The following is a 280,097-nucleotide window of genomic DNA, read 5'->3' as shown; positions in this document are numbered from 1 at the left end:
CGTGCGAGTTAATCTGGGATGAATTAGTTTCACAACTTCAGTTTTTCACTATTTGAAATGTAAAAGGTCAAGTGGCGAAGGTAAAGTTATAGTTTTTAATAAGTGGCAATTGTAGGTCTAGGTTGAAACTGGAAATTTTTAATTAATGCCAAACACAAATCGTGCTTTAATAAATATATTTCGTAACACGCAGTGAGCCATTAATTTTGAATATAATAAATAATATTTTAATCTATATACTTTATAATGAGTTATAAATAATGTAATAAGAGTTCGTCATGGTTAATATATTGATGAGTGATCGGACTGCATTTTTTTACTAGCCAATACTACCATAAAGCTACGATATGTAACTTACACATTTAAAAAATATGAATCTATGTACTAAAAGATATCATCAAAAATAATGTTACTAGTAAAAGAAAATAAACTAGATGCAAATTCCACATTTAAAACTTGTTACTACAGATTAAATATTGTGTGAAGGAAAATTATTTTTAACTAAGTGGTTATGACGGATAAAGTAAAAACGTTCGTGTTAAATATATACATATAAACTTTACTTACATTTTTTGTGGTTTGATTTTCATTCTTATATTTTATGTATTTGTTGAGTTTGTCATGTACAACATATTTTTCTCTATACTATTCTTTAACGTAATTTATTATTATTCGATTTGTAATAAGTCCAAAGTTAAGTAGCTATTAAATATTAACAAAAATATACAAAAGCTCTTTTTAGCTTAAGGCTATATATGTTGTTCTCTGCCATTCGAAGCTTGATTAGTGACAAAAACTTTGCACTGAACTATTAAAATAATTTATACCTTGCCACTAGACATCAGTTTCCAAGTTTTAAAATGTGAAGGTAATATTATCTGTAGAAACAACTTAAAATTAAATAAGCTTAATTAGGCGCAACATATTAAGATGTCTATTATTGTCCCTTGTAGTGACAATATATTCCTTTTGACCCCTTCAGTGATCGAGTGAGGTCTGATGTTAGGGTCGAGGGTGAAGGTTCTGCGTGCGCTGCTAATTGGTTTCCACTGACTTGTCGTTATTAATAATGCGTTTATAACGAGAGCGTTATAGCGCAAGAGGAATAGAGGCGATTTTATTTAGTTTCGTAATACATATACTACCTAAAACTGTTATAGCAAAATCGTTAGTGGTCTACTGACAAGGTAATAATGAAACGAAATATATATGATTCAGTATAGTTAGCTGTGGAGCTAGGGTAGAGACATAGCATTTCTTGACAGGGCGATGGAATATCAACCACTGATAGCGACGCCATAAGATGGGGAAGGATGTTGTTTCAGCAGGAAATATCATGTGCAAATGAGAGAAAAGGAACTTGATAAATCGACCCTGAATGAGCACGTATACTGATTTCTTAAAAACAGGGTGTGGCTTTGGCGCCGGCAAATTTTCTCTGGATCATAAACATAGCGATTTTTATAACAAGGTCTCATACGGTTAATAGACTTTTTGGCTAAAGTCTAAATTAGTATCAATGCAATCCAAAACCATGACTTGTGTACAAAAGTAGCATTAAACATTGAAATTAATAACATGATGATCCAGTATATGTTTTATTATAATGACGATTATAATCTCAAATTGCGTTTCATATATCTCAGTATTTAGGTTCACGATGATGATAAAACTCTGCATTTAATGAAATAGATTTAATAAGTTCAGTCATAATAGAATAGGTAACATACCTTTGTATTTTAAAATCACTTTGAAAATTTAATGCTAAACCGCTGTTCAACGTATGTTGTGGTCATACCTGCGCGGGCGTCGCACTACCTTGGCTTAGTTTTCTCCGTCGAGTGGTGTAAAACAAAAACCTGATTTGTCATAGTGTCATGTGGTACTTTGTTAATAAATAAATACACAAAACTACGCCCCGTTGCCAAAACTATTATATTATTACCTAAAAAGGCATATTTCCGTCGTCTGATGTCTCCGGCTCACCAGAAAAAGCGACTTGTTACGAAATTATGCTCATCAAGTGAGGCAAGATTTAAGTAGAAATAATTTCATAACAAGTTTTCCATAAATCATATTCGTTACATACAAAATGGCATTACTTTGAAGATTATGAAATCTATTTAGAATTTTATAATAAGCGTTATTTATTTGAAACAAATATAATAAATAGTAAACTTAATCTTATTTAATGTTACCTTTAAAACTTTATTTTAACTCATAATAATATATAATAATTTGTTTTATAACTAGCTACAGTATACTATAAATCAATTTTAACAAACGTTATATGACCCGTTTATCAAATTTTTTGTTACATCTAAAAACCCTCACGTTAATGAGAAATAACAATTTTATAGAGATTCAAAATGAAATTATAGCTTAGGTCAGTGCCATTTGAAAAATATTATGTATATATTACCTACTTAGAAAGGAAATGAAAAACGTTATAGTCGTAACTAATTACTACCATAATTGCACCTAAAAGCTATTAAAAATAATTCCATTTCATGCATTTTATTTAATATCTGTAGTCCATGGGCCTAATTTAAATATTAGTTTTCATAATATACCTAATAGGTAATGCACGCGATTCCAAATATATTTAATTGAAACTGACTGATATCCGGAACTGAATACCGGAATTCTGATTCCAAATTCAAATGTTCAGTACTTAAGGCCTATTGGACACTTTTTTTTCGTTTTAGAGAGCTTTGACAGTTTGTTCACCTGTTGTTTTCCTTCGCCCTACGTGTGTTCGCACATGATCATTGTATTCGATCCAATCATGCAAATAAAAACAAACGCTTGGGAGGAAGCCTAAAATTTGCGTTGTGATTTTTACTTTTACACTGAACAACAATGCAAAATACTCTTTAATTAACATTATTAAAAGCCTTATGTCACGATATGGCAGCCAATAAATTACAAATTAATTGGTTAGTAGTAGGAACGTTTTTAATTAATTATAATTTTATTTGCATTGTTATTTAATAATAATTGTGGTGTTTGGAATGTACCATACAAAAGTAACTTTACAAGTATGCTATACAAGATAATAACTACAAAATATTTAAATCTATTTTACGTATATTAGAATAACAAGTGTTTCATAATTGATGGGCTCGTGAGGTCGTGAATTCAAATTCTGGCTTTGCACCAATGAATTTATTTAATATTTTTGTGTAATTTCGACACGAATTTTCTGAACGTTATGTCGTTCAATAGCTCGTTTGGCCGACTGAGGGACTATTATGTCAGCCCACGTAAGATCTGTGTCATACATTTCCATAATATAGCATTTATATATTTAGTTTATTAAGAACCGGTACTAAATACATTGAAGGTGCGACAAACCTTACTTATAAAATTTGGTGTGTTGTATGTAAGCTACTAAATTTAGGGATTAGTGTAATGTAAGGTCTATCTCTTTTGCATATAGATAATAATCAATACAACAGTATTGGAAGGCAAATGCCATATTATCGAATCTAATAAAAACATTTCTCGATCATTGAATTCGTAGTGAAATATACCGGTGACCCAAATAATTTAGAACATTTTTTATATTCCAATGGTCTATTTCACAATGTATGGATAAAGTACCAAATAGCTAGGCAACACATAAATTATTCGGAAGATAAAAGTTCCAAATAAGAAACTTCACTTTTCATGACGAATCGCGCTATCTGCCAGTCGTGAAACGCAAAAATACTGTTTATCCTACCAATAAGTTATAAATAACATATTTGGAACTTATCCGGACATTGTGAAACATCCATACATCTCTGGTAATGCAAACAATAATGTTTCTCGATTAAGTGTCGCAACCAAATAGTGGCGTGTCCTAACTCTAACCATAACCGCTCGGAGCTAACGTCGTAAAAGTCATTTTATTAATTGGTGTTACATTAATTGATGCAACGCGAGATCATCGCACTTTGACATTTGACATCTCCCTTTCATTTGGTATGCAAAGTAAAAAAAAACTTTATGATATATATATAATGGAAAAAGTTGAAATTTTTTATATGCACTCGTTTGGCGAAGACAACTTGAAGCATGTCAGATCAAAATAGGTGTGACAGTCTGATATATATCAGTATAGAAAAAGTAATAGAAAACATAAGATTAAAACGTAGTGATATTTAAAATAAAAAGGGAGGGTAACTATTAAGAAATTAATTTATATTAAGTCCTCTTAAGTGATATATATAGATAATTATGTTAAATTTCAAGAGTTACAAAAAAAATGTTTTCCTCAATACCTTAATTGGAAAGTTATAGATAGAATAGTGGTCTCGGAATTCCAACCGGATTTTAACAGTTCCTTGCTTAATCAGCCCTTGCCCCGAGAAAACCAATGACGCGTTATTCCACTTTGAAATGTCGCCTCTGAAATAAGTAATTTTAATTGTAAAAATTACATTATCTTAAATCAACTGAAGGTTGTTTCTATGAATATAGTTATATATTAACTTAACGCGTCTACATAGAAGAGAAGCCTAGAAACAATATATCATATTTTCAGTGTTTATTACAAGTTGGGTAAATAAAACTAATGTTTTAGTCATGACTTTTTTTATTATTTATAAATATTACCAATTGTATTACCAATTTATGATGTACAGTAGTTGTATACAATAAGTTATAGATCCATCTTTGACCATTAATTTTATAATAAACACCACTCTGTGTGTGATTTTTACACTTTATAAATCCAAGAGTATGTTAACAATTCAGCATATATTTTTTATTTACATTGCAAGAAAAACAGTACAATAAAAATGATTTAATAATAGGAATGGGTGATCTTATCGTATTCCAGCGATCTCTTCCGCCAATGTAATATTTTTTTTAAATTAAAAATGTTAAGTCTAAGAAGTTCAAATTAACATCAGTTATATAATAAGTTGGACATACAGAATGTAACAAAATATCTAAACAATAGAAACAGTATACAACTATAATGCTAAATCTATAATAATGTAATGTAAACATTTATAATAATAACCTTAAAAATTTAATAATTAAAATATATTATTAAAAGGAGTCCCTTTATGCAAGGTTCCGAAGATACTGGCAGCGTTCCCCCTTTGAATAGCTAGACTAATTCTTTGTCCGAGGTAGCTGCTAGCTCCCGTGATGTCGACTAACCTTTTTGAAATTTCCCTAAAAAACCTTATATTAAATATAATAGCCTTATATCAATTAAATCATATGATAATAGAAATAGACAATTGAATCGAAAAATGTATATTTTCTACTAGTCAGTTTAGTGGTCTAAAAATCTCTTTGATAATAAGAAATTTAAATTTACTAGGTGTTACTAATGGTGGTGTTAGGTAAAATTTTTATGTCTCTAACATTTGTCCGGCGTCATATGTAATTAGATCAAAAGATCTCGTCTCACGAAATAATCGCATGCAAGAACCACGCAACTTTTCGGATTATGCAAATATTAATTGCGATTAAGAACATTCATCATTTAATATATTATGTGCAACACATGAAAAAATTGTATCTTCACTAGTATTACAACATATTTTTTTATAATTCACAACTAGCATTTCCCAATCCACACGAGTATAAATTATGTATAGAAATTGAAAGAAATAAACACTGCATGTGTTATTTTAATTTAGGTTGCAGCCTATCATTGAAGATTAAAAAACTGTCTAATATTTAACCGAGGCTTTTACAGAAGTAGAAGAATATATTAAAACTGGCACTACGACCTTTTTAGGTCTTGGTAGATTTCTAAATCTGTTTCATGATCATTGGTCAATCTAATAGACAAGTTGGTGATTGGCTTCCTGTAGCTTATAGGCACCGTGAACTTTTTAGGTCAATGGCAAGCCGATTCCTTCACCGTTCTAGTGAATATTAAATGGACACAAAGAAGGGAATTCTATTGGTAACAGCCGGAAATCAAACCTACTATCTCAGGGACGAGGTCACAATTCAGAGACGATATATTAGTAAACGAAAGTAGATACTGAGGCACTGAAACCATACGACTATCTTTCACGCTGTTTGCAGTCATCACATGCAGGCATCATAGAAAATATAATCTGAAGAGCGTTATTATTATAAAACTAGAGAGATTGCCAAATTAAGTTGATCGTATCACTATCATATAGTGTAATAGATTAGAATCCAGAAGAGTTAGTGGAATATGCGTGTATCTATACGTGTCAATGCCGAGTCAGCAGTAACACTCAAGGCTCATATAACACGATCGTTTTAGAATTTATTGCTTTACCTTGCTATAGTATATATATATATTTAAAAAATAGTACGTATATAAGATCCATGTGTTATGTTTATCTGTCAAATTGACAAACAGCCAAGTATTTCACCACATGGTAAATGTCTACCGAGAAATATAGATTATAATCTTAATAAGCTCCTAAAGTCTTATTATAACGCCGATGTAAAGGCATGCCCTTAAATAAACGATTTTATTTCTTCACATAGTCGCAATGACAAGTTTTTAAAGAAAACTTCGCATTTATTCATTTGTTTGCGCATTCAATAATACAAAATTTTCAGGAACATAGGGAACTTTAATAGGAAAATGGTGAACTACATATCAATTGTAAGACAAAACATGCAAAAATGAGATGAAGAAATAGCATGACAGAACAGGTTTCTTTGATTTTTGTATTGTTAAAGATTTCATTAGTAGTTGAAATGATAAGTAACACTGCAAAGTGACATACACAAGTGGTGGAAACGAAGAATTTTCTTTGATTATTCATTCGCTTTGTAGTTTTTATTTTTATTTTTGCAGATTTCTATAGAAACGATTCGATTTTTAAATTTAGATTATTCTCGAAACAATGTATGCATAAAAAATTTGGTTTGCACTCAAAAACAAATACACCAGGACATGCATGAATATGAGCCCTAATTATTTTATCTAATAATAGCGGTTGCGATTATAGAATATATATTACACATAAAACTAAATATTAACCAGATCTTCGAAGGATGTTTACTCCAAGGAAGCAGGATACGGCGCAATGCGAAGATAAGCAATGTTTTCTATTTGTTTGAAATTATTTCAACGTGTTGGTTTTTAGTTTGAACTTCCTGTTCAGAGCTATTGCAATACCTCACAATTTATCTAATACAGGCTTTGAATAATGAATAATTTAATAATAGATAATCGAAAAATAATCCGTTCGTTGAGTGAACTGGCAAAAGTTCTATTGTTTGTTAGTGCCTATAGTAGTTAGTTAACTTCCTGTATTTTTAATTGTGTTATTTCATATTTTTGTTTTTCGTCTTTAAATTTTATTCACTTGTTGTTCACTCTTGTAAATTTAGGGTCACCTGTTAAGGCAGGAGTGTTTTTATAAATAAATAAATAAAAATATAATAATTGCAACAATATTGAGATAAAATTTCGGTCAATACAGTAATTTAATTATACCGTAAAAGTCACCTTGTAAGTTAGCATTTTTAACTATTTCCCGTATTATACGCGATCTTAGCAAAGTTTACTAAAATCTTAGTAAACCTACCAATTTCCTGTCTTTTATGTTTTTCGGGACTCACAGAAAGACGCTGTATCAGGATTATTTATTTTTAAATGTGTAGTGGAACAGCCTGCCCGTGGTTTAATATTGTAAAACCTTAATTGTACTGTTTTTATTAGATATGTAAGTATATAAATATTATTTCTTAAGAACTATTACTATATTCTATAGTGGACGAGACGGCGAGGGGATTATGTAACTTGCGATGGAGAGTAGAGTAACTTCCTTTAATGCAGATTTATTGAAAGGTCGGAGTTATACAACTTAGCTCGGATTTGTCTAGTGAGAGGTGTACCATTATAACAATAAGTAAGTGTCTTATGCGTGGCTTATTTTTAATTTTATTTTTTTCTTGGTCTGGTTGCCATCGTACCATACCAGAGAATAAGAAAGAAAAGAGCGTACCAATCTCAAAAGGTCGGCAACGCTCTCGCGAGCCCTCTGGCTACTGCTCTTACAATATTGTCTAGACAAACGATACCCTGCAAATATTGGTAATTTAACATTCCTTTTGATATTGTATATACGGCAGTTTTTGCCGCGAATCACCACTTTGTGGAACCAGCTGCCGACTGAAGTATTTCCGAACTAATTCGACTTAGGGTCCTTCAAGAAAAGAGCGTACCAATTCTTAAAAGGCCGGCAACGCACTCGCGAGCCCTCTGGCGTTGAGAGTGTCCATGGGCGGCGGTATCACTTAACATCAGGTGAGCCTCCTGCCCGTTTGCCCCCGGTTCTATAAAAAAAAATCGTGTCCAGGTTTTATACCACCACTTATATTTTTACTAAAAAGATATATAAATTAAAATCATACTCATCCATATGACGCATCTCACGAGATATTCATTCGGGTGGGGTGCAATTGCTTGCGAGATCCGTTCTTTCATTTTTGTTAGCTCCATTCAGATATTTAGTATTTTTTTCTTAATAATATATTTTTACATAAAATGACTTCAAACATTGATTCCTTTTCTCGCAATCACTAGCAGCTATAAGATTTTGTAGAATTAAACAAAAAAGTTTTTAAATTAATCGAAATCATAAATAAACGAAAAAATCACAAATTAAACCAGTGCAGAACCTTTAAAACCTTTATCCAACTACATATATATGTCATACTTTACCCACACTAATTTAAAAACAAGTTTAAGTTAAGTTAGCCAGATTGAAATCATACACATTATTCAAATTTAAAAGGTACATTTTGAAGGTAACAATTTTTTTTCTTTTGTAACAGAAAAATAGGCTTTCTGTGCCCAACACACACGGTCGATTCTAATTCATGCCGGTTTCACCATGATGTTTTCCTTAGACGTACGAATGGGTGTATAATTCACGCAAAGATTATATTCAATTGTGCACCCTCGGGTTATGAACCTACGATATCAGGCTACGAACTAGGTTAACCCTGCTCGGTGATAGTAATACAAAAATTTCAAAATTTCATCGAAAGTAGCTCCGCAATGGAAAGATAGTCAACGCTAAAATTAATCTCGTAATATATAAATGCATCACAGTGAATGGTCGTAAACACCCAGCTACCAGGAAATACGTCATGGAAAAATATTCGTATTGGGGTTTTTGTAACGCATTGCTTGTGAAATATACTATAAATACCTGGTAAGCCCTGCCTTCGTGGTTCAATCGGTCAAGGGTTTAACTGCATTTAACTCGTGTTTCAGTTCAATTTAAAATACTTGTCACGGGTTATATACATACTCATACGATTGTCTCCAGGGACGTTTTTTCATCTCTTATATTTTTACTATAGCGATACATAAATTAAGCTCATAAGCATTCGTGTTGCGCCCCTCGCGAGATACGTCCCAGCTATATCGATAATATTACTATTTACTATTATATATATTACATATTATAACTACTATATATATTACAATATTCATTCAAGCAGGGCGGCATTGCTTGCGAGACCCGCTCTTTGATTTTTCAAATATACATCAATACATCCTTCTCATATTTAACCATTTTTTTGCAAAACCAACGACCTGCAACAAGGTAACCTTTAATATTATTACTGTTCAGGAAAATAAGAAACATAAATTTACATGATATTTAATAGCAAATTAACAAGTGATTTAATGCCATATGAAAATAGTTCTTAGGTTTACCAGCGCGTTGTTTAATTTAGCTACTTCAACAAGAAACTATTAAATCCTTTACGATTTGGCGTGTGTGCCTATTGTGTACCTCTTTGCGGTTACATAGAAACAGCATTAACGCATTTTGCTAATTAGATAAAAACAATTTTAGAATATTTTTTTTGTACGCATGATTTGAAATTATATGTAATAAAAATGTAACCATAATAATATTATACGAAGCCCACAAAATTAAAGATATAAAGAAAAAACGAATCATGTTTATATAATTTCATTAAGTTTAGTCTAGTTATTCTATTTATCTAACTAATAATAATATAAGTGGACTTCCTTATATTTTTGAAAACTGAAATCACCGCATACAATTAATATCGAACTGTTAAGTGCATTCATATATAAGACTTCAACGCGCACCTACAGTTTCTCACATTTGTGAATAAAAAAATATTAATTTATAAGGCACAAGAATTTGTATGGTTTTCGTAATTTCATATGTAGAAACTAACAGTGCTAAATGTGTTTGAAATTGTACAGAATATAAATGTATAATTGCAAAATATACAGTTTTTAGCGTTACGATAAATATCATTTGCTAATAAAAAATATTCACGAATTAATTAAGTGCGAATAACCTTGTGCTGCTAAAACTGTCCGGGATAAAATTTAACCTTTGACTTGGTAATTACACTCGCATTCAATTTAAATAACTTGTCAAAGTTCCTCTGTCTAATGAAACGTTTGCCAATAAGTGTGACCTAAGAGGTATTCGACATCTTTGTGGTTTCATCATAAAGCCGACATAGATTTTAAAACCACAGATATTTTATTTTTGAAAAGTCTCCGAAACATTATTTTGTTTTATTATTACTTAAGACGTCTCATGTTGATCATGTGTAATGGCTGCAGCTCCTTAAAAACATTTTGTAAAACGAAAAAACTTGGCGATTAAAACAGTGGCGGAGAGTTAATTGCCAGTTCGTCCCGACCGTTCTACGATATTTATTTGAGAACTGGCATTGAATATAAATTTCTTTATTTAATTTTCATAAGTGAACATTGTTACCTAAATGAATAAATGATTTTGAATTGAATTGCATTCATTGTAACGTATAGGTTAGCCATAACAGTTTATAGTGCAGAAAATTGTAAAAACTTTGGAAACATTAATCAATTATGTAATTTACTGTTTTATACCGCCAAAACCTTCCATTCACATACGTCATTCCAAACAGGCGTAAGTTCACTCATTTAAGACTACTTAATATTACAACAGAATAGATTTAGTATAGTATAAAATGTTTTTCATGAACAGTGGCATACCTATAGAATAAAATTAAACTAAATACTCCACATTATAAGCCAAATTTATGGACGCACCTCGTGAGAATTATGAGAAATACTACGTCATGACAGGATAAATTACAAATTATCGAAGAAATATTTGAAATCTGTGACTAAAGCCAATATTATTTTTCTATGTACATACTAAACAATACTTAAAATTGATTAGTAAATAAGAATGTAAGGACATAACATGTTTTAAAGTTTTTGCGGGTCATGTCTGGTAGTCTGATTGACATATCCGCCCATTTAGATTTTATAGATAGGATTGCACCCCAAATTATGTAATTTATTATATATATATTATATTTGTGCGAAGCTCGTAGAGCACTTCTGGTTTCGTAATGTCGAGAGTATAATATAATAATTAATAGAAAATTGAAACAAATTTCATTTTAAAATTTTCTTCCTTTGGTACCTTTAACGCTGGCAGTATTTCCTTAATGTATTGCGATACTTATTCGTTGAGTGAGGAAAACACCAGCTCTGGCATCACCAGTACTTTCGACCAGGCGCCAACTTAAATCTTTAATTAGCGCCTGTATACTAAAACCCTATGGCCCAAGTGTCTCTACTCTAAAGATAACAAAATCGAAATTGGAGGAAAGACCCATATTTTTTGTTTTGATTTTCTTAAATTGATGTATGCCGTTCAACACACATATATATTTGTATTATTGTTAACCTACACAGTAATACTAATAATAAACCTAAAACAGTTACACATATTGTTAGACCTCCCGAAATTCATTTTTGTAATTCTTCAAAAAGCTTAATAAATATGGCCAAAATAACCCGAAAATTTCTGCAACTAACCCATTAAAAAACTGTGAGCTTAGGCTAGCTAACCCAAGTGAATGTTAGGACCGTGTGAAACTTTGCACCAGAATTGATTTGAGAGCTGAAGTAAAAAGTTACCAAACATAATAATAATACAAAAATGATAAATAGAAAATTAAAACATATTTTAAAAGTGTGGTAACCATGACAATGTATCTTTGACGCTGGCAGCATTACCTCACTGTATAGCGAAATTTATTCGTTGAGCGAGCCTCAATTAGTATATGCGTAATTTTAAAGTCATAATCTCTTAGATGGCTTGCATCATGCTAAAATAAAATCATTACTAAATAATTATTAATGTGGTGTCATCAATAATAACCACGTATTAGTATTAGTGTATTAATTCGCGTAATGCATCGTTATGCTAATTGGATACATGTTACTCAAACAGAAAGTTTAAACTCGGTTTTTCATTCGACTACACTTGGATTTTTTGTTAGAAGGTAATAATAGCTATAAAAATCTCTTACAAAACTGAATTCTTATAATAAGTTGTATTAATGGAAGGTTTTGTTATATAAATTCTACAGTATAACCCCTTGGTCATTAGTAAATCTGTCAAATTGTATTTTAAAGTACTCATCTGTCATAGCGTACAAAGAATTTCTAGAAAGAGAGGAAAAGGTACCATAAAAACCCTGTGACAAAAAACATCACCACACCCCTTGGCCTTACATGTATTCTTAATCATTTTTCTCAATTATTAAATTTCAATAATTAAATTAATTATTGATCAGCCTTATATGAAAGTAAAGTGGTGATATTTCAATACTAAAATCCGTGAAATTGTATGAAGCACAGAGAGAGTGTATAATGTTTAATATATTAACAAAACACTAAAAATAGTAATGAAAGAACAATAGAGCAAAAACTAAACAATGATAGGTCAACGACCGACACCCGATGCTGTTGATTTTCTACGCATATTTATGTGCGATCTCTATGAATTAGTAGGTTAAGCAAAGGTGTACATAAAGTTGAGATCCTGGCTCATTTGCTGGTAAAAGAATATCAGGGCGGCACAGGAGTTTGCTGTTGCTAAAAGGTTCGTATACATACATATACATACATATTAGTTAAATATGTATTTGTTTAATTTGACAATAGGCTATGCCTAACACTCACAAAAGCATCTATGTTTCGGGTTGGTAGACTTGGAGATCACTTACAATGATGGTAGCTTTGCACATATTTTATTCTTTAATAATTCAAGAATTTAGCTCATTATAAATTCAGAGTATGTGTATTTCTGAGAGGAAACACGTGCTAAAGGATGTTTGTGTAACATCAGTCTGACCTTACGTTAATACTATATTAAAATTTCTTAACGTTTGAAATGCTTCACATAAACTGCTTTAAGGTTACATAATACAACACTATACATATAATTTGTCAAACGATATGATGATATTTGAATAGTTTATTTATGAATAGTAACTAATAGTAATAGAATTTTGGAATTCTATCGTATAAGTAGTAACTGTTAAGATAGAAAAATGTAGTGGAATAAATAAATAAATAAAAAAATAAATAAAATAACATAACAGTAAACCGTATAATAACATAAAAGATATGATAAAATACTTATAGAGAAATTAAATTAGTGTTATTAATATTTACCATTTTTATGTCAAATCTAGAAATGTGTATCCATATCTCAAGAAATACTGATCAGGTGAGCCTCCTGCCCGTTTGCCCCTGTTCTATAAAAAAAAAAAACAAGACTGATGCGAAAACTTCTCGAAAAATCTCGTTATGACTAGTTACCGAGAAACAAACATTTACGAAATTCAGCCACACGTTCTTGACTTTTATATCTATTTTTTTTATTAACAAATAATTTAAGCCAGCTATTACAAAGGGCATTCGTATTTAAACTATATAACACGGAGAGACAAAAAATGCAATTTAATCGTATTGTCGACCACAATATGCTTCTAATATTGTTATAATATATTGAAACCATATTATGCAGTCAAAAGTATATCAAGGCGAGCAGCGTCCCCGTCTCCGATTACGAGTACTAATACTAATTCTAGACGTGTAATTATTCAATATTATATATTTAAAATTGAGGTCTTAGTAATTGACTACATTATACGGTTATATCATTAACCTTTATAATAAAGGCATATAAGATGGAATTGCTGAGGCGTGTAAATAAAAATATCACTTTTGATGATTGGTGAATATATATAGTTTTAAAATAATGCAAAATATAGAAATAATAAAATTCTGAATTTAAATTTCATATTACGAGTTCAATTCATTAATTTTATATAGCATAAAGAAATCATTTAGTATTACGTTCTAGCCTGGCTGAAGATCGATAATCATCAATTTAAAATTAACATAATTTACTCAAAACGATTCACATAACTACTTACAGGTTCTTTTAAGAGAAATACACTATATTCCTGTGTACATTACTGTATGTAGACATATATAATTATAATTGTCAACTTATTTCAATAATAATATTTCAATGAATATAAACAAATATTTATAATACACAGTATGATTTGTATAGTGGCTGGAGCAAATAGAAAGAAAGAGAAGAAGATAAATATATATTTGGTTAAAGTTGCTAATACAAAATCTAACAAAATTACAACCTTAGCTTGCTGCTGTCATTAGTATGGCCCACAGTACAATACACACTTAACGTAAATAATTAAAGATAAATTGCATTTTAGTAGGAGATTGAAGATAGATAGTAATATTACAACTTAAAAAAACAAACTAGAAAAAGGTCAAATTACAAACATTTGATATATTCTACGTACCTGTTAAAATTATCACATGGCACAGTACAGACAGGAATGGTGGGATTCGGAAGAGGCATTTGCCAAAAAGGGGCAGACAGATGGGCGGGAAAGGGAGAACTTGTAATAATGAGAAAATAGAAATATAAATGTCGATCAAATCCGCTGTTCATTCTGTTTATTATATGAAAATTAAGTTCTATACAATTTGGTTACGATTTAAAAAAAAAACTTGTATTACAAGTACGCCATGTTATTATTCCAATTAACAATGTCACTTGAATTTGTTTACCAGAAAAAGTCCGCGTAAACCGACAACATATTAATATTATAAATAATTCACCAGTTAGGTACTTAAATAGCATAAAAATTATAAATTAGATAGCTTTTACATAAGACCCGTACCATATTTTTTATATTAAATATTTTTTTTAAGAACTAGGTTATAGAACTTATATCACAGTTGATAGGATTAAAAACTTTGTAAAGTGACTTTAAGTTGATAGCAATGCATATATTCTTAAGCCTTTGCTTATTATATCAGGCGTGAGGTTTCGTCTTTGAAGTCAGTCCTTAATCCCAAGTGCCCCAAAAATAGAGGCGGTGGTGTGTTGGAATGACCTTGCGTAGTCCGGAGTCTTCACCTTGCGGCCACCACCGCCTTACCGCCGCCCCACTGCTGAGCGTGGCTACGGCCGCTGTCTCGGTGAATGGCAGTCCCGTATCCGCCGCCATGCTCGCCTGTCGTCTCCGCACCTGCTTATTCGCCGCGATGCTCGTCGCGTTGCTCGCCGAACATGCCGCAGCAGCCCCACGTTCGCGACGACAGCTCGCGGATGACAACACGCTACAGCCAATTGATGTAAGTCCATCTTCAGATCCATTTATGTTTATGAAAAGCCTAATTTTAATAAGCTTCAATAATTTATATTCATTTTGTGACCTCGTCGCCTCGTAGCCATGCAGTATTTATGTAAATCATATATGTACTGGTATTTCTAGTGATAGTATAATTTCGTAATAACGACATAACGCCGTGTCGCAATACGAAAAGTCAATGTTATATAGTAATAGAATGCCACAAACGGTGTAGATGTGCATATCCCATTAGAACGAGTGACCGATACATATATATTCATGAAAATGAGGCATTTGTATTCTTCGATCACTTTAGTACCAAAAGATGAATACTAATGAATGATACTTATGCAGAATTATAAGTAGATCAGAAGATGTCTGAAGTCATATAAAACTAGAAAGGGTAGGGGAAAGATCGGAAATTCTGTAAACAAACTTCCCTAACCCCAATACGAATATTTCTGTTTCATTAATCATTTTAAGACTTGACCACTGTTTCAACAAACGCAAAACAATTCATATTTTAGCGGTAATTGAACCTAAGACTCAGAAAACTTAGATCAATAATTGTTTGCCAGTTTGTATCTGGTTACTCATAAATCCATTGGTGTTCAGCCTGGTTCGAATACACGATCTTAGGGTTGTAAGTTGGTTTGTGCTAATTGATCTTTACACTGTATTACCTAAAGATCATATGGAATGATTCATTTGACTTGATTTCGTAAACATCGCTTTAGGTTAATCGATAAATGTCAACGAATGACAAAGCTTAAATCTGCAACAGCTACTTCACTGACCTATTGATTGACCACATGGTTCCTTTGCCCTCGGAACCATTAAGCATTCTTTTCCAAAATATTGAATTGGCTGAGGTACCCTATATTACTTCATCGTCTCCATTATTCACAATTTCAACCAAAACAGTATTGGGTTTGCCGTATGTGCCTCATACTTCTTTAAGGAGTTATATCGTATTAATAAAACAATCCTAACTCTGAATTTAGTCCTGATTGTTCCATCACTTTGCTGATGCTATAGACAGGTGTAATAAATATGTATTCTTTCAATTTTAAAATTATAAGAAATACAAGAACTTTACTCCGCAATCTTTTATACGGAAATAAACAATATTATTCTCAATTTATCTATTCCGGCTGTAACTAGAATAATTATTACATAAGCAATTAGTAAATGCTTCTTATTGGACAATAATCACTACATATTAATTTTTTTTTAAATTGACCAACTACACGTTTATTTGATATCCACAAGCTATTTATAGCTAATATATCGTTAACCTTTATTAAATTTTGAAACCTAACTTTTAATACTAAAGAATCAATAATCATTACAATAACAGAAAATATTAACGAATAACTAATGCTAGGAAAAATATAGAAACAACCAACCAATTTTGTATGGTCTTAGCCAAAACACTTCAATTGCGGGAATGCATATTAGAAGCTGTATTGCGTGTATAAATTATAAATAATTAAAGATGAGAAGAGAGAAATGAGAGCCAAACTATTACAGAAGTTGTTTATGGAATGTTAAGATTGTCATAACCAGTATGAATATTTAAATAACAAAAAAAACTATAGAACGGTGTACGTACGTGTTAAAAATATTAAATTTAAACATTGAACTGACTAGGAAGTGAAATGTAATGATTTCACCAACAAGTTCCTACTCACTACGTTCAAGTTCATAATTGATTTTTAACATACGTAATTAAATACATTAATTCCTTCTTTCTGACTTCAACTCTTAATGTTTTTTTTAAATGTATATTAAAATTGGTTACGATAGGAACTAAGACACGCTCTAAGGGTTTAGGTTTAATGTTTCCCATGTTTCTAAAACCCATTAAGTACTAAGTTTTCTGTAAAGACTTATATCAAAAATATCGTAAAGTTTATATTTTATTTTCATAATTTATCTGCTTAGATGGTTTTTATTGATCCTCCTCCTATAATTGGTAAACATAATAGGTCAAGCGAATAAATTGTCTTTAGCCAATGACTAGCTAGCTACTACTTCTTAATATTAGGGATATTGAGAATTAGTAGCGGCTATATTTAAATTCGATTAAAATAAGAATTTTGCATACTTTATATAGCTACAGTGATCGTATATAAAAAGCTTTAACGATGCAAATTTAAGTACGTATTTTGGAGTTAATTCTGGGAGAACTATATTCGCAAGCTCCAGTTTCTATATCGAAGATCTATGCCTGCGCTGTGACTTCTGACCTGTGCACATGAACGCGATTGGTGCATTACACAACTCTATAGACTGAGCATAGAGTTTCCCGCGTTCTTACGTAACCCACAGATCAATGCAATTGAGCATCTATGCCACAGTTAACAAGACACTCGATTGTATTAATTAATTACTTATAGACTTTAACATACATGTGAAAAATCTAATTTAATTAGGGCTTGTTGATTGTGTCGTGTGAATGTGCTATTTTAGCTACATGATAACATGATTGTTTAAAAATTTAATTGGCATTAATATTTGAACGTACAATAGTAGGAGGCACACATACCAATTCTTAAAATGCCGGCAACTCACTCGCGAGCCCTCTCGCACTTAACATCAGGTGAGCTTCCTGCCCGTGTGCCCCCTGTTCTATTAAAAAAAACATACACCACAAATTTTAACTTACGTAAAAATAATGACAATAATAATTCGGTAATTGGCGATACAGACAGCCAGACGAAATGTATACAGGGTTGCATATGAAGGCCACTAATTACCCACCCGTCTTCGTGATTACTATAACAACTGTGACCTTTAGCTGTCTCTCAATTAGTTTGCCTACAGACCTCGTACCGTCTAATGATGGACGCGAATTATCTAAAGTCTATTCCTGTATATTTATATGTCATCAACAAATTTAAATTGATAGTATAATAGATTAATTATTACAAAACTACAAACTACTTATATCATATTATGTGCTGTAACAAATTTAAACTATTTCAACTTGTTATAATTATCTTTTTCCTTATATTATAAAGGCTGTGTTATACGAGCCAACCTCAGCAATGACTCCAATTAAATTATTTTGTGTTAGATAGTCAATTTTTAAAGGAAAGTAGGAATACGCTCCATTAACAATATGTGTTTAGTAATCCCTCGTGAATGTAATAGAATTTCACAATTATATGCTAGTATTTACTTCATACATAAAGCAAAACAATATCTAGGATACCAGTTATTGTTCTCATTACCTACTTCTGGAACCAGTAATCTTACTACTTACTTATGTAATCCAACGTTCGACGTCTATATTTGCTTAGTTGAATATCATATTATATTAGTCTAGGAAAATATCATTCGTAAAGAGGCTCTTTCATCTAAGAGAAAGATCTACATTACTTCTTATTATATTAAGTAAAATATTAGGGTCAAAGATGACCCGTACAAACAATGAAGAATCGAGTAACTCTTTGTAACTATTAAGCGATATCTTTTACACTTGGGGCTACTAAATTCAAAATAGTTTAAGAATTTTTCAATTAATTAAAATGATTTTATATTTGAGTTAAATGCCGCCAATGGTTGCAACAGAAACTGCAGTAATACATGTTAACAATCACAGTTAAAACTTTGAAGCCCAGATCTTATAGTTAAATTTTACGCACGGTTTACCTAATCGAGTGTGTGTAATTTCGGTCGCAGCAACACGCATTAACATTTACGTTGACATTGACACGACAGCTGCGCTTGCTCAACACAACGCGCCCTCGCGCGTAGTCAGCCGCCGGCCAACGCCAGAATATACAAGGGTTTTATTTTCCATGAATTTGTTAACAGCTTCACTGTAATGCTAGCCCGTATGACCCACTTTAGATGTACGACGTTTAGATTAGTTCACACACATTATATATTAGGTAGCTAAATATTTACTTTTCACATTTTTTTGTGCACTTATAATTTAACACAGTATGTATTTTTTAATTTCTCGCTATAAAATTGGACATCGATAAGACAGTGGTGGTGGTTAGTGTTAGTGGTGTGGTATAGTGTAGTGTAGTGTAGTGTGTATATGTGTGTGCAGGAGGAGAATGAGGAGCTGGAGCGGGAGAAGCGGAAGCTGGAGGGTGTCACACAGGCAAAATATACTGTCAAGAATGCACTGCTCGGCTTTGTGTTTGGTGTAAGTATACTCTTATGACCATCCTGCACTATGGTTTACCTACGAGTTCCAATGTCGCTAACCACCCCCTCTCTTGTAGAAACTGAACTCATTCATCGACGCAAAAACGCGACTGGTCGATACACTGGACAAGAAGAATATCGAGCTCAACAAACAATACGGGATCGAGCCGCCACAGAACGGACTAGCGTCACTAACGGGCGTGGTGTCGCAGGTCGTAGGGCCTAAGCTACAGTACCTGGCACCTAAGCTGCAGGCGGCATCAGGTCTTTTGGGAGGACTATCATCGGGCTCTAGTGGCTCCGGAAGCTCCGGCGGTGGCTCAGGTCTGGGCTCCATCCTTTCACTGGTCACGTCACTGTCCGGCTCCTCATCAGGTGGCGCCGCGGCTGGCACTGTTGAAACAATTGACTCCGACGAGGACGATTCTTGATCTTTCTTCCCCCATTTCCCCAACCCTAACCTTATCTCAGTACCAGGAGACTTTACTCATTTGAAAAACACTGAGGCTCTCTGCAAGTTCCTGAGCTATTGAAAAATTAATAAGTATTACAGCAACTCTGAACTTAAAAAGTTTTGAGAGTTTCCTAAATTAGACTGAGTATCTCCTTCCGTCATCCGCCCAGTTTCCACGCCCTGTACAGTGTACAACAGATCTGTATTTATATTGTAAATAGTATTAGGTGAGTTTGGTGATATTATAATTAAATATGTTTATTTTTGTATAACTGTTTGTTTTTGTGCACCGCATGTTTATAACTAGATTAACACACACCAACATTAATAAAGTACTTGTGAAATGTATAATAACTGAAGTCACCGGCGGCTGGCGTTTCCCGATGTCTGAGAACTAGAAGGTGAAATATAAAATCTCCAAGGTATTTTCCATAAAAATATTAATTTTAGATTTGAAATACATTTTACATTTGGGACATCATTCGAGATCGATTTGATTCGCATCACGTATTTGGGTTTATAATTTTTATTTTGAACTATTAACTATTAGTAAGGATGTCCCATTTTTGTAGCTTTCATCTCTATAGTTACGGGCTGAACATATGTATAAGATTAATTTATTGTTTGCTACAATAATATAAATAGCCTTGTAGGCTTTATGAGTATTGATTTTAATGCTCTGGATATTAAAATATAATCTGTGGGCTATAGAATGAGATCTGTAGTAACTAAAGGTCGATATTATTATATTATATTTTTTTAAATATTTTATTCTTCTAACTAGATCAGCATTACATATTTTGTTGACTAGCCGTAATTATACATATAATAACTTAAAGCTTTTGCCGCGCACCACTTTTGTGGAACCAGCTGCCCACTGAAGTATTTCCGAACCAATTCGACTTGGGATCCTTCAAGAAAAGAGCGTACCAATTCTTAAAAGGCCGGCAACGCTCTCGCGAGACCTCTGGTATCGAGAGTGTCCTTGAGCGGCGGTATCACTTAACATCAGGTGAGCCTCCTGCCCCTATGCACCCTGTTCTATAAAAAAAAAAATGTTTACGTCTATAATCCATGTATATTAGATAAACCAGCATGAAATTATCAATGTTAATATATTATTTAGCCGCCGATAATTTTCAGAAGCGCTCTCTTTAGATCTTTCTACACATTTGTGAAGAAGTCTAAAGTGTATACGAGTTACAACATCGTTCGTCAAGGCAGAATGTAAAATTGCATTCGCATCACCTCGACATCCATCTTAATAGGCTTTTTGACAGTATGAAAAGTAAAGTGTTATTTAAAGTAATCCACATATGACATGGCTTTCAAAAGCGTATATAAATTGTAAATAATTAATCAAATATATAACTAACATATAGTTTCTATAGTTACTAATAATTAATTTAATATTAAAAATATTGTCAAAGGGCCTAGCGTTTTTAAGGCACTTCAAGAAAAGAGTGTACCAATTCTCTTACTTAACATGAGACCTTAATCTTATAAAAATATTTTAAAAAAAAAGAAGTGCGTGCGTACAATAGATGTCAGAAGTGAAACGTCTTTGTCAATTAATTATTACTAAGGTAAAATCCCCAATAGATGATCATGTACCAGTACATGATCACCATGTATTTGTATATCTATATTCACACTGTTTACACAGTGTATACGTACTAATGATAATATAAATAAATAAAAAATCAGCTGAATAAGAAGTTATGCAACAGAGTTGCCATCTTAAGTTCTAATATGTTACTACTATCATAAACCAATAGCGTGTATTTTTTCCCGATCTCCCTTTCTCACTCTCTCTCTCTATCAGCCTCAATCGCTCTCTCTCTCTCTTTTCGAATAAAACGCTGCACATCTTCGTGACATTTCATCCGTAAAATTTTTACCCTCATGCGCCTGAATAAGTTTCACTTCAAAAATCAACAAATGTTGCAACTTACAACCTACTGACCCTCACTATAGACACATAAGGAGCATAAACCATATAAAGCTTATTAAATGTCTATTACAATAATTCTGAGTCACCATACAAGTTACATACCAAATAAAACTTCAAATATTCGTTCACCTCCGATTGACACAGGTCACCTAGTTTTTCGTGAAAGTCAACATGAATAAAACGTATATATGTTTTGTAACAAGCTACACATATGTATTTCAAATTTTATTAATCTTAATAGTTAATTTTTTGACACTGTATACTCATAATGATTTTCATCAAAAGAGAAGGATTAAAAAGGAAACAAAGAAAAGAAAAACTTTATTGGTAATAATAAAACATATCTAATAAAGGGCAAATTATCAATGAGTGTGTTTTATAACTGAATAATAGATCGATTGTGAAATCTATTGAAGAGATGAGTAGCGCGTTTTGATAAAACTTAAAAAGTATACTGGATAAAAGTAAAAGTATACATTTAAGAAAAATGTATATAAAAGTCTAAATAATATTCTTGCTTGCTTGCTTTCAATAATTTGACGTAGATTAGATTTAGGACTGTAAAAAAGGCTTTATAATTTCTTTTTTATAACCAACATTATAAACTCTAAAATGTTTAACATTATATTGGCCCATAGAGAACATGAATTCACAATAATACGTAATCAATAGTTTTATTACAAAAACATGAAGATACAGTACGTTTATGATTAAATAATTGATTTAAACTCAAACAATAGGCAACAAAAACGTGAGGCTGTGTAAAAATATAAGTTAAAATAAGAAGCTTTTCGTGAATACGTTGTTATTTTTTGTATATAAAATAGATTAGTATTACTTTTGATACCTTAGGTATTTTAAGCTGTACAGCTAATAGAACATTAATTACTATGTGATAACCACTAACGCTGTAATATACAATTCCTCCCCATTGATCCTGTCATTTATCTTTACTATTAAGTCGATTGTTATGAATCCTTTTTATGATTGGGGCAACAGCAATTGTTTAGTATTATTACTTCTCGTTAGTTTTTTTCTTCCATTATAATAGAGGAATAATAAATAGCGGGACATACCGCATTTATTAACGTTAATCCGCCCACATCTTTCTGGTATGTCGTCTATCGCCATTCCTGATAAATAGACTATCCAACAGAATAATATTTCAATTCAGTCGTTTCTAAGATAGTGCTTTTTCAAAGTTGACAAACCCTTTAGGTTTATAATCTTAAGATACAATTTAGTATACAGTACTTATGAACAACAACTATTAATTTTTTTTATTACTCTTACTAAATACCTGTTTAAAAACCTGGACCATTTTTCTTACACGTAAATATAGAATTAACAATATGTTCCAGCACGATTTCAATCACGAATAATATCTTCAACACGTAATAAAAGTTGCAGCATATAAACTCTTGAGTCATCTCGTCATATCAGTTGCGTTAGTGCTTATATTTTATGCACAATATGTGAGAACAAAAGTTGGGTATGATGGATAATTTAATAAATTGGGTTAAAAGTATTGAACATATAAATTTCAAAGTTACAACAAGGTTGGAAGGTAAGTCTTCTCGATATCATAAAAAAATTAGCGTTTTGTTTTAATAAGGTAATATTATAGGTTGGCGGTACGTCGCACCTCCCGCCCCCGTCGAACACAGGAAAACTCACTTCGGAGAGAAGAGAGCCCGCATCGAAGACACCAGAGCCCATTTTGAAGACAGGACAGCCCAATTCGCGCACGGAAGAGCTCAGTTTGACTCAAGGACACCCCGCGTTGAGGCAGCGGACGTTCGTCACGAGGCCGGCTGGTGGCACGGCGGAAGTCAGACAACAGAGGCAGGCCACGAAGAGTTCCGGGGATATCCCAGTGTTCGACCGGAACAAGGTCAGCCTGGATCTCCCGGGGAGCCTGTTTGGGCCTTCCGTCTCACTCCTCATCAACACCACTAAGACCATTGGGAGTGTAATACAGGTCAGTATAATATGAAGACATGTGGTATTTGGGATTAAACAAATTTTATCCCTGACTAAACTGTTATATTGTTATGTTCAAAATTAGTTAAAACCTTTGAATTTCATATAGACTCTAACATTTAACTAAATGAAATATACCTAAACGTACACATACTCTTGCATTCGAGAATATATGGAGAGGGAAGGAAGAAGCTGAATATGTGGAAGGTGTAACCAGTTCAAAATACTTTACCAGGGTCCTTGCTTTTAAAGAACTTTAGACGTTTTCCTAATTTCGCCAAAATTTGACGATGTTGCCGTTCGTGCAAGCAAACAATTCCTCAAGTGCACAGATTAATAACCTTTTACCAAACGGCAACAGAACCATGGTATAATTGTATTAACACAGATGTTTGTTTTACAGAACTCAGCGGTTCGCTATCAGACTTTTCTACGCCTATTTCGACCGCTGTTTCGCGGGCCATTCGAAATCAAAGGCCTAGATCCCCCCGCACCTACAACTACCACTACAACCCTTCCCCCGCAGCGAGACAACGAGGTGCGTCGGTGACCTCTTTCAAAATAAATAAAAACTCTTTTTTAGATCTTAAGAATCACCGATTACCTAGTAATAAGTCAAATCAATAGCTAATTGTTCATAATAATAATATGAAATTTAGTGGATTAAAATAATGAGGATGAGGACATAGAGTGGATGTTATGTGGACTACTTTATTATGGGTGTTTGTAATGTTAATAAATAAATATTTTAATTATATGTGTTTTTTTTATAAACTATGCTTATTAATGCGATTACAATCCACTAACGAGTATCCCTTATATCTACCTACTTATATAGAACGAATTGAAATGGCTAACTGAATGTCATTTTCAAAAGTGAAAGTATAATACCATAATCTTTATTCGAAAGTATTCCTGAATACATCTTTCATATGACTGATAAAATGAAACACATCAATTCAATCTTAATACGCCGTCTACAATAAGTATAGCAAATGCCACGTGCATACTTTGCATGTTTAAGAGATGTTTGAATAAAATATTATAATCAAAAACGGTAGTTCTATAATATTACTATGATGATTTTTTATTTGATTAATAATTTCCATTCTTACGTTCGATACAAAGGAAAGATTCACATCGAACCTATAATCAAATTTAGCTTTATAATTTATTTACTAGTTTAGGCGCCTTAGTTGTTTTCATAAACAGATAATGTCAGTAATAATTTATCTATGGTAGTACGATAAAAATATAGCTTTTCTTTCACATAAGTTTTAGTTCTTAAATCTATTAATGTGGTAGTACTAGATGGTGTTTAGATAAAAAAAAAATTAATTTATGGCCTGGTAACGACATGATAACATTTATAAAATACTCCCTCAGACTATCACTAAATTACCTATTATAGTCTGTGGTCAAATGTCAAATCACAAATGCTAATTGTTAAATGACCTTGCGAAACGTAAGTTTGTAAACAATACGTCCTAGAAAAAAATAATAAATTATTTTATTTTAGTCACTTCCTACTCTTGGCTTTCATTTATTTCGTGTGTAAAACCTAAATGAACAAATATACAACATGAACATTGACTTCGAAACGATGGCTGTATTGGAAGAAGAGTCACAAAATGTAAGTCACCCATTTTAGATTTTGTTGATTTTAGTTTCTATTTTGGTTAAATTGCGATAAACATGCTGATAAGTGCTTAGTTGTTTGAGATTTTCGTAAAATGTGTTATGTGTTTTACGTAAAGTTTACAAATATTTCATTCTATAGAGAAATGTTGTGCAGAACATTTTAGATTATAGTGTTATAATTCGACAATTTTGTTGACACCAACAACTTATCATGTGAAGTAACATTCTATTGCACAATAGTTTCGTCATTTTGTATTTGTAAAACTTATCTTTTCTATTCAATAGTAAATAACATGGTCAACATATCTTTTTTTCATATTTGTACTACACTTTTACTACACACTACTTCCAATTACTTAATAATTTACAAAATTAATCAAACTGTGTAATTTATAATGAAATATTTAGAATAAAGCTGATTCCATCAATAATGATTTTGGCATTATACCTAGAATCCTTATCTTGTTGCTTTAACTTATCTTTGACATTAAGATATTAAAATAAATGAAACCAGCATATAAGCTTGCTATAAGAAAGAGAAACAAAAAATTAATAGTATTTTGGCAATAAATTATAGACTTGTGAAATCTCAGGTAGAGTTTTGCAATAGCACCTCTAATACTAAATAATAATTGATTTGACATTTGGGATGTCCTTTTTTTTTAAAAAAAAACATATATATAGTAAATAAGGATGTTCTGTTTTATAATTCATTTGACTTGGATAAATTACTTATGAAGGAAAAATATTTTGGGTAGAAGCAACACTGTTATATGATATAGTTTACAAGGTACCTAGGTATTACTGGATAATTAAAACTTTTTGCTTATCACATATAGCATATAATATATTTTTACAAAACCATGGTTTTGTAAAAATATACTTTACCTAGTATTTTTTATATTTATTTAATATCCATTAATCAGTAAAGCCATTCTATATATTATAAAACTTATTTATTTCAATTACATACTAGACAGTGTTCGAAACAAATATGTATTGAAAGAAAGATTATACCTTTCTCGACTATACCTTAACTATTAAATCCTTACAATTTTAGCAGAGCAATTCCTTACTCTAATCTACTTATTCAGAAAATTTACTACACAATACAAGGCAGTTGATTTTGTATCACTAATGATTTCTTAAATATGTTGTTGCTACTGAAATTACTTTTGTGGAAATTATAAATTTGTTATGAATTTATTTTCAAACATATAAAATTGTTTAACATAAATGCATATTTTCATTAATAAAAACTAGCATGTTTGTTTTTGTTTTAGCATTGAGAATACTTATCTGTTTCATTCATGTATCTGCTTAGCCATGTCAATGAACAAGTTATTACTTTTCATTAAAAAACATTATGATTAAAGTAAGTTTTTTTATGGCATAACATAAGCAATTTTATTTTTTTATTAAGTATTAAATAAAGTCAAAAATGGTGTAGTAATTCCTGAGATTACCAACATTATAATAACACTTAACCTTTTAAAATATGGATCAATCTAGAATCTATAGTTACCCATCCAGATTAAAAAAAAACTATATTTAAATAAAGATAGCACTAATCAAAAAAATGCATTTAAGATAAAATAAGTAACAAATGTGCCATAAAATAATGATTTAATAATAATTAGTAAAATTATATTGTGTAGGCCAAATTTGACTACTTAGTAAGTTGTATGGTGAGCTAAAATGATGTTACTGTTAAATTATTAAGATATTTTGAATATTTAATGTCTTCACTTTGAAACATATTTATAGGTATAAAAGTTTTGTATGAATAAATTATGGGATGTCTTTCATAGATTTTTATTGTCATGATATGGGTACAAAGACTTGAAGTGATACAAAAGATCTATTATTATTATTTGTAGATAATGAACGAATATACGCAAGTTTCCTTATTATATATATATTTCTTAAGTAAGGTATATCTGTACAAAATAAAAAAAATAGGACATGGAAAAACTTATCAAGCAAAATAATGAAATATTTTACTTGATTGATTTTTCTTGTAATTATTTGTCAATTATGTTAAATAAAATCACTACACGACACAAGAAATACATCTATAACTGTAACGTAAAAACTGCCTCGTCTCTATGCAGTTACTGAGTGCAGCCAAACGATAAGGTCAGTGTAATGCAAAGTGGGGAGAGTACAATACTCTGCAACTACGTTTTACTTTTGTACTTGAACCTTTTTCCATTGTACTACGCCGTCGTGTCTTGAAAAGTTTGTTTCCAAAAAGAAAACGAATGCGCGCTCGTTCCCACTGCGCAACGAGTTCAGAGTTGTTCATTCAGTCATCAGTGATCAGTGTGTGTTCAGACTATCTCCCAGGCGGTCACGCGGTGTCAGATCGTAAGTACAATTATAAATTCATAACGTTTCTTGTGAGAAATATAATATAGAATTGGAAAAATAAGAAGCGGGTTATTGAAACTTTATTGTTTGTGGTGTAAATAGTGTCGAGATTATTTAGGGTGAGACATCAGTTACTACGCCGTAATTGATAGGTCGACATGTACGACGCAGTTTGGTTGCGAGTTGCGACCGACCGGTGTTTTGTTGCTAAGTGAGTTACTGCGTATTTAATGCAGCGGCAATTGAATGAAAATGCATTTTATTATAAATATATTGTAATTGTTATTGTGAATTGTATTGTTTATCTATTGGGATTATCTTTATCGGTTATATGGCGTGAAGTTTTATATTTGTTTACTGCGTACTGTAATATTTTGAATGTTTAGACTTTAGGCGGTTTTAAATTGTAATTATTAATTGTATAAACTGACTTATTAGATATTAAAATTTATCAGATTGAATGGGGAATGCGTAGAATGAATTTTGCTACTAAAAGAAGCGGTTGGGTTTATATTTATAAACTACAAAATCTTAATTAAAGTAATAACATAAGTATCTTATAGGTAATTTATTTTGACACCTCATTTTTTATAAACATTTAATGTACTATATATACCTACTCTATATCTTGATACAAGTTGCGCGCGCCGATCTTGATGGTTGGGTAATGCATTGATATGCAATCAGGGTGGGTATTATGTTTTCAAGATCTTTTGTATAAGTCATAGACATAACATTTATTACTTACAAAACACACACACACAGAAACACACAAAATAACAATAATCCGAGAAAAAATATATAAAAAAGAATGAGAGATATTTTTTAAAGAACAAGGTATGTTTTAAGTATGTAATGCGTGTGTGCTGTGGTTGTAAATGGCCCTGGCTGAGCATTATGCTGATAAGCAGAGTGTTCCACAGCGCTGGTAATTCTGCCAGAGACCACAGCAGCTAAAAGTATAGTACGTAGTAAGAGTATATATATAACTCGTCTTATGATTAACCTAGTCATTCATACTCGCTGCAACGCAGGTTGAAACACTACTACCTACGCACTTTCATTCGCTTTTACACACTATAACAACAAGTTTTAGAGTAGTCGAAACATTTTGTAGTGTACATTACAAATTCTCAGGTAAATAACAGAAAATGCCATCTGAAATTCTTATCTTCAATATAACGTAATTTGTAAACGGTTGACATTTTGGATGCATTATCATTATCGTGCAGACGGCCTATATCTGTAACAGTTTTTTACGATTGTGTAAAATGATATATGCAATCAAAAATATCTGGCTCAAAATCGTTGATTGTTTTTTAAATGTGCGAATTTGCTGTTATCTTTTGTTTTTGTGACTGGTTATTGATTGTCTAAATAAAGCAATGGAAATTTATATAATTCCTTGTACATGAAAATGTATTAGCTATGTGTCCGTCTAGTACTAATGCTTTGTCAAGTTTCAGATGTATACGAGTAACTCCTAGATTTGTAAATAAGGTGACCAAAAATGTTTGATCAATAAGAGTACCTACACTTTGCAACTATTTTATAGATGGAAAAAGATTTAAAACTTTATAATTTTTTTTAATCATATTTTTATTCGGAGTGGTTTTTTTTGCTAAATGACGATGTTTTAATAACGTGGCCACATCCCAACAACTTTCATTTTACATATTAAATTTGACTGTTAATACGGCAGATAACAGTTTGTACAGAATAATTATTACCTAGTTAAAATACTTTTTTAAACAGCAGTATTAGTGCCTGGACAATATAAGGAAAATTATATTACTTAAAACTTTTAGAAATACAAATGAGTATAAAATTATACAAATGCGTACTTTTAAAGGATTTTAAAAGAGTACGGCTAGCGAAAAAAGAGTAAAATGAGTATAGTTGGTCACCTTACTATAAATGTGTTATACCTATATAGTAATACGTATTGCGTCGCTCTTGTAAGTTCATTGTTCGGGGCCTTCTCATTTCTCGATATCAAGGATTGCGATGTAAAGGATATATTACGACTTGCACATGTGCAATAAATTCTGTTTATCAGGCACATTAAACGTTTTAGAGTGCTTTGCTTGGATAATTTTGATATTCTATTTCGTTATTGTCGCTTGGCTAAATTTTGTAATTTTATTAACTTAGTTTAAAATAATAATATTACTTTTTATATAAAATGACGCCACCCATTCGCCATCCTGCCTTATTATGTGCATCATTTATTTTCAATTCAGAAAGTTTTTCTGTATATGATATCAATTCTTAGTTGTACATCATACACACATTATTTAGAGTAATTAGATGTTCAATTGATAAAGCTAATTAGGATATATAAAGGTTATATCTATGTATTTCCTTAGCTAGTTAAGTTATGTTTTGTAATTAGGAAGACAACCACAAAAGCTATGTGCTTTGTTTACTTCAGTTAATAACATTTTTCCTTTTGAGTCACACTGGTTAAAGCTCATAAATACTGTTTATATAGTTTTAGATAATCTAATAATACATTTATGTAACTTTTAATACGTACGTATAAATGAAATATATAGCAACAAACGAATACTTAAATACAGATTAATTTTATTGTGTACTGGAACAACATATTATTTAAAAAAGCTCCAGTTCTGGTTGCTAACTTCATTCTAAATAAATAAAACGAAACTCTTTGTGTAAATAAAAATAAATACAAAACGAAGTAAATGTTAAGTTAGGGTTGTCCAATATATAATCTAATATAATAATTTTAATATTGGAATGAAAATTTCTTCTGAAGGATTATAATTAAGTGTTTTCTTCTAGAAAGGATACACTATAACCTAGATATGGTTTTGAATGAAATGGCTTGAATATTAATTTAATATTTTCAGGAGTTGAGTGGTGCTTACGGCTCAACGGGTGCGTCGGGGCCAGAAGGGGGTGAGAGACGCGAGGGGGGTAAGCGCGGCCGAAGACCCGGGAGAAAGGCACAGGACAAGCAGGACATGAAGGCCAAACTTGGTAAGACGCACTTCTCAATAACATAATAAATACAAATCCAGTGGCGCTTAAAACCTTTATGTAGCTTCAAATTGCCTTTGTTTCATCATTTTATTATTATAGGTTAGTCTGACACGTCATTAATTTTTGATGACGTCATGATGTCTTTCGTCGTTTCAAGCAAGGGCAAATTGCGCACATAGAATGAAAGATCCATTTGTCCTCAGTCGCAGCTTGAAGCCACGAACTTCTTCTAGAGACTCGTGCACTTAACAACTAGGTCAATACAACATTGATAATGTCATCTCTCAGATCAATTGAATTTTCAAACAAAAAACCCTTTAAAAATTAAACTTCAATTCCAAAGTTCCAGTATTTTTAACATTCTACTAGAGCTTATAGAACACATTTCTGTCTGATTTTAAACCTAGAATCAAAAACAGGTAAATCAATAAGCAATCTTACTTAAATGCATCGATGCCATCTCGAAATTTAGTTGACTTCAAAACGGGTTCACGTTGAAAGTCTGTAGAATGACTAATACAAAGATATATTTCAGTTTTAAATATATAAATACCAGTCGTTCAGTCCGTCCCATCTCTTCTTCATCTTAAATGTTATTCTGACAATTTCAGAACGTAGTCGTCAGTCGGCCCGTGAGTGTCGCGCTCGCAAGAAGCTGAGATACCAATATCTGGAGGAACTGGTTGCCGATAGGGAGAGATCCGTTCTAGCGCTCCGAAAGGAACTTGAAAAGGTATTCATGTGACAGGAATTTCAGCGCCAAAACTTAAAGAAAAAATATTTAAATGAGTAATGGAAATTATTTTTAATGTTCCTTATTTAAATTTTCAGAATCATTTTTAGTTAAGATCACACTTAAAATTAATGTACCAGATGCATAAGACACACAAATTTTTTTTTTATATATTCCAGTTCTACACATGGAATCACGAGTTAGATCAAGGCCGAATGCCAGAAGGCATAGAAGCGGTCCTTCAAGAGATTGGGGTACTTAAGCAAGAAGAAAAACCTAGTTTTTAAGTAAAAAAAAAATACAGTGGAATTTCGATAACTCGAATTTCGTTCGAAACGCAAAAAAATCACATAGACATATATGATTTAGCTGCTGATATTATTAGACTGGAATTTGACTAACAATTCAATTTCGGTTTTGTATTGTATATTTTTTTATGAATGAATTCATTAATTGGACGTGTATAAAACAAAACCATTATATTAGAAGCCCCGAACATTTTGGATTTAATTGCTATTATTTCTGGGAATTTCAATTTAGACGTCATTATATTTTACTATGACTTACGGAATCTCCTTTTTGACATTCTGTAAATATATAGTATCAATACTTCGCAGGAAAATAACATTTCGTTCGAGTTACAGTCTAAATAGGTCAAGATATCTCGTATTCGGGTTCAGCGACAGGGAATGGTAATTTTCCGACTTAACGAGGTTCGAGTTATCGAGATTTCAGTGTATGTTTATTTTTAGATTTTTCTAACGATTTTTAGCTTTAAATGTTTATAGATTTTTATAATGACAAAATTGTTTTATAATTTAACTCTGAACTTGTATATTAAATGTGAATAAAAGGGAGTTTCACCGAATGTAATTTTAAAGTAGAAAATTGAGTACAACTCGATGTTAAATTAATAAATTCGTTAAGATTAATATGTATTTTCTAAGAGAAAGTGTACCTTTGTGTATTTTTAGATTTAGGTAAAAAAGTGAAGCGACGAATGGAATATCGAAATGAATAAAAAAACTTTATTTACAAAAAAAAAAATTGCCATCTTCAGAATTATTTTGTAAAATATTTTCATTCGTCGTTCGCTTCGTATATTTTTGTAAATGTAAATAATATATCACATACTCGTCAACTGAGTGATATAGGAAGGTTAAAAACTAACTTAATGCTTTTGGAGTATAAAAAACTTATAAAGATTACAATATTCTTTTATCTATGAACGATTACAATATTCTATTATCTATGAACGATTACAATATTCTATTATCTATGAACGATTTTAGTTCCGGCTTTTTAGTTAGCAGTTTAATCACGAAACCTTGTTAATTAAGGCTTATTAAGGATAAATAGGTGTTTAGACTCCTATTACAAAGAGCCAACGTGCACTATTGCGTGACGGTTTTTTTGGATTTAATTTTGGATTTTTTTTTAAATCTGGTATGAATTTGACTATTTTTTAGACAACAAAAGCATTATTCGGTTATCTATGATAAAGTCTAGATTAACGTAATATCGTAATTGAACTTAGTTCATTAGTGTTTGTTATAAATATTTTAACAGGCTCCTGCGTTGGCGCATCAGTCATCGGGGTTTGGGGCCAAATGATCTATGCATGAAATGAAATCGTTTATTTGCTAAGAAAAGGGGGAAATATCCGATTAGTAAAAAAAAAATTTACAAAAAAAGAAAAATGGTAATGGTTTTCATGCTGCTGTCAATGCCGCAATGACAACTCCAATTTGGAATCTCTTTATGAAACCGTTAAAACACCAGAATCACCTCGAAATAATGGTATATTTATTTGGAAACAAAACATACATCTATACAATAAAAAAAAGTAAAAAAAAAACAAAACACATTGGATGTATCCATAAAAGGTTTCACTAATGAAAATATGACACAGAGCAAAAAAACAAAACAAAACATGACACACAAAATTTATAAATCCGGACAACGTCAAATATAGATAAAAGTTAGGTTCAATGTACATGGTAATTTAGCTTTAGTTTGTGTGAATTTACATTTATTTTACTAACTCGGTATGTTAGCTTGAAACGACATTTTTTTTTATTATTAACTTTGTCTTGTAATCAGTATGGGATTAAAATTCGTCTATCTTCAATAAGAAACACGGATTTTCATCCTATATTCCTTTAAGTACTTCCTACGTTCAATTATTAGTTTTAAGTTTTATTATTGACTTAAATTTTAGTTTTATTTTATTATTTTAAAATAGTATTTGATTTTCATAAACGACAACGCTTTTTGATATATTTAGAGAGAAAATTAAATCGTCTTTTGTTACGCCAGTACTAATAGTATTTGCTTTTTGAAATCGGTTTTGGGATAAAATATAAAATGACCCTGTTATAATATAAACATTACATAGGATGACGAAGAAGAAATTACCGCATTTAATGCGTATATTATATATTTACTACAAAAAGTACATATAAAACTGACATGAGACTGTCGTTAAATGTTTTATGATTCTAAATAAGAATTTATTATTATTTTTATTATTTTTTTAAACATTTGATAGTTTATTCGTTATTTGGTACCGTTATTTTTTTTTGTAAATTTTCTTTTTTTCATTAACTTTTGTATTTTATATTAAGCTTTGCGTAACCAAGTGTTTTTTGGCATGTATTTCTACTGAAAATTCTCTATATTATTATAAATTATTGTAATTTTTTGGTAAACGTCCTAATTTTTTTTTGTCGACAACCCGCCTTGTCGTGTACAAATTATATGTATATATAAATTTATTATTTTAAGTTTATAGCTGCTAGTAAAACATTTAGATTTATTTTTAATTCATTTATTAATATATTTAATGGATATAATACGTTTAGAAAGGACGAAACGAATGAATGACTCGCAAAATAAATATTTCATAATCAATTATAAATGCTACATAATATCATTAGCGTTTATCCACTATAATATTTTACTTTTATTTAGACATTTTAATAAATTTAATATCAAGATTATGCATACCATACTTTATTTTTAACTTTAGGCGGACAAAGAATGAAAGAGTAAGTAAAATCTACTAAGAAAATCTAGGTTTTACTGCTTACTAGAATTTTCTTCGATTTAACGTTCCGTTGAATGTTTATTAATCGTTTAGACCACATCAATAAATTCTACTAAAACTATAAAAGGTGACCAGGGCCGGTACCATGAGATTTTCAATATAGCTCTTAGTATTAGTTTCAGAGATAAGACTGAGTATGACGCTAAGTATGACTCACATACGTCAAACGTATTGTATTAGTCGTAGCTCTGATTTCTAGGAACGCGTGAAACGAAAAGTTATAGTACCGGCACTGGGCCAAAAGAATGAATGTTTTAAAACGTCTTATTTTTACATTACTACTACAACCTAGACAATCCACCTCAAATAGTTAGTAATAAATATCTATAGGTTTGATTATCTAAGTATTTTTCGTGCACATAAGCAAAATGTTTAACTTCTTAGTTTTTAAAGTCGGTTCAAACTTTTATTACTGTGCTTTAGTTATTGTTTCATTACTATAAATAAATTCGAAACATTGTTTAACTTATTGACTCAAAAGGTCGGCAACGCACTGGCGAGCCCTCTGTCATGGACACTCCATGGGCGGCGGTATCACTTAACATCAGGTGGGCCTCCTGCTCGTTTGCCCCCTGTTATATAAAAAAAATGTTTATAGTATGTTTTAGAATAGGATCGTTAGAAGTAACGCTAATTATTTCTATATGTTAACCATATATTTTGAAATATATTTTATACTTAGTTCTAGTTAATTGTATGCGTATCTACATTTTGTTAACACTGTTCTTAAACGAATTTATTTGCTTTTTGCTTCAATTTCTTTATTTTTTTTCACAACACTTATGCCTAGGTAAGTTAATTAATATTTTGTGTCTTGGAGTGAAAATAAATCATAGTTCAGACTTATTTTTTATTGATAAACGATAGAATTTTATATTTGAGGTTTTATTTGATTTTTATCAAACTAAGCTTTGTTGTACAAATTCTAAGTTTGCTTGAATATAGATTATATTAACATGCTTAAACAGCCACGGACTTAGTTTCATAAAGGAATCATAAATCCTTCAGCACAGAAAGTACTGCAAAATTTACGTTCGCTTTTGAATACTATTCCTAAAATAAAAAATGTATGAAAGCTGTGGTACTAAATCGAATAGCGAGCGAGCTATTTTATTATAGTTTATGTATATGTTTCTCTGTAGGGTACCTGACGAAACTTAAAGTGTGCTGAGGGTACTTGGAAAACTCACTTGCCGGCAACTGCAATTAATAATTCACAAAATTTTGCGTATTTAGCATAATATAATATAAAATGTGTGTATTTTTAACTTAGATATACGAAATAGCATATGAGAGAGCTGATTTCTCAACTATGTACTGGTGAACTAATTATGTAAATGTAATACTGATTAATTTTCAAATAAACAAGTACAAATCGATTGCTGAGAAATTAGTTTTTTAAGTACTTTATTGATATTAGACTTGCATTTTGACAGACGGGAGTCATAGTTTAATCTAAGTCTCGTTTTTAAATCTGACCCGTATTAAGGTGTGTGCGTTATATAAAAGCATTATATACCTATAGTACATATAGATAGCAGTTCACATCCATGTAAAAAATATAATATTGGTTTTAAAATGTTCCCTGTATTTTTATCAACAGTTTAAAGGTTGTAATAAATTAATTAATTTCAATTTGTGTTTTTCTCACCAGTTTGATTTGACCTTTATTAAATATAATTGTGTTTAAGGAACTTTATATAGAGTAAGAATTCGATTTTTCCTCATGTGCAAATGAGGCTTTTAATGCTAAAAAATATATGTTTTAAACAATTTCTTTTGTCATTAAAGTTCAGATTTTATAAATATTTTTAGTACTCCTAACCATTTAACGTACAACGCTGCCCAGTAATCAGACAGCCAAGTGATCTAACTGATCCAGTCATGTTCTATGGTGGCATAATAGCAATAGCTCCTTTCTTACTACTTTCATAAAGAGGAAGAATTTGTATGTAAGAATGCTTGTAACGAAATGGTTCAAAAAGTACTGGACCGATTATACAAATTCGTTCACCATTTAAATTCTACAAAATCACCGATTAATTTATATTACAAGAAACAATAAGGATCCCTACTAAAACCACAATAATACAAATAACCCAAGGTGTAAAAAAAACCTACAAAATATCTTACAACGAACACTTCGAAAAATATTTATGAAAAAAAAATGTTGCACAATGTTTAAGAACTATCCATATCTACAAAAATGTTTATAAAATAAATCACCACCAATGCGAAGTTAAGACGGGCCAGTTTTTTTATAAATATATATTAAAAAAGTGGCCCGTGTGAATAATACAGTGGGTAACACTGAAAATGTTTAGAACTGGCCAACTAGTCGAGAAACATTGCCAAAGAAAACATTTTTTTGAATTTCAATTTTATTACTCTGGTAATCTCATATTGTATGCATTTTTTTTGTGAATTGGCGGCAAATCTAAAACTCTTGTTACACGTGAAAATTTTCGGTCAATGATTTATTATGACTTTCGTTGGGCTCAACAACATAGCTACGATAGGCTGCAATTAGCATTTCTTAATGCCACTATTTACGTATCAATGGACGTGGACGTATCAATTTCAATGATGATCCGCGTAAGGGACGTCCTTTAACAGCGATTACTGAAGATAACATCAGTGCTGTGCGATGCATGATAGAGGAAGATATGAGAGTGACCTATCAGCAGATACGGGGAAGCCTAGGCATGACTCATCGTCAGGCGTCAGTAATTAACCATATTTATTTGTTACAATTTGAGGCAACTAAATACATGACCTACCAATAATTAAGACTTAATATCTAATTAGTGGCTTAGCTGGCTGGCTTCTAAGATGAATAGTTCATCAATTCTGCTATCCAATAATGATTAAATTAAATTAAATAAGCGCTTATTAATTCCTACTTTAAAAAGTACTCTTAAAGAAGACTTAGATTTTGTCTGCGTGAATTAGAAATTAAGAGAAAATATATATTTATCATTTGCCGCGTCAAACGTGATTTTTTAAACAAATATTAAAGGCAGACAGCGTTTAATACTTAATCAAACTAATATCAGAGATAACAATTCATTATAATCCAAGTTCTGAGTTTCATAAGTTTTAATAAGATTTTTGTTTGCTTGATTAGTCTGTCAGGGAAGTTATATTACTGTTTCGGGTGAATATAGATATCCCTGGAATTTTCACTTTGGTGTTTCAGACTTCAGTCCGCGCGGGAAAAGCGTTCAAAGAAGACGTGTATCTCATGCTTTTGCGTCCAATAAAATGAATCATACGTAAAGTAGAATCATAAACAAATAATATTTATCAATATTAATTGTACAAAATCCAATCATGGACGTCCACTTTCTTCGTCAAAATGAGACATTTGAAGACTTTTATAACCGCTGCAATAATTTGTCGAACTTCGACTGCAGCGAAGAAGAAATGCTATGGTGGATTATGGGGTCGCAGCGGCTGCCTCTAAAAGAAATAATACCTATCAGCATAGTGCTTGTAGTTATATTTTTAACTGGTGTGATCGGTAATGTTTGTGTGTGCGTGGTAATTATACGCAACCCCGGGTTACACACTGCCACAAATTACTATCTGTTCAGTTTGGCTGTGAGCGATCTTCTTTTACTATCTTTTGGTAAGTTCTAAATTAAGACTAATGTTTATACATTTAGAAGATTCGCTCTATCGTATCACATCAATATCGTATTACGTGGTAAGTTGTATATAAACTAACTAATAAAGTTTTTGAGTACGAGTAGTATTAAGAAATGCAACTATTACAAACAAGACTGATTCGAGTGTAAAGCCTAAAACAATAATACAATTTTACGCTTAAATGTCTTTTTGAAAAAGGGGACTTAATGAAAAAATGTAATATATAGATAGATATACAGGTCATAGATCAGTCAATGTTAAGGAGGTAAATTTTTGCTCAGTATGCTATTCTGACCTATGGCCACAGAATTAAAAAAATATAAATAATAAATAAAAACATCTCTAGAAAAAAAAAAGTAAAAAAAATAGAAATTTCCAGTACATGTTTAAAACGGTTAAAAAACGTACTAATATATACTACTCTTTCTATTAAATGCCTCATTGCCTCTAAGTTAAACTAAAGGGACAAAGGCATAAAAGAAGATTGGAGAGCCAATAAGGCTCCTAATAAATAGTTACAAAAGTTTTAAATTTTTAGGAAGGTATAATTTGCTGTTTGAGCAGTGTTAGCCTAGTGGCTCCAGCGTACGACTCTCATACCTGAGGTCGTAGGTTCGATCCCCGGCTGTGCAACAATGGACTTTCTTTCTATGTGCGCATTTAACATTTGCTCGAACGGTGAAGGAAAACATCGTGAGAAAACCGACATGTCTTAGACCCAAAAAGTCGACGACGTGTGTCAGGCACTGGAGGCGGATCACCTGCTTGCTTTATATTAGATTAAAAAATTGACCATGAAACAGATTCAGAAACCTGAGGCCAAGACCTAAAGAGGTTATAGCGCCACTGATTATTTTTTTATAATTTGCTGGTTACATTGTTTTACAGATATGCAGATTATTAGCTGACTTTTCCTATTATTGTCAAGCTTCATAAATTCCGTGCTGAAACCGTACTTCACTCAAAAATTAAAAATAAAACAAAGCTATATTTAATTTGCCTGGCCACATACTAAAAATTGTCTTAAAGAAAAATATAAGTACCTTGATTTCGTATATAATATAGTTCGCTGTTACTTTAATTACAATTTTCAGTATAGCGATGGAACGAGGTATTGTAGCCTTTTCATGTCTCATTACTTTCACTTTTACGAACCAACAGATTTCCAATGGTATGTCGAAATTGGCACTTAAACACAATCCTTGTTGACGACTGTTGTATTTTATATTTTATTAACTTTGTTATAAGAACAACGATAAATAAATATAAATTAACTGAACATTATTTTACTAGTTTGCAAAACTGTATTTAAGTATGACAGTTTTTTTTGCTTTTTGATAGATAATTATTGTTTGTTTAAATCTGATTCCCTTCGAATCTTGACGAAGCTTCTAGATATCATATAGTACTTAGTAAGTGTAAGGAAAAGCACACAAAGTACCGTATGATAGTAGGTTGTTCCTGAAAATAAATAGGGATGTTGTCGTCGGTCAGACTGTAAACACTGATTTCGCGGGACTCAATATGCAGAGAGACTATATCTATAATAGATTAAACAGGCTGCTTAATATGTACATCTCATCATCTCACCGTCTATAATCTAAAATACGATGATAGAACTGGCTTATGAACACACCTTACGCATTGTTTGAGATGATTCAAGAGACCTAATTTGTAGTTCAACTTTTCATTCATTCACACACTTACTCATTTACTAACATGCACCCACACACTCACTTATGCACTCATGCACACACGTAACAACAGTGGAGAGAAGAAAAATATTTAAAAAAAGATGTAATAAAATTAAAAATACTGTATAATTGATTGTTTTGGCCGTGGCGACGGCGTAGGTGTGAGCCGGTGCGTTTTTTGATGGAAAAGCACTTTTTCCTTTGCCAAATACCGATTTTTCATTAATTGGGCGTCGATATAAATATGTACTAGGCGTGATTAAATGGTTTTGTAAGTACCTCTAAGCCTGTTAAAATCACTTTCAGTGTACATATGTTTTTTTAAAGAAATTAATAATAAAGTTTGTAATGGAAGAGCTGGGAGCCCCGAATATTTTTTAAATTGTTGTCAAATGAAACAACACATTTTTATTTTATTTGTTAAATTTAAATGAATCAGCTACGGACCTCGAAAAATTTTCCTGAACTAATAATTTAACGAGCATTCAACAATGTTTTAATACCATTACAGGTAAATTACTGAAAATGATTTTAACAGGCTCAGAGGTACTTTACAAACCCAATTAATCACGCCGAGTATCAGCTTATAAAGGGAAAATTAAAACGGTCCATTTATGAGGTCTAAAATATCAAAATACATAAAAGGAGGACGTGAAGGACCCAGGGATATATCATATTAAACATAAAAATGCTTGTTATTAATCTTTTTTATAATTGTTTAGGTTTATATTGCGTCTGCTTAATTTTGTGTAATTCACAGACAATATAAAAATACTTTTTATCGTATCAAAAAAGGTTTGAGCTCTCAAATAATAGACAAACTGTATCTAACCTCCTTAATAGGCATAGCTCATATATCTGCATATTTTATCTACAATAAATATAAAGTAATTATATTATTTAGAACACAAAGCTAACTTCTAAAGTATAGTATAGTCTCGTCGAATTAATATCATGTAATACAATAACAATATTACTGCTGTCTAGATAGTTACTTTAATTACTATGCCTTAGGTGAAATAGTGGCTAATTACAAAACACAATAAAAATATTGTATCTGTGATACATTGTAACGTATTAATAAGATTTAGGGTTTCGTAACGCTAAGTATCACTTACATTATTTCTAAAACTAATTGGTCTCTCTCGGAATCTTATTGGTAAATATTAAGAAATATAAAACCACTGTATCGGTAAAACCAAGTGTTCTCTCTCCACTTGCCAATTGCTCAAACAGTCAGACGAACTGACAAAAATTTTAGCTAAAAAATATTTTTTTATAGTTGATTATTCTGTTTTGGTAACAAAAGTCAGGTCAAAAAGGCTCTTTTTATTCACTATAGTAAATAACTCATGACTATGTTTTTCAGATTTTTTTTTCAACTGTTGTCTCTAATGAGCCGCACTAAAAACCTTATCGCTGAAAATGTCGGGTGTAAAATTTGATCTCATTTTTATTGAACAGGGGGCAAACGGGCAGGAGGCTCATCTGATGTTAAGTGATACCACCGCCCATGGACACTCAATGCCAGAGGGCTTGCGAGTGCATTGCCGGCCTTTTAAGAATTGGTACGCTCTTTATTTTTCTTAATAAAGTTAAAACTACGATTCATAATTCCATCCTTTTTTTCTCAAGACTAAACTATTGAATTACAATATGGATGGATAAAGCAATATTTTCTATTTTGAATGATAACAACTTTTCAAACAAGTTTATAGCTGTCGAGAACGTAAAGTAATTTAGTTTTATTAGGTAAGAGTTTTAAAGTGTCTGTTGACGCACTCAAAGAATCTTTTCGCCAAGTCTACTCGAACTATTCTTGATAAACTTGAGTTTCAATTGTCGACTGTTATATTTCTAGTTTAGTGTTTCAGTGTTTAAAGGCGAAACTTAGAATCGCATAACATTCTTTATACTTAGATATGTATTGAATACTAGTAAAGAAACAAAAAAATATAAGTAATTGTTTAGTAAACATTTTTTTACGAAATTAAATTTAATTCATAGACATAAAAAGTTAGCATTAAAATTCAAAATATGCTAGACTGCAACAAATTTTGTGTGCAGTTTAAAAAATATCATGTACTTGAAATTAAATAATAAATTAAAATTAAGTTATGTCAAGAGACATCATGCAACATTACGATTTAGCCTAAGTTAAGACTGATAACTTAATTTAAGTCTAACATGATCTTTCCGTTTCCAAATTTGAAAAAGTCATTTGCCGGGTAGAAATTTGAGTCGAATGAGGCTGCTATCGCCACCGTGTAGGCCAGGCCTTCTTTGCAGACCTCCAGGAGACGCATTTTAGAGACCAGTGTATCGAACTCAAAAGATATTATTTTAAGTGATAAATCGCCAGTTGTCAAAAAAAATGTAGGCTAAGTACTTATGGAACAAAGTTCGTACATTCCCGAAGAGAGTTAAACATACTTATTATACTTGTAGATGTATATATAGCATAATAACGTGTCCCAGACGACAGATCCCCGTTATGTAACGGCGACATACAAAGCTTATAGTCCCTACCCAATTCCCATCTCTCTAAAAAAAGCACTTTCGACTATGTATACCCGAATTGACATCTATCAGGATTTAATGTCAAATAGACATTAAATTCGTCAAAGCGAATAAAAATAACCAAAAAAACACCTAGTCATTTTATAAGATATCGGACATTATATAAAAGACTTTAAGTTACTTATAAAATGTTAGAGAATTTATTTATAATAATGTATTAAGGATCTTTTAACATGTATAAAATGAATAATTGGATAATTGGAATTCAATACATAAATTGCAATTTTGTGTGTTTTTGAATTATGTTAGGTGTGTCCCGTGGGGTACTTGTGTATATGTGCGGTACTTTCAACCACATTAATTACATTACATACGAACTTCGAATTGATATTTTTTAAATATATAACAGGGGGTCGTTTGCCCCCTATTTTTAGTGGATGCGTACACCTAGTTTTAGTTGGTGCTTTGCCGGCCTTTAAGGGAAGAGTACGCTCGAATTTATACACATTATAATAACCTCAAAATAACTTTGATGAATATTTAATCGTTGAAAATCGCAGGATTAAAGCCGAAGAGATAATTAATTACTGTAACAACTCGAAAGAAAAATAAACTGCGTTCTAATTGGAAAGTTCTGTTGAACATTCTGTTTCGTAAACCATATTGAGTAAAGATGACTCATTTAATTTTTAGCCTGCGTTGTGGTTACAAAATTATTCACTTAAATTTGATCGATTGTTTGCATTGAGTAGGGTTCACAAGGCTGGTAATATTTGAAAATTAGTATTTTAAGTCACCGTTTACATTGTTCATTATCTATAATAAACTTAGGGAATGATTTAAAAACAGTATAGGATCCTAAAGAAAACTTCGATAAGGCGAGGTACGGAATGAATAACAATAAAATATCGCGTATGCTGCGGAAACTATTTCAATTTATCAATGATTACAGTTTTTGGAGAAGACAATACTAGGTGAGTCTTGTTGCCTAGGAACGTTTAGGAAAATCGTTAAACGTTTCGCTCAGTCACTTGTCTGATAGAACTTTAGCGACTTGATTGAATATCGATCTTTGATTAACTGTCTAGAGATTAAATTAATTCTCTGATTTAACTTCTTTACTGCGACATATCTATTACATATTTTATAAACAAATATCAAGCTAATCTAAGGTGTAATAAGAAAGGCGTAAGGAGTAATTTAAATGATAGATTGAATCTCTGGATAATTTATATTTTATTATTATTTTATTCAAACATGTAATCTAATTTTATTCTTTATGATTCTAAGATATATACAGAGAGGCACAAATTAAAGTCAGTATCATTTTTATAACCATATCAACTAAAAGCACCTTCATTCACCCAAATTAATCAAATTTTGTGACTTGAAAATGGCTAAAATGTTTTTTAACGTACAAAGTAAAGCCACTTACTTCCCAAGATTCTCATTTGACACTATCGACAAGTTGTCAACCTTGTATCACTTGGTTTGCTCTCTTACGATAAATTCTTATATTCAACTATATGTTCGTGTTTTGGAACGACACGATATTTTTCACAATGTTAAATTGATTGCGATGTCATCGATACGATTGGTTGCAGCTTATAATTATGGTCAAAATTCAAGGCAAGAGATTTACTGGTGTAAGAAAGAATTGGCTGCGGAAAGTTCGGGTGGACCGGAATCACATACGCCGACTAACCGATTCAACTGGCATATGATGGGTGTGCTAGTCGAATAGTCAGTTCAGTCTGAAGAAAAAGAATACACAAAGTCCCGATTATATTAAGAGGTTCCTTATAAAACACCTCAGTAATAAATACTGCCATGTCCAACGATTGTTTAGATATGACAAAATAATTCTTACTATAAATCGCTCCTTGTGAAAAAGTAATCATCGCAAAGGGTTTTCGTAAGTGCAAATACGGAGAATCAAAATATGCAAATCACTGTTTGATCATGAATAATGTGGGTCAGGTTCCGGGATGAGTTAAATTACTTACAATATACGGACCAAATTTAGTAAAGTTCGATACAATTCGATTATATTAAACACCAGGATATAAAAAGGATCAATTTCATTTGTTCTATGATTAAAATCTATCTACTTCCTAATATATTGATTCACATATTATATTTGCAGGGCAAAACGGTATGGACATATATGAAACAATATGATTATAGAATGTATAACTATGGGATAATAGATATTTTAGTGAATTTTTGCAAACACTTCTAACTTAAACCTCATCTAGTTTTCTTATACTAGCGTTGAATGGGGTAACAACTTGGCCGCTCTAGTCCTAATAACTAGGCAAGTAGAAATAGGGACCCACTAAATCAGTTTTATTTTTAAAAGCAACTATTTCTGCGATTTCTGTCTTAATTAACTCAAACATATTATTTTGCATTAGTAGGTATATCTTTCAATATCAAAACCTTTAGTAAATCCAAAGCATACAGACTTAAAGTATATTAAATATGTTATACTTTTGTTTTTTAATTGTATTATAATAAGGCAAATTAGATTTATTTAATCAAGATTGTACTGATTCAATTACTGGAAGGTGAATTTCATTGTTATTATTTCGGCGTTATTATGATAGAAGTGGGACAGAAATATTTACAGTTTGCTGCCAAAACATGTTCTAACTAGAATATTAGATTTTAATGGAATATCTAATTATAGGTATTCGGAGCAAATTATATCAACAACTTAGCAAAAAGGTTTCATAGTCATAGTCATAGTCATAATATCTTTATTCATTTAGGTAAACATGTACACTTATGAACTTCAAGAAAAACTAATTAAATTAATCGTAAATTTACATTTACCACCAGTTCGCAAGTCAAGGGCGTAGAGCGGGTAAGAAGAACTGGCAAGAAACTTTCCGCCACTCTTTTGTGCCGCCACTGTATTGTGTAAGAAGAAACCAATAATGTCGTCCGTTTTGACTCGTTATTTCTGTAATGTGCCTAAGAATGGTCGAGTCGATTTTTATATTAAATTTTTTACTCCAAGCAAATTTATGTGTTTCAATACGTAATTGTTTTAATAAAGGAAGGATTGAAGTTATTGAAAAGTTGGGCAATATAATTTAGTAAACTTAATTTATTTTCTTATTTTAGAATTTTAGCTGACTTTATTTACCACATCATAGGTATAAATAATGATTTAAATTTATTTTAAAATCAATTTAAACCAAATAAAACTTTTTGTCATTAAAAGTATTAAGGTATTTAAAATTGGCCAATATTATATATGGACCCTTCGGGCTTCGGCGTCACAAATCCGACCGTTATTCCAAAAAGAGTTATAATAATAACAACGTCAACGTCAAGGGCGTAGAACGGGCAAGAAGAACTGGCAAGAAACTTTCCACCACTCTTTTTAATCGCTACGTTTTGTGTCATACAAATTGTTTAAACTGGCGCAAATCAATTCCAAAGATTAGGATCATTTAAGTATTTGTCACATTTATAAAAAGCTTTATTTATTAATTTACTTTTAACGAGGGCTTTGAATTTATTTAGTGATAATTCTTTGATTTCGCTTGGGTTTGTTGTAAAAACGAATACAATTTCCATATAAAGAGTGGTTTATCTTCAGGAGCTCCCCAGCCCTTACTTAAGGTTCTGCATAGAAATGACAATATCAATTAGCAACATTCATTGTTGCAGATAGCACTGGCAGTAATATTATCACTGGCTATGCAGGTATTTCTCGGGAAGATGATGATCAGTACGGGAACACACTGCTACGTAAAATCGACATAATCTCGTCCAATTTTACCCCAAGAACTTGCGCGTTTACCGAATTTTTCAAAAAAATAATCTTTGTCACTATTCCTCTCTTTGAAGAGACTCTACTTAAAGCCACTGCTAGGATCGGGCTGACATATAGAACGACATGCAATTTCGCGGTCATTCGGAAGCAAAGGCTAAATTAACCTCGACTGTTGTGCTGAAAAATGTGAAATGGTTCCGGGACACGCTTGCAACCGTATAAAACGCAAAGTTGATGACATGAGTACTCTTCTCTTATCTGGGCGGATGCTTCCCAGTACTACTCCTTCCAATTGACCGTATTCAAGAAGAGTGTTCGAATCCTCGTTTTCAAATCACTTTCCAATTCCTTGGTGTTGCGTAGATATGTGGGTATCTCTGTATCTTCTTCCGCATAAAACGGTAGCAAGTGTTCAGAAGAGTTGTTCGGTTTGCCTACAGCTGAGGTTAATCATCGGACACCGATGCAAGAATATGAAATTTCACTCGTATCACCTCGTTCTACAACTGAGTATATTTAATAAAGTTTTTGCTGCCCACAACCACTTTGTAACAGCTACGCATTACGTGCTAACCGCTATATAGAAAATTTAAATTTTCATTTTAATCTAACCAGAATTATATTAAAATGAAAATTTGTTTAAATGTATATAAAATATAGTATAATGTAAAATGTATCTGAATAAAGGAAAAATTATTATTATATAGCCATAAAAGTATCTCTAAGATAATTTAAATTATGATCCGTCATTAAAAGAGTTACCCAATTAGTTCAAGTTCGGCAACGAACTCATGCTCCCACTGGCGTAGAGAATATCCATTGGCTGTATCTGTTCCGGTGAGACTCTTGCCCACTTGACTCTTATTCAACAAAAAATAATTATTCATGAAAACGTTGCACGTTCTAGAATAATACAAATACATCTTAACATTGGAAATTATCCCTGAATAGTAAACGTGCGTTTAAAAAAAGAAACCTATAGGAGCTCATAAAAATGTCGCAAATAAAATCAAATAGCACCAAATAATGAGTGATTTACTTTATAATGGATAGCCTATAAGTATAGCTTTTGTGGAGCCAACAGACCATTAATTATTGTCTGAAAAATCTTATTGTATTCATAGGTCACATTTCACTTGAAAACTTAATTTCGAGTATTTCTATTGAAAACAAATATGCTGTATGAAATTAAATCGCTTCTATGAATTTGATTTGTTTCTCGAGTCACATTGTCACCGTTCGTTGACAGTTAGTTGTCTATTTAAATAAGCATAATATATAAAAGAGAACATAGTAGATATAATTATTCTCAACCCGTACTGAAGGTGAATAATATTATTAGTTCTTAGTCGTTAATAATTAAGTAAACCCAGACAGTTGAATGTTTATTTATTTAGAGAATTTATGGCCAACAATAATTGTAATATATGTAATAATTTACATATAACCTTAGTACTAACGATTTTTTTTAATTAAAAAAAAAATATATTCACCTCTGGTACAGAACTGAGGAAGTCATTAAGAGCAAGATCATAAAAGGATTTGGTATCTGCTGGTGGAGAGCAGTTCGTGAGCTTCACTTAGATAGCATCTCAATTCAATTTCAAAAATTCTTTATTCAATGTTCAATAAAAATTAAAAGTGCTACATGTCTAGTGTACATTAATTCATGGAATGTAACAAACTTATAACTAACACGTTTTATTAAAAGCCGTATTGCTTTTTTAAAAAAACTTATGAGAGGGAACAGATAAAAACTAAAGTTATAATATTTCGAGATTTAGCATTAATAATGAGGTAAACTGGAAACTATGCAATCTTTAGTTGAGATTTGCGATTTTTGACATATCTGATTATACATACATATTAGATAGCATCTATTTATCTAATTGCCTTCGGGATCTGAAATACTTTAAAGACACATTCAGCCTAAGTGTTTCCGGAATTCGGACCATGAAGTCTACTCCTAAAGTTTAGTGGAAAGTAGATTCATACATACATACATTCATATCCTCAGGTGTATTATGCTAAGATCGCTTTAAACTGACGCCGACAGCTGAGCGCTGATAATTTTTAATAGCTTCGCGCTAACAGTATCACGCACTTGTGAGAAATTATATCACTTATTATTGCACTTATACTTGCATGTCTCGTCTCACTTCCCTCAGACAAGCCGGCAGAGTTTTTAACCTATTTCACTAAGATCTCAAATCGTAGAGTTTCCATTCGTTTTATTATAAATTCCAGTCAAATATAATCCGTCTTATCAAATGCCACAAGGCAAACCTAATTTGTCGAAGGACTGCTCGTCCTTTGACAACGTGCTCTTGAAAATGCAATATCGGCGAATTTGTTTATGCTAATATCGAACTATGCATTTTTATATGATACTATACTATAATATTTGTAAATCACCATTCACTACTATACAATATTTAGTTATAATCGCAAAACTTTTGAATAATCATTTCACCGCTAATAAATAAATAAAAGTTTTGACTTTTAGAGAACAGCATTAAAAAATACAATTTTAAATATGAGTAATTTACGTTTAAATCATATTTTAATAGATGGATTCATTAATTAAATGATATTTTTTAAGGTTTTCTTTATAATACAATCATAACAAGCAAATATACAGTATTTACAATTCCCAACATTATTATTAGTAGTTTATTTGATTTGCCATTATTCCTAGATCTAAAAATATAACATTTTCAATGTTCATATTATATCAATTCGATAATAATACTAATTGCATATTATATTTAAATTTATAATCCAAGTATAACAGATAAAAACTAATTTAGGTTTCCTTTAATAAAGCTACGAGCGCAAATGCCGTATATCTCTTCTTGAATTAACCAACGACTACTGTCCAGTCTGGCTTCGAGAACGTTCCGATATTCCCTTTCTCTCGCGTATCATTCCATCCTTGTCCTACACCTAGAAAATTCGATATTAACTATTATTTCATCAAAGAGGTCCTGAAAACGCCTGAAAACGGGTTTCCTGAAAATTTTACCACTTAACTACACATGTTTTGTAACATTATGCAAAATACAATTTTGTAATATGTGGTAGAGTCTCTCCTGACACGGCCTTAAATCACATTTTAGCTTACAAAAACTTTTAAACTTTTTCTAACACGAAAACTACATTAATTCAGTTTTATGTGATAAATATAATTAAATGAAATCCATTTTAGTGTTTACTGTTTAACTAGGGATGTACAGTAAAATAAATACACAGTTCTTTATTTGTAAACTATGAAAACAAACATAATTCAGAACCAAAACAATGTCTGTAAATGCTCTTTGTTCCAGGTCTACCAAACGATCTTACAGTCTACTGGCATCAGTATCCGTATAGCCTGGGAATTGTGTTCTGCAAGTTACGAGCATTGATTTCAGAAGCGTAAGTGAACCTTTGTTTATCATATTAAGCTAGGCTTCTTTAACTTAGGGACAGGGTAATTGGATCCCGGGCAAAGATTGGTATGGGTAATATGGGTAAGGTTGGTATGAATAGATTTAACTAGTGTTTAAGGGACTAAAACGCTAAACAAAGGATTTTATAGGCGATTCCATTGTATCACATAGTATAAGGATTGCTAGTTTTCCCCTAAATTAAAGTAATTGATATACGACTAACTAGGTGTGGTCATTGTTGATTTTGCTTATGATGATAACTGTTGACATTTTTGTAACACTTTTGGCGCGAAATAATCAAAATTCGTCCATAATCCAAAGGGTTTTTTTTTCAATTACGGTGATTTTTATATTATACTTAATCACATCTTTGCCTTGCCATCTAAGGTAGGATCGGGTCAACTAAGGTAAACAAAAGAAGAAGTTAAGGATAAAAGATGATTGCCTTATTCTTTCGGAAAGGTCATTACGCGACAATACTTTGAAAAACGCATTAACATTACGCCGTTTTTTATTCTAAACATTTTCAGTATTACCTAGGTATCATTTCACACATAGACAGTAAATTTTCCAACCAGAACACAAGTAAGGAATTTTTTGTAATAGAAACTGTTGTTAGAGTAATAAAAAGCATTTTCATATCTTTTTAAATTTAATATCTTTCCTGTGTTTGTTACTTTTTAGGAAATCATAACTTCACCGGCAGTTCAGTAATACTCAGAAACAAAACTTAGCATTTTGTCTAGTCTCATGTACGTTAAAAATGTTTTGAATTCTGACATACAGTAGTTAGCGTCACATTTCCAAATGTAATTTTGTAAGACGCCATTATTTTTAGAAGTCACAGTCAAAGACAAATTATTTGATACGAGCCAATGTACTTTGATGATGCCCTTAGATCTTTGTACACCTGACAAGATTTTGTCTTTTGTTGTGCGATCTTTAAATTTGATTACCAAAGGCTTAGAGAGAAGAGCTCTTAAAGAACAGAACTCGATCTGCAAATTCTATTTCTTTAGAAGTTAATTTCACTCCGGCTTAGCTATTTCTTTAATGAGTTTTTGAGGATTTTCGTAAATATCTCAGATAAACCGATTACTTAGGTTTTTGAAAGTGAAGCTCACTGCTATTATATTTTAAATATTGACCTCTGTTAAGTGAAAATCTCTTTCAGCAAAATCTGCTTATGAGTTTTCATACTAATTCTGCCTGCTATAACACAGTTATCTTTATCTATGACGTTACGGCTTGTAGGTGTTTTAATTGAGTCGAAATGAATTTGGATTCCTGAAACGATCGTCCAATGTTTGAAGATAAACTTAGGTGAAGTTATCTAGCTAGATATTAATCTCAACAGATCCAGGGTCGGGCGTGATCTAAGCGGTGGTTGGGTCTTGAGTTGCCTATTGTGTATTATATTACCCACATTTTGTGCATATAATACACATTCACTCGTACGAGTGTAAAGGTACAATACACAACTTATGCATAGTTTGGTTGCTGATGTGGTTGTAACAGTTGTTTTTTTATACTTTGGGAACTCAAATACACTTTGTAAGGAATATTAAATCATGTATCTTTTACATCTGTTCTTTTTCTATTTCTTTTACTGTTTACATATCTTTTAATTAATTTGCTTTGTTTCATGAGTTTTGTATTAGTAACCTTATGTCTTATGTAATCTTTTTCTTACATTGTTTGCTTGGAAGATATAGCTCGAAAGCGATGAGGTCGCCAGTTACAGTATAATTAATATAATTAAATAATACGTATATAAGTAGGATTTCTATACACTAACAATATAATATTAATAAGAAAAAGTAATGCAACTATTATGTTTATCTCTATTAGCAAATTTAATGATTTGAATGAATTATTCGTTTCTTAGATATACCAATAAACAAATTCCTTTTTATATAAAACGATACCTGTTTATATAAAATAATACAAAATGAATCTATCATTTTCACATAAAATTAGGAGCTTATCGATTATTAGATTATCCGCTAATTAATCAAGACTTAAAAGGACGCCAACATCAAAATTACATAAGCCAATCAGTGCCGTGGCTAACACATAATTCTGTATGACCTGTATGCATTAAAACCCCCAGTAAATTTATTAACGATAATATAACGTAACGAACAATGTAATCAATGCAGACTAATTTGACGTCAGACCATTTCAGTACAAAAATACTACTAGATTAGTTTTGAAATATCGGACGAAAAGTAGAGAAAGAGTGAGCCATAGTCTATAATATAAGTAACTGATATAAAACAATACTTGGAGTGGAAATACTTAAGGAATTTCTCAGAATAGGCATAACAATGCCAGGTGGGTAGGTGAATCCACAAGCCTACCCTCACTTTCTTGCTATACGATGGCTACCTATGAATTTCAAGGAGCGGTTTGCGCACCCACAATAGCTTCGGCCTACATTAGACAGTCCTACTAGTAAATTAAGATGCGTGACGGAGAGGTCCAACGAAACTTTGCCAATCACCATCAGTTACCTGAGAAAAGCATGAAGATTTGTGTAATGTGAATTCTTACAAGTCCATCTATGACCGATACTTCATTGATATTTTAAATTTCATTTATCTATTACACTTTAGTCTTCATACACAAAAATATAACACCAAAGTAACTAGTGTGAATACATCCTAACGAATCGCAGCATGCGTGTGAAATTTATCTCACAGAGCGAATAAAATTGCGACGTTTGAATGTGTAATATTCTGCGCAAACAATGTCTATTTAAACTTAACTTTAATCTTACCCTTCGCAAAGTCATTTTCATTTATTCATAACTGACAAACGTAAATCTCTTATTAAGATATTCTCTAATTAAAATCTCTGAATGTTGAGTTAATAAAATATAAGTAAAAAGTACTTTATACATCCTTCGGATAACATAGAAGGCTATAGATTAAGAACAATGCTGATATAAGAACTTTTTCGTCTTGGTTATCTTGAAGGAAATTCTTTGATCTTGTTGTAAATTGTGACAGTTAACACATTTATATAAATGTGTTAATTGTCTAAATTTATAATATATCCGAAACACTTATTGCTTTATTTAATAAATATTAGTTTTATAACTGAAGGCAAAAAGTACTTTTAACACACTATATAGGTAGCTAAATTAAGTTAAAAAGAGACGTATATACAATCAATATAATATATTAGTAAAATAAATTTTGTTACAGTTTTGGTAAAAATAATTAATCACTGGTGTATAAATTTATTAATAATTATAATATTAATATACATAATATATTATAGATAACTTATGTTTATTTAAGATTCAAGCTTCAGGTGAACATATACGGATATCTTATAAAAAAACTTTGATATTAGCACGGTTTAGGTTATATGAAACTAATTTTATTGTTAGAACCTGCGTATACTAGTAGTATTACAAGGGTAAGTAGTGACGTTTTCTTAGTAAGCCTACATCGCGAAAGAATAAAATAGTCTTCAATTCATTTTAAAAAACACCACAGAGATTAAGCTACTGATTAAATCTATAGAAAACATATAAAACCTTAAGTAAAAGTCAATGAGCTCAAACGAGTCTGAGTAGACTGTTTAATAAATTAAACATGAAATCACATACAAAAGAATTTTGATTTACGCCTGAATATGGCAGAAGAGTTCCATCGTCCATTTCATTGATCATTCTTCTAACAGGCAAAAATGTAAATGTAGTAGTAATTTATTTATTTATTTATTTATTAAGTTTACAACATCATACATATTATTAAATCTACTGATAATTTTATAAAATCTTACATAAAATAAAATTACAAAGAATGTTGGAACTTAAAATAGAGAAAAATAAAAATCATCACCCAAACAGCGAATTACGTACGTAGCTAGTTAGCGTACTACCTAGGTTTGAGAAAGGCACCCAACAATGCTTTTTCTAAAACCGATCAGCCCACTACCGAATATATCCAGCTCCGGATAAGCTGTGTTCAATCCGTTATAGTTGCGAAGAATTCGAAAGATAACGGATTGAATAATAAATAATATTGATAGTAATGTAGCTCCATGGCCGTTTTTCGAAGTGAAACTTCTTTAGGGGAATTTTTTTTACGGATTAAACGTCACGAAGATGTGCAGCGTTTTTGTTGAATAAAAGGGGGAGAGCGATTGATACCGATTGAAAGAGAGTGAGAATGGGAGATCGAGGAAAATTACACACAGTACCTATACCCATAACCAATAGGTAATGCAGTCGTTTAGTATTTACATATTAGAACTTTAAATGGCAATTCGGTCGCATAACGTCTTGTGCATTAAACACAGTTTTTTGTATTTATTTATATTATGTTAAATCAAAATCAAATCAAGTAACCAGTGTGAATATAGACATAAAAATACATGGAGTGATCATATAATGCTACATAATCATCTATTGGAGCTTTTACCTTAATAATAATTCAAAAAGAAGTTTCACTTCTGTACTTTGTACGCACGCACTTTTTTTTTTCAGAGCAACATACGTCTCTGTACTGACTATATCTGCGTTCACCCTGGAGCGGTATTTGGCAATATGTCATCCCCTACATTTGTATGCTATGGCTGGGTTGACGAGAGCATCGCGGATTATTCTGGCCCTTTGGGTCGTGGCCTTTGTCTGTGCTTCACCCTTCGCTGTGTATTCAGACATCAGTTACAGGGATTATCCACCTAGTAAGTAGAGTATGTAATATTAAAACGTAATATAATATTAGAAATTTTTTGAAGTTAATAAATAGATTAACTTCAAGAATTTATAATCAACTAGATAATTGCTAACTTTATAGTAAGTTTTGGCCACGTTGTTTAGCCGCTATTGCTACTTAGTAAAACCGATACCGAGGCTTGTTGGCAGCACAATTATATCCCGTTATAATAAAATAATCATCCATTACAGCCAATTTTTCAGGCCTTCAGTGCCTGACACATATGGCAAGGTTCAGTCTCTATGAAATAAAAGTAGTATGCAGTATCCTCAAGATACCCTCACTATATCATCATATGCTTAATGCTCTATAGGAAATATATCGGTGTTAGCTGTTCTACGCACGACGTCAGGCCAACACTGCTTTATCATTTTCATACAGTATCTAAACGTCTGATTATTATAGATACGAATCAATAAAAACCATAATATCTCAACTGTATTATTAGATTTTGCGTCTTAAATTATTTTAAGTTTTCAGGATAAATCAATGAGTTTTCTCATTGGCCTATAACAACTATCAATTTCGTATATCTCAAATAATGATTGGCCAATTTTTAATCATGTTTTATTTATAATTTAAAACCAGTTAAGTTTATAAACCAAACAAAAAGATTATCTTCTACTTAATCTTTTAATTTGCTAAATGGTACCACACATCATTCGCAACGAGCATTTTATTAAAAATATTACTTTTATATAGGAAAATTTCTTTAAGGTAAATTCATGAACCAAGTCACGTATCTGATCTCTTATCCGGCTTCATTACAAACGATTTGCCAAATATGCTGTGTAATATCGATCAGACTTAAATAGCGAGGTGTCTATTAAATTATCTGTATTCTGGAATATGGACCCCGTTTGGATAAAGGCCTCTGATCTAGTTTTATTATTTCATTATTAAATATTATTATTATTACTATGTACTTATTCACAGGTACCTGGTAGTGTCATGTATATGAGATTATTTAGATCTTAACTTCTGAGGCACGTTTGAAACATTTACGACTGATACATATTTGCTTATAATTTACTTCAAAATGCCTTTGAGGAATACCAAGAGAGATACATACAAACATTCTGCATACATACATATGCATACGACAAAAATGTAAAGCGTGAGCTATTTAAGTATAATTCTTATATAGGAATACTAGCGGATCCGACAGACGTTGTCCTGTCTACACGTCTTTAATTTCAAAATTTCAATTTTTAATAAGCCATTTTGATGAAAATTATTATTCAAATGTTATGACAATATCTAACGGTCCAGCACATGGTCACACACGATATAACACAATGATAACAAAACTTTTTTTAAATTTCGGACAGACTAAAATTAAAATTCGAATATTATTTAAAATTTGACACTGCGATGGTAGCGCCGTCTGTCGGATCCAATGTAAAACATTCCAAAATCAACAACAACTAATAAATTGAAAATTAATTAAAAAAACATTGTCCAGCGGACAAAATTGTGAATCTAAACCATTCCCAGATCCCCCTGAACACACACAAAAAAATTCGTCTAAATCGGTCCAGTCGTTTAGGAGGAGTTCAGTCACATACACACGCACACAAGAAATATATATATTAAGATTGACAACAAAATTCTAAAATTAAGTGAGAATAAAATTATGTAAAACTTAGTCATATTCTTTATTTACTCATTAATTATGTTTCATTATAAAATAACAGAATAATATTTAAGATTATTAATAAGGTAAATTCTCTTATCGGTTATAAAGCAGAAGGCTTTTGGTTTACACTCGTTCATTTACGAAAATTCAAAAAGCATTTTTGTAAATACAAATTAAATTGCTTGTTTGAACCAAAGTAATCCTTATATTTTATTTAACAGATTCCGGCAACGCTTCATTGGATTCAGCCTTCTGTGCTCTAATGGCGTCTTCCCCACTGTTGGAATTGAGCAGTATATTTTTCTTTTTCCTGCCGGCCATCTTTATTCTCTGCTTATACGTGACTATGGGTTGTCATTTCAGGTACTTATAGAACATATTTCCGTATCAGGGAGTAATATTCAGACTTGTGACTACCGTAGATGAAGTACAAAAGGTTTTTGGCTTGTTGCTACGAGAATAATAATTTAACCCTCTGACATTGAGTGTCCATGGCGGTATCACTTAACATCAGGTGAGCATCCTGCGCGTTTGCCTCCTGATCTTTAAAAAAAAGATAAACATATTAAATGAGATATAGATTAAAAAAAAAGGAAATAGAACAAAATAAAAGCACATCTGTTCAGATAAGAGTTAGGAGTTTACTGAGGGGAACGTAAGGTTGTTGATGCTTGGGAAGAAATGATGACTAGGATATGTCAGCAATATGCATTGAGGGGTTGAAACTGTACATTAATTTAGCGCTACGCCGGGACTCAAGAATATACTCAGGAATATTTTATAAGTATTTATTGATCATGCAACTCAAGGTACGAGTATATAATACTTATATCTAGCAAAATAAAAATTAACGTGAATTTAAATTCACAACTCTGAGTGTGATTGATGTATATTTATGAATATAGATATGAATTTGAAATAAATTTGCATTTTTGTGTATATTCTCGTAAAGTTGTATTAAATAAGTGACTCTTGAAACATTATTTTTTGTTCAAGTAGAATGTTTAACATTGTCTATAATTTATGATTAAGATTCAGGATTTCGAAAAATTATTTCTATTTTGTTAATATTTGCAGAATGTTTGTATTTAGCTTAGTTAGTTTTATATTTTTCGTTATACAAATTAAATTATTGTTAAAAACAAATGAAGAAAAAAAAATAGAATATTATGATACAAATTTGTTCGCAAAATTTGGAATGTTGACATAAAATATTTTCCGGTCAGTAACCAAAATATTACTTCTAGATCAACACGCATCAATAAGAAAACGAAAGGAATTCTTCAAGGCCAAATTCACGGAGAGACTCGACAAGCGAAGTCAAGAAAAGCTATTATCAGAATGTTAGGTAAGTTTAACGCAATTCCCTCTTCAAGCTATTATTCTTACCATCTAAGATAATATTATATGCATGGCTACATAAAGAATAATTTATCACTTTAAATGGGTCGAGGTCGCTGCGTAAGTCTGAGACTTTTTAATTGGACGTATAACGTCCTATTGAAAAAGCTTGCTATCAGCTACACTTCTTACTAAAACAACAAGAAACAATATTAAATTTAAATTAAAAAAGTTGTTACATAAATCACACAATTATTAATTGTGTGCTTTGCTCGTCAAGAACACATGGAGCGTCAATATTTCAATACCTAATGGTTTAATGATAAAAATATTATACTGTATATGTCACTGTTCTTAGTATGTACATAAGTTAGTCATTTAAATATGTTGAACGTTCTGGTGGACTGAAAAACTGTGTCCAATTTGTGTTTCCATCACACCAGCTTCTTTATAAAAGATTATGTATACAATAAAGAAATAAATTCGATTTTTGTCTGTAAATTCCTTTACATATTTATTTACAGCATAACAGCAATTGTAAATAATAAAAACTGTTAATATTTAAATACGGTAAAAAAAATATACAGTTATCATAAAACTTTTTCCTATAGATTAAATATTCTGTATGTATTAAGTTTAAATGCTCCTGAATGCTACAGTAAAATATCGCTTTCTGGCTATGAACCGAGAAAACTATTAAGTTGCGTGTGCAACTGGGGACTGGGAGCTGGCTGACTTAATTATCTAAAATCCAAATTTAATTAAAGCTAAATTCCTACGAAGTTTTATAGTTCAATTTCATACCTCTTTTGCCAGCTCTCACTGAGTTAATTATTTTCAGTCGTCTTTTATATTTTTTAATACAAAAACTAAAGTGTTAAAAATAGTCGCAAGCAATGCCTTCGATAAACGATTTTCTCTACAGGATTATGTGAGCACTAGATAAAGGATATATCTAGCGGCATGTACTGGCTTCGCTATACATATGATTTTTTAATATTTAAATAAACATCATTTTTATAAATTAACCACACCGTCTTATGCAATTTTGTGTCTAAAATTGAATGAAAATATTACGTAGTTATACATATAAACCGTTTATTAGTAATCATACACCTACATAGTAAAAATAAAATTTAATAAAAAGACATTTAAAATGTTTGGCACTGTACCTTTTATGCTGGCAGCATTTCCTCCTGTATTGCGATACTAATTCCTTGAGCGACCAAAGCACGTATAATATATTGTATTGTATATATGTATGGGATATCTTATATTGATTAAAGATTTGTCTAGTAAAGCCTATTCAATTCCTGTAATACAACTATTGTAAATAAACATTTAATTTTTTAAATACTTTTTCTATATGTATGTTATTGACATAATAAAATAAATCAAGACATCACCTTGTAGTTCAACAAGAATATTTAAGTTTGGACATGTTAAAAGCAATTTCAGAAAGGGTTTCTTTTAATCTCCAGGCTTGACGAAGCCTTTTCGTTTCTGTCTGTAATTTTCTATACCTTTAAAGAACTCTTTACCACGCATGTAAAATATCTAAGATGCTTGTTAACTTTATACAAATAAAGTATATTGCTAAATATTTTGCTTTTTTTAATTTTACAGTAAAGCGCGTGTTGACTTTATTACCGCAAATAGTTTACTTAAATATACGTTTTTGTTAATTATTTGTGACTGCAGTTTTTCAAGCTTTAAACAGTGGGACTGTGAATGCTAATGCTAATACTTTCTTTGGGTAAGTTAAGTGTCTGCAAGTATTTACAGTGTATATGTGAAGATTAGATAACATTTATACACGCTCATATGCAAAAGTCTATATGATTCATAGGTTCTATCAAGGTAATTATTGGGTTGGGATATATAGCTTATAAGTAATCTGTATAATATCACAAAATGGTTTCCACACATTCATGTTATTTATAATATATTAAGCTTCAATAACTCAATGTCAAATGGTTTATGTCTAAATATTCTTGTGGAAATAACCGCCTTTGATCCGTCGTTGTGAAGGAATTCTGAACCATACATATGTTATAAAGCTTGATTTCGACCTATATAATGGTATATTCATTAAAGAACATAAGTAGAAAAATCCTCAATATTTTTACAACAAGCTGGGTTTTTGTTTAGTAAAATAACACACTATACAATATCTATATATGATATTGCTTGTTCCTTTGACGAAATAGTGAGCTAGGAGTATAAACCTTTTTAATATGAGTTTTTATTTTCGTGTGCCATATAAAAATACCAACGCTTACTCAAGAGTTGTAACTTTTTGGCGCATCAAGCTTTATATCATCAGATACTGACTATAATGCTTGCTGTTTATCGCTGAGCTGGAATTATGAATGGATATTATGAAATTTTTGTTCACATTATACGACTTTTTTTAATCGCAATAAATAATTAATTTTACAAAATAATTTCAAATAATTTTAAAACACAATCAATGATCCAAGTTTAAAATGTCTTATAAGTTATTCGTAGTAATTATTACATATTGATATTAGCCTTGAAACTTTAGCACCATAGCTAAAAGTTTCGTTTATGAAATATGGTAATAAAAGAGGCATAAAGACTAACTTTAACGATAACTTATATCAAGGATTTGTTTAATTATTCATATGAATCTCTCTCGCTCTACATTAATTGTAATATATACATAATACGATTAATGTATAGTGCGAATTTTCTTTGACGTGACAACGTCTTATAATTCGATAGAGCCGACTGCAGGCACTAAAAAACATGACTCATGCAGCGTTACCACGCGGGGCGTCGTTACCTCTGATGCTTTCCATTTAAAGCTTGAAGTGCAAGGGTTTTTGTGCGTACAAATGTAACTTGATCAATTCAATTGTGATTTCCATTTACCTCCTTCTGTATATCCATACAAAATATCTATCAAACAAATAAAATTAAAATTTTCTTTTGAAAAATGCAACCATTCTATCAGGATTTTCTTATGACATTTTAACGTTCAACTATCGTCAGTAAACCGACTTAACAGACAACCGACTTTTTAATGTAACAAGGGGCAGGAGAAACGCCTTATATTAAGTGATACATATATTTCATTCATCATTATATATCTAGTAACTTTGAATTGACTTACGGTGCAAGCTCCGTCTGTGCATAAATCACTTTTCTAATTAACATAGCGTATTAGAATATGTCAGACCAGTTTTGTCTAGTATTTAGAAGTTGAATCTTTCCAGACAACTCAGATAAAATAAAACTACAACCAGCTAAGTTGATATGTGGAATTGAGAAATTAAATAACAATTAAAATTCTTACCCGCTCTACGCCCTTGACTTGCGAACTGCTTGTAAATGTAAATTTAATTAGTTTTTTTTGACGTTCATAAGTGTACATGTTTACCTATATATGAATATTTGGAGTTTGAATTAAAAACAAAATATTATATTAGTGCTCCTGTTACTTTCATGTGAGCAAACGAAAAATTTATTTATAATATTATATTTTCTTTTACCTATGTTAGATAATTGTCATACAATTAATGAGTTATAGTGAATGCGTTATAATTCATAATATACTAGCCGTCGGTTATATTTTTGAATGGGAAAATTATGCCCACGGAAAAACATAATTTATACAAGATTAAAATGTATAAAGTTGTAATGAATAACATTTTTATTTAGCATCGTGTTCAATATTTACTTCCATGACATATTAAAGAAAATTCAGAGATGTTTTTCCTATCCCAAACATGAAATAAAAATCACCTGCTCACCGACCAATGTAACGTATTGAATAAATATGAAACGATTTTTATATATTTTCTGTCTTATGACTTATAGGATAAATTAACTGAAAATATTGTTCTAAATCGTTTTTTACATAATAATTTTAATGTGTTTTGCTTTGAATCTGTAGTTCAATGTAATAAGTATAGTTTAGCTATGATCTACATGAAACGTTAAACAGCTATTTTTATTCAGAAGCTGACCGCCACTTCCTTATATTAAGAAATTTCATAGTCTATTTTTTTCAGTGGCAGTGGTTATAGCATTCTTCGTTTGCTGGTGTCCATTTCACATACAACGCCTCTTCTATATATACGGTAATAACTTAGCTCAGTTCCACGTAATCAATGAACACCTCTTCAACGTCGCAGGCGCATTGTATTACGTATCCGCCACTGTCAATCCGATACTCTATAATGTTATGAGCGCAAGGTGAGTGTGCTTTTTCTAATAATGTATGAAACTTTTATGGGCCTATTCTTTATATATTTTTGTTTTCAAGTCTGCACAAATATAACAAGTATATTATCTAACTAAATAAGGGAAACACTAGCAATATAATAAGAATATTATGTTTTATCGTAGAACAGACTATTATTATTATGGGATCATAAATATCATAAGGATAAATAAATAAACAAAGTTATTAGATAGAGGTTTACCATTTAGCGCAAAGACCCACTTTTTGCTCAATGGCAAATCTCGATTTGTATGAAATCTATGTTTGTGTCGTTATAGAATAAATTTTGGCGTTCGTAATTCAACTGAAAAGGCATAAGTCACTTGATTAATTATTATATATTTTTACTTATTTAATTAACTGCTGTACACGTACTTCTAAATTTATTCAATTTGAAATCTGGTTGTCGTCACAATTAACTTTGTAAAGAAAGGGCTTGACATTTATTGCTTTGGGTGGCTTCAAGGATAAGAAAAGAAAATTCACTAGAATTTTATTAACTGACGATATTCGAGATAAACTCTATACGCACATGACTATTTGTCTCAGCAACTTTATCATGTAACCTAATTTATGATTTGTATTGTAATTTATTAATTATGATATTAAAACTAGGTTACTATAACTTTAATTAAAATTATAAAAAATAATCATAAAACACTAACATAAATTCAGTTCCTGTGGTAGAGTACCCTTATAGCTGGCAACATTCACTGTTATACCGTTTTAAAACAGCAAACCAATTTAAATCTTTGTTTAGATGTGGGCCCATAATTCATATGGGTTCATAATTTGTTACAGATACCGTCTGGCATTCAAAGAGACACTTTTTTGCCGCAAGGTATCCCGAAGAGGTTCGGGTTTCAATCAATCTAGAAGAGAGACAACAATGTCTAGTCTTACAAAGGTAAAAGCAAGCTTTTGTCGAGACACTCGTCATGGTAAGATTGATTTCGAGAAGAACGACCATGGACCATTCTGTATTGAGACAAAAGTCGACGAAGAAGTGATATTTTGTTATCCCAATGATAATAAACCGATGCCAAATGGCGATCTTGACCCTATAGATCATAATTAAATCTTATTTTTTCACGAAGGAATCATAAAGATTTCTCTGTTGTGTAAAGGCAAAAAAATTGTACATAATCTCATAGAATACCTTTGAGATGTTTACTTTTTGCAAAATTAAATTACAATTATATTGAAATGTAAATACCACATTAAAATATATATTTTGAACGTAGTTCATATCAATTTGATGTAATAAGTAAGTAATAACTGGGTTTTATCATTAATACTTAAATGTGAATGTTTTAATAATATTATTGATGTTTAATAGTAATAAAATATCTAATGTGTAGAGATTGTTGGGTATACGGTTATGTCATGGATTTCATGGTCAGATCAATTCGATTGAATTTTATACATAAAAACCGAATAAGTATATTTGCCCTCTTTTAATTAAAGTACTCTATCGTCTTATTCTGTGAAATAGTGTTTAAGCTGTGTTGATACATATGAGTACTATATTTAAAACGGTGCTGTTATATTGATTTTTGAATGAAGCCCACCCCCTAGGCTGTAAGTTGTGTTAGTCTAGTTAGGAAGTAAATTTTAAAAACGAATATAAAACTATGTAAGGGATAGCACAGTCGATGAATGCCGGATATGATTCAGCCAGGTCGTCCCATTTCCTAATAGATTTTCTAACTTCGCCTTTCCACCATCCTCCATTTGCTATAGATAATACAAGGTTGTCTATGGGCTATTCGAACTGTCGCGAGATCCTAGCTCATTTTTATATTAATTATATACGCTATTTAAAGATAATTTTATACGTTTTAATAACTAATAAAGTGTTATATATTAAGGTTTTTTACGAATCTAATAGATGTTCGTATACGTAAGATGTAAGTTCTTAGTATAATTGACTTAATCGCTCGTTATATTCAAACAAAATATGTAAATTGTATTTTAGTCTGTCATCAAAATTTAATATTAAATTCACATTTATATTGAAGAGAAACATTTTATATTAAACTTTAATAATAATAAATTATTTGTCGTAATTTGAGTTTTATTTTTGATAACTGAAAAGGCGAAATTCTTTTATATATAAACTTTTGTGATAAAAACTGTTCCAACTCATATAGCGCTGTTAGACTTTTACAAAATGCATTTACTCTCGTAGAAGCGTTTTAAAATCAACAATTTTATCTTTTACGATGTTATTCGCAAGGGCTGCTTCAACTAAGTGCATTAAGCATTGCAGTCGTGATTACTATTATAAAATTCGTTAGTTAGTAATTATGTGGTATATTTTATGGAAATATTATTTAGTTATAATATATAGTTAGAAAAAGAATTCGTGGACGGAAATGTAGAGAAAAAAAGTTGTTTTTATATAATCTTAGGATTTGTTGCTCTTTTGCGAGTAACATCAATAGTTTTTTTTATTATAAATGTTTTTCTAAGAAAATGTATCAATAGTTATCTGGCTATATTTGTGTAGCGTGTATTATGTTTCTAATCATATAAATACATGCTACAATAGTAGCTCATTATGTTTTTACAATTCAAATAATAAAAAAAACTTGAACATTTTCTTAACCAACATAGTCATAATAAAAATAATTAAAAACAAATTTAAATGTTTGGTCCCAGTGGCAGTGTTCCTCTAATGCTGGTAGCATATCTTTGATGTATTAGGATACTTATGCGTTGACCGAGGAAAGCACCAGTTCTGTAGTCACCTGTTCCACGCGCCAACATAAATCTTAACCACGGCCCAAGAGTCCCTACTCCAAAGGACACAAAATCAAAGTTGGAGGAAAGACTATAGGAGAAAATATATTTGAAGCCGTTTATTATTTCCCAACTGCCCTGTGGCCGCGCCGCCCTAGCTTTTTTGTTTGTCCAATAGAGGGGAGACGGGGCAAATGACGAGTACGGGGTAACCTTCAAAACATTCATTTTGTAAACGAATTCTCATTTCTTTCGTTCATGTGACGAAATATTTAAAGCTATAAATAATCTTAAAAATACTAAAGCAGCGGGTTATGACTCAATAACTACTAAAGTGCTAAAATTTTCCTCAGAACAACTAGTAAGTTCCTACCCACCTCATAAATTTATGTTTTACACATGGTATTTTTCCTAGCTGTTTTAAACTATCAATAGTGAAATCTATGTTTATAAAGGGTAATCCCTCGAAAGGCCTCCGATTTCTGAATCTGTTTCATGATCTTTTTTTATTAAATCATTAAATATAATAGGCAAGTAGGTGATCAGCCTCCAGTGCCTGACACGCGTCGTCGATTTTTGGGTCTAATACATGTCGGTATCCTCACAATGTTTTCCTTCGCCGTTCGAGCAAATGTTAAATGCGCACATAGAAAGAAACTCCAAGAAACAGCCGGGGATCGAACCTACGACCTTAGGTATGACAGTCGCATGCTGAAGCCACTAGGCCAACACTGCTGTATTATATATTGCTTAAACATATTAAAATAAGTTTATTAAATTAGGGCCATCTTAGCACTTTCAATTTGTAAAGTCCATGTTATTTATTGATGCGAATTCAATTACCATAATTGAATTGCAGAAAAAAAATGGCGTCAGAATTGTCAAAGTGAGTTATATTGGATATCCCTATTATTTTTCCTACTAACGAATCGTAACATTTGCGGCGTTAGCAATGAAATATATTTTTATTGTCACACTTTTTGTGATAATAAAATCGGACTAGCGAATATATCCACAAAACATTTTTAGGAATGTCCGAATTGCTATTGGGTTGGAAAACTTCAATGAAACATATTTTTCCACAATACGAAAATGTGAATAATATAGTCTAGGTTCTATTATCCATATTCAAAGCGCGATTACAGACGCTTTGATATCGACTATTATATCAGCTAATCTGTACCATACATGTATTCATCAAAGATATTCATATTTATTATTTAAGCACTGTAAGTCTTAAATAATAAATATGAATATTTGTGTTATTTAAGTCTTAGTAGTTTCAGAGTACGACTATCAACTCTGAGGTCGTATGTATGTAACCCGGCTTTGCGTCAATGGATTTCGTAATCGCGCATGGTAAAGGAATGCATTGTAAGGAAACCACTGCCTTACACCCAAAAATTCGACGGCTTATGATATTGTAGATACATTCATGGCGCAATCATTCTTACATTGCATTTATTATCTAGGTTGTTTTCTATTAATATTTAGTTTAATTTAGTCAAATTGACTTTAATCCTCATTTTACATAGGTGGGTAAAGTGAGTTACAAAAAAATATACTGGTGTTCTTATATGTAAATAATGTTACACAAAGTGGCTATCTGTTACATTCTTCGCTTCATCATGGACAAAGATTCATAATTTTAAATTGTTACAATACAAGTTTTTTTTATTGTTATATACAGCAAGTGATGATATTATATTAACAAATGTTTGTCGACCAATATGGCCTGTAGTCAACAACTCCAAAGCGAGTGTGTGAGAGTGTGCGAGTGTTAGAGGCCGAGGCAACCAAGAGGCGCTGCAATCTCAGTTTAGATCGCTGTTAAGAAATTAATTATATAGGATTGTGATAAACGGGAGACATGGTTTGTGCTAAGCCTCATTCCTGAATCTCCACCAAAGTCGAACGGATACAGCTGGAAGTATATAGAAGATTCATTAGACTCAGACTAGACAAGACTCATTGCTCGCTGGTGAGAAATCCAAGCCGAATATTGTGCTTTTATGAATCGGGACATATCTACATTATAATGTCTACTACATGGAATGTCTTCGAAAAAATCCTGTGTAAGTACACTCGTTAGAAGTGATGCTTCTTGGATGTAACATTAAAGTAATTTTTTCAAAAAAAAAATCTACCTTTGTAGATAGCGACACTAACAATAAATAAAGTAACGCGCCAAAAGAAGTAAAGCTTTAAAAAAATATTACCAACCCCAACTATTTTTTTAAAATAAAGTTCTGAAAATGCTATTTTATTAAATTTAACATTTCTATGTTTCCTCTTGGGCTCTGGGAAGTCCCCTGTAATAGAACGCGAAAAAATACACCGACCAAAAACAAGCGACGGGGATTTCCCCTTACCGCGAGATAAATCCCAACCGTGAAAACAATGGGCGATATTTTAAATTTAAATTTATTTAAAAATATCGCCTATTGTTTTCTATGAGAACTGGGGGCCCTTTGTTTACACGGGGCCCGGGGCTGCAGCCCTAAAAGCCATTAAGTCGATCCGCCCCTGTGTTCCCTTAATACATATCAAGAAGCCGTCTACAGCTGTACATTAATAGTTAACAGTTACATAATATTTACATAAGAAGAAATTGCTTATAAGATAATTAATTAAGGTTTTAAAGTAGGTAATATTAATCCTTTAGTAAGACTGATTATTGTTTTCTGGCGTTTATAAGTCTTCTTCACCTATATGAATTAAGTTATTTTGACTTTTAATTATTAAGATGATAACTCTAAGTCGTTAATCATATTACTCGTAATCTATCAATCCTATGTGCACCCGTTATAAATAACATTGGAAAAAGTCTGACCACAACTGAACTGAACAATAAGACACGGTGGCTCTTAAGTTAAATAATACTGAAATAAATAGGTAATAAATGTTGCGGTTTTTATATTTATTTTACCTCAAAACCTTAAAAGCAATAAAACACTGAGTGAGGACTAAACAAATAAAAGCCTCATGACAAACAAAACTGTTATCGGAATTCGTCGTAAATAAAATTGATACAATGACTCATATTTATTATTTAAGTGTATAGTTTTCTATGAATATTTACTAAGTGATTAAATACTTTCCAATAGAAAAGAACATTACGTATTAGCTTAATTAAGAGCTGTTTTTTTTATTAACAGGGATTAAACGAGGAGGCTCATGTGATATTTAGTGATGCCGCCTTTTTTAAATTAACAGTAATATGTATAAGGTGAGTTGTATCGTTTTCCAGGCGCCATTTAAAAGAAATGCAACGCACTCGCGAGCCCTAGCATCGGGTGTCCATGGGCAACGGTATCACTTAAGATCAGGTGAGTCTCCTGCCGGTTTGCCCCCTGTTCTATAAAAAACGGTTCTTGAAGTTAAGACAAATTTCAATAATGATTTTGTAACATAATAGCTGGGCCCGACCCTCTTACCCTCGTAACTATAGACATGCAATTATTTTCTCATCCATTTTCGCAACTATCATCGGACCGAAGAAGAAAGCCGTTAAACCTGTACGTATTTTATATATGAAACTTATAGATTACACACCATCACATTGGCAGCACAAGGCTGGCCTATAAAGGTATGGGGCGCATTGATAAAAGGGAAAATTTGGAAATATCAGTCCATCCATCCTATCATTTCCCAGCTGACTACGCCACAGAAAGAAAGAAACTACCTTAAAAGCCAAGCGTCAATCATTTTATTACTAGATATTGAAGCTAAACAAAAGCATTTTATTATTCAAAGCTGTTACGGTGTATATGAGTTTGGAAAATAAATCGATTATCTAATTTGCTATCATGTCATTAGAGATGTTTATATAAAAATATCGAATAAAAACTTTAATTTTTATTCTCTGATTATTATATTTTTATTACTATTAATATTTCTTGGAAACTAAGCGACACACGTGTATGTGATTTTAAGATAAGAGTGTAACTCGTATTTTTAGTTTGGGCACGAAACTAAATGGTGCTTGTCTTAATCATGGTGGGATATAATAAATTAAAAACAAGACAGGACATTTAGTTGGCCTATTCTGTACTGAACGTTTTGAGGGTGCAACCCAAGTGTAAATTCGAAAAACTGGGTTTATTTGTACTATGGGATATGAGCGGCTATACGAAGTCTATACGGTCAATTGCACTGATCATTTGTTAACAAGGACGTTGCGCCTACTAAATGCGACATCTTCTATCGACATCTTTTAATGTTCTCGGAGTGATATTCTGAATATATTTTATTTTTCTTTTTTCGGATTGGCTCTCTACTAAAAGGATAAATAAAATGATGTCTGTCTATAAAAGAAAGTATTTTTGTATTATATAGACGTACAGTGTTGAAATAGGCTGACAAACACTCCGCGACATACGTGCAAAGTTTGGCGACTGACACAAGCCTCTGAACTTGACTACAAGTTACAACTTCGGAATTTGAACTACCAAACAATAGGCATTCCTACGTTATTAAATTCATATACCCTGGAAATGTTGACAAGGTTAAATCTAACAAGGAATTTCGTATACATATTAGTACCATGACGGAACTCAAAAGATGTGCTATCCCAAGTTGCTTAAATCTACTGAAGGAATTTATAAAGTCCGCAATCAACATAGCATTTTCCGAATATTTTATTATATGCTTCTTTGTAATTTTATATTTAATATAATTAAGAATTATATACAATTACAAATTATTATTATTAATAATATTTAATATACTCTAGCATCGAGTGTCCATGGGCGGCGGTATCACTTAACATCAGGTGAGCCTCCTGCCCGTTTACCTCTATAAATTGCAGAATTGGCAGAATTGTGCGTCTAGTGGTGCGTTTTGCGTTGTGAATTTAACCATAGGATATATGATAGTACGGTAGAATAGATAGTAGGGTATATGAAAACATCAGTTAGTTACTAAGAAAGTTTATACATCTTATTTTTTATTTTTAAATACTTACCTTCTTATAACACTATTTAATCATATTGTAAATTGTTAAAATATTGTATCATAATGTATTAACTTGTTTTTTTTTCATCTTTATTTTGTTTTTTTTATTTAAAGGGGGGAACTATGTAGATGCCTACATATATGGCGCAATCATTCTTACATTGCATTTATTATCTAGGTTAAGTCAATGCCCTGTAAGCATTTACATTATATTTAAAATGAATAAAATAGGGAGTCGTTTTCCAAGGCTTGTCTGAGATGGTTGTTAAATTATATTATTTCTCCTTCACATATTGTTATGTGTAATAAATAAATATATAAAATAAATAAATAATAATACCGTTCTATAAAATAAAAATAAAATATTCCTGGATCTGAGGATTCATTTATTTAAGTTATTTTTGGGTAGGGCCAACAACAACCAAAATTTAAATTCTTAATTATGAAAAAAATCCAAATTTGACAATACAATAATACAATATAAATAAAAATTCATATGAGTTGAAGATAAGAAATTTTATGATTTTCAAGTTCTCTAGCACACGATTTTAGAAATGAAAGTAGCAATACCATTAATAACAGAAAAGGTCTATATAAGATTTCCTCATATCGCTGAACAAAAGTGATAATTATTATCAGCACAAAGAAAAAAATCTTTGTCTATGGAAGTAATATCAAGTGTCAGTGAAAGTGACACTTAATATGTCACATAGGTAATGAAATACAGATGCGAACAGGAAGACGAAATTTCCCAAATTGAAGACTAAAGCTACTTGTTTACACAGATAATTTGATATCTTTTAAATTAATTTTCTCTTTCGTTCTCAAATATTTCAATGAAAATCTTCACGTTGATTAAAAAGCCTTCTATAGTAACTTTCCGATTGACAAAGTATTAAATGTCTGTATTTTACCTTTTTATGAAATTTGAAATTTTCTCGTAAATTATTTTTAATTGAAATATTTTTTATTAAATTTACATAAGTATATATTTATAAGTGTTAAGGTATAACGTCATCGCAATAAACGCAGTGACTTTTCCTATTCTCAGAATGCCCTACTGGACAGAAATGTTGTGATCAAGAGGCTAATCGCCGAAACTGAAGCCTATTTTGATTTAAATACAAATGGTAAAAATTATATGACTATAATCATTGTATTGTACTTGATACCCAAATCAAATTCTGTAAAAAAGTATTATTTCTATGTTAGCCTACGAACATTGGGTCATTCAGTCTTAAGAACCGATACAAATCTTGCGTTACAGTTTTTTGTAAGGCTAGCATCTCACCTCCTAATACATGTAAGTTATTATAAGTCATTTTGTTGTCCATGTTGTCCCAGCTCCTCTGTTAATTTAGAGAAAATGTAAAATTTTGACCTGGACATGCAATTAAGAAAGCGTTTCTAGCTTCTTCCAAGCCATCAAAACAAAGATTGAAGGGGATGCCCTTAAAATTTTATTTATGAGATTTGCTAAACTATGGACAGAAAATAGGAAGGCTGGTAAAGCGACACTAAAAGTTTTGCGAAAAATGATCTTATTCTATTTTATTACGACAGATATGGAATTAATTAAAATGTACAAGTAACGTGTTCTTGAAAACTTTTCAAAGTTTCAGAGACTTAATTAGTTACTTTGTGAAACTTTTTCGGTCTAAAAAGAATAAGGAACGTCTTATTTGATTTCTCTTGACATCAACCAGGTGGGGTGATCAATCATAATTAATGTCAAATCAATAAAGAAACTAAACCAAAACTTTTTAAAATTCTTAATAGCTTTTATGTAAGTAACTTCACGATATAAATCTGACTTTCCTAATAGGAAACACTACATAACTATGAATATTAATAGTTTGTTCTGTTTTTTGATCGAAACATAAACAATAATTGACATCATATGATGTACTTAAAACTTCTGAATTCAGTTTAAGTTTAGTTTCGAGTGCTTTTCAGCAGTTGCGAGTAAACGAAAGGTAGTATGTATAAATTATATATGCAGTAAATTCTCGTATTATATCTGATTATAGTTAACAGTAAAAAATAAATCAACAAAATAAGCTTTGTTAGCAATTCGACTGCGTTACGTTCTACGCAAGAAGTTCACTTAAAACTTTTCTTTTAAAGTCATCAATATTGTGGCATAAAATTAATAATGTTAGTGCAGCGTTACTTGCTACACCAATGAAAGCCATTACTCTGTTAAACGAAGCGACGGAATATTGAGTTTTATTAAATTTTCTCCAACTAGGCTAAACTATACGCTTTCATTGAATACACTCGAAGGATATGTTAAATATCCTTCGAGTATTGTTTATTTATCTATTTACTAGCTGACCCGGCAGACTTCGTACTGCCTCATCGATAAATAAAAGACCTAATCTTTTGTATAAAATGATTTTAAAACAAACAAAATAATTATTAATGAAAAAGCATTTATTGAATAAAGCATGAAGTTTTATTATTATTTTCGATACATCATGTTGCTTACTTAGAAATCAGAGTTTTCCTGCAATACGACTATTTTCTTGATCTGTCTGTCTCTGGTCATCAGTGCGGTTAGCACGTGAGGTAGCTCTTCGCACATTTGATTGACTACGACGACCTAAGTTAGGTCGTCTTCTCCTCGGCATCGTAAATTGTAATTAATCAAAGTGAGAAAATTTCCCGCTCATTTAGCAGTAAAGTGTCACTATCACAAAAAAGAACACATTACTTGGAATGTCACTATCACAAAGGATCACCAAAGTAAAGAAAGTTCTCGCGCACGTAGCCACAAAGATAGATATAACGATAATATAATTTTTTCCGTGCTCTGAAATGCGACAGGATGGAATGACATATCAGTTGGTTGTTCAGAATTTAACTTAAGATTTATAATTTAATTTGTCTTTATTATTATTGATTTATCTTTCGATTTCTATATAGTCTTATTAAAAAAATAATCGGACAGAGTAACAACTTAAGTTAGCTAAAATAAAAAAATAATCGGACAGAGTAACAACTGAAGTTAGCTAAAATTGTGTTTATTTATGTACTATGTATTTTGAGACTATGCAATTTTGTCGCGTTCGCGATTCACTTTCACTTTTGTTGAGTTTCAGAACGCGATATTAGGTCCTCCAACGCGCACGCGAATTTGAACTTTATGCAGCCGTAATAAATTACAAATTGACTCTCCATTTTATTTAGAAAACGTTTGTATGGGAAATAGAAAAATTCTGTTTTGAGGATTTTCCCGGCAATTATTCGAATTTTTCTCACCTTTTAAACCTTCCCTAGACCTCCACGAATAATTCAAGACCAAGATAAGATAAATCCGTTCAGCCGTTCTCGAGTTTTAGCGAGACTAACGAACAGCAATTGATTTTTATATATATAGATTGAGTTTACGATATCATACATAATTCTAAGTTGACAAACAACATATATAAGATAAGCACACAATAAAATTACTATAATTATTGGTACTTAAAGTAGGAAAAAAAACATATTTATGAAACATAATCTGTTTAAAACACAAAATAATGCGAACATATGCTCATAACTCAGTGAACGTGATATATATTTTGCTACGGTGTAATAAGACTGTATTCGCTACAGTGTAATAAAATTACGAGAAATCATAAAGGACTATATAATGCTATTACGATTATCTTAATAAAAATGTTTACATACAGGCAAGAACTAAAATTCTCAGCTACGATTATATCAAGATTCGCCAGTGATTTAAAGATATCATTTCCTGCTTTTATTTACACATCAAAATTTTAGTAAAAAGATTCTTACTTACAAGAATCTCGGGTAGTATAAACACGATTTCGTATGACATTGTTCATACGAGTATCGTACAAATCAGTTTGAACCGTTTTGAGTGCCAAATTTTCAATGTTTGATTTTTTTTTATATTGTACGGTTCCTGAATGTTTAGACGAGGAAAGTTTTTGATATTCTTTCGATAAACTTACGAAACTGGGCTTATATTAAATTTTTCTATAAAAAAATCATAGCGTGTAAATGATGCACAGAAATTTTGAAGTAACAGGATTGACCGTGGTCTCAGATCACAATGCTAAACGTCTATTAAATAAAATTTGTTTTAAGATTATTTTGAGTGATTATTAAATTCTTTTTAACCCTGTTTGTTATATTTATTATTGTAACGTAATGCATAATGTGAATAATGGAGAGATTGGGTCTACGGGTTCCAAGTCATAGGCGGAAGTCTGTTGTTATATCTACTGAGATCTAACTAACCGAATCGCTGTTCACGAGAGCGTTACATGTAATAAATAAGGGTTTTATGGAGGTAGACCTATTTGTTTCTAGGTTCTGGCTGAGTTCACAAGAGTTGCTTGTATGATTATAAGTTATGAGATCTAGGTATACATATATTTTTTATTAATAGTAATTGATATTCTGTAGTTCTATCGAATTAGTACTAACTGTAAAAATATAATTTATTTAATTATATATACATTCTAAAACAATGTGTACACCTAAAAATACAAGAAAATATGACATCACAAATTTAACACACGCATACACATCAATTACATTAGAACTTAAGCAATATATCAAAGGAACAAAAGAAACGGCTACAAAATAAACAAAAATAAAACAAAAAACAAATATAAATAACTAATAATATAAATAATAACTAAAACTAAAAAGATAAAAATAACAGTAATAAACAAACAAAATTTCAAACTAAAACCACATTAAGATTTAAGAGCCTGCAAAACAAAGTTACGGAATGTTGGTAGACTGTTGTAAAAGGCATCAATATTTCTATCAATGTTTGTAATAAAGTTGTAAGAGCGAGATAGCCTATTCACTGGACCATTAAAACTAGCAGATAAGAGAGCCGTAGGTATGTATAGTAGACTTTTAGTTCCAGTTACTCTAGGATAATAAAAATTCTTGTTCGATTTTAAAACTAGATTAATCCCAATGCCTTTAGGGGTAACATGTACAAGAATTCCCTTAACGAGTACCTCGTTACTTACATACTTAGAGGCATAAGGGCTCCAACAGACAATCTATAAATAATCGATAAGTATCATGAATGTTATAGTAACAGTTAAAGAAATCGTTATATTATGTTGAAGGATATCTTTTATTATCGTGGTGTTATTAGTGCGGGAGGGTTATGTAAGACTCAATATTGTGCATAAACAGCACTGTGAAGCGAAGCATACTACACAGGGGTAATGCGCGGCAAAAACTGCCTTGAAAAACGCTGAGTAATGGGACCTCGAGGTGATACGGGTGGAATTTCGTATTCTGAAAAAATGTTGTGAAATGTAGAATATCACATTACGTTAAATAAAACAACTCACCTTCAAAATGTAATAGCTAAAATATATTATTAAAAGAAGTCCCTTTAGACAAGGTTCCGAAGATACTGGCAGCGTTCCCCCTTTGAATAGCTAGACTAATTCTTTGTCCGAGGTAACTGCCAGCTCTTCGGCCTCCAGTGATGTCGACTAACCTTTTTGATATTTCCCTAAAAAGCGTTATAGCGCTAGGACCCCACAGACCTAGGGTCTCGACACCGAATGGGACAATAATTCAATTCAGTCGACTTTTATGATTTAATGGTAAAAGTAGGCAACCTTCAAAAACCTACCCATCTTTACCTTTATACAAAATAATGTTTTATAAATGAGACATTTTATAAATTGTGCCTTACGTTTGCGAAGAATTTTTTACTGGTTATCCTCGTTCTACGACCCTCATTTGGTAGCTGGTAGTAAATGTAAATTTTAATATTATTTTTTTCTAATATTAACGCGTATAAGTGATGATGTGATATAATATGATTCAAATTTATGGATTTTACAGAATATGTATACATACGAGAAAACTGTGAAATTGATACATATCAAAACTATAATATATAGTTTACAGCATTCTGTAAACTATTGGCTTTTAATTTAACTTTTTAATATTTTTTTAGTGTTTTTTTAAGTTCTTAATTTGTAGATATGATTCTGTGTGCAAAAGCCTTATTTCCCGTCCTGGCTGAGTTGAGAGTTACAAAACCTGAAGCTGATGATATAACTTTCATTTTAAACTTTTATTTAACTTTGTGCCACACTGTATAATATATAATAAGTTTATGGCAACAAATAATTATTATATACAATAACGCAACATGAGGATCTAAAATAATTTAACTTATACGTAAAATTAATTGATTAATTATATTTAAACAGTATTGTGAAGTGAAAACAAATTGGGATAGAAAGATTTTTTGGTTGGTAATTTCGACACAATTCAAATTCGGTTGCTCAATTAAATAATCCCTCAGATTTTTGCCATAAAACCTTTTTGGTGTCAGGACATAAAACGAATTCTATGATTCTATGAAGTATTGCAATACAGCGAGGAATTTCGTTTTGCCAGAATTAAAATGGTACACTGCTACTAAGACCAAACTTTTTAAAAGTATGTTAATTTGTTTATTAATTTTATTTATTAACCCTTCGTAGCAAAAACATAATACAATTGACATATAGAAATGAAGCTTATCGGTTTCGAGCGATCTCTTCCAGACAACCGCTGTGAATAAAAAAATAGACAAGGTGCAAGAAGTGAAAAACAGATATAGTGATTTAGACAACACTAAAACAGGAATAAAATACTAAACTAAAAATTTACAATATGTGTGTATAAACAGTGTATATGAATCACGATAATTTTAGTTCAGTCTAATGTCAGTTAGTATGAAAGTTAGGAATACGATATGGACAGATAATGTTTGTAGGGATTTATATTAAATGTTATTATTACTGTGAAGGTTACTTGTGGGTTGTAAATAAATATATTATTTGTATAGTTATGATTTTACCCGTATGATAATAAACTGGAATAACAGCGACCTTAAGCAATATATAAGTTTAGTCAAAGCGAGGACATCCTTATTTCCTGAGGCATCATTTAGTTTCTCGGACCCTTCTCAATTCTTATGAACCCTGTCTAGGACATCTGTTTAGGAGATCTAACCTACCTAAATTATAAGGTACCTACCTAATAATTTTTATATATATAGATATACAAACAATATTCTATAAAGAAATTTAACATAGTGTCTTAAGCACAGCAGGTTGATCACCAACTTTTATTTATTTATATATTTATTGAAGGTTACATACATCATATCTACGGTATATGTTACAAGCTAGCTTATCTTAAACTTATGCCAATTTAGGTAAGTAAATGTTAAAAAATATACTTTAGACTATATATATAATACACGGTGGACGAAAACAGCAATTACAGAGAGGCCCAACAGGTAAACGGTACAGAGGCAGACCTTACGCTCGATGGGATGATGATATCAAAAAAATCGCGCGTCCCCAATATGGATGCAAATAGTTCGGGGACCAGGGTACAGAAAGATGGCAAGCCTTGGAGGAGGCTTTTACCGGAGAGACTACGTACTGCCTGTTAAATATATTTACTTACACATAATCAGATATAATTGGATCAGTAATGAATTTAAGGCTAAAAATAAAATATATATATACTATAGCCTATTTTATAAATAATAATTTGTAAAATTAAAAATTTATTGAAGTAAAATGTGCCATTGTACAGATTTCATTAAGCAAGACGACTATTTATTAATACCAATTTTTGATATTTATAAATGAAATTACAGCAAATTTTAATTGAGACTGAATATTTCGTGTTTACGAAATATTTATTTAAACAGAAATCAGATTTTCCATAGCAATATAAATACGTATTTCGAGATTCAGAAATTCGATTGAAAGACTCCTCTGAACATTTCCAAGAACCAGTATTTAATTTATATAGATTTGGTTCTTGACTTTCCTGTTGTAATAAAAACCGTTTAAAAACTTTCGAGGTTATAGGAGCCGGTAAACAAAAGAACTTGAGCCGCCGAAATGCTTCAGATATTTTAATTTACCCAATACAACTGAAAAATTAGCAAATTGTTATTTAAAGCAGACTCTGTGGAAATACCGTCGCCGTTTGAGGGAGATAAAAAACCAATGCCTCTTCCATCGTTTAGGTACCAGATTCCTGTTGTTTTTCGAGCTGTTGCGGCTGACACACGCCGTCATCTGTGCCGGAGCCGGGCCTGTAGCAAATTCTGTCAATTCTGTCGGGGCCCTTCATAAAACAAAACCGTTACTGTTTTTTATTTATTATCAGCAAATATAGAGATAGTAATACTTTCAATTAGAGTTATTTAAGCAAATCTTGATCTATATTCAATAACGTAAGATGTATACGACATTCTTAATAATCTCACTTTGTAAAATAGTAAAAATGTGACCGCTTGAAATGTAGATGTGGCATCGACGCTAGCGTAAATATATTGATTATAATTCAAGATAAGAACATTTACATCATGTTCGTAAAATAACTAATCATTTTTACGATTTAACTTGAAGTAATCGAGTTTAAGATTTTTAAGGGGAAGTGAGGCGATATTACGTTGCTAAAAAAAATTATATACTTTTTATTAGTTAACGTACCCGACGTTGGAGCGCGAGGGCCCCCAAATTCGCGGGGCCCGTAGCATTTGCTACTCTTGCTACGTGGCCAATCCGGCTACAATGTTGTGTACTTTTACCATACGAGCATATTTTAAAGCACATATTGAAATTATGGTTAGTGCACAGCCCAAAATTGGACCTACGACCTCAGGGTTGATAATCCTACTCTGACGCCAACGTTGTTTCGTTTTTTAACCATTTTAATAATACATAAAGAAAATAAATTGTAAACTCCTTTCTTTATCTGCGATTAATAAATATAAAGTAAATAGATAAATAGGTCCCTTTAGTTGTCAACTATCTAAGACTATTTAATTCACATTGCTTAATTTCGTAACTAGCACGGTCTTGTATTTTGAACCTACGATATATAATTTATTTCAATGTTTATAGGTAACGAATATGAAGCCCATCAAAACACGATTTTCCTTTTGACTAAACGTACCCAATATTATATCCCAGATTTCACTTGGTATTTAATATTAGAATCAAGTTTCTGTAGAATTCTATACCGCAACACCTGAAATTGCCAGGGTCTATTCAAACTGCTGACAGCTTAATACACCTCATTAGCTTCGATTCAATGTGTTTGATATGAGGTATTCATATTAGGTTATATATAATACTATACTATCAATAAAATAATATGATAGTACAGTATCGTAGTATTTTCATATATAGCAGGCGTAATATCCATATACGCAACTTTGATGATGCTGATGATGATGAGATGATTAGAATTCGTATGCGTCCTTACAAATAGATATACGAAAGTAATAATTTACGTACAAGTACATTATTATGAACAAAACTATTCGTCTACACTTCTAAAATCACATAAATATGGAGCGGCCTGTCACATTCAATAAATCAGTGTCAGTAGACTTGAGAGAGTTTGTGAAGTGTCCTTGGACTTCCTTTTGTCGGTACATCGATTTATTACGTCTGACAGGAAAAGTTTTCAATATCCTATTTTAACGGTTAATTCTATTAACAGGATAATATTTAGAAAGTTAATAAAAGTTAAGTATCCTTATGTCAAAACGTATTTATACTTGACAGTACAACATTTTATAAACAGACCACAGAGGTTGGACTAAAGAAAGAAACACAACGACCAAGTGAAATATTTTTCTTATTTCTAAAAATCAAAAGACTTCACATTTCCCAGCTAGGGACAGTTTTTAGTGGAAAATTTAATTTATTTATCATTTATGTTTAAACCTTCACATTAACTTTTAAAAAAAATTAAATATCAAAATTAGAATCAAATCGATCTCGCCTAGACTATAATGATTTGAATAAAATCAATATACATTTTTTTTCAGTATTATATATTCCAATAAAACTCAAAGAGACTCTATTTTAAATACCAAGTGCATATACGAAAGAAACATTTTGTTTGGAATTTTAAAGAAACCGTCTGAGCATTTTTTTTTAGAATTATAATATAATATATAGATATATAATAAAGTAATATATACAATAAAGAGAAATTTACTGACAATGTTTACAGATTGTTTTTTTTTTAATGAGAGAAAAGTTAGCGAAGATAGGTAAGTGGTAGAATTTGGAGGTTCACTCGTCCAGTATTTAATATACACTTCTTATCCGGTACACTTATCGCTATGTGGTAATAGAAGGGGCAGATGTGATGTGCTTCACGTTTCGCCATCGTTGCCATATACTCTTAGGGCCTGTTTCACAATGTATGGACAAAGTACCAAAAAGCTATACAACGCATAAATTATACGAAAGATAAAAATTCCGAATAAGATACTTCGCGTTTCATGACGAATACCGCTATCTGACAGTCGTGAAACGCAAAAATAGTGTTTATTCCAATAAGTAATAAATAGCTTATTTGGAACTTATACGGACATTGTGAAACAGACTCTTTAATGTAGCTTAAATTATAGTACACAAGGGCTATTTTTATTTTATTGTTTGATTGATGTCTTTAGTTAGACACATTTATAGCTTACTTACTCCGCTGACATAGCGACCCAAACTAAGCCGAAACAACCCTGAAAGTTGTATGAAATTGTTAAAAGCAATTCCTATTCTTCACTTATTTCCGCACAGTTACCAAATTCCTGCCGAAAGTTATCGCAGAAAGAAAGAAATCGTAGTTTGTATGAAAGATAGGTTAACTTATCTGTTTTAAAATATTCTAAGCAAAAAGTATTTGCTTTAACGATTATTATATAATTATACTACAAGCTGACCGCAATTAAATACGGATTCGTGATAGCAGGGTGAAACATAAGGGTTGATTATCTTAAATAACACAGTTTTATATTTTATGATTATTTATATTTTTAATAAATGGTAGCACAAAAATAAATTCATTCTACCGAATATAAACCAACAAGTTCCGTACAAGTCGTTTCGTAGAATATAGGTTGAAAAAACTATTAAAAAATAAAATCTGTGGTGTTAGAACCTTTTTAGACAACTCAATCTAATAAATATGTGATTAGCCTCGTCTGCCTGACATAAGCAGTAGACTTTTTGGGTCTAAGGCAAGCCGGTCTCCTCATCCTGTTTTCTCTCATCGCTTAAGGGAATGTTAAATCTCAGAGATGAGGGTCGCACGCTGAAGCCACTAGACCAAGACTGATCGAAAAAACTTTAATACAAGGCCTTATATTTTAGATTTCCTCAAAAATATAAATTTATCAAAGCATAGGCTTATTTTGGATTTTGTTTTGGGGGCAAACTGGCTCACCTGATGTTGAGTGATACCACCGCCTATGGACACTCTTATTGCTAAAGGATGATGAAAAAATAGCGGAAGAAGCGAAACGCTAACCAGGTCCATGCAAGTTCCTCACAATCGAAAAGCCCGCAATAAGCAGCATACGATTCAGGACTCTTTGTAAGAAGTCGTATAGGCAAGGATCCTCGAATTTGCCCAGTAAAAAAATAAATCAGTCATTAGCGCCACAACCTCTTTAGGTCTTGGCCTCAGATTTCTGAATCTGTTTCATGATCATTTTTTAAATCTAATAGGCAAGTGATCAGCCTCCAGTGCCTGACACTCGTCATCAACTTTTTTGTGTCTAAGACAAGTCGGTTTCCTCACGATGTTTTTCTTCACCGTTTGAGGAAATGTTATATGCACTCATAGAAAGAAACTCCATTGGTGCACAGCCGGGAATCGAACCTACGAAATCAGGTATGAGAATCGCATGCTGAAGCCACTAGGCCAACACTGCTCTTAGTTTTGTAGAATATAGAGAAAATAAAGAAAATATATGTAAAAGCAATTATTTAACACCGCACTGTTTCCAAAATGACTCGCCGAAAAGAATAAAGTTTCTGAAAATGTCCGCCGATTCATTTGTCATCACAGTTTTATTGAATTAAATAAGCTGGGCAATGACTAGACTGCTAATAACTTATTAGTCTTAGTGTATATGTATATATAGCTTTTCATTAAAGAATCAAGCCTTTTCCATGTAATATCATTTCTATAAATTAGTTATTATTGTATTAATAAACTATTTGACACATGCAGTTCCCCAAGTGTGAAAATAATTATATCGTGTATCTGTGCAAGTTTGAGGTTTACGATCAATACTGAGACGTCTTCAAAGGAACAGTTTCTGTGCTTGTTCTATACTTGAATGCACTGTTCGTTTCCGGGAATTAATAGAATTCCGGAATATATTTAAATTTCGAATCAAATTTGAAGTAGAAAATATCTTGTGCTACACAGATAACATGACATGAATATTTCTTAAGAATAATTAATTGACAATTTAAGTTTATTAAAAGTAACTTGTACAAAATGAATAGGCTTTAAATACTATAACTGAAAAGGAAAAGAAACATTTACATAGGACCCCTCAAAAATGCGTGGATATCCAGAAAATTACTAAAAAAAATTTGCTGCAACTTAAACTCTTTCCTAAGTTGGATATACACCTGATTTGAATCAAAAAGAGATATGACTTTTAAGAAGATATTTGTGGATATAACAGAGATATATGACTTGCTTAAAAAGGGTAAAACTATAGGTAAATTATAGTAGGTTTTAGGCGTCTTATTAAGCTAAAATCTGTAGAATTTGTGAGAAAACATCCATTGCAATTCTGTAATGGCCGTGACACAAAATACTTATTGTTTGGAGAATTTCTTGCTAGGTCTCGTCCGTTATATGTTCATTTGAAAAGTGAGTATATGAATCATTTGTATTTTGATTAGCGTTAATATCTTTATAGTAGACTTAAATTATTGGTATACTTCGAGTAGTCTACTGCTAGTATTTTTTTTGGAATGGAAGCATGCATTTTGCCGGAAAGGCGTTGACAGCTCAGTGTGGCCTGTTTTCGTAGTATTTTTTTTGTTTTATAAAGGTCCTCACCTTCGACCGGTCAGAAACACTAAGCTTTGCGTTTCAAATTATGACGTCATGGCACTGATTGTAGGTGCCAAAAAACATTACCTATTGCCATTGGCAATAATTGTGTTGAAAATAAATTGAGTACCTAAATATTTCCTTTGATTACTTTGCAAAATAGGAAAATTCTCGAAAGATCGATTTTAAGTGGAACGTGATCGTAGCTACATTTTCTCCAAAAACCTGTAATTTCAATAAATTGAATAAAATGCTTCCCTTTCAAGATAAGTTTATATAGCCATTAGGGAAAATATACTTCAAAAGACGAAGACATTATAATTTAGTAAATGTGTAATCCTGTGTCCTGTCTTTACTATTTAACGTGTCTTAAGGAAATTATTTATTTTTTCATTTAATTATATTAAACATTATTCAATAAAAACATAATGTGTTAGAAACATTAGAAAACCGCTGCGTATGTTTTTTTTCCATTTTAAGTATATTTTCATTCCTACTTGTAAGATTTGGAAACCCTTGGAAACGGAATAATTATTTACTTAAATACAAAAGTCATAAAGACACCATAAAGTAGTATAAAACTATGCAAAGCTGTGTTATTAGCTACCGTAGATGACCTTTTAAAACTAGTATTTCATGGAGCTTCTGATACAAAAATATATATCAGTATAATATTACTCATGCTCGCACGCGTTAGCTAATAACCGAAAAGAGACTAACTCGTGGAGTAATGCGTTTATATATTATATATACGTTTTGTTATTACAAAAACCTTATATACCATTTCGTGTTATATACCTAAAAAGGGTGTGGTGTCCCAAGAGATCAATCTAAATATCTCCTTCGCTGAACATATTGCCTAACGAGCAATTAGCAATCAGCCATACAATTTGACTTCGTAATAGGATCCTGACAGAGCAATCATTAATTTCTCTTTTCAAGGTATTGTTATGTAAAAACTTATTTGTTTAAATTTATGGCTTAAATAACCCAAATTTGAATGAGAAAATAGTATTATCTTAAAGAGGTAAAATTAATGTATAAAAAATTCAAAAGATATTTCAGTTTTAGCCTTTTGATTTTAATAAGAAAGTATGTTTTTATTCGATACCTACTTACATACTTTAATAACTGATATCAATAAAAATCACTTTAAATAGAATACCATCGTCCATGATTATTAATAAAATTTAAAATTCGAATTAAATTACAAAAGCCATTCTCTGGTTTTTACTCATACGATAAAATGTTCCGACGAAATGGGATACTCCTTTTTTAATACCATTAAAACTAAGCGGATGAATATAATCCTATCACAAGCCAGATTTCCAAGATCAAACAAAAGGGACTGATACACTTACGAATTCAGAACAAGATTGTCCAATATGTCACAATAAGTCCTTTTCCATTGAATTTCGATAGAGTAGGTTTACCTAAAAGGGTGATAGAAAAAGAGCGAAGTTGTTTGTGGTGGTGTATTTTGGATATAATGGAATAATATTTTGTATATAGTTATGAAACCTAAATCGCGCGCTTCATATATTTTATTAAATAATTAGAAGCGCAAACGAAATGTTAGCAATCATTGCACACTTAAAGCCAAAATGATCCCATTCGTTTTTCCCACACTCATAAATTGTGATATAACGTTCTCGTTTCCGATAATGTCTTATATGTAACATAAGTATCAATTAGATTTAAGAACCCTTGAATAAGTCATGTTAGTTTTTACATAATCCAGCGTAGTGTACTCTTCATTATATTATGTTAGTTATAAGCTCATGTTTTTAATGATTAAATTGACCCAGCTACAAAAAAGTTTTCCTTTACATACATTTGAACGTGCCTTCAATAACCACCAACGAACTTTTATCGCGCCTTAAACGATTTTATACGCAATGATGAATTTTGATCCTGCTATTTAGAAGATTTGTAATCACATACATCTGCCATTAATAATACCTACGTATAATATATTAGTTTATTGCTTGATAGTACATATATCATTCTTAAATCATTTTGTAAAACTTTAAAACTACTGATTTCGTTTACCCAAAAGATGTTTGTACTTTGTACTGCATTGTTTCTGTGAGCAATTCGAATATGTAATTTAAAAAAGTCTCATATCAGATCTATTATATTAGATGTTTTTTATAGTTTATACACTGTATTTTTGTATGAATTAAGAGGTCAACGGGCAAGAGGGTATTTTCTTTCACATTTCAGTCAGTTCAATTCTAAAACGGGACAATTAATTTTTAGAAAATAAAGTCGTCTTTCAGCAAAATATGTAGATATGATATTTTTTGTTGTTTTGTTATTATTATTTAATGTTCTTTCTCTTGTTGTCCTAATCCAACTATCTGACAAGACATCCTCTCCCACTTTATTGCAATTTCTCATGAATTCTCGATGTATTAAGAATTTCAGAAACTGTTACTGTAAATGAAAGAATAAATTCTCTATAATATGTTTTACTAAAGGGGTGTATATTTAAGGATATTTTATTAAAAAAAATCACTGAATGTTATTTATAGTCTATAATATTGATCCTGCTCTAGTGACAGATTAAAATAGATGACAACTCCTGTGTCAATTGTCATTCACTACCCGTGACACCAACGATTAAGGAGCAACTTTTTATCAAGTTCTTCACTGCATGTCGTGTTGATTTCTTATTTTTCGTTCAATTGGTGGAACAGTTTCGTAAAAACATTAGTGCGTTCAATAATTATTTTATAATTCTATCATGTGCCTCTATTTTGATCAGTAGAAGAGAATATTAAAAATCTTTTTCGCTAAAATGTCGACGCCGTTGACAGATGACATAAACGCTATACCGATTGGGGCAGACGCGGATTCAGCGCAAACACACGCTCACGAAGGTAAATAAACAAAATAATAGAACCACTTTCTTCACTTATCAAATAACAACGCCACTCCCTAAAGTGCTGCATATAAATAATAGGCCAATAAATGAATTAAAATATAATGTTAAGGCTAACGATTAAAAAGTACTTCTCTAATAAAATAAATAAACATATAAATATCTTTAATTCCATGAAATGTGCACTAGGAGAAGGATTTTACTGTGATATTAATGGTCAAGATGGCGATATTCTGTTTGGTTTATTGATATTGCCCCGCTACTTAAATTACTCAACAATTAATTGTATTCTTAATATTATATTTGTAATCAAGCCACAACAAGTGCAAGTGCTGATGATGGGTCATCAAGTAATGCTGCAACACCTGCAAGCAGCGAGGGACAGGCATCTAGGCAGTCAAATTTGCAAAGAATACAGCAGCGAAAGCTGCAAGTTTACAATTGGCCGCATAACAAGAAATTGTTAAAATTAGCAATTTATTCTGCCTGTCAGGTAAGGAGTAAAGATCAATCAATTTTGATAATTTATTATTTACTTAACACCTTTTTTTACTTGCAACTAGTAATAATAATGAAAAAAGCAATTTATTATTTATAGACGCCTGAATGTAACTGCAATGGTTGGAAGACTCCTGCAGCTCAGCAGACAGTGAGAGCAAATGCCAGAACTGATAATCAGCCACTAGCTAACTTTACAGATCCCTGTAGAAATTGTAACCATATATTAGGTATACACAATTATATTGACAAACTATAGATTCAACTTCATTGAATATCTGAAGATACTAGAAATACAACAATCTTGATTTTTCTGGTACATAAGTTTATATTTAATTTCAGAAAAGCATGTTACCCAACTTCAAGGATTATCAGGTGCTGAAATAAATAGGCTGTTAGCGGCTGTAGTTGATGTTGAGAATATATTCATGTCTATGCACCGAGAGGATGATCAAGACACTAAGAGAGTTTATTACTTTTTATTTAAGGTAATATTAAAATTAATTAAATTTACTTTTATTAATTTTGAAATTTGTTGTGTTATACTGACATTTAGCTATGTGAGATGGTTTCCAGAATTTGAAGCCTTTTTTACTTTTAATATTAATTGAAATTACAATGAAACTATCTCCCTAACTACTATGTTTTCTATTACAGCTGTTAAGAAAATGCATTCTTACTCGCTCTGAGCCTCAAATAGATGGACCATTAGGGCAGCCTCCATTTGAGAAGCCATCTATAGCACGAGCTATCACCAATTTTGTTCTATACAAATTCAACGCACTACCTCAAAGAGAATGGCAGACTATGTATGACTTAGCTAAAATGTTCCTGCACTGCTTCAACCACTGGAATTTTGAAACACCAAGTGTCCGGAAATTGGTAATATATTTTCTTTTAAGATTATTTTACCATATCATTAACTACAAGATATTTACCTGAAGCAAACTATTGTAATGAACTACTATGACATGAAATTTTCATTTTCATAGACAATTAAATTAAGTGAATGCTGCTTTCCAAGGTTTGATAAAAATTTTGCTTTGATTAAATAAATTTGAAGTCATTTTTATAGGTTCTTATCATTATTTTTTCAGCAAGTTTCAAACCCAGAAGATATTTCCGCCTACCAGATTAACTATACAAGGTATTTTCTTTAAATCTATATATCATTTTTTTTTAAGTTATTCTATAGTTATTCCCTTATAACATTAGAAAATGCTACTGTTATCACTAAATGTTATATATAGTAGAAGATTTTTAATACCTCTACTATGATACCTATATTTTTATTATTAGTACTTTAAAATTTGATATGAATTCCACCTGATTTTCTCTCTCTTAATTATTCTCATAGTTTTAGACATCTCTATTATCTTTTGTCTTTGGTTTTCCGTAAGGCTACACTGTTAATTTATATTTAATTTAGGTGGTTATTCTAGGGCACTAGAATAGCAACATAATGTCCATTGCACTCAGTTTTTACTAGATTTTATTCTATATTTTATCCTTCTCCTTGGTTGTAAAAAAAGTGAGATACAAAATCAACCTAAGTATTAGTGAAAATTGTTAAGACAGATTTTTGTTTAGAAAAATATTTCCCAGTTTTAACCGAGAGTATAATTTCAGATGGCTCGTATTCTGCCATGTGCCAGCATTCTGTGACTCCCTACCCCACTATGATACCTCTTTGGTATTCGGAAGGACTCTCCTCAGAGCAGTCTTCAAGTCTGTGTGTAGGCAATTAATGGACAAGTGCCATTCGGAAAGAGATAGAATGCCACCAGAGAAAAGAGTAAGTGTAATTGAGTAGTTATATTTAATTTCTTTTAATTTATAACTAATAATAATATAAGCCTTTATTCAGACAAGATGGTATTTTACTTAATCTAGAATATACATGTTTTGTATTGAAAGAATAATTTGAATATAGATATTTCCATTCCCTCAAAAAAATTGGTTGCCTGTAAAGTCGGTATATGGGCGAAAGTTTTACATGACAACGACTTCGAGTGGTAAAATAATAATAATTAATAATAATAATAATAATATTTTAATGTGAATATTCATTCGTATAGTAGGAAGAAGGATGAAATACTTTAAGCTACTGAATAACTTTTTATGTCTGTCTCTCTCGCTCTTAGGCGGGCTAACCATGCCCGAGTGGAAGGGACGCGTGCCTCTCACTCGCTCTCATTGTGAGCGCATAACGTGAGCGGAGCGTAACGCAGTTTCCTGGAGTGTCACCCGGCAAACCAATTTATAAGACGTTGTCACGTCAAAATCTTGTCTGTTTGCTTTTTGTTGACAATGACCTCCTCCAATTGCCACCATAAGTTTCTGACCTCGGCAGTTCGGGTCCAAGTGCCACCTGTCACGGCTCTAATTTCATCCACAATTATATTAATTATGTATTTATAATAATTTAGAACTAGTTAAAATTAACAATTTATACTGAGATAAAAATTTTGTTAAGAATACAATTAACAACAGATGCATGGAACTAACGAACACTGATTGTCAAAATTACTTATTTTCTGCATTGTAAAATAAATCTTAAACACAAAGGAGTAAAGGTATCAAATTAATTGACAACATTTTAGGTGATTGTGATATAGGACAGTATATTTAAATAAAGCTTAAAAAATCCAATACAAACTCAAACACAAAATAATTTTATACATATAGGTAAACATGGACATTTATAAAAGTCAACAGAAAATGTTACAATTGATTCTAAATTTACATTTAGTACAAGTCAAGGGTATAGAGCGGGCAAGAACGCTCCGCCACTCTTTTTAATCGCCAAGTTTTGGGTCATCCATGGACTGTAGCAAATCTATTCCAAAGATTAGAATCATTTAAATAATCGACAAATTTATAAAAAGCTTTGATTGATTAATCTACGTTAAAGGAAAGTTTTCTCTAATTTCGCTATTTTATTATTTTAAAATGCAAACATTTATAAATCATTTTTGATGACAATGACAGTATTTTCGAAGTGAAACTTCTCTAGCCGCATGAGGGCAAAATTTTTACGGCACGTTCTGTTTAAGAAAAGGGAGGGAGCGATTGAGAGAGATTGAGAAAGGGTGATCGAGAAATATGAATGGAAAAAACGTTGTTGTATTCATTTAGTAGTTCGTTTTAGAACTTTAAATTTAAATTCTCTCGCATAACGTATTGTACAGTAAACTCAGATTTTTTATTTATTTTACTAAGAAGTTTTACTTCTGACTTGTGTACTTTGTACGGTCGCAGTTTTTTTTATTTAATTATTAAATGGTTATTGGTTATCTTTTAACCAGGTTTTAGTGCTAAACCACTTTCCAAGGTTCCTTGGATTGTTGGAAGAGGAGATCTTCAGCGCAAACTCTCCCATCTGGGACCCGGAGTTTAAGCAGATGCCCTCCAACCACTTGCAGACTATATTGGATAAAACACGTAAGTTATTTTTATATCTTTTATCAGCTTGTCAATTTGTATTTAGACTTGTTAATTGTCAACCTTGTCCTCATACGTCTAACAACCAACTTTCAACATACTTTTCCCTATAAAAACACAATCTCGACTAGTGTATTAACTTTTGGACCATGCGACTCCAAGTTTGAGGCATCAACGTTATTCCGTAATTGGTTCCAAAGATCTGTCACTGGCACATTATTTTTAAATTTCGAATAAAAATTTATAGGTCCCAAAGATCTATCACTGGCACATTATTTTTAAATTTCGAATAAAAATTTATAAAAAAATATTCCATTCTATTTTTGAATGTTTGACAATCACTTACTAACTACTACTTGACTAATAAATTTTTCCGAAAAATAAGGGACATCATTGTGTCATTTCTATTCCTTAAGTAATGCACTATAAACTGATACATATATCGCTCATTAAAAACTAATCAGTACTTTTGTTTCTATCATTATTATCATTTGATTGATATTATGATTTGGATTGTCTTGCTGGAATGCAGGCCAATAAATCAAAGATCCAGACACAAATTTGTACCTAGCCAATTCCATATATTGAAAGCCTTTAATAGATATTCATTACTTATTTCTCATTGCTTTCTCTAACACATTTCATCGCTTTTCACTCTTGTCTTGTATATCCAACAGCTTACTCTAAAATGTGTATCATTTTAACACACACATAAAGTATAGAAATGAAAATATTTTTTACAATATACCTACTATATGAATTTTAATAGGGTATATGTATAACTTTTATTACGTACTAATTTCAAATAACATAATAAATAACCAATGTGTTTAATAGTCACTTCATCTACCAGCTTGCTTTAAATAAGAGAGATATTGAAGTAATTGTAATGTTAAACCATTGTTATCAGCTGGGAAACGCGGTGAATTCGAACGCGTCACCGCGACAGGAGAAAGCAAAGATGGCTTTACCACGGTGTCGCTTTCGTCAGGTACATATATCATGCGGAATATTATTCGTATCCATATTCATTAATATAACGCTTTACTAACAAATATCATTATTTCCATGTTTCATACAGATTAGACTTAGGATCTACATAAGTCGCATTTAATAATGAAAATTATAAGTACATAATGTAAATTAAAATAATGCGGTTTGCGTTTTTTATATATGTTATTTTATTATGTTTAATACAGTGAAATTTATTATGATATAAATGTATAGGCAATGGACGTTTTTCGGAAGATTTTTTTACATCAAAATGGTCCGGTTTAATTATTTTAAATATTAAAAGGAATTTGATTACATAAATTACAGAAATACCTATTTCTTACTACAAGCCCTTATAAATGAAAAATCAAAAAGGAAATGCAACCTTATTTCTTGATTTAAAGTTTCCATAGTCACTGTTAACGTTAACTCACTTTATATAGGAACAATAAAACAAGAGAACCTGAAGCGTTCAGGTTCGGATGTCTCTGTCGGGGGAAAGAGACGGAGAGTGGAAGAGAGCGATGACGTCAGCGAGCGAACTGTCGCTGAAATTGTAGCAACCATTTCTGATCCAAACTACATGTGTGGACCCGATGTGAGTATAAAAATATATTAGCGATATCGTGTAGTATTGGCCTAGTGGCTTTAGCGTGCGACTACCACCCCTGAGGTCGTAGGTTCGATCCCTGGCTGTGCACCAACGGACTTTCTTTCTGTGTGCGCATTTAACAATCGCTCTAACGATGAAAGAAAACATCGTAAAGGTATACGTTAGACACCACCAAATATTATGACTTTCTGACCTCTCTTTATTTTTTTTTCAAGCTGTCGGATTAACTTAATTTATTTGGTAGAATTACAATCTAAACTAATACTCTTTATAATTCAGGAAAGTAAAATTAGGTAAACAAGTAGTACAAAATAATTTCCGTAGAATAAATACTTACAATTTCGTGAATACTAAACAAGTTTGTATTTTATTCATAAAAAAGGGTTTTGATTTGCCCGAGTGGTCCAGAGCAATATTGCGATAAGTGATAATTTTTTATCTATGTGGGCTATCTCCAGATTATCTTAGGTTAGTATAGACTATGTACAGATAATAGTATCTCGTCTCAGTAATAAGATCAAGTAAGTATTTATAATAAACACGCTTGTGCTCAAAAAATTCAACTAATATATAAAAGTATTAAAAATGAAATAAAAATAATATTCTTAAATTACTTTATTTTTATTTAAGACGCCGTTAAATATATTACATTATTATAGTTAATTTAATGTATTATAGCTAATAAAATGTATATTTTTAATATATACATATTGTATTAACTCTGTCCTCTGTCGAACGCCATATTTCAGACGGGAACCAACGGCTAGATCCAAAATAATTTTCAGCATTGTCTATTTATTGAAGATGGCATGCTTTAACCGAATATAAGGAATACAGAAAGTAATATTCTTAAAATGTGTTTGGCAGGCGCTATTTCAAATGCAAGCACCACGCGACGAGGCGGCCAAAGTAGAGGAACAGCGCAAGTTGATCGAGTTCCATGTGATTGGAAACTCCCTTACTGGACCTGTTAATAAACAGACTATGCTATGGCTTATAGGTATTTATTTTTTAATTTACTATCTGTAACACTATTAGCTGTAGCACTGGGGCGCATAGACTTTGTACGGTACAAAAGTTTTTATTTATTATGTTTACGACATAGTTAATGTACGGCATATTTTATAAAATCTTCCATCTAAAATTAAAATTACAATTAAAACATATACAAGATAAAATAAGCACACAATAAAATATAATTACCAGAAATTTTTAGTTAAGCAAAAAAAAATCATCAGCAAAACAGTGATTTTGGTTCCAAGAGAGGCAACAATGATTTTTCTAAAATCGATCAGCCGACTGCCGAATATATCCGGCTCCGGATAAGCTGTGTACAATCGGTTAAAATCACCAAGCTAATAAAGTTATCTAGTGTCTACTTGTCAGTAGAAGCGCCATTTAAAAAAACTTAACTATTCTAAAGTTAATTCATTGAAATATTTGATTTTTGCTCTCAAATGTCACACATCACATGAAATATGTAAGACATATTTAATATATTGCGTAGACGCAGTAAATCCCGAGAACACTTTTTGTATCCAAGAAGTTAGAATCTATAGAACTCGAATGTCAAGGAAAATGCAAAAAAAACAAGTTTTTTTGCAAACGAGTTTTTGACTTAACAAGAACTTCGAGATATATACGATATAGGTAACTACTGATATTACTGAGGCGCGATTCTAAGTGTATTTTTCGGTTTGTAGATTAGAAGTTGAATAACATTTTAACTTACCTAGGTTTTATAGTATAATAGTTTGAACATATGAATTTAGTAAACTGTAGTTGTAGTAAACGACTGACGGAGAATCTTTTTTGAAATTCGAGTTATAGAATATAAATATTCATAAACAATACATCGTAGGTAAATAATTCGAGATACCGCGTATTTAGGGGTTTAGCGGTAATATGTGGTAATATATTTTATATTATATTAGGATTTCGACTTAACGAGTTTCGCGAGATATAGACATTCCATTGTATTTTTAATATATAATTTTGCAGTAGAAATCTGCTTTTAAAGCAATTAAATAAAATGTGGTTGCAGGTCTACATAATGTCTTTTCGCATCAGCTTCCAGAAATGACGAAAGAATATATATCGCAATTGGTTTTTGATCCGTAAGTATTTGACAGTTGACAGCACTCGACGTTTGAGTTGAGATCTGTCAAAATCAAACAGTTGATATTAAAAAACATTTTTTGTTTCTCAATTTATCTGTGGTATTTTAATATTATGTATTTTACTTTTAATAATTATTTTGATAGATTAATAATTATTTAAGAATTTAGTTGACAAAAATTAGAATAATTTCAGAGTTGGTTTATTTAAAAATTATCAATGAAATTTGAACTACAATTTCCTAATTTTAAGTTTGATTATAAACCAAACAAAATTATCATCTCAATTTTCCTTTGTTTGACACTCACGATATTTAGCGTACTTTTTGGAGTCGGTTAAAAATTCTGATTTAATTTTTTTGCAGAAAACACAAAACATTAGCTTTAATTAAAGAAGGGAGACCAATTGGAGGCATTTGCTTTAGAACTTTCCATTCACAAGTGAGTAATTAAATAATTTAATATATATAATCTGTGTGTATGTAATTAATCTCTGAAACTCAAAGTCAAAATAACTTTATTAATATAGGTAAACAGTTATACAACAGTATAAGTTAAATTGATTCTAAATTTACATTATCTATTTATCTACAAGTTCGCAAGTCAAGGGCGTAGAGCGGGGCAAGAAAAACTGGCAAGAAACTCTTCACCACTATTTTTAATCGCTAAACAGCTGAATCGATTTTAATTAAATTTTTTTCGAGTTTGACATTAACATTCGTATTTTATTATGGACGTAGGTTTAACATTATTTGTCGGGCTGGTTTTCTAATGTATATAATTTATATACTTAGCTGATTTTTTACCATGTATCACAAAGTAGAAAATAACCAAAAATGAACAATATTAAGCGATAAATAACACAAAATTGAAAAAAATATTTCTTACTTACCTATAATACATCTAACGTTAACTTAAATATGTACCTTAAAAAGTAATTATCTTTGTAGGGATTCAGCGAAGTGGTATTCTGCGCAGTGACATCTAACGAGCAGGTGAAAGGCTACGGAACCCATCTCATGAATCATCTCAAGGATTATCACATACGAAACAATATTTTGCATTTTTTGACCTTCGCCGATGAATTTGCTATTGGTAAGTTGATAATGGGGCATGAGACATTTGTGCGTTTCTCTGATATTTCTTTAAAGTATCCAGTTTCTTTACCTTCCAAGTTCCAACTCGAAAGCTTGCTTCAGTGGATCCGAACCTAGGCGATCAACCAAAGTGACTGTAATGAAGAGCTTAATAAAATTATTTCCAAATAACATAGATTTTTTTTAATTTACATCTGTAATCTATGACTTTGGTATTTAATATTTATTTATTATGTACGTTATATAATGTAGACACTCATATAAATTAATATATAAGGCATTTAACTTATTGTATTTAACATCTATTTTGGATTTGTTTTTCAGATTAAATTCTAAACACTATAATCAATTTCTATACTGTAGTTTCAACTACTGCAACTACTGCAATTTCTGTACTGTGTTGTTTAATAAATCAAATATATTTTGAATTTATACCGCAATACTATTTCTATTATTTCAGGTTATTTTAAGAAACAAGGTTTTAGTAAGGACATAAAACTACCACGAGCGATGTACCAAGGGTATATAAAGGACTACGAGGGCGCCACTTTGATGCACTGCGAACTAAATCCTAGGATAGTGTACACCAAATTCACTTCTGTTATAAGGCGGCAAAAGGAGGTAAACTATACTTTTAAAACGAATAAAATAATTTTAAAAAATAAAAATACATTTTTTTTTCGCAGTGTAAATTTTATGCTTAATTAAATAAGCTGGCAACACACTATGTTCTATGAAAGTTCTTTAACTATTGATATTAGTAACTATTTACGGATTACGATACTAACGCGTAGGCAACCAAAGTCGCCTAGACAACAGCGCTCTAGAGATTATGAACCACAAATATTCTTTGTGGATCACAATCTCTAGAGCGCTGTCAAATATGTCAAACTTCATACAGAAAAAATGGTTTGACAGCTCTTGAAACTAGATTTATATTTGACATTCTGGAATGCAAGTTCATCACACTATTTTTATTTAAAAAAAATTACACACTCGTATGCACAGTTATTAATTTCAGGTTGTTATTTCAAACATAATTTTTTTTATCTTAATTCCGTCTTTGGTGGTGATTTAAACTAATTATTCCTATTTTTTCTGATTTAAAGAATTTTTTTCGTATGTGTGTCTTTGTTTGTGATTTTAACTTTCAGCTATTTCATTTATTTATATTGTTATTACGAAATTCAACCCCAGACCCCACGATTGAAAAGTTTAGTTAACCGTACGAAATAACGAATACTTATTAATTTCAGATTGTAAAGAAGCTAATTGATATGAGACAAAAAGAAGTGAGGAAAATACATCCGGGGCTGACTTGTTTCAAAGAAGGGGTAAGTTCACAAGAAATCTTTTTTTTTCATTTAATTTAACGAGATATTTTTCGATATATTTCTACTTATTTTTTTCCGATAATATAAAGTAACAATTCTTACAATAATTATAAATAGATAATCCTAATTCTTGGCGTTTGTAGTTAATTTTTTTCTTTAGATTTCAATACATTTTGTTAAAACTTGGCCTAAAAAAGTAGTAAATCGTTTGTATAGTATTTAAAAACTTATTTCTAAATTTTTCATAATAAATAGATGTGTCCCTTTTTATCATAGCATAAACACAAATTGACAGAAAAAGACGACTAGATTATCGAATTTACCAGCTTCAAATGAACGTTGCCGCACTTATAATTGTAAATATAAAATCTAGTCGTCTCTTTTTGTCTAATTGTGTTTATGCTATGATGAAAAGAGACATGCGTACGTTGGGTTTTTATCAATAGATGAAATTATGTGATGGTGGAATACGAATTGGTAATAATGTTAGGTACAATGTGCGACTGTAGGAAACCGTTATTGATGACGGCCGTGCGTTAAAATGGTGCTATTCGACGATTAATTTATTATGTATAGAGAGTTTAGTTGGGGTTTGAATTAGTTTAAGTATAAAAAAAAACAAAGCTACAACTTTTTAGGTCTGGGACTCAGATTTCTATATCTGTTTCATTATCATACGTCAATCTAAAAGGCAAGTAGGTGGTCGGCCTCCTGTGCCTGACACCGTAAACTATTTGGGTCTAAGACAAGCCGGCTTATATGCGTTCCAGCGAATCTTAAAGCACATAGAAACTTCTTTGGTCTACAGCCGGAGATCGAACCTACGACTTTAGAGATCAGAGTCGCACACTGAAGCCTCTAGGCCAATATTACTGTTTGTTTTATTTAAATAAATTTATAACAAGTATTTAAATTTTCTAAAGAAATTCGTTAATTTAATTTGTTTATAGGTACGCAGTATACCAATAGAAGTGATCCCTGGACTCCGGGAAGCGGGATGGCGGGCATCTCGCGCGGCCCCCGAACCTCAGCCTGATGCAGACCCGGCACCACTTAGGAATATAATGCACGCGGTAATTATATACAGCTATAAATATATAAAACAAAGTCGCGTTAGTTACACCACTTATAACTCAAGATCGGCTGGACTGATGTAAGTTTTCTCTATTTTGAAATTATACTTGTTTAGGTGCGTTATGAAATATTGATGAGAGTGATATTTATGTGACACAAAATTAACAGAATGAAGTTGCCCACTAAATCGCTCATTAAGTTGAGGAAAAAATGCTACCAACAAAACAGAAATGGAACCTCTGTTCACTGTGTATTTATATTTATAATATTATAGTGTGAATTATTTGAAATAATAATTTGTCAATTGTATTGAAGCACTTAGTATGGTTGATTGGCACAGTTTTTTCACAAAATATTTTCTAATATTAATTAGTTTTGATTTAAATATTCAATTTAAGTAAATCACTTCTGTTTATAATTCAGACGCACATATAAAATACACATGTATAGTGAAAACAAAATCAAAACACGTGTTTTTATTGTAGAAACTCAGAGCATATGGATAAATATTGACCATTCCCATGATAATCGGACGTCGGGGCAAAATCCGTCCGTTTTAAGACTGTGGAACCAGCTGTATTAAAAGTATTTCTTGTTGTCTTGCAAGTTACCACACGCAAAAATCAACTTGGTACCTGATTTGACACTTGGCGAGGTGCCTAGTTAACTTTTGCGGGTAGTACTTAATTTTATTTATATATTTTTTTAGGTTAAAAACCACGGCGCCGCTTGGCCATTCCTCAAGCCGGTAGACAAAGCCGAGGTACCGGACTACTACGACCACATTAAGTATCCAATGGGTAAGTTGCTTATTGACTATAACATTTATATTATTCAAAAGATTTTAATAGTATATAATATAACATATAAAAAATATTTTTCTAGGGCTTAAATTACGTCAATTAATTATTAATCAATAAAAACATTTTTCTAAGTTTACCTACCCTCTATTAATAATATACAATAATTAATAAAAAAATACAATTTTATACAAATTTTGGTGAAAAAGATTATATATAGTAACTCTCTAACGCCTTTTTAAAGTATTCTACATAACCTGTTAACCATCCGTTCTATCTCTTTAATCGTGAATTTTGTATATTATTTTTATTGTATTTTGTACATATTGTAATCGATGATTAACTTTTGTAATTGTATAAGACTACATTGTTATAATTTTAATATGCACTTTTTGGATTTCATTTTCCGTACTAGGCTTGCTTGGTAGAGATTGCTTGACAGAGCCCCAATTTGTTATTCCATTGTATATGTTTCATGCAAAAAATGTAATGTTTTTATATCTTTAAAAGACTTACGATCAATGGGGGAACGTCTGAAAGCGCGATATTACGTGTCTCGGCGTTTGTTCATCGCGGACATGACACGAATATTCACCAACTGTCGTCTCTACAACTCACCTGACACGGATTATTATAGGTAAAACTATTTTATCGTATTGTTGACAGTAATATTTTTGAGTGTGGATAAGATATTGATGACCTCGACCATATTTTCTTTTCTTGTTCCTAATATGACCTGCCTTTTTATTTATCCTCTATTGTGATATAATACCTTCTTCCATAATCACTACATATTATAAAACAAAGTCGCTTTCTCTGTCCCGCTGTCCCTTTGTATGCTTAAATCTTTGAAACTACGCAACGGATTTTGATGCGGTTTTTTTAATAGATAGAGTGATTCAAGAGTAATTTATATGTATAACATCCATTAAATAGTGGAGAAGTACTGTTATTTTTGAGGTTTCTAATGTGATGTCGTAAATAATTACATTTTTTCCGCTAACATTGCAAAGGCAGGCTGAACCCTACGAGTTTTATCAAAATAATGTACTAAGTATTGTACATTGAAAAGGTCTACAGAAAAGTCCCTGATGGTATATGTCTATCTCTTATGGATAACCCACATTTTTATATACAACGTTCACATATATTCTGTAGTGTATTTAGTATCAGCATTGCACCCGTGCGAAGCCGGGGCGGGTCGCTAGTCAATAATAATATTAAGATTTAATATTTATGTAAATATATTATGTTTGTAACTAGCTTATCCCTTTGTTCCTTTTGACGTGTTTCTTTATTTTTTCTCGCGTATAGTCCTTTTACTTGAAACTGGTATAAAAATAACTATTGCCATAAATAAAAAAAAACTATTTTGTTTCATTTATATCAGAATTAGATTGTGATGATAATTTTACTATATATGGTTTATTTTTCAGATGCGCAAACACATTAGAAAAATACTTCCAGGCAAAGATGAAAGAAGCCGGCCTCTGGGATAAATGAATTAATAATAAATTAGCTCAATTATTTATTAATAATTATAGGATTATACCTCGTACTCATTGTGTATAGTAAGGTAGCAGAAGGCTGACTTAAGAAAAAAATCTGAATATTAGACATCGTTGGATTTGTTTTATTTTATACCCAATAGAACGTCCTAGCAAGAACATAATCATGTGGTTAAAATATAAAAATTAAAAGCTAAAAATCGTAACGTTTCTTACATATGTTTATCGTTATTATTATTAATTTGATAAATTAATTTTATACAATGCAGTAAAATGTACCCATAACAGTTTTGATTTGTTCCTTAGCTGTAAGAGTCAAGTATCTCCTACTTGTGTAGGTGTTTTTTATTTAATGAATTAAAATGTTCATCAAATTGTTGTTTTATTTACGCATAAACATGAAAGGATAGAAATTTCATGAATAAATTCATAAATTCCTTTTATGACGCATCCACCGAGATTCTAACTTGTAATGCAAGTCGGTCAATTTATTTAGTCCATACTTAGTAAATAAAAACCTTAAATATTTCATGGTTTTATTAATTAAAAAAATAAACAGTGAAAATTATAAACACACATTAAAGTTTTAAGAATAATTAAACTCGAAATTAAAATTATCTAGTTTAGATATATTTTAGGTGAAATTTGATAGATGCTGAGTGTATGCCTTTTGAATATGCAAATGCACATTGCAGTATTGTTGTCTTTTTATTGTATGTAACCTGTATGTGCTGATGAATAAATTATAAAAAATACATTAATGCATCGAGTATATCAATACATTTTCAAAGCATCGGATCTATTCAATGTATCGCATCGTAAACATCGATGTATATCGAATATACCTAATAATTCAAGGTCCGGGTTTTAGAAGATCAGGCATAACGTCGGGAGGTGGCAGATGAAAAATCGACTACGATTCTTTCATTATTGATATTAACTTTATTAGTAATAAAAGAATCGATGATTTTTAATATTAAAATCCGCCCGCTTTTTCGACTTGGCGGGAGCACTGGCGTGTCCAAGATTTTATTTAAAAATTGCTACGAAAAATACAGTATTAAATTCAAATTTTCCAAATTGTTACTGCGTTATGAATATTTTTTCAGTCCATCATTGTACTGAGCATTATTTCTTTCATAAGTGTTTTGATAAATAATATATAAAATGTGCTTGCCGAAATATACGAACTAAATAGTTCTCTTATTCTGTAAAATGTCTGATTTTGTTAAATGAAACCCAAATCTCAATACTGTATTGGTTTTTATTTTAACACTCTGTACACACATGGAGTACATAATATGAGGGGAATGTAAATACATATACAACTTTAGACCATATCTGTAGTTACCATAAAGTACATACCAGTCTCCTTGTTAATATAAAATCCATTGGATTTTCAATAAGTACCTTAAAAGTACATGTTACAACTTAAATGCTTACAAAACTTAATATATTTTAAGCTTACAAATAAAACTAACTATATCGCTTTTGGATCGAAAGTAATGTTATATTATTCAAATGGCCTTGTCAAACTTTTTGAACGGTGTGAATATAGCTTATTTATATAAAGCGGAGTTAACCTCGCACGATAGACAATTTGCTCTATGCAATACGCGAAAACTTCACATCGATCATCAAGTTTGACACGTCTGGAGTTTATGGTTGGTATGGCTCAATACCGAAAGCGATGCAGCTAGCGTGTTCAGACTAGATTGTATTAACTAAATAAGAGCCATAGAACATAATTCTGCAGTCTACCGCTGGTTCCTAGATCAACAGATTGGGTTGGTTGTTTGGCCCTATTTATATAGAATTTATTACGAAACCCTACACAACGTTATTTTCAAAATTAGTAAGACAACTTATTTATACTGATATCGAAGAACTTAAACTTCTGATCACCCTGGGAACTGGGATGCGAGAAGTAAATAATATAATTAGAATAGAATTTTAGACTTTAAACTAGCGAACTATTGAAAACTTTTAATTAGAAAATGGTAAGTTAATTCTATGGACGGACATCTTACAATGATAAATGAAAGGGCCAACAACCATATTATTACAAATATAAATCACCACAGACTAAGATAATGCCGCGAAAATAAGGAGCTTCACAATCGAGCAAATTTCTAAGCGGTAATCACGACTTGGACGCTGTCCAAGTCAGTATCATTGAAAAGGTTTAAAACGAATTATGAAATCTATTAGAAGGTTAGAATTAACATTTGAAAAATGCAACACCGTCTTGCTTCAACGTCTTAACTGACAGCTGTCATTCAACTGTCAATTCTGTCCTTCCTAAGTATATTTTGTATCTTTTTAAAACAACTGTACATAATTCATTACGTAGGGATTGATTATATCGAGTAATTTTTAAACAGTCAAAAAAATCATAACTAAATACAAGATAAGATTCAATCCAAATTCGAATCTAAAGATACGGGCTGATTGATATATGTACAGTTGTTTCGTAAGACAAGATTATTTTCTTATAATGCACGCACGCATTTTAAGTCTTCCCGATTAAGTGGATAGAGTGAGATCAACCAAACAAAATATGGCTAAATATTGAAATGATGCTGACCTTAGATTCTACTTAAATATATTTTAAGGTCAGAAAATTGGTCAATCTAATTTTTGATCCATTTGGTACCAGTTGCCTAGGCGGAGTCGCGGTTTATATCACTATAACTAAATAGTCCTTATAAAATATCACTTGTCATCCACCACTCTTATCACTGGATTTTTTTTGCCTTTTTGAGTATTAACCTTAAATAAAATGAACACACGGAAACTAGCGTATCTAGACAATTATATGCAGATGGGCCTAGCGATATGGGACTTGATGAAAACACGTGTAAATAATATTGCTGTCCTTTACACTACAATACATAAAGATAGAGATAAAGAATATTTTTTATTGCAAGTCATTGTTAACCCGGGTTCTATTAACCAACCATTCGTAATTACTGCAGTCGTTTCGGCTTAAAATCAACTCGGGTCTGTTCTTAGAGATAAATAATGAAAAATAGTTGTATAATAGAAGATAAAATCTAAAATAAATTCATTTATAAAGTATAATAGCTTAGAAGTAAACATTTAAACTGCATATAATTGCCTCAGTGTCTCAGAAAATGTTTCTATAGATCTCTCTCAGCTGTCAGTTCATTTTGCATTTAAATCGATTTTTAGCAGACACCGAAAAACATTTTTCGTACAAAAGGATATGAACTTTACTTTCCATATAAAACACTAATTCCGTATTTCACAACCATCGACCGCTATTGATATTTATATAACAATTACGTCCAACTGGAACCAATTTTGCAAAATACGGATTCGACTCGTCGCTTTCCGTTAATTTCACAAAATCGTGTTTTTATCGCAATAGATGTCGCGTTGCTCAGTTCCACACAGTGATTCCAATGGTAGATTCACTCCACTTCGCATTCAGTTCCAGCCATTCGGGATTGCGAGGGGAGGGGGATTTGGCACGGGGAAGCCTTCGACCACAATCTGAGATCTCCGCTTAGACACCCCAATGTTTAGGCTACGAATGGGACATCGCTAATAACCTTAATCCATGGAACTGTCCAAATCATGGCGGTCTAAGAGATCTCAAATGTGGTCTGGGACTACTTGAGGCGATGTCTCAGGCATCGCTAGTGCCGGGGTTCGGCTCTTCTTGCGAACAGCCTTCCTGTTCTTCGCTTGATGACTCTTCATTCGACCTGAAAACAGATTATTTTGATGCTAAATATTTATTATTACATTTTAAGCTCACCCTTTAGAACTACTACAGCTTGCTTAAAAAATAAACATAAGTCAGTGGCGCTACAGCCCTTTTATATCCGGGACTCAAATTTTTGTGTCTGTTTCATGATCATTTTCTAATTGATTGCTCTTCTGTGCCTGATACTCCGATTTTTCATTCCGTAGAATTCTTACATTTCCTTAGTTGCTACTAATAAAGTTCACCACCAAGAAAGGGGGAAATTTGACCCATTTCAGAGCAATAAAAAATAAAATGCCATATTTGTATGTATAACCCAACAGGTAAATTTAAATATTTATTTACTCAAGTGACCTAATACAAAAATAACAAATATTTCAACATCACAAAAAATATATCGAATTAACTTTAATTACTATATTTTATTAGCTGGCATCACTGTCTACTAATTGCAGGTATAGTAAACATTTTTAATAAAATGAGATATTATCTTTACTTGAGTGTGTTTTAATGTTTGTGATGAAATGGGCACCGAACTTAATAAAATGTATACAGTCACTAATAAAATGTATGTATAGACTCAGATATTCAAACTCACATTGAAATTGAAAATTGTGCCTGGCGAAAAAGGTTTACCATCTCTGATATGTCAAAAAATATCTGTCAGAATTCTAGAGAATTAAAAATCGGAGTATACGCAGATAACATGTTGGGTCTAGAGCAAGCCGGTTTTGTCTCGTTTTCCTTCACTGTTCAAGCTAAGTTGAGCGCATGTAGAAAGTTCATTTGTGAAGAGCACTTACTACCTCAGGGATGAGATTACACGCTGAAGCCACCAGGCCGCATACAATGTTTGTTAATTTAGAAGTATATAAAATGTGTATACCTATGTCCGTGTGGCGGAACGAGATGGTCAGGCGAAGAGGCGCGGCTACTGCGCTCGCTGTGAGCTTCACCGTACGAATTGTCGGATGTTAGCTGAAATACCCATTTAAAATGAGAATAATTACTCAAATGGCCTATAAATGCAATACATGTTTCTAAAACCTATGAGTGAAGTGTTTAACTATATAAAGAATAGCATAGTAACAGCGGGTTTTATAAAAATACTAGCTGCCCAACCGAACTTCGTTCGTACTTCTTTTTCGTACATAACAACATGGAACATTTTGCTATGCCCAGAGACTACGATTTTTCGTATTGAAAAATTTTAAGTTTTTCTGTGATTTTTCTATATATAAATCTCAGAGTTCAAGTAAATAAAAAATAAGGGTTGATCGTAGAGGGTAAATGGAAATTAGGGGTTGCATGTATCTATGTATGCTAAATCATAAAGAAATAAAAACAAAAAAAATTGGGGTGGACCCCTCTCATCACTTAGGGGGTGAAAGATCGATAGTAGCCGATTCTCAGAATAACTGAATAAAAAATGTATAAGAATCAGTCGAGCCGTTTCAGAGGAGTGTGAAAACGAACATTGTGACACGAGAATTTTATATATTATGTATATCTTAATATATATATTTCTTGTGTGCGTGTGTATGTGACTGAACTCCTCCTAAACGACTAGACCGATTTAGACGAAATTTTTTGTGTGTGTTCAAGGGGATCTGGGAATGGTTTAGATTCACAATTTTGTCCGCTGGACAATGTTTTTTTAATTAATTTTCAATTTATTAGTTGTTGTTGATTTTGGAATGTTTTACATTGGATCCGACAGACGGCGCTACCATCGCAGTGTCAAATTTTAAATAATATTCGAATTTGAATTTTAGTCTGTCCCGAAATTTAAAAAAAGTTTTGTTATCATTGTGTTATATCGTGTGTGACCATGTGCTGGATCGTTAGATATTGTCATAACATTTGAATAATAATTTTCATCAAAATGGCTTATTAAAAATTGAAATTTTGTAATTAAAGACGTGTAGACAGGACAACGTCTGTCGGATCCGCTAGTGTTTACATAATTACCAATGTGAGCGGATGTCTGTTCCGTGCGGGCGACATCGCGGGACTGAGCGCGCGACTCCTGGCTTCCTCAACGTCCAACTGCAGAATACTCTCTTGACTGCCCGTGAACTGAAAACAAATCCTGTAATGCTAATTCTGATAGCAGAATTGAACTAGGCCTCGTAGTAATGACGTCATAGTGATGTAACTGCAATCTTTAAGGCCCCTCGACACTCGCGGTAGTAGCTAGTATTTATAATATCAACGTTTATCAATATGGGGGTAAAATGTAGGTTTATTTGTTGTATACCTACAAATAAACTTTTAGTGTTTTTATAAGGATAGTATTTAATTTACTGATCGTACTATCGCGTCAAGGGCGAGAACGGTAGGTGGTGGGGTGTGCTGGAAGCACACGTAGGTGTCAAGTTGATTTGTGCGTGTAGTACTCAGAGTCGTCAATTAAATTAACTAGTATCTTTACTATATTATGCAGATCTTTTCGATCTCATAACATTCAGTATTTCTGCCAGATCTCTACGCTCGCACAGAACATTCAGACTCCCAGAACCAACATTGGGTTCCGCGAGCCTCTTCACATGAAGTTTTGCTTTGGATTCTTCCACTAATATCTCACTTCTCTACTGCTTCATTTAAGAATAAGTCAAACTATTAATGTCCTAAGCCTATCTATCTCCTTTATTATAGCTACTAGTAAGTTCTTCGTACTCCTAATTTATAAATTTTGTGCTGTCATGTTTGTTTAGCATTTCTTTGTATCTTATTCTTTATCAGTGAAATTTTTGTGGATATATATTTTTTTTTATTGTAAATAGATGTTCTATTTTGTTTCCATAATAAATCAATTACATAATTAATTGGTAGCAATAAAATTAGTTTAAATTAGTTAAATATTAATTCAGTAGATAATATAGATTACAATATGTTCTTAACATCCCCCACATAACATATGTTGGGTAATAAAGATAATATTGATATTTTACTACCATTACATAGAGTGATTTAATTACATAAATATATATTACTGTAACGAGATAATTTCCATTGGAAAATACAAATATTTCTTATAAATTTTTAATAAATTGAAAAAAAAAACATTTATTTACTAGCTTGTAAGTAGTAGTGTAGAGTAGTTTAAAAATAACTTTCCATCAAAACATCGCGCGCACTAATCTTTGTTGTTTTTATGCGACTGCGGCGATTGTTATACTTAGAAAGAAAAAAAAAACATAATTCGGAGATGCGACTATGAGTCATGGTTAAGCAACTACGCCAATGCTTAAATACTAACTAAAATATATAAAAATTAAACAAAAACTTACTACAAAGCCGTAATACTTGAGTATGTCCATCTTGCACATGGGGCAAGTGCGGTGTTCCAGTAGCCACGGATCGATGCAGTTCTTGTGGAAGTCGTGTCTATAATTTAAGAAAATATATTATAATATATTTAATGTAAAACAAAACATAATGCAGTTGGTAACTAAATTAACTTTGCGTCATAATTTCCAATTATAGAAAAAACCCCCCATTTACCAATCTCAGGCTGAAACCAGTTTCTTTTCATCACAACATAAACACGATTTGACAGACAGAGACGAAAGAGTGCAAATTAAATTAGAACAAAGCAACAAATATTGCATAATTCCAAACAAAGAACAAAAGAACGAAATATCTATGATAACAGTGAATGAGTGAATGAATGTTGAGTGAAACGTCAACAGAAAAATTACTTATTTAGTATCTCACTCACTCACCTACAAGGAAGAGATCTTAACGTTTCCGACACTTTGTAAGGCTCTATACAGATGGCGCAGCACTCACCGTCGCCCTGCACTTCCTGGAAAACACCAAAATGTATTTAAAATAAAGGGATCATGTCTTATACTTAATTAATATTAAAGAATAGGTAATACAATATTTTTGTTTAAAAAATAAGTAACAAATTCAAAGTGTAATTATTTTTAAATATTTTAGAATTATTTATTTCTTAATCCTACAGCTAACATAGATTACATATAATAACAAACAGATACATGTAGCATGTACAAATAAAGCCAGTGACGGAATACATAATACGTTTTACTATAAATAGGTTCAAACAATTATAAAACGAAATTAACAAATGAAAATTATTAAACACATTTAACTAAGTGACGCCTAATTTGTCTGTCTTCACTTCAGTCTGTGAAGGTGTGTAACTGGGGTATGCTCATGATGTAGGAGAATTGACTTGTACATATACTGTAGATCTATTTATATACACGAAGTGCTGAACTTTAAGGATAATACAAAATACTTATAAATTTGAATTTTGAATAACGTATAGGAACAAGTGTTATTGTAGAATTGGTGTCATAATAACCATTTTATAAATCGGCAAATTTTAAATTTGTTCGTAATGGTAATAAAAAAAAATACTTAAATATAAATAAATATCTCTGGTATCCTTTATTGCATAGAATGGCATTGTTATTTCTCTTTTACATTGATCAATGCATTAACAATTTATCATGTATTCTATTGTTTTGTATAAGTAGGTAATAATTGTTAACGGTGTTTTATTTTATTGTTTTATTATTTTACGTGTTTAGCTTTTGTGTATATGTAATGTAATTGTTTAGATATTGTATTATTAAGTCGGAGCAGTAATTATACCTACACTAAATTATACTGGCCCATTTTTCGTTCATATTATACACTGATAGTGAGTGCACTAAAATCTGTACAAGAAATATATACATTATTTTACCTAAAGAAAAAATATTTGTTGACTAACATTTTTTTGCAGGTTTTGCATTGTTCTGTAAGCTTCTAGTATAGTTGCAAAAAATAAAAGGTTAATTCATACATTATTTATCAAACATGTGTGTATATTAGATAATTTATTACTAACGAGCTATGGTATAAACATTTGTTACATATTTATAAATTCAAACCAGTAGTAACAAGCCATATTAAATAGAATAGTATTTGTTTACTTAAAAGGGTAACTTATTATAACTTGTTATTAACGACACTCGTCTTATTTTTAAAGTTATTTAGTCCTTAATTATTTATAAAATATCTGCACAAAATATAAATTGGAAATTTTTAAACCACTCACCCGGTCCTCAGTCTTCAGGCTTTTAACTGGTATTTTCGACAGAGCCTTTTTCGCGGCGCAGCAAAGTCGCTTCTGAAATAAAACATCAATCTAACATTCGCCATTCCACTCGTATCGACACAGAATAAAAATATAATTAAAAAAACAAATCATATAAGGAATTAATTGCTTTACAAAATGGTCTTCATAAAAGCTCTTGTTACTTCACAGTCTTTAAAGAATATTGAATTTGGATGAGTTTGAATTAAATGTCAAAAAAATCTCGTTGGAGACTGATTTCAATCAAAAATATCTGTGTGTGTATTTTGTAATTTAAAGATGACAACTACACTGATCATTGTATATACAGTTTCAATATAATTCATCTCACGATATTGATCAATAATTGCGTAACAATTTAACACACAATAAACTGTGTATACTAACCGATAATCTGTCTTTAGCGTGTATATATCTGAAGCGTTGTATGTAGTAGAAGACCAGCCACGCTAAGGAGATTACCATCAGCACGATAAATGAGATCGAGACGAAAAGCACTGAAGTCCTGAAAGACATTAAAACATTAGACATGAAGTTTGTTTTGGTCGTGTCTTGCATTAAATAGGTAGTGTTACCCTAGTGGGCGACTCTCTGAGGTAGCATTTAAGTCGTATAAAGTATCAAGCAAAACATCGTAAGGAAACCGGCATGCCACCAAAAAGTGTCATCTAAAATCTAAAAGAAGGCTACCACTGATCACCTTCTAATAAGTAAAAAAGCAATGATCATGAAAAAACATAGAAATATGAGCGCAAGACAAAAAGGTTTTTAAATCAAATGCGGCCATATTACATTTCTATTATAGCTCTTTTTGTATATTGCGGGATGTCTTAGTTTTAACAATATATTTTTTTTAACATTTTACAAATAAAACATTAGCTTTATAAAGATAATTAAATCAATCTACACTATTACTGTTTATGGTAAATTGCGCTGTAATGAAAAATTATAAATCAGTAATTAATTAAGCTTTTTTGTGTTAAATATAAATCAAAAGCCACTGAAGTATTTCCGAACCAATTCGCCTAAGTCCTTCAAGAAAAGAGCGTACAAATTCTTAAGAGGCCGGCAACGCACTCGCGAGCCGTCTAGCATCGAGAGTGCATCGCATGCAGTTCCATGGGCGGTGGTATCACCTAACATCACGTGAGCCTCCTGCCCATTTGCCCGCTGTTCTATATTAATAAAAAACGAATCGGCGCCATTATGCCTGCGTTAAGCAAATATAATTTGTAAACCATACTTACTTATTAATATTATTATTGATATGTGTAAAAGTTTGGCCTCGCACGATGGCGATCATAACTCGAGTTCCATTGTCCACCAGCCGAGTGATTTCCGCCCCTTTCCACTTGTATGTAAATATAGCGCTTATGTTACCTGAAACATAAACTTCATAGAGCCTAGCGTTCATAGACAATCAACTCTGCTATTTATAATCATTGAATTTTGACAGATCCCTTACAGATCTGTGTCGCAAGTTTGACATATGTTCCCTAGTCCAGTAAATGATATAAAAGATGTCTTGAACTATTATTGTTTTTATTATCCGGCGAGTGTGAAGGAGTCATGTAAAAAATATGTCATTAGGATCGGACAACAATGCGGTAATAGACAGTAATAGGTTTGCTGGTAAGGTAATTATTGTTAGTGGTAAACTGCTAATCAGGCTTATGGCTAAATAGACATTTCCAATAATTGCATTATATGAAGAGCTCATCCCATGCCATATTTATGGTGGGCTAATGAGATCAGAGCTAGGGTTTCATTGCCAAGGTCTCGGTGAAATGCTTATCAGGCACGTTTGCTGCGTCAACAGTAGTGTCGTATATCGTATGTCCATTTGCGGTGGCAAAGGTGTTTTGTTTTCAGATAAGAGCTAATATCGAAATACAGTTGTTGCTAGTTCAGTCTATGTAATCATGCTTTTGGAGATGAAGGTTAATTCTAAAAACTCATATTTGGTCGAAAAAACCGATAGTCGTAGCAGCCGATGACTTTGTTATTAAGTACCTAACATACCCGCCAGGACCTTTGATATTGGTCAATATAACGGGTATGTTATTTCTAAACGATGTCGTCGTAAACGGTTTTGATTGTAGTGTTACATATAAATATGTCTAAGATCCAAAGCTGACATTTTGTATAGCATCGGGCGTTGATAGTAATCCGACAAATAAAGTCAATCATAATACAGAAAAAGTCCCTAGGTTACTCTGAATTTTGAACATATAATTAACAAATAACTACTACGTTTAAATCTCTTTTGATAAATCACATTATACATTAGACAATGCAATCTGAAATACAGCATACTAAGTAAAAACATTGTTATGTTTGGATAACTAATAACACATGTTTAACCTTAAAACTATCATTTACAATTATTATTAGCATTTATCAAATAATGGTTAAACGAGTTCACATTTATGCAGATGTCACGAATCACGAATGAAACGCTCAATAATTTTAATTACTTCGCAATCAACAATGGTCGCGTTTGATCTACTCGTAAGCCCTATTCAATTAAGCGCGCGTGTCGCGTGTCAATTGTCAAATTACGCGCCCTTTAACTGTCAAAAGGAGTAGTGACTGGCGTGGGAAATTAAAATTTAAAAGGTTTCTTCAAATTTTATTACAGACTAACGTGTTAGTATCGATGTTTGTCAGTGGCTTGCGCTGATTAAATAGTTCATATAATTTTTCATATGTGAAAGAAAGAAGATATAGAAACATAGTTAAGCTTTTTTCGCAGTCTTAAAAAATCACCTAATACCCTGAGTTAAACGTTCAAAAATGATATTATAAATATAAATTAACAATAATCATGACCTAATTATAGAATTATCTAGAAATAATATAAACAAACTCGTATTAAGTTAATCTGTTTTATACAGAAAATTCGTCACATGGTATTTATTTCAATGTTTTACTTCGACATTATAATAGTCTCTAGTCTCCTTATACAAGAAGTCCTGATTCAGTTAGTATTTTTTTCCCCAGAAGACATAAATTCCAATAACTTTTGAGGAGGAGTTAAAAACAAAATAAACATTCAAGCATTAAACCCAAATGCTTTTGGTGAATCATTGGAGTTGCGTCTCGCTAGTCGTAACTCGATTTTGTGGTTGCTGGCAATAATTCTTGTATCGCTATTCCTTGTTCTAGTCATTATTATGTTTTATTAGATTGATATACAAACAAACAAACGTGCCAAAGCAATATATTGTTGCTGCGAAGTATTTCTAAAATCGATAATGCCACGGAACTCCAACAGTAGGTACATTAGTAACTGGATCATATAGCAGTTCTTACATAGTATCGTACAAGTCTAAGTATAGACCTAAACTCGTCCTTATGTAGGTTATTATCCCATTCTCGGATCGAACAAGTTGGCTAGATATATTTAAAAATACTTCTATTGTATTATTCCTCTGAACTGTAATCGATCGTCGTTATGAACTCTATTCTTCACATTTTTTTTAATTGTCAACGTTTTTGTTTTGTGTGTCCCAGCTGTCACTCCAAGACAGTATAGGTTCGCTGAAAATGCAGTGTTGCTGGTGACAGCAACTTATAGCTTAGTTCAGTTATGTTTTTATGAATCTATGTATTTCCGGCTTTTATAATTGTGTCCATCAAAAAAATCAATGTATATTTTCTGTAAAATCGTCACATATTTAGTCTAAAAGGGGATCATATAGTCAAAGGTATTTTAATAAGACGGTTTCTAGGATACATCATCTAAATCATTTTAGAAGTGATTTAGATTATTTTTATCCAGAATCTGTAAACTTCTGAATTAATAGTATAAATTAAAATTTGTGATAAAGTAATTTATATCCTTTAATATGCATATAAGTTCTGCGTTTGAATGACTATTGTTGAAAAAGGTCTAATTCTAATTCTTATGTATCAAAATTCATACAGAAAAAAATATAAACAAATAAGGCTTATTATAAACACATATTGACGTACACTCATCTTTATTATGTTCGTAATTTTGTAATATACTTAATCATATATGATAAAACGTAGATAAATAAGCCTGATAACCCAAAAATATTATGCTATCAGAGACTAGCATTAGCATATCATTTTCATAAAATTTCGTTATAAATGTTCCTAACATGCAAATCAATAGCCTCGCAATTCCCAAATGGGAATTATACTCGTATAAAAGTAAGCAATGGACTTTTCAGTGTGCTTTAAAAAGTCTCCTACAATGAATGAAGACATTGTGTGGAAACCTACTAGCCTATTAGATAAAACCAATTATCACCAAATAGAAGCAGAAATACGCGAAAGGTTTTTTCTATCGTGTCCCACTTATTAACTATTCAGTATTGAATCAACACAAAAGATGAGCAAAATTGGAATAAAAAAAACATATGTGCAATTCACACATGGTAGAAGTGAAACCTTCAAAAACATTTTTTTTATTATTAATCATATATAAATTAATCATTTTCCATTATCTAAATGTGTGTGTTCTTTTAAAACAGTATATTTTAATGATAAATTTTAATTTATAAGTTTAATATACATTTTTAATTTGGGAAAAACTAAAACATCGAAAGTTTGAAATTCGATCAAATGAAAAAGCGGCAGTAAAGAGAGGCTGTATAATGCCTGCTATCTCATTTTCTCCCACGTTAAATCATATGATGAATTGATGTTTCTGTCTCTCTTTACCGCTGCATCCGGTTTGAAATCACGACGATTCGAAAGAAGTTTATCTATCTCATTTTCTCCCACGTTAAATCATATGAATTAATGTTTCTGTCTCTTTTTACTGTCGCTTTTCCGTTGCACCCGGTTTGAAATCACAACGATTCTAAAGAAGTTTCACTTCAAAAAATTTTATTCGAAAAAACCACATCGAATCCAAAATAACGTTTTGAGTTCATGTAAATAGCTCCCTGTGTATAAACGCCTAGTTTACATAACAGTTTATTTAATTAAGATTACATTACTAAACATTAGATAATATAGATTAAGATTACACTAACTAGATGTAAGGAATCCGTACTCACGCCCATTGTCAGTGGATAATTTCATTTTTTCTAACATCGGTGTGTCTCTGTCGTTATATATGAGAACCGCCGACGCATTCGCCTTCCAAGCGTTCTGCACCTGAAAGAAGATAGTCAACTAATTTAATTCAAATAATCATTTAATTCGTCAATTGCTTTATACACCCGAACCAGAGCTAAAACCGAGTAAAATCATAAGAGTTTCTGAACCTATTTGGATTAGATTTACATGAAATTAAATTGGTATTAAAATGCTCTTTGTTTTCTTCATTGGTTATCAGGCATTTAAATCTGCTAGATTCTTTAAATATACAGTCAAAATCTATTATAACGATATCGAAGGGAATACTCATATTTTGGTCGTAATAACCGACACTCGTAACAGCCGATGACGTTGTACCTATTTAACACTGAAAACTTAAAATAAATGAAAAACGGCTTAATGTAGAAAGTTAGCAATAGTTTAATTGCTTTTCCAAGTAATCTCTGTTCCTCTCGATACATCGTCGTCCATCGCATTCGATGGAACCACTGATAAAAGCAATGGGCCCATTCTTACTAAGGGGTCTCTTCTATAGCATTTTAGTACGCTTTCACCTCCATCCCTTCATCTTCAGGGCTCATAAAGCGAATACCTCGAATTTTATCTTTAGTTCTTGGTAAATTAAAGTCAGCGCCAGGTCTTGACTGTATAGTGGATGACTCATTATCTCGACACCTACCATAATCAAATATTAAACAGTCCGTTTTGCGGAGTTCGCTGATGCATTGTCGTGGTGAAAGAGGATCCTGCTTCGAGGGCGCTTCTGTCGACTTTTTTACCTTTTTACCTTGACTTCTACCTTTCTTTACCTTGGTCGGCCATCATGAATAAAATAAAACTACATTTTATTTAATTCACATGAACAACACATTACATAAAATATAATTTTTCTAATTATTCATAATTAATAAATAATTATCTGTCTTTTTTTTAATAAGGCAGTATAATAGAATTCAGCCGGGACCCTTGATTGTGGTCAATACTATCCGGTATACTGTTCTAAACGTGGTCGTCTTAATCGGTTTTGACTGTATATTTGTTGGCAACAGAACCTTGATAGACTTCTTCCGCCCGAACCCAATAATGTATCCACAACCTCAAAAAGCAATCTGAGATTGTGTATTGTCAGACGAAGACAGTCGATCGATCTCCTATCTGTCCCAATAACCAAACCCTACGAAGACAATACATTTCTGGCGACGGAAAGAATACAATTTCTTCGCTCCATTTTACCCAGTTTATGGGTTAATCTATAAATAAATGTAAACCAAATAAAGTAAATAAAACCTATGCACATTGTTTCATCCGTCAAATAAACTGTTAAAAATTTAAGATAGGATCTTGGCATAGTTGAACTGTCATTTTCATACAAAGGTCTATCCACAGATACCAATCCGACCTATCATGGATAGCTTGTATCGAAGATGGCTATTACAATACGTCGATTCGTTATTGGCACGCTTTTTACAACATTTAGATAAGAATTCTATCTCAGATGGATTTAGATAACAGAGAATATAAGAAAGAGAGAGAGCGAATAGAAGAAAACGGATTTTTTTTCTTATATACTTGTAGTAAATATTTTATTTAAGAACATTGTTCCATGTAACGTCACTTAATTAATCGTTTTTTGCTAACTGTTTTTAAATGCGAAGTGCAATTTATTTTTATAACATGTTAATTTTCCTGTTTTGTTACCTACATCACGACATTTACAACGTGCCAAATGCTTTAATTATTGAAGTAAACATTGTATGGTTACACATTTTATCTATAAACCGAAAATAAATTGATCAGTGGTGTTTATTTAAATGTATCCATAATAGACTTGTACGTATTAAATATATGATATATGTACAACGTAGAAAAAAAGTATATACAATTTATAACCATTCTTTTTATACGTAAATAACATCATAATCATGGCAACGAGTACGGTACAAATTTAATTCCCGTTTAATATTGCCGTGATGTTTCAAGTAGCCGATTCTTTTTTTAGCTTTAGATATTGCCAAATATGAACGTTTATGTCGCATTTACATTCAGCCGTAGTGAGCAGGGAAGTGAGCAGGGAAGTGGGCAGGGAAGTGGGCAGGACGAGTGTGTAAACGCGACACTTACCTACGACGAAGTACCCTGCCCACTTACCTGCTCACCACGGCTAAATGTATATGCAGTATTACATTTTAACATTTCTAACCCAACTCTTGATAAATCGGCACAAACAGTAGGTATCTATGATATGTCGATATAGAACAAACGGATTTCATATATATCTAAGGAAATCCAAAAAATTTTATATACATCTCATAACCAATAAAAATCCAAATGGCTAAAAATATCAAAATTTTAGTATGCAGTTGTTAACAATATTATTTTATTAATTTAAAAAATCTATTAATAATGTTTATATACAGGTACCAAAATGTACGTAGAAAGTCTTTTTATAATCATAATTATGTGAATCGACTATATGCATTTTGTTGTTTGCCTTGAATAAGACAAGAATTGCTCGCAAAATACAGTAAAAAACGTGTGAGTAATGAGTGGAAGGAGGAGAAATATTGCAATTTAAATAATATGTATGTATGTTTATTATGTGTGTTTCTAGATGCAATAAGTAGGTAATGTAACAAAGCTCGGTTTTTTAAATCAAATTTAAGTCAAATAAACGTAATTAATATGAAATAATTATAAGCATTATCATAGCCACGAAGATATGTATTCCCGTTACTGTTTTACGATTCAAATACGGTTTTGAAAAATATTGATTATTTTAATACTAAATATGCCAGAACCCGAATTACAGGTCATCATAGCTTGATCTAGCTAAAATTAATAATATATTAATCAATCTAATATCTAACTACCAAATACTATAAGTGTTTTATCAAAATCTAACATCATTGTCAACTAAAGAAAGAAAAGAACTAAATATTAAGAAAATTCAAAACACACTAACAGCCTCGTATTACATTAATACGAATGTTCATATCACAATTCCCATGACTCATTGGCGACAACTAATTTAATCTTCCACCACAACACGTCATTTACCTTGATCTCAAAATTGCAACTGCCTCGGCGTATGACGGCGATCCAAGGCTCAGTTGGGAGCGGACGCGTAGGAGCAGCCGTCGAGATTAGGGGCAGCTGGCAACCCGTGTGGTCATGGGCCCCCTGTGGACCCCTACCACGAACGTGCACGGCTACGCCATGGGCATTGCTGACTATCCCCTCGCCATACTTCCCGGACTGAAAAGATGGAAACTTTGTGTAAATATATGGTTTAATCACATAACAAAGGGTGGCGTCGAAGATTTAATAAGTTAAAGGTACAGTTAATACGTATTCAAGTTTAATTTTGTTTGTTTATTCGGTTATGGACTTTGTCCAAACGCATAACAGTGTTTATCAATTAACCGGGCTTAAAGTTTTCAAAACTAGGAAAACAAAGGCAGACAGTTTTATAGTAATTGTCGTAGTAACCATTGTTGTAAGACCTCATTTTATACACATATTTTGTTAAAAAAACTCGCGAGAGGACTGGCGAAGCCACTTACGTCTCCAATAATATTCCTTACACACATATATATATATATATATATAAATGTCTATTCATAGTCCTATATATTCATAGGCTAGTGGGAGCCCACATCTCGCGAGTCTTGCCTCTACGTTTTTAATGTGAGTGACGTATTTAAGATGTATTTCAGAAATCGATGTGCGAGATTAGAAAACATTTTGATGTTTAATATCTATTAACTATACATAATGTATGTTTATTTAATTAATGTTGAAAATTTTTCCATTGGACCTGCTTCGGTGCGTATAGACCTTGGAAATTGTGTATTCAACGCACAACAATCTCTATATGGCCAGCTTCGACATCTGTCACGCAAAGAAACAACTATATAGACAACAATAGTAAACGTATAATCATGTGCAAAACATTCCTTACTATGATATATATACAGCGTAGGTATACAGGTTACAATTTTCGTATAACTCTTTTATATGGATTTTTTTGAGGCTGTCTCTGATCAATTTTTTAATATTATATACAGTATTTAAGTTCAGAAAAATCTGACATTAATTTATGACATATATTATTTAGATTTTGTCTAATGTTTCCCGTCTGTCTATTAAAACGAAACAAGTGACTAGCTTTCTTTTCACAGAACAAAACACTAACTCGGCAAAGAAACTGCAACATAGTTGTAAGAGCCCATTCTTTATTTATTTTCCCTTGCCTAATTCAAAAAGAAGTCATCTTCAAATGCAGACCAAGAATGTATTTCGCTTTACGGAGTACTGAAATATAAAACGCGAAACTAGAGTTAACTGGAAATAAAGCCTATTATCTTGAATATTTTTTTATATAATAGCCGAAGCCTTCGTGGCTTAATTGGCAATGAACCCGGGACTGGACATCTACATAGAACAGTGGGTCTAGTGGTTTCAGAGCGCAACTCTCATCCTTGAGGTAGTAGCTTCCATCCCCGGCTATGCACCAATGGACTATGTGCGCATTAAAGATTTGTCCGAACCCCGAACGAACACATCGTGGCCCAAAAAGTCGACGACGTGTGTCAGGAGGCTGATCACCTACATGTTAATTAGATTGACAAATGATCATACAGTAATCAGAGGCCCAAAAAAGGTAGTACAACTGATTTATTTTTTAATTATCTACATATAACTAGGGAAACAACAAAGTTTGTCACTTTAATTATTAATTAACCTATAATTGTTGTATGATGGATTTGCTTCTTAAAATAATGTACTAAAACATGGGAATATCGTTGCTTTATGCCTTACTTCGGTGACAGAAAGTTTCTAGCCAGATGTACTTCAAAATGAAATGAATATTAAAAAATGTATAGGGGACAAGCCTACGGGAGGCCTTATAGGGCAGTCACCGCAGCCCATGGACACCCATTTCACCAGGTGCGTTGCGTATCTTCCCACAGAAAGACGACTACATAGATTCCAGGAAAACCAGACTATCAATGCTGATCTCATAACAGGTGTAATTTGCGGTGAAATTTGATGCGAGATTTTCAATTATTTTTAGTTACACAAACCTATATAGTACAGTTAACTCCAATAGAGAAATACCAAATGGAACAATAGAAAATATTTTCAAACACCTAATGGGCTAACACCAAACATTTGTGTTTGTTAAGCAGTTGCGCGTACGCCGATCTTAAACAATGTTACGTAAATCGCGAAAACATGTAAAATACGCGCGTGTTACGATATTGGTAATTATGCTAATATAGCTAATTTACGCGTAAATAAAACTAGACATTTTATCAACCCTAAAGATTTATAATAAAAAACGTTTCCTTATAGAATAGAAGGTACACGAGAGCAGAGTTGTAATAACGTTCTCGTTAGTAAATGAAAAAGATGAGCAGTCCTGGCCGTGTGGTTTCAGCGTGTGACTGTCACCCCTGAGAACGTAGGCTTGATCCCCGGCTTGAGTATTTCCATGTGCGTATTTAACATTCGCTCGCACGGTGAAGGAGAACATCGTTAGAAAATCGGCTTGCTTTAGATAGAAAAAGTCATTAGATTGACAAATAATACAGATACAGAAATCTGAGGCCCAGTCCTAAAACGATTGTAGCTTAGATTTTTTTATTCATACCCAACGGCGTCATATGTCTGATGGAATTTACTTGCCCTTTAGAAAAAAATAATTGATCACGATACAGAAATCTGAGGCCTGGTAAAAGGTTTGTGCAGCAGAGCTTCTTTTGGTATACGAAAGAAATTAGGCTAGTCATCCTCCAGACTAAATTTTTAAACATTTCTCTTTTTTGCCTTCAATTATAGCAAACTCAATAACATTACTATTAGAGCGGCGGCGTTGTCGTCTTCAACATTAATTCTAATATTTTTTTTAATATTATTATTATTTATTAATTCTAATAATATGAGATCAAAAATCAACGTTTCTTTCTGCACTAATCTATTGTTAATTGATGTGTTTATTTTTTAAAAATTTCAGTGCGTCGCTAACTTACAATGGCAAGCTCATTTGTATCTTATATCTGAGTCAAAGCTGATATAATTCTCTTAGATCCCTAGCAATGACGGCATACAAATACTCAACATTGAAGAGAGATCATAATGGTTATGGCTTTTGGAAGTTACAGACGCATATTAATGTTTCTTAAAATGAAATATTGTTGAAAGATTTTAGAAGGCACAAATCTTTTGAGGTCAGTTAAAAACACAGACGATGTAGGTACGTCAATTACAAGTATTCACATACAAAAGTAAATTTAGATTTAATTAAAAACTTAATTTATATTTCATACAAAATCCGTATTTGATCAGTAAAATAGGCTCGTAGCTTAACGACATTTACACGCGTTTCCGCTTCCTTATGGCGGGTGACGTCAGTTTGTTTTTATCCGAATTGTAAAAAAACACCTTAAATAACGATAATTTGCGTTTGATTTGCAGGTATCAAATACTTTTGTTTACTGTAATTAACATTGTAATTGTAGATCAATTAACGTATTAGGGAGCGTTCAAGTATTATGTAACGAATTTTTGATTTGGTTTGATTCGGGTAAAACGATGCGGGACGGGGAGTGAATAATGCATTATATAATAGTAGTAGTAGTAATAGTAGTAGTAATAGTAACTCTTGGGTGGGTAGTTAATACTGGGTGGTAATGGAACGTTTTACTATTGGGTGCAGGAAAACGTAACGGCGCGTAACATGGGGGGGGGGGGTTCAAGAATCTTCCAAAATTGCGTGTCGTAATACTTGAACGCTTCTTAAGGTATTTCAATAAATAATTCAATAGATATTTGCGAAACGTACAACTGTATTTAATAATATCTCTGTGGTAACATACACACAAGCCTTTGCCCTTGAGGTTTGTGATAAACAAAACATACCGCGAACTATGACTCCTGTATGTCAAAGTCTAATACTTTTCTGACGTACGGTTGTCAGACTTAGCGCTAAGCACGGCGTCAAATACGGGATTTATAATTCCCGCGTAGCCTCGGCTATGAATCTACTTCATTTCTTTGAGGTTTCCTTACGATATTTTCCTTTACTTAGGAGAAGTAATTACGCACACTCAATCCATACAAAACTCATCACAATGTATTATTCAAAATTTAAACAAATTTTTAGTTTACATTTAAAACCAATTAAAGCAGCATAATGAACTCTAAGGTCATTATAGTGCAGGGCAGTGTGAATCATGCGCGGAAACACAATATAGCACAATATTTTGTACATATGCGAAAATAATCGCTATTCCATGGTAATAAAGTTTATATTCAATTGTTATTCGATGTTTATTATTAGCGGCCGGCGCTCGTATCAACAATTTAGTTGAACGCAAACAATTCGATTAAAATGTCTGCTATAATTTGATACCGTTGGTATAATATTCAATTATTAGCTCAAAGATCGGTGCCAAAAGGGTAAACAAAAATATTATTATCACGTCACACTCGTCCAATCCACTTCGCTTCGTCTAATTTTAGTATTTCAAAAATACTACTTTCGTTTGTTGTAAAGAATTATACAATATTATCTTTGATGATATATTCGAGGTTAATTAATAAACAAATAGAAGAAAGCTGTCTCCCAATATCGATAGACATTGCGATTGCTTCAATTCTGTTTTAGTAACACGCTAACACCAGCACTTCGTTATCTATTAGAAATTATGACGTCCTAGCACTACGATTATTTTTGATGTTTAGAAGACGCACTTTAGATTTACTAAATAACTTTGTAGGACTTAAGTAGTAATTAAAAGTAGCTTTTATCAAACCATACCAATACTGTTAAATAATTTCAAATTATTTGATTTTTTCACAAAGCATTTTTATTTCCACATTAACATGTAAATAAGAATGTATGTACAATGTGGGAAAACAAGTTGACTGCTATTTAATCGCGAACAATGTCGTCCAGGCAACCCGAATGAAGAAAAATATTGCTAACATTGTGAAGTTACTCTAAAAAAACCCTAAACCATGTAATAAAAATAATTTATAACATGGTTTAGGGTTTTAAGGAAATGTTTAATAAGGTTCATTAAGGAATCTTCTAGATGGGGTGGGACACATGGTTTCTTGCATAAGGTTTATCAAACGATTTAATATTTCCTTGTTTACAAATGAGAATGAAAAGCGGTCGGGATGAACTAAGTGAGTTTAAATCAGTACTATGACTAGTGTGTATTTCTGTCTCTACATTGACATTGAGTCACGTACGCCTACTTTCATATATAACATTGTATGACGCAGCATAATTTTTATAATATAACACAACCAGTTCAAATGTTGCATTAATTAAGAAAAACAGTAGCGCTACAAACTTTTAGGTCTGGAACTCAGATTTGTGATGACTCTAATAGGCAAGTGATTAGACTACAGTGCCTGGCACTCGTCGACTTTTTGCGTCTACCGGTATCCTGTCGATGAAAAACTCCATTGGTGCACAGCCGGGGTTCGAACTTACGAACTTGGGGATGAGTTACGCGCTGATACTATGAACATTTGCCCACCTGGAGTACATTAGCCCCACCTGGAGTACATTAGGACATCGTCTTAACTGAATCGCCTTATAGCTCTTTAAGTTAAGTTGTTTACTTTTGATTCGTTTTTAATTATAGTTACTATAATATCCCAAAATGTTAAATTAAGTTTTTTATGTAACTTAAATAAGTGTTAGTATATTGTACTGGGTGTCAGAAATAACAGCTAATAAATAAATATGTAAATAAATATACTAAAAATATTGTTTTACTATGAGAGAGAAAATCCTAGGCGTCTATACATATTAATATAGGTGTATGAAGGTACTCACGAGTAATGTATTAGTTTACATAATATTTTTTTCTAAACCCGATGGCAGAGTATTTAAAGAGTATATACTCTGTAAAACTCTTCTACTTTAAGTAGAATCGACCTTAGGTCAACGTAAGACAATGGCAGAGAGCCAATGAAGCGATTGAGCACGGATACTGCACTCGGGAATTAATAAAATGAGTGCCCTGAAAAACATCACTAACCTAAATTATGACAATTGACTATAATTTTCTAAATGTAATTTAGATATCGTTCTTTTACAGAATAGGGGGCAGTGTTACCGCCGCTCATGGACACTGAGACGTGGACTTGGTATGAAGGGTTTACGGGCTTTTTAAGAATATAAAATCAGCTGAAATAATTGAACCTAAATGATTAACTTCATACGTCCCAGGGGCCGTTCTAATATTACGTGTAAGCAGATTTACTGCAATGTATCCCCCCCCCCTCCAAAAGCCAATGCTCTCAGACAGTTTGTGCGTAATAACACCTATGTGTAAAAAAAGTAAATAATTACTGTTCAAATTCGAAACAATCATTTTTTAATTTGAATTCATGTAGGTAACATAATGTATTTTTATGAAGGTCAAAAAAAGAAATACATAAATGCTTCTAATTTTACATTTACTGCCAGTTCTCAAATCAAGGGCGTAGAACGGAAGAGTAAAACTGGCAATAAACTCACCGCCACTCTTTTTAATCGTCAAGTTTTTTCTTTTACACAACGTTCGTAAGGGGCTGCAACCATAACACCATTTTCCTTATGACATCTTGTGTAATAAAGAATAATAAAATAAATTTAAAACAAAGATTTGTCCTCTATCAGCAGAAGCATGGTGAAATAGGAGCACGCACTTGCATACTCGTGGGAACAACACGCAAATACGTAGTAGAAATAACTATATAAAAAAAAATGTGAGCCGTCACGGGACGCCAGGCAGATGTGAAACATCGATATTATTTTTTTAAAAGTAATATGCAGAAAAGAACAAACTGTGATAGGAACTAAATATGTTACAATGATAAAATAAAATATTACGATTTTTTTCCAGATAACGATGACTATTTGTCGAATAAACATTATATTAATTAAATATTTTTAATGTGAAATTTACTACTTACTGCATTTAGACTGTATATCATAATATAGTGTGGCGACGCGTCGCCACAGCATGTGTCGCCACGCCAGAAATCGGTTTTACGTGCGGCTATAGATGTTTCACATCAATAAAGGTTGATGTAAGAATCAAATAAGAAAATCAAAGACCTCACACTCCTCTGTAGTGCTTACGTAATACATACTTAAACTAAAAATTTAAAAAAAATTTAGGAGTGGACTACCCTTAACATTTAGGCGGATGAAAAATAGATGTCCGATTCTCAGACATACCCAATATGCACACAAAATTTCATGAGAATCGGTAAAGCCGTTTCGGAGGAGTTTAACCACAAACACCGCGACACAAGAATTTTATATATATAAGATTTGATCTCCAATCACTAGTATCATCTTAAACTTATACATATTATGTAATTGATACATTCGTGTTTTGGTTCCCAGACATAATGAAACAAGTTACTGGAGAAAGCAAGCTTGTAGACCAAAGCTGATATAATATGATGCCCTATACCGTATGACCCTTTAGATACATGTTGGTAGTGAATGCTAGGAAAAACCGGTTGGAAGGCTTATATGTAACAGGTTCTTAAGTTTTTATATACCAATCAAGGTTTCTATATTTTTTAATCGACTTTATTTATTGATTTTAGTAAAACATATAATTTATTGACGTTTATTTCAGTGAAACTATATAATTAATATTAATTTGATTTTATAATATATTTTAATGTAATGATGTAGTAATAATATACTTAATACAGGAATTGTGTTGAATACTATAGTGATATAATATGTAACTTCTATGTAAAATTCTACCTTTAAATACACATTTGCATGCCATTATATCTCGCAGAATATGGGAAGTTTAGATTGTACGACCATAATATTTTGTACCATATTCTTGGAAATAAATTATTATTATTATTTTCAATTCCGGAAACTTTATTGGTCAGTTAATTTGAAGAAATCGTCGTTTACGCGGAAACCAACCACGCAAAATCTGGTCAGAACCCTTTCTCGGCTACTTCCAGTGGAGACCCAGACGCGACGTTTGCAACTGTGATTTAGTTCTCTCGGTAGCGCTGATGTCACCTTAAGATCTCGCGATCCGTACAGTTACAAGGCGTAGAATGATATTTGCATTAAAATAATTACTCATTAAAACAAAAAACAAAGTTGTTTTAATTACCACACCGATATTATTTTTGCAAAAATACATAATTTAAAGTGGCAAAAAGGACTGGACAGATTTTAAAAATTCTTACACCGTTTGAATACTACATATCACCGATTAATATAGGCTAATATTAAATAGGCTGCTTTTAATTGCAAGAAATACGATACCTACTAAAACTACAATAATGTTACCCAAAGTGTAAAAATGCATATAAAATATCTTTCATCCCATGCGCTGCGAAAACAATTGATCATAAAAAAAACACAATATTAAAGAATATGTTCTTGACATGGATATGATGTTGATACATCGACAAAAAATGTTTATAAAAATAAATGTTCAATATGCGAAGCCAGGAGCGGCCGCTAGTATTTTATATAAGTATAATAGACCTATTCAATATATTATTATGTACGTCAATTCAGGCCTTATTTAGTAATATTACCCGTTAACAATGTTTCACCAATCTAACAATGACTAATTCATTATTTTTTTCGCGAACTGTGACTAATGATCATATCATTTACATTTAAATGACTATCAAATTAGGGCACAAAGAGTTCAAACGAAAAACATAAATTTTAAGGTAAGAAAAGGAATTCCAAAGAGTTTCTACAATAATTGATAAAGAAAAATTTTAACATGAAGATAGGCTAGAAACAATGACTACAACTACTAACCGCAAGCTGGTAGAAACAGATTTTTCTCTAGAAAACGTATTAATCTTACTAAATTATTTTGAATTGTTACAAGTTATTTAGGTACAGGGATATATTATATAGACGCTCTCCGCATCTTCACAAGCGCATTCTAGTACAACATTTGTTTGATAACAAGTATACTAGTTATGGTATGTTTGTAGGAATGACATGTGCCTTATGTTCTATAATTAATGTTAGATACGATTAAGAAAGTAATAAAATTGTATTTTGCAAGTCAGCCAAAGTTAAAGGAAAAAGTTTGCATTTGTAAATTACTTAGAACTAGTCCAGGCATATTTACTGTAAATAAATATACTTATGTTTTCCCTTATCAGAGATACATGAGTGACGCTATTGGAAAGTAAAAGAAAAACCTTTTAATAAATTATCTTCTTTATTACCGAATGTTGTTCAAAATTCTGTAACACCTTGAAGATTAAATTTATAAATTACTTCTTTAATATTGAGGATAATTAGGTAATTTATGATTTTTAAATTGTATGCACGGTTTCGCTACACTGTGTAAGCAATTGTGGGAATTGCTCATAGTAAAATTCAATAGTATCCATTTCAGAGTCATCCATAATTATCTTATTATTATAATTTAAAATATTCTACAATCCATTTGAGATTTTTATTTGATTTTTCTTATCGTTTTGTTGAGCTTAAAGACACTATTGATTTTGAATATTTTTGTTAGGGATTTAGCGATTTTAATTTTGGCTTATCTCAAAGATTAGGGTCCAAATCACAAAGAATACTGTAGGCAGATATTATTTTTAGTAGTAATATCAGACGGATAAATGATTTTATGATGTCTTACGTATTACAGTAACTAACTGGGTCAAGCTCTAGTCAAATGGGCATATGTAACTTTCAGAACAGGATAAACAATTTAAAATCAATTTTAGATTAAAAGCATTAGAGATTTCTGTCTTTAAAAATAATAGGCCCTCATATAACATAAGCATTAATTGCTGACAACAAAAATTACAATATTGCAAACAAGTTTACCACTTGGGAGCAACAGTTTCTTACACACATTGTATATAAACTATTAAACCCTTGATTCGATTCCCTAAGATGCAACAATTGTTTGTCTGTGACTGCTTAGTATCCCATCGGAAAGTTACATGCATTAAAAAGAATATCACCTAGCCTAGGACATAGCCTGGAAAGCCTCTAGGGCTTTATTGATTAGTAACCTAATTATAGCTGACATACAAAACGTTAGATCCATATTACTCACGGAATAGTGTAGTACGTAGTGTTTCTTTCTCACCTCGGATGTGTCTGTAAACATTTCGCCATGCTCATCTTCATATGTTATATTGATATTCGCTATGGTATATGTATCACTACCAAATCTCTCTTCGGCTGGGCCGTATCTCGTTGATTCCAATTCACTTGCCGCCGTATGACACTGAACAAACGTCACTACCCAGCTGACAGCCAGGCCTGACCACAGATTACCGACACGCATTTTTAAATGCACATTCGATTTTCAAAATCACCGACACTAACACTGGGGCGCCGACGAATACGTGCAACCCGCGCGACTTGCGTTTGATTATTAAGTTATCAGTACGGCACTATGCGATAACGTTAATTGTATGCGAGAGTTATCGTCGTGGACGCAGCCTCTCGCATTGGTTGTGTTACGATGTCATTACAGGGAAATCAACAGCTGCCCCATAACCGGCGAGGTACTTCACCACAGCCGGGACCTGAAACAACGAGAACGTCATCAGAAAAGTTCAATTGTTTATTTAATAGGCTATAAATAATAATTACTTTAACAATTAAATCAATATCTTACATCTAGTTGCGCATTTTTTAAATAAACATTAATCTGAAGTCAAACAAAACAACCAGTTTTGGCTTGTTTTGATCTAACAAACGGGTTCAGTGAAGCGTAAATAACAAATGTAATATTTTTTTATTATTGAGGCAAAAATTCATAACAATTTAGGGCGTGATAAACAAAACACGCCAGACGGTTATTGACCCCGGTCATCGGCCGTAGACTTAGTATTAAAAATCAATAAATCATTCCTTTAAATGGAAAATGTCATCAAGCATACGATTACAAAATCAAAACTTTGATAAAAATATCAATAAATAAGAATTTATAATGTTAACCTCTTTATTTTCCGAATTTAAAAGTTGCAAGTAATTCTACCTCACGCGCGTTTCCGCCACTATGTGAAACCAGTATCCAAAGTATTTTCACTTATATTTAATTTTAAAAAAATGTTTAGAGATAAAATATATATATATATGTGTGCCATTTCTAACAGCCATCAAAAGAACTATTTCTGATGGGTAAAACTCTTCTAAACAATACAATTCTATACGCTACGACCTTAAAATTAATTCCTCATTACAATCAATAATGTTTTAATAAAAATTTCACACGTTTTCCATCCTTCCAGTCACGACATTTTTTTATTGTAAATATAAATGGTTATTACTTTGTCACGAAGCGTTCATTGTAATTGTTAATTTATATTATTATATTATTCGTGAAATAAAAGGTTAAACTTTAAACGGGATATAAATATTAATGATTCTTCTCTTTAAATAGTTTTTAGTATGTTTCACATAATTGATAAATTCGTCACATTGTTTCATTAGTTATGTTAATTTACTTTTTTATTTGGTTTTTTAGTATGCGAGGGCACACGGGACGCCCAAATCTTAGCCCAAATATTATATTTGTTACGAAATAGAGTATACGACACCACATAGCGAACATTATACTAATTCTATAATATATTGTATCGTGGTGGTACATAATGTAACAAAGAAATATGTACGTCATACAATGAATAAATAGGGTTTCTAATGTGATTTAGAACAATATCTAAAAATAAAGTTTTACATAGCTTCATCGAATATTTTTTCATGTATATATATATACATGAAAAAAAAAAATAATGTATAAAAATTGCTCAAAAGGACATTGTCCAACTATTCAGTTTGTCACTAGGAATACGTTTATGTTTACTGCCTGTTAGTATCAGCTATCATCACATGAAACCTACAAAAGCAATAATAAAATGCTTACTACTGAAGTAATGAATGCCCCTAATGCGATTTTTATAAGCCGTTCAAATGTTATAAACCAGTACGGATATTGGTCGTGAAAATGTCATAAAAGTACAAAATACGAGTGTAAATTTGGGACGCCGTATCACGAGAGATACACGCGAAAATCAGCAAATAAGATAACGTGGGTATGTAATTCCTTCACATATATCAGACATATAAAGCGCTCCTATACAAAATATAAAAACGACAGACGAAAATGTGGGTTTAATTGTAATCGGTCAAACGAACACAATATCACTATTGTACGTGTTAATGCGTTAGCCTAAAGCTTTTGACCAATTACAATCAAACGGCTGTTCGTTTCGTCTTTTGTTTTCCCGCCAAATTGTTATTTCGAGCCCGATTTAATTAGAAAACGTAAAAACTGATTTTAATATTTTTTTTAAATTTTACTATTAATTTTAAGAGATTACTATGACAATAAAGGCTAGGCTCAGGAAATTATTACCTACATTTAGTTACGTCATCTTGTCAATATAAAATTATGAATTGTCATAACCTTTTTAGATGTGTGCCTTAGATTTCTTCTTCTGTTTCATGATCATTTGTCAATATAATAGGCAAGTAGGTGATCAGCCTCCCGTGCCTGACACACGCAATCGATTTTCTGTGTCTAAGGCAAGCAGGATGTGTTCATTCGCGGTTCCAGCGAATGTTAAATTCGTACATAGAAAGTCCATTGGTGCACGGACGGGGATCGAACATACGACCTCAGTGATGTGAGTCGCACACTGAATCCACTAGGCCAACTCTGCTCACATGAATGTTCATAGGTTATATTTAATTTATATTATTATTATATAATTAAATTAAATATTGTAAGTATGTATAAAACGTAATATCGTCATATCATCATATTCCAATAAAATACCTATTAGAGATTCTTGTATGTTTATCACATTTATTAAGGATGCAGCAAATTTATGATGACATTAATACCCGTAAAGTATTTGCGATTTACATGTTTGATTTTGACGTTTATTTTATCAAAATCAAAAATCCTTCGTTTTCCTTAACGTAAGCATAACAACTAATAACATTCCTTATTTATCCTTTTGGGGTTTGCGCATTTCATTTATTATTTTTTAGATATCATAAATCTTTTAATTAGAATATAGGTATAATATCATATGACCCATTGTAGTCACTTAAATGTCTTTGTATACGGCAGACAGATATATATTTAAAAATATATGTTACGTGCTCTCAATATCTTATCTCGTCTTTGATACAAACTAATACTTTGTCAATAAAAATGGCCTTTGTATGTATTAGCAACACATTTGTAGCCAAATATAACAATTTCATATACGCCACTACAATATTATTATCTTAATAGCATGTAAATAAGTTCTTGACCCAGCTAGGATTTGAAGCTTCTAGGGACTCCGAGAGAGAGTGGTGAGCACCTGTGAGTATTATGTAGGACATGCCACTCAGCAAGACCGCAGATGATATCAGGAGGTTTGATGTATTTTGAGTTCCAGAAGTATTTTAATCCTTAATCTAACCAATGACTCTGTGATTTTAACCCGACTTTAAGTCGATACAAATCAGCATCTACATTTTAAAAGTTTTGAGTCAGTTCTTATATTATTTTGGATGTAACTACTTGGCAGTTTGATCTCAACTTTAGCTAATTTACATAATATACTATGGGGACCTTCAAGTTTTACGTAATCACTAAAGGGGGGAAAAGGGGGTATGTCTTTGATTTTTTGTTTTGTGATTACGTCTACAGTAATTATTGTTAACTTTTTTACACATATTGCCCAGACATTGTCTATGCTTGATATTTTTTTAAATTGCAGTAAATCTGCTTACGTAATAATTGAAGGGGCCCATTTAGGTACCTATTCTTATATATATGTAAAGTTCTATATTCATTTACTGGATTTGGCGTAAAACATATACCTATACGTATTATACATTTATTTACATGTGTGTATAAAATCTTTTTTACTAGGTCATTGACCTGGTTATCGAAGTATATTTTTGATTAGGTACTAAAACCGTACTTCCGTGTATTGGTACGGTTCATTTAAATATTCGTAAACTTAACGATGACGAAACAGTCTATATCAAAATAGAATTATTACAAAAATTAAGTCAGTAATGGGAAGTTGGATAACAATTTATATGCATAATTAGCTTAGCTTAGGTTTGTTCCGGTTTAACAGCTGGATTTTATTTACATATTTATATTTTGGAAATAAATCAAATTTATTTTTATAATACATAAATCATTTTATTTGTTGTTTTGAAACGTATCAAAGACAAGTTGTCCTGTATAATATTAATATAGATGAAAATAAATCCATAAAATGTATTGTACGACAAATTCAATACATATACATATACAATATAAGGAACATTATTTATTTGTCGACCACATTTTTATTAACAGATGCTATTTATTTAATTAAAAAAGTAACACAAACTAGACAATGCTGTTGTAAGAATATTTTCCTTATATTTTGAGAGAAAAAAAACCAAGCAACCTTTTGCTATTTGATCAATCCAGTTTTGCTCGCGCCTCACCAATCTTAGGTATTTAAATTAAGAATGTTACTTTTAGATAGCTACAACCTTTTTAAGTCTGGGCCTCAGAGTTCTGAATCTGTTTCATGACCATATTGTCTATCTAATCCGCAAGTCGGTACTAGTACGTAGATTTTAGTTGTACGGCAAGCCGGTTTTGTCACGATGTTTTTCTAAAAGGCACATAGAGATAAAGTCAATAAGTGCACAGCCGGGGATTGAACCAACTACCACAAGAGAGTTGCAGGCTCAAACCACTAGGCCAACACTGCTCAGTATTTTATATACATATATACAAATATACAATTTCTTGTTACTGGCAGCTTTAAGCAAAGGAAAGAAAAGTATTCAATATGGATCGGCTTTCACGTTATAACTTCGATTTTCCGAAACAAGGTTACTGTGGCCGTGACTGGCCAAGGTCTGTCCTTCGACCGTTTCCGTTAAGTAGGGTTGTAGTTTTACTTTCCTTAAATATCGATAATCATTTGAAACACATGTTACCCGAAAATTCTTGAAAAAAAGTATCAATGAACTTCCTTTTCTACATAAAGGAAATTAAAGTAGCCTTTATTTCGGAGTTCCTTTTAAACACACAGTAAATAAAAAAAGCACTATGGTAAAGTATTTTGAACATAGAAAACAGGCGTATCTCAACTAAACGTTACGACATAAAACAAAACTGAAACTATTTACTTTTCAATTACGTACAGAAATGATTTCATACACTGACACTATATTCTCATTTTTTCATCATACTCAAATACCACACATATACAGATCAAGTTGATAACCTCGTTTACACTGAAATAAAAGACTGTCCGTAGTCTCAGTGTCAATAATCAAATACCACGAGGCTGGATGTCCGAAATATGGACTGAAAAATAAGTAAATAATGATTTCATGTGTCTTCCGAAATCATAATGACAGAATATTTGAATTTGGAATCAATTAGAATCATTCGATCTCAATATATCGTAAAAGTGTGTCTTATACAGATTTTTTTTTATAGAAAAGGGGCAAACGGGCAGGAGGTTCACCTGATGTTAAGTGATACCGCCGCCCATGGACACTCTCGATGCTAGAGGGCTCGTGCGTGCGTTGCCGGCCTTTTAAGAATTTGTACGCTCTGAAGGACCTTAATTACGTCAAATATGTCAAATGGAAGAGAGTACTTGGACCCGACACAGGGAATCCATAATCCGGATATGTGTAACAAAGATTTTTCTTTCTTTTCTTTCTAAACTTATCAGACGTTTATTTATCATCGACAACCCCTATCACTTCCTTTTCTCTAACCTTGTTTGATTTCCCTTCGCGTGCGTTCCAACATGAACCCAAGTCATTTACTGAAGGCTACGAACTTCTAACGACATTGACAATGAATCGACGTCAGCAATCAAAGATAACATCTTTTCCATAGTCCCATTGTTTACTATACTGTGCTTTGTATTCAGAATATCGATTAAAATGCAATAAAAGCCGGTTTTTAGATACTCTGCCTCTGACATCCAACTTACTCTCTACGTAGAGATAATAATAATCCAGTTTAATTTATCATATTTTCCAGTAATAAGCCTTCTGAGCCTGATTTTGTTGGCTGTGTATTTAGTTTAACTGTTAATGTGCTAATTCCTGTATCTCTCTTCTCTATTACGGCTAGAGGTAAATTTGTCGTTGTCCGGATTTATAAATTTTGTGTTGTTATGTGTTTTCTTTTTTGCTCTGTATCCTTGAAACCTTTTGCGGATACATCCAATGTATTTATTTTATGTTTTATTTTTTTTACTGTATAGATGTATCTGTTTTGTTTCCAAATAAATAACGCAAGTGTTTTTGAATGTAAATAGTTTAATTAAAATAAAAGTATCGATATTGTATATCTAAGTAACGTATATTATTAATTAATTATTACGTTGTCGTTGTCGTTTTGATAACCCACATATCTGTGCCTAATACGGCTTTAAATACTTCCTGTCGTTGAAAAAATCGTATACAAATACAGCTATTCGAGAACATCTCCACTCGATCAGAACTAACTTCCTGAACGTTTTTATTCAATTCAATCAAGACGAAATGGAGCGAGGTACTAATTGATCAGTTTTTGCTTCGACTGGCTTCGATATGAAAAACTATTCATCGGCGACCTACCCACAATACTAGGACACAATGAAACTAATTAAAAATATTATTAAAGAAATAATAAAATATTAAAGATTCCCGAATATTTGATTATTTTGTGGCTCGAATATAAATTGGCTTGGATAATTTAGCTACTTGAATCTTTTTTCATTACACTAAAATATATTCAATTACCATTGAATATAGTGGATAAATTTGTTGGGTGTCATTTATAATACATTATTTAGACTAGTGATTTACAACTGTAGTATGTCTTATAAGTAGGTTCTTGAAACACATCTTGCTACAAGGTAAAGATGTTATGACGGATCATTTAGCAACTATAATTTAAGTAAATAAGTAATGGATCTATGTTTAATATACAAATGTTTATTTTGAAAGCAAAATATAATAACATGTTGTACCATAACAACTTCTCAAGGAATCTTTAATATACTGTTGATGATCAGTGTTCTTAGTGACTTGAGCATGCTAGCCTAGGTTCGATTACTGACTTTGTAAGCATCGACTATGAAGAAAAACATCGAGAGGGATCGGCGTGGTTGGCTTAACACCAAAATTTCGACAGAAATCTAAGGCCCAGGTTGTAGCGCCACTGGTTTAAAACCTTATTCTTGGGTTACCAACACTTGGTTGTAGTATTAAGATAATGAGTATAAAGATAATTGTGTTTCCTCACTAATAAAGCGAGAAAATGAGTGGCGTTGTTAAAATTATCTTGAATTAATGTCAAAGGGTATTCGTATTATCTAGAGAGCAATGATCCACTGTATGCAATGCTAAGACCTCGAACCCACTATACATTCGGTTGGTTGTCCTGTAGAGGTTTTTATCAAGGTAAAATGTCGCGTACAAGAAATGAAGAGGTGGCAACATAAAGAAAAAAAATTAAGCTCACTTCCAACTAACTAAAAAACTTGTCAACTTATTTTTTAGTATAGTACATATATTCCAGCCATACAATGCGAGACAAAGAGAACTTGTAGAAACTGATGGTGATTGGTGACACGGCAGGCAAATAAGTAGATATTTACCAACCATATAGATCGATCGCGTAAAAAGGACGGACTCATCGTTCTCAAAAATCTCAGATTGAAAATTGTGGATTAATTATTGGGTTCAGGCGTTAGAGCCCGGCCGCTCTTACAGATAAAACAAACACATACTTCTATTTTGTTCTATTTACACAACTTACATAATCGAGATTGCTATTATCAACTGCAATCTGCATACTGTTTATTTATATTTACGTATATTTCGGGTGCTCATCCACTTGCCTTCACGCGGTACAATGCTATGCTTCATTGTGGGAAACGATTATTCTGTTATATGAAAAGAATATGAACAATTATTAAAACCCTTTTCTTTGTTCGTATATAAATAATTAGCCCTCAACAATTATTCTGTTATAGGATATAAAAAGCTGTAATCTATAAATAACAAACCTATAAAGCAGACAATAACAATAATTGCAAAAGATAATTATAAATATCGAACATATGTAAATTATCTATTCTGGACCATTTTGAATGTAGATAACAAATCAATAGAAGATGATCTATCACACGTCCATCTCGTCCAAGCACCCGAATGGAATAGAAATCAAGTGAGGTAACAAAGTACCTAGTAATAAGGTTATATGACATTACATCACCTAATGTCATTTTGACGGAAGAACGAAAATGTTCTCTAAGAATATTATACTTAAAGTTTTATTTCTATCTGTAGAGTTCGCGTAAGCTAATGATAATTTTATCCTTCATCTGTCCTAAGTGGGAAAAGTAAAAAGTAGTTTTATCAAAAACAGTATTTTCTCAGTTTCTAGATTGGCAGCCTTCACTGTCGTGTTACTAGTAATTATGTATTACCTATAATTACTTCACTCTTACTTAACGACATTATTTCCTAAGAGTTCGATTAGAAACAAAGGAATAAATTATATTGTACTTTACGTAATAATTAGATAACCGTAGAAATAACGTATATGATTATCGAAGAATATCAATCAATGTTACAAAACTCTTGTGGCGGTCAGCGTTAGGGTCTATTAATATTAATATTAGTGAAATAAAATCGGAGGAGTCAAATCCCTGGTTCTAGAATCTTTGACCAAAGTCACAACTAAACACATTCTGCCTGCCTGTTATATTTCCATTATTCTATAGTTCCATTTTAAATGTTGTTAGTACTCATTTATAGTTCAATGTTTGTAGTAATATATATCTATGGATTGAACCCTCTTGGGTTTGGAACCTCCTTTCCAGATGTCTCGAATCAATAGCATTTTCCTGCTATTTTAGAAAGTTATCAGCCTTTTTCATTTCCCTGATGGTCCCTTCCATTGTGTTGTCTCTAATGTCTATCTGTTGTCTCGGTATCGTATTACATGACCAGCCCATTGTCATTTTAGTTTCAAAGCTTGTTATAGGGCATCGGTTGCTTTAATTATAACCATTATCTATGTAAATTATAAAAGTGTGACTAAATTTATTATTATTGCATTAGCATTTCAAATATCTACTTCCTTTTAAACTCGTGCCTATTTAACTTCCTCTACTAAGTTATATATATGTAGTTTCTAGTTGAATATAATCCTTTGGAAAATCGAAGGTTATACAACATTCACATTCAGCGGAAGTGCGTTGGTGTCATTATATGTTTTATATTATATTATTGATATCACTTATATGTTATTATCTTTACAATTAATCATTATTTATTTAATGACCGCTGCAATTCGAATCTAATCTACGACTTGTTATCAAGTAAATGATTCAGTAAAAGCCTTTCTTAAGTTTCGTTTTGATATTTATTATTTATTTTATTATATTTAGATTATTATTACCTTGAACGATTATATATACGCATTATACGACTATGAAATCATACCGTAAAATTATCCTAAAATGATTTCCATCGTTGACATTAAACTGCGTTAATTAGTCTACTTTAAACCAATTCTATATGAAATCGTCTTACCGTTTTTACTTTGATACAACAATATTTGATATTACAATAGTGTCTTAGCTTTATTACCGGTTAAGACTATACATATGTTCACACAGGTTATTTCAACCGGAAAATACGGTTTTTATAATAACTTCTGCAAAAGTCTGTGAATACCATAAATATATGACTTAAGCCGAAAATGTGATGCCAATTAGAATTGAATGGCGGGATATGGAATGCATCAGGATACAAATATGGCGACTACCGGTAGGTTTGTTGGACTCGAAATTAACAAGATAATATATTCATTAGTCATTTGTTTTGATAAAAATTTATTCAAATTTGGACTATTTTTTTTGGAAGAAGCTTTATGCCTAATTTTAATCCACGAATTTAGACACAGGACCAGAGTTAATTATACTTAAAAACTGTATGTAAATGGTCCGTGCATTACAGCGATGACCTTGACTATTGATTTTATAATCTAGATATAAGGAAGAACGAACAAGGGCAATTTCACAATCTAGCAAGGAAATATTACAAGTATAGACGTAATTATTAAACAACTTATATAATTGTTTCATTGTTCTTGAGTAAAGACAATGTAATGAATTTCCCTTGTGAGGGATAATAGGCGCCGCTAGTACAAGGCATATACAAATACACTTTACTGGTACCAATATTCATAGTACCTAGGAGACATCTTGCAGAATACTTGCCTTGCTTAATGTTGGACCGAGCAATCCCAAGCTCATCAGTCCTTCGTGGCGATATATTGGTATCGGCGTATCAAATTATTAAATCAATCATTAAAATCGCTTGAAGTGCGTGTTAACTATGTGATTTTTTAATTAAGCTTATCACTTTACGCTGCCCATACAACCCATACCTTATTTAACACAAGGAAGCTGTGGAAGCCAATTGAATCTAAATAATTTTAAGAAATTTAATAGTAATACATCAGTAAGCCCCTAACAGTGTTTCCTTTTATGTTTAAGTCAACGAGCACTTGAAATTCAATACTACTCTTTGACGCAACTTTCTTCATTACAATGATGTAACGGTAAACGAGATAGGGGCGTTATGCATTGCGGTGTAGATGTCTTTAACAAAAGATATAAAACCTGCCTTGTAATTATGTATTATTAATTATTCGAATTTTAAATCAAACTCTAGAATTGCCATAATTGTTTATATTATAGAACCAGTCATTGCTTAAACATAACTCACGATGCAAAATGTGACGTCATGTCGTCAGATATTTCGTTATAAGTAGAAGATATGTCCTGAACATTCATCAATTGTTAGCGACTGTATTACGACAAAATAAGGATTGATCTTCATTTGGGGTAAGATTCCACCTTTATTTACATACGCAAAATTGTTACTAATAGCGTACTATTGCGTACAAACATATATGATCATTTTTCATATCTTTTATCAAATATATCGTATATGATTGGTTATAGAAAAATTATGACACATATGTATATTTATTACAATCAAAGCCGACACAGAGGCCTATGTCGACATATATTTTCGCTATATAATTAGATTTAAGAATATTACTGTTTGATAAGAATAGCATTTAAGCTAAATGGTCAGTGAATAAAGGTATTTTATTATTATTACTATCAAAGCCGGCACAGCAGTTTAAGTACCGTGAATCGAAAGAAACAATTTATTTCCAATTTATACAGCATTTAAAAAAACACTATTAAACTAAAATCTGTGATTAACTTGACATTTGACATTTGTAATAGTTATGAATGCAACTTTATGTTTTTTATTCATTCATGTTCATTTATGTCAAGTGTCAACTGCCTAATCGAACTACGAAAAGGTTATAAACCTAAATGTCTCGAACCTCAATATAAATTCTTTTATTTTTCTCATAATTCAGACGTTCGTTAATTTTAACAACGAGTTTTATTATGTAGATTATACCTACATCCGTATCTATCCGGCAAACAATTCACGGTTAACAAGTATCCAATTAAATTGTTACAGCACTTCAATATCGGTTGAAATAGTTTTATTTCTTCAGTATATTTTTAACTATTATTATTTTAATTAAATATATATAATAAACTAATTATGAAGTATTTTTTTAGCTTTATCCGATTACGTAAAATTATTTTTTGACCGAGGTGAAAATTCGACTAACGGTATGTGGGACTTGACTCACAACAGGCACTGTACTCCAAAGAACCGCATGAACTGTAATTACTAAAACCACCTAGGCTAATATCAACACGATTGCATCAAATTAGTAAGAGCTCGCTTTCGCATTCAAACGGAATCTCAGCGGTATGGCGTCTATAAAATGTGAACAAATCAGGTGGCGGAAGACTGGCTAACCTTCTTCTCTCCTCCTTTCAATCTTTCAAAAGGGTTATTATACTTCGCTATCTCTCTTTCCGTAGACTCCTTCTGTAGCATTACTTAAAGAAGGAAGCCATCATATATCACACCTCGCTACTACCAATTTTTAAAATAACAAAAGGTTCTTTCTTATAAAAACTCTAATTCAAATTCAAACAACCTGCCGATTTAAATAAATCATAGCAACACAATAAACGATTGTATAAACTCTCTAGCATCGAGAGTGTCCATGGGCGGCGGTATCACTTAACATCAGGTGAAACCTCCTGCCCGTTTGCCCCCTGTTCTATTAAAAAAAAAACAAAGCTCCATGAAAATTGTCTGCTATTTTAACGGTACAAGTCAAACAAAACTCATAATACCGTTCTAATTGTCTCTGGGGTAATAAAACTGAGGCGAAAGTTTAACAGCACAGAATGAATCACACAATTGCATACAAGGTCAGCACTCACGAACAACTCATATCATCGAACAATTACAACTTTCACTCAAAAACAACGCAAAATTGTTTTCAAAGTCTTAATCTAAGTAATAAATCGTACACGATAAACAATCATGTCTGCTTTATCGTTTCGGTCGTGAACTAAAAAATAAACAATGAACGTGAAGCAATGTTTACACTACCGGGAATATTGTCACAATATTGTATTGTTAATTTAGATTCACTTTAATGCACTTCTTACATTAAGTAATTTCGGATTATGACTTTCTTTGTGTTGACGAAACATGAATGTTCCATTTTTAAACAATATAATAGGACTTCGGAACTTGAAGCACACAATTACAAGAAAATGTGATATCAACTGGAAAACTTGCCGCGTTTATCCATAAAATTACAAAGGTAATTCCATTATAAATCGATTATTAACGCATTAAGACCACCCAATTGTATTAAAATATTGCAAAAACCGAGGTATTACTTATTTAAAACTCGTACACACGTCGCCAGGAAGATCCTTGGGACTAGGAAGCGAGTTCATATAGACATGTTACAACATAAGTTGCAAATTTATGGTAATCACGAACGCGTTAGGAATTTTCGCTCTTTACGTACAAGAATATTAGTATATTCCGAATTCCTCCAAATTTGTCTCCTGTTTGACTCTCCATTGCGGCTTATTTGGATCCTACAATGTATTGGACTACCCACAAACATTTAATGCAGTGAATGCGTCTACCCTCATATATTTATAGATATTTGATGTCTATATTGTTAGTTACATCTTATACATCGAGGCACCATTTTTTAAAGCAACATGTTTTCTTACTGATTGGTCACAAATAATATTGATAATTAAATATTAGTGAATTTATTACAGAAGTGTGAGAACAGTGTTGGTCCAGTGGTTTTAGCGTTCGACTCTCAACCCTGAGATCGTAGGTTCAATCGGGCTGTGCATGTATTCGCTTGAATGGTGAAGAAGAATGTCGTGAGGAAACCGGCTTGCCTTGGACCCAAAAAAATAGATGGCGTGCGGCACATGAGGCTGATCACCAACTTGGCTATTAGATTGGCATCTCTTTATTTTATTTAATAAACAAAGAATATTCGGCGTAACTATACTAAATATTAGTACACAAACTAAAATTTTGTAAGAGTTTACCTATTCCTAATAGCTGAACAGTGTTCTTAGCAAGTTAGTTCTTTTTCCTACAATATTTATAGACTTCCAAGTTGCGCAGGAGTATTGCGTGCGTGACAAGAAGTAATGCATAATTCATTTCCGCTCTATATCAACTCTTATCTTACCGTATTTCTTGATAAAAACTTGGCTGGTCAATTAGGTATTTGTTAACTAATAAATAGCGCATACATGAAATGGCTGTATGATCAAATTATTAGGCGTTACAAATGCTCTATTATACTTCAACTCCCTTATTTCAAAAACTTCATCTTTAGCTTTACTTAATAAACAAGTACAAGTTCAAATAAGTCTGCCTTATCGAATGTTAAATATTATTGAACCCATATTAACGGTTACACCTAGCTTAATAATTCATAGACAATATCATACATTTCAATTCCACGCCATTTATTCGTGTAATTGAAATGTATTAGTGATAGTAAGACCGTCCTTTTACATTCTTTCGCTTCACAATTTTGTATATTATGTATTTTGTAAATAAATGTGTTTATTAAGAAGTTAAGGAAAACTATTAAAGCGATGGTATTGCATATGTTAGCTTTGTATAAAAGTACTAAATATTAGGGTGTAGCATCCCTTCTCAAGGTTGAATTTAATAAAATAAATTAAACTTTATTTCTTTAATATTTTTTACATGAGAACACCTTGACCGAATTTTTTCCAGTGTTTATAAACACGATTCCTAGCCCTTTTAATTAATATTTAGCACGCAATGGTAATGTAAATGGTTGACTATTTGTATGTGTTTTTACACTTACGTTTGATTAAATAATTTTATAGTGTATCAATTACTTACTCCGGGGCTCAGTTTATGAAGAATTACGAATTTAAGTTCGATTTCTGACAAAATAATATTTGTTGCAAGCATCGATGCCTATAAAGATAATTAACTAGTGAAAATGCAAGAATATATCATCTCATGTTCCTATTTCAAGTGCCTGTTTCACAATGTATGGATAAAGTATCAAATAGCTATACAACACATAAATTATTCGAAAGATAAAAATTCCGAATAAGATACTTCGCCTTTCATGACAAATAGCGCTATTTGACAATCGTGAAACGCTAAAATACTGTTTAACCTACGAATAAGTCATAAATAGCTTATTTAGAACTTATCCGGACATTGTGAAACAGACCTTTAATATTCATATACTAATTTTTAAACAAATAACGAACGAACGACTTGACATAAGATTCGGAGTCGAGACTCCCGTAAACCCAAAATGTATCAGATCTTACGGAAGTGATGTCAGGCATAGTCTCTTTATGTTTAATAACATGGTAGTGTTAAAGTTAGTCTACATAATATATTATAATTATTGTTTGAAATGCCGTAAATATTATTATTGCCTCAAATGAAAAAGATATCACTCATAAAAAGCTATAGGTACAAGGAACAACTGCAACTATCTTTGCAAATGTTTGTCAAATCGTTTGAACGTGACTTCGACCACGTGAATACACAGCAACCTCTAAAGGTTATCTTATTATCAGTAAACGTTCAATAATGATAGTTTTTGCCACTCAGCATTTGATCAGGTCAATCGAGGTCATACATGCAATCGTGCATAATTTGATTATATCATTACTTACATAATGTGTTTATATAACACTTTGGTTGATCACGTACCAAATTGTAAATGTTCTATTCAAGATCAATGACGAATATTGTTTAGCGACCACGAGCCGCGAGTTTGCAACGTGCAAAGAAAATCAAGAAACAAAAAAACGGGGGAACATAATTGCCAAGGACATTTGTTCTTTTAATTCACCATTTTCCTTTTACACAACCCGTTTTTTAAATTGAGGAGTGAAAATCGGCGCTCCACTTCTCGCGCAGCTAATGTCGAGTGTCTACCTTATGGCCTCGTCACTTAGTTCAGTTACAGTTCCTTTAATGCTATTTTTGTTAATATTATTTCACTTAGATACTCAAGAGTGTAAAAAGTAATGTAAAAATTCATTTTTCTTTAAATTTGTTTCAACCTTATGCTAAACATGAATCATTGCTCTGAGTCGGTTTTCTGTAGTTATATATTTGACACCTTTAAAAGCATTTAACAGCTAATTTTATCTGTCAAAGATTATAACTATGAATTCTTTGCGTTTCCTATTAATATACTAGCGTTCAGTCTCGGCTTCGCACGGGTGGACATTTATTTTTCAAACAATTATTGATATCTTTTTTTCTTTTATTATTAAACTATAATGATCAGTGATAATGTAGCATTCAAATGCTGAAAGAAATAAATCGGCCCAGTACTTTTTGAGCCAATTCGTTACAAACATACTAACATATTAGACAAACGTCGCAAATATAACGTTTGTACAACCCCATCTTTTTCTAATTTTTCTCAACGATCGTTCTCTTTTCTTGGCTGTTACTTATATATAACAAACTCAACAAAACTCTGAATATATATGCTAAAACAAAAAAATGTGTAAAGCAAACAATTCATAAATTTTTAAGTACTTTGAGCTATGATGAAACTGAAATTCTACTAGAAGTAATAAAATAATAATTTTCACATAATATGTTCTTGTCATGTCAAACACCCTTTAACACTCACTAACACACGCTTGCGTACCCTTCCCCACTATCACACACACTCACATACACAATCCCTTACAAACTTCCTTTTTGTTATGTATATGCTATGGAATGGAAGCCTGGTTATCCATATTACAGGTTCTTACCTAGTTTGGAAACCAGTCTCCCAATACTGTTACTATATTAAGAATTATTATTGTTTAATGTTTAAGGGAGAAAAATAAATAAATTATTATTATTATTATTAATTATTATATAGATTTTCTTAAAACTGATTATATTCATATCTTTTTTCCGTAGAATTCTGACATTTTTTAAGTGTTGCTAAATTAAAATGTATGTAAAGACGCAGATCTTCAGACGCTTATTGAAATTGAAAAATGTGCACAGCCAAAAAGGTTTGCCATCTCTGACATGTCAAAAAATGATATGTCAGAATTCTACGGAATCAAAAACCGAGTAAAGAAAACAACTTAGATTTGATTATTTATTCTCGATTTGTAAGCGATACATCACAACAGTGTTGCCATATAATATTTTGCAATATCCCTATCATCAGTAATATTGGACGAACACGGCCAGACCTTGCTGTCCTTGCGAGGTCCATGACACCTATGACTTCAATGCAACTTGTTGCAGACAAAGAGTCATTCATCTATGTAACAATACACGTTCGCCTTGTTTTATGGCATCGAATGAATCGAAATATTAATTAAAACCCAAGCATTTTTGCATTATTCTACCAAGATTTAAAATACCTATAAAGACACACAATATTTCAATAAACAAAAGTTAAAATGAAAAGACTATATATTAAGGGCTGTTCAATATAAAGTAAGAGCTAAGTTTATTAAAAACTTGATTAACTGTTGTTCGCCGCGGAATACCTATGATTTTTTATTTAATTAGTAAAAATAATTTAGAAAAAAAAAACTTATAAAATTACACAAGCTATATATAATAATATAGGCATTAAAATGAAGTGACGTAAACTTTATTTTTCGCTCGGAAAACCTAAAGTAAAACCTAAAACAAATACATATTTACGAAACAAGGTACTACCCAACTCTACCCCAAGTATATACGAAGACATTTTATTCAATGTATACTAAGATACATAATTATGAATAATTCATATAGCGTTTTCAATCTTGGCTATGTCTCGACATTGGCAAGTGGCGCCGAAATGATTTAATCGTACAATTCAAATTTCGAACTCTTTTAAACTTGCTTTTTCTTATCGCTGTCAACATTTTTTCAAGTATTTGTCAGGTTCAAATATCGCATTGACTGATTAATGTTATTATTAACCTCCCTGGTTATTGTTTATCAACTTAATTCTTGTTTAGACCCCCAGCGGAAGATTAACTGTTTCTGGCTATAATATATATATATATATATATATATGTATATATAATTCTGAGGAATTGTTCGAATTAAAGACTGCAGCCGAGTTTCATCAAGGCAGGATACGAAATTCCTCCCGTATCACCTGGACGTCCTTCATTACACAAGTAAGCGTTATAAGTATAAGACTGCCCACTGAAGTATTTTTGATCAAATTTGACATAGGGGTCCTTCAAGAGGAATGTTGAATTACTGACCGCTGTACCATCCTCGGCCCAGAACGGAGTACTACTAAGACTAAACCTAACACAGGAATCTCTATTGTTCGATGCCCACTGCATACTATAGGAACTCAACCGTGCCAGCCACATACGGTTTAAGCACTCGCCCGGTACCGTACTACCAAAAGCCGAGAATAAATTTAAAACTTACTTTCGAACCGGGAATCGGGAAAAAAGGGGGTTCTTCAAAAAAAAACGTACCAACTCTAAAGACGCCGGCAACGCGAGCCTTCTGAGTTCTGACAATGTGAATGTCTGTGGGGTCACTTAATATGTATCAGATGAGACTTTTGCCCACTTACCTTCGCTGATATAAAAAAATACGTATAAAATATATAATACACTTGCCTATGATGAAAAATTATCAATGAAACAGACAATGAACTTCACAGTCACACCAGTCAGTTCTATTACAATAAATACATGACGAAACTTAGCTGATATCATCTTTAGTAAATGGAAATTGTAATACTTCACAGCCTTGAATGACATAGATCGTTTAAAACCCCAGCTTTAACGTCAAATCATTGTTAGATGGTAACAGGAAGTATTAAGCTGGCAGCATTTATCAGCCTTTCCTATTTCATAAACAATTCAAATGACGTCACATCCAGGTCGTTATATCGTATTACGTGTTAATTGTATGAAGATTTAAATATAAAAAGCGGTTAGAATAATGGTTATAGTCAAAGGATCACAATTTTTATTCGATAACTTTATAAGTGTTAATAAAACAATACCAATGGAGTTTTGATCTTTGGAATTACACGTAAATTCAAGAGAATTATTAATATTATGTATTTAGCACTTCAGATACTAAAATATAATCTGCCTTACATATAATTAAGGCAATGGCGGCCTTATTCCATAAACCACCAAATTATTATTTGTAGAGCAAGAAGTGCAAATCTGCTAAGCAAAACAAAACATATGATAATCTATGTTAGAAATAGTATATGTATGTATGTATACTATAATAGTAGTTACTAGCCTACGCAGCTCTCTTTTCAGCCTTATTCTTCATTTCTAAAGTTTGTGACACTGTAAGGTGTCTTTTTTTTATAGAACAGGGGGCAAACGGGCAGGAGGCTCACTTGATGTTAAGTGATACCGCCGCCCATGGACACTCTCAATGCCAGAGGGCTAGCGAGTGCGTCGCCGGCCTTTTAAGAATTTGTACGCTCTTTTCTTGAAGGACTTGGTACGGAAATACTTCAGTGGGCAGCTGGTTCCACAAAGTGGTACGCCAAGTATTCCAATAAGATAATAAGAGGTAAGTCAATCTAATACCACTCATTTAACTAACGTTCTTTCTCGTCTCTTTTTTGTTAAATTGAGTTTAGACTTATGAAAGATATGAATTAGTTAATGGCACAATAACAGTGAATTATTATTTCATAAAGAGACTACACCTTCTTCTTTGCCGATGAGTAGGGATGCCTACAGGTTCCAATTTAATGACGTGGAATAAGAGATACCTTGATGATCTTATGTTCCAAAATAAAGGTATTTGTTTTTATATTAGTCTATTTATGTTACAACACCCTGGATCACACGAGCTCATTAACCATATAAAAAATAATATCATTTAAAAGTAGCAGAAATCGTTAAGAATGATTTCATTCTTCCTACGCATCAGATATAAATAGCATAACAAAGTGATAATGAACAGAGGCATTTATATAAATAGAAGCATCGTATATTTATTCGGTTTTATAATATTGTACCTATTATTTATACCACTACGCAATTTCCCTAAGGAGTTGCATAGACAACATATCTCTGCTTGCTACGTATTGTATACCTCTCTGGCTTCAACCACTTTATTTTTTTTTATAAAAGGGGGCAAAACTGATATTAAGTAATAAACACACATAGACACTGGGTCCGTTCAAGTATTTCTTAAGCTATAGTGGGAGGGATAATTTTTTCATTTGGTTATGACGTCAACAATAAATATTTTCTTTTTTTACACACATTACCCACACATTGTCTATGCTTGGAAGACGAAAGGTATTTTCAAGGATTCCTACAAAAAATAATATTTGATATTTATGAGAGCTTTGCTGATAAGAGGGGGGGATAAATTGCAGTAAATTACCTTACATAATACTGAAACGGCGCCACTCACATTGGCTTGTAGTGCGTTTCCGGCCTTTTAAAAATTGGTACGATCTTTTCTTGAAGGACCATGATCATGATATTCAAAATGCATGCCCGTCGGTTATAGAACTACGTTCATATTTTTATTTACAAAATAAAGTCATTTTCGCAGAAAACAAACAGGCAAAATTTGTTATAACGACATCGTAGTACTCATATTTGGTCGTAAAAACCGATAATCGTAACAGCCCATGACGTTGTTATATTGCGAGCGAATTGTTAACCAATTCAGTGGTTTTATTAACAAAGTAAACAATTATCTTCTAATATAGTAGCACCATAAAGAATGACGTCATCTAACAATGAAATCCAATTTCAATTATTAATAATAAGTAAAATTAAGGTGAAATAGCGGGTAAAATTACGTAATGAAAACATAACGTAGACGTGTATTGCGATTGCTGAAAAGTTGCTGTATGCACAAGACCACCAAACTGACGACCAACCTTCAATTATGGAAAGGCACCAAAAGGAACAGAACACTAATGAAGTCAAGTTACACGGTCGGTCCAGCCAGGCCTAAGTTGCTGGAAAATCGACTTTTCAATTTTTTTGAATAAAGTACATTTACAGATTTTTTATAATGGAATAAAAAAAGAGTTTAGGAATTTCTAACCAATATTTATTTATTTTTTATTTTATTTTGTATTTGTATTACATGCAAGCATCATGCATGCATACATGTTTGGATCGGCAAACCAGCTGTTTTCCGATTTCTTAAATAACTATAAATAACAAGTGTAAATGATGTAGAAATGCCAAATGGGATTGGCAAAGAATACGCATCTTATATATACTCCACATTGTGTGATAAACACGCAAATTCTAGGGAATGCTTGAATCACGGCCCAAAAAGCTAAAAATACCATTGATGCAAATCCAAAGCAAATAAAAATTATTAAAAAAAACAATACTTGTTATTTTACGAATTTTTTACAGGTATGATTATATGAGTTATTTTTTAAGTCAAATGCTTAAAATTATAGGTCTTTCTACTATTATTATTTCTGTCATTTTACTAAACTTCGTAAGCACTGTGCAATCGCAGTTACCATGAATTCATACCCTTAAATATTTAAAAAAACTTTTAATTTTTAATTAAATACGTTATTTAAATTTTAATAAGGCATTAAAACCATTGACCGATTACATATAAATCGGTATAACGTAAAGCTAATTTCGCTCTTATAATATTTTTTCTTGTATACCAATTACGTACGTGACGTCAGTTTTGATGAAATTTCTAAAGATTATTCAACTAATTATAAAGAATTTTTTAAAAAATAAGTTATACTTCTTTTGGCGCGTTAGGTAAAAATTATGGGAATAAATTTTACCGATGCGCACGAACACTGTTACAAGAAACTGAGACACCCTGAAGTTAGCTATATTAGTTTTTTCTAATGTGTCATTTTTCTACAAACGTAGAAAGGGGCAAAAGATTTTTTTGAACAGATTTTCAGAAGATGTACATATATGTATATACTTCTTCTGAAAATCATCACAATCAATCAATCAAAATCGTGTACATAAGTTCACACACGTTTTTTTGCCAATGTGAAGGCAAAATATTTGAAATAATATTAATGTATTTCAGATTCAATAAATATGCATTTACAATTTAGGTACCCAAGAATGGTGCATATGACACATATTGCATGTTTTTAACTAAATAAATTGGTTAAGTAATTGCCAATTCTTGGAATATATAATTAATACATATAATTGAAATATCAACAAAGTATTCGAGAGGTTTTATTTGAATTTGAGTGATAAACATGAAACACTTTTACAACCTTGAATAATTTCAGACAATACTCACGGAGTATTGACAAACGGCGTAGTTCTTATAATTCAAGGTAAAAAGGCCGCGCCGAAATATTTACCATAATGACACGTCGTCATTTATTTTTTCTTTTTTAATAATTCAAGAAAGTTCATTGAGAAGTTATCGATGTCTCCGATACTTTTAATTCTCTACACTAAAAGCAAGATCCTTAAACAAATAAACTGCGTCATTTTTCTTTCAGAAATTATACCTTAATAAATATTTTATTGAGTGAATATTAATAAATGTTTCTTGCCGACATTTTCTAAATTATAATACTTATTGCTAAGCATACAAAAAACAAGTTTTTCGTCTTAATTTCAGTACAAAACGAAAATTTAACAGATATTTTTAGAAATAATTTCCATTTTTGAAAACATTGGTTTTCCGTGTGCCAGCCTTGAATAAACAATATATACAATAGAGACAGGTGACGTTAATAAAATCAACGACCATCAAACAATTGTTTAAATCAGAATAATAACATGTACAGTTAACTAAATGCCTGGTCCTACTTATAAACGTACTATAAGCCTTAATAAGTTAAATAATGGCCATATTAAAATAAAATTCGGCATTAAAGATGGTTGCTTTAGACCGTTGAAGGATAATGTAAAAGTTCATTTACCTGATTGCTTATGATGTCGAAGTCAGCATGGTATTCTACAAGAGGTAGGAAACACGACAAAGATCCCTTTGCAATAGAGGCTTCACAATATTAAATAAATAAATAATATACGTTTATTACGGAACATAAGATATACAGGTATCACTTATTCCACGTCATTAAATTTGAACATGTAGGCATTTCTACTCTTCGAATAAAGACAAATGGTGTAGGCCGAGAGAAAAAGCCGGAGTAAAACACTCTCGGTACTCTTTTAAAAAAGCAAATCATCAAAAAACGTAGTTTAAATTAACACTGTATATTTAGAATTTGCAACAAAGGATTTATTAATATCTTCTGCTACTTCCTATCGATATCCATGGATACCCTGGCCATTGCCAATAGCTAAGAAAGCCACAAGGTCTCAAAGTAATTACTACAAAGACTGAATCACTTCCGGAGCTGTTGTACGCGTCTATGTTAGGTAAGTTTAATTTACTTAGATGTTTATTTTTAATATTTGAAATTCATCTAGTACCTACCGGGATACAATACATCGAGGATATTTGGCTAATAATGTGATGAAATTGTACTAAATAACAATAGCCTTTTGCTAATCAAAGCTCATATGTGGCGCTTAAGCCTTCAATCTCGCCGTCTGTTGACGTTTGTTTCTTGATCATTTATCTTTAGTAAGAAGGGCCAAGACATGCCGTACCCAGAGAGAAACGACTTACAATGACGTCCGATGTCAAACCAATACATTTTTTACGTACGTTTCTGAATGTAATCCTAATGAAGAATCTAACTAAGCAAATTAGAATTAAAATACACCGTATACCAAAAGCTTAAGTCACATTAGTGCCGTCAAATCGCATTTACAACACGTTTCATTTTAATACAATAACTCAATTAACACATGTTTAGTACATTTCATGTCGCCACACGTGAGCACAAAAAATGAGATTACCAGTTTATTATGATAAGAGTCGTCTACCACATGCGGCGGACCAAATTAACTTAAAGCCTCTGTTGTGTTTATTTTTAACTTAGTATTTTTATCGTTTATACGATTCTCAATTCTTTCAACAATGTATGATCGTTTTGTCTTTAGCCAATAACAGATGGGGGATAATAATTTATGTAGATTAGAACCTGTAGCGGTGTTGGCCTAGTGACTTACGCCCAAACGCAATAACCTATCTCAATCCATTTTTGACCATAGACATCTTAATATAGATAAAAGTGTGCCAATAACCAATCGAAGGTTTGTAATAGCCATTTTAATATTATTTGTACGGTTTTATTTACTTTATTTGGTTTAAATATTGATTATGAAATATGAGTGTAAAGAGCGAAGAGATTGCATTCTATGTCGCCAAAAATGGATTGTCTTCGTAGGGTTTTGTTATTGGAGTGCAGATATGAGAGCGATCGACTTTCACGGTCTGATCTCAGATTGTTTTCAATTGTGGATACATTATTGCATTCGGTCGTTAAGCATGCGACCATCAACCCTGGCGATATGTTCTAATTACGGCGTTACAGCAATGGAATTATTTTTGGAATTAACCCTTCCTCCGGTCAAGGCAAAAAAAAAAACGGAATGTGTCAAACCAAAAAATCGACGACATGTTACAGACACTGAAGGCGTGTACTATTTTAAAGGGTTATTAGGGTGTAGCGCCATTAGAAAGATCAGTATTCTAGAAGGAAGGAAATTTGTACGTCAAAATTTATACCTCCTTCCTATTTTGACAGTTAAAAAGATATATTTGCAAAAATAAATGACCCAAGTTGCTCTATACAACAGCACTAAAAAGTTAAGACTACCCACTTATATATATGCATTTTAGGTAAAATAATTATATGAATAAAATAAATGATCCCCATTAATAATACTATATAAAATGTGCCATTACCAAGAGTTGTCTCATTGACCGCCAACGCAAACTATATAAAAGGGTTCAACCGCGAGGCCGGCCGGTTTCCGGTCAGCCATATTTGTTTATTTTTAAGCTGCAGGAAACGCAACTGATGCATCTTAATAAACTAAGAGATCGGCCTTTTTTCCTCTGACGATTCCTTTGTTCAATTTATCGATTGAATACGAGATGCGATGACTCAGAACGAGGAAGTTACAATATGTTGATATCAATTTTATAACAGTATAAATATTTAAGTCTTTTACATTTGAACAAAGACTCCATTTCACTCAGAACTACATGAAATTTAGTTGAAGGATTTCAAATTGTTTATATTTTAATTGTGAATTGTGGGAAGGATATTTTTTGGTTTATTGACATTTAAACTAGAGATTTTAAGAGCGTATTTTATAGGCAAATAAGAATATTTCTTCTTATTTTATAAGAATACAGTACAATAAAATAATGTTTAAAGAACTTTATTTCTCATTACAAAAAAATATATTTTATTTACATGAGAAACTTATTATTAATATGTATATATACGAGCGAGATACACGTCGCCATTAGCCGTCTCAATTTTACTCAACTGTGTTCACTCTAACATGCATCTTTACTGCCTTTTTGAATTTGTCAAACACACCAATATTGCGAATTTTAGATGGTAATTAATTAAATAATTGCACACCCTCATACCTAATATACTTCTTCAAATAATTTGTACGCATACGCAAAAACAATATAATAACTAAAAGCATAAAATTATACAATAAATAAAATATGGTTCAACTACAATATACAAGTTTTGCAAGTCGTATTTGATTATCATTTCTCATTTCATCACACCCACACAATTAAATGAAATTATCTCAACAGATATCTTTGTCACGTTAGCAAAGGTAGTTCCTGATATTTTAACAATGAATGTTGTAAGATTGTGTTATATTTACTTTGAAAACTTTATTCAAATTATGCAGGGCATAATGCAATCTGGGATGTGTGTAATAAACATACAATGACTTCATTACAAAATATAATGGCAGATAAAATAATTAAGAAACATTGTAAAACTTCCTATCCTATCCTTTATCTTTTTTTTCTTATGTGCTTTCTTTTTATGTTTTCCTTACTTATCTTTTTTTATCAGTTCCTGATATTTTAACAATGAATGTTGTTAGATTGTGTTATATTTACTTTGACATTTTTTTTAATAACGCTGGGCATAATACTTACAAGGACTTTATTAAAAAAATATATCGGAGATAGAATAATTAAGAAAAATTGTAAAACTTGTATCTTTTATCTTTTTTTTCTATGTCTAATTTTTTTATCGTATCTCTTCAAACATTTTATTTGTTTATATTATATAACGCCTTTTTTCCCGAAGGGGTTGGCAGAGACGGATCTTCATTTGCTACGGACCTCACCTCTCTCGCTTCATCCACTTCCATGACATTTACTGTGCACGTTCCTCGAGTACTTCTAACTTATCCTGTCATGTACGACAAGGCTTACCCAAACCAACTTCACCATCCACGGCTGCCTTGTATTGTGTATTTTCCTAAGACGACTAATGAATATATTTGCAATATAAATGTACGTCGTAAATTACACACAGGAGTCATAGTTTCCGTAAGTCTCGTTTCTGAATCTAAACAGCCTAAACTAACGCATGGCATATGTGATTACGATGGCAACATTATTTCAGTAATATAAATAAAACTACGGAAATAACGTATGAAATTAATTTACGTAGAAAACCCCATCCGTATCATCTCGTCGTCCATCGTTCCACAACTAAGCGTTTCTTAAGAGATTTACACCGGACCACCACTATGTGGAATCAGCTGTATTTACATACAGGAAATACTTACGTATTTCCGAACCACTTCGACTTAGGGTCCTTCAATAAAAAAGCGTACCAGTTCTTAAAATGCCGGTAAAGAACTTGCGAGCCTTCTGGCTCCAAGTGTCCATGGGTGGCGGCATTACTTATCATCCGGTAAGCCTGTTACATAAAAATAATAATTATCATAATTATTGAATTATTGGAATGTGAGCAGGGATATAACTTATATATATATAGCAACTAGGTCGATAAAATCATTCCTTTTTACAAGGCAACAGTGAGATGCATTTGGTTGTGACATTTATGGCCGCGTTAACCGAGTAGATTACAGTTACTTGCGAGTTGCGAAAGTAGATTTGTATCCAATGTGGCTCAGCCTAGTTACCGGGTTAGTAACTGAGAAAAGATGATCTATAAATTAACATCATAAAGAAATAAATTCAGTGGCGCTACAACCTTTTTTAGGTTTGGGCCTCAGATTTCTATCTGTTTCTTGATCATATGTCAATGTTAAAACCTAAACAAATTATTAAGCACTTATTTTTTACTTAAATGCCTGCAAACATTTTTGGTTATCACTCAGCAATTAAATAAATTTTTATTGCGATATATGACCTGAGTGCTCGGATCGATCATGTACATATCAGGAAGATAGGATACTTTTGCTACATTAACCTAGTTTTAATTAATCACTTAATGGATATTTTAATTATGCAATTACGACTGCTTATGTTTTCATACAGATGGTTTATATCGAAGGCAACGACCTTTCGTAAACATTGAGCCGTAGATATAAGTAATAAAATAAAATAGACCAACATTCATTACTTATTTAAAAGGAAAACCCATATGTCAAAAACTACTGCACTGATTTTGATAAAACTTCTGTTCTGACTGTTCCCTTGCTTAAACCTTAATGTTTCCAATAACTTTTATAAACTTACACCAAAAATATACAGGGTCAATCTAATACTCGGTAGAATGCGACAGCGACCCCGGAGCCTCTGTAACGCGGATTAGGAACTTGTCGACGTGTTCTTAGTGGGTATTGTTCACCCAGTCTCTGAATAGGAAAGATTTTGGTTTGGGTCGAGTGGGTGGGTGTATGTGGGAACATACCCCAGCAACTTGTTAGGGCAGGGGATACGCAAATGCATTTCCACCTCCAATATCAAAAAAAGGGTCAATCTTAAAACCACCTTTTGCGAAGTCAGTTAAAAAAACGTAAGAACTAGCTTAACCAATACCTTCATAATATCATAATTCGATTATAGATATACAAGATATTACACATATTACCCACACATTGTCTAAGCGTTTCATAAAAAATATTATTTTTAAGAACTTTGGTTACTTTTGATGACAAAGGGGGGCTGAATAAATACTAGAACGGCCCCAATATAGTAACATTAAAATAGTTTCGAACAAATTAATAAAAAAAATATTGTTAATTAATTATTATTATTGAATGGAGCAATTTGATAGAAACAAAACAATATAGTTGGAACGGTGTATTTCGATTTAGCACTTGTATATACTTAAATGTAAACAGCAAGGATGCGTTGATAATGCAGGTATAAACATTATTTATTAAACAATGAATCAGCAGGCGACCTATACTATAAAAGAACGTAGCTATAATCGAAATACCTACAATGAAGTATGTCACACACAATATTGTGGTTAAAGATATATGTTTTCACATGGAATTCTTGCAACATGAGATTTGTTGAGTGATTTTATTTACAACATCGTCAGCATTTTCCCCATACAACCATTGTTTCTAAACGTTGCAGATTTTTTTAGTTTTCGCCATTTTGTTTTATGCTTTCATAGTTCGCGCACGTTAAATACATAATCTACAAATAGGCTATTAATTATTTTTTGCTTATCAGTTTTACGCTTTTTTTCAAATAAATAATGACTTGATGACAGGTTTACAGTACATGAAACGTTATTTTTGATTTAAATAGTTACTAGGTACATTGTCTCCATTTGGAAACCTTTAGGTATTAATTCAGTTATGTATATATATGCCTCGATTTGAATACATTACATTACAATACCATAGTTTGGATTTAGTATAAAAGCTCGCATTTTGAAGCTTTGTTACATAACATGAAATATTCCTTTGATAACTTTCACTTAGCTTTCTTTATCTTACTCACTTTCGATGTATAACCTTGATACTAACCGCCACCAATGCACACCCCTTTAATTTAAAAATAATATTAATAACTGTTACTTTACAACATGGCTTAAGACTTACGCAGCGTTATTTAATTTAAAAACCGAAAGAGGAATAAGTTAAAGAAGAAGTTAAATTACTTCTGGTAATTTAAAATTATATATAAATCTTTCTAGAGTATTATTAACCCTTATGCATATTATCTATGCTTATACGCAGGCTCTAGGCACGAATAATTGAATCAGACCATGGAATCCCGACAAATGCAGGCTTAAACTGCGAGAACACCTCAATCTAATTACTACTCTAGAATGTCTCGCTTTATGTTATTATAATTAGGAGCCGGGGCCCCTTCAGAGGACGGATACATGTCCGTGAATAGGAGTATAAATCAAATGGGTAACATATTTGAAGGAAATCTGTGACTCACGAGCCATTGGATCCGGATAAAACTGGATTACCGCTTAATCTTATCCTAAAACTTAGTAGGCAGCGAAAAACAACCGACTTGTTGCATTTTATAATTAATCGATATAAGTCATGTGACTACACACATTACACATTATCATTCAACAAATCGAAGTCATGTGAAGAACATAACTCACTAGCAATTGGGCATAGGGCGCATAGTTATGCGTTTCGGTAAATATTAGCTTAAACTAAATACCGTAACCGCAATAAATGAATACTCAAAGTAATAACAAATGCCTTTTCAAAAGCAGTTCAGTTTCAAGAATCAAATAATTCGAATCAAATAAATAAATAGTTGTAACTTATCATATATATGAAGTTTTGTGAGAAAAAAAAATTATTATTAAGTATTATTATTAATTCAAACAATCAACGGTTTAGCAAACAACTTTAAACCGTAATTATACATTTAAAACGGTAAGTCTTCAGAATAACGGTTTCTTCGGTCAAACGATTTAAAGCGCGTAAGTATATTTCGACGGTACAAACATAAAAATAAATTATAACATCAGTCACTCCTCTTTCTACATCTCCTTATTATTTTTAAAAATCCGTCAAAGCCAATATTAAGTATGAAAGAGGCGAATTTAGATAGACGTGGTTACACTAACTATCCACATTTATAACCTAAAATACCTACTCAGTTTAGGTTCACTTTATACTTATATTTTTTTATACTTAATACTTTGATCCCAAGATACAAGTATTGTATTAAGGATTATTATTAATAGGACATCAAACAACCTGCAAAACTTAATACCTAATACTATATAGGAACAATATTTTGCAAGCCAAAGTTTAATCTTTTACCTTAGTTATCTAGTAAACCATTACTCAAAAAGCCACATAAATTCTCATACTGCTAGAGCTAGACTTAATGTAATCAACCATAATTGTAAAAAGGAGATCAAATCTAAACAACATTATATTGTATGAATATTAGAAATAGGTAGCAATATATAATATGTATTCTATATACATTATACATATTATGTTGTATACTCTCAATTAAACTTATTTAATATCTTGGTCTTATAAGATTTATATCAATTATACTGCATAATGCATATAATAATACTTATCTTTATTCTTAGGAAAGTAGGATCCAATTCCTTCTCCTTTATAAGAATAAACAGTGACTTGTAATAACATAAAGTTAGCTAATACATACATTATTGAGGCATTGCTTTTTTATTTAATTTAGATTGGTATATGTGTAAACATTTTCTGTACTTGCAAAACTATACTAGTTAATAATTACGTTATTAAGATACATATGTGTCGAAAATCATCATAGAAAGATTATTACTATAGTATACAATAACATTTAGCTTTAGATGTATTTAGATGCACATAAAATGTGTAATTTAGTTGTAGTGTGATGCGTAGTATCAAAACATACTTACAATACGAAGCATACTATGCTCAAACAGCTGTTTAATTTTCCCTTCACGGATACGGTCGAAAGTAACTCGTTTTGCTCACCCCAAAAATTTAAAAACACAATGTTTTTGTTTGTTTATGTATAAAAATTCACTAGTACATTACATTAACATCGAAATGTTATATCTATACACTGATTTTTATTACATAGCTTAGTCTTAATCGCTATTTTTTGTAATGAAAATGAAAATTAACTATTACTGCGAACGCACAGGAGTCACGAAAGCAACGCGACACACGTCTCGAACGCAGACGCTTTTACAACCATTTAACAATTTAACAATTAACATTAGTAAACTGTAAAGTGTAAACGAATTCGATAATATGACCGAGTTGACTGTGACAGTGACAGAACATGACAATTACCAAGTGACATCAAAAATTAAAAGCTCCTTGAATAAATAGTAAGTTTACGAAAAAAAGCTTAAATAATTAAACACACTTAAATGTTTATTGATTTCTTATATTAAGCGTGAAAGATTTCATACTTAAAAGAATAATGAAATCTATACAAAAGAAATATAGAAAACCATAGAGGAAAGAAATTATTAGACTTAGTTACCATGTAAAATTAAACTTCCAAAATTTTGGTAAAAAAAATAGACACTTTTTTTGTATATTAATATATTAATACATAATAAATGTTATACAGTATTTATTATTTTTTACTGATCTGAACATATAATTAATAATATTAATAAACTAGTAGAGAAGTGATTAGAAAGTAATGCTATCTAGTAGTTGTTAAGTATTTCCGAATAAAAATAAACTTCGACAAATCAAATTGAAAAATTATCGACAAATAAAAAACAATCCAGTACTTACTTCAATTTTGTATGGTAAAATTTTAATGTTAAGTGTAAATCTGGGACTTGAGACAAAATCGCTTTTCGACAGGCTATCGTTAATTTTTCCTGTTTTTGTGTTACATAAAAATAAAAGATACGTAGAGAAAACAAAATGAAAAAAAAGAATGTTATGATGTGAAAAATGTAGTCCATAAATATATTTTTTATATATTTTTTAAGCTGTTCAATCACATCTGCGTAGTCTATGACATTCGAAATTACTTGGTTATTTCAAAAAAGGAAAAGTGGTAACATTTTTGTTACATACGTCACTTCGTCCATTTTCTACAAATTAAAATTAACAATTTGCGAACTTGAATAAACGACATCGAATTGACTATAATTTTTCGATGTAAATTTGATTTATCCACAGTTAAGAATGTGATACAATTTAAATTTGTGTGTGTAATTTTAATTTCTGTTACTTCGTTTAAAGCATTTGTATAACGGTAAGTTTTTTTTTACATATAGGACATTTTGTTTGTATTATGGCTAGAAAGTAACCGTTCTCTTGCGTATGATAAGTATTTACATGATCCAGTTTTACATTTACCTTTATTTTTCAGTTTGTAATACTTAATTTATTAAGTGTTAAGGTATAATTGATCTAACGAATAATTAAACGAGCGCGTTGAATCATCAATTCGTCTACAATGCATGTCTGCATTTCTGCTTAAGCTAATCAGCCGTTACAGATTCTGATATTCATAAATTTTGCTCTAAAGTTTCTAAGCTATTAAAATTTATAACTCCTGCAGTGGTAAGGAACTAGAAAGCGTAAAACATTTCAGTTTATTGCAGCAACACGCAAAACAATAGAATTTAAATTATGAGATTATTCTCTTAATTATATTATTTTAAAGATATTATAGAAGATACAATGGATTATTAAAATTATGTATACGGTTAGGCATATTTAACTGCATTAAGAACTGCAATCCTTGACCTTGTTTGAGATGAAATAAAAGGTCATTTATGCATGTTGTAAACAAAATTGTACTCATGGCTAACAACTGTACTTATAAAGCTTTCTTCCTTAATGTCCTTTTAAATCAGTGCTAAAATATTTATTAAATTTTTTAAATTGGTATTAATGTTTATTAAGCAAAACTGAAGTCCTTTTCTGAAAACATAGTGTAATTTTTTACCAAATTACTAAAAACCCAATATATTTTTTTTAGCCAAGATTTTTAATTGAACAAAATATAAAAATTACCCTCAATATTATTCAATAACCTGGATTATTATAGTTTGACTAGCAATCTAATAAACAGCAATAAAAAATTAGTCATTGAACTTGTTTACCAAATGTTTTTAATACTTTGTAAACATAATATGAAAGAATTTATTTTGTATTTTAAAAGACCAGCCGCACCACTACTCCAGTGTTGATGTGCCTATGAAAAGAAAAGTTTATTGGTGCACAGCCATGATTCAATCAAAGCATGTTCAAGCCACAAGGCCAACACTGCTTTCAACCTAATTTTGTATACATTAAGAGAATATTCACATGTTGCTTTAAAAATATTACATAACTGATTGAATTCCTTTCACATATGAAAAAGTGTAAGAATTTACATTTTAACAATACAGTTATTGTTATTAAATGAACACTTTCAGTTTTAAGTTCACAAGAAGACTGAAGATACAAAAATGGAAGACGAAAGTGAGTATAAGAAATTACCAACAGAAGATAAATGTGTCCATAAGCTGTGGAAAGCCAGAGTGGCTGGTTACGAGGAAGCTAATAAGCTTTTTAATCAAATTGATGATGAGAAGTCACCTGAGTGGAATAAATACTTAGGTCTTATAAAGAAATTTGTTACTGACAGTAATGCTGTTGCACAAGAAAAAGGTATAGTAAATTAACAATATCTTTTCATAATGAGTCTTAAAATGTTTTAAGTATAGTCTTTTAGCTTTTTACATTATTTACAGACTAAAAAGTTATCTATAACCAGGTGGTGGTGGGGTGGTAACTTTATGTACAAGAGATTGCAAAGTTAAATCAAAATTATTAGAACTTTTGTGTATAGTGTAAATAAAATCAGCAGCTGAATTAGATTACAATTGAATAAGATTTCAGTGTTCTTAATAAATTTTCGAAGCCTTTGATTTGCATTAAGACAATATGAATTATTCAAACATGTAATCTATTAAAGTCATTTACCAAAAACTATTGTCTACTTATTACTTCCTGTTACAATCAATCACTATTAAAATAGAACAATAACCTTTGTCTTTAGGATTGCTATAATACATAATTGTATGTCTTGGAAATTTATATTGGACATTTTTGTTTGGTTTCTGAACCAGAAATAAACATATTTTTGTTATAGGTCTTGAAGCAGCATTAGTATTTGTTGAAAATTGTGGCTTTGCCGGTAAAACTTCTGGTGAGGTTATGTCAGGAATTGTGACTAAATGTATTGCTGCACCTAGAACAAAATCAAAAGATCTTGCCTTACAGGTATGTATGCACAAGTTTTCATTAATTAAGAAACAAATATTTGTTTTATGATTTTATAAACATACATGCCACATGTATACCAATATATAATATATATAAAAGAGTGGTGGAAAGTTTCTTGCTGCTTTACGCACTTGACTTGTGAACTGGTAATAAATTGTAATTTTTTTTTTGACATTCAAAGGTGTACTTGTTTACCTATATGACTAAAGATATTTTGATTGTTGATTGTTATATTATAAGAAATATGAGTGTTACTGACTAAATGAGATAAAGATAAAATATTTCTTAAACTAATTTTAGTACATATACAAAAGATTTCTCATCTACCCACCTCTGTGGCTCATGGAGGAGTGACAACATTTTAAGTTTGGAAAAGGTTCAATATGCTTCAACAGACTATAAAAAAGAATGATCAAAGGAAAAGGCATAAAAATTTATTTGAACCATATTTGTCTCGTAAAATAAATTATTTTCTAAACCCTAACAAAGTTTATAATTGGTACCTATGTTTTTACAGATAACTTTGATGTATGTAGAAATAGAAAAACATGAAAGTGTAGAAGAAGAATTAATAAAAGGTATGGAGCAGAAGAATCCAAAGGTGGTTGCTGCTTGTGTTTCTGCCTTAAATACTGCCCTCAAACAATTTGGCAATAAAGTGATAGCAATTAAACCAATGGTTAAGAAAATACCAGTGTTGTTAGCTGATAGAGATAAAGGTGTGAGAGATGAAATGAAGGCATTGGTTGTGGAAATGCACAGGTATGATTATTCGTCCAAATATAACAATAAACTTAAATAAAATACGTTCCTTTTGGAACATAAGATCATCAAGGTATCACTTATTCCTCGTCATTAAATTTGAACTTGTAGGCATCCCTACTCACAGAGATTCGCACAGAGATTTTTAAAAAAAGCAAATCATCAAACAATACTTATTTTAAAACAAATATATGTAGCAAATTAATTAGAAGTAGCCTGCCCAGCACTAGTCCCAGGCTCTATTTTCAACTAGATAATCGCTAACTTTATAGTAAGCCTTTTTACACAGCTTTTAATACATTTCCTAAATTTAAAAGGCAGAGATAAAAGAGCCTCTGGGATTTTATTAAAGAAGAATCCCTTTTCCGACAAAAGAATTACTGGCGTTACATAGTCTAGTAAAGGGAAATTGCAGGATATTAAAAGACTCCTTTGATACTTAAAATAATCTGTGGCGCTACAAACTTCAGACTTCTGTATCTGTTTCATAATCAATCTTGAGAAGCTCTTTACTTTAAGTAAAACTACACATTTGACGGGTAGTTCTTTAAAACATAATACATACCACTCAACATAACACAAATTCCCTAAAGAACTTTCTCCATAACCGGGTAGTGGCCGACTGGAATAGGTGATTTTTTTAAGTCTTTAAGTAAATTGTCATCATGTAAACAATATGTTATTTATATAAAAAGTGAACGAAATGTTTTCCCAAAAATAAATGCAAAATAATTTCAATAAAAATACTAGCGGCTAAATTTTGGTAGGCAACTTGGTAGATATACATTCTCCTTGTAGAGGTAATCCTGTAGCGGGATCAAACATAGCCAGATAACAGTATGACTGCGGGATTAATATTGAATATATATAAACCCTTTGTCTAGTGATATTCCATATTATATATTATAGTATTTGCTCACTCTCGCCTACTTCCGTATCGGAACCCGCATTTACCCGTACAAAAATTGAAAGTTGCACATGATTTAAAAGAACATTAGTGTAACATGATCGACATAAAAATCTCCACCGTTAAGTTTATGCCAATTCAAAGCACTATAACTTGAAATTGGATATTTCCTACTTGTATATTTACCTTGGAATCTAGAAAATTATCCTATGTTAAATAATTAACAAAATTTCTGTTGAGGTAGACCTATTTGTTTGTACACTAGCTGAGTTCACAAGAGGCGCTTGCTATATTGTTAGTTATAAGATTTAGGCATATAAGTATAATTTTTAAATGTTTTTTTATGTAGAATTATTGGTGTGGGTATTATTTTGGCGTTCTATCGAATTGGTAGTAACTGTAAGGGTAGAAAATGTAGTGGAAAAATAAATAAATAAAAATGTTTTTAGGTGGATCGGACCAGCAATTGAACCCCACATAGCATCATTACAAGCAGTTGTACAACAAGAGCTGAAAGAGGCCTTTTCTGGAACTGGTGGTGGGGCTCAACCCACGAGGTATCTTCGGTCTCAGCAGCACAGAATACGGGACACCCCCGCTACTGATGCACCAGATGGTACGATTATATCCTTTACGCCTCTACAACTGTACTTTTTGGGTAGAGGTTTATCAGTTCCTGACTCAGTTCATATTTATTATTGTTGACTCATCAAGTCTAGACTTTTTTGTGGCCATTAAATATAAAGTATCGAATAACCGAAAAATAATATTAACAATAACGCATAATTAAATATTCCCGCCCCGTATCGTAACGTTTTACCCCAAACCCCTACCCCCCAAATTCGTTACGTAATACATATTTAAACGCTTGTACAGTTTACCTAAACATATAATTCACGATCCGCCCAATTAATATAATAGCCAAAATATGCCTCTATAAAATTAATAAAAATAATATTTTTAGGTGCAGCGGAAGATGATGACGCAGAAACCGGTTGTGGTGACTCAGGGGATATGGACCCTTACGATTTAATGGACCCAGTGGAAATAATATCAAAATTGCCAAAGGACTTTTATGATAAACTGGAAGCGAAGAAATGGCAGGAGAGAAAGGAAGCGTTGGATGCCTTGGACAATCTTTTGAAGAATGCACCGAAATTGGAGCCAGGAGATTATGCTGATTTGGTTCGTGCGTTGAAAAAGGTATTTATTCTTTCTATTTATTTTGAAATCCTTTATTCGTAACAAATACTTATGAAAAAAAATTATTTAGATTTTTAAGTGGTAACTTTTAAAATATGGTTAACAGACACTTTTTCTTTCTTTTTAAAAAAATCTTTTTTTTAACTATTTTCTAAGTTGAACTTTATTATCTCACTGTGACAGAAGTAAAAATTCGCTTTATTTGACACTAAAAATCTAATTTAAAAATTATATATTTTGGACATGGTTTATGTTAAAACGTTTTTACATGTGATTAAAAAAACGATTATTGTTACGCCGGGTATCGAATCTTGAACCACTACGCCACGGGTTCGACGAATTTTATTACTTTATGAAATCATTCATCTCCAGGTGGTTTCCAAAGATACCAACGTGATGATAGTAGCTCTGGGAACTCGTCTCCTAGGTGCAGTGGCTTTGGGTCTCCGAAATAAGTTCCAGCCGTACGCAGCGTCCTGTATTCAAGCTCTGTTAGAAAAGTTCAAAGAGAAGAAACCAAATGTTGTTGCCGCTTTACGAGATGCCATTGATGCTATTTATCCTGCTGTAAGTTAATTTATTTATATCCTATCTTGTAATAAGGAAATGATCATAAAATATTTTAAATAACTGTTTATTTTCTATTATAAAACAGCATTTAATATATCTAGGCTTATACTACGTATCACTAAAGGACTAAATATTGAATGTATCTATGAACTTGAGATCGTATGAGTTTCTAGTTTTTATATATATGGTTTATTTATTGTATCTTATCCCGGGCTAATTTGCGAATTTAAATCATCCAGGGCAACTCCTAAACTTATACAAAATTCATTTAAATCGGTCCAGCAGTTTAAGAGGAGCTCAGTGACATATACACGTACAGTAGAATTATATATAAAAAGATAGTTTACGATTACATCGTGTTCACATTTTTTACTCTGCTGTTTTCTGTTTACATAATTTCGTTATGTAATGATAGTTTTATTATTATTAATTGGATTTATCAAAATAAATTAGACCATTTTGTATACCAGGACGTCAAGCAATGTTACGACATATTCACAAAGACCAATTTTACTCACATTATCGTACATTAACAAAGCACACAAACAATCCTATATAACAGGTAGTTGATGCCAAAATATTTTAATTAAAATCGACGTTAATTCATATTCAATACATTCATACATTCACACGTAAGATTATATATAATTAATTTTACATGGACCGGTATAATGATTGTTTTGTGTGTTACCATATTTTTACAGGACAATACAGTGCTTGGTTTATTTTTTCGTCTGTCTCTTTTCTTTGTACCTGATATCCGATATTTTATTGCCAATTAATGTTTAAGTCAAATTTTAAAGTAAAACACTCAATCAATACTCCTTATTGATAGAATTTCCTATACTATCCTATGTGCGGTTGGGTAGATGTAAAAAATTGTGTTTATTTTTAGACAAACCTCGAAGTAATAATGGAAGATATGATCGCTGCGTTTGATAACAAGAACCCATCTATCAAAGCAGAAAGCGCTTCATTCCTGGCTCGAGCGCTGTGTCACACGCAACCAGCCGCTTTCAACAAGAAACTAATGAAGGCTTATGTCGCTAGCTTGCTTAAGCTACTGGAAAGTGCTGGTAGGGGCAGTTTTTTTTCTATATTAAACAGTGGTAAATTTTTCTAGCAAATGGACTATTTGACAAGATATTAAAACCATTTTGATTACTATTTAACTTATACAATTGTATATTTTTTTATTCCATTCCTTGAAAAGTTTTTAATTCTGCAACTGTCATGTCAGATATTTTTTTACAAATCAACAATTTCGTTGCAATTGCATGTAACATATTTGATTAGTTTCATTTTTATTATTGACATTTTGACATAATTTTTACTAAGAATTTGTTTATTTTTGTACAGTTAAGTCAAAGTAAGCTTTTAATGTAATTATTTTATATATTTGTATTTGTACTGAAAGAAACAATAATCCCATTGTTATAAGAGGATCATATTTCTTTGCGTCAATGTATAAACTTCTTACTGAACTTGTATTAATACAAATGTAACATTGCTCTATAAGTATATATGAATCAAGAGGATTCAATTAGCGTATTTATTCATTTTAATAGCCATATATGAAATACATATTTTCATTTTTATTATTACTTAAATGAATAACCCTACAGTTACAAGTACAAGAACACCAAAAGCCATTTAGAGCCGGCCACTATATATAACACGTACACTTTATGTATTATATGTATATAGAAAATTTACTATCATAAATATCTGGTGCCAAACAATAATACATCTTCAGGTTGTCCAATACCTTTTTTTATTAAGCCAAGCAATTTGGAATTACAATTTTTTATTATTCTAGATCCTGCAGTCAGAGATGCCGCCTCAGATGCATTAGGTACGGCGACTAAGCTTGTGGGTGAGAAGAACATAGCTCCACACATCGGGAAACTAGACAATTTGAAAGAGCAGAAAATTAAAGAATTCGCCGATAAGGTGTGTAGAAGTTCTCTATATGCTATATTATGTTTAGTTTTTCATAATAAAATATGCATTATCACACGAGTTACTTCCTTTTGAGAGACTCTTAAAACTTGACAAATTGTATACTTCAAGAAAAGAGCGTACCAATTCTTAAAAGGCCGGTAACGCGCTCTCGAGCCCTCTGGCATTGAGAGTGTCCATTGGCGGCGGTATCACGTAACATCAGGTGGGCTTCCTGCCCGTTTGCCCCCTGTTCTATAAAAAATAATACTTAAAAGCAGTTACATTACAGTCATTGCAAAGTTTTTAATTGTTTCATTATGAAAGAAAGACAGGGCAGAGGACTTAGTTTTAATATAATATTTTACTTTTCAATATGAAAATTTGGTTAGCTAGGTTAGGTTAAAATTAGGTAGGTAATTAAACCTAATTAATAATTATTTTTGAAGACCTACTTTAACTAACCAGTTAAAGTAGGTCTTCAAAAATAATTATTATAAACACCACAAAACATAGTTCTGTCTCTTTCCCTAAAAGCGTCAATAGAATCTGTCAGAAAAAGACAAGTTTATAAAAACGGAACAAATAAGAATGCATTCAACATTTCTGGGTAAGAAAGAAACCAATGTCCACTCATGCATATATTATTCATTTCTAGCAGTCCTGACTCTTTTCATTATAAAATTGAGTAAAAGAGACAAAACATATGAAGGAAAGGGATAAAGATATGTATCTCATTGAGGTTTTTCTCTTGTAAAATGTTGCCGAAGTATGTTCCATTGTTATCTTGGAATTTAATTTAAATATAGGGTATGTAGAGGAATATTTGTCACAACTGTTTTCTTCGTTCAGGCGGAGATCAAAGTGAAGGTGGCTGCCCCCAAAAAAGATGTGAAGTCTAAAACAGCAGTAGCTGGTAAAGGAGATGCGAAAGCAACCGCCGGATCATCACAGCCTAAACCTGTGAAACGACCGCAATCTGGTATTGGTTTATTATATTTTTTTTTAAGTAACAGCAAAGTAAAATTCGTATTATAAGGTTTAATCAAAAATCAACTTCAATAAACAAAAATATTTTTGCACCGAGAAACATTTAAATATTATTTTGCACCTAGAAACATTTAAATGTTTTTTGTACCAAGAAACATTTCAATTATTTTGCAATTAGACACATTTAAAATTTTATTTTGCAACTTGAATCATTAACATACAAGATTCACAGTAAAACGATTTAAAAATTAAACACTAAATAATGAATGATGATAAATTGACATACTAAAATATTAATGTTTTTTTTTATTTTAGTCAAGAAACCAGTAACGAAGAAAGCGCCAGGCAAATCACAAATAACTCCGCCTAGAGAGCAAGAACTCTCTCCTGAAGAGGTAGACGCTAAGGCTGAAATGTTATTTGCACCGGATGTACTATCTGGTAAGTATTTTTTAGGCTAATCTTTAAAACCATTTTTAACAAAATATTTATTTAATAGGATGCAAATGTTAACATTATATACTAACTGTGATATATTGCGAATATCTAAGGTTAAACCTTAGATAAATCTAAGGCAACGTATCTTATCTATTAAAGTATTACATATTTATACTTTCATATATTTATTTAATGAATTGGAAAACTACGAAATTAGTAAGCGTTTACAATTACAGTAAATACTTCGCTTCGCCTCTGTACCGTTTTGCATTTTTACAATTGCATATTAAAGCTGAGTTTGGTGTATAGGAGTTTTGTGACCAGTCTCTCATCGCGAATAAAAAATTTTCAGTTATTTATTTAATTAAAAATATTAGTCAATTTATCAAATAACAAAAACAAACTAAAGCATGATGTGGGTGTACCCTGTGAATTTAACGCGTCTGAATGAATTTAATTAAAACTCAAATGGATATAGTCATAATTCGTATACATTACCCTCTTTGGGATAGACAATATGTTTAAATGTTTCCAAATTTCCAATAATCTACCAAATACATGTTTTAATTATATAAATTATATCTAATTTATAATTATTTTTAGATGCATTTGTCACATTCTTGACAAGACTGTTACTGTTATTAATACCAAGTATAGTGGTTTTCAAATGAAATTTACCATGATTTAGATTGTATTAAATAAATAAAAATATAAAAATTGTATTTCCAGGCTTAGTAGATGCCAACTGGAAAACTCGTCTCACAGCTGTCCAATCCTTCCACTCAACTGTACAAGGCCTTAGTGTACAAGATACGAACGCACAAGTCCTATATCGAAGTCTCAATAAGAAGCCAGGCCTTAAGGATACCAATGTGCTAGTGCTAAAAGCGAGGTTGGAAGCCTGCAAGTATGTTACAGAAAACTTCCCCATCTCCACGTAAGTATAGTTAAATTCCGATAGTTTTTTCTAGTGTTATTAATAATAAAGCCTTTTATTCGAACTATAGAGTATATAAAAAGTTAGGCCTTATTCCAATGATATATAAAACTCATCTAATTGACAAGTGGGAAAAAACTCCCTCTCTTCTCCATTTCTTTTCTATGTAATTTGTAACGTATACGAGTCGCTTATGTAGTTGTTCTATCCAGGCTTTCCGCGATGTCACTCTCTTTACATTTGCCAGTATTATTGAAAAATATTATTACTAAATAAAAAAATATTTTAGAAAAAATTACAATAAAAAAGTTTGTTTTAAAAATTCAATTAAGTTCGGGTAAACAAATTTTATGTCTACAAAAATACATCATTCTATTATATTACTCTGTTATTATGTATATGACATATGTGTATTGAGTTTCGTATCACACATAAAAATACTGTACTGTACAAAACTAAAAAACAGTGTCACAAAACGATTACTTCTAGTAAACTGTTTTAATTGGTCGTTTTATTCATTAGGACAGCCGCAGACGCGATACTCTTAGATGTTGTGACTAAACTGGGTGAAGCATCCTGTTCTTCTATATCAGCTGACTGTTTGACCTTGTTAGCTAATGGCTGTGGTCTCGAACACGTTGTAAATGAGGGTCTGGGCTTCGCCATGGACTCGCAGAAGAATCCTAAAGTGCAGTCAGAGATGTTCAATTGGATGACCAATGCTATAAAGGAGTTTGGTTTTACGTAAGTATACTTTAGATATATGAAGATGAATATGATTTGATATATTAATAATTATGTGGTTTAACCATTTTCAGAATGAACATAAAATCTATAATAGCCCACAGCAAGAAGGCACTATCGGCTACCAATCCCAATGTAAGGACGTCCACAGTTACCTTCCTCGGAGTTTTGTCCATGTACGTGGGGCCATCACTGCTTAATCACTTCGATAGTGAGAAACCCGCCACAAAGCAGCTGATCAGTTTGGAGATGGACAAATACGCGAATAGTTCACCTCCGACGCCCACCAGACAGCTCGGACGAGTCAGTAAGGTAGGCAATCTTAGGGGTGATTTGGAACCGGGGCTTAGCTCGAATTGGGGCGGCGTAGAGATGTGGTCACTCTACCACTTCTACCGCATTTACCGCCTCGACGTCCGTCGCTCTACAACTAAATACACCACCACTATGTGGAAACAGCTACCCATTTCCGAAAGAATTCGGCATAGCGTACCAATGCTTAAAAGGCTGGCATCAACTTCCGAGCCATCCGGTTGTAAGAGTGTCCATGGGCGTCGTATTACAATACGTCCGATTGCCTTTGTCAGAAGTGAAACTTCTTTGTAAATTAATTATTACTAAAAACTTAAATGATCATGTACCAGTATATGATCACTCCATTTATTTGAATATCTATATTCACACTGTTTACACACTGTATACGTGCTAAAGATAATAAAAATTAATAAATCTACGTTTACTGCATAAACGTTATGTGATAGAATCAAATCCAACTGCTAAACGAATACATCAATCAATATCGTGTATTTTTCTAGATTTCCCTTCCTCTCTCTCTCTCAATCGCTGTCTCCCTTTTCTTCGACAAAAACGCTGCACATGTTCGTGACGTTACGTAAAAAATTACCTTTATGTGCTTAAAGAAGTTTCACTTCAAAAACCATTAATTCCGAATTTGATATACGGAATTCAGTAGATTTTTTATTTCTACTTTCACGTACGTTTCTGTACGTCAAAAATCTTTTGTCCATGTCCTATGAGCTAAGTCTGTTTTTAAAATCTTACTCTTTAAATATAATGAGATTTAAGTTCAGTACATTCAATGATGATTATTTATTTATTTTTGTGAATTAGAATATAAAATACAAAACATTAACTTTAATATAAAAATGCTCATATCCTCTATTATTTATACCATCTTTGCTGAGTCATATTACTCATATTGTGTCCGAAATTTAAATTTGCAAATGATTTAAATGTTTGTAATTTGCAGTCCGCAAGCAAAGGGTCAATGGGTGATGATTGGTGTGAGACATATGAAGACGCGACGGAAGATGAACCCCCCGTAGTAGAGGACACACGTGCTAGAATAGACCTAGCACCGCTCATCACCGATACGCTGGTGGCAGAAATTGCTGATAAGAATTGGAAGGTGAGCTTTTTTCAGAATAACTTTAAAATAGGTTTTCACAAACAACGCGTATGGAACGCTTCCATAGAAGAACCCTTCATACGAAGTATTCTTCTCATTATTAAGTAATGTAACGCTATTTGGAATGAATACAATTAAATGTCTAAATATATTAATAACTATACAAAAACTTTGTTTTGTATGAAATAACTGTGAAAATGAACGGTTTCAAATGTTAAAACATACAATAAGCATCAGAAAAAATAAATTGTGCATAGAGGGACCACGCGGAAAAAGTAAAACTTGGAAATGTGGAAATGATAAAAGAAAGGGATGGAAATTGAGTTTTAGTCAAATCTATTATTATTTACAATTTAAAACTGATCGCATCTTTGTTTATGTAGTATATTATAAATTAAAATAGAACAAAACAACGCTCACACTGCATAGCAAGAGTACCACGCGCATGTGCTTGGAATCTACCGACTAACTCTCTCTCTCTCTCTCTCTATCTATATCCATCTCTCCCCCTCTTACATTGTGTTTGTGTCGCTTTCTATCTGTCTGCATTTTGCGTTGGAATGACTCGCTCGCTCTATCTTTTTCTATTCTCCGTCACCAGGAGCGATAATCGTTTGTCTTTCCTTAATACTCATAGCGATCCAATTATTTCTAGGTTCGGAACGAAGCCCTGGACAAATTAAAGGCAATAATCACAAATTCACCACATATCAAGCCAAGTTTGGGAGAATTGCCTGCAGCCCTCAATGCGAGGTTATTGGACTCCAATTCGAAGCTGGCCCAAAGTGCGCTGCAGATTTGTGAATTAATTGCAACAGCTATGGGTCCGAAATGCAAACAGCACGTAAGGACTTTGTTCCCAGGGTTCTTTCAAGGTGAGATTTATTTTTCTCTTATGTTTTCCCTTAACATTAATTTCTATTCAAAATCAATAACGGCAATTCTAAAAAAAATATACGTATACGAACATTAAACTAAAATAAGTTGTAATTTATATAGTTTGATTGATATCGTAATATTACGCTATAGTAAAAGCAAAGAAAAGTGAATATTGGTGTTTGGAATTTAAAACGTCTAAATTAACATCAAATTGGAGATTTATTTATATTTTCCCATTGAGATTTGTTTTGAAAACTACAACCTAAGTTTCAATCAATACCAATTTACATATAAACGCTTAAATTATATTTCAACTAGAAAGAGAGATTATCAATGTTCATAAAAATATCATGTTTAATTATCATAATATATTATGTTGACAATACTGTTACGTCATTTTAGTTGGACATTAATCATCTTGATACTTAAAAAATATAACTATAAATTTTGTAAATAATGTGTAAGTAAAATAAACGAAGAATTATATTAATAATGTTTAAAAAAAATTATTTAACTAAAATTATAACTTTTTTTAGCTTTCGGTGATAGCAAGCAATGGATTCGTACGTCCGCGATATCGTGCGTGGACGTTTGGTGCGGACAAGCCGGGTACGCTGTCGCCTTTGATGGCGAAATGATATTTGATGCTTTAAAAACCGGATCTCCAGTACTCAGAGCCGCCTTGTTCCAGTGGATGGCAGATAAGTTGCCTAATTGTAAGTTTATTTTTACACATATAGCCCTCACATTGTCTATGCATTTTCAACGATCAAAAATCCCTACAAAAAGTTGACACATTTTTGTAATAATATTTATGTTTAAAGAACTTTATTTCTCATTACAAAAACAGAAATATTTTATTTACATGAGAAACTTAATAATATGTATATATTATATACGAGCGAGATACAAGTCGCCATTAGCCGTAACAATTTTAGTCAGCTGTGTTCATTCTAACATGCATCTTTAATGCCTTTTTGAAAAATAATTACATTTATTTACCTTAACTAAATTTCGTTAATAAGTATAAGTAGTATAAAATAAAAATAAGATAAAATGTAACTTACAAGATTGTCAAATATTTATCTATATTAGTAAATATGTATTTATTTATTTATAGCTTAGTTACTTTAGCTGATAAGAGGAAGGGATGAATTGAAGTAAATCTGCTAACGCCAATTTTCTATACAGGCATAATCTGTTTCAATCAATAATGTTAGCAATATCGTTAAGCAATGCAACAAAAAAATTATTTAAATTATATAATAAAAACTGCTAAGTGTTTTTATATAACAACTTTATAGGCTGTGAACGCGAATTTATAGATAAACTAGGGACCCGCCCCGGCTTCGCACGGGTGCAATGCTGATACTAAAAACAGTACAGAAAATCTGTGAACGTTGTATATAAAAATGTGGGTTATCCATAAGAGATAGACATATACCATCACGGACTTTTCTATAGACCTTTTCAATGTGTACAATACTTAGTACATTATTTTGATAAAACTCGTAGGGTTCAGCCTGCGTTTGCAATGTAAGCGGAAAAAATTTAATTATTTACGACATCACATTAGAAACCTCAAAAATAACAGTACTTCTCCACTATTTAATGGATGTTATACATATAAACCTTCCTCTTGAAGCACTCTATCTATTAAAAAAAACCGCATGAAAATCCGTTGCGTAGTTTCAAAGATTTAAGCACACAAAGGGACATAGGGACAAAGAAAGCGACTTTGTTTTATAATATTTAGTGAAATGATATTAATTAAGTGTTCTTCAATTCTTTTCAGTACCACCAAAATCTTTCCCCCGAGAAGAGCTGTCTGTATGCATACCAATATTATTCGCGTGTATAGAAGACCGAGCCGCGGACGTCCGGAAGGCGGCCGCAGAGTGTGTACTACCCTTTATGTTGCACCTCGGATACGACGCCATGCACAAACAAGTAGATAAACTCAAGGTAATTTGTCTTAGTGGTTTTTAGAGTTGAGTTAAAGATTGTGCTAAGCATAGATGGCGCTAGTTCCATAGGAAATTAGTAATTTAATGTTATAAATTCACTAATAAAATGAAGGAAATATATAAATTCTCAAGAGTTTAAAAACGCTATCTTTACAAACAGACATCGCATGGACATAGTAGCAATTTTTTAACATAGTCGGAATTATAGTGAAAAAATTATTGGTAGGTATTAGTTAATGTTAATGTTTATTTATTTAGAAGCCATGTATATAATCGTGAATATATTGTAATTCCATATAAAATTAGTCTTAATATCTTTATTTTACTTTGTTGCTATTGAATTGATAGCAATAAAAGTGCATCCTGTAGTATCAAAGTTTTTTTTTATAGCCGGGATCGAAATCAGTTGTCCAAGCGGCACTAGAAAAAGCCAGGCCCAACTTGCCAGTACAACCTTTACCAACGAAGGAAAAGGGGAAGAGTGACCCACGGGCAGTGAAATCCGCTGGCGCTAAGAAAGAAGCTGAGAAGAAAGGGACTCTTACCAAGGCCAAGGTAAGAAAGTAAAAAAATTCAACCGCCGTTCCACAACTGAGCGTTTATTTAAGGAGTTTTTGCCACGCACCACTTTGTGGAACCAGCTGCCCAATGAAGTATTACCGACTTAGGGTCTATCAAGAAAAGAGTGTACCAATTCTTAAAAGGCCGGCAACGCACTCGCGAGTCCTCTGGCATTGAGTGTCCATGGGCGGCAGTATCACTTAACATCAGATGAACCTTCTGCCATTTTGGCCCCTGTTCTATAAAAAAATGTCCTGTTAAGACTTTTATCGGTTTTTTTTCTTAGTTTTCGCTTATTCTGGTATAGCCCGAAGCTTTCCTTGTTTTCAATTTGTTCGTCAAATTTCAATATTATTTATTCATATTGGTAACACAATGTACACTTATGAACGTTAAAAGAGAAATATGCTGATATTAAAAGCTTCTAATTTTACATTTACTGCCAAATAAAGGGCGTAGAACGGAAGAGAAGAACTGGCAATAAACTCTCCGCCACTCTTTTTTTTAAGTAAATAAGCCAATAAATTGGAGCCTAAACTATAAAATATTAAACATATCTTATACTTTGCCGTGTTATTGCTTTAATAGCGCCATAGCTTATTAAAATAATTGATATTGATACTACGAGTTTTAAAAACAATGCCTTGATTCGCCAAATTACAATAATTCTATCCGTAGTTTCTTATTTATTTAAATGTATTATTCACTATATTAACCAATTGCAACTTATGAACATGCTGTACATAAGCCATAACCTATAATCAAAAATAAGAAATTAAATTTATTTTTTGTTCTAGAGCACGGCAAAGCCATCGTCGGCATCAAATCGTGGGAAGAAAGAGGAAGACGACTGCACACCGCTTTTACCCAATAATAATGCTAAGAACCAGAGGATTGTTGATGATCAGAAGTTAAAAGGTATGGGCAAGGCTAACCGATGAAAATCTATATTGTGAATTCAGTATTGACAGTGTTTAAATCTAGATAATCTAATCTAGGTTAGTGACTAACCTAAGATTGGCGGTGCATCCTTCAGTTAGTTCTTTCTTTAAATAGGGTTAGGGTTGCTTGTAAGAAATCGCTTGTAAAGAATATTGTTTTTGATGTGTATGTTTTTGAATAAGGTAATAAAGTATTATATAAATAAATAAATATTGAGGAATACGGGACTTATAAAATTAAAAAAATATTTCTCACAAAACTTCGTACATAATAAGTTACAACTATTTATGAATGTAAATAAATAATTGACATTTTTCTCTTAAGGGAAATTATTGTTTATATAGGGAAGGTTAAAACATGTGTCTTGTCTGTACGTGTTTTGGGATAATATATTTTGATAATATGTTCGAAGGAATTTTATTTATTTTTATGTTTTACATAATCATAAATTAATAATAAGAACACTTTATCGCTTCGTAATTGCTTCAGCGACTTGGACTATACATGTCGAGTTTCTTGTTGCGCAACCAACTTCGTCCTAGATTAAAATATCAATATTTATTCATTTACAGTATTGAAATGGAATTTCACGACGCCGAGAGAGGAATTCTTTGACTTATTGAAGGATCAAATGAATAGTGCGGGATTAAATAAGCAACTAATTGCGAATATGTTTCACAACGATTTCAGGTATACATTGTTAAAATATACAGTTTTGAACATTACATTTAAAATTTAAGTACATATGTTACACAAAAAATATTCTTTACTTCTACAAATCTTCCCCTATTTAAAATGTTTCTATGCCATTGAACAATAATAGTGAGTTTCAAATATATATAAAAAACAACAGAATACAGTCTTTGAAGTTTACTTAGCCCCAAATAAATCAGTCTAATTGTGCATGTAAAGTATCTTTCGTCTCTTTCTTTCTAATTGTTTTGAAGCTTTGATAATAAGAGACAGACTTAGGGTGAAACAGTGCAATGAACTGAAAAAAATAAATTTTTTTAAGTGTGTTTTTAGTTTTTGACACTATTTTCTTTACAGGTATCACTTAAAAGCAATAGAATCTCTCTCTGAAGACCTTCACGAAAATGGATCAGCGCTTACGGCTAATCTGGATTTAGTACTCAAGTGGTTAACACTAAGATTCTTCGACACTAACCCTTCAGTAATTCTCAAGGGCTTAGAGTATATTAGCCAAGTATTTCAGTACCTAATCGATAGTGATTACACAATGGCGGAATATGAGGCAAATTGCTTCATACCATATCTTGTTCTAAAGGTATGTATTTTATACTTACAATAACTGCTTTTCTTTATATAGTATGTAAAGTTTTAATATAATTGTTCAAATATGTTATTTTATATCAATTGATAATTTCAGGTTGGTGACCCTAAGGATACTGTACGTAATGGTGTTAAGGCTCTCTTCAGACAGATTTGCGTCGTTTACTCAGTAACGAAACTGTTTGGCTACTTAATGGAGGGATTGAAGTCTAAAAACGCTAGACAAAGAGCCGGTTAGTATAAATGAAATATATACTAAATTTCGGCCCGAAGGACCAATTTTCACGAACAAAATATTTCGGTTACTCTAAATCGCAATTGTACGTATTGCATGTTTTAAGCGCAGTATAGTTGCTGTCGACTGTTTTGTCTATATGAAGATTTTACATATTGGTCGGCTCAAGACAAGATGATGCGTCTTACCGCCGCCCAACATTGCCAGAAGACACGCAAGTGCGTTGCCGGCCTTTTTAGAATTTACCATCAACACTTCCCATATATTACTTTTCAGAGTGCTTGGAATGCATAAACCATTTACTAGAAACATACGGGTCCACGGTAATGTCTGGGGCCGGTGGAGGTGCGGCCTTAAGGGAAATGGCAAGGCTCATCGGGGACAGAGATAACGCCGTGCGTTCGGCCGCACTTAACTGCGTCACTACTGCCTATTTCCTCGATGGAGAGAAGATTTATAAGACTATTGGACAGGTATTATACTTACTAGACTACTATATAGAATGTTTATTATTAGTACTATATGTAAAGATTTGTCAATGGCATAAATAGAATATTATATTTAGTAAGTTAGTTATAAGCTGTACATCTTTCGAAATAAATGAAAAAACTGAAATATCATTTTATAAATTAATCATAATTAACTGTCTCAATCAAGGAAGGATAATAGAAAATAAAAGATCTGAAAGCTATGTTATATATAATTGTTTGGAAAATGATCGCATAACATTTTCAATAAGTTTTTTTAAAAAAAACAAAATCACTGTTTTATGATCCTTTTTCCATTTAAAGGCAAGTAGGTGATCAGCCACCAGTGCCTGACACACATCAACGGCTTTTTGGGTCTTAAGACATGTCGGTTTCCTCACGATGTTTTCCTTCGCCGTTCGAGCAAATGTTAAATACGCAAAAAAATGAATTTTCTTTAATCTCTGAATTTCGTTATTTGTCAACAATGTGTGACGCAAATTAACATATCGAAATTCGAGTATATCTATTTAGATTTATATATTTAGTATACAAAAATTGTAAAAACATTTTAACTCAACACACTTTCAGATATCCGACAAGGATCTATCACTTCTGGAAGAGCGAATAAAACGCGCGGGTAAAACTCGCAGCGCAGAAGCTCGACGGTCAATGGTGGTACCGCTTTCGGCCTGCGGAAGACCCATAATACAACAAGCACCTGAGGTAAAGAATTCTATACCATCAACCGTATTGGTGAATTTTTTTTTTTATGTAAAACTAATATATGGTCGTGCTTTTAAGTTCAAAAACCGCGAGCACTGCTAAAGAGTTACAGTTTTCATAAGATATTATATATTTATATTTATAATAATTTATATATCTAATATATAAAATTCTTGTGTCACGGGGTTAGTAACCGAACTCCTCCGAAACGGCTCGACCGATTCTCATGAAATTTTGTGTTCGTATTGGGTAGGTCTGAGAATCGAACAACATCTATTTTTCATCCCCCTAAATGTTAAGGGTGGTCCACCCCTAAATTTTTTTATTTATTTTTTTACGATACACCATACAAAAATACATGCAACCCTAAATTTTCACCCCTCTACAATCATCCCTTATGTTTTTTTTGTTAATTATAAACTTTAATTTTTTGGCACAAAAACATGGCAAAACAACGTTTGCCGGGTCAGCTAGTATATATATACATATTTATATATATATAATAATAATTTGTTTTCTGAATTCTTTGTGTAGTATTTTATCATATACTTTATAATGTTTTTTTTTCAAAAGGCAATTGAGGAAGAGATTGCAGTAGAGACAACACCAGGAGATGACTATGAAGATGAAGAACCTGAGGAGCAAGTTCCACCACCAGTCATACAGTAAGACAGATATTTTTTTTTTAATTATAGAGCGGTTACGGAGTGTTAGATAAAAAATGTCGACTATAAGCCGTGTTTGTATGTATGTTCAAAAAAAGTACCACTATATAATCAAATTAAAATAAGCATAAAATGGCCTTTGTCAGTTGATTCAGAGTAATCTGTACTAAAAGATGTTATAGTGTAACCTGTAAATAATCAATAAATTATCTATGTATGTCTATAAACATATATGTATACTGTGCTAGAATTTTTCGACGATAAACACGTAAAAACATTACATTCCTTTAGGCGATTACTGATACGGTACGTCATTGGGACTGCTGTGTCGCCGTCTTATGGTTTTTGGGTGTAAAATTAATTTTCCCTTTTTAAGTTAACGCTTAACAAAGAAATCATAATATATGCAATGCTTTTAATTAAGAATAATATGAAATCGCTTTTTAAGTCTTCAGAATACCATTTAAATGATTTGGTATCCATATTGAAAATGCTTTATCAATATTGCGGACTTGTGTTTGTCCGCTGAAATAAATAATTCACTAAGCCCACTTACTTTTGTAGTCATGAGGAGCCACGCGCGATAACTGGGCCGTTTGGGTTAGACCCAGACTTCATAGCGCGCCTGGACGCGGAAAAGCCGGTTCTACGAAGGCCGGATATTCCGGATATAGATCTGAAGTTCCTCGAGGAGCCTGTGAGAATGGTCACCACTACTTGTGCCCCAAGGTAATAAATAAAATCGCCCTAAAAGTAACTAATTGAGAGAGCGTTCAAGTTTTACGTTACGCAATTTTCTAAGATTCCTGACACACTCACACACCCTCACACACTCCCCACACACACTCCCACACATACCCACACATCCGCACATACCCACACACCCATGTAACGCGCCATGTTATCCACCCAGTCACTCATTTAACCTAAAAAATTGCCATTTATGTGGTGTAAAGTATGGGGAAGTCAATTACGCATAATTCAATCCCCACCCCGCATCGTAACGGTAACTCCAGCAAAAATTCGTTAAGTAATACTAGAAAGCTCCTATGCCTGTTTCTCACAACCATAAATACTACGCTGGGCTTTCGTCTTTACTCTAATGTCTTGAATTAACAAGATATTCCTTTTAATGATATAATAAATTCGCATTTATGTTATTTTCTTTCTTCAAAAACATTACTAAGAATACACCTTTGATTATTCCTGCAAACAAAATTTTACACACAATTACTCGTGTGATTTAAACGCATTTTAATTTTTGTTTTTTAATTCAATGAATTTCTGCAAACTACATTTTACATACAATCACTTATATCACATGATCTAGAACTATATGGAAACAGTACATCTTAATAAAATAAATTTGTTTAAAATCGTGATTGTCAAACAATATTTATTTAAACAATCATTTTAAATACAAAATAATATAAGAAAAGGTCTCAAGGTCAAGAGGTATCATTCTCAATGCTAAAATCTTTAAAAAAAATTTTAGAAGATAAGTGTTTTTAAGGTATATTTCGTAAATTCCAGTTCGGTAGTAGCGATGTCTCCCAGGCCAGTCACGACACATACGTTAGTCTCCACACAGCCTTTGGCCACTGCCGTCGACGACTCGCAGATCGCGAACACCATACACTCCATTGCTAGCCCGGACCTAAACGTAAGGAAACACTTTTAATAATTTGTATTAAAATGTCTCTTTTATAAGAAAAGCTTTCAGAATCATATTTTAATATCTTCAAGGGGTATATAACTTTCTTTCTAAAATAGGCTATTCAACACATGAAAAGAGCGATTCTCAACTGATTTTCTTTCAATCTTTCAATCTTTATTTGCACCTAATCACTGTTATAAAAGTGCAGTTCTTTATCCCAGCAGTTCTTTATCCCAAAAGAGCTTTTTGTAACATTTTTTATGTAAGCGATAAGAACGACTAGTGAAAATGTGTATACCTATACTCTGAATTTTTAATTGCGTAGAGTTCTGACATTTCATAAAGGATGCTACTAAATAAATTATCCATCGAAAAAGGGAAAAAATTGATCCCTATATTGATGGTAATAAAAAATGTTATGCTACGTATTTTTTGCTTTAAAAATGAAAAGGTAAATCTAAATATTTACTTACTAAAGTGACAATAAAAATTAACAAATATTTCAATATCACGAAAATATATCGAATAAATTTTAATTACTTTATTTTATTTCTTTAGCTGGCATCACTGCTTACTAACTCCAGGTTTAGTAAATCTTTTTTTTTTAATTTCATCTTGTGCGTTTTCTACTGTTTGTGATGATAAGGGACGTCATTATGACTCGCCCTAAAGCCACTTTTCATGTGGAGCACCGCACTTATTAAATGGATACATTCACTAACAATTAATAAAATATATCTATAAGTATAAAAATGTACCGGTAAGGTTTGCCATCTCTGAGAAGTCAAAAAATGGTAGCTGTCAGAATTATACGGAATTAAAAGTCAGAGTATATATGTAGTAAATACATATAATGCGCATTAAATTTTCAAGATGTAAGTCTATTTACATAGCCAAATAAACAAGTGTCCTATCTGATATCTTAAACATAATTAAATCACATTATTTTTCAAATAAATTTACCTATAAAATATATACGTTTTGGTATCCGACCATATATATTTTGAGACAACAAAGTATTATAAAGCAATTCTAAACATTATTTCCAGGCTGCATATAGGGCGTTGTCCCTAATATCGTCGGCATTGGAGTCTGGGCGTGGCGCGGCATTTGCCGCTCACGAATCTCGACTCATAACGGCGATCAGTACGCAGTTGAGACGTCTACGTACTACGCCCGCGACAGATAACACGCCCATCGCCTTTAAATGCCTGGCAAGGACACTCACAACGGTAATTACACTTGTTTCTGGATTCTTAAATATTTAAAAAAAGTATATTTTTTATTTAATATACTAATAATAATTTAAGTCAGTTATGTATTTTTGGATATAATATTTTTTAATTATTAAATCATTGTTTCACTAGACAGAAAAACTTAACTTCTAACAAAAACTTTTTTAATACTTGTCATTATTATAACTGTTAAAATTTAAATGAACCGATAACGTCTAAATGTTAATTATAAAATAATGGATTGGTCCTAACAAGTTTTTTTTATTTTTATTGATAAAGATTGCCAACGCTCGGCACTCTGATACATTGGTAAAAACAAACACAAAATACAATTTTGAATGTGATGAGCAATTAGAGGCAAACATGACATTCATTTAGAGCACATACAAAAATCAATCGAAACAATTTTTAAACAAAACAAACATTACAAAAAAGAAACAATTACAAAAAACTAAACCAAAATCGATTTAAAGTGTGAGGGGAGCAACTCTGGATATCCAGACCTAGCTAATTTTAGTTTTTAATACTAATATTAACCAAATTAGTTTTACGAGACATCCGGGTGCGGCATGCAAGTGAACGAAGCGGCCCTGCGGTCGGTGATAAGTGAACTCCTTCTCGTACTGACGGAAGGCACACACGGCGCAGACAGCGATCGCTTCACACGGATACTCAACAACCTGTGCGTGTGTGTGTTGGAACACTCGCCGCATACTGCGTTGCTATGGTAACCATTTTATATTTATTTAATATAGAACGGGGGTTAACGGGCAAAAGGATCGCCTGAATGATATGCAGGTGGGTTGCCGGCTTTTTAAGAATTGGTACGCTCTTTTCTGATTGTGTATTGACATTTTAGACTTGACATTAAAGAAATAGCAGGTACATGGCAGAGAGTGGCACAGTGCAGAGAAATGGCGGTATTTGGAGGTGGCCTTAGCCAAAAAAGGGCACACATACACTAGAAGAGGATTAAAATGCAAATTTATTTAAATATATATAAAATGTATCTGTATAAAGGCTATTATTATTATCACGCTCTTTTCTTAAGTGCAAAAACTGCCTTAAGAAACGCTCAGTTTTGGAACGACGGACTCAAAAATCTTTCAGGCCGCTAGTTAAACGGCGCCGTTTAGTTAAAAGGCTAGGCTGTTAATTGAACGGCTAATTTAGCTAGTTGGCTGCGACATATTATAATAATAATAATAATATATTTATTTTATTTCTCACAAAAACATATACAATAATTGTCATTCTTCTTTGGAGCACTGCTATTGCTTATATGCAGCCTGTGACATGGATTATTATGTATATAATAATCAATGTCACAGGCTGGGGGGTATCCACGTGCTATACAAACAATATAATTAAGATAGTGAGAGAGTTTTTAGTGTTTCACGTTCAGTATATTTCCATTAACATACAAAATATTGCTATTTTCAGTGCTCTGGTGTCACTTCTTCAAGATTCGATAGCAGAATCGGACCCCGCCTATACCCGGTACCAAGAATTACTTCTCAAATGCTTCTGGAAGACTCTGAAAATGATACCATCGTGGGATATCAATTCTATTGATTGCGACACCGTCTTATACAAAATTCATCTCTTCTACAAAACCTTTCCTAATAGTTATTGGAAGAAGAACGCCCAAGTTACCAGTGATACGCCTTATAGGTAGGTGGCAATATCACCATCACATCAGTATCTGGATACGATTCGAAGATCATTTATAGTTGTTTATAGAAAAACCTAGAACTCGTAATAGTTTTAGATACATTTTTTTCCTCCTTTTTTTGGACTAATCTGTAGCTGTTTTTGTTACGTATCAAAATACATTATTTTAATTTTAGATTTGATCGATTATTTGCAAGTTATTTTAACCATTGCTTTTTTAAAGGCAGCATGCAGCAAAGGCATTAATAACACTTTATTCATCATATTGTCAAAACGCCTATTATAATGCATAGTACATCAGTTATCTTATATATAATTGTAGCTAAGTAATCTTAAAAACATATTGACGTAAACAATTCATTCTGTTTTCATGATATTTTTAATTTCTCTTTATGAAAATTTTGACATTTTATAAATATGCAATTTATTTTATAAGTCTTGAAAATTATTGCCGTCTCTACCTATAGCTTACGAACTGAGTGAGACGAGATGTTTTAATGTTTTTTGTATTGTTTACAGGACAGTGAAAACTCTAGTACACTCGCTGGTGAAAACAAAGGGAGCGTCCATAATGAACCATCTCACACAAATACCAGATATTCACGAATCGGATTTGTATCCCTATTTACATAAAATATTGAAGGTATTTTAATACTTTATAAATCCTATATATATTATTAGAAAAAATTATGTAAACACGTTTTGACAAATTTAAAATTATGGCTTCCCTTTTTACTAGTATTAACCTATTTAGATGAGTTCTCAGTTAAAATTTTAGAATTTAAAAAATTAAAATTTTTGAAAATGATAAGTCACAATTATGTTTCTTTAGTTTGGCGATTTGTGTAGTAGAAGTTATCAGCCTTCTGTGCCTGACACACGCCATTGACTATTTGGGTCAAGCCAAGTCGGTTTCTTCACGATAAACTAGTGCGCATCCAAAAAGTCCATTCGAACCTACGAAATAAAAGTTATCTTTAAGCCACACTAGGTTAACAGCAAATTTGTTATTTATTTATTTATTTAACATTAAGTAATCCAACAGCTACTTAACACATATTATTATAGAAAACACAAATACAATACACAAAGCCAAAACAGATTACACAGATTAAACAAAAACAGAAAACAAGCATTAAAAGACAAAGTGACAATTAAAAGAAAACAAAAGAATAAAATTAAAAACTGCAAAATTAAAAAAAAGCAAAAAATAATACTAAGCATTTATTAATATCTACTACTTAAAAAAAAACTACTACTTAAAAAAATCGGAGTCTTCCCGCTTCTCCAAGCACTTCTTCACATCTCTCTTTTTGTGGTAGAAAAGATCAATGTCTTGACAATAGTTGTCATAGTACGACAAAACCCTAAACATTGGAGAATTACGCAGGTAATTCGATTTCGTTGTTGTTGTTTCACAAAGATGTTGTAATAAATTACTCAAAATATGACGTCATTTTCAGCAACAACAAATAAAAATGGAAGACAAAAAGGAGTCGGACGGGAATGGCCTTCAGGGCCTGGGCGTGAATGTGGCCAATAGTGCCCTCACCGCGGGACGACTGCCCAGATCTGTCCACGAGGAGTTGGGGCTTATATTGAAGAGGATCGGCTCCAAGGACACCAATAAGGAGGCATTATCTCAGCTGTACGATTTACGAGTGAGTTTTGATGGCTATATATATATATATATATAACATATAACAGGAGAAAAATAAATGAATGACAACAAAGTATGTAAATGGGTTACTGCTAAGAGAACCCAGATTCCGATATGAGTTAGACGCAATCTATTGTTTGGCATATGTGATGTTTATTAAAATAAATGTATTAATCTTTGTTAAATAGTAATAGTCTATGTAGATTTTACGTTGCCTTTTAACTATTTCTTATGTGACAATTGATAAAAAAAGATGATTGAAATATTTTATTTCTTTAACATTTTATGTTTAGTTTTTATCAGTCACAAGTATAGGGGCCGTTCAATTACTAGTAAGCAAATTGACTGTAATTTATCCTTCCTCTTGTCAGCATAAGTAAGCAAAGCTGTCAAAAAATAGTACGTATACGTAATTATACGTATTAATTTTTTGTAGGAATTCTTGAAACTGCATTTCGTTTTGAAGCATAGACAATGTGCGGGTACTATATATATATATATATATAATATATATAGTTATCACATAGGTGTGTTGTATTACATTTAAAATAATAAAACACTTATTAAATATTTCTAGGAACGTCACCCGGAAGTGGATATTTGGACATTTATGGCCGGCTCATCCTTCTACTTCCGAAATTATGTGGAAAGTGGTTTAGCGGAAGTGGCTGAGCAGCGAAAGATGCGGACGCACAAAATTTACAAGCCAGACTTAAAACCTGAGCACATTGGTAACTTTTAACCTACTTTAAATAACTAAATGTTATCAACTGTCGTAATTTTTTTTGTCAGTTTCCTTAATAAAATTTGTTAGATTTAAATATTTATCAAAATTTTAATCTAGTCTAATTTTAATTTTAATATAACAATACTAAGGATATAATATATAAGCTAAGTGTTGCCCTAGTAGATTCAGCGTGTGACTGTTATTCCCGAGCTAGTAGGTTCGATTCCTGGCTTGAACGGTGAAGGATAATATCGATAGGAAAATGGCTTGCTATAGACCGAAAAATTTGATTTGTCAAAGCAGAGATCACCTTGCCCATTGACAATTGATCATGAAACATTTTAGAGCCATGTTTAAATTTTACAATAATACTAATCTATCTGGTAAAAAAGTGTTTTCTTTAAAAGCTATGTTAATAAAAGACAATACTATAGTCATTATATTTTTTATTTTTATATATAGGTTAAGTATGAACAGTAAGTGTATCTTGGTCGGTCCGGTTACAATCCTTTATTGCATAATTTTTAATCTTCAAAAAAACTTAAAAGAATTCCACGTATAATTATTTAAATAAACTTAAATACTTGTAAAACTTTACAGATGTGACGAACGAAAACGATGAAAAATCACCCAACGACTTCTTGGAAAGGCTTCGAGCACTACAGGTAAACCATTAACAGTTTAGTTTCTTACAAAACTCTGGTAAAAAATTTTGGCGATTGAAGAGATTTTTGCCAATTCTTTTGCATTCTATAATATTGATTTAAATTGGAAATATAAATTGAAGTATTTATTAATTATCATATAATGGGGGGGCTGGGAGGCTTAAGTAGTTTGTATATACGTAAAACACACACATTGAATAACAAACAAATAACCAATTTGGAGTATGTATATCAAAAAAATGATATTTGATTAGAATCTTTTTTTATTTTGTGTATATCTTATTAAATTATGTATAATATAATAATTACAAATTTTCTCTACTTTTAATGTTATACTTCTTTGGTGCGTTAGGGAAAAATTATGAGTAATTTTTTACGATGCGCGCGCACACCGTCACATTAAACCGACACCCTGAAGTTAGCCATAGTCAAAATTTTACATTTTTTTTATTGTTAATGTCGTTTTTTCTACAAACGTAGAATTAGACAAAATTTTTAAATTTTGAAAAGATTTTTTCTATTTTAACATATCTTTTATCTTTGGCACGTCAAGAACAAAAAAATTAATTTCAGATGAAAGCTGGCCTGAAAGTCGAGTCTAGTCCGTCATCTCAGCCTCGTACACCCGTGGGTGACAATCGGGCGTTCGCCGACTCCATCAACGAAAATACGTTACCTCGAACACACAGTATTGACCCACAGTTGGAGGTGAGTCAAAATTACCAATGTTTTTTTAATATAATTTAAATCAAAGTGTTTTATTGACGTTGCGTTGTAGAATTTAAGTTCAAAAACTAAACAGGCACAAAAATTTAAAAAGAGTTCCATATTAAATAATAAATAAGGTTTTTTGGTGTTCCATAAAAACCAGTTATATATATATATGTCACCGGAAAATAACAAGATCCGTAAGTTTATCAATTTACTAGGAAGTTTATAAACTTTCGTAAGATTCTAAACGGGAGATAAATTGTAATATTTTACGTCCACATTTTCGTAAATTGATAAACTTACTGAACTCACTCGTAAAATAATACGTAAGCAGTAACCAAACGCTACGCGCGATCTGATTGGTTGGCGGTCACGTGTCACTTCTCCTTCCTCGCGGCCGCCATTGCTGGCCACGGAACATAAACAAACCGGTTTGCTCGTGCGTTTTTATTAGTTTTGAATGTTGAACTGTGTTGCAACTGTGAAAAATAGCTTTATTTTGTTAAGATTATCTAGCAGTACCCATAATGAGTGACTTACAAGCTGCGGACACCCAAAATGAAGGAGATAGTGTGGTAAATGCTAGAACATTTGTTGACGAAGTAAAATTTAACACAGAGCTAAGAAAGTTTTATAGTGGGCATAACCAAAATAGTAAGAAATCGGAATGGACAGACGAAAAAATTAAAAATGTTATTAAAATGATAGAAAATTATAATAAAGCTAAAGTTTTGGGACGTCGGCCCACAGACAAAGAATACTATCACGCCAAAAAGTATGACGTAATGACTTTTAGTGACGAAAACGTTTTGATATTAAAAAGGAAATCTCAGCAGGATCCAGTGATACAAGTAGTTCCAAGCAGTAAGTACTACCAAACAATCCTTGATGCGCATGTTGCTACAGGTCACGGAAGGCGTGACAAAATTATTTACGACTTGAAAGACAAGTCAAGGTTCCAGTGTTTGACATAAATATTTTTCTTCAATTGTGCAAAACTTGCCTTTCCAAGAAAAGTTTTCCTAAAACTGGGATAGTCGTGAAACCACTAATTACAGATGACTTTAATAGAAGAGGACAGGTAGATCTGGTGGATTTTCAATCATCTCCAGATGGAGAGTACAAATGGATGTTACAGTACCAAGATCATTTGACCAAATTTTGTTTTTTGCGGCCACTCAAAAGCAAAGAAGCGAAAGAAGTAGCAATTGAAATTTTAAAGATATTTTTAGAAGTTGGTTGTCCCTAATATTCTCCAAAGCGACAATGGACGTGAGTTTACGGCATCAATATTCAAAGAAATTGTGAGCTTATGGCCAGCATGCAAAATTGTTAATGGAAGACCTAGATATCCCCAAAGCCAGGGAAGTGTAGAACGTTCAAACCAAGATGTGAAAAATATGATTCGTGCTTGGATGGTGGATAATAATTCCAATCAATGGTCGATAGGTTGTTACTTTGCTCAGTTCCAAAAAAATTCATCATACCATTCTACGATTGGCAGGACACCGTTTAAAGCCCTGTTTGGAGATGATCCAAGATGCGGTCTAACTTCTACATATTTGTCCAAGAATATAATTTCTCAACTTGAAATGGAAGAGGATTTAGAGACGTTTTTAAAATCTGTAAATGACAACGAACATAAGACCGTCAATGACGATGGAAATATAACTTCAGATAAAGAAAACCTTTATAAAACTCTTGATATTGCCACAGAGTCAATTATTACGACAGATAATATTTCTGAAACTGAGCAAGTCAAAGTACTTGTAGTTGACAGTGAAAGCACGGGCGCAAACACAAACAATATTTGGCAAGACCTTGACAACATTGCAAATGGAATTGAGACTCCTCAAAAAATTGTCGAATCAGATACGTTGCTTTGTCACATATGCAACAATGAATCATCTGGGGCTCATACATGTATTAAATGTCAACGTATCACACACGTTATCTGTGGAGAACCAACAGAAAATAATGACGAAGGTTATGGTTCGCAGTTAATATGTAAATTGTGCACAAACGAAATAAACATTTTGAGGGAAAGGAAGGACTCGCACTTAAATTTAAAAAGAGCAGCAGAAAAAATGACAGCACATTCTTCTAAAAAGTTCAAAAATATTGATGTTGGTGCTACTGTATTAGTCGAAGTACCGAGAGTAGATAGGGGGCCTCTAGATAGCAAGAATGTAGTCGGCAAAGTAATAGAGAAAAAGAATGAAATTTACAAAGTTGGCACTTCGTTCGGCATCATTAATGACTGGTTGCCTCGAAACGCTGTCCTTTCAACCCCAGGAGAAATTTTGAATGAAACTCTTCCTGAGGTACAATTTGTACTATTATTCCTACTTATATAAACTTGACTTCCTATTTTTTATGTTCTTTAAGTATGTGTTTTTATTTACAGACTAAGTTACCATTAAGAAAAATATCTGCGATGTCTTCTACATTTGGCGGGCAAGGAATAAAGCAATGCAACTGCAAAAAATATTCTAAGGGACAGTGTTTATCAAATAAGTGCAATTATAAAAAAGCTAATATATTGTGCAATTCAAGGTGCCATAAATCTTTGACTTGTGCCAATAAGTAGATAATTGGTAATAAGTACTTATATAATTTTTACTTATTTTTACTATATGTTTTTTAAGTCATGGTAAGACTGAATTGAATAATTACGAACGAGTTACTAATTATTGAATTATTTAACTACGACTGAGTAGGTGTGTATGACACGGACGAAAAAGCCATAATTATTTTAGTTTTTTTTTTTGCAAAAACTGGTATGTTTTATATTTTTTTGATAATAAATGCCTTTCGTATTACACAATTTCTGTCGTTTTATTTAAATAGAGCAAAGTAGTGTTCATTAGTGTGTTTTATAAGAGTATTTCTGTATTTTAGCAAGTAACTTATTTAACAGTTACTTGCTAAAATACAGGAATACTCTTATTGAAACTGATAATAGAAAACTCAACTCACTACATCCGTGCCAGAGAGGAACCAGGCATTGTTGCTTCCAATTTATAGTTTGTCAAGTCTGATTATTCCAAAGTCTATGGACACAAGCATTGCCACTATGAACATTGACCAATCAGAGAGCAGTGTGTTATTTTACGTATTTCAAAACTCGTATATTTAAAAGAGTTTCTGTGATTGGTCGAACCATATAAAATCTTACGAATAGATATTCGTAAGTTTATAAATTTACCGTATGACGTCGGAAATTGATAAATTTACGAAAATGTGGACGTAAAATATTACAATTTATCTCCCGTTTAGAATCTTACGAAAGTTTATAAACTTCCTAGTAAATTGATAAACTTACGGATCTTGTTATTTTCCGGTGACATATATATACTGTGGTTTATATTAATTCATTATCTGTGACTAGACTTTGTGGAATAAAAGAAATATTAAGAAAAATTCAAGGAATTTATTTCAGAATGAAACTAATAGTTTAAATATTCTATAATGCAAAAAGCTTCAGAAATACGTTGTAATTTCGTTACAGCTAATATGGACATATTCCGACAATTGTCATTAGATAATTTTCATCCGAATCACAGTAAACTTAGATTTATTTGCTGAAATTAAAACATTGATTAATTATTACAAAGTAAATCATACATTGTATATTTCTTTCACAGTTACATTCGACCCAAACAATGCCACAGAGACACGAAGCTTCCGTAGACGCTCTACGACTTAAATTGCAACAAATCAAGAGCTCGTCCAAAAGATAAGGCTCTCTCACTCGCACATACGCATTACGGCATCTATTATCTCACTCATACGTGACTGCGATAGCATGAGCCTCATAACAGGTAACATTTGGGATTGTATCTGTATTGCTTAAGAAATAAAGTAAACTTTACAATGTGTTCCTGTTGTGATGCTTATGGTATACCCACTAATTTCGACATATTAGGTCGTGTTCGCACTGTCATTTGGTCCTTTGATTTGATCACAAAAACTTGTATAATGGTTGTTTTCTACACACATACCAGTATGTTCTAAAATTGTCGGTTGTATTGTAATTAAATCGTTCGTGTATGAATCATAATCTCGGCATTAATCGCGCTTTTAGTTCCTAATGCTGGTCGTACGTCCGTAGTGTACCCTTAGAATAAAGTGACAATATTAGAAAACGTTTTATCAGGGTATTTGAAGTGTAGCTTCAATACGTTAAAATCCTCACCAAATTACAAATTTAAATGTAATTTCCCGGCGTGTTAAGTATTAAATATCTTATATATTAGTATTCAATATCTTATTTCATTATGTTACTATATTTTTTCTTACAATTTGCAACAAAATTTTAATGTTTCCATTGGTGGGGATACATTTTTAATAATGCGCTGTTATTTATGAATTTTGATATGTGTTAACCAGTGTTCTATATTATCTATGTTCTACATTAATCATCAAAATTACTTAATGCTTTAAGTCATTTTAGCTGTTATATATATATATTACAATTGTTGAGTGATTGTGTGACGGTTTTTGTTCTTTACAATAGATTTACACGAGTTTTGTAGTGTGTACCCTACTACTACTATTGTCATTTATCAATTTTAAATTGTATTTAGACATTAATTTCATGATAATTTCATGATCCATTTTAATAACCTATAAACGACGATTATATATACTATCACTAATTAGAGCATGATTTTTGTATGTCAACGTAGTCTTCGTCATATTGAAAATTACGATTGATATAACTTACGACTAGCAGACTGTGTGTATTGTGTAGCGTAGATGAATCTAAAAGATTCTGTAGTTTGTAGCAAATTTTAAATCCATGACATACATACAGTGTGATAGTATTAGTTTATGTTGGACTGTCGAACGAATAAGACTGGCAAGGTTTCACTTCTCCAGTATAGAACTACGAATAAAGCGTACGCACGTATACGTATACGCACGGGAGTACGTACCTATTACATATTCCTTGTTCTAGCTTCTATACTCGGGATTTGAAACGAAATTCTGCGAAATACTCATTTTATCATTTGTAGCAGTCATCGGGTAGATTTGTTAGTAAAATTTAGCTGCGATGAGGCATTATCCATTTCATTATCTACTAAAATCGAACATTCCCAAAGTATTGGCTTATAGTTCTCGTAATAAAAATATTTTACTATATAACATACAAATTCTGTAACATGTCCCCAATTTTAAAATAACAATTTTTCTAGTTATAACGTATTTATGTTTGCCACTATATTATGAGATATTTAAATATGTATTTAATGTTTTCTCACTACTTGTTCTCGTTTTAGGTTACGATTATTATATTATTGACTGAGTTTTCCACTGTCAAATGTTAGTGTTGTATTCTTTTACGTATAAATTATGGCCTATATCTCTCTATAATCCCGATTCAATTTAGCGAAAAGCAATTCTAATCGAGTACCTAATAAATAACATATATAGTGATATTAGTAAATTAATATTACCATTAGTAAAATATTCCAAAATGGTAATTAGACTGTAACCATAATTGGATATAGATAACATTGAGAGCTTTATATTTTCTACAGCAATTAGAAATTCCTTAAAGTGATATATTTTTGCCGTTTTCTCCTTTATATTTAATACGCTTTTTATGAACTAAATAATAATTATTGTGAGCATTTATTTGTTTTATGTAATGTAATAAGATCATGATTTCTGTAATATTTAAATAAATTCATACAACACTAGTCTTTATTTATTCTCTTACCAAATATTTGGCAAGAGTTTGTTTCGGACTACCTAAAGAATTGTACTATTATACAGAGTAGACCATGTTAGGTTGGTGTAAAGTAGAACACTAAACCATGTTTTGTTGAGCAGTGTTGGCCTAGTGGTTTCAGCGTGCGACTCATACCTGAGGTCGCAGGTTTAATCCCCGGCTGTGCACCTATGGACTTTCTATGTGCGCATTTAACATTACTATTATTGCTTATGGATTTGACTTATACCAATTCAAAACATCGAAGTGACTTAGTCCTTATGAAAATAAAAATATACGTTTATTTTGGTACATAATATCATCAAGGTATCACTTATTCTCGGTCATATAAGGCCAAAGGGCCTTACGATCTAGATTCTAGAACTACGAAGACGTTGTTTCGCCCTATAATATTAACAAAATTACCATGAACAAGACCTGGCTGTATAGACTAGAGTCCTTAAGGAATAAATGAATATCATTATCATCATCCATTACTCAACATAAATTTCGAAAAATTTGCATAAATATTTGAATTATGTCAATACTTTTTCACTACTGGCTTTATTCTACATTTTTTCGAATATTGTGGATTCGAAACCTTAATTTAAATAGTTTATTTTTATTGAAGTAAGAGCTTACGTATTGACAGAATGAAACTTGAGTGTTTGACAGTTACAAAGCCCATAAACATTTGTATTGGATTTTATTCAGGATTACCACTGTCAAAACTATATTTGTGTTCTTTCTTTTTTTGTCTAATAAGAAGGTTTCATATATAGATAAAAGTATGCCCTATAGGGATTTCTTAAATAATTATTATATGTAATAATGTATTGGAAAGAAAGAAATAACTTTATTAGACACAAAATACATTAATGTTTCTATAAAGTAGAGTGCACTGGCCCCCACACTAGGATTCCCTGTGTTGTGGGCAGCCAGTCTCTTCCTTTTACATCTAAACGTTACTTAATTAATTAATTTTACTTAACAAATTTATACCTATACTATTTTTTTACGATAAGAATGTTTTCTGTATCAGTATAGGACAGCTTAACAAGATATTTTTTGAGTTTTTTAGTGAAAGTATGTAATGTGATTTTTGAAATCATAAAAAGAGTGATAATTTTATTTTTAATGAAGTGGTTAAAGATGAATGGGCCTCGGAAGGAGAAAAAGCGTTGAGCGAAAAAAGTGCGATTTTTAGGTTGCTTATATAAAGGTTTGCGTTTGGTTAGATTTGGTGTAGGGGGTGTTTGTTTCCAAAAAAGCCTGCATATTGCCATTAGATATAGTTGTCTCACAGTTAGGAGCCCTGTTTCGCTGTACAATTTTGAAGTTGAGTAGTGGAAAGCATCGAAGACAATGCCGCTCCACCCCATACCGATATGCAGTAAGATTATATCGACTGGCATAATGCAGTATACACTATCTTGGATGTATGTGGGTCAGAAGGTTTTCTAAGGCGTTTGAAAACATTTATAAGTTGGCGAACTCGTGAACATAGATAGTTTATTTGAGGGCTCCAACAAAGCCTTGAATCTATAATTAATCCCAGGTATTTGGTTGTTTTCGTGGGTTCCAGGAGAGGACAGTTACATTTGTTGCGAAGGTTCAGACATGAGTGTAATTTAATAGGGGGGATAGGGTTTGGTTTGCTGGATTTCGAAATGTGAAAACATAATATGTATTTGGTCTTAGACGTATTTAGAGATAGGAGATTATCTAAAAGCCATTGAGAGATTTGGCGAAGACCTAGATGAGCTAACCGTGAGGCTTGTTCCCAAGAGTGTGAGTAGAAGACTATAGCAGTATTATGTGTTCCGTTTGACGTCCGAGGTCCATTATGAGAGAGTACATCGCTTCCGTTTCCGCCCAAATCGCTAGTTACCGACCTTTTCCCACCACGTGACACCGCCGCCAGCGCCCAGCGTTTAAAACTGGAACTAACTTTTTTATCGCGCTAAAGCAAGCCGCCAGAATTCTTGTTCATTGTTGCGTCGTTTTTCGTCTAGCACAGTCGCTAGTGCAAACTTAAAAAACGAATCAGTATATTTAAAGTTATATCGACCTAAAATTTATTTTCAAAGTGAAAATACGTAAATCGGTGAACTCGGTTTTCACGTTATAATTACAAAATCGTTAAGAAAAGTTCTAAAATCGGTGAAAATTGGTTAAGTAAAGTGCTAAAATAGGTGAAAAATGGTTAATAAAAGTGCTAAAATCGGCGGTGTTGGCCACGCGGTCGAACGTGCCTAGCCCGCACTTTACAAAGCCTTCTCATAATGTCACGGAAGATTTTGTCTCTAACAAGCCGGGTTCTTCGCAAAGTTCGCAAAAGCACGAGTGAAGAGGATGAAGAACCGCCGCCAAAACAAAGACGAAATAACCACGTGCGCAGTAATTCACGTGATTCTTCTCCAGATTTGTTTTAAAGGTTTGAGTAATTGTCGCAGAAATTGGTGAGTCATCTTAATAATACTTTCTCCAATTATGCTGCGTTATCTGGCATGTTTAAAAAGTGCCTCAATCTATATATAATAATAATGCAAACCTAAACGACCCGTTTTTAAACCATGCGGCTTAACGCTTCTGATCTGAACTGTGTACGTTATATGATATACAAAAGAAATACGTTGCTTTTTCTGCTTTTACCGATTTCAAAATTAATAAAGACGTTTCCTAGAGGATTCTTTATAATTGTATATCATGGAACGGTTTATGGTTTACGGTTATTATGGAAAGTTTTGCGGTCTTATCGAGCACGTTTGTAGCTCAAAATGAGTTAGTAAATAAGGCGTTACGTAGCGTTTTAGAGTGGTATTCTCACTTGAACGTGACGCTTAATTCAATTCTATACATGATCAATTGTACGAATGTTTTGGTTAAAGTATAAAGTGTATAAAGTGAGTAACGGGCTCACGAGGTTTTACAAATTATTTGCGGCAAACGGGCCAAAGTCTTAGAATCTCGCTGTAAAACATTGCTAAAAAACCTAAAAATAATTTCCTCTCTTCGGTATACATGTTTAATCCGGAACTATTATCTACATATTTACATAAAGTTGGTGGTATTGACAAATTTGGCAGAATTTGCGGGTACCAACCTGAAACAATACGCGTTAAATCACCCGTACGTTCTGAATAGCCTATAGCTTCAACTTCTCAGGTCAGTCAAAAGCCCTTTCTTTGTAACCGATACAACTCAAAACAAGGACAAAAGAGTCACAACTTTGATGATCACGAAAGGAAGAAAAAAGGGGGGTGCAAAAATAACAGATTAAATAAATACAAGTATAAGTGACTCGATAGGCTTTTCGGATGGTTGTTTAAGGTACTATCACAAAAATTGGGCGAAATTAAAACCCTCTTCCAACCGCCATTAATACTGCCAACGCGGGAAATCCTAAAAAAGTTGCAAACACCTGTTTCAACTTCGATGTCGTTGGAAATCCATTTCATGATTCTAAACATAATAAATACTGGAGCCAGCCCTACTGACCCCGTTGTTCATATCTCCTCTTTTATAATAACAAAAAATTAAATAAATAAATAAATGCGATTTATTTTCAACCCAAAATCCTTATATTCATGAAACCAGAACCTTTTCATCTGTTTCATCACCACCAAATGCCAAATTTTCCTATAATAAAGCAATGGTGAAGGATCTCGGCCAAACCCAGTACCATGTACCGATTTTCCACGAACATCGTTTCTTTCTGTGTACCAGTTATGAGGGAAGGCTCCGTCAAATGACATGTTTTGGCCATAGCTCCGAAAATTTTTTGCGTCGGCGACAACTTGGACAGCCGAGCTATTACGCCGTCAAGGCTTACGAGTAATCGTTTTCTTGGATGATTACTTACTGGTCCACCAGGACAGAACAAGTCTGAACTCCCAGGTTCTCGTAGCCATGCCCTTTATCTTTAAGAACCTGGACTGGACCATAAATCTAGAGAAGTCGATATGCACTCCAATGAGGTCGATCGATTTTCCGGGTATCACGAGGGACACAATATCAAAAGCAAAGTCCTCACCTGCAGAGAAAGTAATCAAAATTCGTCAGTGCCAGTTAACACGCCTGTCAGCCGGCAAATTGGACCCTCAAGCAGGCCCAACGCCTCTTAGGGTATGCCAATTTTGCGACCTCCATCACCCACCGGGGGAGGTTGCATTGCCGAACGCTACAGCGATACAGGAATGATTTAAGGAGATCTCCTCTTTGCCCGAGTCCTTTTGCAGAGGAGGTGAATCAAGACATGGTATAGTGGATAACCTATCTCAATTTTGCGACCTTCATCACCCACCGGGGAAGGTTGCATTGTTAAACACTGCAACGATAAAGCAATTCATTAAGGAGACCTCCTCTTTGCCCGAGTCCTTTTGCAGAGGAGGTGAATCTAGACATGGTATAGTGGATAACCTATCTCAATTTTGCGACCTTCATCACCTACCGGGGAAGGTGGCATTGTTAAACACTGCAGCGACAAAGAAATTCATTAAGGAGACCTCCTCTTTGCCCGAGTCTTCTTGCAGTGGGGGTGAATCAAGACATGGTATGGTGGTTGCACAACCTCGGTCACAAGACCCCGATTCACTTAAAAACAAGGCATATGCATTACATTGTCACCGATGCCTCGGATCTACAAAAGGGATTGCAGGTCAACAACAAACCCCTGAAAGGTTCTTGGACACAGTCAGATGGAGTGGCATTGTAATCTGAGGGAGATGCACGCTCGTAGCAGCAATCTGTTTGACACACTCCGGGGTCTTAAAGAACTCGACGTTAATCCTGCAAAGCGACAGCAAAACTGTAGTTTAGTACATAAAAAACGAAGAAGGAACAAGGTCATAAATGCTGTTAAAATTGACAAAAGATCTTCTGGCACTGACGTACAGTTTGAATATTGTACTTATCCCTCACGACACTTGCCGGGAATGTACAACGTGGAAGCCAATTACCTCTCGCGCAATCGCAGGGGCGCCAAAGGGCATCTCTTAAAAGGGCAACCACGGACATATTCGAACCATATAGATCTTTTCGCTTCTGGAGAGGTTCATGTCGTAGCAAGTTATGTGTCGCTAAACTATTAGACTCGAACGCTTGCGACTCCTTCATTAAGCAAATACTGGAGATACGATCTAGTGTTGATATTTCCACCGCCAGCGATTCTACTTCGAGTGCTGCACCATTTCATCTTTCCTCTTAGGGAAATAATAGCATAATAATAGCACCCAGGTGGAGGAAGCATTTTTTGGCGCCCGGATTTGATAGCCCGAACACTTGCACCCTCGCTATCAGTACGGAATCTAAGCCAAACCCTGATATATACATACCGTAACTAGTTAACCTCCTCCTTAAGTGCAGAAATTACAATTGGAAACGTTTTTTGGCTAGGAATCTTTAACAGACAACTGGCTTGAGACGAAAAACTTCTTTCGTCGTGTTGAAGAACTTCAACAAGGAAAACATAAGCCCCTTTTTGGTATAAATGGGTAAATTAAATTATAACTATATATATAATTATATATAATTAAATATGAACTGAATATGTCGATTCCCGGCTCCTCCTGATGTAGTTAGATACTTAGCAAAACTATTTACCAAATAATCATCTGGCATATGGTTCAATTTGTGAGACTCTAAGCGATGTTAAGATTTCATCTAATAATAATTTATTAAAAACGTACATAGTAAAGCATTTCCTTTCCTCATATCGCTTACAGCTAAACCAATCACGCAGGAATTGCCAGTATGGGATGCACATCCATTATAATTTTATTGGCATCTCGGCGCAGAGTTCATGATTTGACTCTTGCGTGGCGACCTTCATCATTTTATTATTAGCCGTAATTCCATCACTTTGCATCTGGTTTTCGGTTATAAAACAGATACAGAAACGTATAGACAATCAAGTTGGACGTTTTTATCTTGCCCGAATAAGCATCTAAATCCGTCATTTGTCTTAGGACACTCATAACCGTCTCTAATAATAGGCGTGGCTCCTTGACAAATTTATTTATTACAAACAGAGATCCTGTAAGACAAGCTACCCCCGCAATTATTGGGAGCTAGGTTAAGAAAACCCTTTAGAATCGGGTATCAAATCATCGCCGCGTAGATTTGATTAGGTGTAGCTTCGCTAAAGTTTTTAGAAAGATTTCCCATAAATTAAATTATTGCTAAGGCAAAGTGGCGTCATGAAAGTTCATAAGAAATATTGTCGAAATCTAGAAAATAATAGTCGGAATGCTGAGACTCGATCGGAAAAGTCTCTTTCGCAGTAGGATTTTCGGCCGCTTAATGAATTAGCCAGGTTTTCTACTTCTATATAAACAATGAAAATTTATTTACCATATTTATTAAATGGTACTAAAGCTTAGGCTTTAATTAGATTGTATTGTTTATTTCATCATGATTCTATCGAAAATAAATAATTCAAATCACATTGTTGCGTTTTTTAGTTATATTATATAACCTTACAAGCCACCAGGAGATAACAAACACGTCTCTCATAATGGACCTCGGACGTCAAACGGAACACATAATATATAAATTTTACCTAAAAATAAAATTTGTATTATGTTTCCTGAGACGTCCGAGGTCCAAACGAGCTCTTCCTGGTTCTCTAATTATGAGACAAACAATGAACAAGAATTCTGGCGGCTTGCTTTAGCGCGATAAAAAAGTTAGTTCCAGTTTTAAACGCTGGGCGCTGGCGGCGGTGTCACGTGGTGGGAAAAGGTCGGTAACTAGCGATTTGGGCGGAAACGGAAGCGATGTACTCTCTCATAATGGACCTCGGACGTCTCAGGAAACATAATACAAATTTTATTTTTAGGTAAAATTTATATATTAATTGTTGTACACAGAGGTATCATAAGTCATTAGAAAAAACCTTAAAAGTATAGAATGTTCTAAAGCGATTAAAACTTTAATGTTAATGATATCATAATTTTGCGGTTTTCTTTTTGTCATTTAATAGAATCCTTTGTTGGTGAAACCTTAAATGATTACTCAAAACAATAAAAACATAGTTCTATCGAATATAAAAGGTCTCCCACCCTTTATATTCCTCTTTCACTAAAATGCACGTATTCGCGCGAAAAAGAATAGCAATTTTAACATTAATCATGAGTAAGAGGAAGGTTTCGCTAGAAGCAGGGGGTAGGCAGTCGTAGTGTAGCTTCGAACAGTAGTCTCGTAATCATCATCATGATTTAACGTTTATTAAAGGAGTGCTTGAAGATTCGAAACGAACCAGTTCAAATGCGTCCATACTTCGAAAAAACAATATTACGATGTGTGAGGTAATGCAATTCTATAATTTTCCTGTAATTTACGCAGCTTTGGCTCTTTTTGTCATATATTTAACCAACCAATTTCTTACTGCCTTGTATAAACTGTATCCCTCTCTCTATTAAATTATAATTTAACATATAATTCATAATGTACAAGATAATGCAGTATTCCTTCTATAATTTTATTGCTGTAACATCTGAAGATATTCCCTTTAATCATTTTAACAAAATATTAAGTCATTATTTAGGAAATACTAATTTATTTTAGTTCCCTCGCACAAACTTTGAGAAACGCAGGCCAGCGCGGGTCTGTAGACTTAATAGACAGTGGAGTTACCTGTTACCACAGAGCACTCATTTGAGTCTACATTTTTAACGAAAGTTGGTTTCATTATAAGGAATGCACTCTATGGTTGGTTTTCCGCCACATGTCCGCCATATCTCATAACTGCAACAATTTCTCTTAATATTGACGTTAATTTATTATTTCGTAATAGATAGGGTTGTTGTGAAATAGTGTGTTCTTAATTTAATTAATTTTTAGTTTACTTTTAATACGGTGAGTAAATATAAAGTGAATTCTATTGTAAGAGGAGTTTTAATCGAAAATGTTTAAGCCGCGATGTGTCCCACAATGTGTCAGTTTCGTTTTAATTTGTTATTAGAGAACCATGTACTATAGAGAAATAATTTTTGTTTAAATATTTATATTTTAAAACTTGACTAGTAATTTCGTGTTTACTATAAGTTATAACATATAGATTATTTCTGTTTAGACCCTGGCTTCAAGAAGAAGGAATGGAGTCGCCGAGAAAATTTAACGACTGTTACTTTTATTACTATTCTACATGTACTAAGGTAATTTTTTAGTCTACATTTAATATAATTTCAATAGTTAGTTTAGTTTTTTGCATCGATTAAATTTCTGATAAACATAGTAACATTATACCATGCGTGCGATTTACGAACATAAAATAGCTATAAACCACATCCAATTAATTTTCAGATCGGTTTTTCACTTTCATTCGATTATCAGTTTTTAATTTAATCCTTTTATTGTAATCTTATCTAGTTTTCTTTTCTTTTATGAGTAATAATAGGTTGCATAATTTTGAACAACTAGGTATATGTAGTATAGAGGCAAGTGAGTAAATTAATTTGAATGTTTGGAATCAGGGTGACAACTGTGTGTTTCGTCATGAACCATCGGCTCTTGGTTGTGAGACAATGTGCACAGCATGGCAACAGGGAAAATGTCTGGACAAACATTGTAAACTAAGACACATGGAATTGAGGGTAAGTTTTTGGTTACTTTATAACTTTTTCTTTGTTTTATTTTTCATGCACATGGACTGAACTTGCAATCTTAATGTTATAGAAAAATCGCAAGCAAATACCATGTTACTGGGAAAACCAACCTGGTGGTTGTCGTAAGAAGCACTGCCCATTCATGCACAAGAATCCAGATGCTCGCACTGATGGCATAGCTCCAAGCCAGCCTGGCCCTATTCCTACAGTAAGTTATCTACAAGTTTTCAGCACTAAGTCACTACTAGAATTAAAACTAATTTTCACTTTAATAGCCACATTCTGTTGCTGTCTTTGAATACCTTTTGGATTTCTGGCTTATGAAACTAATTTTATTTTTTTAGCATTTATTTATTTCTTGATATTTATTTATATATATATACAATTGTTGTAATATGTAATTTTAATTATAAAAGTTAATGTAATGAATATTTCATACATACATAGTTATTTAATACATAATTATTTATTATTATTATTAGAATAATTATTTAAGTTCAGTTTTATTTTAATAAGGCTTAATACTAAACACTATTATATAATTTTCAGAGCCCCTCTACAAGCAGCATTCCAGAGGCAAGTGCTGAACAGGCCATCACTGGAGTACCTACTCCTAACGTGCCACCTCCAGCTTCGGTTCCACTGTTGTGGCCACAGCGACAGGGTAAGACATTTCCTCTATGACTTTCTGTTGTTTCTAATTGGATTTGTTTAACAAATCTATCTATTTCTTACCGTTAATAGTTTTATTTTAGTTGACCAACTTTTCCAACCAATGGGGATTTTTCCTCTGAGTTCCGTTGCTAGTCATAAAGTCAGCTATATGATTTGCTTTTGCATGAAGAAGTAAGCACTATAGTACCAATTAATGACTGAAAGTTATGTAATTGGTGTAAGGGATAAGACTAATTTCAATAATAGCTTAACTATTTTTTTTACTTTTAACAATCTCTGCTTTAATATCTAAATATAATATTTTCATTACATAATCATTTAAACAAAACTCTGTTTATTGTTATGGAGAAATATTTATTTATCTATGTTTCAGCTTTATAGTATTATTATGATACAAATATTAATGTAATTAAGTAATACTGTTGTGAACTAATTATAATTAGTGAATGATGAGTATTGTGCATTTTACCAATGCACTTAAATTAAAAAATACTTTAAGTAATATAATTTTATCATACCTTTGCCAAAATTTATTTGTTTATTTAATTTGATTCAAACAAATGACAAACAGGATCACTGTTTGTCATTTGTTTTGAATTGTAGAAAATCTGTAACAGTTTATTTCTCCTCAGTGCTGGACTCTGCCATCTTGGGAGTGCTACCGGCATCTCCCGAACTGCTGGGTGGGCGACGAGTAGTGGCCCATGGGCACCCTCACGCTCACGCACACCCCCACGCCCACGCCCACGCAGTGGCCCACGCCCCACACGAAGCCTACGCCCCGTTACCCGTCGATCCACTCGTCGTTAACTTCGAGGAAGGTATGCGGCTCTATTGAAACCCCTGAGACTTGGACAATTTGCGATTCACACACTTTTATTTTCGCCATTGAAATACTTTATTTATGACTTTGTATGAGTTTAGTTGGTTTATGGAATTACTTTATGCTTTCATTCATGCAGCCTCCTTTCTATACATTTGAATGAATTGTCATGAATCACATAGCTTTCATTATATGTAATTTATAAGTAAAAAATATTGCTTGAAGTTAAAATGTGATGAGAAATCCAAAAGGTTAAGTGGGAAATTAAATTAAGAGAACAAAGTAGAGATTCAGAGACGAGCCATAAAAAAGGTGACCTAATGAGGTAAAAACATATAAAACTATTATCATCTCTAATCTTAATTCTTTTCTGAATAGTAATGAACTTATAATAATTATTAGTTTTATAGTTTTCTTCAAATACCTTAACAGTAACTTCAAGTAAGTAATCCGTACTGTAAAAAGCTATTCCATGGATTCCAACTAAATCTTTTACATGGCATAATATTGCTATAACATAATTTTTTAGCATAATAAATATATAAGCGTAAAGCAAATTGTCCAAGGCTTGACGTAAGGAGACGGTTATTATTTACATATTATATTAGATTGTGCTTCGATAGTCAGATGAGGTGAATGTATTGACTTGTGGCCACAAATATATAAAATATTTTAAACTTTGATGTGACTCATAAAAGTTACCCATACTGACTATTACTAGACGCCGATAAGTTAGGCGGTTAAAATGGGTTAAGATAATGTAAAATTCGCTCACTAATATATAATCTGTGGCGTAGGCAACAGATAGAATTAACGCTTGGAATGTCAAATGTCAAAATAGTCACGATTTTGCGCCAAGTGTTTAGAGTTCATTTATTTAAACGATTTATTTACACTTTTATAGATTTATAAACGAACGTGTGCAAAGATATATCATATATCTATAAAGTACTATATTATGGCAATTTTTCATTTTTCAAGTAAATTATAAGCGTTCGGAATACCGATTTAAAGTTTTCACATGTAAAGACTTTATTTTTAAAATGCGACGCTAGTTGGCCGCTATTAAGAGCAATTCATTGTTAAGATTTTGGCATAATATACGTAACTTTACGTAGAGTTTAAATACAGTTTTCTAGAGTTTGGATTCAGAAATTTGAGGTTTCAGATATTCGATACTATCGGATCTGATTCTTAATAATGTCCAGACTTTCTATTATACATGAATAGGCTCGTCTTAAGTCGTAGTTGACTTTATTGAGCCAAGCGAGTTTTGTCTTTTGGATTGGCAGTTTGTTTTAAACCAAGTTGTTCATTTACTCTGCCTTATTTATTTAGGCCCAGCGGAGCGTTTGTTGCTAGATTTTATTTAAATTTTCCTTTAATATTAAACTATTTAAATTATATTAGCTCTCTCGAGTCCGACCGATAATACAATTAATTCGCTAGGTCGGTATTTTTGTATGTGCAATAATTTAGAGAGTGTAGTCTCGTTCATATCTTAGCTAATTATATCTATTAGAGGAATATATTAACTCGCTTTTTTTCTAGTTTTAAATGTAACACGCATATATTTCAAATGCATTTATGTGTGGGTTCATTTGAAATGTATTACCATCTTAGACGTCGATGTAATCTTTGTCTAATAAAGTACATAGTATGGAAATAAAAATATATATACACGATACTATAACTCATTAATATAGGTGAAATGAAAAATGAAAAAAAAAATGCTTGATGCGTTTAATTAGGGGAGTTGAGGGTCGCGTCTTATAAAAGTTTATATTTCGCACTGAGCGTTTATAAGTAGATAGGCGGATAGAGGTCACAGCGCTGCATTGCAGTGCAATATATTCTAAGTCCGATCGGACTACTTTGTGAATTAATGTTTGTACTACTGTGACTACTATTACGAAATTAAATTTGTGCTTAAGAAAATGTATTACCGAGTATAGGATAGATTAGCATTGGGCGCTCGCTCGGCAACCGTTCTAAAGCACCTTAGTCTGATTAGCTCATTAATTGTTTCAATATGTGTTTTGTTTTGCACTGACAGAAAAGTTCCTATATCAGTTCGAAACAGAATGGTTGTAACAAATGGAAAAAAAAATCGTTAGGGTCCACGGTACGCCTAGTCATTTTATTTATCTAATTATTTTAAACATATTTAAAGGGAATAAAAATAGTTTTAATCGGTGGAGGTTAGAATTAGGAGTGATTAAAAAAAATAGGATTCAAATTGTGTCTTTTGAGGTTGTAATATTTGTTTTTTTACTTTAGGATTGTTTCTTGTTTAGAAGCCTAAGGATAAAATTATATCTGCAAGTGTAAGTTAATATGTTTTAAGCCAACCGGATTATTTTTATAAATAGGTCTAAATAAGAACCTCTCCTAAGCGAAGTAAATAATTTGAGTACAAAATGAAAATTTATTTTTAACGCGAGAGATGAAATTTAGTTTCGCTTGTACCTGTTTAGTTTTATGTCATACAGGTTTTAAAATTACGAAAACTGTGACTAAGGCAAAGAGAAATAGGATTTTAATATTAATTGCCAGTTATGTACCCACGTACATTTTTTCTTTTATTTTGAGTCTATTAGGCGTTCTTTATCGGAAATTCAAAGGGTAAGACTGCTTTTTACTATAGAAAAAATAATTTCGATACTTTTAAATTGTGTATCGACTTTACAGAAATACTAAAGGAAAGTTTTCATTTTTATTGTATCATAGATTTAAGATTTTGTAACGAGATTCGTTAAGAGTTTTTAAAATGTACTTTACGCAGACGTATTATTATGTATTATTGCAGTCAATATTATTGATATGTTTGCACGGTGATGGCTCTTCTAGTATCTCAGAGATAGTCTGCTTCAGTTGTTTGTAAAATATCTTGGTAAAGTAGTTTTGCGACACTAACGATATTCAGACTCATCCAGTACTCGATTACGCCTTGTTCACCTAGTACAAGATGATTCTTAGAAGATTTTCTTTTGTTATACTAATTGGGCAACTAGGGCACTTCGCTTCCAACGCCCAGGGGTTCCAAGTTTCTTGTTTAATTCTTATGGAATCGTTGTTATTTTAATATTAGCGTTACAATTGTAAGAGTTTCTCTAATTTTAGTAAGGCGTGTAAGCACTTTGATTTAACTAACAAATATCCGAGGATGTACTCTGGCTTTGTTTTACTGATATTGTGTTATTTATCAACGAGCAAATAAATACGTTTCGTATTATGGTTTTTGTAATTATTTTTGACCGTCCAACCCTAAGTCAGTTTCAGATGCGAATAGGAACACACCAAGTTACCGCGGTCGTTTCAAATTTAATTACTAAAATCATTTTACGCTTTAAGAGCGTCTTCTCACGATCGCTTGGTGTGTTCTTACAGAATCGGACAACGAGAGTGCGCCGTCCTCCACTCCGACTAAGGCGGACGTCGCGGAGGCAGACGACCCTGCCAAAATAGCGAGGACTAAGTCGCAGGAGCTCTTGCTCCTCGAAAAGATTCAAGCCGAATCCGCGGCTTACTACAATTACGACGCCCTAGACATTACAAACGAGCGTAAAAAAGTACGAGCCAATTTGTCTACGAAATACGATAAAATCTCCCTCGACGAAATCGCAGGTAAACAAACCGCCGGCGACTTGCGGACCTCCCTAGACTTCAAAGTTTTGTCACTAGACGAAATAAGAGCGAAGAAGAAAGTGTCAGACACAGTGATACAGCCGACACCAATCACGCTCACATTAAATAGGAAGAGGAAACTCTCTTCACACGAAGCAATTACCACAGCAGGTAATAAAATCATTAAATTAGTTAGAAACAATTCCATAGTTTATAAGAAACTAGATAAAAGTGCACCTACGCAACCAAGTCAGACCCAGAAAACCGAGGTCAAAAAAGCAGAAGTGGTCAGCCGAAAAAGGACATTATCAGAACAGAGTGACATGTCTGTGATGCAAGCTGATGAATTGGTAGATAATTGTTATGAATTTAAAAGAATCAAGATTGCCCAACAAACTTCTAAGCCACGTCTCATTAGAAGTAGAAGTTCTAATAAATCTACTAGTGAAAGTAAAGATATTGATGAGTCTAGCAAATGTGAAGACTCTGATTCGGAGGTCCAAATTGTAAGTGTTGATTTGTCTGATGATAAGACATGTGATAGCGACATAATAGACCTTGAATCGACGAATATTGGTGAACCCGTGGATGTGGTGGACTTGTGCGATGAACCTGAAGATAATGAAATAACTGTAGCGGATTTGGAGTTAGACTTTGTTAAAAATGTACCAGATGTGGTCGCCAGTTGCCAGAAAAGTGCTAATAAAGATAACGATAAAGACATTTTAAATGATATCGACGCAATACTCAACGAAAATTTATGATGTATATCATATGTGATAGTAGTAGGTTTTATTGTTGACTGAAGTTCAAATGAGAATTATTAGAATTACTAATACTTTTAGTTCATATAATGATAGCAATATCACACTATTGTGTATAAACCAAAAATAATAGGTATTATTTTAGGTTAAAATTATTCTTCAAGATCAATTCTTCTGTTTTTGTATATTAATAATTACATCGTAATTTTTTGTAAATATGTTTATGGTAATAAATATATGTATAAGACTTGGCCAATATTTAATTTAGAATTTGTCAGTCATGGACGTCCAGTAGACATCCAACCTAGATTTTCAAATCAATACCCTGACATCTTATACCGACTGAGATATTAAAAGACTAGCATTATTTAAAATGAAACTACTGAATATTCAACAAACTATAATTGATACCTATCTAATATATTTCAAAGTAATTGCACTCAAATGGATCGTCTATAATGTACAATTATCACGAAGCACAGTATTGTAATTACGATCTGTAAAAGGATTATAATAAAAAACGGACGTCATCCAAAAATGTAATATAATGCAATTAATAAAACGTTTTATCGACATCACACAATTATTCACAATATCGTAAGTATCTATAAGTTTACAATTAATAAATTCGAAATTAATTACCTAAATAATTGATATTTGTACACTATCTTACTTTTAATGGACTGATTACTAATTGTGGCGAAATAAGGTTGAAATAATGCTAAGTTGAAAAAATGGTAAGTAATAATAACTAAGTACAGACTTTTTAGTCTGTTTCACTCGTGGAATAGATAATAAATAAAGGTAACGTAGACAAGCGTAACAAAGCCATAGACGGTGAAATAATTAAGTCTATATTGATTAATACCGTGGAATGAAGACATAATAATATGCAAACACAAATGATAATATGTATAATAAGGTTGCACTGGTCTATTTTGTGGCCTTCAAAGCCATACAAATTTTTATATATATATATATATATATATTAAAACTCGGACCTACGGGATATACAAAATGCCTACTTTGTACCATGGGGGTTTATTCTACTACTGTCAAATCTAGGCTATCTTCGAATACAGCTACGTTGTGTAAGTATATTTTGATACTAAAATATTATACATTATCTACACCTAATTGCATGTTGGTTATACATATTGATTCGCAACATTCGAAGATAGACGTCTCTGGCGGAGTAGATATAAAGCCAATTAGCTCAGAAACAGGAAAAGCATTGAAATTTAACACCGGTGTTTTAATTATATACATTGACGATTTATTTTAAAAAGCCGACCAAGTAAGGTATGCTAAGATGCTAATGAATTACAGACAGAGATGGAATACAGGTACAGAATATCGATGTAAAATAAGTGACAAAATGACAAATTTGGAGAATACATAATATATATGTAGGTTATAAGAATTAGCTAATACATAAAACTTAAACTCAAGATGATGAGTGAGGTTCGGAAACTTAGCGCATGACTCCCGTTTATCAAAATTGAAAACATTTTTGTCGTATGGGAGTCGGACTTTGTGTTAAGTCTCGATTCTCGATCTTACCCGTCTCCCTTGTTTGATGTGGTCTCAAGATAAAATATATAGCTTGGACCTATCTCTGAATCTAAGAGCCAAATAAAATCGCCTACACGGTTAATAGGCGTAATCTACACTTGCGTTTCCCTTAAAATAAATCACAAAGTATTGTTCACCTTACAGGCTTTGAGGTCCAAAATAAATTATTTAAACATTACCTACTGACACCTATTATAACGTTAATTAGAATAATTTACATAAATACAATTTGAGCCTTTATTTGTGCTCATTGTTATTTCGTGCTACTGGATATGTAAATTCTTTATTCTATGGAATACAGGGGCGTATTCAGTGTAGAGCCACCGAGGCCCCAACTATGTAAAATAAAATGTGTGCGCTTATTATCGATTTGTGACAGATATTTGGTATATAGATTAATTACACCTTGATGCAAATCTGGAGTTTGATCTGAAATAACAATTTTACTTAAACTAAATTGAAACCGACAAACTACAGTTTTTATCCAAATATAGAATTTAGTTTATACAGATCTTATTCTATATTTATAAAATTACATGCCATGAACATACACAACGTATTAAGCCATATTTTTACAAGCGCTGTTGGTGAAAATAGTAACAAGGGTTTCGAATTTTTTATTCATGTTTGAAAACTCGAGGTATTATACGTAAGATAACATCAATCATACTGTTTATTTCTGTTCTATATTAATTAATAAATAGCGTTGTTCAGATTAATAAATATTAGTGGTAGTTGAAATGGTAGAAATGGCTTCAAATATCTTGCTTCAGTCAGGCACAAAAACAGGAGCCGGAATCGTCTCCATTTGAGTATCAGGAAACAACACCATAAAGTTTTTATGACATCCTTGAAGCAGCAATTGATTTATTACTTCATAATTTGTCATAATATTAATCCTATAAAGGATGAGGGTAATTCCCTGAATAAGTGCCTGAATGTTTTATTTGTTGGATGTATGTCTAGTTCCACCAGGGTCACTGCAGACGCGACCAGTACTGTTGGGAGTCTTGACCTGGAACCGCCAACGGAACTGAAACTCCTGCACCTAAAAGACCGCCCAATTCTATAAAATAACAAAAACCCGTTAATTCAACTTTTATAAGTAGTGTAAATACTTATATAGTACATGGATGCATCAGAATATTATGTGTCTTCTCCCCTAAATGCGCAGTTCGTCTGGTGCTATAAATAGTACCATTTACCCCTGTCCGTCACTAGTCCGCAATATACCTACATATTTAAAACCAAGGTAAAATGGCTGACATGGATAAATATTAAAGAAGTTTTATAAGCTATCAAATTACCTGGTGGGGGAGACGCTGGTTCATGCTGGTAACCATGGTTCATATACGGATGCGGCTGTCGGTAGCCTAGCTCATAACGGGGATAACCTAGAAATCCGCTTTTGCACAGATCTGCCTCACTTCCCTCACAGACGGATGCGTCTGACACCATGCCACTACTTGCGCCGTATCCCATTGGAGTCAGTGGGCTGTAAATCGTCATAAAACATGTTAAGTAGTAGTAGTAATTGAAGATTTAGGTACACTTTAGATAACATGTAACAAAAACATTAAACACATTTTATATATAGATATCTTTAGCTTACGTACTAAGTAAGCATAATATTTATTATTTGATATAGTAACTATTCGGCTAAAGTAGTAAGGTAAGCAAAAATGTACCTGTAAGTGTCAACGTTGACCTGTGGTTGATAAGGTGTGTGATGCGTGTGACTGTGATGGTGTGGCGCGGGAGCTGGCAGTGGTGGGGCGGCAGGAGCGGGGACCTGCGGGGCCCCGTAGCACTCCGGGCTCCGACGTTGGCTGCGGATCTTCTCCTCGCGACGCCACTTCGCGCGACGATTCGAGAACCACACCTTAATATCGGATTAGGTTAACAAAACGCGGGACGCGGACTTGATTTTGACTTTGTTGGTTGCAAAAGTAAGTTACAAAAGCAACTTTGTCTGAATGTTTCAATAAATACAAAATTCTGTGTTGTTTCACATTTCAAAAACGTAAATCGGTAGAAATACAGGTAGGTACACAGACAGTGTTATATTAGATCCGGCTGCCTATTGTTATGGGTGTTAGTGAAATTATAAAGAAATAAGTCACAATGGATAATCAAACCGCTTAAAATAAGTAAACATAGTAGATACTAGGTCATGTTTAAAAACCTAAGTCAGCCAACGTCCCTCACATCCGTCTGCATTAAACTCTTTCTTTCTTCCTTGCGTAAAGAAACTCCGATGTTTTTTATATCTATTAAAAAATTACTTAGTTTATTGCAGACGGCAATCAAATATTATACAGAATATAAAATATAAATCGTCATTATTAGCATCTTACCTGTATTCTAGCTTCAGGAAGACCAATTTTAGCCGCAAGTCTCTCTCGGGCGAAAACATCAGGGTAGTGTGTTCTTTCAAATTCTTAAAAGAAAATTAAAGGATTTAGATCAGTTTTGTCATATTTATTTAATTCATTAACGCCGGAGTGTTTGAACAACCAAGTTGATTCAATTGGTGATGAGAGATAGCCTAAAGACTGACCACATCAGTCCAATACCACAATCGTAGCAAACAAGCACACTTGATAATTAACGTCTCATGATATAGTAAAATTGTACGAAAATAGACAATCTACTTTAGTTTAAGGGGCACCATTAGCTATATATAGATAGAACAAGGGCGTTATTGTAAGACAGAAAACCACGTGATCATTAATATGCTTGTGGGCATATTCCTTCGGACGGGAAAGTGAAGTTAAATAAACATTTTACAATACCTCTCTCCAAGCTATCAATTTGTTCGTTTGTGAAGCTTGTGCGGTTCCGCTGCAACTTGCGCTTGAGACGAAGCCTGGCTGCATCATCGTCTGCTCCGCTGGAGCCGGCGTTCGAATTATCCCCAGACCCGGTCTCATCGGAGTTGAGGCCTTCAATGCCCTCCAGTGCTTCTTCACCTAAATTACAAGTGATATGTAGTTGCTTTTCTTGTGAAATATTACAAAGATTATTTACGTTTTACACTGAATTTCAGAATGTTTCCCTTGCAAAATTATTAATTTAGTATTGTTGTCCAAAATTATATAAATAATTCAGAACCTACTAGGAACTCGTTTAAAATGTTATATAAGTTTTATTTACTGCCGTAATGTATGAATGAAGAAGACATATTGTTTATGCCAACAAACACGATTTAGCAAAATAATTGGAATATATGACAAAGTAAAGCTATAAATTGAATTCATAGGGTTTGATAAGAGTTCGTTATCACATGTTTCAACAACCTGGAACACTCGTAAATCAAAACTTGCTCTCAAAACTTTGTTACTCTTGATTTATTCATATTATCTATGGTTCATAATATCTATGGCTCAGTGGTTAATACATACGGTGTCATCCGTAGACGTATTCCGTACGTATCGTATCCGTACGTCATCCGAACGTAACCATTTTGGTGCTACCGTATTGTTTCGTGTTACAGAAGATTAATATTATTTTCAAATGCACTATCTAAAAAATATACCACATCATCTACATTTACTTAATTGTATTAAAGATTATGTAATTAATGATTTGTTATTAATATTTTGAGGTGCACTTATTATCTGTGGCTAGTAGTAGTAGGTCGTGAAATAAGACTTATAATTATTAAACTTTTTCAGTTTAGTTGAATATCTTGACTCACAAAAGTACTAAATAATAAAATAATGACATTTAATAAAACATCAAAGAGTTACTAAAACCTAGTTTTTGTAGGTTAGTTGTAGTTGTAGGTTTTCTTTTTCTTCATACAATTTCAGATGAATCCTTTGAATATTATTTAGTATTCACTCAGAAAATTATTAGATATATAGATAAATAGACTGGGGCTTGTTTAAATAGATTTAACGGTGATTTGCGTGTGTATTGCGGTATACTAATCCGAAATCGGGCCCGCGCCGCTTTGTAAACCGGCGAGTATATTTCAGAGCTTTGATACTTTAATTTAGTCGATTTAAATAGATTATAAGAAAGTGATGACGAATTTAAATAGAATACATTAATTGGTATTCCTTATAATTGATTTTGCCTACCAACTTCAAGAATTTTTCCGTATGTAAAGGTTTATATCGGCAAATAAACCAATTTGAAATACTGATGTTATTTCAATTCTAATATTTTTAGCTATGCTAACAATAAATAGATTTAAACGAATATACTCGTACTTGGGATGCGTTGCCAAAATAATAAACTTTAAAATAAATAGCTACACAGATCATTTTGAAACTAATCCATATTGTTTTTTACTAATGTAACAGACATTAAAACACGTTAAATCCGTCACCATAAAAATAATTTGTATTAAGTATATTATCTCTTTAAAACCTTACTAATATAAAAGCCACATTTCAAAATAAAACCCATGTCTGCGAGTTATTATCGCGTTATCTCCAGTTAAAATAGTAAATTACATTCAAGTGTCAAGATTCTTCGGTATCTGGTACTGCGGGGACCGAGACACCCGTGGGGTGTTCGGGGGTTCCAGGGAGATCCAGGGGGGTAGGGGAGTGGTTGTAACTCGCGCGTTCATGCGGAAAGACACGATAACAGCCCAGCCTACCACGTAACCCTGCCTGCGATAGCGTTATCAACTTAAAAATGTATGGCCAATAATGGAGTGGCATTTTGAAGGTGATTTTGGTTTTAAGACTTTAAATATTGGTAGGAATACACAAATATGTGTATTGTACCTTAGTATGTTATTAGGATTCTGAATTCCTTCACTTCTACGAAGGGCTATTATTTGTATGCCAACGATTAAAGGGTTTTATTTTATCGATATAATTATCGGTAATTTATATAAACACTGACAGTAAATTTTGAGTTTAAGGAAATATTATTTAATGCTAATACATATACTTTATTTATATATGGATACCTCTTTTATTCTAATAATAAATCGGCTGTTTTAATTGAATTATTACGATTTTTTACAACACTAATGCTTCTCCTATTCAAGGTAGAATTTCTTATCTATATCATATAGGTTAAGTAAAATTGCATCATCTTGTAAGTAGTCATAGTTTTTATGATACAGAATTGTACAAACACAAGCTGACACATTTTCGTAATTATAAGCCCACCCACTTCACTTCGCAAACGAATATGACACCTCGAAACATGATCTCATATCTTCGAAACACGCCGTGACTTCTGCACCGTCGGTCCATCGTCATACGGGTGACTTTACCCTGGCGTGTTAGCGGACAGAAAATGACATTCGGTGTATCGGGAGCCCATCTGTCACGCGGGAAAACATTAATGTTTCATGAAGGCACACTGTACGAAGATCGCTATCAGATAATAGATGTGTCTCTATTTAACGTCACTTTGATTTAGACAGGGAATATACCACGGATAGAGTCGTCATCACTGTACTATAGAGTACTAAGTAGGTACATAAAAAAATTAAAATCTCTAAAGAAAGTTTAACACTTAACTCACCGTTATTAGCGACAAACTGGTGAAGATCAGTGAGATCTATGTCATAGACAAGAAAGTGACTAATCCGGTATATTTGATAATATAATCAATAGGTAAGAACTTAAGTTCAAACCGCATAATTACACTGTTTTTTATGAATTGAAGTTGGAACTATATCTAAATTGTTGTCCGTGAAACTATGACTTTGATTATACATTTTAATGTTATTTCTTATTCAAAAGTAACAAAGAACGATAAAGTCACAAATGACTCACGTTTAAGTGATATTTCAGCGTTATCAAAAAGGGAATATGAATTTTTCTAGTTAGCACTCGAGTCACGCGTCGGCCATTTTGCAGGAAAACGGCGGAAAGGCCCGCAGGTGGTAACCGATACGACTGTGAGGGGAAAATATCATTTACATTTAATAGTTATACATAAGTATTCCCCTGGCTTTATTAAGTTTTGTTATCTAATATTTTTTGTGTTCTCGTTCATCTACAATCGGCTATCAGCCATAATCACATTTTCTGAGGTTAATTTGGGTTGGGTTATTTCCATTGTGAGGCACCGTGTTGGTGGAATCAGGGTTTTTATTTTTTTCTCTGGTCTAGTATTTTCTTCTTATCTATTTAGGTATCTAACTTAATAACAAAATATTTGCATATGTCGCATCCTATGACGTAAAAGTAGATAAAACCTTGGCAATGTTGTGGTACTTTTTACGCTTAATCGTAAAAAATCGAGATGAGCATTAGACGTACACGGGTTATTAGAAACTCAATGGATTTAACCGGAAACTATTTATTGCCAGTTCTTCTCTTCCGTTCTACGCCCTTGATGTGAGACCTGGCATTAAATGTAAAAATAGAAACATTTAATATATATTTCTTTTTTGACGTTCTTAAGTGTACATTACGTTACCTAAATGAATAAATGATTTTAAAAACAAGAACGATTTGCTGAAAATTTGAGCATTATTTTTTAGCCCTTGCTTAGAGTGAGTTGCAGTCTTAAACCTTCAATATTTCTAAACCCAAACCTGAGGTTAATCAAAACACAGTAACTATAGAATAGTTAGACCAACATTTACTGTAGAATTTGACTCTGGATCGCGTCTGCTTTTTGATTCTAGAACCCAACGAAATTTAGCAACACGATAGGTACTTCATTGAAATAGTTCACATACAAAAGTTAGATGCAATAAAATGAGTTTGTGCTGCTGCATTATTCAATGTAAAAGTTATCGTAGGCTGTTATGTAGTATGCACTTATTTTCCATATCTAGTAGTTTTTATATTTTAAAAAGATCAGTCCATAAGACTTTCAGGGACGTAATTAAAAAGTTAATTTAATTATTAATTTTCTATTTGTAAGGAGGTTAAGAAATTCAGATTGATGTTTATCACAAATAAAACATGATACAAGAGTTAAGCCTAACATGTACTAAGGCCCTTTACGGGATAAAGCCAAATCATCAAAGCAAAATGGTGGAACACAGAAGACAAGAATTCTATTACGTTGATATCCAATTGATAACCAAATTTTCATAGAATTTCTATAAAATGAAAAATATACCTAGCACATCTTGAAAGTTTTTTAAAGAGACACTCTGTTTTACATAATTCAAATCGCGTTCTAAATACGTTCCATTTTTAAAACATCGTATACTCCAAACATTTCTATTCCTTTTTTAAATATCCATGCATGTAAGTCTAGGCACATAGTACATAAGCGTCGCATATGTCATAGGATATAATTATATGTTGTTTATGCGCGCTGCGCAGTGGGGCGGCACTAACGCGGCGCCGCCCACCACCCCTGCCTTTTTTACCTTATTATTTCATACAACGCTATTTCGATACCGAATTAATGGATTTTTAAATTAATATCCATTGTGGTTGATAGACGCGGTTTTAATATTGTCGTTTTAATTAAAATATATTGAATTGTGGTGTTCCTTCTAATTTGCGAAAATTAATATTGTTTTTGCATTGATGTATTTTCCGCTACCAACACATGAAAAACATACAACTCTAATATTTAATTAAATTAATATTGATTTACACGAATTTTGTTAAACATTTTTTCAAAACTAAAATCTAATGAAAGACTTGACTTGCAGATTGTTTAATTCTAGATTTTAAACTAACATTGTTTTGAACTACTCATACGTCCTTTCAAAAGCATATAATTTTAACGTTATAGTTTTAACAGACAGATGTCTAATTAGAAATACTTAATGTACTATTAGACACAAGTTAACAACTCTGAGTACGATTATTAGACTGTGTTTAAATAAGGTATCCTAAATACAAACTCGTAAATTAACAGCTATAATTACATGTAAGCGGAGGGTTGTTCAAAACGCCCTTTAGCGACCGTTTTCATGTTTTATAATCCTGTTTCATGCGTTATTGGCCCTGCTAAACCCTTTGTACAACCCGTTCGCACGATTAACGTGCTACGTTTTGGTTTATTACAAGTGTGCACGGTATAATCACTTTTAATTATTACTTTTAGTTTTAAATATTATAAGCAGGTTTAATGAACTGTATCTTTGGGACTTTTTTTAGGTGATAGTCTTTGGTTATCAATCAGAAATTATGTTTATGTTGTTTAAATGAAACGTTTTATATACATATTAACTTAAAAGAACATGTATGCTTTTATTATTTAAAGGTCTTAAATTTATGTGACACTATCTACGCAATTACACTTAAATATTCATAATATAAGTAATATATACTTTGAAGAATATTTAAGTGTTATTGAGAATGTTATACTACAATTTATGAGGCGGGTGAAAATTAAAGGGCTCATTTTGGCTTTAAGTGTGCGATTATCACAAATATTTGGGATTTGCTGCTAATTATTAAGTAAAATATAAATACTTATAGAAAATAATTTGCGAACGTCAAAAAAAAAGAAATAAAACTTAAACCTTATTAAGAGTATTTTGATATACAAAATTACGATAACTAGGTAGATCGATGTAAAATACTTCGGTAGTATTATGAATATTAGTAATAATGTTTTAAGATCGAGATAGTCACTGGACCATTAAACTTATGCTTTACATCTTCATAAACTATTAAGCAATTTACCAAGTTTTATACCTAATATTAAATTTATTGAAGGTATAGAAAAGTTTGATAAATTCGCTAAATGGCGGAGTTATAGTTACATCTTACATACATAGTATGATTCATGAAATTCACACATCAATATTAAAAGAGATATATACCGCTTCATTGAACTATTCTAACTATTGATCACTTGTATACAGTAAAATCTCATACAGAGACTGGACTTCTCCACACATAACTAACCTCTATTAGAGACAAATCTCTTTGAACTCAGATTAACAAAACGCAAATGAACATACGTAGGGTATACATTAGTATTTACGTACGACGATCATTTAACTACAGTGTTCTTCACACATCTACTGTCAAAGCGTTAATCGCATTTTACGGTGGGTGCACCCTCATTGGTGGTATGGACAATAGCGTATTTTGTGTTGGGTCGTTTTAATTGCTATTTTGCGGTAAATATATGTCTATTAGGATTTTACATTTACTTTTAATTACAATAGACAGTGACGCATACAGAAAAATCCAGAGATATTCTCTTTAAATTCTCGAAAGTAACAATGCTCCATCATTTTTTTTTTACATCTTACAATCTTTAGTTTAGTGTTATAAAAACAAAATTTTGTTATAATCACCTCATTATTTAGAAATAAAAGCAAAATTTATACGCATCAAACCACTACTCATATTTTGAAACCTTTTAAAAATATAAGACCATTTCTCTCCAAACTCTAAGTTAGTAAAGTAATTGAAAAAGAGAAAGACTGATTGCTAATACAGAGTAGGTATTTACATAAGTGAGTGAATCAAAACAGAAGACATACGAAAAGCAAGGGTTATATACAGTACATAAGCGCAGATCAAAGGGCTGCGGCGTACTTTGTATCTGCCGACACGTACATAGCGTTTGTACTACGCGTTAGGTATGAATAGAATATCAGTAATGTACTTGTATTAATACTAAACATAGCCTTTTAGTCGGATGATCAAAGGCTTTTGACATTTTTAAGTTGAATAAATACTTTTTACTAATATTCAATATGCAGTCTAATTTGAATCTATAGAATTTTTGTGTATGGATATTTTTACCTATGATTCAAAATAGGTTTATGTATTATGTATTGTAATGTAACTTAATTAACAAATTCTTCTGTTAAATATTGTTTAAGATTCTGCTACTGTTTCAGACGATATTCTCAATACAAACGTCGTTTAATCCCTGCATCTCTATTTCGTCTTAAAAAGTAATGTAAGTATTTATAAAGAAGCGTCTGTATTTTTGAAATAGTTATACTTTACATAGTCATTTTTAGAAATTTACCAATATTGTATAATTACAAAAGTAAACATTAAAGTAAGTACATTATACCATACACTATATTATTACTGGATTCAAAAGAATTTTAATTATTAAATAAAAACCAGTGGCGCTATTTAAGTGTGGGCCTCAGATTTCTGTATCTGTTTAGGTGATCAGCCTTCTGTGCAAGCCGGTTTCCTCGCGATGTTTTCCTTCACCGTTCGAGCGAATGATTAATGCGTACATAGACAGAAAGTCCAATGGTGCACAGCCGGGCATCGAACCTACGACCTCAAGGATGAAAAGCCACTACCTTAACACTGCTTAAAATATACATAAATGAGTGTTATTGTTAAGTAATAAGGGTTAATCAGTCAAAGTAATTTTGTACCACAGTTTACATTTTCAAAGTTAATATTTACGTAGATTACTATTACCTCATTATATATGTATAGTAAACCATACATTTATATCAATTCGAAAGGAAAAAATACAATTCATTCCCGGTGCCAGTAAGTCTGAGAGTATATTCATATATTTTGCTTCAGTTCTCCGGCTGACGTAAACTTCTCAATATGGAAATGTCTACGATCATATTTATTCACGCCATCATATTATATTTCCTTTGATATAAGATGATGATGGGTTTCTCGACTCTTCACCGGAGAGCGACCTATTTGGTGAGCGTATGGCGGCAGTGTACTCTGATTTGAGGGTATACTTGGAGAGTATTAGGGGTTAGAATAAACTGTGTTTTATGTTATTTTAATTAATTTTGTATTGTATATATTATAGTCTATTTTATTGTGAGTTTAGCCATGTCTGTAATAAATAAATAAATAAATAAATAAATGATTTAGTGTATTGCAAAATAAGTTTAAATTCAAAAGATTTATTTACTACAAGAGTAATTTTTTAAGTAATGAATTTTCCCTATGATTAGATAATAATAGTTTACACAAGGAGAATCTGTTCTTTTTAATTCGAGTTTTCAAGCATACGATCAGTGACAGCATTCAGCATTCCACTTTAATTCCGGAGGTCGTAGGTTCTAATGGACTATCTGTTTATGAGCGCATTTAACATTAGCTTGAACGGTGAACGAAAACATGAGCAACGGTTTCCTTGCAAACCGGTGTTTGCTAAATACAAAAAGTCGATAGAGTTTGCTAGGCATAGGACATCCTATTTGCCTGATAGATTGATGAATTATAATGAAACAGATATCGAGACTTGAGGCCAAGACCTAAAAATGTTAGCGCCACCGGTTTTTTAAAAGTAAACGGTCTGATTTAAAGTGGTAGGATGGGCTCACACAAATAATGAATGACAGATGTTACTCAATTCTAGTGTCATCTGTCAAAGCATTTTGGCAGAAATTTTACATTTTTGACAACTGATGATCTTTCAAGACAACTAGCTATAGGTTGGAAAAATGAACGAGTTGAGTTTTGTTCATTGAACTTGTTTAATATTTTTGTCACACACTCTGGAATTTTCTATAGAAAACACGTACGAACACGTGGTATTGTTAAAGACTCAGAAATAAATGCGTTTACTATACTTAGAAGTTTTTTTAGTCATTATTGGCTAAGGAAAGCTTAACAGTGGTTTATCATAATCAATATCCCGAATCTCAATAAAGCGGCCATAAACCGTACCATTTCACCGCGGTCAGCCTTAACGATACCATAACTTACTCAACGCATAAATAAATATTCAACCGACACCATATATCCCACTAATTTACTACTACGGAACCCCATAATAACCATTTATCAGGGACCCGAATAAATATTCTGCGACATTTTTCTTCGCCTTATCTTAAGAGGCCAGACGAGGTTTTGTCCCGCTTGCACTTGACGTGTTTTGTATACCGGTCTCGCTTCGCATTCACCTCCCTTCAGTACATTTTATTTAGTTTTGGTCCTTAATGGATTTATTCTTTGGATCCTTTGACCTTGTCTCGGAGCTTTAAGGTGCTATTTTAAGAACGAACAATTTCTTACCCAAATAGGATGTAACTTCGTTCTTTTTTATTACCCACCAGCATTTAATTACAGATAAAAAATAATACTCTATAGTCTATAGACGTGCATCGTACTTTCTGGTATTTCGCCGATGACGCTTTAAAGCATTCGAAATTTGAATCAATATTTTTTTTACCCGCGGTAAAACCCATAATCTCTAATCTATTGAAATTAAAAATTCCATAACTGTATCCTACAGTTGCGGAGTTTGAGAAAAATGTTCAAAGCCAACCTAATTGGATACAGACTACAAACCACTACAAAGGGGGATGGTTTGAGATAAAAATGAAAATTAAATCTTCCAAGCGGATGGGCAGAGTAATGTTTTTGACGGGGGGTGGGGAGTGGGGAGAGCCGCAAATCGACTATCAAAATGCCGAGGAAAAAAGTTGTAGACTGTGACCGAACGCGGATTGCCATTTTGCTGTTTTTTTTTAATTATTCCCGTCTGTCCAAAGCTGCGGTTTACGGTTCCGCTTTGAAATAACTTTTGGCTATTCGTTATTTTTCATGTTGAGACTATTGAAATAATGTTTTACTACAAAAACAACGGTATTTCTTTAAATTCATTTAGTAGTAAAATGTCTTCATGTATTTCCATGTACTGCACTTATGTATGTACTGTACTTTATTACACCAGAGTACAAATTTATTTAAGATCTAAAAACAACAAAAAAGTTCATAGAAAGGACCATAAAAAGACACGTGATATTAACAATTTTAGAAATACATACTATCCAAGTTTTTTTTTAAATATTAAATTGCATCGTTCAGAAGTTGACTAACCAAAAAATATGATATTAACACATTAAACACGCACCTTTCTTAATCCCCGTTAAATCTCCATTGCAGCCTATAGTCTGAGGTCCAGGGCTCAGACTGTGAAGCTGATAGGGGGAGCGAGTATCGATCTGAGCTGGCCAAGGGGCTCTAGGCCAACTTGGCGTGGACCCCGGAGTCCCCAAAAGCCGTAATCTCTCATACACAGGGGTGGAACAATCAGACGACGGTTGCTGGTTTGTCGACTTCTCTTTCTGAGCTGCCAGGTTTCGTAGAACTCTGTTGATGGATGATACCTGTATACAAAATAATGCGCTTTTAAATTTAATATAAATAAATTACTTTTGATATATCTAAATCGTTTAACAAGTAAAAGTAGTAATGATTTTAAAATAGATTCCAGTCCTCTGTTGCGAACGATGTATACAAGACTTAAGTAAAACAGTTTGATGTATGATAATTAATCGAGTGTTATCATAAACAACCGTATCGAGAATCTTCTTCTTCTTCGTAGACTTCACTACTGAAGGTGCCTGTTTTGAAAAGCCCTAACCGATTGTGGACTTGCTGCCTCCACACTACTTTATTCAGCATGTCTCAAGGCAGTAGTTGATCAAGGATACTGATACCCACTATTATCTTAACATATAGGTTTAAATAAATAAATTGGTATAAAGTAAACAAGACACAAATACAATAACACTGATTAATAGGGGGAAAAATATTAGTCTTATTGTACCATTATAACTAAAATACTAATGTCGAAAGATGACTATAACTAAAAGACGCATTAGACTGATATAGGTTTTATGAAAAGGGGCTTAGAGAACATTTTAAATATCTGTTTCTTAATTACCGAAGACTATTAAAAGATAAAATTGTCGCATGTGTGGCCTAATAATGAGATATTAAGATTATAAACCGATGTCAATGATAAAGTCGTCCCATTGACATGAAGTCAGAATAGCGTATAATGTACAATTGATAACGTGTAATTTAATCCTGTTTTATTTATGTACGATTCAAGTATGTTTCAAGTTTATTAGTATGTTAAAATGAGTAACTTTCACTCAAAGTTTGAAGGTATTTAATGTTACATCACATTTTAATACTTATGATATAATTTGGACTACTTTTTGTATTGTTATATACAATATTATAGGTTATGTTTTTTTATATCATTCACCTTGACTATTTATACGACTATTTCTTTTAATTTAATTTTTTTCATTAATGACTTGACATGCGCTGGGCAGAAACCGGTGGAACAGATAGTCCGCTCCAGATGCTTCCTTGCTGACCACAACGCTAATACATGCTGCCTTTAAATCGACTTCATTGATGAAAAAGATTCGTTAGTTATTTTCCTTTTATCACCTATATTCCCTGATTACTTGAAGACGCCTGGACATTCTTTCATAAAACTAAAGGCCTTAGGCCACCCAGTAAACCAAAATTGTCCACAGAGTACCAACTGTCACACTGACATCTGACAGCGCGGCAAACGGACGTAACTTAGACGTAGGGCAGGAAGGCAACACGGTAACTCGATATGTAGACGCGCGGTGGTCCGCTCGGCGCGCTGAATGGCAGCTGACGCGATGCCCGATGGACCGAGAAAGCGCGGCACGTTCGAAACGGTCCTTCTTTTTTTGTCTATGATAAGAACTGTTTATGTCACGACCCTATTTTTTTACACAGATTAGGTATTAAAACGATGTGAATCTTTCAGTTTTGCTTATTTTGTTTTTATGTAGTTTATATATACAGAACCAAAACTTGAGTTATAAGTTAATTTATTTTAATAATATTATTGAGTTCTGTTTACATTTAAAATTATTAACTTGTTTTCAATATTCTTGATTCAGGTGATAGAAATTGTTCGGATAGAAAATTATAACAAGCCATTTAATTAAAAGTCGACAATCTTGACTGTCCGAGTAGAAAAATGGCTCTCAAGGGGTTGCAACTTAGAAATTTTCTAACAAAATGAAATGGAAATTTTTAACAAGGACCAAGTGACAAAGTCAATGATTCGTATCAATTATTTGTTTGATACAAATTAATTGAAATCAAATTTAATAAGATTTTTCGTCGCAAGAATTAACAGTGGATTGATAATGATTTAAAATCTTGAAAAGCTTTGCTGTTTAAAAAAAATATTGTAGAAAAGCAACTGATTTGGCCCTTATCTTTAAATACATACGCAACCAATAAAAATTAATCAATTATTATTACATTTTATAAATAAACAATTGAAAATATTTTGCAATATCTCTATTCACTGTTATCAAAGGACCACAGAATGTAAAAAACAATTATGCATAACCATAAACAAGCGAGTCGTATAAGTGTGGCCATGTGTGAAAAACGTCTGTGCAGTGGCCGTTTGTAAAAAATAAACTCCGCAAAGGACCTGTAAGCGCTCACATAATTCGTATTACACGCTCATTGACTTGTTTTCACGATTGTAGTCGACTAATTCACCAATTAGTAAATAACCCTTTCTGTAAATTTGTTTATATATGTTTACACATATTAATTTTCTTTATAAGAGTGCACTTAGACAATGTCCGGTTAACAATCGTTTCGCATTCGGTTGGACTTAAATAGATTTTGTGGTATACACGGGGAATTAGTTTTTAATATGGTTCTGTATTTTTTGCTCAAAATATGTCAAGATAAGCCTACATTCGTTTTTTGCTAGGATCATTTGACTTGGGATTAAACTGGGAAAAAGATTATGTACCCTTACTTAAAGCAGGCCTAATTATTATTTTTTAAGTTACCTATTTACAAATGTATAACTGATTGTAACTCTATTGCGCAATCCTGTATGTCAAATATACATTTTTTATACGTATCTTCTGATAAAAAATAAATAATAAGCTTTGGATTTGTTTCTTTTAGAATCTTTTGGCTTTGGCTTAAATTGGGAAAAATATGTATCCTTACGATAAGATAAGGCTTAATTTATAAATGCAACAGGCTCAAGTGCGAATGGCGGACTGAACTCACAACCTGGTGGTCCTTCAAGGAAAGAGCGTACCAATTCTTAAAAGGCCGGCAACGCACTCGCGAGCCCTCTGTCTCTGTCTTATAAAAAAAAGGACGTAAGAAGCACTAAGCGATTGTGAAAGTTACACTAACACATGTTCTAAGTACGGGAGTTTTATCCTCCTTGTAAATATATAATTGTTTACAACATAGATGCAACTCAATTAAAGAATGAAAAAAAAATGTGTTCTGTTTTATAACTGACATATAAATAAATTTGTTAAGTGTGCAAATATAATACAAAACAGAACGCAACATTGATTCGTAATATTGATTTTCATTGATTCAGCGATCTTAAACGAAGAACAAAAATTAATATACGCAAATGTAGCAAAATTAAATTCGAAACATCATACCGACAATCGTGTCCTCGATATTGAAGTCGAGTTTTGAATACAAAATAAATTACATTATACCGGGCACCTTCCGAACGTAAAAATGAAAGGTACCCCCTAAATACCGGGTGAGGTGAAGCGAAAAAATTATCTTATATTTGCTCAGAAGCCGTGAACGTAGGGCGAAAATACTTTTCAATAAGCTTAGAGATTTTTTATTTACCGTCTTCTACGATCTATGGGACGTGTATAATTGCATTTTAATCGGCTTACGTAGTTTCCAGTTTTACGGAATCATTTTCATTTACATTACAACTATTAGTGTGTTTAAATTTTACTATGAATTTTCCTTTTGGCAACTATGTTGCTTTTAGTACATGTAATATTTGATCAGATAATGTACACCGTAATATTAATACTGAATTTTTTTACGACTCGCCATGTAGTATTGTTTCTGTAAATATTTATATTTACATATACAGTTACATCAACGTTTATATTGTTGTCTACAAATTTCTAAAAACTTAAAGATGCATCCAGATGATTCTTTCAATTTAAATCAGTTATATTTCATCAAAATCTTAGATATAGAAACACGCATTAACAATGAAGATAAATGCTTACAGGTATTCGAGGTCGGTAAAATTTTTCTAAATAACTCTAACATATTGTACCGAGTAAAAGTTTTCTAAAAACAATTAATTCGCGAACCTTTTAGTGACCTATAGAATTATCTAGCACCTAGATTCACAATTATATCGCGAAAAAAAGCAGTACATTACTCCCAGTATTGTTGAATTCTGAAGGGTCCTTTACAAAGGACAACCTGCTGGGAGCATTGTGCGCGAACTCGGCACTTTGCAAGTCAATATTTTGGCTTTCACTCTTGTCAGATGTTTTGAATCTTTGCAACGTAAGCGTGCAACTGCGCGCCTACGTTGCATTTCATTATCCTATTGTTTTTTCAAATTCAATGCGGAGATCTGCTTTTGAGTTTCTGATGCTTTTTTGTCAGCTGGCAACGATAAATTCACATTTGAAAATGGAATAAAACAATTCAAAACAATAGGCATGGACAATCAAGTAATCGTCATAATCTATATTCAAAAGGCATTGTAATTGGGTGTCAAACGAATTTAAACAAAAAATTCCCGCGAAATATTGAATTTCGAATAATAAAAATACAAAGCACTCGATGCTTCAAATAATTGAAATAAAGCGACCGCAAGACGCCCCTTGACTTAAGAACCAACGCCTTCCGAATAAAAAAAATCCCGCCCATAGTCGATGACAGCGCAGGTCACTTAATTCGTACCTTTCCCACGAATACGATTTCTATAAAATCGTTAACTATTGTTTGCAATCAAAGAAATGGGTCAATACTTTAAGAGCTCATAAATCTATTGTTTGATTGGGAATTATAGGCAGTTTGTCAATACCGTGTTGTATTGTGACGCGGCGGGGCGCTAAGATGTTTACTTATACGGATGCATTTGAGAGTGAAATGATATGCAATTTATTAGGTGCGTTCTCATGGAGTCCGCTGCGCGTATGAATTTTAAAGGTGTGTTGCTAACATAAAAATATTCAATCAAAATCTAAAATAATTTTTACATAAATATTTAAAATTTAACGAAAATTTCAGACATATAACAGGATAGTAAGTATATCCTTTAACATCGTCTTATTAATTTGAAAAATAAACCTAGTACGTGTACTAGGTTCGGATATTGCGTAATAATAAATGCTATGAAAATTTAGGGAAAATGTGAGAATAACTATCCATTTTCCGGGACACATACATCGCGATTTTCCGCGAAATGGACAAATGTTAACCCAAAAACAGAAAGGGCTGGCGTGAAATTGATTATTGATTTATTTTATTATACTTTTAAAGATGGATGAGGGTGGCTTCCGAGTTCTCGAGGAGTGTGAAATAATCGGAAGTGTGACGAAATGATTATTCCAGTTGTAAAATTGTCATTTTGTTGACGGTTAAATTAAGATAAATGGGCATTCCGCGACGTTGATATTAGAAAAAAGAGTGTGTGTACTTATGTACACGCGTGAGAAGTTATACTTCTTTGGCGTATAACGATAAATATTAAAATTAATTAAAAAGATTTTATTCAAATAAAAAAAATATTAGTAAATACTACCACCGTTGTATATATAAATTGATTTAAAAACACCAAAATAATATTTATTGTGTTCTAAATATAAAAATACTTGAATATTCAACTTGAACATAGTTATCTATTTCCATGCCACCTACACCTAACTTTACGATGTCGATTAGGTGTTGGTGGTGGAAAATTCAATTCATCATTTTTCTCTATCACGCCAAAATACTTCAATATTATTTGAGGTCTACTTTTCATGAAAAATTAAGTCACCTTTTATTTGCAATGGACAACAGCATCAGAAGGGCTGGAAAATTTCTGAGGTCATGAACCTCAACCAGGCACTAATCTTACTATATACACAATGGATATTGAAATATCGTGAGGATACCAGGCTAAAGTCCAAAAATTGACGACGTGTTTCTCGTTCATAAGACTTAACTTACTTTCATGTTAAGAACCTTAGTTAATATATATTAAATAGTGATAGAGCACTATTTTAATATATATCGGTAAAGCAATATGACTGATTACCTTATTAAGTAAAACAGTAGAATTGTTGAGATTCCTATCACTGTTTATTTTATACCAAGAATATGTTCTTTCAGTAGGTATTAAGAATTATTTTTGTATAACATATTACATACAATGAAAATATAAAGACACGCTTCTACCTATATATCATAGGAAATAACTTTTTCATTCTTTAAGGTTTTTCATATTTTTTTTTATTAAAATTATTATTACTATGTTGGTTAAGATATGTACATACTCTATATCTCTTAAAGCTATTAATTGATTAAGTCCCATACCCCGGTAATGTTAACTTCAACGTTATAAACCTAATTATAAGTTGAGAATTGAGAGCATTATTTATTTCATGTATTGTCAAGTAACATAAGATTTACAACTTCTTTAAAGTCAAAATAATGAAGTGAAAACAGCGAGGGTCAACACAATTAAATACTTCATCTTTGAAAGCCAGCCAAATGGCAAAAGTCGATTGTATTTAATTCATGAACCGCTCTCAGCCGTCAATAATAGTGATTTTATTTTAATGACAATAATCATTATTAATAATAACGTATTCGGGGATGAACGCTCGAATGAATCAGAAAGACAAATATAACGGACGTTTTTTTCATTATATTTTATGAAAATAAAACGTTACTTTTGTGTTTTTAAATGTGTTCGGTTTGACGCGTGTGAATAGAATCCTTTAAACAGTTAAATATTACTTTGATTATTAAAAAATAAACCAAAGAATAAATAATTAAAAATAGAACAATCATATATACATTGTGTAGAGAGCAGTGTTGGGCTAGTGGCTTCAGCGTGCGACTCTTAGACCTGAAGTCGTAGGTTCGATCCTGGGCTGTGCATCAATGGACTTTTTTTCTATGTGCGCATTTAACATTTGCTCGAACGGTGAAGGTAAACATCGTGAGGAAACCGACATGTCTTAGACCCCAAAAGTCGACGGCGTATCTCAGGCACTGGAGGCTTGTCACCTACTTGCCTATTATATTTAAAAATGATTATGAAACAGATTTAGAAATCTAAGGCCAGGAACTAAAGAGGTTGTAGCTCCACTGATTTATTTTTTATACATTATTTCATTTTAACCTATATATTTAAAAAGTTTCGTCTCTCTGGCAGTGTACCTTTAACGCTTGCAACATTTCCTTGCTTGATACTTGATACTTATTCGTTGAGCGGGGAAAACACGAGCTCTTGGGTTTTTTTTATATTCTATATAATACACTGTTGAGGGATAGTTTGACGAATAGGTATCAATTGTTTCAAAAATATCCATTTCTACATACATGGCGCATCGTTTTTACATTATATTATTATGTTGGATAAGTCAATGCCCTGTAAACATTTACATTATATAAAAAAATTAATTTTATAAATCAGTCGGTACTCAAGGTTTGTATAAAATGGTTGTTTAATTATATTTCTCCTTCACATATTTGTTACGTGCTACCCCGTTCGATATCCACACAATCTTAAAATTTGCTAAAATATTTATTTGTATAACTTTTCAAATAAATCGAATGTCATTTCTGATTCAGTAATTTAAAGTTCTATAATAGACTATCGTAAACCAGACAATAGCAACACTGCGGCTGCGCCATCGCTATAATTACGGACAACTGACACTCCATAATCACCGAATCAAATGCAAAAAAAAACTCATAAATATTCATTTACGCATATCTCGATACTGTTATTACATTTAATATCCCCCCATCGAACAACGACAACGTTTAGGCGCTGCACGCTGCATAAAATTATAATAAATAAAGAAAGAACTATAAATTATTGCTAGTGCGAAAGAGAGGGAAGTGGTCAGTGTTGCCACATTCGTAAATCGCGAGGTGACAATGACATGTCATTTGGGGGCATCCGTGTTATGGGGTAGTAATAAGTCATAACTCATGTTAACTCGAGGAGGGGTATTGTAATGACTATGAATTCTGATTTAGATCGAAACCTATTATTGTTGGGTGACGACGCTGTCAACGCTTTCTTAGGGGAGATGATGTGATCTGTGAAATTATTGTAAAATGATTGTAAATTTCGCTAAATTATCGGGGAACGTGTGGAGAAAAAAATTCCGCTCTAAACGCTTTTTGTGTCAATGACTTTGACTCCTACTCTGCAATAGACCAGTTAAGCAGTATTCTGGCTTCTATGTAATAAAAAGCAGACATTAAGAAGGCCTGACGTAAAGTGCCTTAATCTCCTAATTGCATTGCATTTCTTTATAGAAGCCTATATTTATATATTCGACTTGACTAAGACCCTGGAAACTAGGTTAAATATTGGTACTGAATAAACTAAGTTCTAACCACGAATAAAACATTGATCTTGAGAATGATTCAGTTATTATGTTATCTAAGATATGTGGGATACTGCCTCAGCGAAACCAACTGTAACAAAAAAATGTCATGTACCAAAACTCATTTTATATTTATCCCAATCCCGCGTCGATGAATTTCCTCATAATGTTGCCATTAAAATACCAAAAAGCTCGCATACCATAAACAAACATTCTCATATGCAAACAATGCTCTGTGGTCAGTGAATGGCGTGCTAGGAATGCTAAACCGATTCGGTAATGAATGGTTGGTTGCGTTTCCCTGCCAGCTTTGTACTGCATATTAGCTTATTGATTTGTATCATCTGCTATCGAATTCCGCTTACAAATGTAAATGTTCGGAGTTATATTTTCAAATGCCCATCCAAAACATCGTTCGTTGTTTTTTTTGATACTGCGACGGCTATAAAAGTGCGTATTTTTAAGCCTTTTTTAATAAATTCATTTCTGTATACCAGCACTCCTTTTTTCCAATTGCGTAGCAAAAGACCACAGATCTCCAGTTGCTACGGTCCTGACGTAAGTCTTGCTTTATCCCCTTTTTTGATATTAACTATGTATGCCCTAGTAGCTACTGGATTTGGCCCTTATGTATACGACCATACGACAATTCCTACCCTATCCTAGTTCGCCATCCACGGTTGAAATGTATATTCTACTTGTTAACCGCTTCTTATTCATCCGTTCTACATAGCCAAACAACCTAAACATTTCCTTTCGTATCCTTGTCATCAAATTAAATCAAATCAAAATCATTTATTCATTTAGGTAACACAATGTACACTTTTGAACGTCAAAAAGAGATACATATTAAATACTTCTAATGTTACATTTATACCTACTGCCAGTCCGCAAATCAAGGGCGTAGAACTCTCCGCCACTGTTTTTAATCGCCAAGTTTGCTTTGTTTTACAAAATGCTTGTAAGGAGCTGCAACCATTACACCATGTTCCACGTGACATCTTTAAGTAATTATATAATAATAATAGAAAAGCAAAGATTTGTCTTCTATCAGCAGGAGGCATATTGAAATAGGAGCACGCTTACATTCTCGTGGGAAAAACACGCAAAGTTTTTGTGGCCAAAGTTACTACCTTTTCCTTCTCTCCTCTTTTAACCCACACTTCTCACTTATCTATTCATGTTATATTACACCACACATACTTCATAACGCTCTCATTTCCACTGCATTTACTCTACTCTCTCACACTCTACTATCTCTGCCATAACATTCACTACCGTATGTTAACTTCGTGATAAGCACTCCCTTATGTACCAGTGCAATGCTTCATTTACTGTAATCCCAGATTTTAATTGTTTTCAACATCATTGTTATAGTTTATATCCGGATTTTAACTGCTGTGTTATTATAATCTACCAATACAATATTGATATGATATGGGACGATTACTATATAAAAACTCTTTATGACCGAGTCCGTGCATCAAAGCTTTGTCGTTTGCAAATTCAATAATATTACCGTAATATCCTTTTGTAATCTGTAAATATAATAACTTAATCTAAATTTTGTATAGGTTGTTAAAAAGGTTCAATTAAATTTAAATTAGGAATACACACTTGTGCTTAAGTCAAACTCGTTATACAGATAATATCTGTGATTTAACATACTTCCAACAGCCATTAACTAATATGAATATAGGAATATTGTAAAGGGGGACTCATCAAGCGAATAGAAGTGGGATTAAAATTAAACCCGCGTAAAACGTACAACATATGCCAATACGAGACTGAGGGCCGCACCCCAGCGCTAAACAAGATTTTATTCTCCTTAAAAAATACAAATAAACCACGCTTTTTGAATCGCTGATTGCGAGCAAATAGTGAAAATTCAATTGGAGATGTCAGATTTCCTGCGTTAACGTCGTAAAGATGTATACTAACTTAATCTAAGCCATTGTTCTTGACTATGAAATACCTATTAAATACATGCATTAAATCTTCGTTATCGAATACATATATATTTATTTATTTATGAATCATGGTTCTGAGATTAAGTATAGGTACATTTATACGGTCTTGGATCAATTAAAGGACTAATATGATTGATAAAACATAACTTCGAAATTACAGAAGGATATTTAGGTAAATATTGTTACATTACTTACATAAGTTCCATATTAGTAAAGTAATAAGTTTATTCGGAGAACCATCTTTCATAAATATTAGAAATCAAAACGTACTTAAAAACAAGAAGCGAAAAATGTCTTATACATAAGATATTCTCAGAATTTCTATTAAATTAAACGAGATAATAGGAAGCAAATTAAATTCCCCAGCATAGGGTAATGTTTATCAAAGAAAGCCTAAGAGGCTGATTATGACTGTTTGGTGGTAGTCCGTTTGATGTGCAGTGAAGCGGTCACACCCGAAGAATGCCTTGAACGGTGCCTACTCGGTATACTTATGTAAATATTGGAGCTTGTGACTTACTAAACTAGCTATAGTCTATGGATTTGCTTTTATGTACTTAGACTTTTAATTTGTAATGCCGATTTCCATGTCTTTCGCTAAAACTAGTTTAATACAATACAATAATAATAATTTAAAAAAATATTTATATGTATACTAGCAGACTCGGCCAAGCGTTCTGTGGCGAATGTTTTTGTTATATTACATAGTAGTAAACTATTCAAGGGAAACGGTAGGAGAACTAATGTGAAACGTTGGTACTTTTAACACAGCGCCATCTGTTAGAAATGTATCAAATATAAACAATTATTTTGCAATGAAATAAAATAGCGACTATTATTAAAGATCTAAGCTATCCTATCTCTTAAGTTGGACCAGACTGCTCACGGTGTGCCAATTTAATTTAAAATCGGTTAAGTAGTTTAGGAGTCCATCGTGGACAAACGTCGTGACAGGAGATTTAAATATATTAAAGAAAGAAAAAAATATAACTATTAATACAAATGTAAATAAAGGGGTCATTGACTGATATCTCTTCCGTTTTAAAAAATATATTGCGATTGCGATATCTAAAAATCCATTGACGTAGTTTCTATTTATAGATGATATGAGCAGTCGATAGTCTAGACTGTATTGTATCTTGTTTGACTTTTATGCAATAAAATTGTACGACAATTGAAGAGTGAAAAAATGCGTAGGTTTTTATTAATGAAACCTTGCTATTCTACACTATACATATGAACACACTTATTAATAAACGTAAATAAAATATTAAATCTGAATTCACATTTACTGTATAGCAGTAGCCTTGATATATCAAGGGTGTACAATAGACATGAGAAACGGGCAATATACTTCAAGTTGATAAAACATAACAATGAACAAAGAATAAAAAAAATCGTGTATATATATATATACACGATTTCAATATTTTGTCCATAGAGTTTAATTGCTACTACTAATTTTTTTATCAATACTGTATACTATATTATGTTTATTGTAAAGATTTGTTTACAGCCCCTAAACTAATAAACATTTCGTTATAATACCCCAATATGTAGCTCAAGTTGATGGTAATCTCCTATTTTATCTTATCAAGTATCTGTTGATCGTACGTGGGGTGTGTGTATGGATAGAAAATTATGTTACTAATACAAATTACAAAATAGGTCTACGTGAATATAGTATGGAAGCTCTACGCTTTTCGTAGCACTAAGCGTAGCAAGCGCTGATGATTTTTGGAAGATCTTAATGTTCGGGTTATATGATTCATATTTTTCAATACAATGTAAATAAAACCATTGTTTATATAACTTCTGTGATTAACAATCACATGTCAAGTAAGGACCTTTTAGTCTAAGTCAAAATAAAGTATATTTATGCACTTGTGAGATAATTAATGATTTTTAAAATACAGTATTTCATTGGTTAAACAGCAATTGCATGAATAACTAAATCAAAAAAATGATGAAAATATATGATGAAAATATAGTAATTTTTTGATTTGCTGTCTGTACACTCGGTATAACAAGTGTGGCACTCGACTGGAGTGGACATAGACTGGGGATTAGGCTAATATACGCAATCCGTTCTTATTCATACGCGAGACAGAGTGCCTTGTTAAAGGTATAATACATAATTAGTTACGCCTAGTATATAATAATGTGTAATGTTAAAAAAACATAATTTATTTTTGGCTTAAATTATATTGTATTTTAATGTCGTTATTATTTGTAAATCAATTATAATTAAACAGAAATTTGAGGGTCAATTTCGGTAGATATTTTCTTTATAAAAGTTATTTGCAGTTCTTTTCAATTACAGTAAAAATTCTAGTTAAAAAATAAACAGTTTGTGTTCTTTGTTGACCCGAATTTAAACGCAAAAATCGATTCATATTTGAACATTATTGCACAAGTCGATAGTAATAAGAGGGGAAATAAAAAAAATCGCCCGTCGCACGTGTTCGAAGTCCGTACTTAACTCGCTTCGGTTGACACCCTCGAAGTGATGTGTTTTGAAAAGTACAAATATTACACCTAAATAGTGCAAGAATACATATCATATTTTAAAACTTACGATTTAGGACTGATCTGGGCGATCCGGATTTATTGTTGTTTCTTTAACGCACAATCTCAATGCATCTGAGATAGGTTATTGGGTTTATGGTGGGTTATTCGGTTATCTTAACACAAATGTTGCAAAAACGTGTGCCAATAACCAATCGACGGATTTTTTATTAGCCATCTGTCGATACAAGCCATCCTTGGTGAGTCGTATCGGTGTCTGTGGATAGACCTTTGTATGAAAATGACAGTTTAACTGTGCCAATATCTTAAGATTTTAACTTAAACCAGTTTTCAATATGCTTTGTTGCTTTCAGTTTGCAATATAAAGCTACTTGATATGTTTTAATTATAGACATCTATATTTTAATATTATTTGTAATGTGTTATTTACTTTATATTAATTTACAAATATGAGTGTAAAGAGCGAAGAGATTGCATTTATTATCATTATCAGTATACGATAAAGTTTTATCTCGATTTAATATTTAATAATCCGTAATAAAAAGAAAATCTAATAGAAATCAATAGGCATTGTAGGCGGGGTTGAGGCACGCTTCGTCTCGGCTTATTGCACTCAAAACTTGTAATTAACTGGGGCTGAATTGTATGGTATTGATGACACCTTAGCCTGTGCGTTTAATGAAATTACATGCCTTTATATCGGTGATATTAAATTGAATTTACTCGGGTACGAGCGGGTAAATTACCGGCGCTACGAGCTGATAAGTTACTGGCTTTTATTATATATTCATATTACATATTATAAAGAGGAGTTTTTTAGTTAATCTCAGAAACAATTCCTTCTAATTGAATAACATTGAAATATTTATAACTTTAGAGACAGTTGGAATCGCAAGGCATAAATAATCCCGTATTTTTGTAAAAGTTTTTTAACAAGTGTTTAAATATAATGTTGTATTGGAACTTATGAGTTATGACCTTTCATAAGTATCTTACCTAAGAGGTGATACATTAAAATAAATACCAGTTGGCCTAATAAATTGCATTTATACATATTACATATGTAATTCGGACGTAAGTACATATTTTCAAAGAAGTTGCACGATTTTAAGACCTTTTAAAAAGGGAAAAATAAAAATGTATCAGGGTATACAAATAGCCTGAAGACAAAGATGTCAAAAACAGTTAAATAAACAATTGTTTCATATATTTATTTGCAACTCCAATATAAGCCTTAAATCCCACGAATTGCGGTATTAATTTCTCTCTGACGCTTCTCTTTAACCGATTAATTAACCCATCAATCCATTTTGGACTTTATAAATGACGTATACGGCATATTTTTCATCAGTGCAATTGCAGTAAATTTTTAAAATAAAACATTGGAAATTGTGCGTTATTGTTTTGTATTAAAGTATACTTTTGTTCTGTTATATTTTAGGGTAGGGTGGGGTATAGTGGACCACATGCGAGTCGCGTGCGCGGCACGCGTTTTCTACAGTAATCTTCTTTGGCTCTCTTTGTTACAATTTGTTGCCGCGATATCCCAACCCCCGTGAGATCGCCATCTCAGATATGATACGTAATGATATTTTAAATCAGTGTTCTGAGCTACTCAGCGGAACAATCTGGGCTTAATATCGTCGGATACTGTGTATTTTCTGTTTGTCATGGCTTAAGCTGTTTCAGAGTTGTTTTAAACTTGAATTTTTTTGTAACTACCTACAGATACTTATAATATATACATATATTAGTTATACCTAAAGTCTATATGTAAAAAAACTATATTTCAAAATATACTTTAAAATATAGACCATAAATAAATATTATACAAAATTTCTATAAATCATGGTATCATATAAATTGAACGTACAAAAAATGACACATCGGTCGTTGACAGTAACGTGACAAGAAAATATCGCGATACAATAAAATAAAGTTGTCATCCCCAGCAAAAGTGCCGGGAGCGTGCTAAATGCATTAATTTGGCCTGGATTTAGTGGCCCGGAAGTGATTTGCTACGGGAACGCATGCTCTGACACGATATGACCCTATGACAACCCTGACGACAATTGACCCTCTCACCGCATATTTTTATTGTTAATTAAAATCGTACTGTAACATTATGGATATTAATCACACATTTCAACGGCAAAACGCATCGTTTAGGGCAGTGTATTTAGCAAGGTTGAGTGGTTTCGCATTTTTAGTTAAGGGTCGTTAGTGTAAAGGTTTAACTATAGTTTCGATCTTGTTTATTACTAAGCTAAACGAGGCTATTCAAACTATACTGTAGTGAACTAAAATTTAAATTCAACATGTAAATTATTCGTTATGTTAAAAATCAGTACGCGAGTACGTTTGAAAACTATTACATGTTCCCTTCATTATTATATTTACAAAATGACGTCACTACTAATGGATCTTATGACGTTAATATATTCAACCCTTAACCATAGATACGTAAACACGACAACCCTGTGCTCGATAAATACGACGAGAGCATGCATAATATTATCTACCTGTTTATAGACACCTAAGAGCCCTTCCTCCCCCTGATAACTTAAAGACTTTATCCCCTATACAGGAATTTTTACGGCAACAAAAGCCTTCATATTTTCTTTATTCGGCACCGTGTCAAAATCGCCCGCTCTCCCCATCCATTGAAAAAGATGCTCAACTCTTTCGCACCTATTACGATATCCTATGTTCATCTCGTTTTACAGATACCTTCCATTTGGGGGTTTTATGTTTTTCTCGATATTCTTGGCGGAGGTCGTAATGCTTCTTTTTCTCGGAACGTCAACGACAGGATGATGGCGGGTTTTATTAATTAATTTATGTTAAGTATTCACAAGTATTCCGAGGGGTGTTTAGGAATTTACCCGTTGCTTAAATTTGACTTAATGACTGTTTTCACATCTTAATCTTTCTTTTTTCGGCTCGCTTGTTTTTAGGAGATCATAAAAGAGTGAAACCTGTACTTAAATATAAGTGATGCTTGAAGCGTTAGTGTTTTGTTTATGTAAAAATCAGTTCGTGTGGATTCTACCTAACATTAAGTAAAAGTATATATATGGAAAGTATATAGGGTTATATGAAAAATTAACAGTATACATAAACCGTTTGTGTTTATTGATACGTGTAATGCTAAAATACAATTTAAAAGGTATGGATAATAAATATAAATTAAATTGACCTTTAAGTAAAAAACGTAATTTTCTGATGTACCTACACGTACACCCTACCTCCATAGTCTACTACTATTCATAACTACGCATATATAAAGTATGACAGCGTGATACAGTGTGTTTCTTTGGGCAAAGTTTAAACTTAAACCTTCTAGGATTTCGTTCGTCCAAAATACTTTGTATGTTTTAACAGAACTCGCTTTTTAAATTTTTTAAATATTTAGATTTGTTGCCATATTATTTATATACTATTTTGACAATTAGTAACTGCTTTTATTACAGCTTAATAACAATTAACTAGATGTATCAGCGTCTTAATTTTTTTATTAACATTTCGTGAAAGTTTACAGAAATACGAAAGAAATAAGAATGACAATTATTTACATACATTAATAAATAGTTGTAACTTATCATGTATGAAGTTTTGTGAGAAAATAAATAAAGATTATTATTATTACTATTAATGAAAATAAATCAGTAAAAAGGAGTGCAACTGGCGGCATTATCGCTTTCGAGCGATATCTTCCAGACAACCCACGGATTAAACAGTCAATATTATTGTATAAGACTGTATCAAAGTATCGCAAAGTTGTGATTCCTATTCCCGTAGAACTATGTATTTGCTGATGATGCTATACCGTTTTTGTTGCCAACAATATTTGATACCAAAAACGTAGGTTGGATTTAACCATCCTATATGTGAGCCGTCTAAAGGCTGTCCCAGAAGGGAGCCTTATTCAAAAAAGGGAAAGACGAAGAAAAAAGTTATAACGTCATATTGTTTTGCTACGGGGGGAGTGGGGTTCGTGGGGGCGATAAGGCGTTATAGCAGTACGATTTTATATCGCACTGAAATTATAGAGATTTTAAATGCCTGGCTGATGCGCGTGTCTTTGTCTGCATAATAAGGGTATAGCCTATTATTATCTGTTATAAATTTGTTAAATTTATGTAAATCATGATGGCCTATCGACCGTTATTATATATAAAATGGATGTAAACTAATCTTGTTATTAATTTAATGCTTGCTATTGTCTTTTATTAACATTATATATATATATTTATTATAACTTTTACACATTAAAAAAAGAAACACTTTTTTAAATTTTTTGTATTTAAACTTATAATTATATTTAAATGCTTGCTACTATCTACAGATCTGCAGAAATCAAACAAGATCCAAATATTATAATGATCTTTGTTTAAGTGTGTACCTTCGATCTGAACATTATAAAAAGTCAAGCACTACCGAGATAAAAACTGCTTCTTTTTAATATTTTTTTATTTTGATGCCTTATATTTCCAAATTGAAAATTCACATTGTAATTCAGATGTTTAAAGATTATCAGTAACAGTAAATTTAATTTCTTTAAATATTTTTTATTTAATATTTAACATTATATTCTTTCACATTTTTAAATTCAAGTAAAATTCCACTGAAATTCATATAAATTTTATCAGAACAGTTATCCCTTTACATAAATAAGTTCTAATAGAAATCGTACTTACACTAGGTATATTATCCGAAGAACAGACTCCTTCGCTAAGCAGGCGGTCTCTGATCTCCCACGCGAAGATTGAGGGGCATTCCCGTTTGTACTGCGCTATCTTGCTTACAACCTCGGCTGTCGCTACCCGTGGCTTTGAACCACCGATTGCCCGAGGTCGAATTGACCCAGTCTCGTAATATCTAAAAGAAATTTATGTTAACACTAATAATATAAAAACTTGGCTACATATCAGTATTTAACGTACCATTCTTAAAGATAAATTGACGAAGAAAGGGACGGAATGGCTTCCTCGCAAATGACAAAAGAAAACGAGGAAGACAAATGAAGAGAAGCTCGAAACAGAGAAGAAAGGAAGCCCTCAGAGGGGGCCTATGTCCAAGGAAAAGCTGTATATAATAATTACTGTTTATTAAGCTTTATTGATTAATTTACGTTTCACGATTTTGAATTTATTAGGTGATAATTCTCTAATCGCTTGAGAGTTTATTGTAAAAACGAATAGAGTTTCCATGTAAGATTATATTTAGTTGCTTAGGTTGTTTAATAAGCTAAAAAGTTGCCACTGCTATTTTTTTATTTTTATTATTATAGTTGTTTTATATATTATAAAAACGGGACAAAATTCAGTCACAAATACTTAACACAATTTAATAGAATTATGAAAGTAGAAAGTGAATATTTTTTGTAGCTAGTCTCAACCATAAATAGAACTTGAAAGATATAATGTATCAACGGGTTATAAATATGACAGCAGGTTCTGTCTGGCTGTCAGCGAGTGAGCTTTTTGCTTAAGTTTCGAGAAGGTTTTTAAAAATATCCAAAGAAGAATTTGCTTAGAAATACTGGTATGTTTACTTGTAATCATATTTTAATAGGTATTGTTTTTTTACAGTATACACCAGAATATCTATTTTTATATATATTTTATTGTATATTTTTTTATATTAGAGGATACTTGTATTTATTTATATAAGCTTATCACAGCACACTTATAAATTGTTATATAAGAGAAATCAACCTTTTTGTGAATAATTTAAATTTGACATTGATTTGAGGTTCTAGTTGTTGTATTGTACAAAGTTTGGGTTTCAAATAAATAAATAAATGAAACTACGTCAGACTAATAGATAATATAGATGTAGATAATAGACCAAACACAATATAACATTAAAAATGTGATGCTGTAAAAAATATTCATCTTTTGATTCCAATTAGTTATTATTAAATTTTTCTTTCTTTAAAAAAACTTCCTGGATCTATTTTAGTTGCTTAAGGAAATAAAATTGTCTTTGTTATATGTTTATAAAAGTTTCTCTTGGGATACCTATGTTTGCTGTTGTTATTTCGTCTCAGACGTTACTGCGTTCAACCGCAAAGTTAATAAGAATATTCCATGTGTCATGAAAATAGATCGTCTCATGTTACATGGTCACAAAACCAGGCTTAATAGAGCCTTGGGCCGTGTCTCGAATATTTTGGTACATTTTAGTCCCATATGGCGTTTAAAATGTGAAACATAATACTTGTTCGTAGACTAGCCTTAATTATTAAAAGTGTTTTTTTAATTCTAAGAAATTGGGCATAGCTATTGTATATATATTTGATAGAAGACTAAATTAAGAACTCTATTAATATAAATGAACTGTACTTAATATTTTCGATAGCGCAATATTATCACAATGTATATTCACACTTCGTTGCATTAAAAAAATAACGAAGAACACAATACCCAAAAAATATAAAGTTTACAACAGGCGGCCTTATCGCTAACAAGGCATCCCTTGCAGGCAATCTCAAATAATTAAAAAAAAGCACTTTCATTAAAATTTCTACAAAAATCACATCTGTTTTATGTAGATTGAATCGCTCTAAAAACGTGGACCTTTTATTAAAAAAACAATTGTTTAGTTATGCATAAAACACTGATTCTCATAAAATAAATAGTGCCATATATTTTGAAATATTTCAACTGCATTTAAACCTAATGAAACTTTTTATACAGGTTTTAACCCTGACGTTACGATGTGGTCGCAACTATGATACTGCGGTTACGGCTAGTTAAACCTGGTATTGATTACTGGCAACATTTTTCGGATAACTGGGTGTAGTGTTACCAGAGATCTATGCTAATTGTGGTTTGGTCTTGATATATTACGATTTATTAAACCATTTGTCATTTTGATTACTTCAAGGTGCCTGTGGTGTGAATTCGTAATTTCATACAAAATAGCTTCTCAAATTTAATGAACACTTTTAAGCATGGAATGCTTTTGAAATTAAGCATGAAGCAGAAATTACAGAACGAAAAGAAGACTAATTATTACTGAACTCTCATCTGGATGATTCCAAGGCAACAACCGCAAACTGGCTGACTACTCCGTCTCCAAGATGGGATAAGTTTTTTTTTCTTTTTATAATAATAATTTATTTTTCTCTCATATAACATTCATTCATTCAAACAATAATAAATAAAATTACAGTTGCGACGGTATTGGGAGACTGGTTTCCAAACTAGGTAAAAACCTGTGACATGGATAACCAGGCTTCCATTCCACAGTAAAGTTATATTAAGTGACAAAAAGTACATACATAAAATGGGTAGGCAAACAAATGTAACGTTCTAATTTACATTCACATAATTTTACATGGATATGATGGATGGATACATTACATATAATTTTCGCTTCAGTTCATGTATGTTACTAAGTGTGAAAGGCAACAGCCCTGAAGCTACACGCACCTGCCGAGTATCTTGGACACGCAGCCATTGGAGACCTGCAGTATCCGGCTGATGTCGCAGGGCCTCGCCCCGGAGTGCGCCAACTCAACGATCTTCTGCCGCGTGGAGTCAGGTAGCGGTCTGCCTCCTACAAACACCCCGCCGAGCTGGTTAACACCGCTGTGACCTGTCCATCACAAGCCTGCTTACTCTAATTAATCACGCCACGTCACAGACTTATGCAACAGACAACACAGCAGTATATTATAGTTATTATTTTTTATAGTTTTGGAGAATAAAAAATAATAACCTAATAATATATGTTTTTATCAACATTTTAGTCGAGATTATGAAATAATTTAATTTAACACATTAAGTACTCGGATCCGTGCAGGCATTCCGTTCATTTTTTAAACCATTGCCATCCTTAGCTCTCGGATCCGAGTTATCGGCACCCAATGTGCTGTATGCCGACCACTCGGATCCGGATCGGAAAAATGCTTAAAGTTTGTTGGTAGTGTGGGCCAAATTAAAGAGGTTGCCTAGAATTTTATTATAGTCATCTTTACTATACCATTTCTTATAACGAAATGTATAATACTTAATCACTATTAGATTCTATTTACTCGTTAGTTAGTTCGAGACTGGTTTTAAGTGTAGGTTTTTGCTGACATACCTGCTATCTTTAGCATTCAAATAGGTATTATTAATATAGCTTGAAAATTAATATTGCGTTAGCTTATGATCATTTAAATAAAATATATGTTAAATATATGTGTATATAGGTACGTTTACTAATATTATGAAAATAAATTATTTTTAGTTCGTATGAAAATGGAAAACTAATCAAATTTTTGCTTTGAAAAGCGTAGTTCTATTCATATATATACAAAACAAATCAAAAAGATTAAGTATAAATATGGTACATAATAAATAAAAGCAAAAGTTTTAATACACTAAATACTCTTTTCTACATTTCAAAGTATCGGTAAGTATATGTAGAAAGCTATATGACTTATTGTCGATATGTCTATGCAAATCTTAAAAACCTAAACTACTTTATTATTTGTGTTATTTATTTGTTTACAAAAGTAACATCATATATTATTTTAACAACGTAACAATCTATTATAAATCTTACTCTTAAATATATTACATATATATACTACTATATACAAAATAAAACCCAGAGCTACCCAGCATCTAAGCTAGTAATAGTAAACAATGGTGGTCACCATTACCTTTACCTTTGTGCGCCAGATCGTCCATCCGATCCAGAAGGTTGGTATCGGGTGGCCAAGGAGAGATTGGCGTTATCTGCTGCGCCGGCAGCATTGTGTACACCCCGTATTCTTCTATGATGATGCCCTGTACAGATTACATCTACTTAATACTATTTACTCTTTAATACATAATATCTTACGGTTTTGATATTTGTAAATATGTCAGGATGTATATTAATAATACAATAATAGACCTGTATAGTATTTTTATTCTAGGAGTTCGTTGTCTTCACATATAATTATTTAACTAATCTAAACCAATATTGTAAATACTTATTTAAGTAAGTGTGGACTTTTTGAAGGGGCAACTAGAATCATCTTTATATTTTATTTAATGTGAAAAGTGCGATATTAGGTGGTCTAATTGGAATTATATAATTTGATTTAATCATATTCCGCAAACACTTAAATAAATTGTAGATTGTTACTAGTTGCTGGTATTGCGTTAACTGACAACAAAAAAAGTAGTATCAACCTAGTAGCTTTAACCTGTAACTCTCACCCCTGAGGACGTAGGTTCGAATTGCACCAATGGACTTTCTATATTTAACGCTCCCTAGTCCGCTCTTAGGATTTTGAGACTTATCGTCACTATCAGACACTGGCGATGGACAGGAACCTGTGGAAACATAAAGTCCACACATGCTTGATTGCTACGACGCTCAGACATGAGCTGCCAATATTAAAGGGAGAGGCACTTCAGGATAAAAAATTTCGTGCACAGAAATATACATATTTATAAGTCGAATGTAGAAATAGAAGTAAGAAGACATGGAGAGATATTGGCTGTGCCAAAAATAAATTTAGAACTGTTACGAAAAAACACTTTTTGTATGGCAATTAAAGTTTACAATAAATTACCAAAAGAATTAAAAGGTCTTCTGACTAGAGTCTTTAAGAAGCGACTTAGTGCATTACTTTTGGAAAAAATTTACTATTCAATAAATGATTGTTTGCGTGAGACATTGCAGTTGATACAAATTTAATAAAGTAAGATATATACGATACGGATAATATAAGAATTGATTCTGACTAATAATGTAAAATGTAAATTAAGATAAATTTGCGCGCCACTGTGTGTGGCAGAATTTGCGAACGGTTTACGATTGTACCACCTTAACATTTTGTACCATATTCATGCAATAAATAAATAATTATTATAAAAAAAAATATAGATATTAGAAAAAACCAATTATTACGAAACAGATTCAGTGACCCAGACCAAAAAAGGTTATTGAGACTTCTTTTTATAAATAAGTACCTACATAAGAACGAGAAATATTATTCCATTTTAATATATCTGATTGAATACAGATCGTTCTTCCGGACTTGGGTGATTCATGAGGGCGTATGCTTTGTCATTTATAATTTAATGTTTGTATGTAGGTAATTTTGTTGTGTTGATGATTTAAATTGAATTGCATCATGTTTTATAAGATATTTAATAATACAAGTATTGATAACTTTGTTTATAATAAATAACTTCATAAACACACTAATAAAGTAATCTTTTGGCTATTTTGATAATAAAATAATGTAAGGACAAATAATCGTACAGTGTTTATTAATTCTTATTCAAATCCCATAGACGCAAGAGTTACACTTACACTTAAATTGTAAAAATAGCTCTCTAAAATCTCCATAAAAATAATAATATAAATAAATCAGTGGCGCTACAACCTCTTTAGGTCCTGGCCTAAGATTTCTGATTCTGTTTCATGATCATTTTTAAATCTAATATGTGTAAGTAGGTGATCAGCCTCCAGTGCCTGACACACGTCGTCGACTTTTTTGGGTCTAAGACATGTCGGTTTCCTCACGATGTTTTCCATCACTGTTCGAGCAAATGTTAAATGCGCACATAGAAAGAAAGTCCATTGGTGCACAGCCCGGGATCGAACATACGACCTCAAGTATAAGAGTCGCACGCTGAAGCCACTAGGCCAACACTACCCTTCCATAAATATAGAGTTAAAAAAATCATAAACAAGCACTGTGACAAATATCAGTTGATTTGACATTAAAGGACAATGTTTATCATAGAATTTGAATTTGTCTGTCAAAAACTTTTGAGTTTTATTCTCTTATAAAACAATGCTAGTTTTACGATAGTGAAATTAAAATCAATCCATGCATTCGACTAGAAACTCACTAATTATTAAAAAATGTAGTTTGCGAGAACCGGTGAAATGGATTTAGTAAATAGGATTAATATTGTATTCATTTTATTATTTATCAATGAAATTATTGGTTTTGATGAAGCGCAAGATCTATCGGATTCCGTAATTAACGACTTATATAAAAAATACAAGGAAGCTTTAAATAGAGGTATGTTAAACAAAACATTACATAATTCTATGAAAAGACAAAGGCCGAACACATATCTATATCTGTTTCATTGATATTTGAATCATAAATTAACTGCGGCGACGGAAAAAAATTAAATCATTTGGACTTCAAGTAAAATACTTTCAAGAGATTGTCGGTCCAACGTGTTCTTCCTCATACGATTTTCAAGGATATATGTATTGATACTTTACGATTACTACATTTTACTTTTATAATTTTATAATTTTCAAACCATGCTTTACATTATCGAATCACGGTTATCACCAATGGAATTTTCCATTAATGGAATGTGCATTTGCTCCTACGTTAAGGCAAACATCGTGAGGAAACTAGCATGTCTCAAACCCAAACATTAGTGTCAGGCACAGAAGGCTGATAACTATATAATCAATTAATCGAAAACAGGGATGCATTGTGAAGCCGTTTAGTGTTATATTTAAAGTGACCATTTATATATTGACTCAAAACGGGATTTCTTTTTCAATTTAGGTCAAATAAAAAAAAAACATTTTTTTAGAAAAACTTAGTTGAGTTAATAGTATCACAAAATATAGGTACCCAAAATGTTATGTTAGTAGATAAACATCAGAAGAACAAATTTGTTTAAATAGCTGGTGACGATTTCAATATCATAAGAATGAAACTTTTGGCCCGTTTTTTAAATTCTGCTGATCAAATTTTTGCGCGGTTTCTAAAAATGGGACAATTTTGCGGCCCACAGTTCATTTTGGGGATACAGGAACTCGTAATTGGAAAAAGAGACAGATCCGTTCAAAACGGTCTGGTCACGTTAGGTATATACCACTGTATTAATATGTATTAGGATCTAAAAAAACTTTTACAGATGGAGATTTGGTGATATTAAGACGTCAATTTGATCAGAATCAACTATTTGAAATACACGTTAAAAAGTTAAAAGAAGTGAATGGCTACAAACTGCATAATCTAATGATCAAGGGGAAAGTCAGGTCTGGGAGTCCCTTTATTTACATAAACAATCCAGTTGAATCAAAACTACCTAACGCCTATTTGACTTTAGAAGAATTTAAGGACGCATTAACTAAGAGGGTTCAGAAGCATAAAAAAACAACATTGAATTTTATTGACGTATTTTTCACTACTAATAAACCAAAGAAACGCCTTCACACGCACTCTTCAACTGTATTGAAGAATTCAACCAATGTTTTGAAGGTCACAATGAATCTAATAAGGTCATCCTTTAAATCATTGAAAGAGGAAAATATTAGCAATTTAATTACTACAACTAAAGCTGCAAGGTCTAAAAAGTTGTTGGAAACTACAAATATTTTGAATTCTTCTACGACTGAAATCAAACCAGATTCATCTACCGAAGTAACAACTAGAAGTACTTTACAAGCGAGTCTTACTACAGTAAAAATAAAAGATTTAATATTTTTGCGAACATTACCATTTAACTACACCTATACTGAAATAGAAAATTATAGTAATATGTCTGGAAGTTCAAAATCGTACCAAAACAACACTGTGAACCTTATAAATATAACTAGTTCAATGATGGGTCCACTAATAAATGATACAAAACATAAAAACTCACACCTACTCAAGGAACAGCAGAAATTAATCAAAAATGTTGTAACGGTTGGTTCTATACCAATTAATGTAACAAAACTTCAAGACAAGGAAGATATGATTAATTCTAATAAGACAAATGAAAATCCAATTAAAGATGTAGTAACTATGATAACAGATTATCCCAGTACGAAAATTGAAAGAAATGACACATATAACCTCAATGTCACTATTTTAACAGGTCCAGAGATAGATACAACATCATTACCGAGTGTAAATTCTATCATAAATTCAAAGAGTGTAGGTATAATTTATAATGTTACACATATGCCATTATTATTGAATAATACGTATAATACGAACGATATAACAATAGAAGTTCCTAATACAAATTACACGCAAGTATATCAAAACCATAGCGATGAGACTACCACCGATTTAACAGAGAAATCTACAGAATCATTAATACCAAAACCAGAGATAAAAAACGAAAATAGCACGGCAAATACAAAACTAGATACATACATCACAGTTGCGACAAACGCAATTACAACAGTAATAAATGAAAGTATTACCTTTATTAATGACACTACAGTATTGACAACGAAAAGCAGTAATTTAATTACGTCCACAAACACGAGTACTATGGAAACCTCAAAAAGGGTCCCGAAACGAAAAGTGACCTCAGAAACTTTTACTGTAAGAACTCCGTGGCGCAGAAGAACGACGAAGAGATCTACCACAAAGAGTACCAAAACCAAAAGGTCAACGTTAGGAGTAAGTTTCTTTTTAATTACAGTATTATGCTTCCGTCGGGGTTGAGTTAAGGTCTATATAAACTATGATTAGCGGCATTATTATAAATAGGCAATAATAGCTTTGTGCATTGAAATAATATCACAAACATTTAGAATCCGTTAGCAAGAAATATAACCCAAGTTAGGTAATCAATGCATTTCTTTATTAATAAACTTTTATTTATATCATATTCGTTGCGATGGTTAATATATGCCATTTGTAGGGCTTATTTATTAAAGACATTTCAAAGAAAAGTTCGTTCGGATAATACATTTATATATTTTTGGATACCGATTTGACGTTTAAATTATTTTTTTGTACTTGGCTTGCATATTTGGATACTTAATATATAGTATCCCAATAAATAAAATATATATAAATAAGCGCGTTTATATATACATAATAGGCAAACGTACTTGTTTTATATTATATCAGTCTCAGACAGAAATATAATAATTGCTGAATTATTATTTTTTTGTTTTTATCAAATAATCTCTTTTATTTTTCAGAGACCACTTGTATTTATGGGAGGGCCCTGATATAGAGAACTGAATACATGATTTTTTTCTGTTCTTACCTTATAGAACTTTGAGAGAAAAAAATCCTAGTTATTGCCCTTGCAATAACTGTTGTAATTTTTAACTGCAATACATTTCACTATAAGCAACACTAAAAACGGGCGTATCAAAATCGTGTTCCCGCCAAACAAATGTTAAAGTGTCAAACGCGCGAACATTGTACTTCTGCTACAGAATAAAGGCGGCACTTCACTGATTACAAAACACAATCTCACGTGGAACTATGACCCTGCCGTCCGCTTATACCTTTATAGAAATGAAGGGCTCATGTTGAGATAGCTCTATTTGGTAGAGCCATAAGTGAAAGAGACAACAGCACTCCTTTAACTCCCATTGTAGAGCACTCAGTACTTAGGACTGCTCACTTGCGCGAAAAGGACGCTTGTATTTTTAGAAGGTTTCTGTTTTATTTACGCCCCGCCCATTTCTCTTTTATTCCCAAGTGGTGGGGCGAAGTTGGACAGTTTTAAATTATCTATTATAATAAAATTATTTTGTGAAATAAGGGGTTGGTTTTGTTAATGACGTGTTTCATTTGCGTAGTCGTCTTTATCGCCAAGTTTAATTTCAATAAAATCAATAGATTGGACTTAGTTATAAACTCGAATATCTGAAGTTTTACATAACTTTAGCAATGTTGTAAGACTGACAATTACAAATCTGATAAACACATGAAAAACAAATCCTATAAAATTTTTAGTCATTTGCATCTAATTGTAAATAACTGGAAAAAATCTTTTCTTTCAGTTATTTAAGATTTCAGTGCATATTATGCATGATAATATAATAATAGCAATAATGCTGGAACACCGTAGCTAAAAGAAAAAATCCTAATCTTAGTCCGGAATTATAAATATTGCAAAATTGAACTGTTCTGTTAAGAAAATAAGATTGTATTTCCCATGTCTAATTAAATAAAATGGTATGTCAACATCTGCGGTCGCATTTTGGTTTATCTCCCCCGCATAACCGTTAGTCATACAAATATTATCTGTGACCAATAGCACGTGAGCTCGGACGATTTTCAGCCAATCAAGCGGTTGAAATTTTTGGCGTCAAACGCTTCCCTTTTGTTTTCTTTTGAAATTGGAATTTACGTTTTGGCAACGGTATTCCGATGCACTCTGTGCATTGCAAAAGTGCCGAACTTTAAAACGGCAGGAGACTGTAACAGTTCCGACTTAGTTAATTTACAGGACTTAGTTTGTCTAAGAACAACTTTCAATAATGAAACAATGATAATTATAACAGTTACATTTATTAATTTGTAAAAATATAATCGTATTTGAAAAGTAACATTTCAATAAAAAAAATACTGTTTTGTTCTAAAAAATCTATAGATGATTATTAAATGGTGATCATCAATACTTAGGATAATTGTTATAATATGTGCATTATTTTAACAGGAAACCTCACCTCTTGTACTGCATCAGTTCGATTGAGGCTTCCACTTTAGTTAATTAGATCTAGCTGCTACATCTAGCCGATTTTTTATTAAAAAAAATACACAAAAATGTGTGACGGAACAAATTGGTCACAAATCCCCGTCCATCAAAACATCGACATTCATTAAAATAATAACTTAATAAACTAATTAACATAAATTCAACCTATGAATTAAATTTATATACCTACCATCGAAAACCTTAGATACCTAAACCTAAGATAAAGGAAAGAAATTTTATATAAAACTTAGGAAAAACTCAGCATTCTGTCTCTAGGAGGATATGACTGTTCGGAGGATAACAGAGAATATTCTGAATTAATTGAATTAAATTAAAGTTTTGAATTTGAATTAAATATTCCGTGTAAATTTTAGGCCTTTGACTTAAGTAAATATGTTTATACTTCGATAATGATTAAAACAGATATATAAAAAAATCTAAAAACCTTTTAAATTAGGTACAGTTTCTTTTTACATAAAAAAATCAAGTGTTTGTTTGTCTCGCTAAAACTTTTGTTGGAAACATAATAATAAAGAAAAAATCTAAACACGAAGCTTGAATTTTTCAATAAAAACTGTTTCTAGCGAAATATTTGTAAAAAGCTGTAGTTATAAAGTCCAATCTTTTTGGTCTGTATTATAAATGTTGTTATATATGTTTTTGGCTCCAGAATACCCAGTAGTGGCCTTGGTGGTTAACAAATATTTCTTAATCACTTAAAACTTATCTTTGGTCTCGTAGTATTAACTTTTTTATTTTATAATAACTATTTAATTAATAGATAATAGGCTGATAATATAATAATTGAAAACCGACTGACTGTTAACTCGAATATGTAGTTGTCACTTTAAAGTATAAACATTAAATAAAATAAATAAAATAATAAAATAAAAATAGCCTTTATTACTGATTAACCTGTAACAAATATACATAAGATTTATTTCAATTTTCGGTATCAGTTTGCCTTTTGGCATAGGCCTCCCCTAGGCTTTCCCATCCTTGAAGAATTTAGGTTTATTTGACAATATGAAATCTATCTCATTTTTCACGTCCAACGAGAAATCCAGGTCCATTTTTTTTATTTTTGTTTTTCTTATATAAACTATTTAATATCCTAAGGTTATGTGCCTGTGCCAGGTGTATTAGTCTTTGTCCGTTATCATTTCTTTTTCCTGTGCTGAATTGGCGTAGTATGTTATTTTCGTTTGTTAATCTTTTACCAATCTGGCCATTGAAATCTCCCATCAGTATGATTGCCTTGTGTGCATATGTATGTATGTTGTGTTTTTTGGGAGGGGGCAATCCTAGGGGGTATTGGTCTCTTGCCCCACGGTGACCAGCCGGGTTGGGGCGATTTTCCTTTTCCAAATGTTCTGTGCTTGTAATTGTTGTTTTTGTCCGGTTACCGATGTCTCGAGATTGCTAAGCTTTTGGTTTTGTTGTTTCAGTCAAAGAATGTGATCTAGACCTCATGCATGCGAATGGGTCAGTTCTTTGCAGTTTTGCGGGGGCTACTATATTTTTGTTGTTATCTCCTGACACTTGTTGATGTTGTTGTGTGGGTGATAGTCTTGCCCTCATATACTCAAATGCGTTCGTTTTGTGCAGTTTTGGAGGAGCAATGATCTTTTTCGAGCCACCGAAGTGTATGTTGTCAGGTGACGTCGAGTTTTCTCTCTTTCTTTTTTCTGTATCTGAAGTTTCTCTTATTACAATTTTGTTGTTTCGAATGAATGCGTCTTTTCCATTTTGTTTTTCTTGTTTTAATTTTTCTTGCGGGTTTTTACGCAATTCCATCGTTTCCTTCGAAAAATCTTCAGTTATATAAGTATGTTTAGACATTTTCATTTTATTTTTCAATATTGTTATCTTTTTTTGGAATGACGTAAAAGTTATAAGTATTGGTCTTACTTTTTTCTCGTCTTTTTTCCTTCCCAGTCTATAGTAGTTATTTATTTCGTAGTTATCGATGTTAATATCTAGATTTTTCAAGGTTTCTTTTATTGTGTTAAGTAATTCTTGGTGATTTTTTTCTGTTTCTTTAATACCGTGTAAGTATAAACATTACTAACACAATAATAATAATAATCCAAAAAGGAAAATGAAGGAATAAGTTACCTTTTACGTGTGTGTGTGTTATGGTTGTAACTGGCCCTGGCTCAGCATTGCTGTAGAGCAGAGTGTTCCACGTGATCGTGGCGTCCATGCGTCGGGTCGTCTATTTCCCTAAAATATGACAAGGGGCCGATGGCTGGCCATGCGTCATACTCGTGAACGGGTGCTTGTGGTGACTTTCGACTTTGTATTTGCGTATTGTTCCCACGAGAATGTAAGTGCGTGCTCCTATTTCCATGCCTCCAGCTGATAGAGGACAAATCTTTGTTTTTAATTTATTTTATTACAATCAATTACTCAACATGTCATGTGGATCATGGTGTAATGGTTGCAGCTCCTTACAAACGTTGTGTAAGACAAAAACTAGGCCATTAAAAAGAGTGGCGGAGATTTTACTTGATTTGAGAACAGCAGTAAATGTAGAATTGGAAGCATCTTATAAACATTTCTGTTTTGACGTTCATACGTGTACATTTTGTTACCTACATGGATAAAAGATTTAAAATGTGATATAATTCCAAAATTTCTTCGCGCTATATTCAAAACTGCCACGAATTTATGCCGTCCGATGCTGGGGAATGGCGAGCTCCTGAACACAACTCATAACTTTGTTTCCAATTCTACACCAAAGGATCTTTTTGTATAGATATTCGGTTATTTACTACATCAAATAACAAACATGACATATAATATCAGGGAAAAATATAAAATAAACGTTATTTTCTCGCGATGAATATGGGTGATTATATACAAAAGTACATAACTTTACAATGAATGCATTATCTCGAAATGGCTCCACGATGCAACCACTGAGCACACTTCCTACAACTGCAATTATTATGCAAATTACCGTAATTAAGTATGCCTCATTATAGTTTAAATGCGTTTCAGCGCATGCGCAGGTATTAGAATAACGCATTATTTTTCACTATTTTTAATAACAGCTAAGTTACAAGAAAATTCAGAAGAAATATTAATTTAATAATTAAAAAATATTTTAAATATAGCTTTCTGTAAAAAACAAGATAAATGTTTGATTTGTAACTTGTAAATAGAATGTAAAAATAACCAAAAGAAATGTGTTTCGGTAAAAGACGAGTAAATACTGGGAGTATTACACACTCGTTTAGATATGAAAAACAAAGAACAGGAAAACAATTACAACGTAAAATCTTTATCATCTAAAACAAGACAATTAAACTTTACATTGCATTCAGAAAAAAAGAGAAACGGCGATGGATATGGATATGGGACGCTTTTATCCTTAAAATATACCATATGTGGCCATACCAAAAGAAAGTTACTCTTTGACAACTCATACTCCCACAACTAATACTCATATTCTTATATGTTAGCTAAGCAATTTTTGTATGGATAAATTAATAAAGCTTTAAAAAATAAATGAATCAATGGTCCTACAGCTTTTTTAGGCCTCAGATTTCTGTTGGTAGCTGTTCTATGATCATTTGTTAATAGGGAAGTAGGTGATCAGCCTTCTGTGCCTGACTCACGCCGTCGACTTTTTCGGTCAAAGGCAAGCCGGTTTCATGATGTTTTCCATCACCGTTAATAGTTTTTCGGACTAGCTCCAGCGTTCAAATCTCATCTCTGAGGTCATAGCTTCGATCCCCTGTGCATCAATGGACTTTCTTTCTATGTGCGAATTTAACATTCGCTCGTGTAGGAAAACATCATGAAAGCGAGGAAACGGCAAGCCTTAGATCCAAAAAGTTGAAGGAAGATTCTTAGGCACATAATGTAGACAAATAGCAGCATTACTGGTTTTTTATATGTGCAACATTTTTTTATAAAATAAGGCAAACGGGCAGGACTCGACACACTCCCATCGCCAGAGGGCGACTTCCCTGCTGAGATTTTCAGAATTGGTACACTTTTAAAGGTACCAACCTAAGCCTAAGCCGAAACAAATCAAATCAAAATTCATTTATTCAGTTTAGATGCTTCTTAGGGCATGCTTATGAATGTCAAAAACGTTTACAAAATTCGCGAAAGAGCAAAACTACGCCATCCGTTCGCAAAACTACCAGAAGGCCTTGTTCTGAGAAGAACGGGAATTGGTTAGGAAATACATTAGTGAGCAGCTGGTTCCACATAGTGGTGATGCAAGGCAGACATGACCATAAAAAAACGTTGTGGAACGAAAGTCCAGGTGATAAGGGAGATGTTTCGTATTCTGACACATTTTATTGATTCCCGTCCAAATGGTTTTTTAGTAAAGACTAGATAAGATGGCAAAAGTGCATACTTTGTGCATATATTATTTAAATAAAAAAACTACTTTTATCCTCCCATACAAATCGCCAATTTCATACGTATGATCCTAATATGATTTTTTTTTTAAGCTAGACGAAAAACGAACAGAACAGATAGACTTAAATAAAGAAGACTTAAATATAAAATATTAAAAAGTAATTTTGTATATTTTTTCTATAGAAAAAGAAAGAAAATATAGTACAGAAATAATATAAAATAATAAAAATGATATAAGCGTCATCTATTTTTAACGGTAATAAAGTTACATATTATCATTTACCTAGTTTCTCGACATTCTGTCGATTTCAATAACTGCTACTAGAGAGCAGTAAACTCACTTCTTTTATGTCAAGTTTGTTTCATAGATGGCGTGGTTTTAAATAATACGCATTTCTTGCCAAAATCTCTTTTTTTATTAATATCTTTATCATACTTTATGCCTAATCGTAAGCCGATGATGATGATGATATATTATTGATTTATGATGATAGCCTGAACTTTTTACAATAAACTCCGGCACCTAAGAAAATTTTCAGATGCACGACGACGTCTATATTCTTGAAAAAAATACACAAAAAGTATATTCTGGCAAATGGTTTGATTTTTTTTAAACCGATGTTGACGGCCGAAGATTCAGAATTGTAAATAAAAATAGTATATTTAACTTTTTTTTTTAAACTAAATAAAATTAAGTTACTATGAAAATATAAGTAATATTTTCATATTGTAAGAACCAAATAACATATAATAAAAACGAATATGACGTCCTTATGTCCTTATCACAGCAATCCTTCAGAGTTTTGGGCCTAACTTCCACGATGTTTTTAATACCATTTTGAGAAATGCTATTACATACCAATATTTTTAGCTTCTTTAAATTTTGTGGTGCAGGTTGCAATGATCTTACTTCACAAACATTCCAGGATTTGCAGTGGGCGAGCCCGTCGTCCTGTTTGTCCTGAAGAGGAATCGAAGGTCCATCACCTAATTGCCTGAAAAGATGTTGTCTACTCCACCTACCATTAAAACTTCTCACACTAGTAATGTCTTCATTGCCGATATAAACTAATACTCCACTGAATTGACCCCTTTCCATGTTTCGTAGCCAAAATCATTTTTTAATGACGTGATATTAACTAGACTTTTATCTACTTACCTACTAGCGGACTCGACAGACGTTGTCCTGCATGATATTTTTAGGGATGAAATATGAAATATGAAATGTAAGACAAATTTCATTGTTCGGAAAAAAATTCGGTAAAAAATAATAATTAGGACTTCTCAGACTGGAATCGAACTCAGATCGTTTGGTGAGTGTTATGCACCAAGATCTCTACCAGTTAAGGTAACCGAGACTCGTACCTGAAAAACCAGGTGTTTAGTTGGATTATATATAAATAACCGACGAACGGACGATCTGCCGGGCTGATTTGTGAATCTAAACTATCCACAGCACCACCCAAACGCATAAAAAAATTCAAATCGGTCCTACCGTTTAGCTGGAGTTCAGTGACAGAAACGGTAAAATTATATATATATGTATTAATATATGTATAAATAAATACTGCCCCCGCGAATTTCATTTCGCCTTAATGTGATTTTACTTAATACCTTTTAAGTAAATGTAAACATGCAACATTTTGCTATGCTACCCCATACATTACATTACATACATACATTCATTTTCTACATAAAGCACAGAACTCAAGTAATAATTTACGAGTCATTTTTTACGAGTTTAATTACAATCACCGTAAGACGCAAAATAGTATATATTAGTCTTATTGAAACCACATATACAAAAAGCGATCTATTGATTCCATGAAGATCGAGAAACGTAAAAATAGTCACATATCGTCATTAACGGAGTCGGCTAACAGATTGTTTAGATACACACAATGAATAATGTATATCGTAACTCCTCGCAAATTGTGAGTGAGTGCCTTACGTGACTATATTAACCTCAAACTTAAGAATTACCTCAAATAGAATTCGAATTATTTACAAGGACTTCGACGATATATAGAAAATATCAAATTGAATAAGTTCGATTCTATTATTAGTTTAACAAAGTGTTTAATGTCTGTGTAAAATATTTGTATCGAATATTAAATAAGTGGGTGTAAGCTAAAATTTTCTATTTAATATGATTATTTGCATAAGTAGACTGGTTTAGTTCACTATTAGTATTTTATTTATATCAAAGTCAAGTCAAAGTCGAAACTCATTTGTTCATATAGGTAACACAATGTAGACTTATGAACGTCACAGAGAGAAATGTTATATCTTTAAACGAGCAATTCTGGTATATAAATATATTTAATTTGAATCTCGGAATCAGCTCCAACGGTTTTCATGGAATTTAGTATACGGGGGGTTTCGGGGGTGATAAATCGATCTAGCTAGGTATAATTTCTAGAAAATTTCATTCTATCGTGTTTTATCAACTTAAGCATAAACTTACTTTTTTGTAAAGTTTAAATTTTATATCGAACTACCTGAACTGGCAAACGTCGTTTTGCCATGTATATCATTTATGGTTATTGTGCCTCACTCGACATAGATAGGTATAGTGTGTCGCGGACTTTTTTGTAGATATTTCTAAGATCTACAATTACTTAGAACATTTTATGGTTCTATCTTTTTATTCTTTAGGCAGGGTACGCAAAATAAGCAACTTTTTTGGTTGATTTTTTACACCTTTTGTCCGAAAAACCCTAATATCTTACGGAACCCTATTTTTGTTCAAAATTAAATATAGCCTATATTACTCGTGGATAATGTAGCTTTAGAATGGCGAAATAATTTTTAAAATCGGTCCAGTAGTTTATGAGCCTATTCATTACAAAAAAACAAACAAACAAATTTTTCCTCTTTATAATATTAGTATAGATTAAAATTATATTTAAAAACCTTAACGTACTCAAGAACACTTAAAACACTTTGATATTGTAAAGTGTTTTATACGAAGTATATTTTGTTATTACATGTATATTTTCACTTAAAATACATCCCAAATCTGACACATTATAATTAATAATTGTTGTCAAATGAATAAACATATATTTTATATATTTTTTTTATTTCTCTCTCTCTTTAGTCGGCAGCTCATTTCTGAGCGTCGTGGTCAGCAACGAAACATTTAGCGCGGACTATCTGCTTCCACCGGTTTCTGTCCAGCGCTTCTCTTATAACATTGTATAGCTTTGAAGACGATGAGTCTTTCACTTGATCGGTCCATCTGGTTGGTGAACGGCCACGTGATCTTTTGCCTTCTGTGTTACCAACCACGATCAGCTTCTCCAAGTTCTCATCGCCTTTGCGCATTGTGTGGCCGAAATACGATACGATTCGCTGTAGGCATACGGTAGACAAGCGAGTTCGTATGCGAAGTTGGGTCAGGATTGATGTGTTGGTGCGCTTCGCAGTCCACGGTATTCTGAGCATTCGCCGCCAGCACCACATCTCAAAGGCATCGATTCTTTGTCGTTCTCGAGCCAGGATGGTCCACGTTTCTACTCCATACAGGAAGATAGGGAAAACCAGAGCCCGTATCAGTCTTATTTTGGTTTTGATGCCAATTCCTCTTTTCTTCCAGATGTTGCCTAAACGTGTCATGGCATCCTTAGCCATGCCGATTCGCCTTTTTATTTCGGGGACAGAGCTGCCGTCGTTGGAGATCTGGGATCCAAGATATATAAAAATTTTTTGGTAGTAAAATTTTTTTTATTTATGAAGTACTTAAATAGTCTGATACATTTATCTTTTAGTCAGCCATCTGTGTCTGACACATGTCGATGATTGGACATAAGACATACAATGAGACGGTTTTCTGTCACCGTGTATATATTAACTAAGTAAATTAAAAACAACATTAATTCCTTATAATTCACTATCTCCGTAAATTTCATGTCGGGGATTCGAACCTGAACTGCGAGTTTAGAGGCGCATCCTGAAACACTTACTTAATGCCTTATTAATTTTAATATACAAAACTATTACAAACTTATCTCTACTAAACGGGAGTACTTCGAAGTAATTTTTGGTAGTAAAGTTTTTTTTAATTTTCTTGACTTAATCAAGCAAACATTATCACAGTAAGAAATTCATTAAGGTAATCATGGATTAGCTGAATTATGTAAATTGCTTAGCTTAGAAAGAACGTCTACGAATTACTGTTTAATCACTGTTTGTTGGTTTTAATTAACGTCTTAATTATAAAATATAGAACACACTACAGGTATCTCTTCTGCAAGGAGTTTATAACGATTTTAACTCAATGCCAAAGGCTCGCGAATGCGATGCCGACCTTTTAAGTATTTGTACACCCTTTTCATGAAGGACCCTAAGTCAAAGTGGTAGGCTAGTAGTAAGAATGTTCAAAGCATCAACTCTCAGCCTCCTAAAGGGAAATTTCTACAAACAAAGTAATACTTTAAATAAAAGATTATTTGTACTTTATTAGACAATATAAGAAAGATAAGAGAGGACGCATAGCTTAATCGACGCACCGGTTATAAAGTAGCCGGGGTGGTAGGATTATTAGGAATAAAAAAATTAATAAAGCAAAATTGGTTGGGAAATACTTTAATGAACAGATGGTATTCTTAAAGTAATAACAGTAGTGATACTTAAAATACGTATATGAACACGTAATATGAATAATATATATAAGGCGTACATAAAAGAGGTTTATAATTCGATTTGTATTTTAATAACGTATACCGGGCCTAAGCTCAAGTTTTATTAAATATTTTACAAAAATATAAAACAATGTTGTTGTATATGTAGTTTTTTTTATATGCAAAAAAAATTAAATGTATAATTAACAAAAGAGATTATAAATCTAATATCAGCTACTCCAAAGGCTGAAAATAACGGATGCTGTGGAGATGAATTAAGTGAAACCGCGGACGTGATGCTCAGATACAGAGATCTGTGGTTCCCAAATTTCAAGTGCAAATTACGAACAAATTTCCATGAAACAAAATAGTTTTTACTATAATTTAAATGAATGTCTCTTATACATAATTTAAATGACTTTAATATTGATTAATTGGTTTACTTTATTAGTAATTTACCGACGCAGAAAAATTAACGTAATGTATTGGTCACTGTAAAACAAGTCTCGAGTACTGATTTATTCAGGGCATACCATATATGGGATTAAGAAATATAAATAACAGATTTAAACGTTTTTTAAAAGTAATCTTGCTGTAAATATCACTTATTTGATAGTTATAGAAAAACGTCAAAAATCTAGAGTCTAATGAAGAGAGAGCGCTGTTTTTCAAGTTTATTTAAAAATCATTGCTGTAACTGTTTCATCCTCCAAAACACAGCAATGACAGAATAATATGTATATATATATATATATATATATATATATATATATATATATCAATAAAGAAAACACTTTTTACGGATTATAGTTATGTATTTAGACATAATTTTAAATTTAATCCGACGTTTCGCGTGCTTTACAGCGTGCGTGGTCACGGCAACCAATAAAAAGCATAATAATAATATTAATAATATAATAACAATAATAATCTGTTTAAATTTAAAATGATGTCTAAATAATTATAAGTTTAAATACAATAATACATAACTATAATCCTTAAAAAAGTGTTTTCTTTAAAGACAATAATATATAATACTGCTACGCAACAGCTACGAACTAGTCGCAAATGTAGACATACACTCTATTGGCTCACACAAATTTCATTAAGTTGTAAAACGACCTTTTAATTTAAATTCTAATGCTAATATGTGTTTCGAGTGATAATCAACAGTTTGAGACACGTCGACGCGCGGGCGTTGCGTACTATAAAAAGGTCCTACAGGAGCAAACAGTATTCAGTGGCAACAGGTAGGGGACAGAGATAACTTGTTCACAGTGAAGTTGTGAAAGAAACGTAAGTAATTTAACATTATTAGCAAACTTGATTTATTTGTACTTATATTAAATTTGGATTAATAATTTATACGCATATATTTATTCGAAAACACATACATAAGTTTAAGTGTCATGACACTTAAACTTGTGCTTTGCTATACGAGAAATAGAATGTTTACTTTAAATTATTATTTTATTTAAAATAAATAATAAAATTATGATAAACGCGTTCGAGGCTTAGTTTGGTTTGCTTGCACATTGCGTAAATATTATATTGAGGGGATGATGGTGGAAATTATTTCTTTTGGACATTTATTTTTCGTTTTTTAATTATTTTAATTTAATACACGAGAAAATAAAATATTTTAAAGAATATTTATTCAGCACGAATATTAGTATAAATCATTATATTCTTCAAACAATATGAACGCGAACAATACTAAGTTTAATTTTTAGCAAATGTTTAATGTTAGTAATTGAATTTTTTTTTTGTCTGACTCGTACTACCTAACAGTTTTAAACAGGAATCTCTGTATATACAAGTCATGTCATCATGATACGGATATATGGGTAAAATTATTTTCATTCTGCAAAAGATATAACGTTTGTATGGGTTTAATTCTTTCGAGATTAATTTTTACGAATCCTTATACGATTTTCAATGATCTTGAATATTTCAGAGATAGGATCTTCTCACTTTGCTTTCATAAATCAAAGTTTATTGATTAATTTTGGATTTCTAATGAAGGCTCTAAATTAATTTCTTATTACAGTTAGTGTAGTAGTATTAGTGGTTGATCATTTTTTGTTTTAATGAGCGAAATTTTCATTTTTTCTTTTATTTAATAATATAATTAGTGTAAAAGTTTTACAGAGTTATTTATAAATATAGTATAATTAAATTACTGAACTGAACCAGCGAAAATATTCAGTATTAATGAATACATTTTGGAGTAAGAACCAATGCCATTCATTGCCATACCAGGCATGACCCTGGTATGGCAATGATGAATACGTCCTCCAATCATTCAGTTTTTGAATACTTCTGATTACTATCTTTTAGAGAAAGTTCAGAGAAGTTGTACGGACTATTACCTGCAGCTCAGTTTTAACATCGGACGCCAATGCAGAATACAAAATCCGTATTACCTTGACGTCCGTCGTTCCACAACTAAGCGATTCTTAAGGCAATTTATGCCGTACTACTACTACTACTACTAGTTCCACTATGTGGAACCAGCTGCCCACTGAAGTATTTCCGAATCAATTTGTCTTAGCGTCCTTCAAGAAAAGGGTGTACCAATTCTTAACAAGCCGGTAGCGCGCTTGTGAGCCTTCTGGCGGGGCGAGTGTCCATGGGCGGCGGTATCACTTAACTTCAGGTGAGCCTCCGGCCCGTCTGCCTCCTGTAACTTAAAAAAAAAGTTTAAACTAAAAATGTATATTTAAATCGGTATATTGTTTAATCGAATTAAGTCGGAATATTGAACCAGTCTAAGCATACCTCAAAAGGGCAAATCAAAATTTTAGTGACTTAATTTTATGATTTTGACCTCCGGTCGAAGGGATTAACTACGGCCCAACGGCGAGCTTACTAATTCATAACGCTAACAGAATCCCTACAAAATGAATAAAATCCTTATTTATTCATTTAGCATACCCATTTGACCAATTATATAGAAATAGTGAGCTTCTTTCTTGTGTGTTTAAAGCTTCATGCGTTAATTGACTAGCTTCGGGTTGTGCTACGAAGCGTAGCGGGTATTGATAAGCTTTTTATTTCACTATATTTTTTTAACAATACTTAATTTAATATTAGACGAAACCAAAGAAGACTTTGTCTACACTTTATAGGTACAAATTATTTTGACTTACTAAGTTGCTGGTAAGTTATTTTAGCATGTCATGTTATTTTTCTGTCTTTATATAAGTCTACTTATTACCTTCTACGACGAAGAAAAACTTGAGGAAATTGACATGTTTTAGAACTAAAATCCGACGTATTTATTCTAAACATTCAACATCATTCAAAAATATTATAAATTCAGGGGTGAAAAACTTTTTGAGGTGAGGTCTTTAAATGGTTAAAAATGTATAATATACTTGGTACGAATTTACATTTTAGTGTTTGTTTTGGTTTAGAATTTGCTATGTTTTGAGGTACGGGTGTGAATGCACCATTGTACGAAAGTATAATGACAAAATATACAATGTTGTTTTAAATTTTGCTTAATATATATGATAAGTGTGAAGATTGAATAAAAAATTCTCAAGATAGAGAGGTCGAGCCAATTGGAGAAGCTATAGTCTGCTCTGTAAGAGGTCTTTTTTTAATTATAAAATATTTAGTCTGTTACTTTTGTATGAATTACCGCGTTAAAGAATCAATGAGCCTTAGTTATTATTATTTATTTATTTTATTATGTGATGTGTGTAGATTTCAGTAATACATCCTTATCACAATTTATCCACCATACATGATAATAAATATACAAAGTACTCTAAGCATAAAATATAATAAATATTTTTTTACAGGAAAATGCAGTCCACACCGAGAATAATTATTCCAGTGTTCCTAATAGCCACCGTGATTGCAGGCTCATCTCGTAAGTCCATTTTCTATTTTCCAACTATAGATTAAATCCTATTTATATGAATTATAAAACCAAAATTGCATAATCAATTTTCCTAATTCAGTGTTATATGTCACATTATGACGGCAAACATAAGTGGGTTTCTAAATAAACTTCAGGTTTTTTAGGATTAACAATATGTGGAGTAAACTGTTGCGACTAGTATGTGTATTTTATTGAAACATTGAGTGAGTGAGTTACACCCACGCACGCTGATTGCCTCAAGTCACAGACGAGCGCGGGTTTAATAACCTATATAAAATAGTTTAATATTCAAATAGGTAGTTTCAGTCATTGGAACGGCTGTGAAATAATAATTTTTTCAAGAACTTATGTTCCGTGATTTCTTCAGCCAAAGTCTTCTATGCCAACTTATGATTTTAAATGCGCGTTTTCCTAAAACGAAACTTAACCTAACTAATGAGATTCGCGCTCTAAGGTTATAAAAGTAAGAAAAAAACAAGCCAGCCCATCTCAAAAATCCAATATCCTAACTCAAAAATCAACGACATGTGTCAGGCACATGTGAAGGCTAAATAAGTACAAAGTGATAAAAAACTAAGAACACGTTTAATTTGGTTTTTATACGAATAAGACATTTATACAGCTTAAAGTATACCGCTGTATAAGTGCAAAGCTCATGTAGAACAGTTTAATCCTTAGGATTATATTCCCACTAATTAATTATTTAATGCTAACGATACCTGTTTTGTCTTTTGTTTTAAAATACCAAATAAAAATAAAGTTTTATGTGAATAATATTGTTGTAGATTTATCTCTCTATATAGATAATCTCTCTATAAAAATATTGGCGTTAAAGAGCTTGCATTTGTTTTTAACAGGTCTGTTCTTGAAACTTCTTTTTATATGAGAAATCTTTTCATAGTTAAATAATAGTTGTACTTAAAATAAACAAAATAATTAGTTGAGTATGGACGTAAATTACGAGGAATATATTTGCCTATTTTTTTATTTTATTATATACTCTTTGGAGGCATACTATTTTTAAATTACTACTTTAATTCAACCTATTTATAACGCAGATATTTATTAAAGCTAATACAGTCTTAGAGTTTATGTGTTTTGAGTTTATGTGTTAAGGATTGTTATTTTAATAATAGAATGTTCATCCCTAAACGGTTTTACTTGAAAACAAAATCATATGCGTTAAATAGCTATACATTTTCAATTATAGGTTAATAAGGCTAGTAAGTAAGGTATGTTAAAATAATAATCAAAACACTACTTGATTGAAGATGAAAATTTGATATTAGAATCCACGAGTTCTTAGCAAGTGTAAAATGATATCCGGCGGAAGTCGATATAACTTTGTTAGTAACATACCCTGCACTTTACTGTCCCTAGTTTAATTACCAGTTACCTGTTTCCCCATATTGATAACTCATCTACAATAGCTTACAAATTACAAGTGAAAGCGATAAACTGTTAGCCCACTATTTTCTTCATACAACAAATATAGGAACTGTAGTCATAAGTTATTATTGAGTTTTCCAATACTCTGCCCTTGTTAGTAACTTGAAAAATGTGTCCCTTTTCAACTGAAAAATAGCAAGTTCAAAAACCGACCCAACTTCGACCAGCTTCCTTTTTCAAGTCATTAAAATAGCTATTATTTAACCAGTGCAGTGTTTGTGTGTCGAAGCACGGTTTCGCCCCAATGAATTGTGTCGTTCTATTTGTACAATTATATTTTGCTGGTGTTTGGCTTCACCGTGGCAAACATCACAGCTTAGTAAACGGGCATAAACATCAAACTATTGCATCAGAAACAAAAGAATGCATATTCTCATTGGGTAAAAAAAATATATACATAGTTAGAGACTATATGAAGTTATTCTAATATCACATTTATTAATACTATTAATAATACTAAAACGCTTAAAACAATCCTTAATACCACAATATCTTGCTCATATCCTCTCGGGTATAGACGGTAACAAATTATATTCAACATTTAGTTTGTATCGTTCTTACTGGGCCCTAGTTGTTGGAATTAACTGTTGATATGTGTATAATAAATGCAGTCTTAATTAAATTTATTTAATGTGCAAAGTTGCGTAGTGTTGACTTAGTGGCTTCAGTCTGCGATTTTCACCCCAGAGGTCGTAGGTTTGATCCCTAGCTGTGCACCAATGGACCGTTTGTGTTTACATTTAACATTCGAACGGAGAAGGAAAACGTCGTGAGGGTGTCTTAAACCCAAATGTGTCAGGCACAGGAGGCTTACAGATAATTGCCAAATTACTATGAAACAGATATAGATCTGATGACCAGACCTGAAAAGATTATAGCGCTACTCATGTTTTTTTAAATGCTAACGTTTATTTATTAATGATAGTTTGTTTAAAGTTCCTCTATTTTGGCTTATACAAAATGGCGGGGTTGTGCCCATCTGCGTCGGCAATTTGACGGCGGCTCCACTCATTGCTCCAAGCAACTTGCCGTATTCTTTTTATCATTTTCATTTCCGGGTTTTGTCAGTGATATATACACTATACATATATTTATATACCCTTCTAGTATAGTCCCAACAGCCATAAAAACCTTGCAATTGATTTTGGCAGACATTTCAGAGATTTTCTGAATATAGCCAGGTTTCCTAAAACAATAGCTTCATAAAGTTATCAATTTTGCGATCAAGCCAGGACATAATATTATTTGAATACCACTTATAAACCTCTCGCAACTTAGTCCATTACATACTTATGATTGTCTTTAAAGGATTACATTTAGTGGTTAATCGTCAGGAAAATATTGATGTTTTAGATTTCCAACTTGCGCTAACATACTATGTCTGCCTCTGTTATACTTATTTAAATATTTAGTTAGGTTACTTATCGAACTCATAGTAATAAAGGAATATAAATAATTGTGTAACGTAATTGATATTTTGAAAAAGCAACAAATAATTATGGCGTCAGTAAATTCGTTAGAATATTAACATAATAATTAAATAGACTGCCGTGGGCCATTTGTAATTCCCTCGAGTATTTAATAAAAACGGCGAGGCAAATAAAAACAAAACGACAGGCTGAGAGATGATTAAAATATTCTCTCCACTATTTCTTGGAGTAAAGTAAATATAGTACATTATAATCAAATGTAACATCGAGTTAAAAATAACATCAATACAATGTAATAAAAATAAGCTTCCCCCTACTTCGTAATCGCCAAGATTTTGTCTTACATACTTAATGTTTCGGATGCCTTACGAGCTCCAAGTACTTAAGTTAGCACTTGGCTTGGCTTCAGCTCACGACCTACATGCTTGTCATCATTAGTCCGATGCATCAATCAACTGTCTGTGGATGTGCAAATATAACACATTCGTTGCGGTTAAAAAAATATCTTGAAATTTAAAACTGTCTACTGATTCCAGGTTTTCCAGGTATTATCTTCAGATTTTAGGGTAAACAATTAACAAGATGGGTATAATATGATAAATGAGGGTTTCCATACATTATTTGCGGACTGCCCGAAGTTTCAGGTTCCTTCGCTCTTAAGTGACATACAGTTTCGTCTCGCGTTTAACTGACAATTACAATTAGGATATATACTATCAGAAACATATCAACTTTAAAGAATAACACTATGAATGGGGACACGAACCCCGATGCATGTGGCTAAGAAACTACCCTGGCTTGCATCATATTATATGACTTTTATCACGGGGTTAGATTTCCAGCGCATTCATATGATTTTTTTTACAGATAGTGGAGCAAAACTACGCCGTGATGGAGTATTAAACCTATACCCATTTCCAAGGGTTGGACGCTCATCTCATCAGACCTGGCAGATACCTATACATGATTTGTTAGGTGAACCATTTTGATATATAACACAGTAAATACATAAAAATATCGTTAACAATAAGTTATCAGAGTCCAAATAAGTATCCTTTTTTTTCGAATTTTATTAATTAATTATACTTTGTATAGAATAATGTAATTAATATTAGTTTTAATATGTCCATTTTAATAATATTTTTTTAGATCAAGACTTACACAAACGGCAACTTTACGCATTTCCCCGCGTGGGTAGGTCGTACCCAATCCAAATATCTCCTTCGAAATTGGAAGATCTTCTGTTTGGAAGGAGTCATGGATTTGCGAAGAGAGAAAGCGAGAGCACGGATAGCACGGGAATGTGGTTCGGGCCAAGACTTGGTAGAGGATTCACGAGTGAAGATGATAGTAAGTTGATACGATAATATTATGGATACATTCGAAGATACATTTGATGGTGGTTACGTCTGAAGTCACTGGACTTGACTTGACTGCCGCTCAAGTCGAAAATGTATTATTAACCATACAATGTCAACGTATTGTAATATAACACTCTTTATTAGGTAAAAAATCTAGTCTAGCGATTTATTAAATATCGTGTGAATGATTTATTGACACACCCACTCTAACTTAACAAAACATATCATCCTTAAAGATAGGACATTTGAAAAATACTTGCGTAGTCAGTTTACAAAAGACTATCGATTTGCGTTGAACTGTGGTTGAACGAGCATATGCTATAACTTTATGTCAGTTGTCAACGCATAGACTATAGATGCTAAAACGTATTTCGTTTAAACAGCCTGTGGTACTTTTTCCAATAACCACATACTTGTTTCAACTGCCATTCCTGGTCTTTTCGTTCATGGCTAACACAGGCCTTGTATTCTAATAAATAATGATTAATAAGTATCTCTATTTTTCTAGCAATTTCCAGTGAAGACAGGAGTGAACCAGAACAGATCGATTTGGAATCCGAACGGGAAAAACGAGATACGAAACACAACTAATTGTCTGAATGATTGCTTATTTTAATTTTAATTCTATGTTATTTAGTTAGTGTAATTATTTATTTATCTCTCTCATTTAAAGCATATTCTAATATTTGACAACTTGCCATTATAATTACGATTTATTTAAAAGTTATTTAATTATGTGAATAAGAGTTTAATTACAGGTTCTTAATAATGAAGTCGATATTATAATTCTTTAAAAGTAAACCATATTGTGAGATTTATTGTCTTGTTGTAATAAATAAATGGTGTATAAATCTTAAATTGAATCTAGTCAATATTAAAATGTAATATAGGAAATTTCATAATAAGTTTATATATTTTTTTAACTAATCCAATGTTGAATTTGTGTATGTGTCTACGATATTGTTAAGTTATAATATAAATGTTATTAGTTAAACTACTGTTAACCGGAGTTATTTCTGCGGCTGGGTGGAATTTTTATCCAAGAAATAGTTCTGGGACTCAGTAGGTATTTGTAACGTTACTGAAATTAAAGGCAAATGTATTTTATTTTTTTATTGATTTTCAACCAACCATTTACTCATTGAATAATTAAAATCATGAAAAGCTCTTTTCATAGAAAACCAATCTCTGAGCCAACCTTTTTAACAACTCTTTGCATCAAACAAAACGCAAAAAAAAACACACAAATAACGAGGTATTTTTTAAATTGTTAATTTTTTTTTTCAAGAAATATATTATTATAATATAGTAATATACATAATTGATATTAGACTTTTTGACATATGTTTTTAATTAGTCCATTCAAGTAGAATGAGATAATTTACCCTTTGAAAAATATTCATCACATCACATCTTCATTAAAAGTTATTTGGCATAAAGTTATATTGCCACAAAAATCTTTTCTTTATTAATGAATGAAAACATTTACAACATTTTAAATAAAAAAATAGTTCAAATCAAAAGGTCATAACGGATTTTTTTGTGAACGTTCTGTTGTCGGGAGTGTTAGGTGGGACTCGTTATTGTATATACATAGTGTATTTTATATACATGCTTTCTCTTATTGATAGATTGCTGGAGTGATCCGTTTTCTCAGTGGAGTGATCTCTTTTTAGATGAGGGGAGGATGAAGAATTCCCCCTTCAGTAGCATCATCAATTTGGCGGTTTCTTCTTGAGCCAAGTTAGCAGTACGGTCCCTTAAACAAAACAAATGTATTACTTTATTACGAAACACAAGATAACCCGGAATAAATAACACAAAAATATGTTTGTACTTACTTATTTGACAGAATAACAACTTTATTTATATTTAGATTAATTTGACACTTCAAACTTTTCAAGCACAAATATAGACTGTCAAGTATAAGTTGGCGTTCCAGTGGCGGCGCCTCCTACAACCCTCTGTGTTGCCACTTTTTTTGTTTAGTTTGGATTGATGGATATTCTTAGATATTACATTAAAGGTAAATAAAAAACTCAATAACAAAAAATTATTTTTTAAAGTAATTATGGTCTGTTAGAGGCATTATTCCTTCCATGAATTCTTCAGAGTCATCTATGTCAGAAGAATCTGAGTCGCTGCTATTCAAATCAATTAAAAATGGTTCCATTACTGTTTCAAGGCGGTTGTCTGTCATACGATAATTATTTTCAACATTTATAACGTGATTACAGTGTTTCTGCCATTCTTCAGCAGTTATTTTGGAAAATGCACTATGGATTCTCTGTTCCATGTTTTCAGAGAGGCCAGTAACATTTGTGTCTGTAAATATTCTTTTGAACGAACTCCAAATGAATTCTATTGCATTAAAGTCACAATGATAAGGCGGAAGTCTTACAGCCTTATGACCATGTTTCTTTAATATTTCATCAATTAAGTAGACATTCTCCTCCTCCATTCTGGAAGGTCCTTGAGCTGCTTGATTAGGGACTTCAGTTCTCGCTGTAAAATTACTTTCCATGATTTTTCCCTCTGAAACTATACGGTTCACGGTTCTTTCAGAAACACCTTAAATAAAACAAAAAATATTTTAAGTTATCCATCAATCACATTTACTTTCAAAAGCAATTATTATTTTTCCCTAAATTTGGGGATATAAATATCACTTTTAACTGGCAATACTTTACCTGTCAAAGCCGCTGTTCGAGCATTCACTTGTTGAAATGGAATAATCGGCCCATTGTTACGTTTCTCCTCTTCACAAAAACGTTTTACAGCTAGAATAATTTCTCTAGCTGCACTCCGCACTACTTTTGGCATGTTTCGTAATGATTTTTACACTTTAAAACACAAATTATTAGCACCGACACACGTGAGGCTACCAAGCTGTTAGAACTGTCAACACAACTGTCAAAATTAGTACCTTTTTCTGCCACACGCCAACTTACACATGACAACCTATAACGAATGAAGATGTCAAAAAGGGATTTCATTCCCTCAGTTTGTCTAATTTTGTCATATAAAATAAATGTTCCCCACAAAAAAAAACTATTTTTTGGGATGTCATTGTTCATTGCACTGGCAACAAATTGTTAAGTTTGACTATAGTTATAAATAGACATTGAAAAACACATTTACGATTTTACTACTGGTTAGTCATTTAACTATAGTTAAAGTAACAATTGCTCACACCAATTTTAACTAGGGATCAAAAAACTGGCCTTGAGGCGCCGCCAACAATCGCCTTAGGCGGGATGCGTGAACAGTGGAGCCTTTTCCACTTCCCGACATGCGTGGTTACGGTTGCGTTTTTGGTTTCTGAAGATACTTGACACAGCCAGTATCCTTCATAGACTGGTCCATACGTTCTTCCAATAGCTAAGGGAAATCGGGTCCAATACAGTTATTAGATAACTGAAGGTAACATAAAAATCTACACAAGACAATTATATTACTACAAACCACAACGGTTTCAAATATCAATTATTTTGATTATATTATTCTGGCCCTGATTGGAACGAACGACGCAATTTTAGAAGTAGTAGAACTGAAAAGTTTCCAAAATATCTGCGATCCACGGCAGAATTATACGTTCATTTGTATAAATGGCATCCCATGACACCAACTCTTCATACAATTTTATGTATGGCTTTGGTCATAGAAAATGCTCTCCTTCCAATCAGCCAATTGTCAGGCAAAACTTAGCCAGGACATTTTCGAGAAAGGACTGCCTCCGACACGTGATGAATCGTCTCCTTCTGACTTCGGATGTCTTCTTGAACTGCAGCAGCAGAGTTAAGATAAAGAGTAACAGGAAACTGTTCTCATCAGAAGCTTTAGTATTTATATGCGACTATTGGTACTGACCACTGCTCACTACTTAGATAGAATATTGCCGCCAAACAATGGATTTTCACACAGATGCATTGTTAACTGTTTGTTGAGTTCATCTCTGTTTACTAGGAGCATAAAAAACAAACAGATGCGCTATGCGGTAGTTATTTGCGGTAAAGAAAAGCCCTCGACGCGGTGTTTCCTCACGGTTCTGTGTATTTATAGTTTTATTGGCATGAATTTACCTTCAAACTCACGTCTAAATATCTTTGTCTATAGGAATAGACATAGATATTACATGTAGGTAAAGAAACACACAAAATAATAATAATAAAAAAAATAACAAAAAAATGTTTTTAACACATTACACATGTTTTAAGTGTTTATTGTGTGTGTGTGTTACACAGAGTGATCAATCTGCCAGAGTCCACAACAACAAAGTTTGCGCCTCAAAGTTTATTTAAAAGTATTAATATAATTATATTAATTGAAATATTCATTATATATATAACATATTCAAAACTTTAATGGTCAATTCGAAACTAAAATTCAATTCTTGAGACACCAGGGAATAAGAAAAACGATGGGGTTAAAGTCCAGCGTGATTCTGGATTGTTGGAAAGGTGATGACGGAATCATATTGTGTATTTCGATGGAGCATTCTCTAGAGTACAATTTATATGACAGAAATCGATTTCGTATAATATTACGGTAGTAACGGTTGTTATTTAGTTTTTGATGATGTTACGGAAACTCTAGTAGAATCTCTTGTACGAGATATTGTTTGCGTTGTTATAAATTATATCTTTATTGATTATCATTAATATTATCATTATCTTTACTCCTGAGTGCCTCCCTACAACTCTTCCTGCTAAGTTAAAACATTCCACATCGAGTGAAACTTGCAAGAACGATTTAGAATTCTATTTATGAATAAGTATACATAGATGAATTTTAAATGTTCGCCTTTACTAGATTATACATTTTTATAACACCACAAATAGAATTATAAATATCAAATACAAACCATCAGAAATTTTAATATTTATAAATTAATCTGACCACCGGCCGACCACAGCCTCTGAAGTTCTAATTTTTTTATATATACTGGAGTTACAGATGAGTGCTTTGGATAAAACGGTGTTCATAGACAAACTTTGTTTTTAATAAGAGCGTAAATGTCCTATACGTTTCAACGTTCAAATCAAATTCCAAATTTAAAATTTATTTATTCCCGCCAAAAGTACAAAATGATAGAGAAACATAAAAACAAGACGACCATAATGTTAGGATCAGCTGATTCGCCACTGTTGCATAGGTCTTCGAAGCATTGACAGGATGTACCCAAGTGGTCGGAGTTGTCGTCTTTATAGCAGTCCTTAGCATGAGGCATCCACCCACAGCCACGGGTCACTCTTACTTCATTGTCCCGGTGTGGGTGGAAAACTGCAAATGAATTTAAGTTACCCATAGAACGTAATACACACAGCCATTCTAGATAATAATTAAGACTTAAATTAGGATTTATTTCTAGAAAGATATAATTTAAACCCAATAGGTTTGTATCAGCTATTTCTACACTTATAAATATCTTTTCTTTACCCTTTTACACTTCCTTGTATATGCAAATATGTTTTTAATGTTTTACAGTAATATTCAAATTATTCGACCAAATAAAAAAAAATCCTACATGGGACCAATATAAGATTAGAGTTTCAGAGAGGTTATAATACTAACAAAATAGACGGTTCACGTCATTGAGGTGCTTTGAATAATGAAGGATTTTGTTTTCACTCCATATTAACCACTTACGTACAACAATAACATAAATATGAAATAATTTTAATTGATAGCAATTCATAGGAATGCTAAATTAATTTAATCTAAATGTAAAAGAGAGTGTCTGCGTCTGGCTATACTCTCTACAACAATTTAAACATCACAATGCAAAACTAAGTGAGAAAATATACAGCGGCTCCTACAAATACAATGTAATAATACTTAACTGAACAGTATTACTAGCCATTGCCCATGGCCGATGGTTTTGTTTAACATTATTAGGAAACCAAAATCTTAGGTGTTGTTATAATATTAACAATTAATTGGAACAAACATTTTAGTCCGATATTCTCGCGACACTGAATGATATATTTGATAATTAATTAGTATAATACTACCCGCCCCGCACCCTCGAACTATGTTTCGCATGTTTTTAGTAACCAAATGAAGATATTAATTCTGCAACATTTTGCAATGCTTCGCTTTTTAGGAATAAAAAGTAAGTAATATAATCTTTTTTTATATTTTTATATCCGTACTCTCAGTTCGAAGAATATTTTTTTACGTTTTGAGTTAGAGAACATACTTTGCGATCCATTTTTATTTATATATTGCCACATGAACATATGGAACATTTTGCAATGCTTCGCTTTTTAGGAACAGAAAAGTAAGTACCTACAATAATCTTTTTTTTATATGTTTCTATATGTAAAAACCTTTCTCTCTGTTCAAAGCTTAGATTTAGAGAACATACTTTGCGATTAATATTTATTTACATACATTATATTTGATACTAAAAAATATGGAATTTGGTTAAAAATACTTACTAGTTTGTACTATTTTCCTGCAGAAGAATGTGATTGGTTTTGTCTTCATAATAGCATTATCACAGTTCACTATCGGAACAATGTTGGAGCGAATTTCTTCTTCATACTGGTTGATGTCCAAACAGGCTGAATTGTTTGCGCTGTTGCAGTAGTAGCAATGTATTGCACTAGCTGGAAAGACATTATAATTGCTATAAGTCTATGGAATTGCTTTTACTGAGTTCTATGATCAATGAAATTTCTCGACAACAACTTCTTCTATAGAACATTAGCGTAGTTCAAGGCTGGATAAATGAGACCTAAAAATTATCATCCGAATATAAGATGTTGCAAAGTTGCAATATTAATGCGAGCTTAATATTGTAAGACAATCAATAAAAAAAAATATTGTTCAAAATTAATTAAAATTTAATCAGTTAATTTATGATATATGAACAAAGTAACAAATAAAGGGCTAGACTGAGGTTTTTTAATAATCATATTTCAATCCTATATCAGACGAATACAAATCTATATACAAATATCATAAATGGTCCAGCCGTTCTTGAGTTGTAACTAACACAACTTCTTTTCTATATATACATATACATGAAATTCCTGTCATGTCTATTTCAACCTCTTTACGAAAATTGTTGAAGAATAAATTAACATTTTCGTAATTAAAATTTTACTGTATTGTAAAGAACGAAAGACTTAAGGCTTTATATGGCTTTACATTCATGTAACTCTCTATCTTAAAAAAATCTGGAAGAAAAAATTTAAAGTATGAAAAATGTGTATGTTATATATTCAAACTGCTACTTTATACCGGCGTTACGCGTGACCTAACGCAACATTGCATAACATAACAAGCATTTACGCAATATCGAGTACATACTAGATATATAGTAATGTAGTAATGTACATAAATAAGTATTTGCTTACTATCTATTTCACGTGGATCCGGTTTCGTTTTGATTATTTTTAATCTGTCCGGTTTGTGATCGAGCTTATTTATTTAAAAATAACAATATGGTATGGTAAATAAAATATTATAGAATATGAGAAATCCATATAGACTAGATAGTCTTCTGTGGATCATATATATACAAAAAAGCTACGTTTTTACCCCCATAATACCTAGAGACTTAAATTGTTTACTAAGGCAGTAGCCTAATAAATATTTTTCCAATAAAAACAGATATTTAACTGTTATATTTATGTTATATCTAGATATTTTCTACAGATCTCCACGATGCTTATATAGGGTCTATACAAAATTTATCAAAAATTTCATTGTTGTAATCATTTGAGTTTCTTGTCGTCTTTGTATCTGCAATTGTACAATTGTACATTTTGCCCAGTCATATTTGTATACATTTCTTTTTGTGAAACGTTTGGATAGTAGTTTACATACTTCCAATAGTGTATATTTTTTGCTTTTCTACTATCTGTTTATAAATAAATAAGAAATAACTTAATAAATTACTAAAATCGTCAAATCAACAAACGAACATATTGCATTGAAACATATTAGTTTGTCTATTGATTATAATATGAAACAATAGTACACTTATCATACTAGAGTCATAGTTCAAAGGAATTGATAAGATTATTTAGCTATCTATAATGTTTATTCAATATAACACCGCGAAGCTGTGAACCAAATTTTCACAAGACGAAAATTCGGTTTGTTAAAATTATTAAATAAACTATAAACTATTGCTCGAAAGGTGCATTGTGGCAGAATTGGTTTGTCTTAGATTCTAAGGGCTGGTAGATCCAGTACTGTATAGTACTAGTAAAGTATAGGTGAAGCCGTTGATGACCTTCAAGGCAAATCTTCCAGTCTTCAACCACGTGTTTCAGTTAAAGTTACACAATAATGATCTTATTTAAAACAGCACTGAATTTAATCTAAATGAAAAATGCAACGCCAATCCGCGCCAAAATGGAAAACAGTTGTGGCAAAACAAAAATTTAAATTTGGAACCTAGTGGTTCAAAATCATAGTGTATAGTTACCAACAAGTCTCCATAGACACAATATTCTTTAGTTTAGAACTGTCTATTATAATTTTGTTTAAAATACTACCTATATATAAAATTTACTCACTTTTATAGATAAAGGATAACAGCACAAGCATTAGAATGGCTTCTTTAGGCGCTGACATTGTATCTGCAAAACATACATTTCATTTCATTTTTTATTGCATTTCTTAAATTCGTTTCATTTTTTGAAGTCGCTTAAAAAATTTTTTCTTTCAGACGCTTCTATCCACCTTACTCGCAGGTAAAATTATCATTAAAATATAGATATATTTTTTTCAATTAGATAACACACGCATTTTAGTTTGAAACTATGATTGAATGGAATGAATGTTATATGTGGGAATATATTAAATTATAAAATCGGGATAAAATTCTTACTCATTATTTATCTCTATATTACAAAAAGTCCTTGTAGTTTAATAATATTAAAATTCATTTTATAAGAAAGCTAAAGTTTGGTTGACGACCAAAAATAAGCATGACCTAATTACTGGTTTTTTGACAATAAGCCGGTTGACAATAAGACGTTCGTCGTTTTGTACCGGCTTTTGCGCGTATTCTCGCTGTAACTTTAAAAAAGAAATCATATTATAAGAAATAATAACATCCACATGAAATAAGTTAAATAAAAATTGAATTTTAAACACAGTTATAACATATTATTTTTTACATAAAATTCTTATATTTTACTTACATTAAAATAAAAATATCCCTCACACAAAGACTTCACTTCACAATTTATAACAAAACAATAGTAATTAGAAGCTATTACAAACAGGAATTGCAAGCGAACTATCGCACTGGAGCAGTTTTTACGTTACTGAGGTATTAAACATTCAAGTTATGTAGCATGATCGCGCCGTCTTAGTACTTTATTTTTTCCTTTCATTTACGCGTTAATTCTTTAGTTATTCATTAATGGAATAAAACAATTAGGTATAAAAGCGTAGCGATTTTGTCGCGACTAAATTTACAATTTGTGTAAAATTTATAAATCCGTATTTTTTTTGATTTCGCTATACCTATTCTTCTCATAACTGCTAATATCACAGTTATATTGAAAAATACCTATTGATAAAGAGGTAAGAAAAACTTATAAAAAATATTTTTTATAAGTTTTCTGAAATTTAGCTGTTAATCATATTATAATTACAACCAAATATATCTGAACTTTAACTAAAAAGTGATATATTTAATAACGGAAATTGTAAGAGTATTTGTTTAGTATCTAAGAACAAATCAGATTTATATATCCATATATAAATACTAGCTGCCCCCACGAACTTCTTTTTGCCTTAAATCCTTAATGCCCCAGAAACTGTTCGGTTTTCAGGAATGAAATTTTTTCACACCTTAGAGTTCAAGTTGTAAGTCCTTAACTAACAAATAAATAAAAGGGGTTGATCATAGAGGATATATGAAAACAATATGGGCTTGTATGTGTTATTGTATTCCATATCATAAAAAATGAAAAAAATAATTGTCTAAAAAAATAATTATTAGGCTGGACACCCCTTACCGCTTAGGATTCGAAAGATAGATAGCAGCCGATTTTCAGATCTATTGAATAATAAATTTCATAGGCATCGGTCGAGCCGTTACGCAGGAGTATGGGAACTAACATTGTAACACGAGAATTTTATATAGAGATACAACTGTGCTATAAAATATTGATTGACTTATCTCGTTTATCCTTAAACTTGTTAATTCAGTGTCTTGAGCGTTGCTCAGTAAGAATTCTGGAAGAAAATATACGTATAGATATCTTTGACCATGTTCACACAGTGTTCTAACATGTTCGCGAGACTGACATTTAACATAATTTCTAGTATTAAAATTATTAATTCCAAACAATGTTATCTCTGGTCTATGACCTATGTCCTGTATCACTGATGCCGAATATTGACTAAATAATATATTATGTATCTGTTTTTGTCACTTCTTAAGAATTAGGGTAGCGTCAAATTTAAAACGCTATTTTCATATATTAACTATTATTATTTTAGAAGAACTACATAACTAATAAGTAATATGTATGTATGTTAACAAGTGTTTTAATATTTCAGCAAGGAAAGCGAATATACTATATAATTATTATTAATAATTATAATTGAACTTGAATTGGTTTAATTTTTTTTCTAGTGAATTATATTTTTAATATTCATATATGGATATTATAAAGTGAAAATATTTGTACTATTGTATTAGTACCAGAACTTCGTTTTGCCTTAATATAACTATTGTATTTTATAGATACTATTCGCATTACCGAAATAAAGTTTTTATACAAATAAAACTTAATTTTAATTTATTTTATATTTTTCAAATATCTACATAAAAACCTTCATCAGAGATCAAGGAATGAATAAATTAAAAAAAAAACTCGAGTTGGTCCAGCCGTTCGAGCTTTAAACTACGAAAGATATTTGGCAATACATTATTATTTATACAGATAATTGTAAGATACTCGACCGGCTTTGTAAATCCTTTCAGCCTTAGATATAATACGACAATACCCTTGACTAATAAAAGGCTATTTTTATTTCAATATTTAAAAAAATATACGTAAGAACTAGTTAGTTAGTAGACGAACTCTAATTATAAAAACTCTTCCTCCACACTTTTAATGTATCTCATAACTACTTAAAATAACGAGTTCAATGTAGATATAAACTACTTAACTGAAGAAGTTTATTATTAACGTTTCTGTAACCGTATACTTTTAATAGTGGAAAGAGTACTTTCTAAGGCTTCGACGCAACCCTTACTGTGTTTCTTGGGTATAATTATCAGGAAATGTTACAGAATTACTTTTGAATTTACTTATAAGTAACATTTTTAAAACTTTTTGATCTGAAGGCACAATAAGTCACGGAGTGACATTTCTGTGTCGATATTTTTTTAATATAAGCAAGAGATCAGTGTATTGTGAATGACTGACACAGAAAATCAATAAAAAATATCACAAAGATACAATTCTCACAAGATATCAATTGTGTGTGCGACGACACTATTAGGCATTTATATAGAATTATAGAAAAAGGCCCCTTCCAAACTATCTTATACGTTATAATGCAAAAAGTTGTTTTTGTATATAGATTTAAAATACAAAAACTACTTTACCTTGCAATAACTTATATTGCCGAATCACAACCAACAAAAGAAACTTTTAGGAGTGTTGTTTGCACTCAACGAATTTACATTTGTATCATAAAGTTGAATTCGTATTGTCGAAGCTTACTTGAAGTAGCTGTAGAAATTTTGCGACAATTTTCTTTATAATGCAAAGATAGTGAACTCCAAAAAATAATTGCTATGCGGATATTCGAACCCTTTTTGGGTTCATACTGACTCACTTTCATTTAGATTAACTCCAGGTTATATGCTGCGTGACTGCAACTTCATTTTTTACGACCATCAAACTATGGTTTTAATATATATAATCGACATTAAAAAATAATGTTATCCATATAACTTATTACTATACAACATTTATGTAGGTGGTAGCCATTTGTCGTGTTTTTTACAGAACGGGCAAACATAGTTAAAAGTCAAGTTCATAGCAAGCCTTTCGAAAATTATCAATAACTACAGAAATTAAAAATAAAATGTATATAAGCATATTATTTTTTATTGAATCACAATTTTACACCACGAAATACAATGTTCTTTATTATCAATTATTATTCACAGTACCCACATGGCGGGGCACAATTCCTTGCTTCACTTCCGAATTTTTCATGGTAATAACACAATGGCAGAGGAATCTTTTTCGTTTTCTTCGTCTTGTTCGATTTTTTATTAATATTGTGGTCATTTTGCACATGGTCAGATGTTTGAGAAACACTTACAGGTGTTGATTTTTTAGGAGCTTCTATGAAATTGAAAGATTTAGACAAATGTTCTGCTAACGAGATCAAATCCATATAAGTTTTAATTGTCTCACCAGACTTTAATAGTTCATCAAAAACAAGAATCCGCGATTGTTTAAAACTTTCTGACGACCACACGACCAGCAAAGCACGTGTTTTCAAATCGGAATCTTTATAAAGACTCACTAGTCGCTTTTTTAGTGCATCATAGAAACCATTTAAAGGCGGATACTCAGTAATATCACTCACCAATGCTTTATCAACTGAATCCAATTGGGAAAGAACATAGTCTGCTTGTTCATCGTCTGTGAGACTGAAAGCGCTCGTCAATGCTTCGAAATTAGTAAACCAAGTGACCACGTTGTCTTTCCAAAAATTCGGAATACGTATCAAAAAAGCGTTGTCTTTTTCTTCTAATGTATTTTCGTAGATGTAAAGCTTCTTAGGTGATGACATAATGAAAAATATTCGCACAAACTAGGAGCTAGATGCTCACTACACTGATAGAACGCGACTGACTGGTTTCGAATTTAAGGGACTAAACAATGCGCGCATACGCAGTTTTAATTTTAGGGGAGACTACCTGCAAGCGTTATTGTTCGAGTCGAGGGGTAATCCTCTTAATTGTGTTACTACTATATTATAGAATTACTATTTCGTTGAAATACTTTTTTATGGTTTTAGTGTTATGAATCGGAGATAAGATGGTATTTATATGAATTTGTTCTAGGAAATGTAGCTTATAGTTTTTTAGTTCGAGACGGTGTCTGTAAACTTCGACAGGCTTATTTGATAACCACGGCAGCTTTAAATAAATAATTTATACCCTGTAATATTTATAATGCAATCGGGTTTTAATTATTAAGCAAGTTATATATTGAAAATGACTGATTCTTTATTAGCATTAATTATGTATACATTTAAGAAAAAATTAACATTATAAATAATTATTTATTGGCTTTATATTCATTTGTTACTTTTACCTTTGTGTGTAACTTTATTAAATTTGTATTTAAGTTTTTAAGTGTAACTTCTGTGTTTTATTACATTTTTTTAAATTGTATTTTTACGTCTGGGTTATCTGCAAAAAAACTTCTAGCATTAAGACCGCCTATTTACATTGTTTGTCTTCTTTTATTATTCTCCTACAATTTTGAGTTATTATGACGTAAATAGAGTATTATTATCATTTAATACTTTTTGTTAGTGTTTCATGACATGATACTGAATTCTAATTTAGCAGTTGAGTTCTGTAGTACTAGAAACTTTAACGCCCGTCCTACATTTACCTAAAACTTCTAGACTTTTAACTAGTAAAATGTCATTTTGAAATCCGGATTATCTATATCACACAAAAAATGGCGATATACATATATCTGTTCATACGAGCTTTGTCTTATGAGAGCCACAGTTTTGCATTGTTCGCTAAATTTTGGCTTCGAGGCGTAATGAAAGGGCAAAAACAATTGCTTTATCAAGGTTCAGAGTTAGTCAAATTGTTGAATTTAACCATCTGTTAACTCACTTTCATTTAGGTTAACTCGAGGTTGTATGCTGCGTGACTGCAACTTCATTTTTTACGACCATCAAACTATGGTTTTAATATATAAAATCGACATTAAAAAATAATTTTATCCATAAACTTTTTACTATACAACATTTAGTAGGTTTTTGGTAGCCATTTGGCGTGATTTTTTACAGAATGGGCAAACATAGTTAAATTAATTTTTTTTAAATTGTTTCTTAAATTTTTACATCAATAAATGAGTATGAGACAACCCCCGTAAGTAGTTAAGAGACACTTGTGTTGGGGTAGACTCGCTATTTCCCTTATCTATACAAATTCTACAATTGTTGAAAGACAAGTTCATTGCAAGCCTTTCGAAAATTATCAATACAGAAATTATAAATAAAATATATATAAGCATATTATTTTTTATTGAATCACAATCAAATCGTTATTTCACATGAAAATCACATTTTACATCAAGACATACAATATCCTTTCTAGTAAATTATCATTCACAGTACCCACATGGCGGGGCACAATTCCTCGCTTCACTTCCGAATGTTTCATGGTAATAACACAATGGCAGAGGAATCTTTTTCGTTTTCTTCGTCTTGTTCGATTTTTTATTAATATTGTGGTCATTTTGCACATGGTGAGATATTTGAGAAACACTTGTTGATTTTTTAGGAGTATCTATGGAATGAGAAGATTTAGACCAATATTCTACGAGATTGAACGAGAACGAGATGAAATCCATAAAAAAATTAATTGTATTACCAGACTTTAATAGGTCATCAAAAACTGTAATGCGCGATCGTTTAAAACTTTCTGACGACCACACGATTAGCAAAGCACGTGTTTTCAAATCGGAATCTTTATAA

General features: G+C 32.0%; 11 protein-coding genes across 18 annotated transcripts; 8 read left to right on the top strand and 3 right to left on the bottom strand.

Moving 5' to 3' along the window:
• Positions 1 to 15,217: 15,217 nt before the first annotated feature.
• On the top strand, positions 15,218 to 24,788 carry LOC110995730. The gene is made up of 6 exons (XM_045628684.1): positions 15,218 to 15,478; positions 19,544 to 19,642; positions 19,722 to 20,069; positions 23,602 to 23,619; positions 23,680 to 24,033; positions 24,439 to 24,788. The coding sequence occupies exons 1-6, from the start codon at positions 15,233 to 15,235 to the stop codon at positions 24,583 to 24,585; spliced, it is 1,212 nt and encodes a 403-aa protein (XP_045484640.1). The 5' UTR covers positions 15,218 to 15,232; the 3' UTR covers positions 24,586 to 24,788.
• Positions 24,789 to 25,491: 703 nt separating this feature from the next.
• LOC110995729 (REPTOR-binding partner) lies at positions 25,492 to 36,535 on the top strand. The gene is made up of 4 exons (XM_022263021.2): positions 25,492 to 25,668; positions 30,926 to 31,055; positions 31,670 to 31,791; positions 31,971 to 36,535. The coding sequence occupies exons 1-4, from the start codon at positions 25,618 to 25,620 to the stop codon at positions 32,076 to 32,078; spliced, it is 411 nt and encodes a 136-aa protein (XP_022118713.1). The 5' UTR covers positions 25,492 to 25,617; the 3' UTR covers positions 32,079 to 36,535.
• A 7,809-nt stretch (positions 36,536 to 44,344) lies between these two features.
• On the top strand, positions 44,345 to 63,079 carry LOC123689282 (neuropeptides capa receptor-like). Its single transcript, XM_045628683.1, has 7 exons — positions 44,345 to 44,492; positions 49,882 to 49,972; positions 54,491 to 54,690; positions 56,583 to 56,724; positions 57,609 to 57,709; positions 61,743 to 61,926; positions 62,756 to 63,079. Exons 1-7 carry the CDS (start codon positions 44,345 to 44,347, stop codon positions 63,030 to 63,032), a joined length of 1,143 nt encoding a protein of 380 aa, XP_045484639.1. The 3' UTR covers positions 63,033 to 63,079.
• Positions 63,080 to 85,174: 22,095 nt separating this feature from the next.
• LOC110999395 (histone acetyltransferase KAT2A) lies at positions 85,175 to 99,303 on the top strand. Of its 3 annotated transcripts, none has more exons than XM_045628738.1 (20): positions 85,175 to 85,443; positions 85,760 to 85,938; positions 86,044 to 86,173; positions 86,286 to 86,431; positions 86,601 to 86,825; positions 87,041 to 87,090; positions 87,573 to 87,738; positions 89,252 to 89,387; positions 90,298 to 90,378; positions 90,824 to 90,978; positions 91,861 to 91,993; positions 93,038 to 93,110; positions 93,476 to 93,551; positions 94,061 to 94,205; positions 94,668 to 94,828; positions 95,473 to 95,541; positions 96,492 to 96,614; positions 97,325 to 97,415; positions 97,926 to 98,052; positions 98,852 to 99,303. In XM_045628738.1, exons 1-20 carry the CDS (start codon positions 85,362 to 85,364, stop codon positions 98,916 to 98,918), a joined length of 2,415 nt encoding a protein of 804 aa, XP_045484694.1. In that variant the 5' UTR covers positions 85,175 to 85,361; the 3' UTR covers positions 98,919 to 99,303. The 3 variants fall into 3 exon arrangements, with proteins under 3 accessions (XP_045484694.1, XP_022124114.2, XP_022124116.2); XM_022268422.2 differs by having other exon boundaries at positions 95,464 to 95,541; positions 98,852 to 99,302; XM_022268424.2 differs by lacking the exon at positions 90,298 to 90,378 and having other exon boundaries at positions 95,464 to 95,541; positions 98,852 to 99,301.
• Positions 99,304 to 100,169: 866 nt separating this feature from the next.
• On the bottom strand, positions 100,170 to 156,414 carry LOC110999394 (protein goliath-like). 6 transcript variants are annotated; one of them, XM_045628739.1, is made up of 12 exons: positions 156,111 to 156,414; positions 125,964 to 126,441; positions 115,912 to 116,109; positions 112,788 to 112,911; positions 109,023 to 109,155; positions 108,163 to 108,280; positions 107,737 to 107,808; positions 106,388 to 106,470; positions 105,953 to 106,049; positions 104,631 to 104,738; positions 103,546 to 103,637; positions 100,170 to 102,657 (listed from the first exon to the last, which is right to left on the bottom strand). In XM_045628739.1, the coding sequence occupies exons 2-12, from the start codon at positions 126,195 to 126,197 to the stop codon at positions 102,579 to 102,581; spliced, it is 1,338 nt and encodes a 445-aa protein (XP_045484695.1). In that variant the 5' UTR covers positions 126,198 to 126,441; positions 156,111 to 156,414; the 3' UTR covers positions 100,170 to 102,578. The 6 variants fall into 6 exon arrangements, with proteins under 6 accessions (XP_045484695.1, XP_045484698.1, XP_045484699.1 ...); XM_045628742.1 differs by having other exon boundaries at positions 112,812 to 112,911; XM_045628743.1 differs by having other exon boundaries at positions 125,997 to 126,441.
• Positions 156,415 to 157,271: 857 nt separating this feature from the next.
• On the top strand, positions 157,272 to 190,968 carry LOC111002916 (protein mini spindles). The gene is made up of 37 exons (XM_022273205.2): positions 157,272 to 157,444; positions 158,616 to 158,850; positions 159,335 to 159,465; positions 159,986 to 160,230; positions 161,587 to 161,753; positions 162,102 to 162,340; positions 162,713 to 162,907; positions 163,806 to 163,986; positions 164,730 to 164,863; positions 165,704 to 165,833; positions 166,157 to 166,282; positions 167,009 to 167,216; positions 167,739 to 167,960; positions 168,035 to 168,272; positions 169,231 to 169,389; positions 170,045 to 170,264; positions 170,805 to 170,984; positions 172,064 to 172,233; positions 172,626 to 172,790; positions 173,594 to 173,714; positions 174,311 to 174,428; positions 174,789 to 175,026; positions 175,129 to 175,264; positions 175,543 to 175,739; positions 176,325 to 176,459; positions 177,033 to 177,124; positions 177,689 to 177,853; positions 178,658 to 178,787; positions 179,831 to 180,013; positions 180,562 to 180,743; positions 181,460 to 181,690; positions 182,210 to 182,333; positions 183,154 to 183,351; positions 183,928 to 184,081; positions 184,678 to 184,742; positions 185,316 to 185,450; positions 189,101 to 190,968. Exons 2-37 carry the CDS (start codon positions 158,649 to 158,651, stop codon positions 189,194 to 189,196), a joined length of 6,012 nt encoding a protein of 2,003 aa, XP_022128897.2. The 5' UTR covers positions 157,272 to 157,444; positions 158,616 to 158,648; the 3' UTR covers positions 189,197 to 190,968.
• Positions 190,969 to 198,877: 7,909 nt separating this feature from the next.
• LOC111002928 lies at positions 198,878 to 205,806 on the top strand. The gene is made up of 7 exons (XM_022273220.2): positions 198,878 to 199,032; positions 199,250 to 199,331; positions 199,650 to 199,769; positions 199,852 to 199,989; positions 200,331 to 200,445; positions 201,089 to 201,277; positions 204,670 to 205,806. Exons 2-7 carry the CDS (start codon positions 199,272 to 199,274, stop codon positions 205,668 to 205,670), a joined length of 1,623 nt encoding a protein of 540 aa, XP_022128912.1. The 5' UTR covers positions 198,878 to 199,032; positions 199,250 to 199,271; the 3' UTR covers positions 205,671 to 205,806.
• Positions 205,807 to 206,910: 1,104 nt separating this feature from the next.
• LOC111002918 (paired box protein Pax-6-like) lies at positions 206,911 to 247,185 on the bottom strand. The gene is made up of 10 exons (XM_045628724.1): positions 246,770 to 247,185; positions 241,459 to 241,579; positions 240,233 to 240,398; positions 237,491 to 237,671; positions 219,969 to 220,224; positions 210,041 to 210,217; positions 209,603 to 209,685; positions 208,934 to 209,127; positions 208,553 to 208,740; positions 206,911 to 208,311 (listed from the first exon to the last, which is right to left on the bottom strand). The coding sequence occupies exons 2-10, from the start codon at positions 241,544 to 241,546 to the stop codon at positions 208,223 to 208,225; spliced, it is 1,422 nt and encodes a 473-aa protein (XP_045484680.1). The 5' UTR covers positions 241,547 to 241,579; positions 246,770 to 247,185; the 3' UTR covers positions 206,911 to 208,222.
• On the top strand, positions 243,655 to 245,647 carry LOC111002920. Its single transcript, XM_045628682.1, has 3 exons — positions 243,655 to 243,822; positions 244,688 to 245,484; positions 245,636 to 245,647. Exons 1-3 carry the CDS (start codon positions 243,684 to 243,686, stop codon positions 245,645 to 245,647), a joined length of 948 nt encoding a protein of 315 aa, XP_045484638.1. The 5' UTR covers positions 243,655 to 243,683.
• Positions 247,186 to 258,469: 11,284 nt separating the features above from the next.
• Positions 258,470 to 266,468, top strand: LOC111002924 (CAPA peptides-like). The gene is made up of 5 exons (XM_022273214.2): positions 258,470 to 258,522; positions 261,039 to 261,109; positions 264,868 to 264,975; positions 265,150 to 265,350; positions 265,870 to 266,468. The coding sequence occupies exons 2-5, from the start codon at positions 261,043 to 261,045 to the stop codon at positions 265,950 to 265,952; spliced, it is 459 nt and encodes a 152-aa protein (XP_022128906.2). The 5' UTR covers positions 258,470 to 258,522; positions 261,039 to 261,042; the 3' UTR covers positions 265,953 to 266,468.
• A 3,942-nt stretch (positions 266,469 to 270,410) lies between these two features.
• Positions 270,411 to 274,674, bottom strand: LOC111002919. Its single transcript, XM_022273208.2, has 4 exons — positions 274,529 to 274,674; positions 273,899 to 273,961; positions 271,805 to 271,975; positions 270,411 to 270,644 (listed from the first exon to the last, which is right to left on the bottom strand). The coding sequence occupies exons 2-4, from the start codon at positions 273,954 to 273,956 to the stop codon at positions 270,427 to 270,429; spliced, it is 447 nt and encodes a 148-aa protein (XP_022128900.2). The 5' UTR covers positions 273,957 to 273,961; positions 274,529 to 274,674; the 3' UTR covers positions 270,411 to 270,426.
• Between the last annotated feature and the right edge of the window lie 5,423 nt (positions 274,675 to 280,097).

The sequence above is a fragment of the Pieris rapae genome, chromosome 6 (genome assembly GCF_905147795.1).
Source record: "Pieris rapae chromosome 6, ilPieRapa1.1, whole genome shotgun sequence".
In the NCBI taxonomy this organism is placed as follows: Eukaryota; Metazoa; Arthropoda; class Insecta; order Lepidoptera; family Pieridae; genus Pieris; species Pieris rapae.
The sequence above is the reverse complement of the archived record's forward strand: the minus strand, read 5'-3'. Positions and strand labels throughout refer to the sequence as shown.

Excerpts from the sequence above, each read along its gene's own strand:
- LOC111002916 (XM_022273205.2), top strand. The coding sequence starts at position 158,649 with ATGGAAGACGAAAGTGAGTATAAGAAATTACCAACAGAAGATAAATGT. Across the intron at positions 172,791-173,593 it reads GGACTCTTACCAAGGCCAAG|AGCACGGCAAAGCCATCGTC; the intron begins GTAAGAAAGTAA and ends TTTTTGTTCTAG. Across the intron at positions 173,715-174,310 it reads TGATGATCAGAAGTTAAAAG|TATTGAAATGGAATTTCACG; the intron begins GTATGGGCAAGG and ends ATTCATTTACAG.
- LOC111002918 (XM_045628724.1), bottom strand. The coding sequence starts at position 241,546 with ATGCTGCCGGCGCAGCAGATAACGCCAATCTCTCCTTGGCCACCCGAT. Across the intron at positions 209,686-210,040 it reads AATTGATAGCTTGGAGAGAG|AATTTGAAAGAACACACTAC; the intron begins GTATTGTAAAAT and ends TTTTCTTTTAAG. Across the intron at positions 208,312-208,552 it reads ACCAGCGTCTCCCCCACCAG|AATTGGGCGGTCTTTTAGGT; the intron begins GTAATTTGATAG and ends GTTATTTTATAG.
- LOC110999395 (XM_022268422.2), top strand. The coding sequence starts at position 85,362 with ATGTCGACGCCGTTGACAGATGACATAAACGCTATACCGATTGGGGCA. Across the intron at positions 86,174-86,285 it reads AAATTGTAACCATATATTAG|AAAAGCATGTTACCCAACTT; the intron begins GTATACACAATT and ends ATTTAATTTCAG. Across the intron at positions 94,829-95,463 it reads TTATAAGGCGGCAAAAGGAG|ATTGTAAAGAAGCTAATTGA; the intron begins GTAAACTATACT and ends TATTAATTTCAG.
- LOC110999394 (XM_045628739.1), bottom strand. The coding sequence starts at position 126,197 with ATGCGTGTCGGTAATCTGTGGTCAGGCCTGGCTGTCAGCTGGGTAGTG. Across the intron at positions 103,638-104,630 it reads ACAGACATCCGCTCACATTG|CTAACATCCGACAATTCGTA; the intron begins GTAATTATGTAA and ends TGGGTATTTCAG. Across the intron at positions 102,658-103,545 it reads GTTCCGCCACACGGACATAG|GTCGAATGAAGAGTCATCAA; the intron begins GTATACACATTT and ends ATCTGTTTTCAG.
- LOC111002919 (XM_022273208.2), bottom strand. The coding sequence starts at position 273,956 with ATGTCAGCGCCTAAAGAAGCCATTCTAATGCTTGTGCTGTTATCCTTT. Across the intron at positions 271,976-273,898 it reads GTTATCCTTTATCTATAAAA|CTAGTGCAATACATTGCTAC; the intron begins GTGAGTAAATTT and ends ATGTCTTTCCAG. Across the intron at positions 270,645-271,804 it reads CAGGAAAATAGTACAAACTA|TTTTCCACCCACACCGGGAC; the intron begins GTAAGTATTTTT and ends ATTCATTTGCAG.
- LOC110995730 (XM_045628684.1), top strand. The coding sequence starts at position 15,233 with ATGACCTTGCGTAGTCCGGAGTCTTCACCTTGCGGCCACCACCGCCTT. Across the intron at positions 15,479-19,543 it reads ACACGCTACAGCCAATTGAT|GAGGAGAATGAGGAGCTGGA; the intron begins GTAAGTCCATCT and ends ATGTGTGTGCAG. Across the intron at positions 19,643-19,721 it reads TGCTCGGCTTTGTGTTTGGT|AAACTGAACTCATTCATCGA; the intron begins GTAAGTATACTC and ends CCTCTCTTGTAG.
- LOC111002920 (XM_045628682.1), top strand. The coding sequence starts at position 243,684 with ATGGATTTAGTAAATAGGATTAATATTGTATTCATTTTATTATTTATC. Across the intron at positions 243,823-244,687 it reads CAAGGAAGCTTTAAATAGAG|ATGGAGATTTGGTGATATTA; the intron begins GTATGTTAAACA and ends AAACTTTTACAG.
- LOC123689282 (XM_045628683.1), top strand. The coding sequence starts at position 44,345 with ATGTCATCGATACGATTGGTTGCAGCTTATAATTATGGTCAAAATTCA. Across the intron at positions 54,691-56,582 it reads TTACAGGGATTATCCACCTA|ATTCCGGCAACGCTTCATTG; the intron begins GTAAGTAGAGTA and ends TTTATTTAACAG. Across the intron at positions 57,710-61,742 it reads AGCTATTATCAGAATGTTAG|TGGCAGTGGTTATAGCATTC; the intron begins GTAAGTTTAACG and ends TATTTTTTTCAG.
- LOC110995729 (XM_022263021.2), top strand. The coding sequence starts at position 25,618 with ATGAACATTGACTTCGAAACGATGGCTGTATTGGAAGAAGAGTCACAA. Across the intron at positions 25,669-30,925 it reads TGGAAGAAGAGTCACAAAAT|GAGTTGAGTGGTGCTTACGG; the intron begins GTAAGTCACCCA and ends TAATATTTTCAG. Across the intron at positions 31,056-31,669 it reads GGACATGAAGGCCAAACTTG|AACGTAGTCGTCAGTCGGCC; the intron begins GTAAGACGCACT and ends TGACAATTTCAG.
- LOC111002924 (XM_022273214.2), top strand. The coding sequence starts at position 261,043 with ATGCAGTCCACACCGAGAATAATTATTCCAGTGTTCCTAATAGCCACC. Across the intron at positions 264,976-265,149 it reads ACCTATACATGATTTGTTAG|ATCAAGACTTACACAAACGG; the intron begins GTGAACCATTTT and ends ATATTTTTTTAG. Across the intron at positions 265,351-265,869 it reads ATTCACGAGTGAAGATGATA|CAATTTCCAGTGAAGACAGG; the intron begins GTAAGTTGATAC and ends CTATTTTTCTAG.
- LOC111002928 (XM_022273220.2), top strand. The coding sequence starts at position 199,272 with ATGGAGTCGCCGAGAAAATTTAACGACTGTTACTTTTATTACTATTCT. Across the intron at positions 199,332-199,649 it reads ACTATTCTACATGTACTAAG|GGTGACAACTGTGTGTTTCG; the intron begins GTAATTTTTTAG and ends GTTTGGAATCAG. Across the intron at positions 200,446-201,088 it reads GTTGTGGCCACAGCGACAGG|TGCTGGACTCTGCCATCTTG; the intron begins GTAAGACATTTC and ends ATTTCTCCTCAG.